A 273,963-nucleotide genomic window follows, 5' to 3' on the forward strand; every position below is an offset into this window, starting at 1 on the left:
GCCCCGCTCCAGAGCCTTCCGTGACTCCCCATTTCCCGGGGACTAGGTCTGGCCAGCCTCAGCCTGTTCCGCCTGCCTCTGTGACCCCGGTTCAATGCCCTAAAGCCTGAATGTGCGGACCACGACTGGCCCCTGTGAGTCCTCCGGGCTCAGCCTACCGAGGTCACGTCTGCAGGCAGCCTTCTGGGGACTCCTTAGTGGGGGGCCGCCAGCCCGAGCTGCCCCTTCCCTGCAGGACCGCGCCTGGCCGTCCTTCTCAGCAGCCGCGTCCGTCCAGCCAGGCGGGTGGCCTCTCGAGGGCAGGGGCTGCGCGGACTCCCTGGTGGCCGAGCCGCGGGTCAGGTGGACGGGAGGGGTGGGGGCGGGCCGTCCAGGAGCGCGTGTGTGGCGGGGGCTCTGCGTGGGTGTCGGGGAGGGAGGCAGCCGTCCGAGGCCGCGCTGGGCCGGGAGGGGCGCGGGCCTTGGCCGTGGCTGTGGAAAGAAGAGGGCGGAGGCCCCGCCCCGACGCGCCCCTCCCGCTACCCGCCCACTCCGGCAGCCGCGAGGGGCGGCCGGCAGAGCGACGCGGAACCCCGCCGGCGCGGACCCCGGACCCCGACGCCGCCCGCCCAGCCGCGGACGCCCCTGTGCGGAGCCCGCGCCGCCCGGGCCGCCCTCGAGGGCCGGGAGCGGCCCCCGGCGGCCGCGCCCGCAGGTAAAGGCGGGGAGGCGGGCACTGGGGCTCGGGTTGGGGGAATCCGAGGGCAGGACCTGGGCTGGGCTTCCCCCAGCACCATGCGGGACGGCAGGGCCGGCGCCTCGGACTCTGGGATGGGGACGCGGTGGGGGACTTGGGCCAGGGGGTTGCCTTAGGATGGGGGAGCCCATCCCGTTCCCTGCGCTCCGTTCCCTCCCAGGCAGGATCCCAGGAAAGCCCCCTCCTCCCTTCCTCTCCCAGCAGTGAGGGCTCCAGCATCAGACAGTGCCTTGAGGAACACCCCCTCCCCGACGAGGTGGCTCTGGGCGCGTCACCACCTCCTGGTCTCCCGTCCTACCTGTAAAGTGGGGATAACAAGTCTGCCTTCGCAGGGTGATGGAGGAGAGAGGAGGGAGTGAGGGGCCTTAGCATCCTCCCCGCTCTCACTCCTGCCCCCATCTCTCTGCCATTGCTGATTTGCTGGAGACCTCCCAGTTATAAGGTTTTCCGCCTTAGCCCTCAAGTTCCTCCTATTCTAGGTGCCCTGTCAGTCCCCTCGCCCCAAACTGGAGACAGGTTCCCAGGAATGTCCCTGTCAGGGGCTCAGCATCCCCCTAGCTCCAGACCGAGACTTGCAGGGGGTGAGAGCCACTGCCTGGCCAAGAGGAACTGGGGTCCCAGGGCCCCAGAACAACCTCCCGGTGTCTCTGCCCTGGGTCTGGAGCCACCCTAGCCCCAGAAATCCTCCAGGTAGAGAAATGCTATTCAGCCAGAGGGGCCCAGGAACGCCATTGCCATGGGGAAAACTTTGCTGGTTGTATGTGTGCGCACACGTGTGTGTGCCTGTGTGAGGCCATGCTGGGTTCCTGACACAGACATGCGGCTGACCTCCTTAGGGGTGCCCGAGCAACCAGAAGTCATCCCTCCTGTCTGCTGTCAGCACCTTTTGCTCAGGCTGGCAGCAGGGACCCATCCACTCCTCTTGGCAGAGTCCCTTTAGCAAGGACAACCTCCCAGCAGCTGTACTGGGCATTTGAAAGGTCTGGGGGCCGTGCAGCTGGATGGCTGGAGGGTCAGGCAGCCTGAGGTCCCTCTCTGGGGACTGAGCTAAGATCGACTGATCCTTTTACTGCCCCAAGCTGATGGGGCCTCAGGGCAGGAATTGTTGATCTCTGGAGAGACACCGTGGTTGGTGGTCTCGGTCAGGGCATAGGCGCCCTCACTGGCTTCCCACTGGACTGGTGAACACCTACAAACGCTTGGACACACAATGACCCCAGAGGATAGTGAGGAGAAACCACAGACACATTCACCTAGCCACACACAGCCTTGCACCCTTCTGAGAGCCACGCATGTCACACACCGACCCAAACATTCATTAGATTCATGCGGACACACTCCTCCACTGAAACATACACCACCACAAGACACAGGCAGACGCGTGCACACACACCCAAACTCCTACAGACACATGGCAGGCCCCACGTGCCCCAGCCAGACATACTCAGACAGGACGGCACACACACACATACGCTCACACCCAGACACGCTCACCAGGGTCTCTTTCTCTGGTTTCACTTGTCTACCGCAGTGAAAATGAGAATTTCCGCTCTTTGGCTCAGAGGAAGGGGAAAGAAAATATGGAAGTGAATGTGTCTGTTAGCAAGAAGGAGGAGAAAGATACTAAGCAGGGCTGTCAGCCTGAGCCCCTGTACTCCACTACCTTCTCTGCTCCTGCCTGAGCTGGAACAAAGGATGCACAGTCCCAGCTTCCTTGCCCTGCTGGCCCCCCAGCCCGCTCCAGAGCTCTCAGTGGCAGGGATGGGACGCCTCTTATAGGGAAGTGGGGCCTCAGATGAGCTGGTCCCATCCGTGGCAGGAGGAACTTACCGTGTTGGGACGAAGGAACGAGAGAGACACAGGGGCCTCTCCTATGGGGTGTGGCTGTGGTTCCACGGTGCGCTACTAGGTACCGAGGAGGGGCACCATGCAAGCTGAAGTGCAGATCAGGGAAGGTGGCACCTAAGAGATGATCTGGCCAGGGCTTTCAAGGATGATAATTTTGACAGGTGCAGGGGATGGAAAGGGTGAATGGGAGGGCATTCCCGGCTGAGGGCACAGTTCGTGCAGAGGTGTGAAGGGGGAGGCTTCAAGGTTCTCTCAGGGACAGTGAGTAATGGGCACTGTTGGATCACACTGGGGAGCAGGAGGGACTCATGACTTTGAGGTCAGATTTCTTTTTTTTTTTTTTTTTTGAGACGGAGTCTCACGCTGTTGCCCAGGCTGGAGTGCAGTGGCGCGATCTCGGCTCACTGCAAGCTCCGCCTCCTCGGTTCACGCCATTCTCCTGCCTCAGCCTCCTGAGTAGCTGGGACTACAGGCGCCCGCCACCGCGCCCAGCTAATTTTTTGTATTTTTAGTAGAGACGGGGTTTCACCGTGGTCTCGATCTCCTGACCTTGTGATCCGCCCGCCTCGGCCTCCCAAAGTGCTGGGATTACAGGCTTGAGCCACCGCGCCCGGCCTGAGGTCAGATTTCTAAGGGCCCTGTCCAGAGAAAGGGTGTGAGCTGCAAATGATACAGTCTGGAGATCACTCTGGCTGCTCTGGGGAACAAGGATGAAGGGGGGATCTTCAAGGCAAGGGAGATCATGGAGGAGGCTGGTCAGAGTTTAAGGAGAAAGGTGACAGGGGATGAAGTGGGCGGTTGCCATGGGGATGAGAGGAAGAAGTAGATGGAAAGGAGTAAGCCGGTTGGCAGTGGGGCCAGGAGCCTTGCACTAGATGGCTGTGGCCTGTCCCCAGAGAAGGCAGGTGCACGGGAGATGTGGGTTTGGCCCTGAGGTCTGTTAAGTTGAGATGACTGGGAGCTGGGGACTGAGTGTAGCCCTGAAGCCTGGGTGGGTTTGTGAGGCCATATGTGGACACACATGTGCCCAAGTACCAGTCATGGAAGTCTGGCTCCCAGAAAGAGAATTCCAGGCCCACTTTGTTCTGAGGGCATTTCCAGAGTGGGTGGAGTGTGGACAGCAGATCTTGAGTGAGGCAGCATGTGTTGTGTGGAGAGGAGCTCGCACTGGGAGTCAGACAGACCTAGGACTTCCCATCTCTGAGCCTCAGTTTGACATCTCTAAAATGGGAATGCTGAACTTGTCTCCAGAGTTGTTTTGCCTGCAGAGAGGTGAGGAGTAGTCCCAGGTCACACGTGTGATGGGGGCGTAGCACCTAGATTGTCTGATCAGTGTCCATTCCGCCTTTCTGGTTGGATCCTAGAAGTGGACTGGGGAGGACTGGCCCTGCTTCCATTCAGATTCTTGGAAAGTTCTGAATTGGAGGCTGACTGTCCCCATGCAGCCTGGATGGGCTGGGATTCCTGGCTCTTTTTTTTTTTTTTTTGAGATGGAGTCTCGCTCTGTCACCCAGGCTGGAGTGCAGTGGTGCGATCTCAGCTTACTGCAAGCTCTGCCTCCCAGGTTCACGCCATTCTCCTGCCTCAGCCTCCTGAGTAGCTGGGACTACAGGTGCCCGCCACCGCGCCCAGCTAATTTTTTGTATTTTTAGTAGAGATGGGGTTTCACCATGGTCTGGATCTCCTGACCTCATGATCCACCTGCCTTGGCCTCCCAAAGTGCTAGGATTACAGGCATGAGCCACTGCACCCAGCCCTCCTGGCTCTTGAAGGGGAAGAGGTCACATGTGGGGGTGGCAGAGGGTTAGTGCCTCATAGGGAGAGCCAGGCGGCAAATGCTGGCCCAGCTCATGGATGGGGTTATGGAGACTCAGAGGGGAACTCACCTGAGGTCACATGGCAGCCAGCGGCAGAATCAAAACAGAGGCCAGGATCCCAGGCCCAGGTCCCCTTCCTCACAAAGGCTGCCCTCCCTCAAAGGACATGGAGCAGAGGGAACCTTGTCACTTGAGGTTCTGTGATTTCTTTCTTTTCTTTCTTTCCCTTCCTTCCCTTCCTTCCCTTCCCTCCCTTCCCTTTCTTTCCTTTCCCTTTCTTTCCCTTCCTCCCTCCCTCCCTCCCTCCCTCCCTCCCTTCCTTCCTTCCTTTCTTGCTCCTTCCTTCCTTTCTTTCTCCTTCCTTCCGTCCTTTCTCCTTCCTTCCTTCCTCCCTCTTTCTTTCTTTCTTTTCTTTCTTTCTTTCTTTCTTTCTTTCTTTCTTTCTTTCTTTCTTTCTTTCTTTCTTTCTTTTTCTTTCTCTTTCTTTTTTCTCTCTCTCTTTCTTTCTCTCTTTTCTTTTCTTTTCTCTTTTCTTTTCTTTTCTTTTTTTTCTTTCTTTTCTTTTCTTTTCTTTTCTTTTCTTTTCTTTTCTTTCTTTTCTTTCTTGTCTGGCTCTTGTTGCCCAGGCTGGAGTGCAGTGGCGCAATCTTGGCTCACTGCAACCTCCACCTCCCAGGTTGAAACGATTCTCCTGCCTCAGCCTCCCAAGTAGCTGGGATTACAGGCGTCCACCACCACGCCCGGCTAATTTTTTGTATTTTTAGTAGAGACAGGGTTTTACCATGTTGGCCAGGCTGGTCTTGCACACTTGACCTCAGGTGATCCGCCCACCTTGGCTTCCCAAAGTGCTGTGATTACAGGGGTGAGTCGCTGTGCCTAGCCAATAAGAAGGTAGAACAGCAACTTTTTTTTTTTTTTTTGACAGAGTCTCGCTCTGTCACACAGGCTGGAGTGTAATGACATGATCTCGGCTCACTGCAACCTCCACCTCCCAGGTTCTAGCCATTCTTCTGCCTCAGACTCCCTAGTAGCTGGGACTACAGGTGAGCACCACCATGCCTGGCTAATTTTTGTATTTTTAGTAGAGACGGGGTTTCACCACATTGGCCAGGCTGGTCTCAAACTCCTGACCTCATGATCCACCCGCCTTGGCCTCCCAAAGTGCTGGGATTACAGGAGTGAGCCACTGTGCCATGCCTGGTCTTTTTTTTTTTGACGGAGTCTCGCTCTGTTGCCCGGGCTGGAGTGCAGTGGCGCGATCTTGGCTCACTGCAATCTCCACCTCCTGGATTCAAGCGATTCTCCTGCCTCACCCTCCCAAATAACTGGGATTACAAGTATGTGCCACCAGGCCCGGCTAAATTTTGTATTTTTGGTAGAGACAAGGTTTCACCATGTTGACCAGGCTGGTCTTGAACTCCTGACTTCAAGTGATCCACCCACCTTGGCCTTCCAAAGTGCTGGGATTATAGGTGTTAGCCACCATGCCTGGCCTTTCTTTCTTCCTTCCTTCCTTCCTCTCTCTCTTTCTTTTTTCCTTCTTTTTTTCTTTTTTTTTTTTTGAGATGGAGTCTCGCTCTGTCACCCAGGCTGGAGTGCAATGGCACCATCTCGGCTCACTGCACTCTGCCTGCCAGGTTCAAGTGATTCTCTTGCCATCTCGGCTCATTGTACTCTCTGCCTCCCGGGTTCAAGCGATTCTCTTGCCTCAGCCTCCTGAGTAGCTGCGATTACAGGCATGTGCCACCAAGCCTGGCTAGTTTTTGCATTTTTAGTAGAGACGGGGTTTCACCATGTTGGTCAGGCTGGTCTTGAACTCCTGATCTTGTGGTCTGCCCGCCTCGGCCTCCCGAAGTGCTGGGGTTACAGGCATGAGCCATTGCACCCAGCCTCTCTTTATTTATTTATTTTTTTGAGATGGAGTCTCTCTCTGTCGCCCAGGTTGGAGTGCAGTGGTGCAATTGCGGTTCACTGCAACCTCTGTCTTCCGGGTTCAAGTAATTCTCCTGCCTCAGCCTCCCAAGTAGCTGGGATTACAAGTGCGCACCATCATGCCCGCTAATTTTTGTATCTTTAGTAGAGACGGGGTTTTGCCATGTTGGTCAGGCTGGTCTTGAACTCCTGACCTCAAGTGATCCGCCCGCCTGAGCCTCCCAAAAGGAATGGAATCTTAATTGTCGTACGTCTACAGTGTGTGGGGCATTTTCGTAGCACAGGGGTTTTTTTGTGGAGGGGGAAAGGAGGAATAGCAGGCATGAGAAGGTCAGGCCCAGAGAGAGCCCAGAACCGTGAGGGCTGGGATGGTATTTTCTATTATCTAGGAACCCTTGGTGGTCCCTGGTGGGTCCTGTGAGGAAGGGAAGCCTCTGGGAGGAAGCGGGGTCTGAGCCGGGGGTCCTGGCCTCTGGTCTCAATTCTGCCACTGGCTGCTGTGTGACCTCAGGAGAGTTTTCCTCTGAGTCTCTGTAACCCCATCCATGAGCTGGGTCAGCAGTGCCAGCCTGCCTCTGCTTACAGCTTATGGTGAGGAGAAACCTAGATTGCAGGGTAGAGGGGTCACTTCTCTCCTGAAAGATCCCAGGTGGCCAACACTTTGGTCTCCACACCTGTCCAGTGTCCACAGCCCCCACCACCCGGAAGTTCTCCTTTCTGGCTAGCCTCCTTCTTTCCCACTGTGCTGGCTGCCACCAAGCTCTGCGTGGGCACTCCAGGCCACGCTCCCTGACAGGCAACCACGGCTCTGCTCATGGCAAGCATTCTTTTCATAGTTCCTGGAGCACAGCAAATCCGGCTGCTTAGCCAGGAATGCAGAGCCCCCTCCTGCAGCGGCAGCAGGGGCTGGATTGTGGGTGGAACCCCTGGGGGTCAGGCAGGAGGGACTGAGGGGGTGCGGAGGACCGACCTCCACCCCAGTACACACCATGCCTCAGCTCGGGGGAGCCAGGAGGCTGTCCTCATCTTTGGACTTGCTCAGCTTGGGGCCAAGCTCTGGGACTGTCCTTCCCTGGCTAGGGGAACTTGGGCAAATGACGTCTCTCTGAGCCTCGGTTTCTGATCTGTAAAATCAAGTTTATAATACTAACCTCACAGGGCTGTTGAGAGGTGTCGTGGTGATTTTATTTATTTATTTATTTATTTATTTATTTATTTATTTATTTATATTTTTTATTTTTTTGAGACGGAGTTTTGCTCTTGTTGCCTAGGCTGGAGTGCAATGGTATGATCTCAGCTCGTTGTAACCTCTACCTCCCAGGTTCAAGCGATTCTCCTGCCTCAGCCTCTTAAGTAGCTGGGATTACAGGCACCTGCTACCATGCCCGGCTAATTTTTGTATTTTTAGCAGACACGGAGTTTCTCCATGTTGGTCAGACTGGTCTCGAACTCCTGACCTCAGGTGATCTGCCCGCCTTGGCCTCCCAAAGTGCTGGGATTACAGGCATGAGCCACTGCGCCTGGCCAGTGATTATATTTATAATAGGGCATATTTATTTAGCGTTCATATATGCCAAGCACTGCTCTGAGTCCATTATACAAAATTAACTTGTTTAATCCTCACAAATGCTCTGTGAAGCTGGGCTTGGCAGCTTTATATGGGCTGGGCAGAGCTGGGTTCAGATTCCACCCCCTTCACTTCCTAGCCTGGTTACCTTGGAGAATGGATGTGACCTCTCTGGGACCTAGCGCTCTTCCTCAGTAAAATGGGACAGCAGTTCCAGCCTTCCAGGGTTACGGGAGTAAATAATGCCTGGAGTTCCCATTTCACTGATGAAGAAGCTGAGGCCCAGAGGGAGGTCTCATGCTAGTAAGAGCTAGCGCTGAGATAAGGATGTATGCAGAGAGGTCCTCTTAATCCGACATGATTTTTAAAGAAAGATTTTTAGCCCAGAGCCTGCCCGTAGTAGGCGCTCAGAAATAGGAACCTCTCCCATGAGCCCCATTGCTGGCAGGAGCCAATTGTTCACCTCATGGCCATCAGCACCTCAGTCTGGAAAGTTGGAATGGGGAAGCGGGCCTGAGGCCCTGGCCAGCCTCCCTGGAACCCTGCAGCTCTCAGAAGCTGGTGGGGCGTGGGGGGTGGGGGGTGCAGACTGTCCCACCCACATCTGGTCTGGGATTTAGCCAACAGCAGCAGGCTCTGTGCAAAGGGGAGACGTCTCCAGGGGAGGGGCTCCAGGAGGGGATTAGGGAAGGCAGCTGGGGGTGGAGGTTAAGAACAGAGTCCCATTGAAGTTGGCTCAGGCACCGCCCTGGCTTACCCACTCACCCCCACTTCCTATTTGTAAGACCAAGGGGGCCTTGGCCCGCTGGAGCGGACTCCTGAGGCACCTGAGAGTAGCTGCCCACTCTGCTCCCAGCCTTGCCTGTCCCTGGTGCCATCTAGGTTGAGGCAGCACAGGTGGGGTAGAGCAGGAGTAGGGGGCAGGGCCCATGGCTGAGGTCTTCAGGGAGCCCAGGTGTACAGGGCTTTTAACCACCTGGGGGCCAGGCAGAGCTGGGTTCGGATCCCACCTCCTTCACTTCCTAGCCTGGTTTCCTTAGAGAATGGATGTGACCTCTCTGGCACCTAGTTCTCCTCCTCAGTAAAATGGGACAGCAGTTCCAGCCTTCCAGGGTTCCAGGAGTCAGTAGTGCTGATGAGTGTGCCTAGTGCTATGTCCAGTGCATACAATGAACTTGGGATGCAGACACCATTGTTATTGACCATTAACATGGGGGAAGGGAATGGGGAAGCAGCTTTAGGTAGGACCTGCATCTCTGATCCTGATATTCAAGGCATTTCTCAGTCTGACCCCAGCCAGGTCTCCTCTCCTCAAATCATCTGTATGGTGAAGAGCCTAGGCTTTGGAGCCCATAGCCAGGGTTCTAATTCAGGTTCTACTTTTTTTTTTTTTTTAAGAGACAGGGGTATCACTATGTTGCCCAGGCTGGACTCAAACTCCTGAGCTCAAGTGATTCTCCTGCCTTGGCCTCCCAAAGTACTGGGATTACAGGCGTGAGCCACCGTGCCCAGCTCCAGGCTCTACTTTTCATGAGCTGTGTGACGTTGGGCCAGTTACTTAACCTCTCTGGCCCTTAGTTTTCTCATCTGTAAAAAGGCAAGATGAAATACTTTTGTCACTGGGTTGTTGTGAGGATTAAATGAGATAATTCATGAGAACACCCAGAATGGTACCTGGCACACAGTAGGTACACAATGAATATTAGCTCTGATTAGTTAGTTCATGTGTTTGTTTATTTTATTTGGATTCTCTCCATCCCCTGAATATATTCAGGGCTTTTACACTCTCACACATGCTGTTCCCTTGGCCCAGGACTGATCACCTCTCCCCACCACCAACCAGTTAAATCCATGTTCATCCTTCAAAGCCCAGAGCCAACATAAGTCATTTCTTCTCCCAGAGTCTCATGGTGTGGGGAGGGGGCTGGGGCCAGAGAAGCTGGGGCTAAGCTGAGCTGGAGGGTCCTCCTACCTGGGCTCCATCATCCAGGCTGTGGCCCCATGACCCAGCTCCAGGGTCATAGTGTTCAGAGTGGCAGGATGGAGGCAGGGCTCAGCTGAGTTGGAGAGGAGGCCTAGGAGCTGCTGGCTCTGGCATCTGGCTGCTTGTGCAGCTACAGACAGGACTGGATGTCAGAGTTTCCATGGGAGCAGGCAGAGGCAAGCAAGCAGCTGTGGGAGAGAGTGACGCGGCCCACAGGCCTCCCTGCCAGGTGGGCTGGCTGGGCGTCCCCTCCCCATCTACCCCGGAGTCATGTCTGGGTCTGGACTTTAGCCCCGGATCCTTTGCGTATAGCTATGTGACCTGGAGTAGGGCTTTTATTAGATCCTGGCACCACGCCTGATTAAGGCAGAAATGGGGACCCAGCCATCCAGGGCTCTGACCACATCACTTCCCCAACTAAATAACCTTCGATGGCTCCCCATTGCTCTCCAGAGAAATGCAAGCATGGCATTCAGATTTCCTCACCATGTTGCCCCAGCCTCCCCGTCCCACAGCACTTCTGGACCTTCCCTGTATATTACTACCTGAAATTCCTTCTGCCACCTCGTCTGCCTTTCAGACTCTGATTCATCCTTCAGGACCCAGCTCCAGTGTCCCTTTCTCCATGAAGCCTTCAGGGGAAGCTTAAGGCGGCAGTGTTCCCTGCTTCATGCTCCCACAGCCCAGAGATCTTTGCCAATTGTGTGATGACCGCTTGTCTGATGCCCCCAGCCCTTCAGGACAAGGCAGGGCAGGGTATGGGGTTGAACCACTTCTGTGGTCCATGGCCCAGGCTTGGGTCCTCCATATAGTAGAAGCTTCCCCAGCAGGGATCCTAACCCAAAGTAGGGGCCACCCCAAACCAGAACTGACATATGAGAGGGACTTCTCCAGCATGGGAACCTGGGACACAGGAGGGGCATCCTCGGCCTGGGCCCTAGGACAGGAGGAACTCCGTGAATCCAGGGCCAGGCACCCCGTGGGTATTGCTAAGTGTGCATTGAATGAATGGAGTCGTGGAGTATGAGGGCACAAACCCTGCTTCCCTCAGGGGAGGAGGGAACTGAGAAGAGACTGAGGTTGGGGCCGGGTTTCCAGCAGGGGGTTCTGGTAAGAAGCCCGGGGCAGGCACTGGTGTGGCTGTGGGTTAGGGCAGGAGGCTTCCCAGGCTCCTGATGTCATTGTCTCACACTGTTCCTCCCTTTTTGTTTTTTTTTTCCTAAACAGAGTCTTGCCCTGTCTCAAGAGTGCAGTGGTGCAATCATAGCTTACTGCAGTCTTGAACTCCTGGGCTCAAGCAATACCACCCCCAAGTGTCTGGGACTAGAGGTGTGCACCATCATGCCCAGCTAATTTTTAAACAATTTTTAGTAGAGACAATGTGTCCCTATATTGCCCAGGCTGGTCTCAAACTCCTGACTCAAGCAGTCTTCCCACCTTGGCCTCCCAAAGTACTGGGATTATAAGCGTGAGCCACTGCCCTGTAGCCTCACTGTTTCTCTTGTTCATCCTCAGGCCCTGCCTCTGCTGGGACCTTCCCAGGCCCCTCCGACCTGAAAGGTAAGCTAGGTTTGGGGATGGGGTTTTCTGATATCCCAGGCCGGATGAGGCCTGTGTTCATTGCTGTCTAACCTCACTCCCTCCTGATGCACCAGAAGCCCTCCCAGGCCCAGGGTGTCCGGTGAGCCACCCTTTTTGCAGGTGACCTCAGCTCCCTGCAGCCTGGGCTTTAAAACCCTGGCCCAACTCGGAAGCAGCTTTTTCTCATTTGTGAACTATTTCGCCTGGCTCCTTGGCGGGGCCGTGTTTGCTTGGCCCAGCCTGGGTGCAGTGGCCTGGCTGTGCTCCCGCCGGGCCCCCTCCCTGCCCAGCCCAGCCCCTCCTGCTGCTGCTGCCGCCGCCACCACGCAGGGTAGCCGCAGAGGCCCAGGAATCTTGGCAGGCGTGGGGAGGCAGCGGGCGGCGGGTGGCGCTCCGGAAAAGGCTGCAAATGTGAACCAGAAGGTGAGGGATTGGAGGCTGAGGAGGCCCCGCCTGCCCCTGCCTGAGGCCTGGGGGTGGCTGGGTCTGTGGGGGCCCTCGGATGTCCAGTTCCCATCAGAAGCTCAAGGCCTCTGCCGGGAGGCAAGCGACGGCCCCGGCTGAGGCCCGAGTCCCTGGGTGGGGAAGGACCAGCTGCCTGGCTACCTGCCTGAGGGTACATGGTTGCCCTCGGGCCTGCCCACTGCCAGGCCTCTTCTATTACCTCTGCCCCTGCCCTACTGTTCTTACCTTCCTGGGCACTTTGTTGTCCCGAGATGCTCCTCCCTAGGGGAGCAGCAGAGAACCTAGACTCAGAGATGGGCAGAGGCCAGGGGCTTGGTCACCTGCAGGAGGGAGGTTTGGTTCAAGACCCCTCCAGCCCAGAACCAAGAAGGACTCAGGAAGAGCAACAAAGAGAAACTGGCCCTTCGATAAGCTACCCGAGGGCTTGGCAGGATGAGGGAGGTGGGTTTGTCAGAGGCCTGGACCTGGAGCCCCTGGGCTACAGGCTTCATTGAACACATGCCCTGTGCCCGCCTCAGGCAGGAGGGAGGTGGGGGTGGGGAAGAGGTGCTTTCATGCAGGTGGGTGCCCAGGAGAAGGAGCTGTTCTGCCTGAGGGAGGCAGGGAAGGCTGCTTGGAGGAGGAGGCATTTGAACTGGATCTTAAATGAGGACTAATATGTTTCCATGGAGGCAAAAGGTAGAAAGAGCAACCCAGCAGAGAGGATCACGCAGGAAAAGGCAGGGACAGGGAGGCAGTGAGACATCTGGGGTGTCTGGATCCTAGGGTGTTGGGGGAGGAGCCCAGGGCTGTGGTGGGCTCCTTTCACTCCCTACATGTAGGCATGTTCCCCAAGGGGGAGTCCGTGGGCCTCCTCCAGGCTGCAGCAACCCCACCAATGAACCTGTAGTTTTGTTTGTTTGTTTGTTTGTTTTTGAGACACAGTCTCGCCTGGCTCAGCCTCAGTTTTGATATCTGTAAAACAGGGATAATAAGCCAAGCTAGTAGGGAATGTCAGCAAAGTGCCTGGCACTATCCACATGCCAGCAAACAGCACTCCCTGTTGGTCTGATGAAGCCTCCTGGTCTCCCAAACAGAAGTTTCTGTATATTGAGTCCTGGTGCCATCTGCTGCTACCATCCAGGCACTGAGGAGATCAATGGGAACACAGCTACCAACTTGGGCTTAGGAAGCAGGGCCAGCATCTGTGGGAAGCTTCATCTAAGGAAACGTTTTTCATTCTTTTCTTTTTTTTTTTCGAGATGGAGTCTCACTCTGTCGCCCAGGCTAGAGTGCAGTGGTGCAATCTTGGCTCACTGCAAGCTCTGCCTCCCAGGTTCATGCCATTCTCCTGCCTCAGCCTCCCGGGTTGCTGGGACTACAGGCGCCCGCCACCATACCCGGCTAACTTTTTGTATTTTTAGTAGAGACAGGGTTTCACTGTGTTAGCCAGGATGGTCTCGATCTCCTAACCTCGTGATCCGCCCGCCTCAGCCTTCCAAAGTGCTGGGATTACAGGCGTGAGCCACCGCGCCCGGCCACGAACCTGTATTTTTACCTCTAGCCCATGTCTCTCTCCCGAGTTCCAGAGCCCCAGGTTCACTGCTCCTTGGATGCCCTCCTACCCTGGAAGTCTTCCTCATCCAGTCATTTGCTCTGATTTCGGCTTGGACTGTCCCACCGCCACCTGCCCGCATGGGCCTGTTGAACTCTGATTTCTCCTTCAAGCCTCTTTATGCTACTTCTGAAACTGAGGCCACTTGTGGTCTGGGAGCCTCACTTGCAGGGATGATGGATGTTGGGACTGTTAGGTGGAACTGAAGTCTGGTAGGGCAGACCAGGTGGGCAGAAGGCAGCACTCCTCTCCTGCCTTCAACCTGGGTGAGAAGGTGGCCCGCAGGGAGCCCTGCCCTGATCTGGCCACCTCCCTCCATCCTCCAGCTCCCAGATTCCAGGCTCCTCTTTGGCTTTGGGGCAGTCCTCATCTGCACAGCAGACAGAGAGCTCAGCTCATGGGCTGGACGTCCCCAAGTCCCTTCCCAGATCTCGTGGAGCTGCTCAGGCATTGTCCAGGGAGGTCAGACCCAGACCTGACATTAACACGAGCAGGTGTGGACTGTCAGTGCTGGCCTTCCCAAGGGTCCCGCCCAGTGACCAACAGCTAGAGATTTACAGAGCCTGGAACCCAGAAAGGGACCTAGGCACAGGACATGGGAGAGGACAGGAAAGGACAAACAATGACAGAGATGGGTGGACAGGTGGGATAGTGATACAGAGACAGGAGAGAGACACACAGAGAGAGATGCCGGAGACACACAGGAGGCAAAGGCCTGGGTTCAGTGACACAGAGCCATGGAAGGAGGGACACAGAGAGCGCAGCACACACTCTGGTGGCTCCTGCATTGAGCTGGTCCCTGGCCCTCTCCTTACCCACATGACTCTTAGACCCAGAGTGTGTGCCTCCAAACGTGACCTCAGGGCTTTGCTGGGCTCAACATCCATCTCTCTACCCGCTCCTTCCTAACTGGTCCACATTCTACTGAGTCTAAAGCGTGCCTCCTCCTCCAGGAAGCCATGTGAATTGCAGAATAACATGGACTTTATCCTGCTGGTACCAGGAAGCCACTGGAAAATCCAGAGCAGGGGAGAGCCATGGGCAGAACCGTGCCAACGTGTGGCTCACAGGCAGCGTCAGCATCCCCTGGGAGCTCGTTAGAGAGGCAGATGTTAGGCCTTATCCCACGCCTACCGAATCTGGATAGGGCCTGCATGGTGATAGGCTGTCCCAGTCATCCAGATGCAGCCCAAGGTGTTAGAAGCCTTGTGGGAGTCTCCATAGGCTATGTTGAGAAAACAGAGAGAAGCTGGGGCTGGGGGACTGGGCAAGAGACTTTTATGATCATCCAGGAGAGAATGTGGCCACTTAATTTAACACACTTTTACTTAGTGACAGGGATGTGCCAGGCACTGGGCTGAGTTTTGGGAGAATACAAGGTCTGCATTAGGGTGAGACTGTGGGAAAGGAGGGGAAGGAACAGAAGTGAGAGAAATAGAGGAGGCAGAGTCCACAGGATAAGGTTGGAAGTTTGGGGGAAAGGAAGAGAGATGTCACGTACAGTTGTGCAGGTTGGCTACTGTACAAGGGCACTCAAGAAAGGTGATGAGTAGGTGTTGAGTTGGCTGAAGAGTACACCAAGGCATAGAGGGTTTCCTGTAAGGAAGGAGGGTCAGAAGTGATGTTTACTCTTAAAACAAAAATAAACAACAACAGAAGTGATGCTCAGATTTTTGGTCTTGGCACCTGGGGGTACAGGGCACTTGGGTTGGGGAGAAGCAGGTAATGAGGGAGAAGATAATGACAGCAGTTTGGGTGGGATCTCTGAGGGACAGCCAGGGGACATGCTCGGCTGATAGTTGAACACAAGAGTCTGAGACTCAGGAAGCCGAGGTGGGAGTATCACTTGAGCCCAGGAGTTCTCGAGCAGCCTGGGCAACATGGCAAGACCCTTTCTCTTAAAAATCTTAAAAATTAGTCCAGTGTGGTAGCTTACACCTGTAGTCCCAGCTACTTGGGAGGCTGAGACAAGAGGATGGCTTGAACCCAAGAGTTTGAGGCTGCAGTGAGCTGTGGTTGCACCACTGCACTCCAGCCTGGGCGACAGAGCAGACTGTTTCAAAAAAAAAAAAAAAAAAAAAAAGGCTTAGGGGAGACATCATAGTAGCTGGAGACAGATGTGGGAGTCCTCGGTGATGGAGTTGGCGCTGTGGGAGCTGATGGGAGCTGGACACTATAGGAGAAACATCCAGAGAGAAGAGATGAAGCCTGAGCCAGCTCCTTGGGCAAGCCTGGGTCTGCAGAGTGGGCAGATAAGACTCTGAGGAGGAGCTTTTCAAAGAAGGAGAAGAGCAGGGTGACAAGGTGGAGCACCCGGAGGTGAGAGGTGGAGGGGAGTGAGTGGGGCCTGAGGTGGAGAACGTTCTTGCAGGAGGCGTGGCTGAGAAGGGCTGGGGAGTGATGAAGGTGGCTGGGGAGGGGTCAGGCCTGTGTGAACATGTGGATGGAGAGGCTGGAGACTAGGGGGTGAGGGCAGGCAATGGCACACAGTGAGAGGCCCCTGAGGAAGAGGTGTGGAAGGACCTGGGCCTTGCTCTTTCTTCCGAGATTCAGGAAAGGAGGATGGGAAAGGGCTCCCCAGTTTCTACCAGCTGGGAGAGTAGTGGGGCTCAGGAACCCTGGAGAAGTCTGGAGCTGCCCAGCTGGGCAGTTGGGGTGGGTGTCATGCCCAGTGGGTGAGGAGGGTTCCTCTGCTCCTCCCCGAGATCCATAACTTAGTCCTAGTCCTGAGCAGGCTTTGTGGCCCCTGGTCAGTTTCATCTCAGGAATGGTCCGGGAAAAGGTCAAGAAAGCCAGAAAATTGACTTTAGAAGTTTATTTTACAGGCCAGGCATGGCGGCTCACGCCTATAATCCCAGCACTTTGGAAGGCTGAGGCAGGCGAATCACTTGAGGTCAGGAGTTCAAGACCAGCCTGACCAACATAGTGAAACCCCATCTCTACTAAACATACAAAAATTAGCTGGGTATGGTGGTGCACCCAGCTGTAATCCCAGCTACTCGGGAGGCTGATGCAGGAGAAATGCTTAAACTCAGGAGATGGAGGCTCCAGTGAGCCAAGATCTCATCGCTGTACTCCAGCCTGGGTGACAGAGTGAGACTCCATCTCAAAAAAAAAAAAAAAAGTTCATTTTACAAGATCCTGACCTTTGGCAGCAAGTAACCTGAGCTTTTGAAGAGATGAAGGAAAGAAGTTGCTTTGCAGCAGGATGAATTGAAGTTAGAGTAAAGAGAGGACTTCCAGGCCATCAGGGTAGCAAGATAGGGCAGCACACATGGAGGGGCTGGTGGCTTAGATCATCTCAGTTAATCCTTTTTTTCTTCTTTTTTTTTTTTTTTTTTTTTTTTGAGACGGAGTCTCGCTCTGTCGCCGGGGCTGGAGCGCAGTGGCCGGATCTCAGCTCACTGCAAGCTCCGCCTCCCGGGTTTACGCCATTCTCCTGCCTCAGCCTCCTGTGTAGCTGGGACTACAGGCGCCCGCCACCTCGCCCGGCTAGTTTTTTGTATTTTTTTAGTAGAGACGGGGTTTCACTGTGTTCGCCAGGATGGTCTCGATCTCCTGACCTCGTGATCCGCCCGTCTCGGCCTCCCAAAGTGCTGGGATTACAGGCTTGAGCCACCGCGCCCGGCCTTTTTTCTTCTTTTAAATGAGAACAAGCTTATTAAGAAAGTAAAGGAATAGGCCTGGTGTGACGGCTTATGCCTGTAATCCCAGCACTTTGGAAGACCGAGGCGGGCAGATCTTGAGGTCAGGAGATCGAGACTATCCTGGCTAACCCGGTGAAACCCCATCTCTACTAAAAATACAAAAAGAAATTAGCTGGGCGTGGTGGCAGGCGCCTATAGTCCCAGCTACTCGAGGGGCTGAGGCAGGAGAATGGCATGAACCCGGGAGGTGGAGCTTGCAGGGAGTCGAGATCACAGCACTGCACTCCAGTCTGGGCAACAGAGCGAGACTCCATCTCACACACACACACACAAAAAAAAGTAAAGGAATAAAAAGAGTGGTTACTCCAAGGCCTGGCGCGGTGGCTCACACCTGTAATCCCAGCACTTTGGGAGGCCGAGGTGGGCAGATCACAAGGTCAAGAGATCGAGACCATCCTGGACAACATGGTGAAACCCCATCTCTACTAAAAATTCAAAAATTAGCTGGGTGTGGTGGCAGGCGCCTGTAGTCCCAGCTATTCGGGAGGCTGAGGCAGGAGAATCACTTGAACCTGGAAGGCGGAGGTTGCAGTGAGCTGAGATCGTGCCACTGCACTCCAGCCTGGCTCCATCTCAAAAGAAAAAAAAAAAAAAAGAGTGGTTACTCCATAGGCAGAGCAGCCCCTCAGTTAATCCTTTTTGCAGATGAGGACACTGAGGTTCAGAGGGTTTAAGTCACCCATCCAAGATCACCCAGCTGGTAAGTAGCTGTGCTGAAATGGGAGTCCAGGGGCTGCCTGGACCTAGGAGGGCCTTAGAGGTCTCAGGGCTGGGTCCCTGATAGGGAGGGCCTGAGCCAGAAGTGCCACTCACCTGTTGTGATGACAGAGACAGAGCCAGAAGGAGGAGGGGAGAGAGGAGTCAGGGGTAGAGACCCAGCAAGAGTGCAGAAAGCAAGGCTGGGGAGCAAGGAGACAGCAGCGCGGGGCGGGTGAGCAAGCAGGGCAGCCGGATCCCGTAGCAATGTCTCCACAACAGGAAGCGTCTCATAACATACCTGTGGTTTGGCCAGGCCCTGGGGCTGCCTGAGTGCCCCCACTGCTCCCTCAGCTGCAGCCGCTCCGTCTGGGGTGGGTGGGGGGCTTGGAGCAGCAGGGGCCTGCTCAGGGCTGCGTTTCGTCCACCCACACTGTGGTGGTCTGCCGGTCCGCTGGGAATCTAGCGGGTGCCTGGGGTCCCGAGGCAGCAACTCTCAGGCCCCCCTTTTTATTGAGACCTCTGATCACTCACCTGTGAACTGGAATGGGAGAGTGGGCAGGTCTTTCAATTCCATGCTACCACCTAGCCCTCCTCTGCTGGTCGCCCCTAGGACAGGACTGTTTCGGAGACCGGGACTGCTGGGAGGGTCCCTGCTAGCTGATGTCCTTTCGCCTCTTCAGGCATTGCTGGGGGCCTGAAGTGAAGGGGTCTGCTTCTTGCCAATTATTTCTGTTGGGGCCCATTTGCTGCACACCACCGCCACCCTGCCACCATTGGTCTGAAAGACCCCGGAGCACTCCCCACTCCCAGCCGGTCTCCTTGGCCTCCCTGGGAGGAGGCCCAGGCTGCCACAAAATGCTGACTTGGACGAAATGCTGTTTTATGGGGATTTGCTGAAAAGGGGGGAAATCCCCGTTAAGGACTTGCAGCTGTCCAAACACCGCGTCTACCCGAGGCCGCCACCGCGCCGTCCTCTGAATCAGCGTCTCCTGTGTGCGTCCCACCTCGGGCTCCGTGCCCCTGCCAGCCCTGCCTTCTTCCTGCCTTCATTTCCCAAGAGGTCACCAGAGAGGGTGATGGCTTACCCAGGGTCACAGGGTCACACAGTCAGTCACAGGCAGAGGCAGGCTTGAGCCTCAGAGCCCTGCCTCTGACCGCTGACAGCCCTGCTTGGCCACTGTTCCCCATGGGGAGAGCAAGGAACACACAGATGAAGTGTCCTCCCCTGCACACCTCTAATCCCAGAGCAGATGGTTCTTAGTTGAGGTCCTATGATTGAGGCCATGTGAGTGTTCCTCGATCTTCCCGTTCTAGCCCAGATGAGCCCCTTGGACCTGAGGAGTGGACTCCCTGGGCGAATGTGACATGTATCTGTGCAAAGCCGAGGAAAGGACTGAGTGTGTTTTTGGTGTGCCCTTTAAATCTGATGGTGAATTAAGTTCATCAAACACTGTGGAGCATCTCTGTGTGCCAGCCAAGCCCTGTACACGGCAGAGTGGGGGAGTGTGGCGGGAAGAGAGTTGGAGAGCTAGGGGAGGAAACAAGAGCGATGACGGGGACCTTTGGGTATCGGCAGGCCTCAAGGGAGGCGTCCAGCCAGTTTCCCAAGTGTCGAGAGGGCAGAACGTACCGAGGCCAGAGAGCCCCAGGAAGGCCAGCCTGTGTGCAGGAAGCCGGGGAGGTCAGGGGGCAGTGAAAAGGAGGCAGGTGGGCCGGGGGGTCAGAGGTGTCCAGGCCCCTGTGGCTCTGGTGGTGCTGAGGTGGAGGCAAACCGTCGTCCCTGGGCTGCCGGTTGCACCATTCCAGCGGGGATCGTTTCTTTTGCAGTCCCTTGAATAGGCTACACACACCCTTCTCACCGCTGTGGGCCAGTGCGCACTCCCCAGCCCCACCCAGATGGGTGCATGCCAGGTTCCAGCTCTAAGAGCTAGGGTGAGCCTCCCCTCAAGCCCACAGGCGCTTGGAGTTGGAAGAGAGACTCTTGTGTTTGCGTCTCTCTCTGCCTTGCTCTCCCTCCATGGCACTACATCAGAGTGGCTAGGAGCTCGGGTTTTTTATTTTTATTTTTATTTTTATTTTGAGACAGGGTCTCACTCTGTCACCCAGGCTGGAGTGCAGTGGTGCAATCAAGGCTCACTGCAGCCTCCAACTCCCAGGCTCAAGCGATCCTCCCACCTCAGCCTTCCAAGTCGCTGGGACTACAGGTGCACCACCATGCCTGGGTAATTTTTTAAATTTTTAATGGAGATAAGGTCTCACTACATTGCCCAGGCTGGTCTTGAACTCCTGAGCTCAAGTGATCCTCCCATCTCAGCCTCCCAAAAGTGCTGGCATTACAGGTGTGAGCCACTGCGCCTAGCTGAGCTCAGGTTCTTAATGGGCCTCTTCGGAAATCCCTGAGTCTCCTCATTTGTGGACTAGCACCTCTTGCCCAGGGACACTGTTGCGTGTAAAGCCTCATGGCGGTTCCTGACACTTGGTCTTCCAGCTGCAGTCCTCACTCAGACCCTCCTCACTCATGACGACACCTCTTTGGAGTCCTGGCATCAGATCTGACCTCAGAGAGAGGAACACAGTGCAGAATGGAAGGGTCTGGGATGCGGCAAATTCAGGGAGCCAAGAGGGTGGGTCAAGGACACTTGCTGGAGGACCCACATTACCAAGGAGGGAGGAAAGGTGGGCAGCTTGTGGGAGGGCCACCTGGGCTCCTGGCTGCACTTGGGGTTGTTCTTTTGGCGACCCGCTGCCTGAGCTCCTCGAAGCCCTCTTTGCCCTGAGCACCCTCCCAGCTGTGCCCTCCATCACTCCTGACCCCCAGAGGTCAGGGTTGTTCTGGATCCTCTTGTGGTGGTGTCATGACCTTGACCATGGGCTAACCAGGCCAGAGCAGCCCCTCCCCTCCCTCAACTTCCTGCCACACACTCTGCCCCTTCCATCTGCTCCCCCATCCCCCTGCCCACGCGCCAAGAAGAACATTCTGGTTCTGTGCACATGTGGGAAGCCCCTGAGCTCGGGTGGCCAGTGCAGGAGGGTCTTCCCCTGCACAGGAGAGTGGGGACGGTGTGGTGGTTAGGGGCTGGAACTCAGGACTCGGACTGCCTGGCCTTAGGCTCTCACTGTGATGCTTTTGGCGAGTGGCCCCCTCAGGCGGTTTCCTCATCTCTTGTTTTTTTTTTATTTTGTAATTTATTTTTTATTTTTTGAGACAGAGTCTCTGTCTGTCACCCAAGCTGGAGTGCAGTGGTGCCATCTCAGCTCACTGCAACCTCTGCCTCCTGGGTTCAAGTGATTCTCCAGCCTCAGCCTCCCGAGTAGCTGGAATTACAGCCACCATGCTTGACTTATATTGTTTTTGTTTTTTGTTTTTTGTTTTTGAGATGGAGTCTCGCTTTGTCGCCCAGGCTGGAGCGCAGTGGCGTGATCTCGGCTCACTGCAAGATCTGCCTCCCAGGTTCACGCCATTCTCCTGCCTCAGCCTCCCGAGTAGCTGAGACTACAGGCGTCCGTCCACCATGCCTGGCTAATTTTTCGTATTTTTAGTAGAGACGGAGTTTCACAATGTTGGCCAGGCTGGTCTTCAACTCCTGACCTCAGGTGATCCGCCTGCCTCGGCTTCCCAACGTGCTGGGATTACAGGTGAGCCACTGCGCCCTGCCTCCTCATCTCTCTCTGTCTCTATTTTTTTTTTTTTTTTTTTTTTTTTTGTGAGACAGGGTCTTGCTGCTGCTCAGGCTGGAGTGCAGTGGCACAAACATGGCTCACTGCAGCCTCTACCTCCTGGGCTCAAGTGATCTTCCTGCCTCAGCCTCCTGAGTAGCCAGGACTACAGACCCGCGCCACCATGTCTGGCTAACTTTTTAATTTTTTTGGTAGAGACAGGGTTTCACTATGTGCCCAGAGTGATCTCAAAGTCTTGGGCTCAAGTGATCTTCCTGCCTAGACCTCCCAAAGTGTTAGGATTACAAGTGTGAGCCACCATGCCCGACCAGTTTCCTCATCTCTAAAACAGGGATAACATACCTCACAGGCTTGTATGAGGATTCCATGTAAAGCATGAGGCCAGTGCCTGGCAAGGTGCCCCAGCAGCATTCCCCAGTGGGTCAGGCCTGTGTAACGTGGCCTCGATGGGTTCTGCCATCAATCAGAGCAAGGTGAGGTGGGCGGCCTATGCTGAGGGGAGGCTCTGGGCGAGGCCTCAGCTGACACTTAGACTCTTATAGTTGGAGCTTCCATTCCTTCCTCTGTAAAATGGGGGTAATAACTGCAGGATCTTCATGGGTTCGTTGAGGGGATTAAAGTGAGCTGTGGCCTTTGAGGCCTGGATCGCTCCTTGGCACACAGGGACAGATGTGTCAGGTATTACTATGATGCCGAAGCTCAGGAAGGTTAAATGACTCACCTGAGGTTACAGAGTGGGTTGGTGGTAGAACTGAGATTCGAACATGAGAGCTGACAGGTCCGTGGATCTTCTCTGGAGCCCTGCATTCATTCCCGCAAAGCTCCATGTGATCCTGGGCTTGGAGGAACAGGGACCTCAAGCCCAGACCCAGCCTGGCCCGAGCGAGGCCTTCTCCCCGCACACATCCCCAGACGCGCACAACCCCCCCTCGAACTCCGCTTGTGGCCAGGCACAGGTGCAGAGAGGTCCCTGCGGAGGGTGAGGGGAGCCCAGACCAGGAATTGGAGGGGAAGTGGGACTTTCCTCGGGTGTAAAAAACACCAAATGGAACCTCCTTCGAATAATGGGAGCCCACTCTGAGCCAGGCGCGAAATCTCTACCTGTCACAGCAGTTCCAAGAAGCAGGTTTTAACCCACTTATTTTTAATTAATTAATTAATGTATTTATTTATTTATTTTGAGGCAGAGTCTCATTCTGTTACCAGGCTGGAGTGCAGTGGCACGATCTCGGCTCATTGCAAACTCCACCTCCCTGGTTCAAGCGATTCTCCTGCCTCAGCCTCCTGAGTAGCTGGGACTACAGGTGCATGCCACCATGTCCAGCTAATTTTTGTATTTTTAGTAGAGATGAGGGTTCACCATGTTGGCCAGGATGGTCTCGATCTCCTGACCTCAGGTGATCCACTCACCTCAGCCTCCCAAAGTGCTGAGATTTACAGGCATGAGCCACTGTACCCAGCCTATTTTTTATTTTTTGAGGCGGAGTTTTGCTCTTGTCACCCAGGTTGGAGTACAATGGCACAATCTCGGTTCACCTCAAGCTCTGCCTCCCGGGTTCAAGCAATTCTCCTGCTGCAGCCTCCCAAGAAACTGGGATTACAGGTGCCTGCTGCCCCGCTGGGCCATTTTTTGTGTTTTTAGTGGAGATGGAGTTTCATCATGTTGGCCAGGCTGGTACTGAACTCCTGACCTCAGGTGATCTGCCTGCCTCAGCCTCCCAAAGTGCTGGGATTACAGGCATGAGCCACAGTGCCTGGTTAACCCACTTTGAAAAAATAACAGGTGGGAGCTGGGTGTGGTGGCTCACGCCTGTAATCCCAGCATTTTGGGAGGCTGAGGTGGGTGGATCACCTGAGGTCAGGAGTTTGAGACCAGCCTGGCCAACACAGTGAAACCCCCTCTCTACTAAAAGTACAAAAATTAGCCCAGCGTGGTGGTGTGCGCCTGTAATCCCAGCTACTCTGGAGGCAGAGGCAGGAGAATAGCTTGAACCCAGGAGGCAGAGGTTGCAGTGAGCCGAGATTGTGCCATTGCATTCCAGCCTGGGTGACAGCAGCGAAATTCTGTCTCAAAAAAAAAAGAAAAGAAAAGAAAAAAAAAAAAACAGATGTGGGTCTGGTGCGGTGGTCCATACCTGTAATCTCAGCACTTTGGGAGGCTGAGGCGGGCGGATCACAAGGTCAGGAGATCAGGACCATCCGGGGTAACACGTTGAAACCCCATCTCTACTAAAAATACAAAAAGTTAGTTGGGTGTGGTGGCGGGCACCTGTAGTCTCAGCTACTTGGGAGGCTGAGGCAGGAGAATGGCGTGAACCCGGGAGGCAGAGCTTGCAGTGAGCCAAGATCACATCACTGCATTCCAGCCTGGGCAACAGAGCGAGACTCCATCTCAAAAACAAACAAACAAACAAAAAACAGGTGTGGTGCTGTGGCTCACGCCTGTAATCCCAACACTTTGGGAGGTTGAGGTGAGAGGATCGCTTGAGCCCAGGAGTTCGAGACCAGCTTGGACAACATGGTGAAACTCTGTCTCTACGAAAAATAGAAAAAATTAGCCAGGTATGGTGGCGCATGCCTGTGGCCCCAGCTACTCTGGAGGCTGAGGCGGGAGGAGCACTTGAGCCTGGGAGGTTGAGACCAGCCTGGGCAACAAAGTGAGACCTCGTCTGTACAAAAAAATTTCTTTTTATAGCTGAACCTGGTGGCATATGCCTGTAGTTCCAGCTCCTCTGGAGACTGAGATGAGAGGATCGCTTGAGCCCAGGAAGTCGAGGATTCAGTGAACTGTGATTCTGCCTCTATACTCCAGCCTGGGCAACAGAGCAAGACCCTGTCTCAGAAAACAAAATCAAAAAAACTTTCTGGCTGGGCATGGTGGCTCATGCTTATAATCCCAGAAATTTTGGAGGCCAAAGTGGGAGAACTGCTTGAGCCCAGGGGATTGAGACCAGCCTGGGCAACACAGTGGGACCCTGTCTTTACGTAAAATAGAAAAAATTAGCCAAGCATGGTGGCACGTGCCTGTGGTCCCAGCTACTTGGGAGGCTGAGGTGGGAGGATTGCTTGAGCCTGGGAGGCCGTGGCTGCAGTGAGCCATGATTGTGCCAACTGTATTCCAGTCTGGGCAACAGAGTGACACTGCGTATCCAAAAACGAAATAAAATAACAGCTTTAGGCCAGGTGCAGTGGCTCACGCCTGTAATTCCTGCTCTTTGGGAGGCTGAGGCAAGCTGATCACTAGAAGTCAGGAGTTCAAGACCAGCCTGGCCAACATGGTAAGACCCTGTCTCTACTAAAAAATACAAAAATTAACCAGGCGTGGTGGCACATGCCTATAATTCCAGCTACTCCAGAGGCTGAGGCAGGAGAATCATTTGAACCCGGGAGGTGGAGGTTGCTGTGAACTGAGATCACGCCACTGTGCTCCAGACTGCACGAAAGACTGAGACTCCATCTCAAAAAAGAAAAAGAGAGCAGAATTCAACCCCTGAGCCACCTGTTTGCCACCTTGGCTTTAGATGCCTTTTTTTTTTTTCTGAGACAGATCTCACTCTGTCCCCCAGGCTGGAGTGCAGTGGGACAATCTTGGCTCACTGCAGCTTCTGCCTCCTGGGTTCAAGCAATTTTCCTGCCTCAGCCTCCCAAGTAGCTGGGATTATAGGTTCACGCCACGACGCCCAGCTAATTTTTGTATTTTTAGTAGAGACTGGGTTTCCACCATGTTGACCAGGCTGGTCACAAACTCCTGACCTCAAGTGATTCACCCACCTCAGCCACCCAAAGTGTTGGGATTACAGGTGTGAGCCACCGCACCGGGCTAGATGCTGGTATTCCTGAGGATGATCATTTGCCCTTCTGACTCACAATTCTGAAATAAATCACATCAATTCTGAGGACTTAAATTACTGCCTCGGTGAGAGGCTGTGTGGTGTATTTAAGAGCATAGATCCAGAGCTGGATTACTGGAGTTGGAACCTTGGCTCTGGCACGTAGTAATTGTGTAGCTTTGATTACCTCACACAACTGTTTTTTGGTTTTATGTTGTCCAAGACACTGCCTGGGATTACAGGCATTAGCCACCGCACCCCACCTGCATACAACCTTTTGTTCCCTCATCTGTAAAATGGCAAGAGTGAAGGCACATACCTCATAGGGTTATTGTGAGGAATCAATAAGTAAATGTATATAAAGATCCAACAGGCCGGGCATGGTGGCTCACGCCTGTAATCCCAGCACTTTGGGAGGCCGGGGCGGGCAGATCACAGGGTCAGGAGATCGAGACCACGGTGAAACCCTATCTCTACTATAAATACAAAAAATTAGCTGGGCATGGTGGCAGGCCCCTGTACCCCTGTAATCCCAGCTACTCAGGAAGCTGAGGCAGGAGAATCTCTTGAACCCAGGAGGCAGAGCTTACAGTGAGCAGAGATGGCACCACTGCACTCCAGCCTAGGTGACAGAACAAGACTCCATCTCAAAAACAACAACAACAACAACAAAAAAACAAAACAAAAAAACCCCAGCTTTATAGAGATACAATTCACACATCATACAATTGGCCCATTCAGTGTACACTGCAGTGTTTTTTTTACTGTGTTCATAGAGCTGTGCAACTATCACCACAATGATTTTTTGAACATTTTCATCTCCCCTAAAAGAAACCCTGGGCCCATTAGTCGTCACTTCCCATCTCCTCCTCCCCCAGCCTTAGGCAGCCACTGATCCACTTTCTGTCTCTATGGATTTGCCTATTCTGGCCATTTCATAGAGATGGAATCACACAACATGTGCATTCCATATCTCGCTTTTCACTGTTTTCAAGACTCATCTGTGTTGTAGCAGGTGTCAAGACTTCCTTCCTCTTATATATATATTTTTTGAGATGAGGTCTCACTCTGTCGCCCAGGCTGGAGGGCAGCTCACCGCAATCTCCACCTCCTGGGCTCAAGTGATCCTCCCTCTTCAGCCCCTGAGTAGCTGGGACCACAGCACGCCCACACCTGGCTAATTTTTTGTTTGTTTGTTTTGTAGAGATGGGGTTTCACCAGGTTGCCCAGACTAGTCTCAAACTCCTGGGCTTAAGCAATTCACCCGCCTCTGCCTCCTAACATACTGGGATTACAGGCATGAGCTACTGTGCTTAGCCTATTTATAGATATATTTTAAAATCTGGGGTCTTGCTATGTTGCCTAGGCTGGTTTTAAATTCAGGGCTCAAGCAATCCTCCCACCTCAGCCTCCCGAGTAGCTGGGACTACTGCAGGTGCACACCACCATGCCCAGCCTGTACTTCATTCATTTTCATTGCTGAGTAATATTCCATTGTATGGCGGTACCACATTTTCTTTGTCCATGGACATTTGCATTGTCTCTACTTTTGGCTGCTGTGAATATGGCTCTTATGCACATTCACATACAGGTTATTGTGTGGACATCCTTTCTCATTTCACGGATGAGGAGACCTCCTGCCCAGGCTCCCGCAGCTGGGAAGGGGAAGGGGAAGACTGCCTGGCCGGTTCCGGAGTCTGTGCTTCTTCCCCACCCAAGCTTTGTTCTCTGAGTTGAGCCAAATGCTGTGACAAGCATAGGTCAGGGCACAAAGAAGCGAGGCTTTATAGAGGAAGGGATGACAGCTTCCCAGGGCCATAAAAGATGAGTAGGGGAGGAAGATAATATCGCAGGCAGAGAAATAGCAGGCGCAAAGGCCAGAAGTATTAAGGTGCCTGGTGCCTGGGAACTTCAAGTTCTGGTTTACTGGGTGGAGGTGTGGGGAGGTGAGGGGTAAAGAAAGGGATAGCAGGCAATAGAGTTGGAGACACAGGCACAGAGTAGGTTAGAAAGGCCTTGAATGCAGGCTGGGCGCGGTGGCTCATGCCTGTAACCCTAACACTTTGGGAGGCTGAGGCAACCAGATCACCTGAGGTCAGGAGTTCGGGACCAGCCTGGACAACATGGCGAAACCCCATCTCTATTAAGAATACAAAAATTGGCCGGGCGCGGTGGCTCACGCCTGTAATCCCAGCAGTTTGGGAGGCCGAGGCGGGTGGATCACAAGGTCAGAAGATGGAGACCATCCTGGCTAACACGGTGAAACCCCGTCTCTACTAAAAACACAAAAGAAAGGAGACGGGCGTGGTGGCGGGCGCCTGTAGTCCCAGCTACTCGGGAGGCTGAGGCAGGAGAATGGCGTGATCCCGGGAGGCGGAACTTGCAGTGAGCCGAGATGGCGCCACTGCACTCCAGCCTGGGTGACAGAGTGAGACTCCATCTCAAAAAAAAAAAAAAAAAAAAAAAAAAGGCCAGGCGTGGTGGCACACGCCTATAATTCCAGCTACTTGGGAGGCTAAGGCATGAGAATCACTTGAACCTGGGAGGCGGATGTTGCAGTGAGCCAGGATGGTGCCATTGCACATTGCACTGGGAGAGCAAAATTATGTCTCAGAAAAAAAAATAAAGCCTTGAATGCTATAGTAAGCACCATAGACTTGATCCCAAATGTGTGTGGCAGGGAGTCCAGAAGAGCATCAGCAGAAGGTAGAGTCAGACAGACCTAAGACAAATCCTAGCTCTGCTTCCTCAAGGCCTTTGCTTTAGTTTTATCATCTGGAAAATGGAGATGACAATAATAATACTTTGTTAAAGTGTTTTGAGCATTAAGTGAGTTCATGTCCCTAAGAGCTCAGCCTAGTGCCTGGCAGACAGCTGGCCCAGCAATGGAAATGGGTGTTGACATCCAAGAGCTTTTAGCAGGGGAGGTCAGACTGCTCTAGAAGGCACGCCTGGCTGCAGAGAGTGACTGGCTGGTTTTGAGGAGGCGCTGTCCTGGGGAGGCTGGGCCCTCGGAGATGGTGGGGGAGATGCACAGCCACAGGCATGGTCTGAAGAAGTTTAGGAGGTGGCTTAGGCAGACCCCCACGACTTTGGAAATTGCTTGTGAATAATATCTAAATTCGGAATTGCTTCTCAGTCTTTTGACTAAAATGGAGTGTAATCTCTAAATTCTGATCTTTTGGTGACCCCGGGTCTGGTGCCCGAGGGCTGGCTTGATGACTTTCTCTGTTCTTCTCTGCAGCACGTCCGCGGACGCCATGCGGGGGACTCTGACACCCCTGTCTTCGCTGCTGCTGCTGCTACTGGTGCTGGGGTGTGGGCCGCGGGCGTCCTCTGGTGGCGGGGCCGGCGGGGCAGCAGGCTATGCCCCGGTGAAGTACATCCAGCCCATGCAGAAAGGACCTGTGGGACCGCCCTTCCGTGAGGGCAAAGGCCAGTACCTGGGTGAGAGCCTCCTCACCCCACAGTGCCTCAAATCGCTCCCAACCCCCGAATCCCCTGCCTCCCTGACAGCCATCAGATCTCAGGTGCCCCCCACAGCCCCTCATTCCTCACCAATCTTCCCACCTCCACTGTTTCTCCTAATACCCCAGAGGGCCTGGAAACGGGTGCAGTTGGCTGGCACAGGTGGTCTTCCCAGGGGCAGATGAACTGGGAAGTTGGGAGGTGGGGCTCTGCTCCCACCGGCTCTAAGGTGGGCTGCTGGTGCCACCTGGTGGCCACTCCACCTTCAGGTCATGCAGGGATGAGAGGTGAGAATCAGCCAGGCTCATGGAGGAGGCCCAGCCTGGGTAGGTTGGGTGTTAGGAGCCCTTGGTGAGGACACCCTGTCGCCCCCAACCACCCCCAAAGCCCGTCTTCCATGAGAGCAAGGAGGGGCAGCCCCATTCTTCCTCTCCCGCGTACCTCATACTGGAATGGGGAAGGGGTAGATGGGGTCCCCTGTCCCCACAGTTCAGGCCCCTGACTGCCCCCTTCTCTTTCTTTCTCAGAAATGCCTCTACCGCTGCTGCCAATGGACCTGAAGGGAGAGCCTGGCCCCCCCGGGAAGCCTGGGCCTCGGGGTCCCCCTGGTCCCCCCGGCTTCCCAGGAAAACCAGGCACGGGAAAGCCAGGACTCCATGGGCAGCCTGGCCCTGCTGGCCCCCCTGGCTTCTCCCGGATGGGCAAGGCTGGTCCCCCAGGGCTCCCTGGCAAAGTCGGACCACCAGGGCAGCCGGGGCTTCGGGGGGAGCCAGGAATACGAGGGGACCAGGGCCTCCGGGGGCCCCCAGGACCCCCTGGCCTCCCGGGCCCCTCAGGCATTACTATCCCTGGAAAACCAGGTGCCCAGGGGGTGCCAGGACCCCCAGGATTCCAGGGGGAGCCAGGGCCCCAGGGGGAGCCTGGGCCCCCAGGTGATCGAGGCCTCAAGGGGGATCATGGAGTGGGCCAGCCCGGGCTGCCTGGGGCCCCAGGGCAGGGGGGTGCCCCTGGTCCCCCGGGCCTCCCTGGTGCAGCTGGCTTAGGCAAACCCGGTTTGGATGGGCTTCCTGGGGCCCCAGGAGACAAGGGTGAGTCTGGGCCTCCTGGAGTTCCAGGCCCCAGGGGGGAGCCAGGCGCTGTGGGCCCAAAAGGACCCCCTGGAGTAGATGGTGTGGGGGTCCCAGGGGCAGCAGGGTTGCCAGGGCCACAGGGCCCATCAGGGGCCAAAGGGGAACCAGGGACCCGGGGCCCCCCTGGGCTGATAGGCCCCACTGGCTATGGGATGCCAGGACTGCCAGGCCCCAAGGGGGATAGGGGCCCAGCTGGGGTCCCAGGGCTCTTGGGGGACAGGGGTGAGCCAGGGGAGGATGGGGAGCCAGGGGAGCAGGGCCCACAGGGTCTTGGGGGTCCCCCTGGACTTCCTGGGTCTGCAGGGCTTCCTGGCAGACGTGGCCCCCCTGGGCCTAAGGGTGAGGCAGGGCCTGGAGGACCCCCAGGAGTGCCTGGCATTCGAGGTGACCAGGGGCCTAGTGGCCTGGCTGGGAAACCAGGGCTCCCAGGTGAGAGGGGACTTCCTGGGGCCCATGGACCCCCTGGACCAACTGGGCCCAAGGGTGAGCCGGGTTTCACAGGCCGCCCTGGAGGACCAGGGGTGGCAGGAGCCCTGGGGCAGAAAGGTGACTTGGGGCTCCCTGGGCAGCCTGGCCTGAGGGGTCCCTCAGGAATCCCAGGACTCCAGGGTCCAGCTGGCCCTATTGGGCCTCAAGGTCTGCCAGGCCTGAAGGGTGAACCAGGCCTGCCAGGGCCCCCTGGAGAGGGGAAAGCAGGGGAACCTGGCACGGCTGGGCCCACGGGGCCCCCAGGGGTCCCTGGCTCCCCTGGAATCACAGGCCCTCCTGGGCCTCCCGGGCCTCCGGGACCCCCTGGTGCCCCTGGGGCCTTCGATGAGACTGGCATTGCAGGCTTGCACCTGCCCAACGGCGGTGTGGAGGGCGCCGTGCTGGGCAAGGGGGGCAAGCCACAATTTGGGCTGGGCGAGCTGTCTGCCCATGCCACACCGGCCTTCACTGCAGTGCTCACCTCGCCCTTCCCCGCCTCGGGCATGCCTGTGAAATTTGACCGGACTCTCTACAATGGCCACAGCGGCTACAACCCAGCCACTGGCATCTTCACCTGCCCTGTGGGCGGCGTCTACTACTTTGCTTACCATGTGCACGTCAAGGGCACCAACGTGTGGGTGGCCCTGTACAAGAACAACGTGCCGGCCACCTATACCTACGATGAATACAAGAAGGGCTACCTGGACCAGGCATCTGGTGGGGCCGTGCTCCAGCTGCGGCCCAACGACCAGGTCTGGGTGCAGATGCCGTCGGACCAGGCCAACGGCCTCTACTCCACGGAGTACATCCACTCCTCCTTTTCAGGATTCTTGCTCTGCCCCACATAACCCGCGGGGGGCCCTGCTGCCCTGGCCTCCTCCTCTTTAGTGGTAGAGCGACCTTTTCAGTTACAAAGAACCTCCATTTAAAGAAAAAAAAAACCAAAAGCTGAACAGAGGCAGCCGTGGCCTTGGCCCGAGGAGAGTGACTTGCTTTCTCCCTGCATGCAGGTTGAGATTGTTTCTGGAAGGGGCTGGCCTGAGTTTCTTTCCCCCAAATGTCTGTGCAGTGTCAGGGTTGCACCCCATGGGCCCTGGGGTACATAGCCCAGCCCCTTGTGAGTCCTGGCCTCTGCTGGGCCCTGAACGAGCTGAGAGGGAGCTCAGCTCCCCACCCTGCCACCTGGGGAGATGGCCCTTCCCACTGGCTCCCTGATGGCACCTGCTGGAGGAATGGGGCACGGCCTCCCTCACAGCCCTTGGCTGGGACTCCTCCAGCTCCCCGTGGGACCTCCAGCATATAACAGTGGACTAAGGACTGTGGGGTTTCCCTCCAAGGGAAAGGGAGAAGAGGGGACCATTGAGGTGACGAGTGTGGACGCCCTGCCAGGACTGCAGCCCCCATGGTGATGCTGTGGCATCAGACATGTCCGTGGCGGGCACAGTGCCTGTTGCCCTGGGAAAGGGCAACCCCCTTTCACTGCTCCAGTGGCAGCCATGGGGAAGGCGGTTTGTGAGGGCTCAGGGCACAGACCTGGGGCAGGAGGTAGCTCTTCACATCCATCCCCGTTTCTCCTGGGCTGCCCCCACCAGCTTTGGCTGTTTAGCTTGAGGGCAGCACAGAGGCCCCTGGGACACCTACGGGCCAGAAAGATCAACCTCTGTGAAGTGTCTAGAAGTGTCTAGCACAGATGGTGGCAGAGGCGGAATCGACCATGACCAAACATGAGCACTCCTCCCTTTCTCCCCTTCTACCTGCTGCGGGCCGGGCTCGTTTTCTCATACAACATCGTTAAGAGGATCTTTGCCACCCCAGCCAGGTGTCCCCAAGGCAGAGCCCTCGTTTGGCCCTCTCAACAGGGTGCATGCGAGCTGGGGGATGGACAGCTCCCACTTGCTTTTCCTTGATAAGAACCATATGGTGGGTTCATCTTTGGGGGCTTCCTCTCCTTCCACCCTCCCGTTCCAATTTCCTGTTCTAAGCAGGACTAGGGCCCAGGAGGCTAAGGCTTGGAGAGAAAGGGTGCCAGCAGGTCCCTTTGGAATGAGTTGGCTCTGGACGTTTCTGCCATTTTCCCCAATCGGAGCTCCTCTGCAGGAAACGGGCAGGATGCCCCTCCCAACCCCTCAGTCCCTTGTTCAAGCTGAGTGGATAAAGCTGAGATTAGCGCTGGGCGTGGTAGACATTCCTGCCCGTGCAAAGATGGCCACTTTCCCCGCAACTTCAGGGCCTCGCGCTCGGCCCTCGCCAGGCCAGCCCCACTCCCTGTACCAAGTGTGAACTGGGGTCTTTCGGTCTGTGATCTTGTTGCACTGCTCCAAGTCTGGCCATGTCCAGGCGGTCCATGTTGAAATGAAGGATGGCTGCTGACTTCTGACTGGCTGAGCAGTGGGTTCCCTCAGGCTCCTTGCCGCCCCTCCTCCCCTGCCCACAATTTCTCCCAACAAAGCAGGCTGTTTGACTGCTCACTTCTTCAAAAGGAGAAATGAAAACCCAAATCTGCCCAAGTGACACTTGAAAAGGTTTTGGCTGGGGTTCCTGGTGGATTTCTTACTACCTAACGCCCAAGAGAACCAACTAAGGACTCTCAAACCATACCTGTTGGAGGTTCTTTGCTCAACCTCTTCTTCCCTAGGTCAAAGCCACTATCATCTGATGTGTTAGGGATGGGTTCTGATTGGCAGAAATTAATCAGCTCCCAATGGGAGCCCAGGGAACTAAGTAGGGTCCCAAGAAAAAAAATGGGAGCTATTTCACAGAGCTGAGCTTCTGCCGAATTTCATTCCTCAAGCCTTTCAGGAGGGGTGGTTGGCGTTTCTAAAATGTTTATGGGATTTGAGTTGCAGGTGTCCACTTAACTGACTAGCTTTGATAAACAATGTCAGATTTTAACTATGAAAACGACATTACCTTGTGCATTTTTATATTCTGATTCCTATTTTTTTTTAAGATTAAAGTTTAAATGTTTTCCACTAGTCATTTCACTTCTAACTTGGTATAGGAAGCTTAGCTCTCTATATACCTATCATGTGCCCTGTATCACAGAAGATCAGGAAAAATGCACTTGGGAATCAAAGAAAATGGAACTTCTTTTTGAAAAGACAAGCAACCGTGTTAACTATATTGACACAACCTCAATAAAACCTGTTGTATAAAACAGCACTGTGCTGAAACTGGTACTGACACAGAGGTATCTCAAGCCTCTGGGTTCTGTAAGGCGTCCAGGAAGCTCTCTGGGGCTCATGTGCCTGCTCTTAAGGATCGTGCACTCCTCACCAGCTCCCTAACCTGGATTTCTGTCACCACCACATCAGAAGTGCCTGATGCACATAAGCTGCCAAGGCCGTGCACCAGGCAAATGCCAAGAGGCATTTTAAGAAACCAAAGGCAGGTAGTGGCTGGAGCTGGGGGCGATGGTTCAATCTTTACTGGAATATTCTTGCAAGCGCTCAGGGGTAGTGGAGCATGACAGCTGGCTCAGTAGTCTAAGGGCCAAGTTTCAACATCTGATACAAATTATGAATGAAATCATGAATCTTTGCTCCTAAGGGCCGGGCTAGTGCCAGGAACAGTGCCGAAGACAGGTTGGGGGAGCTGTCCTGGGCGGAAAGCACCTGCTCACAGCCTGCCACGCTCAGCCATGAAAGATCTGTCCCTGGCGCTGGGGCTTCGGGTGGTGGACCTGAAGCAATCCATGTTTTGAAGAGTCCTCAGCCTGGCCAGAACCCCATCTTCACTGAAACAGATGTGCCCGACAGTGCTGAAACCGCAGGCCAGCTGCAGACTCCGCATGCTTGGCTAGCCACTAAGGCTGGATGCTCGGAGAATGTCCCTGGAATTTGAGGGGAGGCATCTTCTCCCTTTCAATTTTCTTTTCTTCAGAATGGATGCCAGTCCCAGATACTTGGGAGGCTAAGGTGGGAGGATCACCTGAGCCCAGGAGTTTGAGACCAGCCTGTGCAATAGAGTGAGATCCCATCTCTAAAAACATGCTGTGTGAAACTTCCTTGCAGGGAAAGGCTTTTGACTGGTCCCAAGACACAGGAGGAGGCACTCGGCACTCACCCACCTGGGGCCTGTGATGGTGCCCTCCTCACCCAAAGGTTGGTAGTCTGACGACAGAAGGGCCCTCCGGATCCTTCTACAGGGTTCCTGTTCCTGGCCCAGCTGGGCCTAGCTCCTGTTTGGGGGAAGTCAGGCTCTGAGAACAGAAAAATCTGGCTTGTTCTTACCCGCTGACTCTGGCAAAGCACTCGGCCCAGCAGCCTGGGCCCCTCTGAGTGATCTCCAACAGGAAAAGCCACCAAACCATGCCTGCTGTGCCCTTCCTGGCTGAACACGAAGCCAGCTGGAGTGTCTGGCAACACAGCAGCTCATGGCCGTGGGGCCCCAGCTCCTACGACGGTGCAGCGCACCAGAGTCACTAGTCTTCAGAGATCAGGCTGCCAGGGGAGAGTCCATTCAGGGCAGGAGAAACAGGAAACAATGGTGAGATTTACCAGAAACTGTTTATTGCGACTTCCACTGGAAGCTGTTAATAAGCCACATGGCAGCCAAGAGCCAGGTGTGACCTAGATCAGCTGGATGCAAGTGCCTGTCCCTTCATCCACACAACCTGCTGCTCGGGGGCCCTGCTAGGATGTGCTTGCTGGCAAACTGGCTAAAACCCAACAGGGAGGAATGATGCTACTGCTCATCATTTCCACCTCCCCACATCCCATGTCCAAGACAATACAGGAAAATGCCACAAGTACCCCAAAATAAACCTGCCTGGGTCCCTCCGTCCTGCTGAGGAGCTGGGAGTGCCCTACGGCTCTGCAGCAAACCAGAGACCCAGCACCAGCGAGGCAGCAGTCCCTTGCTCACTGTTCCAGTGAAATCCCCTGAAGAGACCCCAGCCCCACTGGTGTAGTCAGTCAGCTCCACAATGCAGGGAGAGTGGGGAGCCCCACTCAAGGAAGCTCAGGGTTTCCGACTGGAGCTGTAGTTGGTCCCAGGGGACCTGGCAGAGCCCCAACAGCTGTGGCCCTCATAAACTCTTCTGGAATACACGGTGCAGGCTCTGGGCCAGGATGTCTGTCTCCTCATAGCCTTCACAGCTTTGCTGCCAGCTCTCTGGCACCTGATCCATCCCATAGTAGGCACCAGCAATGGCCCCAGCCATGGTGGCAATGGTGTCTGTGTCCCCACCAAGTGAGATGGAATAGATGAGAGTCCTTTGGAGGCTATTGAAGGCAGAGGGGATCTCAGGGTCCGGCTCCATGCAGCGCAGGAAGCAGTAGATGGCGGTGGGCACCGACTCAAAAGCAGCAATGCCATTCCCTGTGGGGAAGCCACGTTAGAGGGGCTCCATGCATCCCCAGGCCTCCTGCCATTTGACACAAGTCAGCACTCTTGGCTTCAAGCAGGCTGTGACTAAGATCTCAGGCTCTACAGTTAGACCACCTGGGTTCAAATCCTGGCTCCACCACATACTGGCTGCGTGACTGGGAGAGTTACCTAGGGGACCGCTAAGCTTCCTGCTCTCAGATTCAACTCCTTAAGCAGACAGGGAGTAACGTTAGTAACTCTCTGACAGGGCTGTTGTGAGGATGAAACAAGACCGTGTCTGGGAAGCATTCTGCACAGCGCCCAGTACAGATGCTAGATAAATAAAATCCACTATCAACATTTTTACGACGAGTGGCCAGCTGCCATTTCTGGGGACGCTGATCCACAAGGCTGAGGGTGCTGTAGCTTCGGAGCAAGAAGCGCTGAGCTCAACCCTGCCATGACTCTGTGTGTCACAGCAGCTCAGGGTACAGTGTGACGGCAGGCAAGACTCCATGCTCCCCTGAGCCCAAGACCGACCCTGAAGGATGACAGAGGCAGAGACAATCCCAGGCAGGCCCACTCACCTAGCTCAGACACCACTTCCTCCCTGGTCACCGATGCCTGGTCTAGAAGCTCCCCAATCTTCTTCAGGCGGCTAGAGTACGGATGCTCCTCCATGCCCAACCTGTGGGTTGGGGGAGAGATTTCAGGGAGGTCAGAGCAAGCAGGGTGGCGGTACGGACAGGGGAGAGGGCTGCATGTGAGAACGAGCAGGGATGTGGTCAGGCTGCCAGCCAGGCATAGGTGCCCTGACAAGAGGTGGGAGAGGGCTGGGGGTGAGCAGGTCGTTTTGTTCTCTGGGACCCTGAGAGCCTTGAAACATAGACAGGATGAAGGGGCTTCTGCCCATGCCTCCCTAGGGTCTGCAATTAAGGAAGGAAGGTTTCAGTTTATGGCAATGCCAGAGGCCCCCTGGATCACCCACATCCCCACACCACACACCTCCAGCCCCATACTCACTCCCTGGCATCCAAGACAGACTGGGCATCACCCTCCAGCTCTTCCATGTGGCCCAGGAGTTGCTTGAGAAAGTGCTTGCTGGAAGACTCGCCCTGCAAGGCCAGGTGCACAGCCAGGGCCTGCAGGATGGCGCCATTGTAACCCAGGGAGGAGGCGTGTGTCAGCTGGGCCGAGAGCCGGGCAAACTAGAGAGGAGGAGACCTGCTGTCACAGAAGCCCTGCTGCAGAAGAGGAAGGGACAGCCCAGAAGCCAGCCCGCCCTGAATACCTTCTGCACATCCTGGACACTGCTATAGGCCAGGGAGATACCAGCTACCCGCATGGCACCTCCATTGCCATAGGAGCCTTTCCCGTTAAACTGGGCCCGGGCAGGCTCAAAGACATCACGACATTTGGGGTTCAGGAGCTTCTTGAAGACAGTGACTACTCCAGCACCATAGCCCCTGTCAGGGTCTTTCTTGTACTCCTGAGCAAATCTAGGGAACAGAAAGGGAGACAGAATTGGGATTTACAAGATGCCTCTAAGGGTTGGGAGAGAAGAAATCGAGGCTGGTTTGGAAAAAGAGAAAGCCTTGGGGGCCTAAGGAGCCTGCACCAGCAGTGCTGCTGTTTTAGCTTGGAAAGCTGTGCCAACCAGACACAGGCTCCTGTGGAGGGTGGGGGGCGCGGGCATGCACAGATGTCATTCCTCTGGTCAAGGGGTGCAGTAACTTTGCCCACCTGGTTTGCCTCAGCCCAGGACCATCCCCCTCACCTGTGAGCCATGTCCACCTCGTCAAAGGCCTCCTTGGCTAGCAGGGACTGCACCAGGGCCCTGGCCATGGCTGTGTCATCTGTGTAGTACAAGGCTTCTGTGGGGAGAGGAGGGAGGATGAGAGCCTCCTGCTCACCTTTTTAAAATTTATTTGGAAACAGAGTCTCACTCTGTTGCCCAGACTGGAGTGCACTGGTGCAATCATGGTTCACTGCAGTCTTGAACTCCTGGCCTCAAGCTATCCTCCTGCCTCAGCCTCTCAAGTAGCTGGAACTATAGGCACGCATCATCACAGCCAGCTACTTTTATTTTTTTTAGAGACAGGGTCTCACTCTGTTGTCCAGACTGGTCTTGAATTCCTGGGCTCAAGCAATCCTCCTGCCTTGGCCTCCCAAACAGCTGGGATTATAGGCATGAGCCATTGTGCCTGGCTCTGCTCACCTTTTATTTTAGTTTATATTATTTTATTATTTTTTTGGTACAGGGTCTCACTCTGTTGCCTAGGCTGCAGTGCAGTGGTACAATCATGGCTCACTCCAGTCTCGACCTCCCAGGCTCAAGGAGCCTCTTGCCCCAGCCTCCCGAGTAACTGGGACTACAGGTGCACAACACCACGCTTGGCTTTTTTTTTTTTTTTTTTTGCCAGGCTGGTCTCAAACTCTTGGGCTCAAGTGGCCTCTCCCAAAGCGCTGGGATTACAGTTGTGGCTACGGCACCCAGCCCCTACTCATGTTTTAGCGTTACCACATCTAAAATGACCTTAAGTCAGTTTCTCACTCCCATTCACTTTCCTGGGCCTGGGAAACCTTAGGATCTCAGCATTGGGATTTTCAGCAATTCTTTATTCCAAGTCAGTCACCATGTCCTGCTGCTTTCTATTTTATGTATTTATTTATTATCAGCCTACGTCATGCTTTGATCTGCTGATTTCTGAAGGAAAACTTCCATCCCCTTGTGGCTGCCATCCTTGCAGCTCCAGTCTATTTGTTTTTCTTTTTTATAGTCAGGATCTTGCCATGTTGCCCAGGCTAGTCTCGAACTCCTGGGCTTAAGCGAAGATCCTTCCACCTTAGTCTCTGGAGTAGCTGCATTACAGGTTGTGTGCCACCATGCCCAGATTGAAAATGATAGTTTCTGGATCCAGATACCCCCCTACTTCACTTATCTGTAGCACACCACCAGTGACCAGTGTCTTCATCTTGAAATTCTTTCCCTAGGTTTCACTGATAGGCACTCCTGCTCCTCATCCTATCAAACTGTTTCCTTCCCTAGCCCCCTTCCCTCCCTCTCTCCCTCTTAATTACCGGTGTTCTCCAGGGTTCTGACTATGGCCCTTTCTTCTCACTATGCTACCTGCTCTCCAGGAAGATTCACCTTCTCTGCTTGACCTCACACCTGCTACCTGAGCCGGGATCTGAGCGCACAAAGTTAGTCAGTTTTACAGGCGAGACAGCACATGCAAACTCCTGGCCTAGGGGAAAGCATGGTGTGAGGAACCGAAGAGCAGAAAGCAAGGCCAAGGTTGGTGGAAGACCAAACTGCAGACGTGCGGGAGGGCTGGACCACGTCGGACACGTTAAGGAATGTAGCTCTGAACTAAGGGTAACGGGAAATCACAGCAGGGTTTTAGGCGGGGGAGGAAGCGATTACAGTAAGGCTTCCAAAGCACGCCCAGCGGGGTGGAGAACGGGCTGGTGGTGTACTGACTCTAGAGAATCGGGAAAAACAGGTCAAGTCGGCAAGGGTGGACAGGCAGTCCCCGGCTTAGGATGGTACAACTTAAGTTTTTTTCGGCTTTCCGATAACGCTGATACGCATTCAATAGGCTCCTAGACGTCCGATAGGGCTGCGTACAGATAAAACAGTCGTCTAAGCTGAAAGCGCACTTTCCACTTCAGGTATTTTCAACTTACGATGGGTTTATCCACACCCTGCACGGTTGAGGCCCCGGTGCTGCCACGCCCCGAGCACGGGATGTTCGGGGCGAGACGTCTAAGGCCGGAGATCGCGCTAGCACTCGCTGAGCCCAAGCTGTCTGCGGGTCATCCGGCTCCGGCCCCGGTGCCCTCGACAGTCTCATCCCCACGCACCCCCGACCCGTCGCCCCCGGAGGCTCCGCGCCCCTTCGGTCTCCCACTAGCACGGCCTCTGACGTGCGCCCGGCCCCGCCCACCTGTCCGCTCACTCCCGGGCGTGCCGGGGTCCGGCTCCAGGCTCTGGACATGACGCAGGACTGACGTCAGCTCGACGGTGTCGTGGGCCTCGTAGAAGGAGCCCACGCAGTCCCCGAGCAGCGCGCCAGCCAGGCAGCCTCGGAAGCGTGAGAGAGAGCGGGCCGCGCCAGCCCCTCCGCCGCCAGCTACAGCCATAGCCGCCGCCGCCATCCGCGCGCAGGCCGCTCGCCACTTCCGGTGTCACCCTCGCAGCTTCCCTACTCCCGTTCCGCAGCACTCCCCGGGGCCTAGAGTCACCGCTCCGCCGCCCGGCCCACAGCGCCGCCCAGCGGCCCGGAGTCTCGGCGCCGCGCAGCTCCCGACAGTCTGTGCTTTGAGTCCCCGTTCTTCCCGCTCCTCACCACTGGGCTAACTGGATGGGAAGGCCGCTATGGGGTCCCTGGGGGATGGGCACTGAGCCGGACCACTGGATCACTTCAGGCCACTGCCTTCTGCAGGCGAGCACCCCTAACTCCGCACCCCCAGCCGGCCCTCTCCACCGAGGCCAGGACCACCCCCAAGCCCTCCCACCAGGCCCTTGCCCGCTGTGGGCCTTCCTTAAGCATCAAGAGGGCGGACCAGGGGCCAGCTGGGGCACAGCCAGGTAGAGGCCGCGCTGCTGGAGCCCAGGAGTGCTGGCCCAGCCCAGAGAGGGGTTCCTTGAGGGGAGGGGAAAGATTGGATTTGGTACATGGAGTGCGGGGGAATGGTGTTCCCCGTCTTTACTCCTCCATAGAACCCTCTCCCTGCTGGCTACATACAGTGGGGCAGAGAACAGCCGGCCTGAGATCCTCTGCATTTATTCCATTCATTCTCTCCTCTCCCCTTCCATTGCCCACCCAACCCTGCCCTCCTCCCGTAGTCCTCCAAGGCTAGGCCAGCTCCAGCTGGCAGCTTTTGAGTGGACTCAGGGTGCTATTTGTGGTACGTGTGAAGGTGTCCACCTCAGGCACGAACTTCTCAGCGGGCACGGTCAGCTTGCGCCGCGTGTCCATGCACTTGGTGTCCAGCAGCATGGAGTTGGCCTTGCAGGCAATGTCAGCCTGCAGCCGGGCCAGGTGCTTGTACAGGGCGTCCAGTGCGTCCCTAGGGAAGGGCATTGACAACCCCCAGCCCCCATGAGGCTAGGAGGCCTGGGCTGAGTGCACAGCCTTTAGTCAGGAAGACAGCCCCAGGGAGCCAGCAGGCAGCAAGAGGCCCCACTGCTGGGCATCGTCTCACTGCTCCTCCCACCCACTCCCCAGACCTACTGTGCTTGTGCCAGCTTCTGCTTCAGGGCAGCGATGGTTGCCTCTAGCTGGTGAACCTCGTCAGTGAGGCCATACTGTGCCTGGAGGCAGAGGGGTTGGGAGTTCCAAGTCAGCCACACTGTCCTTTACCTGAGTGCTGCCCCGTGACAGCAGTGCCCTTGCGCCATCAGGAATATGAGAAAACCTTGGCCAGGGGGCCCGTGCCCCCACTGGGACACCCTCTCACCTGGTCCCGGCAGAGTTCCACATTGGGCCGGTAGGTTCTGGCCTCTAGCCGGGTATGGGACAGCTTCAGGCTCAGGAACTTTGTGCGCAGATCCTCCTCCAGGTGCCGGATGTCCTCCTGCAGCTCAGCGATCTCCTCCAAGGTCTGCAGAGGACAGAGTGACTGGTTTCCACCTGCTGGACTCACCGTACACGCCTGATCCAGTGCCTCCTGGCGGGGGCATGTGGCTCCTCATCCCACAGCAGGAAATCCATGCCCTGGGAGACGCTCACATTCTTCTCTTGCCACTTGAGCTCACTGTACACTTTCTCCATCTCCCGCAGCCGCTTCCTGAAGGCAAATTCCGTTGCAACTCTCTGGGCTTCAAGCTCGTTGTTGGTCTGAAGGAGGAAACACCGGGCAAGGGAAGGGTCTATACTCACGGCTGCCTGAGGATATTACTCAAGCGAGGGGCAGGGGGCCACGTGCACAGCAGGGAACAGAAGATAAGGGCTGAGCACACACTGGGGCCATCCATTAGCTGTGGGTGGCCCGTCACCTCAGCAATAGTTAGAGCAATGGCCTCTCTCAGCTCTGTGGCTGCCTTCATCTCAGCCTCCCCTCGGTCCTTGTTGAACTGACTGAAGTCATCCCACTGCTGGAGTGTGGTGGAGCTGCAGGTGGCAGGGAAAATGGAGGTCATGAGGGTGTGGCCTGGGAGGGGAGGAGAAGAGACTGGCTGAAACACTCTTCTTACCCATCAGGGACACGTGTGGGGTCGACCTTCAGCGAGATGTTTGGGGATCTGAGGTTGAGAGAGAGACAGCCTCTGTCGATCTCCAGTGTCTCCATTTTGCCCCGATGGTCGGAGTTGAGCTGCTGTCGGACTTCCTGCAGGAGGCTGGGGAAAGCGCAGACTCCATCAGGACCATCCCCCAAGGCCCAGAGGCAGGCCTCACAGAATGAAGGGAACACTGCAGGAAGTGGAGGCTGGGATGACCCTTCCCAGCAGAAGACAATGGAGCTGCAACTGCGGAGACCAAGAGCAGCACAGCTGGATGAAAATGCTGCCACCATGCGCCTACACACCCGTGGGGCACACGGATGTAGCTGTGCTCACAAAGGCTCATACGCACACACTCACAGGAGCTACTCAGGGGTGGTGGCAAATGAGTGTCACCTCTCATGCTTCCAATCGGTGGTACTGGCTGTCCAGGGCAGGGTGGTGAGAAGTATTCCCAGCCCATGTCCAGGCAGTGGGAAAAGTGCTACAATTGATGAGTGGTTTCTGTCACAGGCACCAGAGGGCCAAAATGTAGCACGAGAGCCAGTTGCTCCTCATCCACAATATCTGTGTTCCACATTGAAGGCACACAGCCTCCAGGGGCTCGTGAACATCCGGACGACCTGCCTCTCCCTTACCACAGGTGCTCGAAGGCCTGGCTGACCTTCTGTTGCAAGGCCTTCTTGGTGGCCTCGATGACCTCCACCTCTTTCTGCAGCTCATCCTCCACAGGGTCCTGCACCACATCAATGTCTCGCCGGCTTTCCCGCAGGGTCAGGCACTCAATGGCCACATCCAGAGGTAGGTTCTTGGCCTGCAGGTTTTGCTCTGCTGAATCCTTCATCTAGAAAAGAGGGCGCGGCCGGGCATGGTGGTTCACGTCTGTAATCCCAGCACTTTGGGAGGCCGAGTCGGGTGGATCACTTGAGGTCAGGAGTTTGAGAACAGCCTGGCCAAAATGGTGAAACCCCGTTTCTACTAAAAATACAAAAATTAGTTGAGAATGATGGCGCACGCCTGTAGTCACAGCTACTTTACTCAGGAGGCTGAGGCCGGAGAATCGCTTGAGCCCAGGAGGCGGAGGTTGCAGTGAGCTGCGATCGCACCACTGCACTCCAGCCTGGGCAACAGATCCAGACGCCGTCTCAAAGAAAAAAAGAAAAAAGAAAAGAAAAAGAAAAGAAGGGGCAGGGGGGCTGGTGGAGCCATCCATGGGGAAGTAGCACTTGTCCCCACTTTAGCAGAGGGCCAGTGACTCGGATGGACATGCCACTCATGACCCCCCATCAAGGGTTTCTCAACCCAGCCATAGGGAAGGAGGGGAGGTTTTGGCAGCAGCCCCCAGGCACCCAGTCCTGGCTTCCTGCCTGTGTCAGGGCGTCGATCTCGGCATCTAAATCTGTCAGACACTTGTCCAGCATCTCCTTCCACCGGTTGACAGTATCAATCCTCTCCACCAGTCGAGTCCTGTTGTCATGTTCATCCCAAATGGTCTGAGAGAGACAGGCCAGATAAATAGGGTGTCACAGGGTTGGGGGCTATCCCTTTGTCCACCCAGCTGAGTTCCCGACCCCAACCTGGTTGTTGGTCTCATTGCGGAGCACCCGGGCCTCCTGGCGGATCTGATGGGAAGCATCTCGCTGCAGCTGGGCATTGGTGGATAGCAGGTAGCTGTTAGTGTGCCAGTCGGGCAGCTGGAAGCGCTGACTTGGCTTGACGCTCAGCGTGGCCATGGCACAGAAACCAGAAGGGTCAGAAACCCCTAGGCCTGTTCACAGACACCACCTGCAGAGGCAAAACACGGCTGCGGGAGACCTTTCAGGAGAGGTCTCCTGGATCACACGCCCCCTAGGCAGAACTTGTTCCTGTCCATTTTGCTCTGAGCCCCCTCCTGCTGGAAGCCTGCCTGGAGACAGCCCTTGCTTTGCTCAACTTTGTGTGAGGCATTAAGTTTCCCTCCCTCCTGTCCCGGGGCGGACACAAACCCCTGGACCTTGCAGGTCCTGGAGCAGGTAAAAAGGAATAATAATGGAGTCCCGGAAGCCTCGAAGTGTGTGTGAAATGCCAAATGCCTTGGCGGGGGGGGTAGGAGGATGTCAGAAAAAAATAGCCCTAATGCAGTTTCCACACCTGCCACCAGCCAACCATGCCTTGTTGAGCTTCCTTTCCTTTCTTCCCCAGGCTGTGGGCCAGACCCCGTGGGGGATCTAAGGGCAGGAGCCCTGTTCTCTCTCCAGGGACGCGTGCCTGTTGGCACTGGGGAGCTGGGGGCCGCCCCCTCCCCGTCTGGTAGCCGCCACGCCCTCCCGCCCCTTCGCCCTCGCCTACTGTTGGAGGGGGAGGCGGGACGGGGAGGGCCCCGTGGGAGGGGCTGGGGTCAAGCCGGTTCCCCGCCGAACTGCTTTCTTCCCCTCCGCAGGATTATCGCCTTTGGTTTAGATCAGTATCCCGGTCCGGCGCGGAGGAAGGGGGCGCCCCCACTCTCCTAGCTCCCTTACCTACTTTCCTGCTTCGCTCTCCGCGCCCCCCGCTCTAAGCGCCAGTGTTTGGCACCCCCGGTTGCTAGGCAACCACCCTCCCCCGCGGCCTACCTGGCCTGGGTGCTTCGCTTGGCAACCGCGGCGGCGTAGGGCGGCGTCCCCGGAGGCCTTTAGGGTAGGCGAGGGGCGGCCGGCGGAGCCTGAGAGAGAGGGGGGGCATCAGCGCAGCGCTTTCACTTGATTTACAAATTAAATGAACATTTGTTGTTTTCTCAGACAGGGTCTCGCTGGGTCGCCCAGGCTGGAGTGCTGTGGCTCAGTCTCGGCTCACTGCAACCTGGACCTCCCAGGCTGAAGCGATTCTCCCACCTCGGCCTCCCGAGTTAGCTGGGGCCACAGGCGCATGCCACCACTCCCGGCTAAATTTTTAAAAAAATTTTAGTAGAAACGAGGTTTCACCATGTTGCCCAGGCTGATCTCAAACTCCTGGCCTCAGGCGATCCACCCATCACGGCTCCCAAAGGGCTGGGATTACAAATGTGAGCCACTGCCCGGGCCTAAACATTTTTATTTTGATAAAGGTATGCATAGACGTGATAGAAAATATGAAACCGGGCGCAGTGGCTCACGCTTGTAATCCCAGCTACTCCAGAGGCCCAGGCGGTAGGATTGCTTGAGGCTAGGAGTTCGAGGTTAGCCTCAGAAACAGTGGTTGCCACCAAACGAACAGCACATAGAAAAAGTAGGCCGGGAGCAGCAACTCAGGCCTGCAATCCCAGCATTTTGGGAGGCTGAGACCAGGTGGATTGCTTGAGTCCAGGAGTTGGAGACTAGCCTGGGCCACATGGCGAAATCCCCTCTCTACAAAAGATACAAAATTTGGCACTTTGGGAGACAGGCAAGTGGATCACCTGAGGTCAGGAGTTCGAGACCAGCCTGGCCAATGTAGTAAAAACCTGTTTCTACTAAAAATACAAAAATTAGCTGGGCGTGGTGGCAGGTGACTGTAATCCCACCTACTTGGGAGGCTGAGGCAGGAGAATCGCTTGAACCCAGGAGGCAGAGGTTACAGTGAGCCGAGATTGTGCCATTGCACTCCAGCCTGTGTGACAAGAGTGAAAAAAAAAATTACAAAAATTAGCCAAGTATGGTGGTGTGCACCTGTAATCTCAGCTACTAGGGAAGCTGAGGCAGGAGAATCGCTTGAGCCTGGAGGCAGAGGTTGCAGTGAGCCGAGATCGTGCCACTGCGTTCCAGCCTGGGTGACAGAATGAGACTATGTCTCAAAAATAAATAAATTAATTAAAATTAAAATCAGGTGCACTCCCCAGCAGGTCCCCTCCAGCAATGGACATATAGTTAATGTTGTTTGCAACAGTTCTTCTATTCTGTCTTGCCCAACAACTTTGCCCATCTTGAAGGTCATACAAGGAATGATCAAGGGATGATAATCATGTTTGGAGAGGGCACAACCCTGAGAGAGGTAACTGGGGTATGAGAAGCAATGCTCTAGTGGCACGCACCTATAATCTCAGCTACTCGGGAGGCTGAGGCAGGAGAATTACTTGATCCTGGGAGACAGAGGTTGAAGTGAGCTGAGATCGCGCCCCTGCACTCCAGCCTGGGAACAGAATGAGACTCTGTCTCAAAAAACAAAACAAAACACAAAAAACCAGAGAAGCAATGCTCAATATTCAACCATTTCTTTAAAAAAAGAGAGAAGGGGGAAAAAAATGTATGTCTTATGTCTAGTACTGTTCTAGGGGTTGGAAAAATATTAACATTTAATCTTCACAACTAATAGGTGAGGTGGGCACTGTCCCCACTTTCTTAGGTAACAAAAGAGACACACTGCTAAAAAGCAGGGAGAGAAATCCAGGTGTTCTGGCCCCACCCAGAGGACCCTCTGCTGTGCTCCACACTGCCTCTCGTGGGGTGCTGGAATAGAGAGGAAGACAGGTGTGCAGGCCTGGTCCTGTTCTGAGGGCTTTGCTGAACCAGATCCTATGAGGTGGGTACTGTTACCATCTTCACTTTACAGGCAGGGAGACTGAGGCACAGGCCAGTGAGGACGTGCCCAGGTCACATCACTAACAAGTGGTACAGCCTGGATTGAAACCCAGGCAGATGGGCCCAGGGGCCAAGCTCAGGTTTAATGGATGAGAGAAAGAAGTCCCACAAGGGTCCATCAGTTGTTAAACATCATTGGAGGGATGGGAAGAACGGTAGAGAACCAAGGGCTTGGTAGGCAATTGAGGGATGAGGTTGGCTTTTGAGCAGTTTGAATGTGTTCGCAGTGGATCCAGCTGCTGCCCGGCAGGCATTTAGGTTGTTTGTTTTGTTTTGTTTTGTTTTGACAGAGTCTTGCTCTGTTGCCCAGGCTGGAGTGCAGTGGCACGATCTTGGCTCACTGCAACCTCCCTTCCTGGGTTCAAGTGATTCTCCTGCTTCAGCCTCCTGAGTAGCTGGGACTATAGGCATGCGCCAACACACTTGGCTAATTTTTATATTTTTAGTAGAGACGGGGTTTCACCATGTTGGCCAGGCTGTTCTCAAACTCCTGAACTCAGGTGATCTGCCTGGCTTGGTCTCCCAAAGTACTGGGATTACAGGCGTGAAGCCACCGTGCCCGGCCTGATTTGTTAATTGCAAGTCATTCAGCAGGACTGAAGCCAGAACACTATTTCCCAAACTCCTTTCATTACAGAGTATTTTTTTCCACAGGTTATTTTGTAAACTCTAATATATGACTTGTAAACTGGACATGAACAAGAATTTGTGATATAGCCTCTTTACCAGGATTGAAGAAGACAGAAAGAAAAAAATCTTTGACAAATTAATTGCAGGAAGAAATGATCACATTTTGGCTTACATATTTTGCAACAGCGGTATAACACAAAGAAGTAAGCAAATATGGCAGAAGTGTGGCGCTTTTGGTGTCTACTTTTGACCATAGTGGTGGCCCTGGTATTCGTGGCTCCTGGGACTCCTACACATCCTGCCCGATGGAAGAAGGTGTTGGCCAAAAAGGTCAGCCAGCTGATGGATTGGACCAAGAAAGACAGAGTGATAAGAATGAGTGACACCATGTTCTATCATTTTGTATTAGATGCACCAAAAAACTATTCTGTTATTGTGATGCTTACGGCTCTCCACGAGTTCAATTCATGTGTCATGTGCAAAGGTGCTGCCGAAGAATTTCAGATCTTGGCAAACTCCTATCAAGGCCCTGGTGCATTCACCACAAAGGTATTTTTTGCAATGGTGGATTATGATGAAAGCCCTGAGGTCTTTGAAGCGCTCCAGGTGACGTCAGTTCCGAGTTTCTTCCACTTTTCTGCCCAGTGGAAATTTACAACAGATGACATTTATAATTTGAGAGGAAGCGATATCGTTGCTGACCAAATGGCTGAATGGGTAGCAGAGAGAACACATGTCAGCGTCAGAATCAGACAGCCTACAAATTATCATGGTCTCCTCAAGCTGGGGATACTTTTGGCTCTCACTGGCGGACTTGGGTATTTCTTGAAATGGAATAGGAAATCTATTTCTTGCAGAATCTTGTGCGAAGTTTTAACTTTGTGCTTTGTGATTGTGATGACGTCTGGTCAAATGTGGACTTATATAAGAGGAGAACCATATGTCCAAAGGGACCCTCGCACAGGACATAAGCATTATATCAGCAAATTTAGTCAGGCTCAGTTTGCAGCAGAAACATTCATTATTTCCCTGTTTAATATGTGTGTTACCCTGGGAGTGGTGCTGTTAGATAAGGCTGCCACCTCGACGATGAACATCATAAAGAGAAAGATGATGTGTCTGGCTGGTATGTGTCTTGTTGCCATATTCTTCAGTTGGCTGCTTTCCCTCTTTAGATTTAAAGTAACTGACTATCCATACAGGTTTCTCTGGGATTAAAAAGGATCCTACAGACATAGACAATGAAGCAAGAAATTTGAAAAAAAAAAAAAAGTGAAGCAGAAAAATGCAAACTCGTAACTTTTTAAAGTAATTGAGATTTCACCAAAAGAGACCATAAGTGCCTTAAGTGCTTTCAAAATCTGTGAAGTATTATAGTTTGTGTCTTCCCTGTTCTTAATTTTTCTCCCCCAGTGTTATAGATTACTTCAAGTTGAATTATTAAAATCTTTAGAGAGTACAACTTTCATCGAATCAGAACAATGTTTTACAATGTTTAAAAGTACTTCAGTTAATATTAATACTTGGTTAGCTGATTTTATTCTAATACGAAAAATAATCTTTTTTCTTTTTTCTTTTTTCTTTTTTGAGATGGAGTCTCGCTCTGTTGCCCAGGCTAGAGTGCAGTGGCGCGATCTTGGCTCAGTGCAAGCTCCGCCTCCCAGGTTCCCACCGTTCTCCTGCCTCAGCCTCCCAAGCAGCTGGGACTACAGGCGCCTGCCAATGCGCCTGGATAATTTTTTGTATTTTTAGTAGAGATGGGGTTTCACCATGTTAGCCAGGATGGTCTCGATCTTCTGACCTCGTGATCCGCCCGCCTCGGCCTCCCAAAGTGCTGGGATTACAGGCGTGAGCCACCGCGCCCGGCCAAAAAATAATCTTTTTTCTTTTTCTTTTGAGGCAAGGTCTCCCTCTGTTGCTCAGACTGGAGATCAGTGACACAATCTCTGTTCACTGCAACCTCCGCCTCCTGGGTTCAAGTGATTCTTCTGCCTCAGCCTCTTGAGTAGCTGGGATTACAGGCGTGTGCCACCACGCCCGGCTACTTTTACGTATTTTTAGTAAGGACGGGGTTTTGCCATGTTGGCCAGGCTGGTCTTGAACTCCTGACCTCAAGTGATCCGCCCCTCTTGGCCTCCCAAAGTGCTGGGATTACAGGCATGAACCACTGTACGCAGCTGAAAAATAATATCTTGACAAGGTATTCTCACACCTGGCCACTGAAGATAATTATTATCCCTCCATGGCAGTGTACATTTGCAGTCTGTTTTGTGGGTGGAGAGAGCAGTTGTATTATGTTGTCCCCTGAAGTTTAAATACCTATGTTTAGAGTACACTTCCAAAGCTCAGAGGCAGATACATACTTCTTAGTACTACTACATATCCGTCTCTCCTACTGGAATACACCAGTATGTTTCTTTTTTTTTGGCTGTTTTTTTCTTTTACCATGCTTTTTTTTTTTTTTTTTCCTTTTTCTTTTTTCTCAAGACGGAGTTTCACTCTGTCCCCCAGGCTGGAGTGCAGTGAATGGCATGATCTCGGCTCACCGCAACCTCCGCCTCCCAGGTTCAAGTGATTCTCCCACCTCAGCTTCCCAAGTAGCTGGGATTACAGGCGCACGGCACCAAGCCCAGCTGATTCTTGTATTTTTAGTAGAGATGGGGTTTCACCATGTTGGCCTGGCTGGTGTTGAACTCCTGACCTCAGGTGATCCGCCTGCCTCAGCCTCCCAAAGTGCTGGGATTATAGGCGTGAGCCACCGCACCCGGCCCTTTAACTATGCTTCCTGATAGTTGTAGAAATTACAAACCAGTTAAACACCAGATTACAATTTATCTTTGATTATTAATTACCTTTTATCTGGAAAGATTTCAGATATCTTTGTTTTTCTTTCATGGGGCCAATCTCTAACAAAATAGTATTTCCTATTTCTGTGTTGACTTTGTTGACTTGAGGTTGTTTTCCATTTACTTTAAATCTAAGAGAAAAATAGGTATAAAGACATTTGAGAAGATAAATAATAATTTCATTCACCCATTCTATTTAGGAGCCTGCTAAAATATCAAGTCATTTCCAAGATGCAGAAATACAAAACTGAACAGCCTAATAGCATTTTTGTAATTTTAGTAAAATCTGTTCCATTTCAGCCTTTCTTCCCTCTTAGTGGAAAAACGAGGTACCAATTTAAAGACGTTTTCCCCTTTTATCCTCCTTCTGTAATATGTTGATAAAGTCCTAAACATCTTACTAACATGCTTGGCAAATAACAGCAAAGATTTAAGTGGAAGATTTTTTTTTCCTTATTTATTTATTGAGATAGTCTTGCTCTGTGGCCCAGGCTGGAGTGCAGTGGTGTGATCTCGGCTCACTGCAACCCCTGCCTTTGCCTTCAAGTGATTGTTGCCTCAGTCTCCCGAGTAGCTGGGATTACAGGCGCCTGCCACCGTGCGCAGCTAATTTTTGTATTTTTAGTAGAAACAAGGTTTTACCACGTTGACTAGGCTGGTCTCGAACTCCTGATCTCAGGTGATCCACCCATCTTGGCCTCCCAAAGTGCTGCGATTACAGGCGTGAGCCATCGTGCTGGCCTGTTATTTATTTATTTATTTTGAGACGAAGTTTCGCTGTTGTCGCCCAGGCTGGAGTGCAGTGGTGCGACCTCAGCTCATTGCAACCTCTGCCTCCCGGGTTCAAGTGATTCTCCTGCCTCAGTCTCCAGAGTAGCTGGGATTACAGGTGACCGCCACCATGCCCAGCTAATTTTTGTATGTTTAGTAGAGATGGGGTTTCACCATGTTGACCAGGCTGGTCTTGAACTTCTGACCTCAGATGATCCACCTGCCTCGGCCTCCCAAAGTGTTGGGATTACAGGTGTGAGCTACCGTGCCCGGCCCCGGCCTGTTGTTATTTTTAAGACAGAGTCTCACTGTGTCGTTGCCCAGGCTGCAGAGCAGTGGTGTGATCTTGGCTCACTGCAACCTCTGCCTCCAGGGCTCAAACAATTCTCCTGCCTCAGCCTCCCTAGTAGCTGAGGTTACAGGTGTGCACCACCATGCCCAGCTAATTTTTTTGTATTTTTAGTAGAGATAGGTTTCACCATGTTGGCCAAGCTGGTCTTGAACTCCTGGCCTCAAGTGATCTGCCCACCTTGGCCTCCTAAAGTGCTGGGATTATGAACCGGGCATGAGGCACAAGGTTTGTTATTAAATCAAACTCCACCCTTCTCTCTGGAAATTGCCATTTTAGAAATGTGAGAACTGTGATTGTGAAAATGTTTTTCAAGCAACAACAATATAATGTCACATTAGAAGGATTCTGTCTTAAATTGGGACTGGCTTGGCTATTTACAGTCAAGTAACCCTCTTTCAAGGTCTGGTAGAATATTTGAAGGTTTTATGTGAGTGTTTGCCAAGGGAGTTGAGTTTAATGGCCCGGAGTAAATTATGATTAATATTTTTAGCAGGAGGTGACTGGGAACAGTTGACCTCTCACAGCCATTTTTTATTGTTCATTATTCCAGAGGAAACTGCTTGCCTTTGACCTTTTTTCCAGCTTGCTTTTCTGCTGGTCCTGTACTTGTCTCAGGCCAAAGAAATTTGTGTTGAGATTGTCAAGGCTGAGATTTGGGTGAGGCTAACTCGTTTCGCACAGCATACTCGTCAGAGAAATAACAGCCTACTTCAACTACACAGCTGCAGTTGATTTGCCCTGGAGGTTAAAAAAACGATTCCTACCACCCCATCTGCCCTTCTTATCTTCAAAACCCACTCTTTTTCCATAAGAAAGAAAAGTCTCCAGGGTAAAATAAATGGCAAGTAACTTTGCTGCATTCAGTAAAGTGATATATTTTTGTGCAGATTTTCAAATTAATATCTAAAGAATCTTAGACAACAGTAATAATTTTATGGTCTAGATAGCACCTATGAATATGTAGTTTTTAATACTATTCAAAGGGATACCATAGCTGGCAAACTTTCTTAGTCTAAAATCTTTATACAAGCACCAATATAAATAGGAAAAAATTAAGATTAAGCTTACAAAACAAAATACAAAAAATAAAAAATATAAAAAGATGGTTAATTTTTTTTTTTGAGATGGAGTCTTGCTCTGTCGCCAAGGCTGGAGTGCAGTGGCCGGATCTCGGCTCACTGCAAGCTTCGCCTCCTGGGTTTATGCCATTCTCCTGCCTCAGCCTCCCGAGTAGCTGGGACTACAGGCGTCCGCCACCTCTCATGGCTAGTTTTTTGTATTTTTTAGTAGAGACGGGGTTTCACCATGTTAGCCAGGATGGTCTCGATCTCCTGACCTCGTGATCCGCCCGTCTCGGCCTCCCAAAGTGCTGGGATTACAGGCTTGAGCCACCGCACCCGGCTCATTTTTTTTTTTTTTAACAGTCTCGCTCTGTCTCCCGCCTCGGCCTCCCAAGTGCTGGGATTACAGATGTGAGCCACAATGCCTGGCCAGTTAATCTTAATTTTACATCTGTATAAAATACATGTGAAAGCCATCTGAGTGATGGTGCTGACTGAAATCCTGTCTGGTGCAGCATCAGACCATTCCTACGTTCTGTTTTATTGTTTTTGTTTTGGAAGACAATATGCAAATTCTGTTTGGCAACATAGTTACAGTAAAGGAAGAGTAATATTATACATTTAATAGTTTCAAGTGCTTTTGTTTTGTTTTTGTTTTTGACACTGGGTCTCACTCTATCACCCAGGTTTAAGTGTAGTGGCATGATCATGGCTCACAGCAGCCTCCATGTCCTGAGCTCAAGTGATCCTCCCACCTCAGTCTCCCATGTAGCTGGGACTACAGGAGCATGTCACCATGCCTGGCTAATTTTTGTAGTTTTTGTAGAGACGGGGTTTCACCTTGTTGCCTGGGGTGGTCTTCAACTCCTGGGCTCAAACAATCCACCGGCCTTCGACTCCCAAAGTGCTGGGATTACAGGCATGAGCCACCACGCCCAGCCTCAGGTACTTTTGAATTGGCCTATTTTTAAAATCATTTAGCAAAGCCTATTAAAATGTTGTTTCAGTTGAGAACCGAACATATTGGACTTTATGATACTAAGCCACTAAGGTATCTGTTTTGTTTATAATTATATATTTTGAACCCCAGCGTTATTCATAAGGAAAAAACATTTTTTTTGAGATTGGGTATCGCTCTGTCACCAGGCTGGAGTGTAGTGGCACAATCTCGACTCACCACAACCAACCTCTGCCTCCCAAGCTCAAGTGATCCTTCCACCTCAGCCTCCCGAGTAGCTGGGATTAGAGGTTCACTACCATGCCTAGCTAATTTTTTGTATTTTTTGTAGAGTTGGGATTTCACCATGTTGCCCAGGCCAGTCTCAAACTCCTGAGTTCAAGCAATCCACCTGCCTCGACCTCCCAAAGTGCTGGGATTACAGGTGTGAGCCACTGCACCCAGCCCAAGAAAGGTATTTTAATAGGGAAAAGTACAAAAAAAAGTACTACTCTATACAGGCATTGTGGCCGGGCACGGTGGCTGATGCCTGTAATCCCAGCACTTTGGGAGGCCGAGGCAAACAAAGCACTTGAGGTCAGGAGTTCAAGATCAGTCTGGCCAACATGGCAAAACCCCATCTCTACTAAAAATACAAAAATTAGCTGGGCGTGGTGGCACACGCCTGTAGTCCCAGCTACTCGGGAGGTTGGGGCATGAGAATTGCTTGAATCCAGGTGGTGGAGGTTGCAGTGAGCCAAGATCATGCCATTGCACTCCAGCCTGGACGACAGAGCAAATCCCTGTCTCAAAGAAAAAAAAAAGGCATCATAAAGATCTTCATAGACTGTAGAAACTGTGGAAGCAACAGAAATGACAGGAAAACAGTCATCTTTCCTCCATATATAAAAGTAAAGATTTCAGTTCCCTTCATAACATTTAGTCAAATATTGTGAAAACGTACACATCCTTTCCTGGCATTGACTAATCAACCTAATTAATTTCCTGAAAACATCACCAAGGTATGCAAGTATCAGCAGCTGAGATAAATCTGTCAAATAATCAGACAACTGAAACATGAAAACTACATTCAGATGTATGCCCCTCACTGGCCAGGCATGGTAGCTCACGCCTGTAATCCCAGCACTTTGGAAGCCAAGGTAGGTGGATCACCTGAGGTCAGGAGTTCGAGACCAGCCTGGCCAAGAGGGTGAAACCTCATCTCTACTAAAAAGACAAAAAATTAGCTGGCGTGGTGGCGGGAGCCTGTAATCCAGCTACTCTATAGGCTGAGGCAGGAGAGTCGCTTGAACCTAGGAGATGGAGGTTGTGGTGAGCAGAAATGGTGCCACTGCACTTCAGCCTGGGCGACAGAGCGAGACTCCGTCTCAAAACAACAACAACACTTAGCATTTTACCTTAGACTGCCACCTCATTTCTGATGCTTAAGTGTGGTGTTCTGAGCAACCTTGCTCTGAAGAAAGTCTCAAGCAGTTGAGCTCTAATGTAACTGGCGATTTGTTCGGTTCTAGCATATCTTACTATTTTTTGTTTTGGAGACAGGGTCTCGCTCTTTTGTCCAGGCTGGACTACGGTGGTATGATCGCAACTCACTGTAGCTTCGAACTCTTGGCCTCAAGCAAGCCTCCTGACTCAGCTTCCCAAATAGCTGGGATTACAGGGGCATGCCGCCACACTTGGTTCTTATTTTTAAAGAGAAGATAAAATCTGGGCCAGGTGCAGTGTCTCATGCTTGTAATCCAAGCACTTTGGGAGGTTGAGGTGGGATGATTGCTTGAGGCCAGGAATTTGAGACCAGCCTGGTCAACATAGTGAGACTCCTATCTCTACAAAAATTTTAAAAACTATCCGAATGTGGTGGTGTACACCTGTTGTCTTAGCTACTTGGGAGGCTGAGGCAGGAAGATCCTTGAGCCCAGGAGGTGAGCTGTGATCTTGCCACTGCATTCCCACCTAGGCGATAGAGTGAGACCCTGTCTCTCTTAAAAAATCTTAAACAATTGGCCGGGCACGGTGGCTCACGCCTGTAATCCCAGCACTTTGGGAGTCCGAGGCGGGCAGATAACGAGGTCAGGAGTTCAAGACCAGCCTGACCAACATGGTGAAACCCCATCTCTACAAGAAATACAAACAATTAGCTGGGAGTGGTGGCACGTGCCTGTAATCCCAGCTACTCAGGAGGCTGAGGCAGGAGAATCACTTGAACCCGGGAGGTGGAGGTAGCAGTGAGCTGAGATCACACCACTGCACTCCAGCCTGGGTGACAGAACAAGACTCCATCTCAAAAAAAAAAAAAAAAAAAAAAAGAAAAAAAGAAAAAAAAATTTAAACAGTTAAAAATTATTTGCAGACTGAAATTTGCCTGCCAACTTGCGACTTCTGGCATTAGTCTAACAACTTTAATGAAAAAATGCAGAGCTATACCTGAAATTATGCAGTTAAAGAGGGTTGAGAGCTGATTTCCAAAATCTTAGTCCAGTGTTTTCTTGCATCGCATATCGGGGCTGTGTATCCACTTTTGGGCCTGCAAAGATTCCCCCAGTTCATTTTGGTTCCTTTTTTCCCTACACATTCTTAATTCTTTCACCTCCTGGCAAAGTTTGGAAGCCTAGTGTCATCTCCCCATTTTCACTCCACTCACTGTCTTTTATTTAAGAAGGTGAAAAATGGGTGGGGTAGCGGGGAGGTAGGCAGTCTTTGAAAAACGTGAACTCCAGCCACATGCCCAGCACTGGAAACATTCTATATATTGTCTCATTTAATGCTCCAACAGTTCTATTTTCTCCTTTCACACTGAAGGAAACAGATATTTAGAAGCATCAAGGAACTTGCTCAGAGTGTCACATAATCAAGGTTTGAACCCAGGACTTCACGACTAAAGCTTACGTTCTTTCCACTGTATCACGTGGGTCCCGTTCCCTAGTCTGAAAAGCTGTAATGATGACCACACAAGAGAAAGTTTAAGAGCAAAGCTTTTCTTTTTATTGCAGTTATTAGTGAAAGTTATACTTCAAACTGAAGCTAAGCAACACTAAAACCATTAATATTTCTAAATTCAAGGATTAAAAATAAATACAACATAGAACTCTCCAGTAGGCAGAATGGCAGAAAAAAGAGTAGTGGTTCTGTCACAGAACATTTCGTGACAGTTTGGCTCAGAAAGAATCATGACAATTTCTTTTTGTTATTGTTGTTGTTGTTTTTTGCCTCCCAACAGGAAACAATGACAATTTCTTTAACGCAAAATATTGTATGAGCTGCTTAAAAACCAGCTTCTTCAAGCTTCTCCATCTCACTCATAACTTGTTTGTAGTATAATAATTTTTGTGGGGAAGATAGTGTAACTGAAAAAGAAAATATATTACCAAATTTTAAATACTGAAAACAAGTACTTTTGTTCAAAAACTTTATTTGCCTTCTGCTCATTATAATTACATATAATCTTCAAAGAGTTTAAATGACAACCAAATCCAAGGCCTGGCCCCCGAGAACACAGTGATAGGATTCAGCATTTGGTGTTTCTAATTATACAATGACTACATATATATCATAGACCTGCTCTCATCCATTCCCCACCATGAAGTTCCAATTTCCTCTTAATAAAATATGGCAGTCAAGTTTAGTCTCATTCAAAATCTTATCTGGTCCTATAGCATATTGCAGACTTAGACTCACTCTTCTGTTTTAATTGATGTTACTGTGTAGCCGAAGATTTTTAAAAAAGGTTTATAGATATACACTTGAAATTCTGCAGTCTTGAAATACTACAATAAATTGTTCTTACTTATGAAAAGCCAACGACAACAACAAAAAAGGCCAGGCCAGGCATAAGACAGAGGGGAAGGGAAGATGAGGAGGGAGGTTTGAGAGTCCCATCATTTTGCCTTGCTGAAACTGGGTTTCAGCAGAAATATTTGGCAAGAATAGTGTGGAAAAGGAGGATTGAGAAAGAGGTTACTCTGATTTTATGTAATAATTCAGTTTCAAAACATACTGATATCAACCTCCAAAAATAGTAGTTCACATCTGCAATACAAATAGGCACACACGGTAAAGATGGTTAAAAAGTAGAATTTAAAAGGCTATTTGTCCATCTTCAGGACATTTTGCAGGCGGCCCCACCCTCCCCACATGTCCTGTATTTACATTTTACTCTTCAGAAAAGCCCCTTTTAAAAGAATGCTATTTCTTCCTCCATTACTTAGGGGTTTTTAAAATTTTTATTTTTTATTTTTTTAGCAGCAGTTATCTAGTGGGAGCAGTTAGCTACGCTTTAGGGGTGTATGTTTGTATGTGCATTGTGTATAACAGAAATATTCTCTAGAGTGAGCAGTCAGATTACACTGGAATGGTCATAATACAATTTAGTCCCCCAAACACTAAAGAAACACATTATTTTTTCTATATAAACTTAATATGCAGAGTCATAAACATAAAATATTGATATATACACACATACGCACACCACTGCTTCCCACAGCCTATGAATGCATCCACGTACTAGTCCATAAGAATGATCTTTATTCACAAGATATAGTAATACTTTCATGGGTCCATAACTGAAAAGAGACATTAAAGCTACACATTGCAGCAAAAATAGGTTAAAAGTATTCCTGATATATCATTGTCAGCTATCTCATTGCATAAGGTGGATTTTTTGTTCATTTTTCATTTTTCAAACATGAATCTCCCCAACTTTTCATCTTCAGTACTTGAAATTCTGATTGAGATTAATGCAGATGCCACCTTTGTTAGTAATGAGTTGGAAAAGCCCAACTGCCTGCAACAAGGGGAGGTCGGCATCTGTAGAGATAAAAGTAAGTGTTGAATGCATCCATACCCTGTGTACCTAAAATGCATCCTTTTTCCTTTTTTTAAAAAATCTTGTCTGTAGCAACAAAGAATTGTTTACACTCCCTGCAGTGGTATGCCCTTTGTAATTTCCTAGAAACAGAATCTCTTCCCCCCATGGAAATGCATAAGCCTGCTGAAATGTAAGGACCTGCCACGATCCATAAAGGTAACTGCATCAGATGCCTGACATGACCCGCAGGTGCTCAGAACTGATTCACATGAAGCAAAAACTTTCACTATATTTAACCTTTACAGGTACATGATGATTGGAATTTTTAAAGTAAAGCAAAGTTAAATTCTGCAAAGCCATGAGTGAAATAAGCACACTTTATTTCTTAAAATCTAACCCTCTTCTTCAAAGAAAGGTACCAAAAATCGGCCAAGAAACAGGGGAATAACTATCTAGTTGTACAAGAGCCTCTGATACTAACATGTAGCAAAAGTGCCTGAAGGCAAAGGCGAAGTTAATTTCTAAGTATTTGTATATTATTATTATTATTATTATTATTATTATTATTATTATTGTTGTTGAGACAGAGTTTCGCTTTGTTGCCCAGGCTGGAGTGCAGTGGCACAATCTTGGCTCACTGCAACCTCTGTCTCCTGGGTCCAAGCAATTCTCCCACCTCAGCCTCCTGAGTTAGCTGGGATTACAGGCACCCTCTATCACGCCCAGCTAATTTCTGTATTTTTAGTAGAGACAGGGTTTCACCATGTTGGCCAGGCTGGTCTCGAACTCCTGACCTCAAGTGATCTACCTGCCTCAGCCTCCTAAAGTGCTGGGATTACAGGCGTGAGCCACTGCGCCCAGCCAATTTCTAAGTATTTGATGGTTTTCACCACATTAATCTAACTCAAAATAAAGCTGCAGCTGCCATAGCACCACTAAAATAATTTGGTTTTTGAAGTTATGCTTTTGCCAAGGATTATTATAAAGAAAAATTCAGCCTGTGTGCTGGATATCTTGCAGGGAAACAACAACAGGATATGCTTGTAAGTGAACACTATACCATGATAAGGCCTATGTTTCTCTTATTCCTGTTTCATAAAATGACCTATGGTAATTAAAGACACTTTCACAGAGGCAAACTGGAAAGGAATCCTTCACACACACTCTTCTATTATCTTGAAAGTCTGAAGAGCTTTTCCTTTGGAGAACTCAAATACTTCCGCAAACATTATCTTATTCTTACAACAATTTAGTGAGCATGCCTATGATCCCAGCACTGGGTGCTGAGGCAGGAGGACTGCTTGAGCTCGTGCCTATGATCCCAGCACTCTGGGTGGCTGAGGCAGGAGGACTGCTTGAGAGCTCAGGAGTTAGAGATCAGCCTGGACAACATGTGAGACCCCATCTCTGCAATCAAAGAAAAGAATCAGCCAGGTGTGGTGGCATGCACCTCTAGTCCCAGCTACTTGGGAGGCTGAAGCAGGAGGATAGTTTGGGCCCAGGAGTTGGAGGCTGTAGTGAACTATGATCATGCCACTGTAGTTCAGCCTGGGCAACAGAGTGAGACCCTGACTCAAAACAAAAAACCCCAACAATTTAGTGAGGTAGGTGAGGACAGGTATTACCACTCTTATTTACAATGGGAAACTACGCACACAGAGATTAAGAGAATTGCCTAAGGACACAGAACAAATCAGTGGGAGACCTATTACTAAATTCCAAGTCCCTGGCTCATATTCTAGAGCCCTTTCTACTCTCAAAGGCAACAAATTCTCAATAGGCTTTTTCCAGTTGTGAGCTTTCAAAAGTTCCTCCGTTAAAGAAGACCTTAAGCCTTCTCTCTTACAGCCCACGCTTGACCAGGAACTGGGATGAGTTTTCAACTATTTTTACATAATATTTTGCACATATCAAGAAGGCAGATGTGAGACATAAGCTGTATAAAAAAGTCAGAATAAATACATAAAAGAAATGAACAGGTTAAGTATTCATTCAATATAATTTTTTACATATTTTAGAAATCATGTATCAGAATAAAAGTCATAACATTTTAAAGTTTAAATCAGAGTCCAATTTATCAAATCCATAAGCTGTATTAATTTTCTTTAAGAGTATGAGGATCTCTGTTGGTTGGCAGGTTAAAATATTACTTTCAAGAATAATTCTTATTTATTATTTATTTATTTTAAAGATTGGGGTCTTGCTGTGTTGCCCAGGCTTGCTTTAAACTCCTGGGCTCTACTATCCTCCTGCCTCACCCTCCTGAGAAGTTCGGACTACAGGTGCAAACCATCACACCTGACTAATACCAATAATAATTTTATCACTTTGCTATAATACATCATGTTCCTGATTTATATTCTGTTCACATTAGCACTCTATAGCTAGCAAAAAATTCCATGACTAGAGATAATACTTGCAACATTAATACTTTCAATCTGAATTCTCACTTAACTGAGTTAGAATTTCTCTTCATATATGTTAAAGTTACACTGTAATAATCATCATTCTATTTTTGTTTTATCCTTCCCCTCTTTTATTTTTAACAGTGTGCGTGTGTGTGTGTGGTGGGGAGAAAAGAACAATTGTGTGATTCACAAATGGCATAAAACACTGATTGTATTACAAATAAGAATGGTGGCACTCTAGTAAATAGGATAATGGAATGTCAAAGGAAACAAACTTTAGAATACAAACATGGAAAACGTGCTGAAATATCAATCAAGCTATAACTTGTGGCATGTGATTCTTCTTTCCCAAGTATTTTGAGAGTGTTATTTACCCCCAGTAGAATTCTATATAAACTGCCTCTAAGTCCTTTTCCTATTCTTTTTTTTTTTTTTTTGAGACAGAGTCTCGCCCTGTCGCCCAGGCTGGGGTGCAGTGGGGCAATCTCGGCTCACTGCAAGCTCCGCCTCCCGGGTTCCAGACTACTTTGTCTGGAAAGGCCCTGCTTGGTGTTTTCTATTTAAAGGGGAACACCAAAGACGTTATGTTGATACCAATGCCTGGCTCTATTAAGGATAAATACTTCATTTAATTTCTTTACTGTAATTCAGACTAGTAGTATTCTCCTGCCTCAGCCTCCGGAGTAGCTGGGACTACAGGTGCCTGCCACCATGCCTGGCTAATTTTTGTATTTTTAGTTGAGACAGGGTTTCACCATATTGGCCAGGCTGGTCTTGAACTCCTGAGCTTGTGATCCGCCTGCCTCGGCCTCCCAAAGTGTCGGGATTACAGGTGTGAGCCACCGCGCCCAGCCTATTCTTTCTTTTTTAAAGAGGGAACGGGGTTGGACCCTGCGCTAAGAAATGAGAAAGCTCCTGGAAAACCTTAATTGCAATTAATTACTATAGAAGATCAAGTCTGTTGCTAGCAAAACCAAAGCTTGTTTTTGTTAAACTCCCTGGGATCAAACTGTATCCACTAACTGGGTTGGACTATCTGTGCCAAAATTCTTTCTTCATTACAAACTAACCAGTGTTTTTACCAAATCCCACACCAAAACCATTTTCTTTTTTTTTTTTTTTTGAGACGGAGTCCCGCTCTGTCGCCCAGGCTGAGTGCAGTGGCGCGATCTCGGCTCACTGCAAGCTCCGCCTCCTGGGTTCACGCCATTCTCCTGCCTCAGCCTCCCGAGTAGCTGGGACTACAGGCGCCCGCCACCTCGCCCGGCTAGTTTTTTGTACTTTTTAGTAGAGACGGGGTTTCACCGTGTTAGCCAGGATGGTCTCGATCTCCTGACCTCGTGATCCGCCCGTCTCGGCCTCCCAAAGTGCTGGGATTACAGGCTTGAGCCACCGCGCCCGGCCTGGTGTTCCTCTTTAAATAGAAGACACCAAGCAGGGGCTTTCCAGGCAAGGTAGTCTGTCCTCTAAAGAAAATGGTTTGTTTTCCCAACCAAAAATGAAATAAAGATGAAATAAAGCCATGAAATAAAGATGAAAGTTTTGCCGGGCGTGGTGACTCAAGCCTGTAATCCCGGCACTTTGGGAGGCTGAGGCGGGCGGATCACAAGGTCAGGAGTTCGAGACCAGCCTGGCCAATACGGTGAAACCCCGTCTCTACTAAAAATACAAAAATTAGCCAGGAGTGGTGGCGGACGCCTGTAGTCCCAGCTACTCGGGAGGCTGAGGCAGGAGAATCACTTGAACCCGGGAGGTGGAGGCTGTAGCGAGCTGAGATTGGACCACTGCACTCCAGCCTGGGCAACACAGCGAGACTCGGTCTCAAAAAAAAAAAAAGATGAAAGTTGTCTTTTATTTTTAAAATTATTATTATTTTTTGAGACGGAGTTTCATTCTTGTCACCCAGGCTGGAGTGCAATGGTGCAATCTCAGTTCAGTGCAATCTCTGCCTCCTGGGTTCAAATGATACTCTTGCCTCAGCCTCCTGAGTAGCTGGGATAACAGGTGCCCACCACCATGCCTGGCTAATTTTTGTATTTTTAGTAGAAACGGGTTTTGCCATGTTGGCAAGGCTGGTCTCGAACTCCTGACCCCAGGTAATCAGCCTGCCTCAGCCTCCCAAAGTGCTGGGATTACAGGTGTGAGCCACCGTGCCCAGCCAAGATGAAAGTTTTAGGCACTAAATATCAGAGTAATCTCCCTCTCTAGTCTCTGGTGTTGCCTCTTCAACATCAAACATAAAATTATAGATAGCATACAGCCAATTTTTGGAAAGAGTAAAATTTAAAAAGCAAGGCTCTAATGACCAACACTCCCATCTGTTTTCTACACATAACGCTGTTCATGGCAATTCTTTTTTGGGATGATCTATTACTGCACAAAGATTTTTTTTTCTTTTTTTTGAGATGTCTCACTCTGTTACCCAGGCTGGAGTGCAGCGGCGGGATCTTGGCTTACTGCATCCTCTGCCTCCTGTGTTCAAGCGATTCTCCTGCCTTAGCCTCCTGCCTACACCTCGCTAATTTTTGTATTTTTAGAAGAGATGGGGTTTTGCCATGTTGGCCAGGCTGGTCTTGAACTCCTGACCTCAGGTGATCCGCTCACCTCGGCCGCCCAAAGTGTTGGGATTACAGGCGTGAGCCACCGCTCCTGGCCACAAAGCTTTCTTTCTAAAGAGGTGAACTAAACATGAATAAGCCATCAAGTACTTCACTGCGGTCAAGCTGTACTGATGCCAGGTAGCAGGATTTGTGAAGCCTACCAGTTAAAACAGCAAAATAGGCTCTATATGCCAGGTTTCTATGAACTTTCAGAAGGAAAAAGAAAACACAGGACCAGATGCACCTTCTTTTTTTTTTTTTTTGAGATGGAGTCTCATCTCTGCCTCCCAGGTTCAAGTGATTCGCCTGCCTCAGCCTCCCAAGTAGCTGGGACTACAGGTGTGTGCCACCACACCCAGCTAATTTTTGTATTTTTAGTAGAGATGGGGTTTCAGCATGTTGGCCAGGATGGTCTCGATCTCTTGACCAGGTGATTCGCCCACCTTGGCCTCCCAAAGCGCTGGGATTACAGCCGTGAGCCACCACGCCTGGCCCAGAGGCAACTTTCAAAATGTTGGTCTTCAGGAACTACACGTCTGCTAACCTTGTTATTACATGTTGACATGTAATGAATACAACTATAAAGGTTATAAGCGCAATAAATATCCTTAAAAGGGGACATACACTCACAGCAAAAATATTTAGCTTTTTTTTTTCTTTTGAGATGGAGTCTTGCTCTGTCACCCAGGCTGGAGTGCAGTGGTGCTATCTCGGCTCACTGCAACCTCCGCCTCCTGGGTTCAAGCCATTCTCCTGCCTCAGCCTCCCCAGTAGCTGGGATTACAGGCGCATACCACCATGCCCAACTAATTTTTGTATTTTTAGTAGAGACAGGGTTTCACCATATTGGGCAGGCTGGTCTCCAACTCCTGACCTCGTGATCCGCCCACCTCGGCCGCCCACCCAAAGTGCTGGGATTACAGGTGTGAGCCACCATGCCCAGCCACATTAATTTGCTTTTAATTAGTAGTAACAAACTCTTATAATCAAAGTACAAATCTGTACTCTCTGTATACAATTAGTACTTGATGTGTGGGGGGTGGAGGAAGTATCTCAGAATAGTATATCATAGAGCAAACTAATGTAACTGGCAAAAATGCAAAAAGAAATGAAATGGCTAATCTCTACAAGAAAACACATGTTGATCTATGTTAAACTTTAAAACTTACCATACAAAAATAAAAATTTCCCATTTATAATTACCTGACACTTTTCCATTTCCCTGCCTCTCAGTGGAATAATACACTACAGTAAAATGTCATACATTGAGTTCCAATAATTTAGAATTGAAAACCCAGAGGATGGAATACAGTTTATCTTTTAACCTCTTATAGAAATTTCCTGACAAGCAAATTCATGGTGTAAAAATACAATGCAAGTATTTTACCTGCTTAAGGGAATATACTTTTTTCATGTACTTTTATTTATTTTTATTTTTATTTTCTGAGACGGAGTTTCACTCTTGTTGCCCAGGCAACAAGAGTGCAATGGCGAGATCTCGGCTCATTGCAACCTCCGCCTCCTGAGTTCAAGTGATTCTCCTGCCTCAGCCTCCCGAGTAGCTGGGGCTACAGGCATGTGCCACCACGCCCAGCTAATTTTTGCATTTTTAGTAGAGACAGGTTTTCGCCATGTTGGCCAGGCTGGTCTCAAACCCCTGACCTCAGGTCGTCTGCCTGCCTCAGCCTCCCAAAGTGCTGGGATTACAGGCGTGAGCCACTGTGCCCAGCCCATGTACTTTTATTTTTATTTTTATTTTTTTTGAGACGGAGTCTCGCTCTGTCGCCCAGGCTGGAGTGCAGTGGCCGGATCTCAGCTCACTGCAAGCTCCGCCTCCCGGGCTTATGCCATTCTCCTGCCTCAGCCTCCCGAGTAGCTGGGACTTCAGGCGCCCGCCACCTCGCCCGGCTAGTTTTTTACATTTTTTAGTAGAGACGGGGTTTCATCGTGTTAGCCAGGATGGTCTCGATCTTCTGACCTCATGATCCGCCCGTCTCGGCCTCCCAAAGTGCTGGGATTACAGGCTTGAGCCACCGCGCCCGGCCGTACTTTTATTTTAAAAGTTAACATGCCAATATACATAATCTTGATCTTGGCCTGCTGTAGTGGCTCATGGCTATAATCCCAGCACTTTGGGAGGCTGACGTGGGAGGATCACTTGAGCTTAGGAGTTCAAGACCAGCCTGGGCAATATAGTGACCCCACCTCTAAAGAAAAAAACCATCAGCTGGGCATGGTGGCGCACGCGAGTAGTCCCAGCTACTTCAGAGCTTGAGGTGGGAGGATAACCTGAGCCCAGGAGTTTGAAGTTATAGTGAACTATGATTGTGCCACAAAACAAACAAATAATCTTGACCTACTCACTAGGAAACTGGAGTATCTATATATAACTGAATTTAATATTCTATAATCATTCTTTTTACTGCCTTCCAATTTATTCACATTCATAACTTATTACTATTGAAATTTTTAATTAGCTGAAGTACTCTCTTAATCAGTCTTTATACCTGGCTCTCTCTAGCCACTTAAACTCTGATTTCTTCACTGATACTCAGGGATTGAATCAACTTTAGAAGTATGCTAGGGAAAAAATCAGGGTAGCAAATCTTCCATATAACAAATTATGGGGGAAAAGTTTCATTTCAAAATCAATTATCAATGAGTTTTGAATCATTTGCTATTTGTTTTCCAGGCCTACAAAAAGGTATCTTAATCTTAATGCTGAAAAATGTGACCATTTGAGCAGTTTCAATGTACTTAAAAGTTAAAAAAAAAAAAAAAAGAAAAGGCATGTAACAATCATTTATTTGACAGGTTTCCCCAAAACTGCAATCAGGTAAAATAAATCCAATCTGTTATGTTAGTTTGCTACTAAAGGGAAAAAAAAGATCAAACTTACAGGAAAGCCCCACCTCCCCTCCACATGTAGAAATCTGTCTAAAGACTGTCTTTAATGCCCACTATATAAACAACATTAAATATTCTAAGTTACAAAATAGTGTTAATGGTTTATTGGTAAAAATTCAAACTCTAGAGTTTATGGAATTCGTAGTTTGGTTGGTATATTAACACTCCATCTTAATCTTTGCTGCTATTACAAAGAATGAGGAAAGCTAGAAATATCTATAAAAATAAAATACCTTAAAACCAACAAGCAAAATATAAAAGTTGCACACAAATTGCCAATAAATATAAACATCACAATAGAAAAATTAATCTTAACAAAAATAAACTCATAATTGCTATTAAGACATTATAAAAACAAAAAAGTTTAATGTGCATGGATATTTGCAAACAGACACAGTACACTCCAAACAATATAATTTTACTATCATTATTATATAATGCAGCATACAAGGTTACTGAGGTGTGGTATTTTTTGTTGTTGTTGTTGTTTGCTTTTAGTTTTCTTTTCTGGAAGAATGCTCACCAAATTCACAGGAAAGAAGTGCCTAGGTGATCATTTACTGCTATTTACTGCTTCCTGGTATGGAGCAAAATTGCCCTCTGGTAGATAACCACATTTCTTTTTTCTTTTTTTTTTTTTGAGATGGAGTCTCGCTGTGTCGCCCAGGCTAGAGTGCAGTGGTGCGATCTCAGCTCACTGCAAGCTCCGCCTCTCGGATTGACGCCATTCTATAGGCACCTGCCACCACACCCGGCTAATTTTTTCTATTTTTAGTAGAGACGGGGTTTCACCGTATTAGCCAGGATGGTCTCGATCTCCTGACCTCGTGATCTGCCCGCCTCGGCCTCCCAAAGTGCTGGGATCACAGGCGTGAGCCACCGCGCCCGGCCCACTATCTACATTTCTAATGACTATGAAAGGTCCTGCTATTTTCCTTTCTTTTGCTTATTTCCCCTTAAGCACAATTTTGCACATCCTACTTCTAATTAACTGATCAAACCCTTTTAAATGCCTTGTCATCATTTTTCATAGTTCCTGCATCCTAGAAAAAATAAAAAATCATTTAAAATATTCCTTGGTGTCTAGAAAATAAAATTTCTTTAACAATAGAGATCATCATTTTGCTTTCTCGCTTAAGCTGATCTGAATGATGACTTGGTATTGCCTTTATGAGCAGTCCTCCTTAGTAATGACTAATTAGGCCGGGTGTGGTGGTGCATGCCTGTAATCCCAGCTACTCGGGAGGCTGAGGCAAGAGAATCACTTGAACCCGGGAGGCAGAGTTTGCAGTAAGCTGAGATCACACCACTGCACTCCAGCCTAGGTGATAGAGCAAGAGCTTATCTCAAAAAAAAAAAAAAAAAAAAAAAAAAAGATTAGAAGATGTTGCCTACAATTCCAGGCAAGTTACCTTTCCCTTTGGACACTGGTACTATACCCATAATATTGTTAAAAAGTTAAGTAGTTTTGCTGTTTTATGTGCATTATGGATTTCCTCCAATACAGCTGAGAATTAAAAGGGTTAATTCTACTAAATACTTTGTTTTCAAATTTACAAAATAAATTTGGTGAGCATTTACCTTTACTTTACTGCATAAAAGCTTTCCTTGGTTCCCTTGGACGAGACTCAGGACAACAACTAACATTATTTTTATGAAACTGTCACACTCTTGGAGTTCTAAAATAATTTATCTTTAAAATTCTTAGCTTCGTGCTACTTGAAAAATAAAAATCTACAGCACCATCTTCTGAAAAGGCACTTTCTAAGAACCGCCTTGCTTAAAAAAATGATTAAAAAATTTAACTCAAGAGTCTATGCCCTGACAAACATCTTTGCTTTACTGAGACCCTAACATAGATACATTAGATTTTGTTTACCTTAGAAATTAGTCTAAAAAAGGAAGGGACCCCAATGGCTGGATAGGTGATTTGATAGGATTCTAATTTTGTCACACCGTTTACCTGATACTACAACAGGGTTTCTCACTGGTAAATCTCAACCCTCTATATTGAATCTACCATCCTTCTATCTTTAATGCAAATTAAAATCTTTAACTTCCATATTTTAAGAACAAAAGATTCTTGAGATTTAATCAATGACGTAAACATCTGGAGTACTAGTTTTGATGGGTAAAGTAATACAAATTTCAATGAGTAGTAGGGAATATTAGTACAAGCCTTGACCATTGTATCTTAGTTTAAAAAATTACGTTGACTGACACGGAAAATTATAAACTTAAATGTACCATTTTAAAAGCAGGAAAAAAGTCAAAATAGTTTTTCCCTTTGTGTGTGTGAGATTATATATATATACACACTCATACATATACACACACACTCCCCGCCCTGCTTCCTGGGACTCAGCTTGGCTTTCACTAATCACAGTGACATTTCTAACATTGTAACTGATCAAGAATGTTCTTAGTATAAACAGGACTTTTTAAAAAATATTTTTTGGAGAAAATTCTCATTTTCTGATTTCCGCACTGTCTTACTTATCTATTCTTGGCTTATTTTTTGACTCCTATAGAATCACAAAAGTGCTTTTGTATGATCAAATATGAGAACTGAAATAGGAAAACAAGGGTTCTAAATTAGGGTTATACTGCTACTCAGGAAGGCGTTACTGGATGTCAAACCTCCCAAAAATTCTTACTGAAGCTTTAAGACATTTATGAATTCTCAAAAAGTATGAAAATAATGAATACTTCATATGGATAAAGCCAAAATAAAGGTGCCAGACTAATGATCTTTATGCAGCTTGACTAACTAATAAAAGGTAATCTAAGTAGCAAGTTACTGTTAAGGGCAACTTGCCTGTTCAACAGGAGAACATCTAAGAGGATAAGCTAAGCAAACATTTAACTCAGGTTTAATGACACTGAATGAAAATTTTGCAGAGTTGTCAGTTAAACTTCTTGGTAAAAATATTAAAATCAAGTTTGAAATAGGAAGACTACAACATATTCTAGCTGTATCCAAGTCGTTTGCTTCTTGAATTTCATAAAAATCAACGCCCTTGGCAAATTCATGTAGGTCTCTAAACAGATCCATCAAGTTCCTTGAGTAACAAACGGTCTCTAATTCCTGGTCTGCAATCCATCTAAACACTTCAGATCCATCACTGGCATGCTTAGCGCTCACTCTTTCCTTGAACACTGAGACCCTCTGCCAGTCATTCCTGCTGAAGGGCAAGTCAGCTTTTATTTCCCTAGACATGCCTTAAGTCTTTCATGACTCTGTCAGGAGGCCTGTCCTCCTAAAATCCATTAGAGAATACACAAGTGAACACTAGGCAGTGGTGAGTTGTGGAGAAGCTAGCCTGGAAACTGGTCTACATCTTTAGAAGGCTGAGAATCCCTGTGCTGGAAGGCAGAGATGCCTCTATATAAAGTGCCTTCCGAAACACTCAGTCATTCCTACTAGAATCCCTCCTAGACTGTCTTCTAGGAAGAGAAATATATTAATAGGTTATAAACAGGGATTTCCCTTAGAATAATAGTTTTTCCAAGAAACTTGTTAGAAGATAACTATTAAGAAAAAGAAAGGGAATCTAATATTTCTTTGAAAATGTGCCAAAAAACCAGTACTGAGGAGGCTGAGGTACCCTTTTTCAAACTGTAAAAGTTAAAATCTACATTTCTAAAACAAAGAATATCCTGATATTAAATTGAAACTAAAATGGCAGCACCCTTTGTTACTTTGATATTTCGTGTCCTTACTCTTACTTAGGAAAAAAAAAGGGTCTAACACTAGCCTTGAATCCTGCTTATCTCCTTATTGTTTAGTGCAGTAACTGTCAGACTCTACTTAAATAAATATAGCAGCTACAATATTGTAAGTGTATGGTCCTTCATGCCAGTAACCTGATACTGTAATATAATACATGTATCAGCACTTTACTAGACACTTCAGCCATCAAGAATATACATTAAACTCCCAACTCTTCTTCATATGAAAATCAATTATCTAGTTGCCAGACTGATATTTTACAGTCAGTCTTGTAAGATACATCATAGAAAAAAGAAGATTAAAATTTAGCATTCATGATATAGTTAGTGAGCAAGGGCAGGAGCAGAAGGGTCACTGTGAATTTCATGTTTAACTTAAAAAAAAAACTTTTTTAAAATAAAAAAGATTAGAAATTCTGCACCAGAAGTGCAACAATAAATAGGACAAAAATCAAGAAGCATTTGTCACTTAGCCTTTTACCTTAAAATTCTAAGCACAAGTTTTCTTGTAATTAAGAACCAATGGTAATTAATATACCAATTTGTTAGCAAAATAGAAATATAGTATACATATTCTTTCAAGTTAATCAACTTTAAACTAGCAATGCTGAATAGTGTAAGAGCACTCTAAAAAAGAAATCACTCAAAAGGTAAAACTTCATAATTTAGAAAAAATATTTTTCCTCTTAAAAAAGTCCTTCCAAATATATTTAAATTAAGGGCTCCACTCTAGCATATACGAGTGACTGAAAATTAGGTGAGAGAGTACATAGAGAAAGGGTATCTACAGTCATTCCCTAAAGTTTCCCATATGAATCTGTGCAGCTCCCATGATAAAGGAAGATGTTTACTCACACTAATCAAGCACATACCAATTAAATTTTTATCATCTTGGGTATACTGTTTTCCTCTCTTGCCCATGATCCTGACTATATTCAGTAAAATTTCAGTGTAAAAAAATCCATCTTTTATAGGAAATTTTTCTGGAGGAGATGGGAGAAGGCTGGGAGAAAAAATGTATATACTATACAAATATTACCTTTTGTAAAGTTCTTTGCAACAGTGTTGTAAATTGCATTTCAGACACTTCAAAATAATAAACATACAAAATACAGTACTTTCTTAGTTTTCTGGCAGAGGGACAAAAGATTACATGCCTGTCGGAGGACATGGGCTCAGATTTTAGGCTCAAAATACAGTGAATTGGCAATAATAGTGGATTACAGGTAAGAGAGAAACTAAAGATCTAAATCCATTAGGTTTCACGTGCAGATGGAATTCTGAAAGGCTAACAACAATGCCCACTGGAAACAATCTGTAGTATCTATACTCTGAACCAGTGCAAGAAAAAAAAAAAAAATCAAAATGCAATTTTCATGAGTTACAAAGTGCAAAGCTCCCCTGAATCCAATGTTACTGATAAACTCGGTTTTGATAGCTTTATAGTACTTTTTAATACCTTAAAGTATAATCAATAAAACAAAAGTTTTGTAAAACAATTTCCCACATTTCAGTGATTTAACTGATTTAAAATGATCAAAGTCCTAACTTCCTTTGTTACTATCACCTTAATTTTAAAAGGAAAGTTACACTGGTGATACATTAGCAAAAGTTTTAAAATATCATCTTGCATTTTCCTGATTCTTTTTAGTAAATGAAAATGGGCAACTAGCCAATATGATTCTTCAATAAACACAATCTATTTGCAAATAATTTAAATATGTTAACCTATTCACGATTATTTCTTATATAAAAGTTCAACTTTATTTCTAATATTCAAGTTGGACTCATTTAGGCAATTTCACTTCATTTTCATTATGATTTTTTTTTTCTTTTGAGACAGAGTTTTGCTTTTGTTGCCCAGGCTGGAGGGCAATGGTGCAATCTTGGCTCACTGCAACTTCCGCCTCCTGGGTTCAAGCAATCCTGCCTCAGCCTCCCGAGTAGCTGGGATTACAGACGTCCACCACCATGCCCAGCTAATTTTTGTATTTTTAGTAGAGACGGGGTTTCACTATGTTGGCCAGGCTGGTCTCGAACTCCTGAGCTCAGGTGATACACCTGTCTCAGCCTCCCAAACTGCTAGGATTACAGGCATAAGCCACAGTGTCCAGCCTTTTTTCATGATGAATTTTAAAAGATATGCTTTAAAACTGAAAATTACAAAACTTTCCTTCTGAAATTAAGGCTGTATTCTTTGCCCTTTTAAATTATGGAGGTGCCTGTTCCTCCTCCTATCCATGGTAAAGATGCAAACAGACACAACTTTCCTTTAAAACTGCTTATTGCACTAAAAGATAGCAAAAACAAGTTGTCAGTTCTTAAAATAAACATGATTATATTTTTATAAAAGATGCTGCCAATACAATTCTATAATTATTAAAGCACTATTCTAATAAATATAAAAGAAAAGGAAGCTATACTTCCAAACACATACATATGTGTTTATATACACACACATACATATATATATATATAAAATATATGAAAATCACATTAAGGTATGAGAGGCAGCAAGTAAACTATCAAAAAACAGAACAAAAAAGTCCCTCAACAACCCCTTCTCTCTCTCTATTCAATTTCAGAGGTCTCAACCCCTACAGAATTCTAATCTTTTAAAATATTTACCCTTTATAAAAGCTTTAAAGAATTTCTGCGTATAACCCATAGAAACAGAAGGTTTCAGAAAACACATCACTTAACAGAGAGAAAGAGTTACAACTTCTGACAGGTTTTATATTTATAGCAGCTTTAACAAACTCACTAAAGAAAAAGAATAGCAGGCCAGGTGCGGTGGCTCACGCCTATAATCCCAGCACTTTGGGAGGTCGAGGCGGGTGGATCACAAGGTCAAGAGATCGAGACCATCCTGGCCAACATGGTGAAACCCCGTCTCTACTAAAAATATAAAAATTAGCTGGGTGTGGTGGCGCATGCCTGTAGTCCCAGCTACTCGGGAGGCTGAGGCCGGAGAATCGCTTGAACCCGAGAGGTGGAAGTTGCAGCGAGCTGAGATGTTGCCACTGCACTCCAGCCTGGTGACAGAGCAAGACTCTGTCTCAAAAAAAAAAAAAAAAAAAAAAAAGGAAAAAGAAAAGAAAAAGAATAGTTCAGGTTGCTACTGCTTATATACAAATTGCGCAAATGTATGTTCAGAGTGGGAGGGGAGAGACACACTCTCACAAAAAGTTATTTTACGTATATATATGTGTGTATGTGTCTGTGTATGTATGTATACTATATATATATAAAAGTTTGATTCTTAAGACAGCAATATCAAGAGTTGAGAACTCAGAATCATGTAGGAGATAGGAGTCAGGAATAGGGTATGCAAAATAAAAGTAGAAATCTAGTTTGCCATATTTTACATTCAAAGGAACCAGGTAGGTGAATGTTTGAATGTCACTGGTAGGATTAGGGAAAAAATGTAGGTGATGAAGGCAAGGGAAAAAGAGAAATAAAAGCGGTAGTGCTAGTAGAATAAAAGGGAAAGGAAGTTCCCCAAATGGAATGAATTCTAAAATATATACACAGACACATATATATCTATTATCAATCCAGATCCAGATATATATGCATATGAAGTATGGGTGTATATATTTTAAAAACACACAGACACCTTTTACAAGAATATATGAATGCACATTAATTTTTTGCACATAATTTTGAAAAATCACTTTGATTATTCATGAAGGTGTATATTTTTTAAACCATCATTTACTTTTTCGATACTTTTTTTGCAAAGATAGTTGTGCTGCCAAGCAACTTGAGGTAAAGGCATTAAAAGGGTTAGACTACAAGAAATGAAAACAAAACAATTGCGATACTTCCTACAGGAGACCGCACAAAAAGCAGTTGGCTGGTTTCATATTGCATAATGATGCTGTGTTCCTTGATGAAGTAAACAATCTTCCTTGTATTAACATAAGGATCAGACCTTGGCCCCCACACAGTGTTGGTTTCTGTATGGCTGGAGGTGTCCTTACTCAATTGACTCCACTGGAAACATACGTTGTATGTCAATTCATCTTTCAGTGCTTCCTCTCAGAGAATATACTTGGACTATTTAAGCAAAGTACATTGTGCGTAAGGTATCTTGGTGAATCTGTACAGCCTTGGCAAGAGCTTGTGGATCTCGCCCATTGCTCTGTCCTGAAACGTGACTTCCTTCAGCACTGTAAGAGAAGTGGCAATGAACACAAAAACAAACTTTCTATTCTGATGTAATGATTCTGATAAATACTATTTGTTGTAGAAAATTTCAAAATTATTAACAAATAAGAGACTGGTGTAACAATTTATGTGTCCATCACTCAGCTTCAATCACTATTAATTCAAGGTCAATTTTGTTTTACTTCTCTCATCTCCCCAGAATTAATTAGAAGCAAACCCAGACATCATATCATTTTGTCTATCTATCGGTATCTATCACTTTATAACCAATAATCTCTCCTTTGCTTTAATGTGGTAAAGCAACTAAGTTACTATATCATTCTATTACTAATGAACTTAGACAACATATTTCAATAGGAAACCTTGGGCAGTCAGTTCTGACTGTCGTCACTTTTCACATGGATCACTGACTCCTCTAATAGCTTGGGGAACTTGAAAATCCTAACATGCAGACAATATTTGGATTTGGGTGAGAACCTGTTATGTTTTTATATTACCTGTCATGTTCTTTGTCCACAAGATGATATCTGGCTCTAAATGCTACCAGGTGAGCGTAATACGCTGGTGCAGGTATAGAAACAGATCGTGTACAGCGTACATAAGTATGGCAGAGCTGGTAAGTTAGCAGCTGAAGTTCATCTGCAGTGAAGCAGTTATCATCCCATAAAACATGATAGTGTGAAGGACGACTGGTACCCTATAGAGAAGGCAATGACATACACTGTTGAATTTTGAACTCTTTTTGTTTTGTTTTGTTTTTTAAGACAGAGTCTTGCTCTGTCGCCCAGGCTGGAGTGCAATGGCATGGTCTTGGCTCACTGCAACCTCCACCTACCAGGCTCAAGTGATTCTCGTGCGTCAGCCTCCCCAGTAGCTGGGATTACAGGCATGTGCCATCATGTTCAGCTAATTTTTTGTATTTTTAGTAGAGACGTGATTGTGCCACGTTGGCGAGGCTGGTATTACCTGACCTCAAATGATCTGCCTGTCTCAACCTCCCAAAGTGCTGGAATTACAGGTGTGAGCTATTGTGCTGAGCCCAATTTTGAACTTCTTAATAAATATTTAACACCAAGTCACATAAAAAACAGGTTTGGCACTTTGGGAGGTCAAGATGGAAGGGTAGCTTGAGGCTAGGAGTTCAAGACCAGTCTGCACAACACAGTGAGACTCCATCTCCACAAAAGTTAAAAATAAAAATTAGCCAGGTGTGGTGGCATGCACCTGTAGTACAGCTACTTGGGAGGCTGAGGCAGGAAGATCACTTGAGCCCACGAGGTCAAGGCTGTGGTGAGCTATGATTCCACCATTACACTCCAGCCTGGGTGACACAGTGAGACTTTGTCTCAATAAATGAAATGAAATGAAATGAAATGAAATGAAATGAAATGAAATGAAATAAAATAAAATAAAATAGAAATGTAAAGCTGGGAAGATGTATAAAGAACAGTTTTTAGGCCGGGCGCGGTGGCTCAAGCCTGTAATCCCAGCACTTTGGGAGGCCGAGACGGGTGGATCACGAGGTCAGGAGATCGAGACCATCCTGGCTAACACGGTGAAACCCCGTCTCTACTAAAAAATACAAAAAAAAACTAGCCGGGCGAGGTGGCGGGCGCCTGTAGTCCCAGCTACTCGGGAGGCTGAGGCAGGAGAATGGCGTAAACCTGGGAGGCGGAGCTTGCAGTGAGCTGAGATCCGGCCACTGCACTCCAACCTGGGCGACAGAGCGAGACTCCGTCTCAAAAAAAAAAAAAAAAAAAAAAAAGAACAGTTTTTAGTCTCTGTGAAATATTCTTGGTTATTTGCTGACTACAGCAGAAGTTTCAAACTGATATCCTAAAGGAAAACTGTTCAGGCTGGGCATGGTGGCTCATGCCTATAATCTCAGCACTTTGGGGAGGCTGAGGTGGGAGGACAGCTCAAGCCCAGGAGGTTGTGACTAGCCTAGGCAACATAGGAAGACCTCATCTCTACAAAAAGATTTTAAAAATTAGCCAGCTGTGGGCTGGGCGCGGTGGAGATTGAGACCATCCTGGCCAATATGGTGAAACCCCGTCTCTACTAAAAATAGAAAAATTAGCTGGGCGTGGTGGTGCCTGCCTGTAAGCCCAGCTACTCAGGAGGCTGAGGCAGGAGAATCGCTTGAACCAGGGAGTTGGAGGTTGCAGCGAGCTGAGATTGCACCACTGCACTTCAGCCTGGTGACAGAGCGAGACTCTGTCTAATAAATAAACAAACAAACAAATAAATAAATAAGCAAGCAAGCAAGCCAGGTGTGGTGGTGTGGACCTGTAGTCCCAGCTAGTTGGGAGGCTGAGGCAGGAAGATTGCTTGAGCTGAGGAAGTCAAGGCTGCAGTGAGTGGTGATTGTGCCACGGCACTCCAGCCTGGGTAACAGAGCAAGACCCTGTCTCAAATAAATAATAAAACAAAAACAGGCTGGGTATGGTGGCTCACGCCTATAATCCCAGCACTTTGGGAGGACAAGGTAGGTGGATCACTTGAGGTTAAGAGTTCGAGACCAGCCTGCCCAACATGGCAAAACCCCCTCTCCACTACAAATACAAAACAATGAGCTGGGTGTGGTGGCATGTGCCTGTAGTCCCAGCTACTTGGGAGGGAGAGGCAGGATAATCGCTTGAACCTGGGAGGTGGAGGCTGCAGTGAGCCGTGACTGTACCACTGCACCCCAGCCTGGGTGACAGAGCGAGACTCTGTCTCAAAAAAAAAAAAAAAAAAAAATTAAAAATTAAAAAAAAAAAAAAAAAGGAAAACTGTTCCCTAAGGTTTCTGGCTAAATATATTGAAGAAAATATTCCTATCCTGAAGATTCATAATGGTCATTTGCATATCAATGGTCTTCAAAAGTTCCATAATAAAAAAAATCTGTTTAACGGCATTTCTAAAACTTAACTTGAACAGAGACTCTTTCACCTCTGTGATTTTTAAAATACAGTCATCTGGATGCAATGTGATATTTATTAAATATGGGAAGAGGCCGGGCGCGGTGGCTCATGCCTGTAATCCCAGCACTTTGGGAGGCCGAGACGGGCGGATCACGAGGTCAGGAGATCGAGACCATCCTGGCGAACACGGTGAAACCCCGTCTCTACTAAAAAATACAAAAAAAAACTAGCCGGGCAAGGTGGCGGGCGCCTGTAGTCCCAGCTACTCGGGAGGCTGAGGCAGGAGAATGGCATAAACCCGGGAGGCGGAGGTTGCAGTGAGCTGAGATCCGGCCACTGCACTCCAGCCTGGGCCACAGAGCCAGTCAAAAAAAAAACAAAAAACAAAAAACAAAAATAAATATGGGAAGAAACACTAGGTTAAAATATATAATCCAGTTATATAGGATTTATTTATTTATTTATTTAGAGACAGGGTCTGCAGTCTGGACCTCCCAGGCTCAGGGGATCCTCCCCTCAGCCTTCGGAGTAGCTGGGATTACAGGCACACATCACCACACCCCGCTAATTTTTGTATTTTTTATAGAGATGAGGTTGCCCAGACTGGTCTCCAACTCCTGGGCTGAAGCAATTCACCTGCCTCGGCCTCCCAAAGTGCTGAGATTACAGGCCTGAGCCTGATATATATACGTTTTAATCCCTAGAAGATACGATTAACTTTTTTTGCTTTTATTATTTTTCATAGACACATAATAATTACACATATTTATGAGGTACAGTGTAATATTTTAATACATATATATAATGTTTAATGATCAAATCAGGATAATGAGGATATCTACACCTCAAACATTGTGTCAAGAAAATTCCAAACCCGCTCTCCTGGTTATTTGAAAATATATAGTAAGTTGCTAATTATAGCCATCCTATAGTGCTATAGAATATTAGAACTTATTCCTCCTATCTAGTTGTAATTTTGTATCTGTTAACCAGTCTTTGGTAATCCCCCTCCCTTTCCTGCCTCTAGTAACTACTATTTTACTCTATACTTGTGTGACATCAGCTTTTACAGCTTCCACCAGCGAGATCATGCAGTATTTCTCTCTTTGTGGTTGGCTTATTTCATATAACATAATGTCCTCCAGGCTCATCCACGTTGTCACAAATGACAGAATTTCATTCTTTTGCGTGGCTGAAGAGCATTCCATTGTGTATAAATACCATATTTTCTTTATCCATTCATCATCTGCTGATGGACACTTAGGCTGATTCCATATCTTGGCTATTATAACAGTACTGCAATAAACATGGGGATGCAGATATCTTCTTGACACACTGTTTCCTTTCCTTTGCATATATACCCAGTAGTGGGATGGCTGGATCATATGGTAGTTTTAATTTTAGTTTTATGAGGAACTTCCACACTGATATCCATAACGGCTGTACTAATTTACATTGCCAACAATAGTGTATATGAGTTCCCCTTTCTCTGCATTCTTTGTCTTCTTGATAATGACTATACTAATCTGGGTGAGATGATATCTCATTGTGATTTTAATTGGCATTTCCCTGGTGATTACTGATGTTGAACATTTTTACATATACCTGTTGGTCCTCTCGATTACTCTCTTGAGACATTTGCCCATTTTAAAATCAAATTATTTGTTTTTTTGTTGTTCAGTTGTTTGAGTTCTTTGTCTATCCTGGATATTAATACCTTGTTTTTTTGAGACAGAACCTTGCAGCCTCGACCTTCTGGACTCCAGTGATCCTCCCACCTCTGCCTCCTGAGTAGCTGGGACAACAAGTGTGTGCCAGCATGCCCAGCTAATTTTTAAATTTTTTGTACAGATGAGGTCTCACTATGTTGCCCAGGCTTGTCTTGAACTTGTGGGCTCAAGCAGTCCTCCTGCCTCAGCTTCCTAAAGTGCTGGGATTACAGGCGTGTACCATGTGCCCAGCTGTTTCTATGTTTTTGATGTAAATGTTTATTGCTATAAACTTCCCTCTGAATTCTGTTTTTGTTCTATCCCACAAGGTTTGGAATGTTGTATTTCTATTTTCATTTGTTCCAAGAAATCTTAAAAATTTCTTCTTAATTTCTTCACTGACCCACTGGTTGTTCAGGAGCATATTGTTTAATTTCCATGTAAAAGATATTTGAGGCCGGGCATGGTGACTCATGACTGTAATCCTAGTACTTTGGGAGGCCAAGGCGGGCAGATAATTTGACGTCAGGAGTTCGAGACCAGCCTGGCCAACATTAAATAAAATTTAAAAAAAACTGAGGCTGGGTGCAGTGGCTCACATCTGTAATCCCAGCGCTTTGGGAGGCCAAGGTAGGTGGATTGCTTAAACCCAGCCTGGGTAACATAGTGAAAAACCTTGTCTCTACAAAAAATGCCAAAATTAGCCAGGCATCGTAGCATGTGTCTGTGGCCCTAACTACTCGGGAGGCTGATGTGGGAGGATCGCTTGAGCCCAGGAGGTGAAGGTTCCAGTGAGTCATGATCTCACCAGAGTGTAACCCTGTCTCAAAAAAAAAAAAAAAAAAAAAAAATCAAGTATCTTTTTCTTTCTTTTGAGATAAGAGTCTCACTCAGTCAAACAGGCTGGAGTGTGCAATGGTGTGATCTTGGCTCTGTAACCTCCACCTCCTGGGTTCAAGCAATTCTCCTGCCGCAGCCTCCTGAGTAGCTGGGATTACAGGCGCCCACTACCACACCCGGCTAATTTTTGTATTTTTAGTAGAGACAGGGTTTTGCCATGTTGGCCAGCTGGTCACGAACTCAAGTGATCCACCCGCTTCAGCCTCCCAAAGTGCTGGGATTACAGGCGTGAGTCACCATGCCTGGCAATTATTTAATTTATTTATTTTGAGACAGAGTCTCACTCTGTTGCCCAGGTTGGAGTGCAGTGGCATGATCTTGGTTTACTGCAACCTCCACCTTCTAGGTTCAAGCGATTCTCTTGCCTCAGGCTCCTGAGTAGCTGGGATTACAGGCATGTGCCACCACTCCTGGCTAATTTTTGTATTTTTAGTAGAGACGGGGTTTCATCATGTTGGCCAGGGTGGTCTCGAACTCCTGACCTCAAGTGATCCACCCACCTTGGCCTCCCAAAATGCTGGGATTATAGGCTTGAGCACCTGACCGCCTCAATTATTTTAAATTTGTTGAAATTTGTTTTGTGGCCTAACATGTGGTCTATCCTGGTGAATGTTCCATGTGCTGAGAAAATAATGTATATTCTGCAGCTGCTGGATGAAATGCTTTGTATATATCTGTTAGGTCCATTTGGTCTAAAGTGTATTTTAAGTCTAATGTTTCTTTGCTGATTTTTCGTCTAGATGATCTGTCCAGTGCTGACAGTGGGGTGTTGAAGTTCCTAACTACTATTGTATTGGAGTCTCTCTCTCTCTTTAGAGCTAATAATACTTGCTTTATATTATATACTGGATGCTCCAGTGTTGGCTGCATATATATTTACAACTGTTATATCCTCTTGGTAAATTGATCCCTTTAGCATTATATAATGACCTTCTTTGTCTCATTTTATAGTTTTTGACTTAAAGTCTGTTTTGTCAGACATAAATATAGCTATTCCTGCTTGCATTTCTTTTCCGCTTGCATGGAATGAATAACCTTCTCCATCCATTCACTTTCAGTTTATATGTATCTTTACAGGTGAAGTGAATTTCTCGTAGGCAGCATATATTTAGATTGTTAAAAAAATTCAATATTTTAAATACAGGAGGTACATGTGAGATTTGTTACATGGGTATATTACACCCAGATGGTGAGTTTAGCACCCAACAGATAGTTTTTTTCTTTTTTCTTTTTTTTTTTGAGATGGAGTCTCGCTCTGTCGCCCAGGTTGGAGTGCAGTGGCCGGATCTCAGCTCACTGCAAACTCTGCCTCCCAGGGTTATGCCATTCTCCTACCTCAGCCTCCTGAGTAGCTGGGACTACAGGTGCCCACCACCTCGCACGGCTAGTTTTTTGTATTTTTCAGTAGAGACGGGGTTTCACCGTGTTAGCCAGGATGGTCTCGATCTCCTGACCTCGTGATCCGCCCGTCTCAGCCTCCCAAAGTGCTGGGATTACAGGCTTAAGCCACCGCGCCTGGCCTTTTTTTTTTTTTTTTGAGATGGAGTCTTGCTTTGTCGCCAGGCTGGAGTGCAGTGACTCAATCTTGGGTCACTACAACTTCTGCCTCCTGGGTTAAAGTGATTCTTCTGCCTCAGCCTTCCGAGTAGCTGGGACTACAGGCGTATGCCACCATGCCTCGCTAATTTTTGTATTTTTAGTAGAGATGGGGTTTCCACCATGTTGGCCAGGATGGTCTCGATCTCTTGACCTCGTGATCTGCCCGCCTTGGCCTCCCAAAGTGCTGGGGTTACAGGTGTGAACCACTGTGCCCAGTCCCCAATAGATAGTTTTTCAACCCACCCCCCCTGCCCTCCTCTCTAGTAGTCCATGGTGTTTATTATTCCCATGTTATGTCCATGTGTGTTCAATGTTTAGGTCAGTATTTGGTTTTCTGTTCCTGTGTTAGTTTGCTTAGGATTATGACCTTCAGCTCCATCTATGTTGCTGTAAAGGATATGATTTCATTCTTTTAAAAAATTCATTCAGTGGCTGGGCATGGCGGCTCACACCTATAATCCCAGCACTTTGGAAGGATGAGGCAGGAGGATTGCTTGAGCTCTGGATTCAAGACCAGTCTGGGCAACATAGTAATAGCCCGTCTCTACAAAAATACAAAAATAAGTCAGGTGTGGTGATACATGCCTTGCACGGTGATGAATGCCTGTAGTTCCAGCCATTCAGGAGGCTGGGGCAAGAGGATCACCTGACCCCGGGAGGCAGAGGTTGCAGTGAGTTGAGATTGCACCACTGTACTCCAGCCTGGGCACCAGAGTGAGAAAGAAGTTCATTTAGCCAGTCTACATCTTTTCAGTGGGCAATTTAATTTGTTTACATTCAAGGTTACTACTGATAGGTGAAGGCCTACTCCTGTCATTTTGTTAACTGTTTTCTGCTTGTTTTCTATATCCTTTCTTCCTTTCTTCTTCTTATCATTGTGGGTTGGTGGTTTTCTGTAGAGCAACAAGGTTTGAATCTTTTCTCTTTCTTTCTTGTGTATCTGTTCTACCAGTGAGTTTTATACTGTTGTTTCCATATAATGATTATTGACTTTTTGCCTCCAGATGTAGGACTCCCTCGAACATTTCCTATAGGTCGAATCTAGTGGGGATAAATTTCCTCAGTTTTTGCATGTCTGGGAAATACTATTTCTCCCTCATTTCCAAAAGTTAGCTTTGCTGGATATAGGATTCTTATTGATTGACTGATTGACTGATTGAGACAGGGTCTCACTCCATTGCCCAGGCTGGAGTACAGTGGTGCAATCAGAGCTCACTGCAACCTCTGCCTCCTGAGCTCAAATGATCCTCAACTGGGTAAAGCATTCTTGGTTGACAATTGTTTTCTTTCAGTCCTTTGAATGTATCATCTCAATCTCTCCAGGCCTATAAAGTTTCTGTGGAGAAATCTGCTGTTCGTTTAATGAGGATTCTAAGTGACTTGATGATTTTCTGTTGTTTTTAGAATTCTGTCTGTCTTTGACTTGACAATTTGACTACAATGTGCTTTGGGAGGAACCTTTTAGGGATTGTTCTGTTTGGAGACTTTTGAGCCTCCTAGATCTAGATGTCCATATTTCTCCTCATATTTGGGAAGTTTTCAGCTATTATTTCTTTTTTTTTGAGACAGGGTCTTACTCTGTCATCCCAGGCTAGAGTGTAGTGGTGTGATCTCAGCTTGTCACAGCCTCAACCTCCCAGGTTCAAGTGATCCTCCTGCCTCAGCCCCCTGAGTAGGTGGGACTACAGGTACATGCCACCATGCCTGGCTAATTTTTGTATTTTTTGTAGAGATGGAGTATCACCATGTTGCCCAGGCTGGACTCAAACTTCTGAGCTAAATCGATCTGCCCACCTTGGCCTCCCAAAGTGCTGGGATTACAGGTGTAAGCCACCATGCCCAACCTATTATTTCATTAAGTAGATTTTTCTACACCTTTCCCTTTCTCTTCTCCTTCTGGAACTCCCATAATACAAATATTTATTTGCTTACTGGTGTTCCATAAGTCTCAGAGGCGCTCTTCACTCTTTTTCATTCTTTCTTCTTTTTCTGACTCTGATTTTTTTTTTAAATGACTTGTCTTCAAGTTCAGATATTCTTCTGCTTGATCAAATCGTCTGTTGAAGCTCTCTATTGTATTTTGTATTTTTCATTGAATTCTTCAGCTGTAGATTTCTGTTTGGTTCTTTTTAAATTTCTATCTTTTTGCTGAATTTCTTGTTCATATTGCGAACTGCTTTCCCAATTTTTTTTTTTTTTTAGGCAGAGTTTTGCTCTTGTTGCCTAGGCTAGAGAGCAATGGCGCAATCTCAGCTCACCGCAACCTCTGTCTCCCAGGTTCAAACGATTCTCCTGCCTCAGCCTCCCAAGTAGCTGGGATTACAGGCATGCGCACCACGCCTGGCTAATTTTGTATTTTTAATAGAGACGGAGTTTCTCCATGTTGGTCAGGCTGCTCTCGAACTCCTGACCTCAGGTATTCTGCCTGCCTCGGCCTCTCAAAGTAATGAGATCACAGGCGTGAGCCACTGCGGCTGGCCTGCTTTCCCAATTTTGTTGAGTTGTCTATTGGTATTTTCTTGTATCTCAATATATTTGGGCTATCCCAATATCTATGGGATACAGAGTTGCTCAGCTCTTCCAGGGCACCAATTCCCCAGCACCAGTTCAGCTCAGGCATAGGGCTATGCCTGTTCTGGGTGGCCCACACATAGTCTCCCTGATATGCAGGGCACTACTTCAGCTTAGGTACTGGCGTGTGTGACTGCTCTGGATGACTAAGGCACTCCTTCCTGAGACACAACATACTACTTTAATTTAGGCACTGGAGAGGTATGATTTCTTTTTTTTTTTTTTTTTTTTTAAATAGAGACGGAGTCTCGCTCTGTTGCCCAGGTTGGAGTAGCTAGGACTACAGGTGCACACCATGACGTCCGACTAATTTTTTTTGTATTTTTAGTAGAGACGGGGTTCCGCCATGTTGGCCAGTCTGTTCTCAAACTCCTGACCTCAGGTGATATGCCTGCTTTGGCCTCCCAAAGTGCTGGGATTACAGGTGTGAGCCACTGCGCCTGGCCGAGGTATGACCTCTTTAAGTGGCCAAGGCACAAGGTGTAACAGGTGCTTGCAGCTCGACAGGGCTGTCAGGCCACTGGGCTGGGGTAATTTGGTGATAGCGTAGCCTTAACGATAAAGAGGAGTCATGGCTACTTGCCCCTGCAGCAAGACATACTCCAGCTATAGTTCTACTGCTCCACTGCCAAGATGGAGTAGTGCAGTGGCTGCTTGGACCATAGTGCATGGAGCACAGTATCAGCTCCTTCTCTCGGGTAGGGGGTGGGTACACTTAAGTGGACTCCAGGCAGCTCCCCCAGATGGGCTTAGTGCCTAAGAACAGTGCTGGGGACCCCAGTGTAGGTGTCCAAGGTGTTGATGGGGATTGCTGGGATCCTCTTGCTTATCCGTTCACTGTAGGAGAGAAGTTCCTGCTGGTTCCCAGCTGATCCTGATTTGGAGATGTAGTGGAGGCTCAGTGTTTCTTTCTGTTCTCTGTGTGGTCATCCCAAGTTTCTGTGCATACCAGGGTTTCTGTTACTCCTCTGATGCACTCCAGGGCTCTCCCTCAGTTATTTTCATTAAAATATAGTTGTTTGGCCTGGTGCAGTGGTTAATGCCTGTAATCCCAGCACTTTGGGAGGTTGAGGCGAGTGGATCACGTGAGGTCAGGAGTTCGAGACCAGACTGGCCAACGTGGTGAAACATCGTCTTTACTAAAAATACAAACATTAGCCAGGCGTGGTGGCAGGAACCTTTAATTCCAGCTACTCTGGAGGCTGAGGCAGAAGAATTGCTTGCATCTGGGAGGTGGAGATTGCAGTGAGCTGAGATCATGCCATTACACTCTAGCCTGGGCGACAAAAGCAAGACTCCATCTCAAAAAAAAAAAAAAAAAAAAAAAAAAGGCCGGACATGGTGGCTCATGCCTGTAATCCCAACACTTTGGTAGGTTGAAGTAGGTGAATTACCTGAGGTCAGGAGTTTGAGACCAGCCTGACCATCATGGTGACACCCCGTCTCTACTAAAAATGCAAAAATTAGCTGGGCATGGTGGTGGGTGCCTGTAATCCCCGCTACTTGGGAGGCTGAGGCAGGAGAATTGCCTGACCCTGGGAGACGGAGGTTGCAGTGAGCCGAGATCACACTACTGCACTCCAGCCTGGGTGACAGAGCGAGACTCCGTTAAAAAAAAAATGTAGTTGTTTATCTGTTTTTCTGGCTTTCTTTGTGAGGGTAGCAAGCACTAGGGGCTTCTAGTCAGCCATCTTGCTGACATCACTTCCTCTGGACCGCCCATTAACTACCAATCCTGAAAATGTACAACATTAATTGTAAAGAGGAGCTGATATAAGAACATGGATAAATAAGTGGGACAATAATTTAAAGCCACGAATCCAAAACAGGTTGGTACATGTTGGATATATACAGCTGTAAGATACAGAGCTGAATAGTAAGACATCTGGAAATTCCTATCTTAATCAATGGCAAGTAACCTAAAATAGTTTTGGGTTACAGACTCTCAGACATCCTGGGAACTTTCTGTTGTTGGGAAGTTTGAGATGCACTGATTTAAAGCTTATGTTCTACCAAGTAAAGCTAACACATTAATGAAATGGTTTTCTGGAAAGGATAAGAAAAACTTTTAAAATTATTTAACTGAAACTTAAGGCCAGGCACAGTGGCTCAAGCCTGTAATCCCCGCACTTTGGGAGGCCAAAGTGGGCAGATTACTTGAGGTCAGAAGTTTGAGACCAGCCTGGCTAACATGTTGAAACCCTGTCTCTATTAGAAAAAAACAAAATAAAACAAAAATTACTTGGTGTGGTGGCACCCAGTAATCCTAGTCTGTAATCCCAGCTACTAGGGAGGCTGAGGCATGAGAGTCACTTGAACCCAGGAGGCGGAGGCTGCAGTGAGCCGAGATCATGCTACTGTACTCCAGCCTGGGCAACAGAGCAAGACTCTGTCTCAAAAAAAAAAAAAAAAAAAGTAAAGCTGTAATTGTACAATTAAATTATTTTATTTTTTGAGACAAGGTCTGGCTCTGTCACCTAGCCTGGAGTGCAGTGGCATGATTTTGGCTCACGGCAACCTCCCTCTGCCTGGCTCAAGTGATCCTCCCACCACAGCCTCCTGAGTAGCTGAGACTACAGGCACATGCTACCATGTCTGGCTGATTTTTGTATTTTTTGTAGAGACAGGGTTTCTCTATGTTGCCCAGGCCGGTCTCAAACTCCTGAACTCAAGCATCTGCCCATCTCAGCCTCCCAAAGTGTGGGGATTATAGGTGTGAGCCACCATGCCCAGCTCAATTACACTCTTTCACATGCTTAATACCTACTAGTACATGTCAAAGTTTTCTATAAAATGTTATCATTAGCTGAGTGTGAAGGTCTATTGTCCCAACTACTTGGGAGGCTGAGGTGGGAGGACTGCTTGAGCCCAAGAATTCTAGTCTAGCCTGAGCAAAATAGTACTTTCTCTCCTTTCTCTCTCTTTTTTTTTAAAAGACGCATATGCTAAAGGAACAATCAGGTACTTTCACTTTTAAAAAACATTTTAGGTAAATTAAGGGCCTGTTTCAGGGAGATTCATTCTATTAAACTACTTATATTCTGATATTTTCATAAAAATAAGTTCCTAAGTCCCTTTCAAGGTAAGGAAAGGGAAGACATTTGTTTACTGAAAGTTTCATCTAATTTCATGTGGAAACAATTTGGAATGTAATGAGTATTTCTTTATCCTTTTTCTGAGATTTAAAAAATACATGTAAGAATGACAGTTCTTGTATTAAAATATTTTACCCAAAGTGTAGGCTTACCTGTATTCCAGCATGGCTACAGAGGTAAAAATCAAACTCATATGGGTGTGTAATGTCTGTATCAACTGTTGTTCCAGCTGGGATATTGCCACTTCTTCCAACCTAGATTTGTTTGGTTAAAGTTTAAACAAACAAGAAAAAGGTAAAAATGTATCTGAAAGCACTTTAAAAAATGTATGAATACATAGGCTGATCCTACATTTCACTACTTTCACCTTGAAATATGACTTAAGCAGTCATTCGGAGCAGACTTTACGCAGGTCCTAGTTTCTATTCTTAAATGTTGCTGAAAGTGAGCGCTGGTACACAACAAGGCCTAATATAGTCTCTACTACTGCTTAGCTGATAGTTGACCCCACTATGGGTGGAAGACACTAAAAAAAATTTTTTTTAAATTAACTTAAAGTGCTCTAATTTGTGGTACCTGTGCATAGCAGGCATTCTTGAACATGTGATTTATGAAGATCAGCATTTACCTTGGAGAAAACTAGATGTTTAGAGAGACAGAATGCTGACAGCATCAACAAGAGTCACACCATTTGTTAACCATTTATGGGTCAGGCACTTCAAACACATTATTTCTAAATCCTGATAACAATCTTGCAAGTTAGGGATTATTTCTATTTGTTTAGGGAAATAAAGGCTCAGGAATACAAAATAATTTGCTCAACAGCACACAATAAAGGGCAGAACTGGGATTCAAACAATGAAATAATTGCAAAGGCCTTATTCCTTTTATTTCATACTATCAGTTTCAACATCTTGTAAGAGAACAGACACCACGATTTTCTCTGAGTGGATAAAATATAACTGAAATGACTCAAAATTCTGATGATGCAAGCTTATAAAGCACTTAAAAATGTTTATTATACCCACCTCCATCGCCTTATCCCAACGTACTGAAAATCATTAACTGTAACTCTAGGTTTACAAGGCTAGCAAATCAGAAACTATTTTACTGGCCGGGCGCGGTGGCTCAAGCCTGTAATCCCAGCACTTTGGGAGGCCGAGACGGGTGGATCACGAGGTCAGGAGATCGAGACCATCATGGATAACACGGTGAAACCCCGTCTCTACTAAAAATACAAAAAACTAGCCGGGCGAGGTGGCGGGCACCTGTAGTCCCAGCTACTCGGGAGGCTGAGGCAGGAGAATGGCGTAAACCCAGGAGGCGGAGCTTGCAGTGAGCTGAGATCCGGCCACTGCACTCCAGCCCGGGCGACACAGCAAGACTCCATCTCAAAAAAAAAAAAAAAAAAAGAAACTATTTTACTGACTCAGATATTATTTTGCCACGTGAATGACTGTTATAAGTGAGTGACTGTTATAAAGGTGGTACCTTGAATTATAGTGGTGTGGACCAAGCAGCTTCACTTCACCAAGCACAAAATAAAACAGTTCATCATCTATTACATTATGCCTGGTCTTAAAAAACACTTAACTCTAATCAATTAGCAACACACAAATCTTCTAATTAATACATACAAAAAGTTGTAGGCTGGGTGTGATGGCTCACACCTATAATCCTAGCATTTTGGGAGGCTGAGGTGGGCGGATCACTTGAAGCCAGGAGTTTGTGACCAGCCTGGCCAACATGGTGAAATCCTGTCTCTAATAAAAATACAAAAATTAGCCGGGCATGGTGGCACATGCCTGTAATCCCAGCTACTCAGGAGGCAGAGGCCTGACAATCGCTTGAACCCAGGAGGCGGAGGCTGCAGTGAGCCAAGGTCGTGCCACTGCACTCCAGCCTGGGCAACAGAGCAAAACTGTCACAAAAACAAAAACAAAAACAAAAACAAAACTACCTCATAATCTTGTTGGTGAGGGTTAAATTGATTACATTTATAAGTAATACTTAGAAAAATATCTATTATTATTTCTTCTTCTCTGTTCTATCACTATCACCACCACCCTACAGCTAGCCAAACTTTATTTATTAAAATTTTTTTTTGTCCTCATCATGATACTAATGAGAGCTAGCCAATCTTTAATGAGTACTTAAGTGTGGGCCAAGCCCTGTTCTAAGTGCATTAGGTACTTTATTTAATTCTCCCAACAACCTAAATAAGGTAGACATTAATATTATCCAATCTTGCTAAGAAATAAGCAGGTATAGAGATGTTAAGTTGCCTGCCCAAAGGAATACAGTGAGTATGTATGGCAAAGACAAACACCCCTCTCGTAGTCCTTTCTATCAAATCCATTTCTCAAGGGGACACAACACTTGGTCCCATTAGATTTCTCTGCTCCAGGATTTGCAGGATGGGGACAGATGGGGTCAGAGCACTGAAAATGACAGTAAGACAGTAAGACTGCTATCTTGCTGCACACAGATAAGAAAACGTGTTTCCTTAGGTATTTATACCTCTCTTTCCTTCCTAATTATAAAAAATATACATTCACATTATAAAATGCATAAAATGATTCTGTGAACTTTAAAGGAAACATGGCTTAAAAGTTGGTATGTATAAATTTCCACTTTTTTTTTTTTTTTTTGAGATGGAGTCTTGCTCTCTTGCCCAGGCTGGAGTACTGTGGCACCATCTCGGCTCACTGCAACCTCCACCTGCTGGGTTTAAGCAATTCTTCTGCCTCAGCCTCCCGAGTAGCTGGGATTACATATGTGTGTCACCACGCCCGGCTAAGTTTTGTATTTTTAGTAGAGACAGGGTTTCACTGTGCTGGCCAGGCTGGTCTCGAACTCCCAACCTCAAGTGATCCGCCTGCCTTGGCCTCCCAAGGTGCTGGAATTACAGGCATGAGCCACTGGGCCTGGCCTGAATTTCCACTTTTTAAAAAAACTAATTTGTATCAGATATTTTAAAAGGACAATGTACCTTTTTTTCTGAAGATTTTAGGAAAATATGAATAGAAAAATAATTTTAAAACTATGAGTTTCTTCACAACAAAAAAGTAGAATGAGATTTTGAACATTTGGAGTGTGACTAGAAATTCTAGAAAGTTAAAAATAATCTATTTTGATGCTTCTATACTCATAATGTAATTGTTGAAATTTGCTACTGTATATTGGAAACCCTGCTGTTGGCAGAGGGCCCTTGTTGAATGTTCTATGAACTATGTTGGATAAGCTTGGTTTACAATAGTATTACAACAGAGGTGAGATTACCCTTTCTGTCCTATCAGCACAAAATAATCGAGTGTGGTGTCTCTTCTGAACTACAATGTAGGTTATTCCAGGTTGATAGTCTTTCTCCAAACTGATGCAGGCTTCTCGAATTGCTAGTAGTTCATAATATAATACCTAGAGAATATGAAATGGAAAGATTCAATATAGTCAGCTATTTGTTTTTATATACTTCAAAGAAGGATAATGATTTAATCTCAGGATTCCTTAATTTCATCGCTCTAAAGCTAATATGCTTCTTGATTCCATTTTAATAATTATCAGAACATGGTCTTAACAAGTAAGGTATACACATTCGTAGCAAACATTTTCAAAAAGACGATCTAAGAAAACACCAAGTTTTGACTTGGGGAACTCTAAAAAGGTTTTTAACTCTAGAACTAGACGCCATATTATAAACACAATATCTGATTTCACCACAGTCTGATGAGATTCTAGGTAACCAACCTGCCTAAACTGCCCTTCTGAAACACCATCCCGATAAAAGATGATACGAGTAGGCTTGAACCGAGTTGACTTATAAAATTGAATAAGAAGTTCCCGGACCATGGAGGCCAAGTCCTGGATGATCTCCTGTCGGGGTCTCTGAACTCTTACTGTGGCACAGTATCTGCTTGGGTGGGCATCCATACTACCTACAACCTAGGTTAGAAAAAGTAAAAATAAATAAATAAATAAAAATAAATGATAATCAAAATTACATGAATTCATTTACATTTTTATTTTACTGTAACCTTACCGTTTATCACTGTTTACTTTGAAAGTAATCAAAAATAGTAATTCTGAGTTGGGTATGATGGCATGTGCCTGTAGTTCCAGCTACTCAGGAAGCTGAGGCAGGAGGATCACTTGTACCCAGAAATTTGAGGCCAGCCTGGGCAAAAGAGCAAGACCCCATCTCTCTCTCTCTCTCTCTTTTTTTTTTTTTGAGACGCAGTCTTGCTCTGTCACCAGCCTGGAGTGCAGTGGTGCGATCTCGGCTCACTGCAACCTCCACCTCCTGGGTTCAAGCAATTCTCCTGCCTCAGCCTCCAGAGTAGCTAGGACTACAGGCATGCGCCACCACACCCAGCTAAATTTTGTACTTTTAGTAGAGACAAGGTTTCACCATGTTGGCCAGGATGTCTCGATATCTTGACCTCGTGATCCGCCTGCCTTGGCCTCCCAAAGTGCTGGGATTACAGGTGTGAGCCACTGCGCCCAGCCTACCCCATCTTCTAAAAAAATTAAAAAGAATAGTACTTCCCATTGAAAAACAGAATAAAACACCTAGTATAGGGTAAAAAACTATTTTTCTTATAACTAGGCTGAACTATACATTTAACAACTAGATTCTTTGTGTTGTTGGTAGACTTAAAGATTAGTGAGGAAAGAAAAAGACAAAAAGATGTGTATAAGAGAGTAAGAGAAAGGAAATAAGCAAAAATAAGGACCAATTCAAACCACTGATTTTTCTTCCTATCTCTTCCACTTTAGCAACCTATCTCAGAAGCCATACTTAAGACTTTAGCTTCATCTTAGAACTGTTATGCTTCATACATTTTAAAATCAGAATTTTCCCTCTCGGCCTGAATCTATACAGTCTTATTGAGCTGTATTTGTGTTCTGTATCTGGTCCTCAGAGAAGTTAATCTTGGTTTTGAAACCAGCTATATTAATTTTCTCTCTGTGTCTAATATTGTTATGTCTTTGGAGAAGAGACCTCAAAGCATGAACTTATAACATTATTCTGATCAGAGCCTAGAGCTGGTCACTGCCTCCAGACTGTCTTTCTTCCAGTTAACCTATACCAAAGTCATGCTTCAAAAATGGAACTTTGACCATTTCTTTCCCTTGAAAGGTATCTCGCTACTAAGAATAAATCCAGACCCCTCGGATGGAACAAAATGCCTCATAAAAGCTTCCTAGCCTCATAGCCTGCAGTATACTATGTTCCAATTCCTTATATTTCTCAACATTCCCAAAACACACCAGGTTCTTGCAACTTAAATGTTGTTACTTCGTTATCGTGATAACACCTATTGTACTATGTGGCCTTCATTACTTACATTAGTTTCTCACACTACTCTCTAAGTTCTTGGGGATAGAAGCCATATACCGAAAAAGAATCAACCAATAAATTCTATTTACAAGATTTCTGATAACCATAAAAGAAAGTGGGTATTTGGTAGAAATGGATTTAGTAGAAAAAGACAATGACTACCAGAAGTCCAATGGAATTAAAATATCCTTAAACCTTTTGGAAAATGACTCAAAGTAGCAAATCCAAGGAAGTCTTTTGAGTTCCTTTCTTTATCATTTTATCATCTATAAGAACACTTTAATGAATGTTAGAGATGACTCAATACAACCACTGAACATTTAAAGAAAATAATTCATGAATATCATTAAAAATACACGGCCGGGCGTGGTGGCTCATGCCTGTAATCCCAGCACTTTGGGAGGCCGAGGTGGGCGGATCACGAGGTCAGGAAATCGAGACTATCCTGGTTAACACGGTGAAACCCTGTCTCTACTAAAATAATACGAAAAATTAGCTGGGCGTGGTGGCGGGCGCCTGAAGTCTCAGCTACTCAGGAGGCTGAGGCAGGAGAATGGTGTGAACCCGGGAGGCAGAGCTTGCAGTGAGCAGAGATTGCGCCACTGCACTCCAGCCTAGGCAACAGAGCAAGACTCTGTCTCAAAAAAAAAAAAAAAAAACAAAAAACAAAAAAAAACAAAGCAAGAGAATAGATAAAAATTAATTTCCTTTATACTAATAAAAATAGCTTTGAAACCTTGAAGTGAAAATTTAAATATTACTATCATTTTCAGGGATGAATTGTATTTATCAGATTCCTAAAACGTACGATTTATGTGAAGATTACAATGGATCATAGAAAAAATATTAAATCTTTTTTTTTGAGACGGGGTCTCCCTCTGTCACCCAGGTAGGTACCTTTAAGGCACCTGCCACCACGTCAGGCTAATTTCGTATTTTTCACAGAGATGTGGTTTCACCATGTTGGTCAGGCTGGTCTCAAACTCCTGACCTCAAGTGATCCACCCGCCTCAGCCTCCCAAAGTGTCGGGATTATAGGCATGAGCCACCGCGCCTGGCCAATTAAATCTTACAGTTTAATTTCTGAAGTTTATTAAATAAGCCTAAAATATGTTCATATTTTCAAAATGTTGGTTATTTGTTAAAATCAAGTGATTTTCAAAATGGGTAAAATATTATCAGGCTTTCTCAAGTTTATAAGAAACACACTTAAACTGACACAAAAAGGTTACAACTAGAGAGCAAATTAAAAATAGGCAGATGCTAAAAGCAGGAGCAGCAATAGTAAAATAAAGAATTTGGCCAGGCGTGGTAGCTCACCGCCTGTAATCTAAGCAATTTGGGAGGCAGAGGCGGGTGGACTGACTGAGATCAGGAATTCAAGACAAGCCTGGCCAACATGGTGAAGCTCCGTCTCTACTAAAAAATAAGAAAAATTAGCTGGGCATGGTGGCAGGTGCCTCTACTCCCAGCTACTCGGGAGGCTGAGGCAGGAGAATCGATTGAACCTGGGACACGGAGGTTGCAGTGAGCCGAGATTGTGTCACTGCACTCCAGCCTGGGCAACAGGATAACTCTGTCTGAAAAAAAGAAATAAAATAAAGTAAAATAAAATAAAAGAATTCAGGTGCAAAGTATTGAACTGGATGAAGGTAGAAGACATTTTATATGTTAAAAAATGTAATCCACCAGGCTTATATGTAATGCATCTTTCTATGACAAAGACATTACTGAAATATACAAACTATTCAAAACAACAAAAAGTAACTAAAAATGCATAATCATGGAGAGGTCAAGTAGACAAATTAAAGTATAATACAGAAGATTTGAATGATATAACTAGCAAACTTGATTTAATAGTTACATATGGAACTTGTAAACCCCAAACCAGAGAATAATCACTCTTTTCAAAAACCCAAAGAACACTTATGAAAGTTGGCTACAAAGAAAATATTAAAAGTCAAAAATTGGAAACTGCAAAATTGATACTGGTCTGTCAACGTCAGGTAAGATAAACCTGGCGAACACTCACAGCAGCAATAGAAGGCTTCTTTCCATCACCAGCAGGTGGATGAGTGACGTCGGCTCCCAAAAAGATCACTGGTTGCTGGAACACAGAAGGTCTTCAACACATTTTGAAAAAGGGTTAGATATTTCATTTTTTCATTATTCATTTATCTGTTTCACACAATTGCAACATAACTTCAAGTTATTGACAGCACAGAGGAAGTCCTATGTAATCCAAAGTCTTACTCACAGCAGAATTTTGTCTAAAATAGTGATGCTGGTGGTTGAAAAGGGCTATATTCATATTAACAGATGCTAGTATTCTCCAACATGGGCACAAAATTATAAACTTCCTTATGATCCACAAATTTTTATCACTGTTTAAAAATCAACTTATATTTTAAACCTGTGTAATCTCTCAAGGGAAAAAGGAATCATTACACTTTAGACTGGAAGGGGTTTTGGGAATCTACTACTCCCACGCCCTGGCCGAAAGTATAAATTTGAGTAACATATATTCAATGGTCATAAAGTAGCTAGCATTTCCTTTTATTTTACTTTATGTTATTGTTGTTTTTTTGAGACAGGGTCTCACTGTGTTGCCCAGGCTGGAGTGCAGTGGTGTAATCACGGTTCACTGCAGCCTTGACTTCCCCGGGCTCAGGCAATCCTCCCACCACAGCCTCTGGAGTAGCTGGAACGACAGGCACGTGCCACCACACATGGCTAATCTTTCTATTTTTTGTAGAGATGAAGTTTCACCATGTTGGACTTGTTGATAAAATTCTTTATTTATCTCATTTATGGATCTCATCTCATATTGAACAGGGGTAGAAAGTAGAGGTGGCATGGAAAAAGAGGAAAAAACATGGTCCAATCCTTATTCTAATGTTTATTTGTGGTGGGTAGTTAACTTTTTGGAGGCCTAATTGCTTCAACTATTAAAAGGGAACTTGTTCAATTCTCTGAAAAGTGGCCTCTTCCTCAGAGACTTGCACAATAAGCTACCTTCTGTTTCTAGGTCGTGGTGTCTCACACTTCCTAAGAGTTCTAGCTCGAAGAAGGGTGATCGAACAGTAATATGCTTTCTCACTGACTACAGCAGGAGGGCTGATATGGCTTACTTAATTGACTAATCTGGGCCCCCAGGTCCTTCTGTCCTTCACATTCCAGGTAAGTGAGCAGCCTCATGAAACCAGATTGAAGATGATTACCAAATAAAGTGAAAATTCTTCAAGCTGGGCTCTCCAGTGAGAAATCAATCTCTGGATACTTTCTGGCTAGGTAAGAGGTACTTTGCATACTAAATGAAAATTGCTGGGGCTCGAGCCTGCTCCCACCCTGTGGAGTGTACTTTCATTTTCAATAAATCTCTGCTTTTGTTGCTTCATTCTTTGCTTAAAACATAAAACAAAGGGCCGGGCGCGGTGGCTCACGCCTGTAATCCCAGCACTTTGGGAGGCCGAGGTGGGTGGATCATGAGGTCAGGAGATCGAGACCATCCTGGCTAACATGGTGAAACCCCGTCTCTACTAAAAATGCAAAAAATTAGCCAGGCGTGGTGGCAGGTGCCTGTAGTCCCAGCTACTTGGGAGGCTGAGGCAGGAGAATGGTGGGAACCCGGGAGGTGGAGCTTGCAGTGAGCTGAGATCGCGCCACTGCACTCCAGCCTGGGTGACTGAGCAAGACTCTGTCTCAAAAAAATAAATAAATAAAAAATAAAACAAAATTGTGGGGGACATTTTCACAAGAGAATCTCTGACCCTTGCCAATCCAGATTATTTTAATTTTTTACCAAAATGCCTATGAATCTCCCACGGTAGGAATTATTAAGGGGGTCTCTTACACAGCTCTTATAGTAGTTAGATATGGTCATATGTAGACAAATGAAGATATAAAAAATAATATTTTCATAAGTGATTAGCATATCTTACCTTTGATGAGGTACAAGAATATTATTGATTCCTCCGAGTTTAACATTTATCTTTAGGCACAAGTTTGAGAGAGTTTGAGGAGATGTTTTTATTACATTCTTGACTTGAACACATTGTGTGGCCATACCCAAAAGTGTGTCTCCTACACGTTTCACTTCCGCTACGGAACAGATGCAAAACCTCTAGTCAGAAAAAAAGACCTGAAAACAATTTTACATACTGAAAATAAAGCTACTATGTTTCCCCCTTAAAATACATCATTGTATTACAGGATACCAAAAATTATGCCAATACAGTACTAAGGTGATGCTGTTAAAATTGAAATTATACTGCTTTGAAGATTAGCTTAAGTATTTAGTGACAATTTTTCTAGTTGTTTTCTTCTTTGTATAAAAGGTATATTTTTATCATAGTATAACCGCAATAACTGAAAAGCATAAAATGAAACATGTACATATTCCCTTGTTACCATTTTATAGTACTCTCTTCCAATAATTTTCTCATTTATATCATTTTAATGTACTTGTAATCACAGAACACTTACAGCTTTCAATCCTATTCTCTCATCTTCAATTTAAAAATTCAGAGGTATTATAGCACAAAGAATAAAAGTCCCCTGTTCCTTTCCCCTCTCTGCCATTATAACCATCATAAATATTTCGGTGTGTGTAACTTTTTTTTTTCTTTTTTTTGGAGAGGATCTCATCACTCTGTCACCCAGGCTGGAGTGCAGTGGCACGATCACGGATCACTGCAGCCTCAATCACTTGAGCTAAAGCGATCCTCTTGCCTCAGCCTCTCGAGTGGCTGGAACTACAGGCATGCACCACACCAAGCCTTTTTTTTTTTTTAAGTAGAGATGAGGTCTCACCATGTTGCCCAGGCTGGTCTCAAACTTCTGAGCTCAAGTGATCCTCCTGCCCCAGCCTCCCAAAGTGTTGGGATTACAGGCAAGAGCCACTGCACCCAGCCATAACTTTTTTCTTTTGAGATGGAGTCTCATTCTGTCACCCAGGCTAGAGTGCAGTGGCGTGATCTCAGCTCACTGCAACCTCTGCCTCCCAGGTTCAAGCAATTCTCCTGCCTCAGCCTCCCGAGTAGCTGGGATTACCGGTGTGTGCCACCTCGCCCAGCTAATTTCTGTATTTTTATTTATTTTTTATTTTTTTTGAGACTGAGTTTCGCTCTTGTTGCCCAGGCCTGGAGTGCAATGGCGCAATCTCGGCTCACTGCAACCTTCACCTTCTGGGTTCAAGCGATTCTCCTGCCTCAGCCTCCTGAAGTAGCTGGGATCACAGGCATTTGCCACCATGCCCTAATTTTTTTTTTTGTATTTTTAGTAGAGATGGGGTTTTACCACATTGGCCAGGCTGGTCTTGAACTCCTGACCTCAGGTGATCCATCCACCTCAGCCTCCCAAAGTGCTTAGACTACAGGCATGAGCCACTATGCCCAGACAATTTCTGTATTTTTAGTAGAGATGGGGTCTTGCCATGTTGGCCAGGCTGGTCTTGAACTCCTGACTTCAAGTGATCCACTCGCCTTGGCCTCCCAAAGTGCTGGGATTACAGGTGTGAGCCACCGCACCCAGCATAACTTTTTATATATAAAAAACAGAAAAATGGGTGCAATGTCTCACACCTGTAATCCCAGCACTTTGGTAGGCTGAGGCGGGAGGATTGCTTGAGCCCAGGAGTTAGAGACCAGCTTAGGCAACAAATCAAGACCCCATCCCTACCAAATTTTTTAAAAAAATTAGCCAGGCATGATGGTATATGTTTTTAGTCCCAGCTACTCAGGAGGCTGAGGCAGGAGGATTGCATGGGCCCAGGAGATGGAGGCTGCAGCGAACTATGATCATATCATTGCACTCCGGACTGGGTGACAGAGTGAGACCTTGCCTTAAAAAAAAGGGCAAATGACAATACACATTTCTCTAAACAGAAAAATGACCCATAAGCGCATGAAAAGATGTCCAACATCTCTACAATCATTTAGGAAAATGCAAAATCAAAAACATGAGATACCACTTCACACTCATTAGGATGGCTACTATGAAAAAGCCAGAAAATAACAAACATTGGGGTGAGGATGTGGAGAAACTGGAACTCTTGTGCACTGTTGGTGGGCATGTAAAATGGTGCAGCCACTGTGGAAAACACTGCAGAGGTTCCTCAGAAATTAAAAATAGAATTACCATATGATGCAGCAATGCCCCTTATTAGGTGTATACTCAAAATAGCTGAAAACAGGGTTGTGAAGAGGTATTTGTACACCTATGTTCACAGCAGCATTACACAATCGCTAAAGTGTAGAAGCAACCCAAGTGTCCATCAATACAAACAAAATGTGGTATATATATATATACACACACACACACACACACACAATGGAATATTATTCAACCTGAAAAAGGAAGAACATTCTGACATATAGTACAACATGGATGAACCTTGAGGATATTATGCCAAAGGCCAAATATTATAGGATTCATGTACACAAGGAAACTAGAATAGTCAAATTCATAGAAGCGGAAAGTAGAACAGTGCTTTCTAGGGGTTACATGAGGTTTAATAGATATTAAAGTTATTGTTTAATGGATAAAGAGTTTCAGTTTGGGATGATGAAAAAAAAGTTCTGGAAATGGATGCTGATGATGGCTGTACAACATGTGAATATTCTCAATGTCAGAATGTAAGAATTCCAGAATGACTTAGCACTTGAAATTATGTGAGTGAATGATTTGCAAGTAAATATTAAATCATTATGTGACTCAAAAAAAAAAAATGAAGGAGAAATAGAGAGTTTCTCAAACAAATAAAAACAAGGAATTTCTTGCTGGTAGAAATGCTTAGCAAGAAATATTAAAAGAATTTTCCAGAGAGAAGGAAAATGATACAGATCAGAAATCATAAATGAAGGAAAAGCAGGGTACAGTGTGGGTCATGCCTGGAGTCCCAGCTACTGAGGAGGTTGAGGTGGAAGAGTACTTGAGCCCAGGAGTTTGGGGCTGCAGTGCGCTGTGGTCATGCCTGACAATAGCCACTGAACTCCAGCATGGGCAACATAGCAAGACCTGTCTCTAAAAAACAAAACAAAACAAAAGTAAGAAGGAAGTTTAAAGGTCAGCAAATAAATACAGGTAAAATAAAATCTTGTATTTTCATATTCTTAATTGAGCTAATAGATGATTATTTGTTCAAAATAGTAATAGCAACAGTGTATTGGGTAGTTATAGCTAATAGATAAGTGAAATAAATGACAGAAATATAAGGTACAGAAGGGAAAAATTGTGAGCATTCTGTTACAAGGTATCTCTACACTATCTAGGAAGTGGTATAATGTTACTCAAAAGTAGACTTAGATTAATTGTAAATATATATTAAAAAGTCTAGGGAAAACAACACAAAACATTTTAAAGGAAGTCTAATTGATAAGCTAAAAGAGAACGAAAAGTAGAATTATACAAAATGCTCAATTAAAACCAGGAGGGGCCAGGAGCAGTGGCGCATGCCTGTAATCCCAGCATTGGGAGGCTGAGGCGTGAGGATCACTTGAGGGCAGGAGTTTGAGACCAGCCCAGGCATGTTTACAGTTTTGATGAAAAGGGTAATATCAATTTATACTACCATCAGCAATGTATTAATATACTGCATACTCACAAGCGCTAGGTATTATAATATTTAAATATATTCGCTAATTTAGTAGCACATTTTTCCCTTTATTGATTGGTACTTTTTTTTTTTTTTTTTGAGAAAGCATCTTGCTCTTGCCCAGGCTGGAGTGCAGTGGCATGATTTTGGTTCACTGCAACCTCCACCTACTGGGCTCAAGCAATCTTCCTATCTCAGCCTCCCAAATGGCTAGGACCACAGATGTGTACTACCATGCCTGGCTAATTTTTCTATTTTTTTGCAGATATGAGGTTTTGCCATGTTGCCCAGGCTAGTCTCGAATTCCTGAACTCAAGCAATCTGCCTACCTCGGCTTCTCAAAATGCTGGGATTACAGGCACAAGCCACCGCATCTAGTCTGAATTTTTCTTTAACTACTAATAAAAACAAATATTTTCTCATATATTTACTTGCTTTGTTTTTACTAAAAAATTTCAGTTTACATTCTTTTCTCATTAATCTAAAAAAAGGTTTTTATTTAACTAATAATAAACTACTTGTTTATTTGCTACAAATATTTTTCTATTTGCTACAAATATTTTCCACACTCTGTTGGTTTTCTTTCCATTTTAGTACATCTGTGACACGTAGGAAATTTAGGCTCACGCCTGTAATCCTAGCACTGTGGGAGGCCAAGGTGGGCAGATCACCTGAGGTCAGGAGTTTGAGACCACCCTGGCCAACATGGTGAAACCCTGTTTCTACTAAAAATATAAAAATCAACCAGGCATGGTGGCACAGGATGCCTATAGACCCAGCTACTAGGGAGGCTGAGGCAGAACAGCTTGAACCCAGGAGGTGGAGGTTGCAGTGAGCCGCGATCATGCCACTGCACTCCAGCCTGGGCAACAGAGTGAGACCCTGTCTCAAAAAATAAAAATAAAAATAAAATAAATAAATAAATAAAAAAGGCCAGGTGTGGTGGCTCATGCCTGTAATCCCAGCACTTTGGGAGGCTGAGGTGGGAGGATCATGAGGTCAGGAGATTGAGACTATCCTGGCTAACATGGTGAAACCCTGTCTTTACTAAAAAATACAAAAAAATTAGCCAGGCATGGTGGCAGGTTCCTGTAGTCCCAGCTACTCGGGAGGCTGAGGCAGGAAAATGGCATGAACCCAGGAGGCGGAGCTTGCTGTGAGTTGAAATTGCACCACTGCACTCCAACCTGGGTGACAGAGCGAGACTCTGTCTCAAAAAAAAAAAAAAGAAAGAAAAAAATTTTAGTGTTTACTCAATCAAATCTGACAATTTTCTTTTTCGATTTCTTCTATTATTTCTAAACTTACATGATTTTACCCCATTCAGTGGTTTGAAAATTATATTTTCTTTGTATTTTTCTATGATTCAATGATTTATATTTAGCTTATTAATCTCACAAAATTTCGTTTTTAATAATAAAAGTTAACATTTACTGTTTACATGACAGGTGCTATTCTAGGCCCTTTGTATACCTAGACTCAGTTAATCCTTACAACTACCCTATATATGGATTAGGTATTATTAGTATCCCACAGTATGTGTGCTATATATAAAGGAAGTATAACTGATACACTAAAAGAGGAAAGAAAACAGAATCATATAAAATGCCCAATTAAAACAAGAAAGAGGCTGGGCACAGTGGCTCACATCTGTAATCCCTGCATTTCGCGAGGCCAAGGTTTAAGGATTGCTTGAGCCCAGGAGTTTGAGAACAATCCGAGAAACATAGTGAGATCCTGTCTCTACAAAAAAATTAAAAATTAGCCCAGTGTGGTGGCACATGCCTGTAGTTCCAGCTACTTGGGAGGACGAGGCAGGAGGATTGCTTGAGCCCAAGAGGTCAAGGCTGCAGTAAGCCATGATTGCACCACTGCACTCTAGCCTGAAAGACTGAGTGAGATCCTATCCCATACATACATACCACATACACACATAAATAGTATCCCAGTTCCAGAGATGAGGAAACTAAGGGCTAGTGTGATTAAGTAATTCAGCCAAATTACACAGGTAATAGAACCAGCAGTACCTGAATATTGAGAAACACAGTTTAATTTGATAGCCTGTGCTTTTAACCACTATATTATACTGATACTCAAATGATCTCAATGCCATTTTTACTCAATAATTCTTCCTTTAGCCATTGTTATGTGATGCCTCTTTTTACTATTGAAACTCTTTTTACAGTGTCTCATCTTGGACTATTTAGTTTTCTATATTAATTTGTCTTCAAGTAATAATACATGGTTTAAAATACTGTACCATAAAATATATTTTAATATTTGAAGGTTTTAGGATATGTTTTAGCATAATCCTAAAAGGATATCAAGTACTTGAGGAAAAATGCAGTCTTAAGATATCCTTACCATACACTGGTGTCTTCCCTGGCAGGATGACGATAATAAGCTGTAGGCCAGAATATGTGTTCTTGAGATGCCGGAACATGGGCTCTACGCTGTCTGCCCCCTGTGCATATTTGCAGAAGCATGGCTGGCCCTGGATGGGCATCCCTGCATCCTTAGAAATCTTACGCAGCTGGTCTGTGAAACCCCTAGAAGGAGAAACCACTAAATATAAAACCTTTGTCTAGTCATGAATTCCTACAAAGTAGTAATGGGAAGTTTGGGAAGGGAATGGAAGGATGAAGCAAAGATTTGTGTGCTCCATATATGAGAGGTCACCAGACTACTGACGTCAAAGGCAATGGTCGGTCAGTAATCCATTTTGCAAACTAAGAACATTCTATACAGTTACATGGCATCCTGTAGTTTACAAGGAGCATTACTAATAGTATACGCTGGTTAAGAGCTCAGCTCTAGAGTTAGTATGGAGAGTTCCATTCCCAGTTCTGCTATGTACTAGCTATAAAATTTTAGGCACTTACTTCAGTTTTCCTCATCTGTAAAAGGATTACTTCAATTACAGGGTTGGTGTGAAGATTAAATGAGATCATACATGTAAAGCACTTAGCACACCACCCAAGACCATGGTAAAAGCTTGATACATTTTTGGTATTGTATATTTTCTAATTTCATCTCACAAGATTCATAAGAAAGAGGCAGGGCAAGTATTATTCCTGTTTTACAGGTCAGAAAACAGTTTCATAGATATGACATATTTGGCCAAAGCTCAAATGATTATGGTAGAGCCAGAATTTCTATAGTATTACCTATCTCACACTAGGATAGCAGAAAAGATTATGCCCTCAGAGGACATTTTTAAAAATATAAAAACAAAATTTAAAAACAGATGAGGCCGGGTGCGGTGCCTCACACCTATAGTCCCAGCAATTTGGGAGGCCGAGGCAGGAGGATGACTTGAGGTCAGGAGTTTGAGACCAGCTTGGCCAACATGGTAAAAACCCATGTCTACTAAAAATACAAAACTAGTCTGGTGGTGTAGCAGGCACCTGTAGTCCCAGCTACTTGGGAGGCTGAGGCAGGACAATCACTTGAATCTGGGAAGTGGAGGTTGCAGTTAGCCAAGATTGTGCCACTGCATTCCAGCCTAGGTGACAGAGCAAGACTCTGTCTCGAAACAAACAGATGAGGCAGGCAGCATTTTAATGTACTTTCATTTACACTGAAAACCCCCCAAAACCAATTCTTTTTTTTTTTTGAGATGGGGTCTCACTGTGTTGCCCAGGCTGGAGTGCAGTGATACAATCACAACTCACTGCAGCCTCAACTTCCCAGGCTCAAAAGATCCTCCCACCTGAGCTTCCCAAGTAGCTGGGATTATAGGCATGTGCCACCACGCCTGGCTAATTTTTGTATTTTTAATAGAGATGGGGTTTCACCATGTTGGTCAGGCTGGTCTTGAACTCCTGACCTCAGGCAATCCACCCATCTCGGCCCCCCAAAGTGCTGGGGATTACAGGGATGAGCCCCTGCTCCTGGCCACCAATTTGATATTTATAGAAAATTTTGAATTCAGTATAAATAAGCAATAATGAGCAACAATTGCTTCACTTGTTTTTAAAACAACTGAGGTCCTAAGTCAAGAATCTGAGTGATCTTTGCTCAAAACACTGATTCCTTCAGGACAGAGATGGAGTTTGTAGAAATTCCCTTCTCTTATTCCTTATTGGTGCTTAATTAAAGAAGTACGAAATTGAGTATTTTCACTCAGCCTGAACAAGAGCCACAAACCCATGATTCTGAGACATCTATTCAAGCTGTGAATAACAAATATAAAGTAAAAAAAAAAAGTTCAAGTTTGAAAAACATTGGAAATTTTTTTTTTTTTTTTGCCTTTCAAGGTCAAATAATCATAGCATTGTAATAAGCCATCTTGTGACATTTCACTTGAAAGCAGGGGGATAAAAACTCTGGAGGAAAAAAATATATTACGTGATCATTAAAGCATCCATTTAGAGATTTGGGATTAATAAAAAGGGATGAACAGAATTAAATAGAAAAAAATTTTATTTCTCACATTCTAATTTCTTCTTGCCATGAAGAAGGCAAGGCAAATTCTGAAATGGCCTGAGGTAAACTGGTCTCTGTATCACTCAAGAATGTTTCGTTATTGGCATACTTTATATAAGTAGAGGTTTAAATTAGACAAGGATCATTTCTTCAAGAAAATTAGATTCCAGAGGTGATACATTTATAAAATCATTATAATACAATTGTATTTTGCACAAAAACTGACAAACGGAGAGGATACTGACGGGTAGAGAGAGAAAGGAGGCATTCTCAGTAAAGGGCTGCATGAGTGGAAACAGGAAAAAAAGGCCAGGGAGATAGAAGGAATATAGTGCTTCAGTTTCTTTGTCCAGAATATGTGAAAATGGAGTAACGATAAAGGACTTAGGAGACTGGTGAAAGATATTAAATGTCATACTGATTTTACGCTTGAACCCAGGAGGTGGAGGTTGCAGTGAGCTGAGATCATGCCACTGCACTCCAGCCTGGGTGAGAGAGTGAGACTCTTGTCTCAATAAAATAAATAAATAAATGTCATACTGATTTTGAATGTTACTCTTAGTCAAAGAGAAGCCTAAATGTTTCAGAGTAGGTTTAGTCACAAGTGGAGTTGGTGTTCTTTCATGACAGCCAAATTTCTCAAACAAGGGTGACAGCAGAAGCCCTGAGACTGTGTGAGAATCCCAAAGGAGAGGAGATAGCTAATGAAAAGGAAAAGAAGTCAGAAAATGTAAACTAAAGAACCAGAAGGTAAGAGAGGAGGATGTCAAGAAGGTTGGCAGGGTGTGGTGGCTCACGCCTGTAATCCCAGCACTTTGGGAGGCCAAGGCAGGAGGACTGCTTGAGTCCAGGAGTTCGAGACCAGTCTAGGCAACATAGTGAGATCCTATGTATACAAAAAAACAAAATCAGCTGGGCATGGTGGCGTATGCCTGTCGTCCCAGATGCTTAGGAAGCTCAGGTGGGAGGATCGTTTGAGCCTGGGAAGTTAAGGCTGCAGTGAGTTGTGACTGTATCACTGCACTCCAGCCTGGGCAACAGAGTGAGACCCCATCTCAAAAAAAAAAAAAAAAAAAGGGGGGGGTGGGGTCAAATTTTGAGAAAAATAATGGCTAAGAAGAGACCATTGGAACTGATAAGCATAAAGATACAGGAAATCTTCCAGGAACCAGTTTTAGCAGAGCACTGATTCAAGGGAGGAGCGAGAATGGAGGTCTGGAAGCCTAAGAGATTAAGTTAGGTAATATGAAAATTGCTGATTAAAAAAAATTGAACAGAAGATTTTTGAGCACTTTGAAGCTGAAGGACAGAATCTGAAGAAGACAGAAAAAGTGGTGGAGATGAAAGCCACATCTTGGAAAGTAAGGAAACAGAAACAAGGAGTTTAACCACTCCTTCAAGATCCTCAACAGAAAAATAAGGATCTTAGTTAATCCTCACCTGGTAGGTAGTGTCACATTAAATTTCACCTAAAGCTGTCTCGTTACATTTTTAAAGTTTGGCCTAAAGATTTCTCTGTACATAGTGAATGGTCATCTGCATGTGTAAACAAGCTGTAACCTATTCTTGCACCAATTGCTGAGTTTTAGCCAATCAAAGGCAACCAACTGTTCAAATCATGTTCAAATAAGGCAAATATCAAGATGTAAGCAATCCAGCTGTTTCTGTACCTCACTTTCATTTTCTGTACATCACTTTCCTTTTTCTGTCCATAAGTCTTCAACCATATGGTGGTGCCAGAGTCTCTTTGAACCTATTCTGGTTCTAAGGGCTGCCTGATTTGTGAATCATTGTTTCCTCAATTAAACTCTGTTAAATTTAATTTGTCTAGTTTTTCTTTTAACAGATGGTATCAGAAGTGGGATCCGAAGTAGAGTTTCTAGCAATCCCCAGAAACACTGAGTGACAATGCATGGTACCAGTCAGACTCACCGTGTCTACTCCTCTCTTGCAGCAACTGGGGATTGTGGGTAAGCACTCAGATTCTGAAACTCCATCGATTTATGTTTTGAGCTATCTGAATTTGTTTGAGCAAATTTTAAAATCTGAAATGGGTTCAGAAGTCATCACAGAAACTGGACCAGGTCCAGAATCAGACTGGATCTGATAATTAACTGACTTGGATTCAGTGAGAGGCCTTGGATGTTTAACTGAGTCAGGCAGAAACTGGCAGTTAATGGCAAATAAGAAGGTGTGAACTTTGGCTTTTGTAAATTCACAGAGATTTTTGTGCCCTATGTCTATGACTTTTGTTTCTTTCTTTCTCTCTCTCTTTTTTTTTTTTTTTTGAGATGGAGCCTTGCTGTTGTCGCCTGGGATGGAGTGCAATGGAGCGATCTCGGCTCACTGCAACCTCCACCTCCTGGGATCCAGCAATTCTCCTGCCTCTGACTCCCAAGTAGCTGAGATTACAGGCACCCGCCACCATGCCCAGCTAATTTTTGTATTTTTGGTAGAGATGGGGTTTCACCATGTTGGCCAGGCTGGTCTCGAACTCCTGACCTCAGGTGATCCACCCACCAAGATTCAAGGCAAAAAATGGGATCCTTAATTTTGGAAGAACTGAGTATTCTACCTTACAGCTATGCCTAGGCAACAGTCAAGAGAGATAATAAACAGGCTATTTTACACATAAAATTACATGAGAAACAGTGTCAAATAAGAAGTGATGTTTAAACTTTGAGTTATATTTTTATAAATATTAATATATATTCCAAAATTGTATACGATTATGAAAATTCTCATATATCTCAGTATATGTTATCAGACATAATTATGGTTATGTTAAATTATTATAGGCTACATAAACAACCAAATTTCCTTGTCAATTGTGTCTTTATGACCATTTAAAGTCATTTCCACAGTTAATTGCTTAATTCTAACGCAGTTTCCTTTTTTTTTTTTTTTGAGACGGAGTCTCACTCTGTCGCCCAGGCTGGAGTGCAGTGGCCGGATCTCAGCTCACTGCAAGCTCCGCCTCCCGGGTTCACACCATTCTCCTGCCTCAGCCTCCCGAGTAGCTGGGACTACAGGTGCCCGCCACCTCGCCCGGCTAGTTTTTTGTATCTTTAGTAGAGACGGGGTTTCACTGTGTTAGCCAGGATGGTCTCGATCTCCTGACCTCACGATCCACCCGTCTCGGCCTCCCAAAGTGCTAGGACTACAGGCTTGAGCCACCGCGCCCGGCCTCTAACGCAGTTTCTAATATTAGGCTGTTGCAAAAGTAATTGCGGTTTCTGCTATTCAAAGTAACGGCGGCTGGGCGCAGTGGCTCACACTTGTAATCCTAGCATTTTGGGAGGCCGAGGTGGGCAGACCATAAGGTCAGGAGTTTGAGACCAGCCTGGCCAACATGATGAAACCCTGGCTCGACCAAAACTACAAAAAGTTAGCCAGGCATGGTGGCTTACACCTGTAATACCAGCTACTCGAGAGGCTGAGGCAGGAGAATTGCTTGACCCTGGGAGGCAGAGGTTGTAGTGAGCCGAGTTTGCGCCACTGCATTCCAGCCTGGGCGACAGAATGAGACTCCATCTCAAAATAAATAAATAAATAAATAAATAAATAAATAAAATAATGGCAGGCTGGGTGCAGTGGTCCACCCCTGTAATCCCAGCACTTTGGGAGGCCAACATTGGTAGATCATTTGAGGTCAGGAGTTCGAGACTAGCCTGGCCAAGAAGATGAAACTCCATCTCTACTAAAAATACAAAAAAATTAGCCAGGCATGGTGGTGTGCGCCTGTAGTCTCAGCTACTCAGGAGTGTGAGGCAGGAGAATCGTTTGAACCAGGGAGGAGGAGGTTGCAGTGAGCTGAGATCGTGCCACTGCACTCTAGCCTGAGTGACAGAGTGAGACTCCGTCTCAATAAATAAATAAATAAATAAATAAATAAATAAATAAATAAATGTATGGCAGTTATTAAAAATAACTTCACAAGCAAGTAAAATCCTATTTTGTCTTCAAGGAGGTTCATGGAAAAGATGAAATGGACCTTGATAAGCACTCTTGAAGATAGGCTTCTGGTAACTTTAGGATCATATCATTTGAACTAAGAATTACCAGAACCATATTGAAGAGACTGAGTGATATATAAAGCTGCTAACCCAAGCAGCACAAGAATTAAATGAATACCAAGAAAATACTTGGCTAGATTTTCATGCTAACTCAGTCAGTACTGAAACTGTTAAGATACATAATTTGAATGAACTCCATGGTTCAGGTCAAATTACCTATGATAACCCATCTAATAAACAGTGCTGTGCACCTCCATTGGAGAAAGAAAATTGCTATGTAAGAGGATACAATTCCAGTGTTAAGCAATACAATTCCAGTGTTAAGCATGGACTCATGAAGAGACTGGATGGCTGCCTGCTCCTTCGTGAGTCCTTAAAACTTCCATTACTAGAAGCTGTATTCCATGATTCATCAAGGAAGAGATAAAATGTATATATTGGCTGGGCATGGTGGCTCACACTTGTTAATTCCAGCACTTTGGGAGGCCAAGGTGGGCTGATCACCTGAGGTCAGGAGTTTTAGACCACCTGGGCCCACACGGTGAAAGCCTGTCTCTACTTAAAAAATACAAAAAATTAGCTGGGCGTGGTGGCAGGTGCCTGTAATCCCAGCTACTTGGGAGGCTGAGGCACAAGAATTGCTTGAACCCGGGAGGCGGAGGTTGCAGTGAGCCGAGATCGCGCCACTGCACTCTAGCCTGGGAGAGTGAGACTATGTCTCAAAACAAACAAACAAACAAACAAACAAACAAAACCATACACACACACACACACACACACACATTGGTGTTGTGACTGTTCTAAATTGCTAAAATGGTTTATGACCAATGTATAGTTTGTTGAACCCATAATCTTGAGAAGACAACCTAAACTTCAGGTACCTTTCTGATACATCTGAACATTTTACAGAGGGATTTCATTCAATTGTGATTTTCAGTGCATATTTTCTGGTTGTACAGAAGCTTTCTCATACAAGTGGGCTGATGCTATAACAGTAGCTAAAAGGTTATTAGGAAATGTGTTTCTCTCACAGGACATTGCTGAAGAAATCTCCAGTGATAGAGGTACTTGCCTCACTGGACTAGCTATAAAACAGTTAAATAAGGTATTACTTAATACAAGAGAATTAGGCAAAACTAACTGAATAATCTGGATTGCCTTGGTCAAAGATGTTTCAGATTGATGACGATCAGATCCACTTCCAGTGAAAAACAAAAGTTGACCCCTTATGAAATGTCACTGGAAGGCTTATGCTCCTAATAATAGAACCTCCTGTATCTTCTGCTTCTAAACTTTAACATGACTAAATGCTGCAAGGCTTTAATGCATTATGCCAAAATGTACTTTCAGCAGGTAAAGAAAGCTTTTCACGGACCACTGACTGAGGACAAGCAAACCCTTCATGATCTAGAATTGAGAGGCTGGATCTTTTGGAAACACATCAGAGAAAGACTCCCCTTGTCACCCACACTGCAGCAAAACTTCAGGACCTTGAAGCTTGGGTTTGTAATCTCACAGCTTAGAAAGGCCCACCCAGACTCTTGGAACCATACACCCATGAGGGAGAACTTAAGGTAAAGCTAACGAGGGAAGTTTCTCCCGAGAAGCAGACGGCCTCCTAGATGTGGACAGATTTCCCAAGATCGTGCATCAAGACTTCTCTGCTATCATGAGGCTTTTCGTTCTCAATTTTTTCCAAGTTCATGCCTGTTATGAACAACTGAACTGAAAAAGGGGTCTCTTGTATATACTCATAGGGTATACTTTTATTTGTGAAGGATAAAGAAACCTCATACTGACTGGGTGCGGTGGCTCACGCCTGTAATCCCAGCACTTTGGGAAGCCAAGGCGGGTGGATCATGAGGTCAGGAGATCGAGCCCATCCTGGCCAAGGTGAAACCCCGTCTCTACTAAAATACAAAAAATTAGCCAGGCATGGTGGCACATGCCTGTAGTCCCAGCTACTCGAGAGGCTGAGGCAGGGGAATCACTTGAACCCGGGAGGTGGAGGATGCAGTGAGCCGAGATCATAGCCTGGCAACAGAGCAAGACTCAGTCTCAAAAAAAACCCTCACCCACAGAGAACTTTACGCCTTGATAGAGGGAAGATGAAGGGCCAATGTGGGTGAGAAATTTTAATGGTACCTTTGTTGCTTCATAATCAGTCAGAAACAGAGCACTGGCCAACTCCTCTTAAGCTAAATCATAGTTTAAAGAGAAAATTGTCAGTCATGTGTGGTGGCTCATGCCTGTAATCTCAGCAGTTTGGGACGCCAAGGCAGGCAGATCACGAGGTCAGGAGATGGAGACCATCCTGGCTAACGTTAGTGGTGAAACCCCACTCTACTAAAAATACGAAAATTTAGCCGGGTGTGGTGGTACATGCCTATGCTACTTGGGAGGCTGAGGCAGGAGAATTGAGTGATCCCGGGAAGCAGAGATTGCAGTGAGCCGAGATCAAGCCACTGCACTCCAGCCTGGGTGACCGAGCGAGACTCCATCTCCAAAAAAAAAAAAAAAGAAAAGAAAAAAGAAAAAAAAAAAACAGAGAACATTGTCAATACAGGTTAAAGAGAATATTGCCAGGAGGCCTTCTCTCTTCTGGATGGGCATATTTGTTCATTTATTTTTCTATGGTGTGTCTTTTTCTTTTTGGAGACAGGGTCTGGCTCTGCTGCCCAGGCTGGGATGCAGTGGCATGATCTCGGCTCACTGCAACCTCTGCCTCCTGGGCTCAAGCAATCCTCCCATTTCAGCCTCCTGAATAGCTGGGACCACAGGCGTGCACCACTGCGCTCAGATGAGTTTTGAATTTTCAGTAGAGACAGGGTTTTGTCATGTTACCTAGGCTGGTCTTGAACTCCTGAGCTCAAGCAATCTGCCTACCTCAGTCTCCCAAAGTGATTACAGATTACAGGTGTCAGCTGCCGTGCCTGGCCTATGGTTTGGAGTTAACGAGGCAATGATTAGAAATTTATCCCTCTAAATTTTCCAGACTATTAGAAATTTATAGGCTCTTTAGCAGATTCTACTACAAAGACTATGGTTACACAAAAGACTTTAAATTCTCTTGCTAAAGTTGTGCTAGATAATAGAACTGCTCTAGATTAGTTACTGGCTAAACAGAAATATCTGTGCAGTTGCTGATACTTCTTATTGAACATGGAGGAATACATTGGCTATTACAGAGATTCAGTTGTAGAGGATTAACAAATAGGCTGCTTGGTTGAAACAAGCAGACTCTTATTCTAGCTTATTCTTTGATCTATTTGATTTTAGGTGGCATGGTTCATGGGGACCTTGGCTAAGGAGCATAGTCCAAACTCTTGGGGTTATTCTCCTGATAGTCATAAGAGTAGTCTCCCTGGGATACTATACTCTCTCAAAAGTTTTAAGTGTTTGCATATGGCCATCTGCAGAATGTCAAATGGTCTCTCTTGAATTGGAACAAAAACTCAAAGAAATGCGTGAGCATGAGGACGCCATACTTATGAATGACGTACTGAGACCAGAAACCCAAAATCTCAGTAACTGAGAGTGGTGCTAAGGTCCTAAGTTTTGGTCACACTCTTACCTAAGTGAGGACCTAACCAAAAGGGAGGAATTTTTAAGGTCATTGTTTTGGACTAAGCTTATGCACAAGGCTCCAACAGACCACACCAAACCAAAATGGAGTCACTCATGCTAAATGTGAGACAATTACACTGAAACACTGAAGAAAGAAATAGATCCTAAAATAGACCAGGTTTTGTTTTTCTCCTGAAAACAGGAAATTTCAGCACAAGGAGGTCCCCTCTACTCTTACCCTTAGGAAAAAGTAACTTGAAGTCCTTGTTCCCATTTTACAAAACCCATTGTTCTGCTATTTCCCAGTGGGATTTGAGACCAAATAAGTAAATTTATGATGGTGACAGAGTGACATGAATGCCAATCCATTAAAAACACACACACACACACACACACACACACACACACAAATTTGGGGGGTAGATCAAAGGGGATAACTGTTAAGTTTTGCTTAAAGCTACCTCCTTACATCTTTTAAGTTCAGCCTAGAGGTTTCTCTGAACATAGTAAACTGTAACCTAGGCCAGGCGCAGTGGCTCACGCCTGTAATCCCAGCCCTTTGGGAGGCCGAGGCAGGCAGATCACCTCAGGTCAGGAGTTTGAGACCAGCCTGGCCAACACAGTGAAACTCCATCTCTACTAAAAATACAAAAATTAGCTGGGCGTAGTAGTGCGGGCCTGTAGTCCCAGCTACTCCAGAGGCTGAGGCAGGAAAATCGCTTGAACCTGAGAGGTGGGGGTTGCAGTGAGCTGAGATCATGCCACTGCACTCCAGCCTAGGTGACAGAGCAAGACTCTGTCTCAAAACAAAAACAAAAAACTGTAACCTAACTGGATGGGTAAATAGGATATAAGCTACTTGTGTAGCAAACAATGAGTTTCAGCCAATCAATTACAGCTAACTGTTCAAACCATCTTCAAATAAGGCAAATGCCAAGCTGTAACCAATCCATCTGTTTCTGTACTTCATTTCCATATTCTGTATGCCACTTTCCTTTTTCTGTCCATAAATCTTCTTCAGCCATGCGGCTGCTGGAAGTCTCTCTGAACCTATTCTTGTTCCAGGAGCTGCCTGATTAGAAAAACATTCTTTGTTCAATTATAAACTCTGTTAAATTTAATTCGTCTGAAATTTTTATTTTAACAGAAGATATGATTAGCTCTATTTTACAAAGGTGAACATTGAACAATAATGAGATTAATAAATTATCCACAGTAATAAATCCAGGTAGTGGCAAATCTGGGAAGTATACCTAAACTGTCATTGAAAGACAATGATGTTGCTACTAGCCTACAAAAAGCAGTTGTGATATTGTGAAATATACATTTGTTGGCCATTCCCATTTCCTAGCAGACAACTCCTAAAATCCTTAGAAACTCCTCAGTGTTATCTTTTTGTATGATACTGATTGACTAATGGCTGGTAGCCTTATAGGTAGCTTTAGGATGGGGTCTGGTCACCAGAAAGGCAAGGCAGGATTAGAGGGTTGGGACTTTCAGCCCCACACCCCCAACCTCCAAGGAGGTAAAAGGGGACAAGAGTTAAGTTGATAACTAATGGCTAACAGTTTAATCATTGAGGCCTATGTAATGAAGCATTCATAAAAACCCAAAAGGACGGGGTTTGGAGAGCTTCTGGCCAGCTGAATGCACAAAGGTTCCTGGAGGGTGGTGTGCCCAGGGATGGCATGGAAGCTCCACTCTCCCTCCCCATACCTCGCCCTATGCATATCTTTACAGCATCCTTTGTAATATCTTTTATAATAAAACAGTAACATAAGTGTTTCCTTAGTTCTGTGAGCTGCTCTATCAGATGAATCTACCTTGAAGAGGGGGTCATGGGAACTCATGACCAGAAGCCTGGACTTGCTACTGGCATCTGAAGCAGAGTGCAGCCTTGTGGGACTGAACCTTGAATCTGTGGAATCTGATGCTATCTCCAGGAAGACAGTGTAATGACTGAATTGGAGGACACCCAGCTGGTATCCACTGCAGAACTGATTGTTTGCTTGGTGTGTGGGGAAACCCTCCCCACATTTAGTCACAAGAGTCTTCTGTGTTGATTGTTGTGGTGTGACAGCGGAGATAAAACATGGTTTGAGCTTGCGTTTTGTCCATTCACAGTAGTCTATAAGGATGTCTAGTAGAATGAATCAAGGAATTTACTATGACTAACGAATTTTTCACCAAACTATTGAGAAGAAACTTTTTTTTTTTTTTTTTTTTTAAAAGACGGAGTCTTGCTCTGTTGCCCAGGCTGGAGTGCAGTGGCACAATCTCGGCTCACGGCAAGCTCCACCTCCGGGGTTCACGCCATTCTCCTACCTCAGCCTCCCGAGTAGCTGGGACTACAGGTGCCCGCCACCACGCCCAGCTAATTTTTTGTATTTTTAGTAGAGATGGGCTTTCACCGTGTTAGCCAGAATGGTCTCAATCTCCTGACCTTGTGATCCACCTGCCTTGGCCTCCCAAAGTGCTAGGATTATAGGCGTGAGCCACCACGCCTGGCCAAGAAGAAACATTTTTAAAGGTTCAGTGACTAGGCTGGGCGCAGTAGCTCACGCCTGTAATCCCAGCACCTTGGGAAGCCAAGGCAGGCAGATCACCTGAGGTCAGGAGTTTGAGACCAGCCTGGCTAACAAGGTGAACCCCCATCTCTACTAAAAATACAAAATTAGCTGGGCATGGTGGCACACACCTGTAATCCCAGCTACTCGGGAGGCTGAGGCAGGAGAATCGCTTGAGCCTGGGAGGTAGAGGTTGCAGTGAGCTGGGATCGTGCCACTGCACTTCAGCCTGGGCAACAGAGTGAGACTTCGTCTCAAAAAAAAAAAAAGTTTCAGTGATTACATATACTTCATATTAAGGCAAAATTTGTTAGAACATTAGATGAGTAATTTAAAGTCTAAACACAAAAAAGTCCCAAAGCCAAGGTAATGACATGCCTTACTTCAATATTTCTTCTCTGCACTGCCTCTGTGTGGCAAAACAAGCGATAGCCCACATTTTGATTTCAACTCCTGTGTGGAATTGCTTCCCTCGCATATCCCATACTCCGTGGCTTGGTGTTGCTACTGTCCGATTCTATGTGAGGAGAAAAAAATAACACGGTGAAAAAGAACAAAAATTTTCAATAAACAGAAAGTAAAAATTTCAAATCGCTGAACCGAAATATTTCTGATATGCCTTTCTCTCCATACTTACAGACTGTATGTGTATGATTAAAACATTAACAAGAGGCTTTACCCGTCCTCCATACTGGAGCATAGGTGCTGGAAGTACGCGTCCAGTTACATGAGCCATTTCATCCCGAACTTTAAATTGAAACTCCTGAACAAATGGATCCGTTTCATAATTTGCACTTCTTACCTAACAATAGAAAAAGTTTGTAGTTACTCTCAAAATTCCTCCAAATCCCCTACTTTACTGCATTAGAACCCTCTTTTTTTTCTTCACTGTGTAAATAATATGTTTTCCAACAGGTCTAACCAATGGTGCTCTAACTACAGAATAGCAAATCTTAACCTGGGGACCATGGGTCATGAATAGACTGTAGAAATTCTGTGACCTCCTGGTAATTTATATAAAATTTAAATGTATGCATTAGGTTGAATAATATATTTTGGCCTGGCATGGTAGTTCATGCCTGTGATCTCAGCATTTTTGGAGGCCAAGTTGGAGGACTGCTCGAGCCCAGAAGCTTGAAATCAGCCTGGGCAACATAGTGAGACCCTGTCTCTACAAAAAATTAAAAAATTAGGCTGGGCCTGGTGGCTCACATCTGTAATCCCAGCACTTTGGGAGGCTGAGGTGGGAGAATTGCTTGAGCTCAGGAGCTCAAGACCAACCTGGGCAACAAAGTAAGACCTCATCTCTACAAAAAATTAAAAAGAATTAGCCAGATGGGGTGCCACGTGCCTGTGGTCCCAGCTATTTGGGAGGCTGAGGTGAGAGAATTGCTTGAGCCTGGGAGCTCAAGGTTGCAGTGGGCTGTGATTGTACCACAGTACTCCAGCCTGGGGGTCAGAGCAAGAATCCGTCTCAAAAGAAAAACAAAAAATCCATGAAAATGATAATAAAACTTTTTTTTTTTTTTTAAAGAGATGGAGTCTTGCTATATTATTCAGGCTGGCCTCGAACTCCTGGGCTCAAGCCATCTTCCTCTCTCAGCCTCCTAGATAGCTGGGAACTAGGCATGCACCACTATGTACTACCCAGCTGAAAACAGTAAGTTTGTATGATTGAACCTAATATGCTTTTGGATGGAGAAAGAAATATCTCACCTAAAAAGAGGTTAAGAACCTTTGACTATAGGAGATCTGGATACATTCTATTAAAATTTATTTTGTGTAGAGTTTGATAGGAAGTATTAAAAATCTTAAGGCTTTTAAAAATTATTTGATTTATAATTTATATATAATTACTTGACTATTTTCAGTGCCATAATACACAATTTATTTAATGGAATACACTTAAGACAGATAAGAAAGCCAGTAGGAGTCACAGGTTATAATTGTTATATATTCCCATACATATAACCAAAGAGAAGGAACTTAATGTAATTCAGTGTTGGATCTCACTGAAATTCATGCTTAAAGCATGCTACACAGAATCTCTCCACAATAAACAGGAAAAATCATTTTCTTTTCTTTTCTTTTTTTTTTGAGACGGAGTCTCGCTCTGTCACCCAGGCTGGAGTGCAGTGGCTGGATCTCAGCTCACTGCAAGCTCCGCCTCCCGGGTTTACGCCATTCTCCTGCCTCAGCCTCCCTAGTAGCTGGGACTACAGACGCTCGCCACCTTTTTTTGTAGAGACGGGGTTTCACTGTGTTAGCCAGGATGGGCTCAATCTCCTGACCTCGTGATCCGCCTGTCTCGGCCTCCCAAAGTGCTGGGATTACAGGCTTGAGCCACCGCGCCTGGCTCATTTTTTCTTTTCTTTTTTTTTTTGAGACAGGGTCTGGCTCTGTCACCTAGTGGCACAATCACAGCTCACTGCAACTTCAGCCTCCTGGGGTCCAAGCGATCCTCCCACCTCAATCTCCTGAGTAGCTGGGAAGCTGGGACTATAGGTGCATGTCACACACCTGGATAATTAAATTTTTTTTTAGAGATAGGGTCTCACTATGTTGCCCAGGCTGGTCTTGAACTCCTGGGCTCAACTGATAGTCCTGCCTCGGCCTCCCAAAGTGATGGGTTATAGATGTAAGCCCCATTTTCTAAATTAGGTACCAATGGGGCATCTCTTTCAAGCTTATTTGCCATTCATTTCTGTACTTCAGTGTATCCTGTAATGAGGTTACAGTGAATAACAAGGACTATACAATAACAATTAATATACTGTGACTTGTTGCATGATGTACTTGGTGCTAAATGCTTAATGATACATTTTCACAAGTATTTTATAGCTATGAAAGCAGTCTTTTATAACCTGTATCTTTCCAGATACTATAAATATAATAATAAACATAATAATATGATAACAGTAACAGTAAGTAAATGGAGAAGCTAGACTTCGAACCCAGGGTTGTTAGACTCCAAAGTCGGTTTTATTTTTTTAAACTACCATATGATACTTTCTGAACAGCTGAGCTGTAATAAATGAGTTAGAACAGTGAGTTATTGAGACTTTTATAGAGAAAGTAAGAGGTCTTAGTTTCCAGAAGATTTTGGGAAAGCTTTTAAAATCTTATAGAAACAGAGAAAAATCCAGGATGAAAACCAGCCTATATTTTCCTAATTAAATATCATGTAATAACTTTCTTTGACTCTTTACAGAAGAGTCAATAAGGAAAAAAAGGTATTTTTTTCTGTAGTTGGCTTACCAAATAGAAGAACCAGTTTTTAGCCAAAGATGAAATTACTAAGGTTAAAAAATAAATTTAAAAAGCCAGTTTTGCATCCCTATTTTCAATAATCTTTAAAATTGCTTTTGGAAGTATTATTAAGTTGTTTTGGGAAATATTCATTATTTCCAGATTTTTTTCTCTTTGGGCAGTTAAAATGGTGTTCGAGAAAACAGCCAGATAAGATTCAGATGCCCTTTTATCTTGAGTTTTGTCTTATTCTATGAGTTTTAAAAAGTGATATTGGTAATGCCTTCCTTCCCTTCATTTAGAACAATGAGACAGCACAGAGACCTTACGTGGTTAAAACTATCTTTTATTTTTTTTCTTTTTTCTTTCTTTCTCTTTCTTTCTTTTTTGAGATGGAGTTTCACTCTTGTTGCCCAGGCTGGAGTGCAGTGGTGCAATCCTGGCTCACCGCAACCTCTGCCTCCCGGGTTCAAGCGATTCTCCTGCCTCAGCCTCCTGAGTAGCTGGGATTACAGGCATGCGCCACCACGTCTGGCTAATTTTGTATTTTTGTAGACACAGGGTTTCTCCATGTTGGTCAGGCTGGTCTTGAACTCCTAACCTCAGGTGATCCGCTCCCCCCTCGGCCTCCCAAAGTGCTGGGATTACAGGCCCTGAGCCACTGCGCCTGACCTTTTTCTTTTCTTTTCTTTTCTTTTCTTTTGAGACAGAGTCTTACTTCATTGTCCAGGCTGAAGTGCAGTGGTGTGATCGGCTCACTGCAGCTTCTGCCTCTCAGGTTCAAGTGATTCTCGTGCCTCAGCCACCTGACTAGCTGGGATTACAGATGCATGCCACCATGCCTCACTAATTTTTGTGTTTTTAGTAGAGATGGCATTTCACCATGTTTCCCAGGCTGGTCCCAAATTCCTGGCCTCAAGTGATCCACCTGCCTTGGCCTCCCAAACTGCTGGGATTACAGATGTGAGCCACTGAGCCCAGCCATTTCTTTATTCAGACTGTATAGCTGCCACTCTGATACTGGAGACTAAGCAATCTTAGACTGAGTGTTAAGAATTTTAGTATTGGCTGGGCACGGTGGCTCACGCCTGTAATTCCAGCACCTTGGGAGGCCGAGGCGGGCAGATCATGAGGTCGGGAGATCAACACCATCCTGGCTAACACGGTAAAACCCCATCTCTACTAAAAATACAAAAAAATTAGCCTGGCGTGGGGGAGTGCACCTGTTGTCCCAGCTGCTGGCGAGGCTGAGGCAGGAGAATGGTGTGAACCCGGGCGGCAGAGCTTGCAGTGAGCCGAGATCACACCACTGCACTACAGCCTGGGTGACAGAGCAAGACTTTGTCCCTGAAGAGAAAAAAAACAAAAAACCAAAAACAGAATTTTAGTATTGCTAGTCATAATTGACTTTTCCTCCTATTTCCCACCTCTTTCAGGTGGAGGTTCCAGTTTACTAAATTGAAACATTTCTTCTGAGAGGATCTGTTCCCTGGATCTACTTAAAAAGCTCAGTGTTCAATGAGAAGGACCTAACCCTTCTCATATAGCCCACCAAGGCTTGTATCGAGAACATTAGATTACTTCCATGATCCCTTTTAATTCTGACAGTCCGTGAAATGGTAATAAGGTATGGGTTGATAAGGACATGGTTCTCTAGTATTATAGTTTGCCCTAATATGTTTTAAATTCTCATTTCTAAGGTTAAGTACTAACCAATCTGCTAATTTCCTCTTGTCTATCTGGTGCAGATCTTGCTGTTGCCTTGATCATAGTGGAAGTCTGATTGTCTGTTAGCTTCTTGATACATCGTTGCCCTGCCACAATATTACAGACCTACAAATGGAAAAAAGTTTTGTACTAGATGTATATATCTTTTTTTTTTTAGCTTTTACTTAGTGTCAATTAAATGTAAAATAAAAATTTAAAATCAACTTCATTAAACCACTTATTTTCAATATGTTAAGTAAAAAAGTAGTAAACAAGACGGCTCTACAGTATGATTATAATTAAGTAAAATGTACACCAGATGAAGACTGAAAGAAGTATAGTATATCAAAATGTTAACAGTGGTTACACTAGACTTGTAGGACTATGGATGAACTTGTTTCGTGTTATTTCATTACAGAAAATTTAGAATAAATTAAAACTTAAAAACAGTTCATATTCCAAAACAAATGTTCTGTATGAGGTAAGTTATCGGCCATAAAAGACCCCAAAAGAATGATGAACAGGGTATGAATTAGCAGTGGGAAGGCATTACTTCTAGCGGCAGATAGGTGTGTTTCTGCTCCTGCCCGACTTGCAGGCAGGGAAGGTGCGGGTACTTCAGCTGAAGAGTATACTTTTCTCTGAAATACTGCGCTACTGTTCTCTCCACAGTTTGGCCATTTTCTAACTGTAAAGGAAAGCTGAGAAAAAAAAAAAAGTACACATGAACAATTATTTCCCAGTAAGAGTCAGAAAAACTCCCAACCCCACTAACTAGGGCAAGCTGCCTCACACCATCGCTGCTCTGACAAAATTTCTTACGTTTGATGACTGGCAGGCCTCCTTGTTACATTACAAACACGGTATTTCCGTCTCATTGTTCCACAATGAGTCACTTCAACCTTCAAACCTGTTCCCAACAAGAAAAATGGAGGTTACAGAACTGTCACATGTAAAATATTTATACTTATAAAGCCTGTTCATACTATAAAAACTCAATTCTGAACAGACAAAAAATTCTGTGATACAGGCAATACGATATAAACACCAGATTTTACATATAACATTGCTAATAATGGTCACAATCATGACAGACCTAATGGCAAAATTTTTCCTTACCCCATCAAGCCTATACATTAAAAAATAAAATTGTAAAATTTGCAAAGCCCATAGATCAAGGGCCAAAATCTTCCATTAATAAAAAACACTGTTTACACTAAATTCAGGTATTTATGCTGGGAGAGGGAAGGTGGAATGAAAGAGGAATTCCAATAATTCTCAAGGTATTCCATAATTTCAAATTATGTGATATTTACCTAGCCCAGTCATCACATACTGATTGAAGATCAGAATTTCATAAAGCTCAAGAAAGAAGCCCTTTAAAGATTTATAAAGCAGGAGAAAAAAATACCAGGCATTTTTAACAGAAGCGACAATTTTATAGAAGTATAATATAGTGACACAGCTCTTTTCCAATACTATTAAAAATCAAATGCAACCAAAATAATTCCTAAAGTAGGCGATCCCTATCCTCTTACGGAGTCAAGACCCCTTTGAGAATGTGACGTAAGCAATAAACTCTCAGCAAAATGCATATATACATTATTTAGCACGTGATTTTAGGAGTTATTGGATCCCTGCAGTCCATCTGTGGACTCTAGGAGTTCAAGGATCCCAGGCCTGCTCTAGCATGTGAAGAAATGGGCTTTAAGCCATTGACTGAAGTTCTTCGAGATGAATTTTCTGAAGCAGTGCTGTCAAAGAGAATTTTCTTGAGATGATGGAATGTTCTACATCTATGCTAATATGGTAATCACTAATAACATGTTACTAAGCATAGGAAATGTAGCTGGTATACCTAAGAAACTGAAAATCTAATTTTATTTTTTTATATATAGATTTTTTTGTTTTTTTTTGAGTTTTTTGCTCTTGTTGCCCAGGTCAGAGTGCAATGACGCGATCTTGGCTCACTGCAACCTCTGTCTCCAGGGTTCAAGCGATTCTCCTGCCTCAGCCGCCCGATTAGCTGGGATTACAGGCACCCGCCATTACGCCCAGTTAATTTTTGTATTTTTAGCAGAGATGGGGTTTCACCATGTTGGTCAGGCTGGTCTCAAACTCCTGACCTCAGCTGATCCACCCACCTCGGCCTCCCAAAGTGTTGAGATTACAGACGTGAGCCACCACACCTGGCCTTAATTTTAATTAATTTAAATTTAAGTGTCTACATGTAGTCAGGGCAGTCTTGGCCTAGAGAAGAGTTAACAGGTACACAGAGGTCACAGAAAAGCATCTCCTTTCTAAAGTTTGGCCTAGACTCCAAAGGATAAAGTACAAAATGGCGTAGATGGAGAACAACTTTTAGTTCCCTGATAATATTTATGGTTATTACTCTTTGTCATATTTCTCTTTTATATTTGTGATTCCTATACTGCAGTGGTTCTTAGCCAGAGGCCAGTCTGTCCCCCGGGGGACATTTGGCAATGTCTGGAGATATTTTTGATTGGCATGACTGGGGATGTTACTACTTTCTATTGAGTAGAGGCCAGGGATAGTATGAAATATCCTGTAATGCACAGAACAGCCCTACCCCCAATCCCAACAAAGAATTATCCAGCCCAAAATGTCAATGCTGCTGAGGTTGAGAATGCCTGCTGTGGTAAAATGTATTTTCTTACCTAACTGCTACCTGCAATTAGGTAAGAAAATTAGTACCAAACACAAAGATCAATCATATAAATGGTATTTTCTTCTGATAGATCAGAACAAATTAAGACGTTAAATGGACATGGTATCCATTCCTGTACCAGATTGGTATGGGTTTGTTTTTCTTCAGAAGTGCTCCTCCTTGAATCAGTGAGTAGTAGTTTTTCATTAAAACTACCTTTATAAGACAAAAATGTCAGATCAACTAGAGAATTACTATGTCTTTATATTATAAAGGAGACTAGAAAATAAAATACTGTCAAAGGAGGATCTTAAAAGAAGGAAATACTGGCCGGGCGCGGTGGCTCAAGCCTGTAATCCCAGCACTTTGGGAGGCCGAGACAGGCGGATCACGAGGTCAGGAGATCGAGACCATCCTGGCTAACACGGTGAAACCCCGTCTTTACTAAAAAATACAAAAAACTAGCCGGGCGAGGTGGCGGGTGCCTGTAGTCCCAGCTACTTGGGGAGGCTGAGGCAGGAGAATGGCGTAAACTCGGGAGGAGGAGCTTGCAGTGAGCTGAGATCTGGCCACTGCACTCCAGCCTGGGCCACAGAGTGAGACTCCGTCTCAAAAAAAAAAAAGAAGGAAATACTAATAATATGAAGTAAACAAGATGTAAAAATACTATGTTCAGGGAAGAACACAATAGAAAAGTCTAAAACAAATTTCTGTTATTTGCACCACTTAGCAATTTATTTTCAACTCTTCAAATTAAAAAAAAATATTAATAAGGTTCTCCGAGCCTATAAAGTAAACTTTTACTAAAAATAAGTTGGCACTAATATATATATATGGTACTTTTACCATACATTTTCCCCAATATTTCTGCTGTTTAACTATCATGAGTTACTGGATAAAGAAACCACTTCAAAGTTATTATTAAATATTTTGGTACAAGTTCAACTGGAATAAGATGAATATACTAAGAAAATCAATTCTTTATTGTATACTTTGCGTCAATATTTAACAGCTAGCATCAAATTCTTCATACCAGCTAAAAAACCCATAGATACAGGACAGAACATAAAACTCTTATTCTCTTGGGTTACTGTAGTAGGAATAGATGATATACTTTAAAGAGCCTTTTTAAAATTTTTTTTAAAAAAGCACTATTTTACTTGGAACGAAGAAAAAATAATCAGTTTGTCAACTGGATCCAACCCAGGTTTTTCCATCCCCAAACTAGGATCATAGGTACCTAAGAATTAGACCAAAAATCTAGGGGCTAGCAAAAAGCTGAAATTTTTAAAAAGTGGACTAGATAATTCTCTGCCCAGGTCCCTCCCCAAACCCTCCATCCAACCAAAAAAACACTTTTGGCTTTAATAAATATTTAACCTATAAACTTGGCTTTACCTTCACTATAACATCAACTTTATTATGCTTTCTAGTCATTTTTTCAGTCATTTCTTTGGGCCCCTGAGCAGTTGAAGTTAAGATCGAGTCCATGCTCTTCGGGCAGCAGTTGAATCCTTGTTCTGTACATCTTGTATTTTCTGTGATAGAGTGGTGATATGAGTTGATTGCATAGTTACCGCAAAATAATGTAAGTGACTTCATGATATCAGAGGTGGTAACTAAGCAGCAACTCCACTGGAAACCATGGCATTTAGATGATCACATATTAATGGTAGGTAATGTACTAACCTCCTGACAATGCCAGCTGTGCAGTTAATACAAATTATGAAAGGACAATGGTATGGTTGCAAAACAGTTACATAAACAGTTTCTTATTTTGGCATTTAAATAACTTGAGATAAATGGATGTTTATTTTTGAAGCAGGGTGGATCTTCCTTTTAATGTTTTATTACAATGACTATCTCTCTCTTGGTTACTGAATGGCAAAGAATGAATGATTACTGGCGCAAGCAGAATGTATTAAACTACTCTAATTGATCTGGGGGAACTGAAAGATGTTCAATGAACAAACTTAAATGCTTCATTCAAACCACAAGCTGAAAATTATCTGCAATAAATAGGTAAAATCTTAAAATAAAAACAACATTATTATTTCTGGCTATTTAAGATCTAACAATATAAATACAATTTATCCTACTCATTCTGATTAGAGAGTATCAGACTAAATACATATAAAATATAGATTTCAGTACACTATTAAAATTATTTTTTGTTTTTATTTTTGGGCAGCCATGTAGAGATGAATTTATCTGAATTAAATGTACATATGATGCGACAGCACTGTACAAATTTTAGCTACTAAGCATAACAGATAAGATCAAGAGTCAACTCTATAACTTATATTAAATAACTATAATTCTAGAATAACACATGAAACAGGCTAGCCCCACATTAATACATTTTCAAAGGACTGAAATAAATATCATTTCAGAAAAATAAGGAAGTAATTATATTAGAATATGTTCAAAGAATGATTCTAGTTCTAAAATAACAAATATTTTTGGAGTCAGCTTCCTACTTTTAACAGTATTACTAAAGCATTTTCCCACGAGACATTCTTATCCCTTCAGCTAGTCAGGGAAAGTATTAACAAAAAATTAGCTGGCAGTGATACTAACTCCATTACTTGGCATTTCTTTCAAATACCACCTAAGATGTTATAGTAATGAATTTAATGTAATATTTTATTTTATAATTGATGTATAGTTTTACTGGTTATGTTACATAAATAGATTTTAATTATACAAAAAAACATTTTAATAAAAGGTTGTTATATCCATGCATTTTATAGTTAAGTTGTGCTAAATGCTAATTAATTCACCTTTTATCTCTTTGGTGAATTTTACCCGATGAGAATCAGTCAGAGGTCTTGGTTGCTCATCAATATTATGAATATCAAGAACTTCACACATGAACTGAATTACAGGTTGTGCTTTGTAGAAGGCAGTGGCAGAAACTAAGAAGAAAAACACAAATAATACAAATTAATGTTTCCCTAAAAAATTCAGAAATTTCATCTTAGGCTCCATGATAACTATCTATTTAAAATGATCCCTTATGCACATTTATGTACACACAAATTTCCAAAATTAAGCAGTTTTAATTTGACCTCTGAGGCACAAATACAGAATGGCCAGATACTACAGTTTTTATTACCTATCTCTTTCATCATAAGTAACTGATTCATTCCATTCTCTATAGAGAAGTGTTCTGGGTGAGACAAGGCTTGTAAGAGACAAAGAAGGCTGGTGAGATGGTTAGGTATTATTTCTTTTTAAATAGAAGCAAGGTCTCACTATATTGCTCAGGCTGGTTTCCATCTCCTGAGCTCAAGTGATCCTCCCACCTCAGCCTCCCAAAGTGGTAGGATTACAGGTGTTAGCCACTACACTTGGCCAGTATTTATTATTTCTTAAACAAGGCTTTCTATGCCACCCTAGACTGTCTATTCTAATGAGAGTTTTCCCTGTCTTGTAATGATTTGAAAAAACAGTGGTATTAGTCGTTGGTGCTAATCTAAGCTACAGATAATGATATACATATACATATATATACACACACACATATATATATACATAAAATATTTTATATATATATAATTTTTTTTTTTTTGAGACAGACTTTCGCTCTTGTTGTCCAGGCTAGAGTGCAATGGCACAAATCTCAGCTCACTGCAACCTCCGCCTCCTGGGTTCAAGCGATTCTCCTGCCTCAGCCTCTCAAGTGGCTGGGACTACAGGCATGCGCCACCACGCCCAGCCAATTTAGCACTTCTGGTAGAGATGGGGTTTCTCCATGTTGGTCAGGCTGGTCTCGAACTCCTGACCTCAGGTGATCCGTCCCCCTCGGCCTCCCAAAGTGCTGGAATTACAGGCATGAGCCACTGTGCTCAGCTTACAGATAGTAATATTAAGGGTTATCTGTCCAATATTATTGAGCAATGGGTGGTTTTTTAACAGTCAACCAGTATGATTTCTTAACCATAGGTTTTGGAACTAGAAGAGTTTCACCAGTGGTTAGCAGATCACCATCACTCATTTTTCTTTTTCTTTTCTTTTTTTTTTTTTTTTTTGAGACAGAGTCTCGCTATCACCCAGGTTGGAGTGCAGTGGCACGATCTCAGCTCATTGCAAGCTCTGCCTCCCGGGTTCACGCCATTCTCCTGCCTCAGTCTCCCAAGTAGCTGGGACTACAGGCGCCCGCCACCACGCCTGGCTAATTTTTTTGTATTTTTTAGTACAGACGGGTTTCACCATGTTAGCCAGGATGGTCTCGATCTCCTGACCTCGTGATCCACCCACCTCAGCCTCCCAAAGGGCTGGGATTACAGGCGTGAGCCACTGCACCTGGCCATCATCACTCATTTCTTAGACACATACTTATTAATGGCTATTATGTGTTATATAGGCACTGGGGATACAACAAAAAGTAAAACCGTAAGACAGTGAGTTACATGTCATTTTTCTACTCAAAAAAACAAAAAACAAACAAACAAAATGCCCACTGTTCAGCTACATGTAAACTTTCTTTTTTTTTTTTTTTGAGACAGAGTTTCACTCTGTGGCCCAGGCTGGAGTGCAATGGCGCGATCTTGGCTCACTGCAATCTCCCCCTCCCAGGTTCAAGCAATTCTCCTGCCTCAGCCTCCCGAGTAGAGTAGCTGGGATTACAGGCACCCACCACCATGTCCAGCTAATTTTTGCATTTTTAGTAGAGACGAGGTTTTACCATGTTGGCCAGGTTGGTGGCTCACGCCTGTAATCCCAGAATTTTGGGAGGCCGAGGCGGGCGGATCATGAGGTCAGGAGTGTAAACTTGTTATGTGGGGATCCTTCTCTTGCTTTCCTTGGTTTAGCATTAAATGTCCTCCATAAAATGTCCCTTACCTCTGGGAAGATATTTTCAAAGCTTTAACAGTAGTTATCTCTGGATAAATGTGGGTGGTGAGGCTACTGTGGGTATTTTATTTTCTTTAAAATATTTTTGGCCGGGCGTGGTGGCTCACACCTATAATCCCAGCACTTTGGGAGGCCGAAAGAGACGGACTGCCTGAGCTCAGGAGTTCAAAACCAGCCTAAGCAACATGGTGAAACCCCATCTCTACTGAAATTACAAAAAAATTAGCCGGGTGTGGTGGCGTGCGCCTGTAATCCCAGCTACTCAGGAGACCGAGGCTTGAGAATGGCTTGAACCCGGGAGGCCAAGGTTGCAGTGAGCGGAGATCATGCCACTGTACTCTAGTCTGGGTGACAGAGTGAGGCTCTGTCTCAAAAAAAAAAAAAAGTTATCTTGTCTGGGTACAGTGGCTCACGCCTGTAATCCCAGCAATTTGGGAGTCCAAGGTGCACGGATCACTTGAAATTAGGAGTTCAAGATCGGCCTGGCCAACATGGTGAAACCCCATCTCTACTAAAAAATACAAAAATTAGCTGGGTGTGGTGGCAGACGCCTGTAATCCCAGCTACTCAGGAGGCTAAGGCCAGAAAATCACTTGAACCCATGAGGCAACGGTTGCAGTGAGCCGAGATTGTGCCACTGCACTCCAGCCTGGGTGACAGAGCAAGACGTTTCATCTCAAAAAAAATTTTTTTTTTAAATACATTTTTTACTATGAAAAAACACTTTTATCTTTATAACTTCACTTTTTGGTACTGAGTGCATACTGTTTTTTACTTCTTTATTACACAATACACGAATAAAGTTTCCTCATAAAAACTCAAACAATACAGAGATACACAAAGTAAAGACCCTCTCCAGTCTGAACCTCCCACCTCCAAATAGCTCTAATAAGTAACCATTGTTAGTACTTAGGTATGTACACAACCTCTCCTTTTAATATGCACTTAGATTTGTCAGAAAGGTGATTAAAAAATAAAAATTAATACTAATTTACAAAGATAAAAATGTAGGAATAACTTTTTAGATGAAATCAGATGATAAACATTCTGACTCATTTTATCATTATTTTAAAAATTAACAATACATCTTAGAGATCTTTTCATGTTAGTACACTCTTTTAATTGCTGCACACTATATTACAGTATGGGTGCATGATAATTAAGTAAATAGGTACTCCCTTCCCCTCTTAAGAAAAAATAACACAAATGGTAAAACATTAGAAACACTATACTGTGCCTTGTATGTACTAATATGAAACTATATCATTCTCTCTCATAGCTGCAAGATATCCCATTGTATGGATGTACTTCATGTCCCCTAAGGGAGAGTTATGGGTTATTTTTTACTATTACAAACAATATTCCAATGAATGTTCCTGTGTATGTGTGTGTGTTTGTGTACGTATGTGTGTGTATTTATTTTTTTGGTATACATCCATGAGTACTTATTTTTCATTATTTATTTATTCATCTATTTTTGAGACAGAGTCTCCCTCTGTCATCCAGGCTGGAGTGTGGTGGCGTGATCTTGGCTTACTGCAACCTCTGCCTCCCAGGTTCAGGCAATTCTTGTGCCTCAGCCTCCCAAGAGCTGGAATTACAGGTGCATGCCACCACACCCAGTTAATTTTTGTATTTTTAGTGGAGACGGGGTTTCACCATGTTGGCCAGGCTTGTCTCAAACTCCTGGCCTCAAATGATCCACCCGCCTCGGCCTCCCAAAGTGCTGGGATTACAGGCGTGAGCCACCGCACCCGGCCCATGAGTACTTCTGTGAAAAAGATAAGAGAAATCAATACTCACTGCTAAACTTCCATCCAAATAAACTTTAGAAACATTTCCCGTTTCTAACTAATTAAAAAAAAAAAAGAGAGAGACTGTTAAGATTGTAACAGTATTCTGGGTATCTTATTCAAATCCATAAGTTTTAAATATATATACATTATATTCTTCTACTGAAAAATGTTAGAATATTATAGTGCACAAAAAGGAAGGCTGACAGGACACATACCAAATATAAGTTATATGTTTATAATGTTTAAGTTCTTGGCACATATTGATCTGGGTTAATTTTTAAAAAGTAAATAAAGAAAAATAAATATATAGTGAATAATATGCTTAATTTGCCTTTCTTTTAATCCTACAGGTAAAATTCATTCATTGGATTGCTATAACACCAGCATTCACAACTAATATTTCAGATACCATAAAGCTGTAATTACTTGTAACTACTAAACAAACATGCTAGAATTATTTCTCCTGTTTAACCCTCTTCTACTATCTTCCCTGTTTATTCCACTATACTCTGAATCATTTTACTACTGACCATCTTCTCTACAGGAAGGTGGGCATTTGAGGTAAAAATTAAATTTAGTAATAAAAAACTCATAAAGAATGGGTTGAAATCAGCAAATATAGTTTTGAATTAGGAATAAATTTTAATGATCAAATATTTGCTTTTCTGTCCCTCGGATGAATTATTAATATTTAATAAACCTACATATATATGTATTTTATTCTTTCCCTTTCACAAATTAGCTAATTATTACTGAAAAATGTTTACATTTAACATTTAAAACATCTATCAATAAAATATACTACATTAACATGTTACAGGAAATAAGCATATAATCATTTCCATAGATGGCAGTCCCCAAAAAGCAAGCATTTGATAAAATTCAGCACTGAAGTAAATACTCTTATTGTACCAGGACGAGAAGGGAACTTCCCTAATCTGGTAAAAGTTATTTACCAAAACTCTATGGTATTACAACCTGGCAGATACATAAAAAAGAAAAAAAAAAAACTCTATGGTAAATTCAACTTCATTTTATAGGAAGTTCCAGCTAGCATAGCAAAGCAAATTAGGAGAATAAAAAGTGAAAAGGATGGAAAGAGATAAACAAAACTATTACCCTTCACAACATTAATTGTGTGCATAGAAAACCCAATAAAATCTATGGACAAATTACAGAATTAATAATTCAGCAATGTTGCTAGATTTAAGGTCTACATATAAAAATAAATTATATTATTATACACTAGCACCCTACTTAAAACGTAATTTAAAAATATATCACTTATGATCACAACAAAAAACATAAGGCATTTGAGATGAAATCTAAACAAAAGGTATGTAAGACCTATGGAAGCAATAAGTATCTCTTACTGAAAGATACTATAGAAGATCAAATAAATGGAGTAATACACCCTATTCATGTAAATTATCCCCGAATTAATCTTCAAATTCAAAGCACTTTCAGTCAAAATATCAACAGAATGTAATCCTCTCTCCCTCTGGAACTTAAGATACTATAATTAACGAGAAAGCACAATGAAACAAGAATAGCCATAACAATTCTTTTATTTATTTTTGGACGGAGTCTTGCTCTGTTGCCCAGGCTGCTGGAGTGTAGTGGCGTAATCTCGGCTAACTGCAACCTCTGTCTCCCTGGTTTCAAGCTATTCTCCTGCCTCAGCCTCCCAAGTAGTTGGGATTATAGGCATGCGCCACCACGCCAGCTAATTTTTTTGTATTTTTAGTAGAGACGGAGTGCACCATGTTGGCCAGGCTGGTCTTGAACTCCTGACCTAAACTGATCTGCCTGTCTAGGCCTCCCAAAGTGCTGAGACTACAGGCGTGAGCCACTGCGTCTGGCCGCCCAACTATTTTTCAAAGTAGTTGTACCATTTTACACTCCTCCCATTTCTAGTTGCTCCAAATCTTTGTCAACATTTATTTTCAGTCTTTTAAATTTAGTCAATCTAGTACTTATGGGTGGTATCTCCCTGTGGTTCTTTCTGAATTTCCTGAATGGCCAACGATGTTCTGCATCTTCTCAAGGGCTTAATGACCATTCACATATACTCTTTAAAAAAATTTTTTTTTTTTTGAGACGGAGTTTTGCTCGTCGCCCAGGCTGGAGTGCAATGGTGCAATCTTGGCTCACTGCAACCTCTGCTGCCTGGGTTCAAGCAATTCTCCTACCTCGGCCTCCTGAGTAGCTGGGACTACAGGTGACTGCCACCATGCCCGGCTAATTTTTGTACTTTTAGTAGAGATAGGGTTTCACCATGTTGGTTGGGCTGGGCTGGTCTCCTGACGTCAGGTGATCTGCCCGCCTCAGCCTCCGAAAGTGCTGGGATCACAGGCGTGAGCTACCGCACCCAACCACACATATTCTTTTGTTAAGTATGTGATTTTTATTGCTACTTTTTTTCTATTTCTTACTGAGTTATGTACATTTTTCATATATTCTGGATATAAGTATTGTTCTGTTATGTTTTGCAAATGTGTTCTCTCAGTTGTAGCTTTTTTTTTTTTTTCAAAGAGTCAAAGTCTTGCTCTGTTGCCCTGGAGGGAGTGCACTGGTGATAATTATTACCACAACCTCTAACTCCTGGGCTCAAGTAATCTTCTCATCCTCTTAAGAAGCTGGGACTAGAGGCATGCACCAACACGCTCAGCTAATCAAAAATAAATTTTTTTTTGCTATGTTGGCCAGGCTGGTCTCAAACTCCTGGCCTCAAGCAATTCTCTTGCCTAGGCCTCCCAAAGTGTTGGGATTATAGGTGTGAGCCAGTGCCCCTGGCTGCCTTGTCATTTTCTTAATGGTGTTCTCAAAAGGAGAAGCTTTTAATTGCAATGGTTTTCGATTTATTAAGAAAGCCTGGCCGGGTGCAGTGGCTTATGCCTGTAATCCCAGCACTTTGAGAGGCCTAGGTGGGTGCATCACTTGAGATCAGGGAGTTCGAGACCAGCCTGGCCAACATGGTAAAACCTCATCTCTACTAAAATATCAAAAATTACCCAGGCGTGGTGGCATGCACCTGTGGTCCCAGCTACTCAGGAGGCTGAGGTGGGAGAGCCGCTTGAACTAGGGAGGCAGAGGTTGCAATGAGCCAAGATCACCCACTGCACTTCAGTCCAGGTGATAAGGAGATCCTGTCTTGAAAGAAGAAAAAAATCTTTGCCTCGTCCAAGATCATGAATATTTTCCCCATTTTCTCTTGGAAATTTCCCAGTTTTAATGTCTTATCCTGGGATAAACTCTGAATTAAATTTTCTGTGTGGTGTTAACGTTAATTTTTTTATACAAATATCCAGTTGTTACATCATTTATTGAGAAGACTAACCTTTTTGGCATTCTATTATGTTGGGCCCTTTGTCAAAAATCAACCAGCCACATTAATGGGTCTATTCTGGTAGCTGTTCTGTAACCTGACAGTCTTTACCCCAGTATCACTGTTTTTGATTTCAGTAGTTTTACAGCACGTCTTGAAACCAGGTAGTATAAATCCACCAACTTTGTTCTTCTTTAAAAGAGTTTTTGGCTCTTCAAAATAGAAATGCTAGGTTCTTCGTACCAGCATATAAATCTTAGAATCAGCTTGACAATTTTATATGTGTGTGTGTATATATATATATATATAAATTACATATATATATATATGTAATTATTTTTTTGAGACAGAGTCTTGCTCTGTCGCCCAGGCTGGAGTGCAGTGGTATCTTGGCTCACTGCAACCTCTGCCTCCCAGGTTCAAGCAATTCTCCTGCTTCAGCCTCCTGAGTAGCTGGGACTACAGGCGCACACCATCATGCCTGGCTAATTTTTTTTGTATTTTAGTAGAGATGGGGTTTCACCATGTTGCCTAGGCTGGTTGCAAACTCCTGAGCTCAGGCAATCCACCCACCTCAGCCTCCCAAAGTAAGCCTGATGGGATTTCTATTGTATTGAGTTTATAGATCAATTTGGGGAGAATAAAATTCTTAACAATTTGAGACTTCTGGTCCAAGAACACCTCTTTACCTTCCTTGTCTTTCTCAGTAATGCTTAGCTTTCAGCGTAAGGGCCATGCACATCTTTACATTTATTCCTAAAAATTATGTTTTATGTTATGAATGGCACTTAAATTGTTTTTCAATTGTTGAATGCTGGTATTATTTGTTATAGTGCTAGTATTCATTTTTGTATATGCAGTTAGCATCCTGTGGCCTCACTAAATTGATGTATTAATTCTAATAATTTTAATGGGGCTTGTTTTGGTAGATTCTTTAGAATTTTATTATTAAGAGTATTATGTCTTCTACGTAATAACAGAGATAGTTTTATTTCTTCCTTTACAAATTATGCCTTTTATTTCCTTTTCTTGCTTTGCCACTGCCTGGGACCTCCAGTATGATTACTAAATAGAAATAATGAGAGCAAGCATCCTTGCCTTCTTCTTTAATTTAGGGCAAAAGCGTTCAATCTCTTCACCACAGAAGTATGATGATGCCTGTATGTTTTTCTACGTGTTTTTAATTAGCTGAAGAAATTTCCTTTTATTACTAGTTTGTTATAAATTTTTATCACGAGAATGTTTAAAATGAGTCAAATAACTTTCCTGTTGAGAGGATCTTTGTCAGGTGTTAGTACCAGGTATACCAGCCTCAGAAAATGAACTGGGGCCGGGCATGTTGGCTTATGCCTATAATTCCAGCGTTTTGGGAGGCCCAGATGGGAGAATTGCTTGAGCACAGGAGTTCGAGACCAGCCTGAGCAGCACAGCCCAGGAGGTTGAGGCTGCAGTGAGCTGTGATCACACTATTGCATTCCAGCCTAGGTGACACAGCCTGTCTCAAAAAAAAAAAAAAATTTAGAAAACAATCTGGGCCGGGCACGGTGGGCTCTAGGCCGGGCGCGGTGGCTCAAGCCTGTAGTCCTAGCACTTTGGGAGGCCGAGATGGGCGGATCACGAGGTCAAGAGATCGAGACCATCCTGGCTAACATGGTGAAACCCCGTCTCTACTAAAAAATACAAAAAACTAGCCGGGCGAGGTGGCGGGCACCTGTAGTCCCAGCTACTCGGGAGGCTGAGGCAGGAGAATGGTGTGAACCTGGGAGGCGGAGCTTGCAGTGAGCTGAGATCCGGCCACTGCACTCCAGCCTGGGCGACAGAACGAGACTCCGTCTCAAAAAAAAAAAAAAAAAAAAAAAAAATTCTGAGTGTGGTGACTTACACATGTAATCCCAGCACTTTGGGAGATTGAGGAAGGTGGGTCATGAAGTCAGGAGTTTGAGACATGATGGCCAATATGGTGAAACCCTGTCTTTACTAAAAACACAAAAATTAGCTGGGCGTGGTGGTGCATGCCTGTAGTCCCAGCTACTTGTGAGGCTGAGGCAGGACAATGCTTGAACCTGGGAGGTTGCAGTGAGCAGAGATCTCGCCATTGCACTCCAGCCTGGGCAACAGAGTGAGACTCCATCGCAAAAAAAAAAAAAAAAAAAAAAAAAAAAAAAAAAAAATGCAGGGGGCAGGAGTGGGGGAAACCTTTTCTATTTTCTGAAAGAATTTGTGAAAGATTGATGTTATATTCCCTTATATGTTAGAAAAAACTCACTAGTGAAATCATTTGGGACTGCAGTTTTGTGAGGAGGAATTGTGAATTCAATGTCTTTGATACAGGGCTATTCAGACTTCTTTTTTGAGTCAATTTTGGTAAAGCTGTGGCTTGTCAAGGAATTTGTTTCATCTAAGTTATCAAATTAATTGGCATAAAGTTATTCATACCATTCCCTTATTAATCTTTCAATTCTGAAGAATCTTTAGTGATACCCCCGCTTCATTCCTGATACTGGTAATCTGCTTTTTCCTAATTTCCTGATTAATCTTGCTAGGAGTTTATTAATTCTACTAATTTTTTTTAAACAACCAACAGTTGGCTTCATTGATACTCTGTAGTTTTTAAATTAAATTTTGCTCTAATCTTTATTATTTCTTACTTTCTGCTTACTTTGGATTTAATATGCTCTTTTATTTCTAGCTTAAGTCAGAAACTGTGGTAGCCAGCCATTGAGATGGTCCCCAATGAGTCTTGACATATGGGATTCACAGCTTGGTACAGTCCCTTCCCATACTGAATATCAAGTAATCTGAGTAACCAATAGGATATTATAAAAATAAAAGAATGTAACTTTCAATGCTAGGTCTTAATGTTATTACATCTTCTGCCCTGCTCTCTCATTAATCCCTGCTCTGGAGGAAGCCAGCCACAATGTTGTGAGGATACTTACCCAGCCTTATAGAGAGGTCCACATGGCAAGGAACTGAGGCCTCCAGAACTAAGTTGTTATCAATTAAGTGAGTCATACTGGAAGTGAATCCCCCAGGCCCTGTAAGGACTTGAGATGAATGCAGCCTCATGAACTAGAACCACTGAAGTCACTCCTAACTCATGGAAACTGTGTGAGAGAGTTTATTGTTTTGAGTCACTATGTTTTGGAATAATTTGATATGCAGTGGTAGATAACTAATACAGGTACAAAATAAGACTTAACCATCCAAACATTTATTAAGTATATACTATGTCACAGATTCCTTTATGGGCTGCAATTTAGAGATAAACCAGACAAAGCCCCTGCCCTTTAAGAATAGATTCTGGGTTAAGATGGCAGATTAACAATGAGCATCTCTTATCATTCTTCATTTCATTCCTTTCTCAAACTCCACTGTAACCAGGAATTTAAAAATAAATCAAAGGTACAAACCTAGAAGGGAGAACAGAACAGGGGATATATCAACATTCTGAAAGATGAAAAGCAAGTGAGGAAGTTGGTGATAAAAGGATGGGAGTGATGCAGAAAAATAAAGAGAAAAGCAGTCTGAGAAGCAGGTAGAGTCCTATATCCTGTGTCTAGCTCACATTGATGAACAGCTGCCTCTTGTTCATCCTTGCATAATTCTGGAGGCATACTAACTGGAAAAGATAAAACAGAGGCTCCCTGGAAGGAAGATGCCAGACACAGTTGAGAGCACAAGACTGTACCAAAAACAAGGGATTAAATGACTGTAACATATTAAATGCTGAATACAGAAGTTCCCCCAGCTGGAACTCCCAAAGAGGCTTCCAGAATGCAGGCAACCACACTGCTATCCTTTAGGCAGGAGTTTGGAAGACTCACCTTTGGGCAACCTGACCAGCCAAGAGAAGAGACCTAAGGATCCTAACATTGTAGATTCCCCAACCTAAGCCCACTGAAATCACCCTATGGTGAGGAACAGAGTCAACAAACCCTATCCATGCCTTCAGAGCATCCAGTGTTTTTAGATTCCCACTGAATAGACAGTAATCAAGAATACTAGATATTGGATGAAAGCCTCCAAAGTGGAAGACAGAGATCAAAACAAACAAAAAGGAGTTTGGGGGAAGCATAAGCATGTACAGGAAGAACTCCAAAATAAATTATGCTCAGAAAGCTAGGAGAGGATACTGCATCTGTGAAACAAGAACAGCATGCTATGAAAGATAATACTTAGGAAATAAAACGTGTGAATTTTATGGTATGTAAATTAAACGTCAATACAGCTATTTTAAAAATGGAGTGATGCTTTTGAATTTCTGAAGAAAAATTATTTCCACCATAGAAAGAGCTGAACTATCATTTTGTTTGTTGATACATTTTCTAATATAAACATATATATATATATTTTATATTTTTATATATAACATTTGCTTCCCAGGTATCCTATTCTCATGAAGCTTCTGAAAATTTTTTAAAAAGAGAAAAAAAGAAACAAGATTATACGAGAAAGACAAAAGGAATTCCCAGGGCAACAGTGAAGTGTGATCTCAAGAAGACAGCTGTGCACCAAACAGAAAGGGCGTAACTCAACCACACTGAAAACAGTGAGAATCAAGAGACAGATCTCATGAAGACTGTCACTGAGATTCCTGCAGCCATTACTGTTTTTGTTTTTGGAGACGGAGTCTCGCTCTGTCGCCCAGGCTGGAGTGCAGTGGTGCGACCTTGGCTCACTGCAACCTCTGCCTCCTGGGTTCAAGCAATTCTCCTGCCTCAGCCTCCCGAGTAGCTGAGACTACAGGTGCACACTGCCAAGCCCGGATAATTTTTTGTATTTTAGTAGAGACGGGGTTTCACTGTGTTGGCCAGGCTGGTCTTGAATTCCTGAGCTCAGGCAATCTGCCCACCTCGGCTTCCCAAAGTGCTAGAATTATAGGCGTGAGCCACTATGCCCGGCCTTATACTGCTTTTCTAATGTGAAGATAGCCCGCCTGGGTAAGCCTGATCCAGATATCTTTAGTTGGCCTTGTTTGACCTCATGTTGCTAAAATTCTTACCCAGATGCCTGAATCAGCTGATAACTCTCATTCCACCCCAAAGAAAAGTTCTGCTTTGATCTACTTCTGAAAGGATTAATTTGAATATTGTAAAATCAAATTATTTCTCAATCTTAGCAATCTTATACCTGAACTCAAGACAAATACATGAAGTAAGCAACACTAATACTGTGATTAATAAATTATTTACTAGAAATGTTTTCCTTGCAAAAGCAGCATATTACAGTGTGAACTTCTAACTACTCTGCAGAAATAAAATTATTAAATTCTACAACCATTTACATATTCCAACTACTTTTTACTAAAAGCAAAATGGAATAGTGAATGTTTTCAAAAAGCTACATTTTACTGAAAAGTAACAGTAAACAAAAATAATTTTTTTTTTTTTTTGAGATGGAGTCTCCCTCTGTTGCCCAGGCTGGAGTGCAGTGGTACAGTCTCGGCTCACTGCAAGCTCCGCCTCCTGGGTTCATGCCATTCTCCAGCCTCAGCCTCCCGAGTAGCTGGGACTACAGGTGCCTGCCACCACGCCCAGCTAATTTTTGTATTTTTAGTAGAGATGGGGTTTCAACGTGTCAGCCAGGATGGTCTTGATCTCCTGACCCTGTGATCCGCCCCGCAAGGCCTCCCAAAGCGCTGGGATTACAGGAGTGAGCCACCGCGCCTGGCCACAAAAATAAATTTTTTAACTGATGTGTCTAAGATCTCAGATTCGTCTGCCAGGAATCTTGCTTCTTAAGGGATGCAGTACACAGCTATGTTAAAGGTATAAGCACTGGAGTCAGAAGAGTTGAACTTCTCTCCTTTAAATATAAACTATGTGACTTTCTGTCTCTAAACTTCAGTTGATGATACTACCTTACACAATTGTGGTGGAATTTACATGCAATACTGTAATAATAATTAATACAAAATGCTTAGTATTCTATCTGGTACATCAGAGGTAAATAACATCTTAAGGGAGATATAACTAACAGACATCAGATTCACTAGGTCTTTTTATTTTTTTGAGACAGGGTCTTGTTCTGTCACCCAGGCTGGAGTACAGTGGTAAGATCATGGCTCACTGGAACCTCCAGAACCTCCATCTCCCGGCTCAAGTGATTCTCCTACCTCAACCTCCCGAGTAGCCGGGATTACAAGCTCACTCTATCATGCCTGGCTAATTTTTGTATTTTTTGTAGAGACAGGGTTTCACCATGTTGCCCAGGCTGGTCTCAAACCTCTGGACTCAAGCAATCCACCCACCTCAACCTGCCAAAAATGCTGGAATTGCCACTATAATGGTCTTAAAATCTGTGAATTACAATAATACAATGCAAGTTGCAAATGGGCTGGCCTCAAAACAAGCTAAAGAAATATTCTGCATTTCATCAAATCTAAGATAACATTGATGGTAAGGTGCACCAACATTTTATGTATTCTTTAAAAAGAAACCTGCCAATTGAACTGTGACAAACCATCAATTGTAAGATATCTCCCAATTTCAGAGATGTTGAAATGTAAACAAACAATTTTGAGTCTTAGATTGGTAAAATACAGTAAGTTTAATTCCACAGTTGAAAGTTAGGCTATTAAAAGCCAATAGAACAATAATTCTCAAGACCAATCACACAATAAGAGAGAATTGCGCTTATTTCCATCACCAATGTCACCTAGCTCCCATCTGTCATTTCCTGAGGGAAACATCCCTCCCTTTTATGCTTCCATTGCACTTGGTATTTTCCTTTACAGTACTTACTATAGTGCTCAATACCAGTCTTCTCCAGCTGATTTCAAGTTCAATAAAGGCTGTTTAGTTCAGTGCAGTATACCACGTACAAGGCTTCCAAAATCAAAATCACGCAAAAGCAAAAAAGGAAATGTAACCAAGTAACATCGTCAGTGCAATATTTCTCATTATTTTTCACAGCAGCATTTTATTGGCAATTAATAAACCCTTGTTGCAGCCTTTACAGAAAACAGTATGGAGGATCCTCAAAACATTAAAAATAGAACTACTATATGATCTAGCAATCCCACTTCAGGGACTACATGCAAAGTAAATAAAATCACTATCTCAAGGAGATATCTGTACTCCCACGTTCACTGCAGCATTATTCGCAATAGCCAAGATATGGAAACAACCTAAGTGACCACTGACAGACGACAAATGGATAAAAAGAACGTGGTACATACATAAAATGGAATATTATTTAGCCTTTAAAAGAAGGAAGTCTTGTCATCTGTGACAACATGGATGAACCTGGAGGATATTATGTTACATGAAATAAGCAAGACACAGAAAGACAAATACTGTATGATCTCACATGTGGAATCTAAGAAAGCTCAACTCACAGAAACAGAGGCTAGAATGGTAGTTACCCAGGGCTGAGGGCTGAGGCAAATGGTGAGATACTGGTCAAAGGGTATAAACTTTCAGTTACAAGATGAGTAAGTTCTGGAGACCTAATGTACTGCTTGGTGACTATAATTATTACGTATACTTGAAATACGCTGAGAGTAAATTTCATGTTCTTATGTCTCTCACATACCTATGAGGTGATTGTTATATTAATTAGCTTGATTGCTGTAATCATTTCACAATGCATATGTATTATCAAAAATCACATTGTATACCTCAAATACATGTAACTTTTACTTGTTAATCATACCTGAATAAAGCTGGGGAAAAAAATAAACCAACTTCAAATGTTAGGCTTTATTTCCATTTCATTAAGCTACCATAGGTTGTTTTTTTTTTTTTTTCTGAAACAAGAGACTTGCCCTGTCCCCCAGGCTGGAGTGCAGTGGCAAGATCTCGGCTCACCGCAACCTCCACCTCCCAGGTTCAAGCGATTCTCCTGCCTCAGCCTCCTGAGTAGCTGGGATTACAGGTGTGCACCACCACGCACAGCTGATTTTTGTATTTTTAGTAGAGATGGGGTTTCCCCATGTTGGGCAGGCTGGTCTCAAACTCCTGACCTCGTGATCCACCCGCCTCGGCCTTCCAAAGTGTTGGGATTACACGCATGAGCTACAATACCTGGATCATAGGTCTTTTTTTTTTTTTTTTAAATCAATCTTATTTTTTTGCTTCCCAATGACACAAGTTATACTTTGCTCACATAAACATACTCTCATATTTTTCTTAAATCTTTTTGGTCTATCTCTTCTCCCTAACCCAGCCACCATATTCCATTTCTTTTCTTTTTCTTCCTAAAAGGAACCAAACTCTTGAAACTGGTGTGTATTTGCCCCATCTCTGTTTTATAATTTCACTTTATTTGTATGTATCCAGTACATACTTTTGTTCTTAAGTTTATATAAGTAACAACATATCCTTTCGCTTTTTTTTTTTTTTGAAACAAGAGTCTCACTCTGTTACCCAGGCTGGAGTGCAGTGGCGCAATCTCAGGTCACTGCAACCTCGGTCTCCTGGGTTGAAGAAATTCTCCTGCCTCAGCCTCCTGAGTAGTTGGGATTGACAGGCATGTGCCACCATGCTAATTTTTTTTTTTTTTTTTTTGAGACAGAATCTTGCTCTGTCAGCCAGGCTGGAGTGCAGTGGCATGATCTCGGCTCACTGCAACCTCTGCCTCCTGGGTTCAACTGATTCTCCTGCCTCAGCCTCCTGAGTAGCTGGGACTACAGGTGCATGCCACCACATCTGGCTGATTTTTGTATTTTTAGTAGAGATGACTAGATGTTGGCCAGGCTAGTCTTGAACTCCTGACCTCAAGTGATCCACCTGCCTTGGCCTCCACTATGCCCGGCCCCTTTTGCTATTTACTCACCCCCAACATTTTCTTTTTTTCTTTTTCTTCTTTTTTTTTTTTTGAGATGGAGTCTTACTCTGTCGCCCAGGCTGGAGTACAGTGGTGCAATCTCGGCTCACTGCAACTTCTGTCTTCTGGGTTCAAGGGATTCTCCTGCCTTAGCCTCCCAAGTAGCTGGGATTACAGACATGCACCACCGAGCCCAGTTAATTTTTGTATGTTTAGTAGAGACAGGGTTAAGCCATGTTGACCAGGCTGGTCTCAAATGCCTGACCTCAAGTGATCCACCCGCCTTGACCTCCCAAAGTGCTGGGATTACAGATCTGAGCCACCAGGCCCAGCCCTTTTTTTTTTCTTTTTTCTTTTTTGAGGCAGAGTCTCACTCTGTTGCCTAGGCTGGAGTACAGAGGTGTGATCTTAGCTCACTGCAACCTCCACCTCCTGGGTTCAGGCGATTCTCATGCCTCAATTCCAGTAGCTGGGATTACAGACGTGCACTACCATAACTGACCAATTTTTGTGTTTTTCATAGAGATGGGGTTTTGCCATGCAGGCCAGGCTGGTTTCAAATTCCTGGTCTCATATGATCTAAAGGCCTCTGCCTCCCAAAATGCTGGGATTACAGACATGAGCCACGATGTCTGGGTATAACATTGTTTTAATAATTCACATTGATACATATAGATCTGGTTCATTCATTTAACTGTTATGTAGTACACCACAGTATTATATAACTATTTATGTGCTGTTTATTCATTCTACTACTGACAGGAATTTAGACTATTTCCAATTTTCTGCTATTACATATAATGTTTCAAGCACACATGCAAGATACCTCTTTATGGGTTTTAAGTTATGCAATTTCATCTTTACTTCATCTCTTCTAGTTGAGAACTGCTCTCCCGGGTAGTTGTGCTAAATGGTACTTCTACAAACAATGTGTGAGAGTTCCTTTTACTTCATCCTCACCAACATTTGGGATTTCATAAGATTTTTCTTTTCACCTTGCACTTTTGGCAAATAATAAGGCTTTTTTTACAAATCTGATGGGTACAAAATGGTAACACTGATTTCACTTGTAAGTTCTTGATTATAAATGAATGAGAATCTTTTCACATGTTTACTGGCTATATGGGTTTCCTGTTTTGAGAACTACCTATTTTTCAATTCATCTGTCCTTATATTTTGTAAAGTTTTCAGTTATACGAGCTACAAATTTTCTAATATTTTAAACTTTGTTTCTTTTGCATTACACAAGTTTTAAATTTTGGTCAAGTTTATCAGTTTTTCCTTTGCAGTTTATACTTTTTACTTTGTTTGGTGTTAGGAATATTCTCTCATTTTTATCCTAAAAGAATTTGGAAGATTTGCTTTTCATATTTGGGATTATAATTCACCTAGAAATAAATTTTGTGTCTAATGTTAGATGGATCTAATTTTTTAAACAGTTAACTGTGTAAACACAATTTATTAAATATTCTACTCTTTCCCTACTGATCTGAAACACTACGTCAGATATTTACAGTTTCCATAAACACATATATGGCTTGTTTCTAGACTCTGCTTCATTAATCTGCCTGTCCCTGCACTTGAAGCCATGTGGTATAACTGTTACAGTTTTATAGGAAGTAGGACAATTCCTGCTTTATTTTTCTTTAAAATTCTATTGGTTTTTCTTAGTCACTTATTCTTCCATATAAATCTTAATAATACTATACCCTACTGGAATTTTATTTTATGTTTTTTGAGACAGGGTCTCATTCTGTTGCCCAGGCTGGAGTACAGTGGTGAGAGCACAGTTCACTGTAGCCTCGACTTCTGGGCTCAAGCGATTCTCCCATCTGAGCCTCTTGAGTAGCTGGGACTATAGTCACACACCTCCACACCTGGCTAATTTTTTTTGTCTTTTTTTTTTTTTTTTTTGAGACGGAGTCTCGCTCTGTCGCCCAGGCTGGAGTACAGTGGCCGGATCTCTGCTCACTGCAAGCTCCGCCTCGCGGGTTTACGTCATTCTCCTGCCTCAGCTTCCCGAGTAGCTGGGACTACAGGCACCCGCCACCTCGCCCGGCTAGTTTTTTGTATTTTTTAGTAGAGATGGGGTTTCACCGGGTTAGCCAGGATGGTCTCGATCTCTTGACCTCGTGATCTGCCCATCTCGGCCTCCCAAAGTGCTGGGATTACAGGCTTGAGCCACCGCGCCTGGCCTTTTTTGTCTTTTTTAGCAATGAGGTTTCACCATGTTGGTCAGAACTCCCAGGCTCAAGCAATCCTCCCACCTTGGCCTCCCAATGTCCTGGAAATACCGGCATACCCACTGTACCTGGCCCCCAATTGGAATTTTAATTAAAACTACATTTATAGATTGATTTGGGGAGAACTGACATTTTATAAAATTGAGTCTTCTCCATAAGGATAATGCGTTTCATTAAATTTTCTCTTAGATATTTCAATAAGGTTTTATAATATCTTAGAGACCTCAGAAATCATTTATTCCTGAGTACCTCATTTTCAATCCAAACTCTTGATCTCATTATACTTGTTAAAGCTCAGCTAAGATATCACATACTACTACAAATATTTCTCTGATTTTTGAGGCTCATTTGGATGCTCCTCCTCCTATGATCTTGGATTTATTTATTCATTCTTTGTTTAATATGACCAAAAGTTGTGCTGGGCATGGAGGGTACACTGGTGAATAAAATGACAATCCCTTTATGGAGCTTTCATTCTAATAGGAGAGACAGAACAATAAACACTCATAATTCAAGGTGATACATGCTATTATAGGGGAATTACACTGTGCTATGGGAATACAGAAGAGAAATACCTAACTCAGACTTGGGGGATGGCTGGATGGGGGGAGAAGGGTGTCAAACACTGCTTCTCAAGGAAGTAACATGTAGACTGAAACCTGTAAGAAGAACAGAAGTTAGCAAACACAATAGTGACTAAAAACCATAGTACTGATATCCTCGTCTCTTGATTTTATTGAAAAAGCTCTCATTGTTTAACTGTGAAATCATCTACTTTTTGTTTCCTTTTTTAGAGATAGGGGTCTCACTCTGTTGCCCAGGCTGGAGTACAGTGGCTCAATTACTGCTCACTGCAGCCTCCAACTCCTGGGGCTCAGACTATCCTCCTGCCTTAGCCTCCCAAGTAGTTGGCATTACAGGCGTGAGCCCCTCTGCCCAGTTCATTTATTTTTTGGATATGTTTCCCCTCTTGGCTTCTTTGACATCATGTTTGGTGTCTCATATTGCCTTGTAATTATCATTACTTGCTCACTAGTTCTTTCTTTCTTAAATGCTAGTATTCCTCAATGGCTTTATCCTTCTCTTTCCTGTTTCAATCTAAATAATATTCCTAAAGAGTTTTTCCACTTCTATAGTTTCAAATATGGATTTACGTACTGAAGAGTCCCAACATTCTTACTTTGAGCTCCCACATTATAGATTTTCATACCTAAATTTCTAACTATATACTAGATATGTCTGCCTATATGTTCCATAGAATCCTCAAGCTTCGGACATGTTAACATTGATACATGGTGTATACTGCCAACTAATCAGCAATAGTAGATCTACTTCCATATTCAGTTGACAGTACCACCATTCATACCTGCTAGAAAACTCAGAGTCACTACTCTGAATGTACACTGGAGAGCACGCCCTTCTTGGGAGACAGTTTATAATATGGCAGTCACTGTACCTTAAAGTTGCTTCAAGGGCTGAATAATCACAGAAAATTTCACACCAGGTGTGGAGAGTAGTTGTTCTTTTTATTTATTTGAGATGGGGCCTTGCTTTGTCACTGCTGGAGTGCAGTGGTACAATCATGGCTCAATACAGCCTTGATCTCCTGGGCTCAAGCCTTCCTCCCATCTCAGCCTCCTTAGCAGCTGGGACTACAAGCACACACCACACCTGGCTAATTTTTTTCTTTTCTTTTTTTTTTTTTTGGTAGAGATCAGGTCTCACTATGTTGTTCAGCCTAATCTCAAACTCCTGATCTCAAGTGACCCTCCAGCTTTGGTCTCCCAAAATGCTGGGATTACAGGTGTAAGTCACCATGGCAGGTGTTGTTTTTAATGTGTTAACTTGCTAGGCTACCAGCTGCCATTTGTTTAATCAAACACTAATCTAGGTGTTGCTATGAAGGTATTTTGTAGATGTAATTAAAATCCATAATCCATTGACTTTAAGTAAAAGAGATTATCCTGAATAATGTTGATGGGCCTAATTCAGTTAGGTGAAAGGTCTTAAAAGTAGGGCTGAAGCTTCCCTGAGAGCAAGAAATTCCACCTATAGATAACTGCTTCAGCCCGTGCCTGAATTTCACCTGCCCTTCCTGCCAGCCTGCCCCAAAAATTTCAGACTTGCCTATCTAGCTCCTACAATTGCATAAACCCCTCTCTCTCTCTATACTTCCTACTGGTTCTGTTTCCCTAGCTGAACCTTGACTGATATGCCAGGCTTATAGTTTATTTGCAAAAATAATTCCTTCAAAAATCTAGTAAAGCTCTGGTCTATTTTTTTCCAATCAGTTCCATGTACCAGTAACTACACCCAAAGTTTTTTTTTTTTCCTGGACATGGTTCTTAAACCTATTTTTCCAGCTTAATCCTTCCTCTCCATCCCACATTAGACCATCACCATCTCTTACCTGAACTAGTGATTGAAAAGCCTCCTAACTGGCTTCTCAGATTAGTTTTTTCTCCTCTATCTATTCTCCACACTGCTGCCAGAGGTCTCTTTCTGGAAAACAAATATGATCATGTCACTATCCTTCTTAAAAACCTTTGAAGTCTCCCTATCTAAAGGACAGAGAGAAGTTTTTTCTATTTCACTGATTGGTTTTTATCTTTTATTTCTTTCTATTCTCTTTCGCATTTAATTTTCTGTGATTTTTCTAACTTGTTGAGAATGAATGTTCATGTCACTGATGCTTTTTTTCTTTTATAATAGGCATTTAAAGTTTTAAATTCTCTCTAAGCATTGCTTTAGCTGATCATACCAGTTCTATATGTATTGTATTCATTATCCTTCAGTTCAAAATTTTCTTCATGATTTCTTTAAACAAGGGGTTATTTAGAAATTATTTCTTTATTTTTTAATAGAGATGGGGGGTCTCACTATGTTGCCCAGGCTGGTCTCAAACTCCTAGGCTCAAGTGATCCTCCCACCTTGGCCTCCCAAAGTGCTAGGATTACAGGCGTGAGCTACTACACCTGGCCTAGAAATTATTTCTTAATAATTTTCAAAGCTGGACTTCAAGTTCTAGTAGGAACATAACAGCCATTTAGTTCCAAATTTTCCCATCTTTCTCCGAGAACCGGTACAGAGCAACAAAGACAATGTTAAAAACAAAAAATACCATACGTCTTTAGTGAAACTAGCGGATAATAAAAACCTAAAAATGCCAAATTATAAGTAAATATGACCCAAAGTACTTCAGAGTAAAAGAAGCCACATCTGAGCATGGGAGAAAGACAAGAAGTATAAAGGAATCTGGTAGGGGAATAGCACATCTTTACTCCCAGAAAGAAAAGAACCTATCTCAAGTGGGAACTACAATGTTTAGAACTGAGATTAAATGGGGGATTCTCAGAAGGAGGTAAGGAAAGGAGGTGTAGAAAGTGGCAGAACAATAAGTGGTTTGGAAGTGACAGATCTCAGAAAGGACCACTCTTTTATAAGTGAGGCATGCTCTTTTGTAATTTCTTCTTTTGAAGTAGTTTCAAACTCACAAAGTTATAAGAATAGTACAAAGAACTTCTGTATATCGATCACAAATTCTTTAATTGTTAACATTTGAGGCAGGCAATTTAAAGGGTAGGAGGTGTATCCCTTGGTAGCAGAAATAGGACCCGGAAGACTCATGGCTGGTAGTTCACATTACTTAAACCCCTTAAGTTACTGAGAGGCAGAGGAGATGTGGCTGTATTTTGAAGAAAGAATCCACCAGAACAATGGAGCAGAGAGCCCTTGAATACAGAAACCTGGAAAACTATCTTGCTCCAAAGGTGTTCCTAACGTTCCTAAGACCCTTAAGTCCCTTCTAACAGATGGTTTGGGAAACTCATCTCATGCCAATATAAGCAACAAAAAAGTGGTTAAGTATCTATACAAAAATACCATAGAAAAAAATGTAAAAAGGCACTGCGACATCTCTGACAAAGAAACCTCAACAAACAATATCATCACAAAGCAGAGAAAATTTAAAACCCTACTTGTTACGCGCATTGAAAAATTCCTAATGCAATTATGAAGAAAAAGTTCAGAGCAGAAATTTAGGAACTCAAGGAGGAGCTATCCAGTCAACGGGAGTTGCAGTGAAACAAGCATGGCAGAACTCAAAAGAGAAATGGAAGAAAAAGAAAAAATTTAAGAACTAAAATGCAATGAGCACATGGTAAAAATATACAACACGAAAGGCACAGTAAGAAGCATGTAGGATAAAAATTTTTTAAAAGTAAATAAAATGATAGACATAAAACTGACCCAAAATGGTCAATTAAGAAAACATCTAATAATTTTATCAGATGTCACTTAATAAAATAATTTCTAAATTATTTGGTATTTGGAAGAAATACTTTCAGCAATCACACACAAAAAAGCACATCCCTTCTAAGAAAAATAAAATCAAGCTGGCATCATACTTCTCTATTGAACATTCAATGCCAGAAGACAGTGGAAAAATACCTACAAGGTACTCAAGGAAAAAGTGTGAGCCAAAAATTCCACATCTAGCCAAACAATCCTTCAGGAATAAGGCTACAGATAACTCAGCCCTTATTCATATGAGCATTTATTGAAGCAGCAACTTGAGGACAAACTGAAACCAACAAATGACCAGAAAAATTTCAGCAAAAGGACTGGCAGTGAGCAACAATACATTTAATTGCAGATTTAAGATTGAAAACAAATGGAATGAAACTGTTACATGGTCTAAGAATGTAGGAATTCAAATGAATGAATATATACAAATGAATGTCAAGAGCAGAAAATATAAAAAGTAGAATAAGCTCAATGACTGCACCTCATGTGCAATAGATAGGAGTCAAAGTTGAAAGTCAATCAGTAAAACTTTAAGCAACAAGAAAGAATAAAATTATAAAGGGCAATAAAATAATACTATATTGGCTAAAAGTAGTAGAAAGAAGGGAAGAGAATAAAGCTAATGTAACTTACTCAAGGGAAAGAAAAGACTGCTTTAAAACAGAGGAAGACAAGTATCATATGAAAGTGTAAGTATAAAGATAACCACTGGGGGGAAAATCTTCCTAATATGAGGACTACCATTTAAAAAGCACAGAAAACACACCACTCAAAGTTTCAAAATATATACAAACATAAAAAATGGCATAAAATAATTTTACAAAACCACAACCAATGGTTGTGTCTTGATAGGAGGATATGTCCTTTCTATCTATATCTGGCTTAATTCATCCACTAAACAGAAAAAAAGCTTTAAACTGACCCACAAAGCAAACCATTCTATGTTGTCATAAGATATACCTGAAAAAAAAAAATTAAAGGATAGGATAAAGTTCACAAAAGCATGAAGTGCAATCCTTTTATTAGATAATCTAGAATTTTGGTCAAAAAGTACAAAAAGTCACTCATCATATAAAGGTTATAATTCATAACAAAGAAAATAGATATGAATATATATGCTTCTAAATATACAGTAGCAACATTCAGAAAATGAAATTATAGGAGATAAAAGAAATAGAAAGATATTAATAATAGGAAATTTATTTCTCCTAGTCTGAGAGAACAAAAAACAAAACTAAGTAAGGAAATAAATGACATAAGCAACATAAACTGGTAGCTCTGATGGATATTTCACCCTAATCTAATATATGAATATACCTTATTTTCAAATAGCCATAGAACTATCACAAAAATTGACCATATATTGGGCTACAAAAAATACCTCTACAAACTCTAAAAGGAAAAATACAAACCCCATTTTTTAACAATACAATGAAACTAGAAAATTCACAACAAATCCAGAAAACAAAACGATTTTCATTCTGAAAATCTGAAAAGTCTCTCAAACAATATTTCAAGCACAGGGGAAATACAAAAGAAATTTGAGGAGTTTCTAGAATATAATATAATACCTATTTCTAGTTTCTAGAATAAAAATACTACATATCAGCAGTTTTGTAATACAGCTAAAACAGTGATCACCAGAAAAATAATTGTTTTAAATATTTCCACCAATAAAACGAAAGTACATGTTACTAATCTAGCTTAAAAAGACAGAAAAAATAACTTTAAGAATAATTCCCATTGTTGGCTGGGCGCGGTGGCTCACGCCTGTAATCCCAGCACTTTGGGAGGCTGAGGTGGGTGGATTGTGAGGTCAGGAGATCGAGACCATCCTGGCTAACGTGGTGAAACCCCATCTCTACTAAAAATACAAAAAATTAGCTGGGTGTGGTGGCGGGCGCCTGTAGTCCCAGCTACTCAGGAGGCTGTAGCAGGAGAATGGTGTGAACCTGGGAGGTGGGGCTTGCAGTGAGCCGAGATCGCGCCACTGCACTCCAGTCTGGGCGACAGAGCCAGACTCCGTCTTAAAAGAAAAAAAGAAAAAAAAAAGAATAATTCCCATTGTCGGAAAGGCCTTACTTTCCTCAACATCAGTATTGTGTCCTGATCACTGACCAGAGAACTGAACCTCCAGAATCCCCAGGAAGCTGCTCTATCCTTAAAGAACAGTAAGACTGTTGTAACTTGCTCTGCCTGTAAACACACTTCAGGAAGGAAGGGGAAGTTGGCAGATATATTTTCAAATGATCTGCAACACAATTCTTGAGAGTTTTCTAGTGAGTTTAATGTTAATAAAAATTGTTTTCAGGCCGGGTGCGTTGGCTCACGCCTGTAATTCCAGCACTTCGGGAGGCTGGGGCAGGCAGATCACCTGAGGTCAGGAGTTTGAGACCAGCCTGACCAACATGGTGAGACCCCATCTCTACTAAAAATACAAAAAAATTAGCCGGGCATCATGGCGCGCACCTGTAGTCCCAGTTACTTGGGAGGCTGAGGCCGGACAATCGCTTGAACTGGGGAGGCGGAGGTTGCAGTGAGCTGAGATCGAGCCACTACACTCCGACCTGGACACCAGAGCAAAACTCAAAAAAAAAAAAAAAAATTGTTTCAATAAATTTGGGTACCTTACTTCTCTAGAAAGAGTTCATCAAGATTTTATTTCATTGATCCAAGAATTTAAGTTGAAGTACTAAATATACACCTGAGCTAGAATAATAGAAAAGATTCTCTATTATAGGTTTCAATAATTCATTAACTGGGAAGAATATGTTACCAAAAAAGAAATCAAGAACATACATATTTATTTTTGTATTCTAAAATAAATATTTATGATTCCATAACTTTTTAAAATTTTTTGATAAAAAGTAATAGATGCTTATTGTTGAAAGCTTGAAAAAGATGGAGAAAAACAAATACCACCCAATTTCACTACCTGAAAAAAAAAAGTGAAAAGAACAAAGCATAGATATGCAAAATAATAAACTGGGAAAACCACAGATATACACAGAATTTCAAAAACTAATAGAAACTGGCCTGGCACGGTGGCACATGCTTGTAATCCCAGCACTTTGGGAAGTCAAGGCAGGCAGATCTCTTGAGCCTAGGAGTTCGAGACCAGCCTGGGCAACATGGTAAAATCCTGTCTCTACAAAAAAATACAAAAATTAGCCAGGTGTGGTGACATGTGTCTGTAGTCCCAGCTGCTCAGGAGGCTGTAGTGGGAAGGTCACTTGACCCTGGGGGGCAGAGGTTGCAGTGAGTCAAGATTATACTACTGCACTCCAGCCTGGGTGACACAGCAAGACCCTGTCTCAAAAAAAAAATAATAATAACAATAACAACAATAGAAACTACTTTGTAAAACTCTGTATAATTAAATTACATATGAATAAAATAAATAATTTTCCAGTAAAATGTGAGCTACCAAAAGTGAACCTAAACACCCTGAAGAGACTTTTTTTTTTAATTAAAAATTTTATGGGTACATAGTAGGTGTATATATCTATGGGTTACATGAGCTTTTGATACAGGTATATAATGCATAATAGTCAGATCAGCGTAAATGGGGTATCCATTACCTTAAGCATTTATCCTTTCTTTGTGTTACAATCCAATTATACTTTTAGTCATTTTTAAATGTGTGATAAATTATTAGACTGATTTTCACAAAATAAATGAGGGAAGTTTTAAAACAGCTACCTAGCAAACCAAACCAAACGAAACAAAAAACACCAGGTCACAAGGTTTTATAGGGGAATTCTACGAAATCATAAAAGAGCTGATAATATCAATACTATTTTAAAACTGTTATACATTTTAGAAAATGGAAAACTTCTGAATTTTTTAGGAAATAACACCAAAACTTGACAAAGACTGTACAAAATGGGAAGGCTGCAGATTAATCAGACTTTTGCATTTTAATTTATAAAAGTAAAGTGTTAGCAAACAAAATCCAGCATCAATTAAAAGACTCTAGGACTGCTGGTTTGGTTCAATGTTTGTTAAAAAGAAGAGAAATATCACATCTTCAGCTCCATAGATGCTGAAAAGGCATCGGACAAAATTTACACATACTCTTGATAAACATACTTAATAAAACAAGAAACAGATATTCCTTAATATGACAATATATACAAACATACAATACTTAATGCTTCTAGAGCAAGAAAGAAAAAGGATGCACATTAATCACTACTATTTAATCCTACCTTGTCTGATTAGTCTATATAATGTGGTAAAAAAATTAGAGGTATAAAAATCCAAAGGAAGAGGTAAACTTATCACTAGTTGCAGGTGATGATTATAACCTAGAAACCCCAATAAAATCACCTGAAAAAATACCACAAACAATAATGGACTTCAATAACACAGAAAGAGAGAAAGTATACAGAAAGCAAAAGCCTGAATACATATAAGCAATAACAAGTTAGTATCTATAAACCCATTTATAAACAAAAAGGAGAAAATATCCTGGAATAACAAGAAATGGCCTGGGTACGGTGGCTCATGCCTGTAATCCCAGCACTCTGGGAGGCTGAGGTGGGTGGATCACCTGAGGTCAGGAGTTTTGAGACCAGCCTGACCAACATGGTGAAACTCCGTCTCTACTAAAAATACAAAATTAGCTGAGTGTGGTGGTGCATGCTGTAATCACAGCTGCTTGGGAGGCTGAGGCATGAGAATTACTTGAACCCGGGAGGCAGAGGTTGCTGTGAGCCGAGATCACTCCATTGTACTCCAGAGCGAAACTCGGTCTCAAAAAAAAAGAAAGAAAGAAAAGAAAAAAAGAAATGTGAAAAATTTATGTGAAGAAAGCTGTAAGATCTCTTGAAGAAAACAAAAGTAACCTTGAACAAATAGAAAGACATAGTATATTCTTGACAGAAAAGATAACATCTTAAAGATGCCAATTTGTCCTAACTTAATTTATAAATCTAATAGGATCTCAATAAAAATAACAATCTGTCCTCTCCCACTCACTGGATCTAAACAAGGAATTTCTAAAGCTTATACATAAGAATGGCCTGGAAAACCCTGAAAAGAGAAAATGGGACTAGTCCTATCAGATATTAAAAGTCATAAAAGAAATGACTGACCAATACATATGTATGTGTGTACACACCAACATACAAACAAACTTCTGCACGGCCAAAAAAAAAAAAAAAAAACACCATACCAAAAGTCAAAAGACAAACAGCAACCTAGGTAAAATATCTGCAACTCATGACAGATGAAGGGCTAACTTCCTTAATTTATAAAGCTTTATCAGTAAATGAGAAGACCAAAAATCCAATAGAAAAAAAAGGGCAAAGATATAAACTAACAGTTCATTAAAAAAGAAACACAAAGGCCGGGCGCGGTGGCTCAAGCCTGTAATCCCAGCACTTTGGGAGGCCGAGGCGGGCGGATCACAAGGTCAGGAGATCGAGACCACAGTGAAACCCCGTCTCTACTAAAAATACAAAAAATTAGCTGGGCGCGGTGGCGGGTGCCTGTAGTCCTAGCTACTCAGGAGGCTGAGGCAGGAGAATGGCGTGAACCCAGGAGGCGGAGCTTGCAGTGAGCCGAGATCGCGCCACTGCACTCCAGCCTGGGCAACAGCGTGAGACTCCGTCTCAAAAAAAAAAAAAAAAAAAAAAAAAAAAGAAACACAAGTGGCCCTTATATTTGTGAAAAGGTAGTCAAATACAAATTAAGAGGACACAAGAAAACTATTTCTTGCAAATTGATTGATGAAAATCTAAGAGTTTGACAATTCTAGTGGCAAAGATATAAGGTAACTGGTACTCTCATTCATTGATGAAAAATATTTACAATCTCTGTGGAGTGCAATCTGGTAATAATGATATAAATTACAAATATTAATACATTTGCCCTTAACTCATCAGTCTAACCTCCAGGAATTTATCTTACAGACATATCTTAATATACATAAAATAATGTGAAATAGAAAATAGTTAAAAATAACTCTAGTATACATCTAAAGAAAACTAGTTAAATATATCCCCTCCTCAATCACATATTACACAATGGTAGGTGCAGCTGAAAAAGTGAGGAAACTATGCCCTGATCTGGAAGGATCCAGGGATCCTTGGAGGAATGTCTAATGTCAGGTACTGGGCAAGAAATATAAGATGAGAAAGGAATATCCTGCTGTGTCTGAAAGCAAGAAAGCTTTCAAACATTTACGAATTATCAACAGGACATGAAGCTTTTCCACAGAAAAATTCCATGCAAATTTTAATGCAAATCCTAATGCAAAAAGAGTAACAGAAAATTTACCAGTTCGTAATCCCTAGTGAAATAAATAATTTGGGTCACAATGATCAGTGAACAGAACATTTGCAATTCAAAAGTTAATTAAGAAATTTACAATGGAAGATCTCTGCATCTACTGATTAATCTCTGAACCTAGAGACTGATTTTTGCATCACTAAAATTGGGACCACTAGATACTGTGTTTCCTAATATGACACAACACAAAGCACTTCTAAGCATTTTGAACCAGAATGGAATGAAACTTCTAAGCTTTTATTTTCAGAAAATATAGGGGATAGAGGAACAAGGTAATAACACAAGAAAACAAAAAGACAAAATCAGATTTGAACATATTCTACAGAACAAGTGACCAAGTTTTTGTAAAACGTCAATGGCATAAAGAAACAAGAAAACAAGGAAGGAAGTGGGACTACTAGATCGAAAAAGGCATAATAATCAAATGTGATGTGTGGATCTTGTTTTGCTTCTGATTAGAACCAGCTAACTAGAAAAAGGCATATTTCAGACAATCAGGGAAATCTGATTATGGACAGATATTAGAGGGTACAAATAAATGCTTGTTTATAATTTTCCTACATATAATAATGACATTGCTACTATAAGAAAATATCCATAGTTTTAGAGGTACACATTGAAGTAGTAGGGACAAAATGACATGCAGTCTGGGATTTGATTTAAAAACACTACCGTAGAGGAAGAAATGTACTTGGATTACGCAAAGGTAGAAAAATTCTGACAATCTGAGTAATGGCTACCTATGTGGTAGTTCATCATACTGTTCTCTCTGCTTTTATATAAGTTTGAAAATATTTTGTAAGAAAACACCTAAAAACAAGAATGCAATTAGCATCACATTAAGACCAGCAGTAGGTATAACATCTGGGGGTCACCATGCTCAACAGAATTATCTTTCTTAATATATATATTTCATAATAAAATGTTGGCTTAGAGTTAAAAGGGCAAAAGTGAGTTATAATAGAAGATTGCTCAGATAATTGTCAGGGCTTTTAAATCTGTCTTCATGTGCTTGCTTCATGTTTGGCAGCATTCCAAGGTAAGTTCTACAGGCTTTCTAAACGAAATGTAATAAAAATATAAAGGTTTTTCTAGTAGATCATAATACATGTCCAAATATTACTTCGAGATACCGGTATGTATAATTATATACAAAATTTATGTACACACATCATATAGAAATCTACCACCCAATACAGAATATGGCTTTAGTTCCCTTACCATCAATATTAAGCATCATTTTCCACATGGCAGGCCGAACAGACTGATGGAATCCAAACCACACTTCCCTGCCTCCTCCCAGAGGGTGGTCATATCCTTCTGGAGCAGAGAAAAATGAACGCCCCACAGGCGTGTATCTACAAAAATTAAAATGGCATGTTCAATCCTTTCCTTCTCATACGAGTATTTAAATCTGCAGAAAAGGGGAGACTAGAGCACAATTAACTTATCATAATGATGCTCATCATTATGAATGTATGAAACTAAACATGTTCCAAATTTGAGAAAGCAAAAAGTACCCACTCTAAACGGAAAGAAATCTACTTAAATTTTCCTTTCTCAAACCTGTTGGTTGAAATAAGAATGAATTTTATCTAAAATAATTTCTTAAAAATAGGCTTTAAAAAGTTAACAGTTCCAACCTTAAAAATGTTAACAAGTAAACAATTATTGAACAAAAAGCTATTTCTATAAATGTGTTTGCAAGACATACTATTTTTCTTTAAAAAAAACATACTGAGTCAGGTGTGGGGGCTCACACCTGTAATCCAAGCACTTTGGGAGGCTAAGGTGAGAGGATCACTTGAGTCCAGGAGTTTGAAACCAACCTGGGCAACATAGGGAGATTCCATCTCTACAAGAAAAAAAAAAATTTAAATTAGCCAGGCGTGATGGTGCATGCCTGTGTTCCCAGCTACTCAGAAGGCTGAGGTAGGAGGATTGCTTAGGCCTGGGAAGTTGAGGCTGCAGTGAGCCATGATTGTGCCACTGCACTACAGCCTGGGCGCCAGTGTGAGACCATGTCTCAAAAAAAACCCAACCAAACAATAAAAAATACATGGGTACACATGCGGTCACACACAGGAGCATACCCTACACATGTGAGGTCCTAGGATTATTAAGAAAAGCAATTCAAGCCGGGCGCGGTGGCTCAAGCCTGTAATCCCAGCACTTTGGGAGGCCGAGGTGGGTGGATCACGAGGTCAGGAGATCGAGACCATCCTGGCTAACACGGTGAAACCCCATTTCTACTAAAAATACAAAAAACTAGCCGGGCGAGGTGGCGGGCGCCTGTAGTCCCAGCTACTCAGGAGGCTGAGGCAGAAGAATGGCGTGAACCCGGGAGGCGGAGCTTGCAGTGAGCTGAGATCCGGCCACTGCACTCCAGCCTGGGCGACAGAGCGAGACTCTGTCTCAAAAAAAAAAAAAAGAAAAAGAAAAGCAATTCAACACAATTTGATGTTTTTGTATAAACAGTGAAATTACTTTTAAAGCAAGATAATATAACGAAAGAAATACATCTGAAAATAGATCTGTTAAGACTTTTAGATCCTAAGAGAAAGGGTGAGATATTTTTCTATAAAATTATTCATAAGATTAGCTAAGCTAATGATGTATAGTTACTTGCAAAAGCCAGATAATTTTCTGTAACGTACTCCTGTCAATGAATTTGTATTGATGCTATTCTTGTTCAACATTTCAGTTGAACTATCAAAATATACGGCAAATAAAGGTTTAACCAAGAGAAGCCTGCACAAGTCATTCTTGGGAGTTTAAAATCTAAAGAGAAAAAAAGCAGAAGCACCCACTTCATGGAGGGCAGATGTCGTAGCACCACATCAACGGCATGGACAGGGTTAGTGCTGATTGGCTTGTCTAATTCCAGTGGCTCAGGCAAGGTCCGTCCTGTCAGTACTTCATGCAGTAGATGCCAACTCACCCGAGAGACAAATTTGATTGACACCTTAAAAGGTCGATCTTTTCCACCTTCCCCAGGTAGAGTAACGTCTAAATCTACCTGTTGATGGGAAAAGAGTCAACTGGTAAATGTTGAAAATGATAAATACAATTATTTTAGATTTAACTTATAAAAATATCTAAGAGAAAACATGGCAAAAATAAAAAAGTCAATAGACTAAAATATACCATTTATTTTTTTGTCGATAAAATTTAAATAACACAGTTACTCACACCAGCATTATGTGTCATTGCAAAATACTGGAAACTACCCCAAATACTCTAACATTTATGCAGCTATGAAAAAAGAATGAGGAAAACCTCTTGAAACTGCCATGGAATAAACTTCCAAGCTATACTATTAAGTGAAAAAAGCAAAGTACAAAAGATTACAAATACTATGACAACTTTTGTGTGAGAAAGGAGGAAATATTCACATGTCTGCTTACTTCTGCAAAAAGAAACATAGGAAGTATGAACCAGAAACAAAGAAACTAGTTACTTTCAAAGGATGGGAGGGAATGGACTGGAAAAATAAGGACAGAACAATTCTGAGTACACATTTTGGTATAATTTTGACATTTGGAAGCATATTAAAATTCTACATATTAAAAAAAAAAAAAAAAAAAAAAAAAAGGCCAGGCATAGTGGCTCACGCATGTAATCCCAGCACTTTGGGAGGCCGAGGCAGGCGGATAACTTGAGGTCAGGAGTTCGAGACCAGCTTGGCCAACATGGTGAAACCCCGCCTCCACTAAAAATACAGAATTAGCAGGGCGTGGTGGCACATCTGTAATCCCAGCTACTTGGGAGGCTGAGGCACAAGAATCATTTGAACTCAGGAGGCAGAGAGTGCGGTGAGCCAAGATTGCATCACCGCACTCCAGCCTGGGCAACAGAGTGAGACTCCGTATCAAAAAAAAAAAAAAATTTACGCCTGTAATCCCAGCACCTTGGGATGCTAAGGCAGGAGGACTCTTGAGCCAGGGAATTTTAAACCAACCTAGGCAACAGAGCAAGACCTAGTCTCTACAAAAAATTAAATTAGCCAGGTGTGGTGGTGCACACCAGCTGCTTGGGAGGCTGAGGCAGTAGGACTGTTTGAGCCTAAGAGGTTGAGGCTGCAGTGAGCCGTGAGTGTGCCAATGAACTCCAGCCTGGGTTACAGAGCGAGACCCTGTCTAAATAAATAAATAATAAAAACGGAGGGAAAAAATTAAAACAGAATATCATAAATAGAATAAAATGAACCCAAATAAATTTCATATAAATAACATAACCACACTGAAAGAAAAGAAAAAGGAAGCACCAATTCAAGTAACTCTTGAACACAGTATGTATACTGACGATAGTCTTCATTCCAGGGGTAGAGAAAGGGTGGATTTAGAAGAATTGCATGCAAAATAAAGCCTTGAATTCATTAGCAGGTTTCTGTTCTGTAGTGGTCTGAGTATAGTAATTCACAAACTATTTTATATGTACTGTAGGACTGAGCAAATGAGAAGGAGGGGTGATGCTTTGAGGAGCCAGGAATCTAACTAAAGAAGAAAGATACAAATATGGAATGGAGTGAGGAAAGGAAGAATCCCATGGAGTATAGACTGGAATTGGAAGAATCAGGTGTGAACTCATGATTTCCTATATATATATATGTGTGTGTTAGATTTACCACATAAAGTGTAATATGTTTTTGTTGTCCGTTTTATTTATGTATCTACTTTTTATATATTTCCTACCTCTATCCATTGAAAGGGCTTAGAAGCACATATACCCCAGCAGCAGTGAACATACCAATACCCAGATTTTCATTTCAAAATTGCATTTGCCAACTCAAAGAAACCAGAGATCCTCAGAGAAATGGTTAGTTGCAGGACTGCAGCAGAGAAAACATAAAATAAACCAGGAACATCTTGTGCCAGAAAGTAATGAAGTAGGGTCATGCAGCACATAATGATTTTTGGTCAACAATGGACCACACATACATGGTGGTCCCATTAGATTATAATGAAGCTGCCTTATACAGGTGTACCATTTAAACAATCTTTTACAATGTATTTTTACTGCACCTTTTTATATTTAAATACGTTTAGATACACAAATATTTACCACTGTCTTACAAGTGCCTACAGTATTCAGAATAGTAACATCCTATATAGGTTTATAGCGACAATGAGCCATATTATATGGTGTAGGTATGTAGTAAGCTATACCACTTATGTTTGTGTAAGTATATGCTGTGATGATAGCACAATGACAAAATTGCCCAAGGACACATTTCTCAGAGCATATCCTCATTGTTTTAGGTGATGCAGGACTGTATTCCCCAAAAAATGTCATTTCAAAAGGACACAGGAGTCAGCTTAAAACGGCCAAATCTGGGACAATCTGGGCAGTGAAATCAATAAACAGAGTGAAAAAAAATAATTCTCCCTTACAGCAGATTAATGAATATATGCAGAAGGAATGACAGAATTAGAAAATCATCACTTCTACATAGTAATAATCCTTTTAAGCAAGAATAATCAGTTGCCAAGCAAGAATAATCAGAATCTAATGAACAACGGGATCCTTAAAAGTATTTCCCATTCAAAATTAAAAACTTCTGTGTATCAACAGATACAATCAACAGAGTGAAAAGGCAACCTGTGAAATGTAAGAAAAGGTTTGCAAATTATATATCTGATAAGAAGTTAATGTCCAGAATATAAATAGTTAATATCCAGAATACAGAAGTTAATATCCAGAATATATATAAAGAACTCCTACAATGGTATTCATCAGTTTAGCTAAAAAAATTAAAAATCTAAAAGTAAAGAACTCCTACAACTCACTACCCAAAACTCCAAACAAACAACTCAGTTCAAAAAATGGGCAAAGGACTTGACTACACATTTCTCCAAAGAAGATACACAAATGGCCAATAAGCCTACAAAGTTATACTCAACATCACTAATTGTTGGGGGACATGCAAATCAAAACCACAATGAAATATCATCTCACACCCATTAGGATGGCTACTATTAGAAAACAAAACAAAACAAAAAACAGAAAACAAGTGTTGGCATGGAAGTGAGAGTTTGGAACTCTTTGTGTTGGTGGGAATGTAAAATGATGCAGCCATTCTGGAAAACAATATAGCAGATTCTCAAAAAAAATTAATAATTATCACATGACCTGGCAATTTACTTCTGGGTATATATCTAAAGAACTGAAAGCAGAGTTCAACATTTTTACATCTATGTTCACAGCAGGATTATTTGCAATAGCCAAAAGGGGTCCATTGATGCATGAAAGGATAAACCAAATGTGTTATATATATACAATGGAATATTATTCAGCCTTGAAAAGGAGATTCTAATACATGCAAAAATGTGGATAAACTGTGAAACAAGCTAGTCATAAAAAGACAAACAATCTATGATTTCACTTACATAAGGAACCTAGAATAGTCAAATTCAGAGACAGAAAGTACTATGGTGGTTGCCAAGGCTGAGGGGAGGGAGCAATGGATACTGTTTAATGGATATTGAGTTTCAGTTTTGTAAGATAAAGACAATTCTGGGGATGGATGGTGATAATAATTATACAACAATGTAAATGTGCTTAATACCACTGAAATGTACCTTAAAATGGTTAAGATGGTAAATTTTATGTTACATATGTTTTATCACAATTACAAAAAGAATCTCCCTACAAGATGCTTATTAACTACAAGGAGAAAAAGAATACCCCAATAGGAGAAAACTGGCAGACACCAATTTAATCAACTGACCAAGTTAACATCACCAATAATTACCAATAATGGAACAAATACATACTGTGTACTTCCTGATATGATAAGGAAAGAATGGTTATATAACATTCCTGCCAATAACGCATAACCAGAATGTAATCAAGGGGAAGTATCAGACAAACCCAGATTGGGGGACATTCTACAAAATAACTTGCCTATATCTTCAACAATGTTACTGTCATGAAAGAAAAAAAAAAGGCTGGGGAAAGAAAGACATGGTATTTGTATCATGATCTTGGACTGGATTCTGTAACAGAGGGGGAAAAATACTAAAGGGCATCATTGGAAAAATTGGTAAAACCGGAATTTGTATTGTTGATTAAATAAAAGTATCATATCAATGTTAAATTTAATGAACCTGATAACTGTACAAGGGTTTTTATCATTGTTCTTAGGAATATACATTCAAGTATTAAATACTGGCCAAACATGGTGGCGCTCCCAAAATCCCAGAACTTTGGGAGGCTGAGCTGGGTGGATTACTTGAGGTCAAGTTTGAGACCAGTCTGGCCAACATGGCAAACCCCGTCTCTACTAGAAATACAAAAAATTAGCCAGGAGAGGTATCACGTGCCTGTAATCCCAGCTACTCAGGAGGCTGAGGCACAAGAATCGCTTGAATCTGGGAGGCGGAGGTTGCAGTGAGCCGAAATCACACCACTGCACTCCAACCTAGGTGACAAAGCGAGACCCTGTCTCAAAATAAATAAATAAAATAAAATAAATATTAATGGGGCACGGTATATGCAACCTACTTGTGAATGGTTCAGGAAAAAATAAGTATATATGTACAAGAGAGAAAGAAAAATAAATAAAACAAACGTGGAAATGTTCAGAACCTCAGTGAATCTAGGTAAAGGGTGTATAAGAGTTCTCTGCATGATTACTGCAACTTTTCTGTAAGTCTGAAATTATTTCAAAACAAAAAGTTAAAAACAATCAGTGATAAATACTCACATACATATGGATTGTAATAAAAATGGTAATAAATGCGTGCAAAAGGAGACACTTTAAAAATATACCTTTCCAATACAGGAATGCATATCTTACCCCTGTAGTTGCCACAGGAAGTGGATTGGCGGTGTAAAGACTTCTTTTTCCATCATAAACTGGTCTACGGTCTCCAAATATAGTTACTTTAAAATGCTGAACCATTGAGTCAACCACCTCCCTAAAGAAGAGAAACAATACATTCACATAATCCTCTGCAAGATGAAATACAAAAATATTAACAGAAGTAATTTCTGCCACTGTTTAAGGCTGTCAAAATTCTAAAAGACACTCAAATATGATAAAGATTTTGCTTTTAGAACCCTGGCTTAAGACACCAAAAAGATTGATTATTGCCAAAAGATGGCATACATTTCACTAGACAGAGAAGAACGAAGCGAGCATATTACTTAATTCCAGGACACATTTGACCTGCAAAATATTCTTACAAACGGATTCAAAATCTCTTTCACCATCTCTAAGCACTCCCTAACATATTCACTTCTTTCTCCAAGAGTAGATACTCTTTCCTTTGTACTAAAAAAGCACCTAGTACATATCTCTATTAAAACACTTTTTCTATTATAATGATAATATATTTCAATTCTTCTGTGAGCCTCTTGAGAGCAGCAAACATACCTGTATTCCTTTCTCCTCCCATCCTTATAGTATCTAGCTAGTAAGGATATTATAAAACCTCCATTTTTATCCAGCAAACATTTGATCCAATGTAACTAACATAGAAAGCTATTCAAGACTTTTATATATACATACATATATATATATATATATATATATATTTTTTTTTTTTTTTTTTTTTTTTTGGAGACAGGAGTCTTGCTCTGTCGCCCAGGCTGGGGTGCAGTGGCCAGATCTCAGCTCACTGCAAGCTCCGCCTCCTGGGTTTACGCCATTCTCCTGCCTCAGCCTCCCGAGTAGCTGGGACTACAGGCACCTGCCACCGAGCCCGGCTAGTTTTTTGCATTTTTTAGTAGAAACGGGGTTTCACTGGGTTAGCCAGGATGGTCTCGATCTTCTGACCTCGTTATCCGCCCGTCTCAGCCTCCCAAAGTGCTGGGATTCCAGGCTTGAGCCATCGCGCCCGGCCAAGACTTATATATTTAAAGCTTACAGACTATATAGGGAATACCAAATTTTCACAAATCAACATTTATTTTTTGTACACACATTTGTAAAAGCAGAGTAAAGATCTCCGAAAGGATATATTCCAAATGGTGGTTACCTCTAGAGAGGGAAAGGACAGGATCACAGGGTCGCTTTTATTTTGTTTATAAAATCTAAATATATTACAATGAGAATGTACTCACATAGTATTGATATAATGTAAAACTAATTTAAAAGATTCAAGGCCAGGCACAGTGGTTCATGCCTGCAATCCCAGCACTTTGGGAGGCCAAGGTGGGTGGATCATCTGAGGTCGGGAATTCCAGACCAGCCTGACCAACATGGAGAAACCCTGTCTCTACCAAAAATTCAAAATTAGCCGGGCACGGTGGTGCACGCCTGTAGTCCCAGCTACTTGGGAGGCTGAGGCAGGAGAATCGCTTGAACCCAGGAGGCAGAGGTTGTTGTGAGCCAAGATCATGCCATTGAACTCCTGCCTGGGCAACAAGAGCGAAACTCTGTCTCAAAAAAAAAAAAAAAAAAAAAATTCAAATCTAACTCAGTTAAGTGGGGCAGGAACCCAGCATTTTCTGGAACAACAAAAACATCAAGCTGACTTGATACCCAGAGTGATTTTCTACATGGCACAAAGTTTCTGTTTTTTTCCACCCTTTTCAATTTTGTTTTACTAGAACTACTGAAAACAGTATCAAGTCTCTTCTAGAGTAAATTTTACAACAAATACTTGATTCACCTATTTATTTTTTAGTTCAAAGCAAATTTCAATGATTTTCTGCCATTTTAAGTTTTCCTTTGTGGCCATTATTACTAAATCTGGTTTCTTTCTTTTCTTTTCTTTCCTTTTTTTTTTTTTTGAGACAGTGTCTTGCTCTGTCACCCAGGATGGAGTGCAGTGGTGCGATCTCGGCTCACTGGAACCTCCGCCTCCTGGGTTCAAGCAATTCTCCTGCCTCAGCCGCCCAAGTAGCTGGGATTACAGGCGTGCGCCATCACGTCCAGCTAATTTTTGTACTTTTAGTAGAGACAGGGTTTCACCATATTGGCCAGGCTGGTCTTGAACTCCTGACCTGGTGATCCACCCGCCTTAGCCCGTCTTAGCCTCTTAAAGTGCTGGTTTCTTAGGTGAAATTTTACAGATCTAATTTTTTGGGATGTTTTAACCATTTTGTCTTTTTTTTTTTTTTTTTTTTACTCAACAGTAAACTGGTATAATTTCAACCTTACCAATTCTAGGAAACCCAACCAAATCACTCTAAGGATCAAAATGGAGGAGACTGAAATACTAGGGCCAAAACATGTTAGGAATAAAAAATATCCTGCTTTAACTTAAACAGATTTACAAGAAAAAAAAAACCATCAAAAAGACAGCAAAGGACATGAACAGACACTTCAAAAGAAGACATACATGCAGCCAACAAGCATATGAAAAAATGTTCAACATTACTGATCATTAGAGAAATATGAATCAAAACCACAATAAGATACAATCTCATGCCAGTGAGAATGGCTACTATTAAAAAGTCAAAAATAAGAGACGTTGGCAAGGTTGTGGAGAAAATGGAACGTTTATACACTGTTGGTGAGAGTGTAAATTAGTTCAACCATTGTGGAAAGCAATGTCGCAATTCCTCAAAGACGTAAAAACAGAACTACCATTTAACCCAGCAATCTCGTTACTAGGTATATACCCAAAGAAATATAAATTTTTCTATCATAAAGATACATGCATATGTATGTTCATTGCAGCACTATTCAGAATAGCAAAGACATGGAATCAACCTAAATGCCCATCAATGGTACACTGGATTAAGTAAATGTGGTACATACACACCATGGAATACTATGCAGTCACAAAAAAGAATAAGATCATGTACTCTGCAGAACATGTATAGAGCTAGAGGCCGTTATCCTTAGCAAACTATCGCAGGAATAGAAACCCAAATACCGCATGCTCTCACTTATTAAGTGGGAGCTAAATGATGAGAACATATGGACCCACAGAGGAGAACTATAGACACTGGGGTCTACCAGAGGGTGGAGGGTGGGAGGAGGGAGAGTATCAGGAAAAATAACTAACGGGTACTAGGCTTAATACCTGGGTGACAATAAACCCCTGTGACACAAATTTACCTATATAACAAACCTGTACATATACCTCTGAACTTAAAATAAGTTAAAATACATACATATGTTCATACATAAATGTATACTTATATATCAAAGCAGGATATATACATACACATATACAATTTTTTTGCTACAATTTTGGCAAAAAAACCCATATATATATATATCCTGCTTTGATGCCTAACACATAGTATATCCTCAATAAATGCTCTATCAGTGAATAACCTACCTCAATGAAATGCTGGAACCTCCAATGGAATATATCTTAAGCTGAATTCAACACATCTCGTCAGAGTTAAATGTGGTTATCTTCTGTTTGCTACTCCTCTTTAACTAATAGTATCTCCATCTTCCCAGTTACCCAGATTCAAAACTTGGCTCATCTCTGCACCCAACTGGTTGTGGACACCACGTCTTTGCAGTATTTCTTATACCAGTCCTTTACTTTCCATTCCCAATTTCCACAATCCTAAAGAAAAGCCTCATGTCCTCGTACCTAGATTATTTTAAGTTTCTTTTTTATGTTCTTAGTCTTTTTTTTTTAAACTCCAACCCCATTTACATTCACTGTTAAATAAGTTCCCAAGTCCCACTTTTATTCCTCAGGTACAAAATATTTAATCATACTCCTCAGTTCACAGTGTGTTATCATCATCTGTATAATACCTCTCTTCTAACTGATTCATTTCTTTCCATCTCCATATCCTATCCCCCTTCCCCTTACCAAGAAGTTATTCTTCTAATTTGTTTGACAAACATTCTTCTATTTCTATGTTTTCCTCCTTTTACCCTCTGCATTAGATGTTTTAAAACCTATTGATGTTGCTGTGGTATATTTATTATAGTATATCTATTTTTATTATTTTTAAAGATTTAATCTGTAAAAAACTGGTTGTATACAATTTCAGTGACTTGGTTCATTGTTTCTGATTGATGCAAAGTACTCCACATGTTGTCTATCCACTCCCGCAGCATTGCAGATTCACAGTATCTTTAATCGCCAGTCATCAAAACCAATGTTGAAATGAATTATCTCCTTACATGTCCCCTTACGAACCCATGTGAGAATTAATCTCTGCTTATAGACCCAGAAACAGACTGTTAGGTCAAAGTGAATCTTATCAAGAAAATGATGAACTGTCAAATTGTTCTCAAGACTGACTACACTAATCGGCACTCCTTGAGGCTCCTATTTCCCTGTGTCCAGCCAGTATGTAGCATTATCTAGCTTTGCTTTCTAATTTTTGTTAGCCTAATCGGTATAAACTAAAAGAATGTTATAATTTAGATTTCTCTTATTACTAATGAATTTGAGAACTTCATCAAATTAAATTTCACTTATGACTTCAAGCTTTTGAGGTATTAAGAAATACTTTCCTAATACTAAGTCAGAAAGATAAATCATGTTTTATTAACTTTATAGTTTTGTCTACATTATTTTGGTCCTTCTTTATAAACAGCAAGGACCCAATTTTATTTATCTCCATCTAGTGAGCAGGTTTCTTCATGCCACCTACTAAATCAAGCTTGTACTTAACTAATCAATTTGTAATGGCATTTTTATCTCATCACTTCTCATATATAAATCAATCTGAGTTCTCTATACTGTCCCAGTGTTCTGTTTGTCTGTTCTTGTGCCAGTACCATATGTTTTCTTTTTTTTTTTTTGAGACGGAGTCTCGCTCTGTTACCCAGGCTGGAGTGCAGTGGCGCGATCTCGTGTCACTGCAGCTCCGCCTCCTGGGTTCACACCATTCTCCTGCCTCAGCCTCTCGAGTAGCTGGGACTACAGGCACCTGCCACCACGCCCAGCTAATTTTTTGTATTTTTAGTAGAAATGGGGTTTCACCGTGTTAGCCAGGATGGTCTCAATCTCCTGACCTTGTGATCCACCCGCCTCGGCCTCCCAAAGTGCTGGGATTACAGGCGTGAGCCAACACGCCTGGCCAGTACCATATGTTTTCACTATTACTAGAGTGTTTATTATGGGGCAGGGTAAGTTTCCTACTTTTTCTAAGCATACTTGAACACTGGAATAATTTTCTACCTTAGGAAACTATCAATACCATACAGAAAGGAAGCATATCTAGTGCCCTACATACAGTAATTAATAAATACCTGTTGGCTAAGAAACCTCCAACAACACATACTTGGAGGACATGACTAGCATGTTAAAAACATAAATTAGTATGTTAAAAGCTACTAACTACAACAAGGAACAAAATGAAGAAGAAACATAATAAGGGTAACTGTAATACCTAAACACTTATGTCTGAACACTTCAGTTGTAGTAAGAACAAATCAGAAAATCTCAACTTACCCACTGCTGCTGTGGAGAAGGGCTCTAAATGACTACAAGCCCCAAATGAGCTAACAGTATGATGTGGCTTCCTCAAAAGTAAAAAAACTGAGGTTGCATATATTTAAGTACTCAGATAACCCACTTAATAAGGCAGGTAACTATCCCACCATATATTAAAACAGATCATTTTACATCTTGGAGTACTCTGTTGAATTTGTGAAAAATGTAAGACCCTAAAAAATTCAAATATAACGAGAAGGAGGCAATCCTGATAGAAAATCATGTAATATGAGTAAAAATAAATCAAACCAAGGATTTTTAGTCTGGAATAGGAAAGACTCAAAAGAAAATTACAGAATAAGTCTTTGGCTATTTTGATAGATTGTCATGTGAAAAATTGAGTAGAAAGAACTAGGAAAAATAGTTGGAACATTAGACAGATTTTGGAGCAAAATTTTCACGATTTTCTAACCACCAGTTATTCAAAAATAAATTACACTACCTTATAAAGTACCTGAGTTCATCTTTGCTAGAACTGTTCAAAGAGCTGCTATATGACCAACTGTCAGGGAAGATACAAATTTAAGATTAAAATGAAATATCCGCGATACCCTCTTATAGTAAAATTTAATTTTAAAAATACCAAATAATGAAATGTTGTAAATTTTATCACCGTAAATCGTATCATGGCATTAGATATTACTCTTATGAATAATTACACTTACATTTGACAATTTAATTCAGAGTCCTAAGGAAAAAGTATTGGAATTCTATAGTATACTGGTCAATTTTTTCACTCGACGTTTTTTAAGTTCATAACTGACAAAACCTATGCTACAAAGAGAGTCATCTTTCATGAGGGCCACGAGTTATTATTTTTTTAACCTCTCACTAATATGATGCAATTAATTCATATATTTAGAATTTTTTTTTAAAGAGATGGGGTCTCACTATGTTGTCCATGCTAGTCTCGCACTCCTGGGTTCAAGCAATCCTCCTGTCTCAGCCTCCCAGAGTGTTGAGATTACAGGTGTGAGCCACCGTGCCTGGCCAGATTCATATATTTAGACTTTTAGCGAAAAAAAAATTTTTTTTTTGAGACCACATCTTGCTCTGTTGCCCAGTCTCGAGTGCAGTGATGTGATCATAGCTCACTGTAACCTAGAACTCTTGGGCTCAAGTGATCCTCCTGCCTTGGCCTTCTGAGTAACTGGGAATATAGGCATCCAGCATATTTTAGTGTGCAAGGTAACAAAATGACAAACCTAGGGAGAGCAAATTCTCATTTCTTATCTTAAAGTACATTATGGAAAAGCGTAGTTTATTAGAATCTTTAACAGGTAAGCATGTGGAACTAGAGAAAACAACTCTTTAAAATAGTAATTTATCTAGTGTCCTAAGCCATCTAGTCAGCTACAGTAGCAAAGGTACCATTGAATTACAATGAAACTTGGAATTGGGAAACTACCAAACTGAGAAACTTTTAAAATATATGGTAATATAAGTACTGAAAAAAGTAGGCATGAGTTTTTAGTCCCATTCTGTCACTAAGTTGTTAAGAAAGTTATTTAACCTCTCTGATTTGAGTTTCTTTATCAATAAAAATGAGATAACAGTCTCGGGAACCAAATAGGATATTAATGAAAATAATTTGGAGATTAAAAAAGCAAACATGTATAATATTTTTCTATTAAAATTTAAGCATAATTATCTCACAAATATATTTTAAGAATTATACTGAAGTCTTCCAAATAACAAATGAATACACTACAATGTTTTAGCATCAAATATAGTAAATTAACACAAAAAATGAATAATTCTGATAATCAACATAAACTGATAACTGGGTTTCCTCTATATTTTATGACATTAGTCTTTTATTATAACAACAGGGTTAGGAGTGGAATCTTTTGTTCAAATATAGTACTTTTAGCAAAATATTTAAGTGTATATTGTTAAACCAGTTCTTAGTTTACCATAAGTAGTAAAACTAGACTAATAAAAATACATAAAATATTTTAACTTCTAAAACAGTGATTGGGAAAGTAATTTGGGAAACAAAATCTGAGTAAACACGGATAACAACGTCTAACCAATCTTCAGTGGCTTCCTTTCAATAATAACCTTAGTCTGAGAAGAAAAGAATACTTGCAGAATTACACTGTGGTGCGTTTTTTAGAACGTCAAGCTAGAATTTAAGAATCCTTAAGAATAACTGGTAATTACTCCAAAAATGAAATCTACCTGCATATATTAGATCTTCTAAAGGGGTACAGCCTATCCTACTACCCTTTCCTCAATCACTACTTCCTACATTCTGATACCAACTCTTTTGACTCCATCATGCTCTGGTGCACAGACTATAAAGTAAAATTTAATACTAATTTCATTAAGTCCCATTTTATCACCTGACTTATACAGCAGAAAAATGCTAGGAGAGAGAAACTTTAATGTAAAAAAGAGGACAGCAAATTATTTTCCTATGAGTTGTAATTACTATAAGCTTACAGAGATCCACCTCCATCTCGCTTTATTAGGTACCTCTTAATTCTCTGCTCTCAAAAGACAGAACGAAAAATATTATTCTAGTCTACAGAAGATAACATGAAAGAATATTTTCCCCAAAAGTTGACTGACATTATCCATGGCTACAATAAACGAATGTGTCACTACTGTATAGACAGAAAGAAGATTGCTAAAGTATAACAAAATGTCAAAATCATCCAGAGGTTTACAAAACACAACAAAAACAGCTAGCAGTCTCTCTTTGAATCCTTCCAATCTCTAACTTATCTTTGTAACTCTGTGGTTATTAGCAGAGAAGGTAGCCAATAAATACTTGGCAACAAGATAAACTTTAAGGTATGCAAAATAGAGAAGAGAGGGATTATATTTTAGATCTTTTTTCTTTTTTCTTTTTCTTGAGACAAGGTCTGGCTCTGACGCCCAGGCTGGAGTGCAGTGGTGCAATCTCAGCTCACAGCAACCTCTGCCTCCTGGGCTCAAGCCATCCTCCTGTCTCAACCTCCTGAGTAATTGGGACTACAGGAGTGTGCCACCATGCCCAGCTAATTTTTGTATTTCTCGTAGAGATGGGGTTTCATCATGTTGCCCAGGCTGGTCTTGAACTCCTGAGTTCAAGTGATCTGTCTGCTCACCTCGGCCTCCCAAAGTGCTGGGTAGAACAGATTTTTTTTTTGACGTGGAGTCTTACTCTGTCACCTAGACTGGAGTGCACTGGCGTGATCTCGGCTCACTGCAACCTCTACCTCTCAGGTTCAAGCAATTCTTCTGACTCAGCCTCCTGGGTAGCTGGGATTACAAACATGCACCACCATGCCTGGTTAATCTTTTTTTTTAGTAGAAACAGGATTTCACCATGTTGGCCAGGCTGGTCTCGAATTCCAGACCTCCTGATCTGCCCGCCTTGGCCTCCCAAAGGGCTGGGATTACAGGTGTGAGCCACCGCACCCAGTCAGGATAAATTTTTAATACTCTTCTCTTTTTTTAAAGATACAGATCTTGTTCTATCACCCAGAGGATGGAGTGCAGTGGTTCAATCATGGCTCACTGCAGCCTCTACCTCCTGAAGTGAGCAATCCTCTCACCTCAGCCTCCTGAGTAGCTAGGACTATAGGTGTACACCATTATATCTGGCTAATTTTTACATTTTTCATACAGAAGGGGTCTCCCTATGTTGCCCAGGCTGGCCTCGAAATCCTGGCCTCAAGCACTCCTCCTACCTTGGCCTCCCAAAGTGCTGGAATTATTATAGGCCTCACATGTGCCACTACACTTGGCCAAAATTTTAACACTTTATAATATAAAATCTATACTGAGCATTTTTGCTTTTTTGAGATGGAGTTGCACTCTGTTGCCCAGGCTGGAGTGCAGTGGTGTAATCTCTGCTCACTGCAACCTTCACCTCCCAGGTTCAAGCAATTCTCGTGCCTCAGCATCCCCAGTAGCTGGGATTACAAGAGCGTGCCACCACACCCAGCTAATTTTTGCACTTTTAGTAGAGACAGGGTGTCACCATGTTAGCCAGGTTGGTCTCGAACTCCTGACCTCAAGTGATCTGCCTGCCTCAGCCTCACAAAGTACTGGGATTACAGGCATGAGTCACTGCGCCCAGCTCATATAGAGCATTTTACTACACACCATCTTGGTAGTCATTTCATATGTGAATTCTTTTTATCAGGCCACTGACTTCTTTTTTTTGTTTTTGAGACAGTCTCGCTCTGTCGCCCAGGCTGGTGTGCAGCGGTATGATCTCAGCTTACTGCAACCTTCACCTTCTGGGTTCAAACAATCCTCAGCCTCCCAAGTAATCCAAGCTGGGATTACAGGCGTGTACCACTATGCATGGCTAATTTTTGTATTTTTAGTAGAGATAGGGTTTCACCATGTTGGCCATGCTGGTCTCAAACTCCTGGGTTCAAGTTATCTGCTGACCTTGGCCTCCCAAAGGGCTGGGATTACAAGCGTGAGCCACTGCGCCAGGCTGGGCCACCAACTTCTTAGCCATGTGTAATGGTGAATTTTCAGTGTTTACACGCCTGGCTTTGTTTAGCATTGGCCACTGTACTCAAATTTTGTTCCTTGAAAATCATGATCCTTAAGGCCAGGTGCAGGAGCTCACGCCCGTAATCCTAGCACTTTGGGAGGCTGAGGTGGGCAGACTGCCTGAGCTCAGGAGTTTGAGACCAGCCTGGGCTTCACAGTGAAATCCCATCTCGGCTAAAAATACAAAAAAATTAGCCAGGCATGGTGGCGTGCACCTGTAGTCCCAGCTACTCAGGAGGCTGAGACAGGAGAATTGCTTGACCCCAGAAGATGGAGGTTACAGAGAGTCAAGATCACGTGATCATGCCACTGAACTCCAGCCTGGGCGACAGAGCGAGACTCCATCTCCAAAAGAGAAAAAAACAAAAAGAAAGAAAATCATGATCTTTACTTTGCCTTTTCTGAAATAGCTTCTACTTTGTCCTGGTTCTCCTATCTTTCTAATCTCTGTGTGTCTTCACTGGCAAACCTGAAATAATAGTATCTCAGAGATCTAGTCTCAGTTGTTTTATGTTTATATACTTCTCCAGTTTTTAACTATCACCTACATGCTGATTAATCACAATCTCCATTTTGACTTATCACCTGACACTTAGACACTTATTTCCAATAACCTACTGAACTTCTGCCATTTTGATGTTTCTTATGCAATTCATCCTCTAAATATTCAAACTAGTATATAAAAACGTGGTCCCTTCAGAATCTGTATTTCTGTTAAAACCATTACTAATGCACAAGCTAGGAACTATGAAGCCATTCTTATTACTATCCTTTCCTTACATACCTAAATTGTTCATTATTTTTCTAAATCTTCCATCTCTGCCCTCCATCATCATTATTGCCACTGTGTCTTTGAACATATTATCTATAATCCAGAAAAATATGTACCAGAAGTGCCAAGGGGTATGCTGAAGTATGAAGAAAAATTAGATGTATTTATATTTAATTTTCATCGAACAATTAGGAATTAAGATTTACTAGTATTCATGAATATGGATTGATACTGGTGCCTTCACTTACTCCATATTAGATGGTCAGGTGCAACACACAGTACACCAGGAATCCTAGAAGAATAACGGGAGTTCTGCAACACATAAGAGTTAAGGTCAGACACAGTGGCTCACGCCTGTAATTCCAACACTTTGGGAAGCTGAGGTGTGCAGATCACTTGAGACCAGGAGTTCAAGGTCAGCCTGGGCAACATGGCGAAATCCTGTTTCTACAAAAAATACAAAAATTAGCCAGGCATGGTGGTATGTGCCTGTAGCCCCAGCTACTATGGAGGCTGAGGTGGGAGGATTGCTTGGGCCCAGGAAGTCGAGGCTGCAGTAAGCCCTGTTCACGCCACTGCACTCCAGCCTCGGTGACAGAGTGAGACTCTGTCTCAATTTAAAAAAACAAACAAACAAAAAAAGAGTTAACAGTGGACTTCTCGTTTTTTCATTTTCGGCATGCTGCAACTTTTTGTAGTTCAAGTGTGTGACACATATTCAGTCAGGGTTTTTTGTACCATTAATCTGAAAAGTTCAAGTTATTTAAATATATTTTTAAATAGTTCATTTCAAAATTTTCTTTCTCACGTTTAATTTTTCCATAGTTAAATATTAAAACAGTAGTACCCATCAATAAATTATAGTTTTTGAAATGTGTGTGCATTTATATGTATTTTTTTAGTACATGGTCAAACAAATTTTAATTAATGGGGATGTGTGATCAATGGTTTGAAGACCACTGACCTAGACTACTACAACAGCCTTCCAAATGTTCTCCAGGACTCGAGTCTTTCTCATCTCTCATTCACCACACTGTCATCAAGTATGGTCCTAAATACAGATGTTCTTCATTTGCTTAAAAGGTTCCACTGGCTCTCTACTATTTCTGAATTCACAAGCCTTAGAATGGATTTAAGATTCTTGATAACCTACTCCCGAGCTAACTTTTCAGACTCATCTCTAGTTACTCTATTTATACTGGCCTGTTTCTGTTACACTAATATGTCATACCTTTGCTCATGCTCTCTATATGGATTATTCTTTCTCCCTGTACACTGGACAACTTCATGTTGTAGCATATATCAGTACAGGCAGGTGCTGCATAACTTTTCAGTCAATTACAGACCATATACATGATGGTGGTCCCATAAGATTATATATTTTTACCGTACCTTTTGTGATACAACATTTTGCTCAAATGTCATGTAATATACCACATCCTCCTCCTTGCCCAAAGGCAGGGATCATTACTCTTTCATCACAGTACATAATGTGCATATCACAGAATCTGTCACTCCACGTGGAATTTAAAATCTTTAAAGAGATCATGTTTTATCTATCTTGTTATTGCTATAACCTAGCACAGTGCCTGACACAAAACAGGAGTAAACAGTTAATGAAAACATAGAGAAGATCCAAAAATGATCTTTAAATTTCCATATATCCTGTAAATCTAGTACCAGTAGCATAGTACCTTGGAATAAACATGTGGTAAGTTCAGATAAATGGTTTAAGTAGATTTAAGCTAACCTAACAAAAAAACTGGAGCAGGTTAAAGTAAACAAATCAAGGTACATTCATACAATAGAACACTATACAGCTATTATAATTTATATCTACACAGACAGATGTTGGTAAAAATACCTATGTAGTAGTCCCTTGTGTATAAATATTTGTTAATTTATGAAAGTATCTTCAAATTTCAAATATATTATCGGAATGTTAGTCAAAAGGCTAATTTCTACTTAGTATTGTATTTAGACGCCACTCTCAAAGAATTTCGAGATGTGAAATAATTACCATCTGTTAGCTTTCCTATCTTCCAAGTGATTAAAAGGAAAATAAAACTTGTTTATTAGCTGACATATTTTGTATAATAGTTTCCCCAAGACCACTAAACACTCAAAACTACACCATTTGGTTTTTACTGGTAGTGTTTTCTGAAGCATGTCGTCTAAATCATTTTAATCAGAAGTATGACCTTCTATAGATATGAAAACAAAATCACAAGCGACAAAAGAAAAAATAAGTTAGACATCATCAAAATTTAAAAAGTTTGTGCTTCAAAGGACACCACCAAGACAGTGAACACACAACATGTATAAACAGAAAAATTTTGCAAATCATATATCTAATAAGGGACTTTTATCTAGAACACATAATGAACTTCTATAACTCAATAACAAAAAGACAAATAACCCAATTTAAAAATGGGCAGCCAGGCACAGTGGCTTATGCCTGTAATCCCAGCACTTTGGGAGGGTGAGGTGGTTGAATCACCTGAGGTCAGAGGTTCGAGACCAGCCTGGCCAATACAGTGAAACCCCATCTCTACTAAAAACTACAAAACTTAGCCAGGCATGGTGGTGTTCACCTGTAGTCTCTGCTACTTGGGAGGCTGAGGCAGGAGAATTGCTTGAACCTGGGAGGTGGAGGTTGCAGTGAGCTGAGATTCTGCCACTGCACTCCAGCCTGGGCAATAGAGTAAGACTCTGTCTCAAAAAAAAAAATTAGCAAAGGACCTAAACAGACATTTCTCCAAAGAAAATATACAAATGGCCAATAAGTGTAGGAAAAAATGCTCAATATCAGTCATTAGGAAAATGCAAGTCAAAACGACAATGAGATACAACTTCACATCCACTAGGATGGCTATAATTTTTAAAAAGACAAATAATAACAAATATTGGTGAGAATGTGGGAAGACATCTTCACACACTGCTAGTCGGAACGTAAAATGGTGCAGACACTTTCTTCTTCTTTTTTTTTTTTTTTCTTTTTAATAGAAATGGTGTCTCACTACATTGCTCAGGCTGGTCTCAAATTCCTGGGCTCAAGTGATCCTTTTGCCTCAGCCTCCCAAAGTGTTGGGATTACAGGCGTGAGTCACCATGTCTGGCTAGTGCAACCACTTTGGAAAAGAGTCTGGCAGTTTCTCAAAAGGTTAAACATAGAGTTATCATATGATATCACTTTTAGGTATACATCCAAAATAAATGAAAATGTATGTCCACACAAAATCCTGCATATGAATGTTTATCGCAGCATTATTTGTAGTAGCCAAAAACGGCAACAACCCAAATGTTCATCAAATGATGGATAAACAAAAAGTATTATATCCATACAATGGAATATTACTCAGCAACAAAAAGGAACAAAGTACAATTATGCATCACTTAACAATGGGGATATGTTCTGGGAAATGCATTATCATTTTGTTGTGTGAACACCATAGAGTGTGCTTACACATACCTAGACAGTAGAGCCTACTACACAACTAAGCTATATGGTATGGCTTATTACTCCTGGGCTACAAACCTGTACAGCACATTACTATACTGAATACTGTAGGCAACTGCAACACAGCGGTATTTGTGTATCTAAACATAAAAAGGTACAATAAAAATACGATATTATAATCTTATGGGACCACCTCAAATATGTGGTCTGTAATTGAAACGTTATGCAGTGCCCGAATATACTGATACATGCTACAACATGAATGAACCTTGAAATCATTATGCAAAAAGAAGCCAGTCACAAAAGGCCACATGGTATATGATTCCATTTATAAGAACTATCCGGAAGGACGCAGTGGCTCACACCTGTAATCCTAGCACTTTGGGAGGCCAAGGTAGGTGGATCATTTGAAGTCACAAGTTTGAGCCCAGGCGGGCCAACATGGTGAAATCCTGCCTCTACTAAAAATACAAAAATTAACCAGGCTTGGTGGCAGGTGTCTGCAGTCCCAGCTACTCAGGAGGCCGAGGCAGGAGAACTGCTTGAACTCAGGAGGTGGAGGTTGTAGTGAGCCGTGATTGAGCCACTGCATTGTAGCCTAGGGGACAGAGCGAGACTCTGTCTTAAAAGAAGAAAGAAAAGAAAAGAAAAGAAAAGAAAAGAAAAGAAAAGGAAAGAGGGAGGGAGGGAGGGAAAGAAAGAAGGAAGGAAGGAAGGAAGGAAGGAAGGAAAAGAGAAAGAAAGAGAAAGAAAGAGAAAGAAAGAAAGAAAGAAGGAAAGAAAAAAGGAAAGAAAGAAAGAAAGAAAAGAAAAGAAAGGAAGGAAGGAAGGAAAGAGAAAGAAAGAAAGGAAGGAAGGAAAGGAAAGAAAGGAAAGAAAAGAAAGAAAAAGAAAAGAAAGGAAAGAAGGAAACAAAGAAAGAAAGACCCAGAACAGGCAAATCTACAGAGAAAGAAAGTAGATTAGTGGTTGGCAAGGACTGTGGGGAGGGAGTAATGGGCAGTGACTGCTAATGAGTATGGGGTTTCTTTTTGAGAGGATGAAATGTTCTAAAATTAGATTGAAGTAATGCCTGTACATCCTCTCTGGAAATATACTAAAAACCACTGAGGTGTACATTTTAAATGGGTGAATTATGGCATGTAAATTATACATCCATCAAGTTATTTAAAAGGAAATATGCCCCCTCTTGGCATAGTATCCAACTATAACACTATAAAAATGACATTCCTAACAGCAGAAAAGGAGTTTCTTTAAACACATTGCTGCTCTGAGATTTCCATTTGAAAAGCCAAAATTGGATCAATATAGATTTACTTTTTTCTTTCTAAAATTCAATCATCTGCCTGGGTGCAGTGGCTCACGCCTATAATCCCAGCACTTTGAAAGGCCAAGGTGGGTGGATGTCTTGAGCCCATCAGTTTGAGATCAGCCTGGGCAACATGGCAAAACTCTGTGTCTACAAAAAGTAGAAAAATTAGCCAGGCATGCTCCTGGTCTCAGCTACCCAGGAGGCTGAGGTGGGAGGATTGCTTGAGCCCGGGGAGGTCAAGGCTGCAGTGAACCGTGATCGTGCCACTACACTCCAGCCTGGGTGACAGAGCGGGACCCTGTTCCAAAATAAATAAATAAAATAAAACTCAATCATCAATATTAAACATTATATCAATAAGAAATATGCAGAAATATTTAGCATGTTATTAATCATCATAGAATATTAACAGTAACAGTACTAAAAATTATGTTTAATTTGTAAAAGAAAGCTGAGCCAAAAAAATGCAACCATGGCCGGGTACAGTGGCTCATGCCTGTGATCCCAGCATTTTGGGAGGCCGACGCGGGTGGATCACCTGAGGTCAGGAGTTTGAGACCAGCCTAATCAACATGGCGAAACCCCGTCTCTATTAAAAATACAAACACTAGGCTGGGCATAGTGGCTCATGCCTGTAACCCCAGTGCTTTGGGAGGCCGAGGCGGGCGGATCACGAGGTCAGGAGATCAAGACCATCCTGGCTAACACGATGAAACCCCGTCTCTACCAAAAATACAAAAAAATTAGCTGGGCATGGTGGCGGGCGCCTGTAGTCCCAGCTACTTGGGAGGCCAAGGCAGAAGACTGGTGTGAACCCAGGAGGTGGAGCTTGCAGTGAACCGAGATGGTGCCGCTGAACTCCAGCCTGGGTGACAGAGAGAGACTTTGTCTCAAAACAAACAAACAAACAAACAAAAAAACCACTAGCTGGGCACAGGCGCCTGTAATCCCAACTACTCAGGAGGCTGAGGCAGGAGAATCACTTGAACCTGGGAGGCGGAGGTTGCAGTGAGCTGAGAACACGCCATTGCACTCCAGCCTGGGCGACAGAGTGAGACTCTGTCTAAAAATAAATAAATAAAATAAAAATGCAATCACAATCTACTACTATTTTAAGATTCTTTCAAATTTTTATTCATGTTTTAAAATAATGTGTTATAATCATGCTGTATATATAATTTTTAACATGTATCTATTCCATTATTTAATGGTTTTGAATAAATACATATACTATCTATTCAAGGTATATTTAGAGGTTGGACAAACTAGCATAAAGTCTCAAGTTACAGAATTTATACTCTGGGTCATAATGTTTCTAAAAATACGAAACCATTCACCTATTAGAAACTAGTAACATCTGAAATATACTTAACATACATACTCTTTTACCAAAAGCTTACTTTCAATCAAAATCATTTAATAGGGGGAAAAGAAGGAAGGAAAGAATCTCCTTCCCCTACTTGTCCCCCAACACAAAACGGAGTGAGGAAAGGACAAAAAAAGCAATGGACAGAAAATCTAAAGAATAAATTTGTAGAAAGGTTGACCCACAAAATGATTCACCAGCATTTCCTGGATATTGTGCCTAAGAGGACTCCAACTAAAGGGGCAATTGTTTGGCTATGTCTTTCTACTATGATGATTAATGCCTTAGTGCCAAATATTTGTTCATGTGGCATGTGGACAAGAAAAACTTCATGCATGTTAATTTAAGTATTAAAAAATTTAAGTCACTAAGAAGAGAATAACTATGACTTTATAGAAGGCAACAATATTTTTTTTTTTTTTTGAGACGGAATCTTACTCTGTCGCCAGGCTAGAGTGCAGTGGCATGATGTCGGCTCACTGCAACCTCTGCCTCCCGGGTTCAAGAGATTCTCCTGCTTCAGTCTCCCGAGTAGCTGCCTGTAATCCCAGCACTTTGGGAGCATCACTCGAGCTCAGGAGTTCAAAACCAGCCTGGGCAACATAGGGAGACTTCGTCTCCTGTAAATAAAAATTTTTTGGCCGGGCGCGGTGGCTCAAGCCTGTAATCCCAGCACTTTGGGAGGCCGAGACGGGCAGATCACGAGGTCAGGAGATCGAGACCATCCTGGCTGACATGGTGAAACCCCGTCTCTACTTAAAAAAAAAAAAAAAAAAAAAATTTTTTTAAATGATCTTGGTGTGGTGGTGCCTGTAGTCCCAGCTAGGAGGCTTAAGTGGAAGGATCACTTGAGTCCAGGAGGTTGAGAACGCAGTGCGCTATGACTGTGCCACTGCGCTTCAGAGCCTGGGAGACAGATTGAGACCCTGACTTTTTAAAAAAAGAAATAAAACAATTTAATATTTTGGATAAGTTAAATTAGACATAACTGAACCACTGCATTCTGTCCCTTAACTGTTTTGCTAATATTGAAAAGGAATTGTTAAGTTCTATCTAGTCCCTTCTAATGTCTAGAATTCCAGTTGTTGAAGCATAGGAACTGAGCCACCACACCAGTTTCAGAAGACCACCAAGTTTTAACTGACTAGTCATGCAGTAATACTGTAAAAACTGAAGACAAAAGCAAGTCAGCTGAAGAAAATGGAATAAGTTTTGAAGATGTTGACATTAAAGCAAAGCAATATTATTAACAAAGTATAAGGCTGATTTATGCCATTTTTAGAATCCCAAACAAGTCCTACAGTTCCTATGAAAACTTGGGCCGGGTGCGGTGGCTCACGCCTGTAATCCCAGCACGTTGGGAGGCCGAGGCGGGTGGATCACCTGAGGTCGGGAGTTTGAGACCAGCCTGACCAACATGGAGAAACCCTGTCTCTACTAATAACACAAAATTAGCTGGGCATGGTGGCACATGCCTATAATTCCAGTTACTCAGGAGGCTGAGGCAGGAGAATCACTTAAACCCAGGAGGCAGAGGTTGCAGTGAGCAGAGATTGTGCCATTGCACTCCAGCCTAGGCAACGACAGCAAAACTCCATCTGAAAAAAAAATAAATGAAAATACTACTACTACTAAAAAAAAAAACTCGGCCGGGCGTGGTGGCTCAAGCCTGTAATCCCAGCACTTTGGGAGGCCGAGGCGGGTGGATCATGAGGTCAGAAGATCGAGACCATCCTGGCTAACATGGTGAAACCCCGTCTCTACTAAAAAATACAAAAAAAAAAAACTAGCAGGGCTTGGTGGCGGGTGCCTGTAGTCCCAGCTACTCGGGAGGCTGCGGCAGGAGAATGGCGTGAACCCCAGAGGCAGAGCTTGCAGTGAGCTGAGATCGCGCCACTGCACTCCAGCCTGGACGACAGAGCGAGACTCCGTCTCAAAAACAAAACAAAACAAAACAAAAAAACAAACAACAACAAAACTCAAAAACATGATAAAATGATTAAAATTTTAATGAGAAAAATTAAAAAACTTCCCACTTGGAGACATTTAAATTACAAATCTAAATTACTGGTACCGGCAAAAAAATGTAAGATAAAGCAACCTAAAGACGGAATGTAATTAAGGGATGTCAAAAGAATCGTTAAAACCAGAATGTACCACACCAATTTATGATATCTATTTTTCTCACAAACTTAATACAATGAGCACATACATATGAAATTCTATGCTATACAACTTTATATACACATATATAATACACAAATTCTCCTTTACCCACCCCTCCACCAAAAAAAAAAAACCCAAAAATGTTAGGCAGGAGAAAGAATAAATGTAATAAACAATTCTGCTCCGGCAGGGCACAGTGGCTCACACCTGTAATCCCAGCACTTTGGGAGGCTGAGGAGGGCGGATCACAAGGTCAGGAGTTCAGGACCAGCCTGGCCAACATAGTGAAACCCATCTCCACTAAAAGTACAAAAAATCAGCTGGTCGTGGTGGCAGGCACCTGTAATCCCAGCTACTCGGGAGGCTGAGGCAGGAGAACTGCTTGAACCTGGGAGGCGGAAGCTGCAGTGAGCGGAGATCGCGCCACTGCACTCCAGGCTGGGCAACGGCGCGAGACTCAAAAAAATTCTATTCCTTTTACTTAATATTTTTACCACAACATCATTTCCTTGTAACTCATCTGGCATACTAAAAAAACTTGAATTGACCTTCCTCAAGCTCCAGATCTTTACTTAGATTAACTAATGCCTTTTTATTTTTATTTATTTTTTAGATACATGGTCTCACTATGTTGCCCCGGCTGGAGTGCAGTGGCTATTCACAGGCACAAATACAACACACTGCAATCTTAACTGCTGGGCTTAAGTAATCCTCCTGCCTCAGCCTTCAGAGTAGCTGGGACTACAGGCCCATGGCCCAGCTTAATAAATGCCTTTTTAAAATGTAAATATCTACCAGAAGGGTCAGCATTACCCTTCACTCAAATCTACACATTAATGACCCAGTTTTGAGAAAAAAGAAAAAGGGAATCTCCATGAGAGTACAGCATGAGTCAGTTAAGTCCCCATAAGTGGATGATGGCTCACAGAAAGATATAAAAGACAGTGAAGGGAGACCAAGACCAAGACTAGCCTAAGATCCTAGGAGATAAGAGTAGGGCACTGAAAAACCCATGTTCCAGTATAACAGCCCTCTAGAACATCCAGTTTTCTTTCCTGTCCCCTATCATCACACTCATGCCATTTTATAAGCATTTCATTCACTTTACTGAGTATTATGTGCCAATCACTGAGCTGACATGGGGTGACAAAGATGACATAAAACACTACTTTTCATGAAGGGGTTATACTGGGGAAAGGGAGAAAAATAACCACAATGCACTAAAAACGCCATAATGGAAGCATACACCAAGTACTACTAGGTCACAGAAGAGTAGGGCACTACTCTTTTGACTTGCGTTGTTCACTTTAGGAACATTCGCGTGTCAATCTGAAGTTTAGGAAAGAGGTAGAGGCAAGGGCAAGATTAGGAGTCATCTATCTATTCACAGATAGTATCTTAAAGTAGTATCTGATAACATGTTAAAATAAAAACCAACAACACCTATAGGAATGTTGTAATTAACATGTAATGCAGAGAATCTTCCCCTTAAGCCTGGTTCACACTCAATACACCTGGTTCTTCTCAACCATTATGCTTTTGTTACTGCTATCCTTCCTTCAAAAATAAATAAATAAACAAATAAAAAAATAAAATTATATGTATGTTATTTTTACTACAGCTAACCAAAATTTTACCAATTGTTTTAGATTAACTTCTCCTTTTACAAAATACTTCCTAATGACTACCAAGTCAGGATTCTGGAGTTCTGATTTCACCTTTCCTACTTGAAACGTGTGTTCTTGACTAAATCCCTTAACCTTTCTGGATTTCAGCTATAAATAAAAAGGGTATTGGATTAGTTAACTTCTTAAGAGGTTCCTCCCAACTGTAATACTCTAGGAGTCTTCCTGACCTCACAAAGAACTCTGCATTACATGTTAATTACAACATTCCTATAGGTATTGTTGTTTTTTAACATGTTACCACAAAGTCTTTTAGTGCTCATTCATTTTCAGGTATAGCAGAAATATTAACAATTAGGATGACAAGCCCAAGAAAAAGACCTTCGTATTTCTTAGGTATCTTATCTCCTCTACCAAATTACAAATTTCTTGAGAGAAACAACATTCTTTTTCTTAAATGTCTTAAATGAAGACTCTTAATAACATTTATTGAATAAGAAAAGTTTGGGATCATAGAAACCAAAATGCTAAACTGAATATCACATTTTTTTTTAAATGTGCTGTCTTTCCTTTTAAAAACAAAATCCAAACAGATAGTATATACCCAATCATAAATTCCTCTTATATTTCCTGTATTACCTAAACCACATCCAGGAATATAAATGGCATTTTGGGGAGGCGAGAGGAAGCTTACTGAAAGCAGGCTGATAAATCTTTATATACCATCTGTACTTATTCCTATATAATAGTAAGAAACAGTCGGGAATTGGGAAAGGAGAAAAGAAAACATGAAACCACTATTTCTATTCCCCACTGCTATCATCACCACCATCATCTTAAAGGGAACATTATGAAAGTGGTGCATAAGGTAGGTGAGGAGAAAAAAGCAAGCATGGACATATTACCTAACAGCAAGGAAAATGATGTGCTCATGATGTGCAGCCTGATTTCAGGAGCATGTAAAAATAACTTGGATCTTTTCTATTATCACAGGGAAAATGTGAGCTCATGTTATAATAAAATAATTTCAAAGATTTTTTCCCCACTATCACACCTCTCAAGTACAATCAATTTTAAAACAAATTACCAGATGTTCTTGGTCAAACTGTTACACACTGTAATTGTTATTCAGATACACAAGATAAACATGGATAATTACTAAGGAAAAAAACAGCAAAAGATCTTTGCAGTTTCATGATTCTTACCTGTTCACTCTCCTAGGACACTTGTCTGGTTTAATATCTACCTCATAGAGGTAGACATCAATCTTTGGGATTTCAACTTGAAAACAGTTAGCCAGAAGTTTAATGGGTTTGCCCATGGTGCCATAGCCAGGTCTTCTGGGCACCATGAGTAGGGGCTGGGCCCCAGCGGGTCCTGCCAGGGGAAGGGGAAAAACAAGAGTCACAGTTATAAGCTGTATTCCAAAGCCTTGTCGACCAGAGTATATTAGAATTTTAAGTACAGCTGATAATGGCTAAAACTTAGTTCTGCAAGATGACATCATTCCTAACACTTCAACTTCTATCACCCCAGATTTCCTCTCTTCATTAAAAATAAACACACAGAAAACTGTATGCCTCTGAAAAACTGTTCTGCAAAGGGCACAAACCAAGGTGACCATGAGCAAGCACAAGTCAGACCTAAAGAGTGTGAGACCAACAGCAAAGTAAAGTTAAAGAAAGTAGAAGAAAGGGCAGGGCATGTGGCTCATGCCTGGAATCCTAGCGCTTTGGGAGGCCAAGGTAGAAGGATCACTTGAGCCCAGGTGTTTGAGGCTACAGTGAGCTCATTTGGTGGAGATGAAACATCATTTCCACCAAAAAAATACAAAAAAAAATTACCTAGGTGTGGTTGTGCGAACCTGTAGCCACCAGCTACTTGGGAGGCTGAGGCAGGAGAATCACTTGAACTCGGGAGGTGGAGGCTGCAGTGAGCTGAGATCACACCACTGCCCTCCAGCCTGGGCAACAGGGCGAGACTCCGTCTCAAAAAAAAAAAAAAAAAAAAAAAAAAAAAACTCCGTCACAGAATGACAAACACTATATGATTTATATGATTCCACTTACATGAGGTACTTAGAGTAGTCAATTTCATAAAAAACAGGAAGTAGATGTGTGGTTGCCGGGAGCTGAGACATGAGCAAACAGGGCATTGTTAAATGGATATAGTTTCAGTTTTACAAAATGAAAAGAGTTGTGGAGATTGGTTGCACAACACTGTGAATGTACAGAACACTAGTGACTGTACACAAAAATAGTTAAGATGGTAAATTTAATGGTATGTATATTTTACATTTTTTATCAAACAATTTTAAAGAAAACCTAAGTGATATCCAGCATTAAATTTTTGAAGCTCAAAATACAGCTTTGTTAATCAAAATTCAAACAATAAATTAATAAATGACTATTATCTGAATAAACTAAAAATTACATTTAAAAAAATCTTAAAAGTACTCCAAATAAATTAAATCCACAATTTAAAATACTTCCACACACATACAAAAAGATTCCAGATCCAGATGGCTTCACTAGAGAATTATACCAAACATTTAAGGAAAAAAATAACACCAATATTATACAAACATTTCCAGAGAACAGAAAAAAAGTAAACATACCTCAATACAATTTATGATGCCAGAAAAATTCTGGTACTAAAACCTGACAAACACACTATAAAAAACGAAAATCATAAGCTAATCTAATTTATGAATATACATGCAAAAATCCTAACAAAATGTTAAATTAAATCCAACAATATATCAAAAGAATGAGTTTGTATCAGGAATAAAAAATTGCTCTAACTTTTTATTCAGTGTAGACAAAAATAGACTAAAATGCTGCCTGAATCATTTGTTTTTAAATTTTGCTTTGTGTTTTTTAAAAAAATCTCTTCAGAGGGCATAATCTTTCCTATCCTAGCCTGAGGTAATACTGTACAAATTCTGTACTAGCCCTTAGTACTGGCTCTGCCAATTATCTAATCATTTGACCATCACCAAATACTCTCCCTGAATTTTTTTCCTGATCTAAAAAATGAAAATACTTGACCTGCCTCCTTCTTATGAAACTTGTCAAGATCAAATTAGAAAAAGCACAAATTCTAAAATTTATCAAGTTCTGACTATGTCTCGGGCAACGTGCTAAATGCTTTTATTTTCCACCATGTCCGGCTAAGTTTTTGTATTTCTGACAGAGATAGGGTTTCACCACGTTGCCCAGGATGGTTTTGAACTCCTGAGAACAAGTGATCTGCCCACCTCGGCCTCCCAAAATGCTGGAATTACAGGCATGAGCCACCACGCCTGGCCTGCTAAATGCGTTTACATGCATTATCTCATTTAATCTTCATACCAACCCTATAAAGGAAGGAATCATTTTACAGACGAGGAAAACTGAAATAATTTGCCTAAAATTTTTATAGCTAATAAGAATTGGGATTGTAACCTGCCATGCTGGACTCTCTGTTCTGTTCCATTAGTCATTTCTTTCACCAATACCACACTATCTTGATTACAGCAGCTTTAGAGTAAGCCTTGAAGTTAGATAGTGTCAGCTCTCTGAGTTCTGAGTGAAAAAGTGTTATGATCTGATTTAAAAATGTTTTTTAAGTATCATTCCAGCTGCTGTATGAAAAATTATACGTAAGGGTACAAGCAGGGAGACTAGTCAGCAGGCTATGTGGCTGTCTAGGTGAAAGATAATGTTGGCTAGGATTACAGTAGTACAGTTAGGGGAGTGATATGGATGTGGAAAACATTCAGAAGGTAGGCCTGACAGGAATTGTTAAATGGACTAGATATGGGGTATGAGGAAAAACATTCTCAGGGATTTCTGGTCTGTACAACTGAAAGAACAGAAGAGTCATTTACTGAGATAGGAAAGACTCAGTGATAGTAGCAAGTTTAGAGAGGAAACCAAGAGGATTTTAAGGACATGCTAAATTTGAGGTGTCTACAAGTAGATGAATAGTAAGCAGTTAGATGAGTGTGGAGTTCAGGGGAGAGGTCCAGGCTGGAGGTGTAAATGTGGGTGTCCTCAGCATATAAATGTTATTTAAAACCACTGGATTAGAGATCAGACTCTAACATGGATACAGAATACTAACCCCTAGGATACTTCCAATATTTAGAAATTAGGGAAATGAAAACAGCAAAGGAACTGGAAAAGTAACAGCCAACAAGGTTAGAGAAGGACCTGGAGAGAGTGGTATCCTGAAAACCAAACGGGGAAAATTGTGTTTCAAGAAGAAAATGTCATTAGATGTGGATGAAATAAAATGAAGATTTGGGAACTACTGGGTTTAGCTAAGTCTTTGTTGACCTTGATAAAAACAATTCCAGTGAAGTGCTTGGGACAAAAAACCAACTGTAGTAAGTTCAAAAAGAACAGCCTGAATTTGATCAAGCCCTTGGATCCACTAGCAGTTTATAGGAAATTCAAAGGATTATGTTAAATTACATTGTAAAGATGGAACTAGCAAAATCCAGATGGTGAAAAATTCTAAAAGGACAAACAACCCATACGTTGCAGAGGAGAAAAACAAGGAGAGAAAACTTGCCGATTAAGATACTTAAAAGACATATCGATCAATCACAATGTGTAGAACTTACTTGGATTTTGAATCAAAAAATTTTTTTAGGCCGGGCGTGGTGGCTCATGCCTGTAATCCTGCACTTTGGGAGGCTGACGCGGGTGGATCACCTGAGGTCAGGAGTTCAAGACCAGCCTTGCCCACACGGTGAAACCCCGTCTCTACTAAAAATACAAAACTTAGCTGCGCGTCATGGCGCGTGCCTGTAATCCCAGCTACTCAGGAGGCTGAGGCAGAAGAATCGCTTGAACCTGGGAGGAGAAGGTTGTAGTGAGTCAAGATCATGCCACTGAACTCTAGCCTGGGCAACAGAGGGAGACTCCATCTCAAAAAAAAAAAAAAAATTTTTTTTAAGGCAAACAGTTTAAAAAATAATACGTGAGACAAGTAAAAATTTGAACAATGATTAGAACATTTTATGAGTGATTATTCTCATTTTGCTGTGATAACGGTACTGTATATTTTAAGAGTCCATAACTTTTATAGTTACTACTAAATACGAATAAAATCATATTATGTCTAGAATATACTTCAAAAATATAAAGGAGGGAAAAATAGAAGAGATGTGATTGGACATGGGTTGATGACTGGGTTTGGGTGGTGGGTACAATAGAGTTTATTATACAGTTCTGCCTATTTGTATACATCCTAAAATCTCTATAGTAAAATATCATTAAAAAAAAGAGAGAAATGGCCATTTCCTTTGCATGTGTCATCTCTTTTCACTATCCTATTGTACAGATAAGAAAATTAAGGTTAAGGAAGATTAAATGCACTGCCCAAAGTAGCAGTTAACTTTTTCTGATAGACTTTATTTTTTAGAGAGGTTTTAGGTTCACAGCAAAATTGAACAGAAGGTAGAAATTACCCATATGTCCCAGGCCTCCTGCCCCCACACAGGCACAGACTTCCCACTATCAATATCCTCTACAAGAGGAGTACATTTGTACTCAAACCTACACCGACACATCATTAATAAATTTCAGTTAATTTAAGAGCCAGGATCTGTCTCTAAAACCCATGCTTTTTACACTATATCACACTGTCAATTTTTCCTCCACTGTCATTATTTTACCTTGTGTTTTTTAAATAATTTGGCACAAAGGGAAATTCTGTTGCATAATAAGCAATGAACAGAACTCTATAGATACTAATCAAGTTTAGTATCCAGAAGATATTTTAATGTAAATTAGCAGATGAAACAATTCTGTCAATATAATGAATTATACTTCCAATGAAGCATATTTTAGTTATTTAACAAATACACGTACTGCCCACTAGATTTGAAAATATAGCTACACAGAAATATAAAGCACTATGTGGACTTCCTCTCTATATCAAACTTTTCTTTCAGCAGCTATTGTATGTACTGGATAGTAACTAACCAAACTAAATTTCAAACACAAAACCATACATTTTCAAAGCATGTGTCCATGTTGTTCACTCTTCTAGTAATCCAATATGTATCAGTTGGAAAGTCTAAAGCTAAACAATAGCCTACAGCAAATGTGACTGATGAAAAACAAGCAGTGAATAAATCAAAATCAACTATAACATATACTATAGCCAATTACCAAATTATAGCTATTCACTGGGAATGTTTTCTTTAATATTCATGGAATACCTATTTCAACAATTCTACTTCTAAGAATTTATCCAAAAGCAAGCACTGGACCAGTATACAAAGACATATGTACTAGAATACTTACAAAGTTTTAGTCATAATAATAACAAACTGGAAAAAATCTAAACCACTATCAATGAGACTGATCAATATACAGATAAAATTAAATGCTATGTACTCAGTATAAATAATTATACTGTTATACAGATGTAAGTAATGATATGGGAAAGATGACGTATTACTAAGTGGAAAAAGTAGGTTAAAAACAATTCGTATGATAAATAGACAGACAGATGGATCTCTGGGAAGATATATAAGAAAGAGTTAACTATGGTTTTATCTGGAGGATAGGATCATATTTTCATCTTCTATTTGAGACATTCTTATTTTGTTTGTTTTTTAAAGTAATAAACATGTGGTTATTATTTTATAATCAGAAAAAGAATGCATTTTTGGGCCAGGCGCGGTGGCTCACGCTTGTAATCCCAGCACTCTGGGAGGCCAAGGAGGGTGGATCACCTGAGGTCAGATCTGGTTCAAGACCAGCCTGACTAACATGGTGAAACGCCATCTCCACTAAAAATACAAAAATTAGCTGGACATGGTGGCGGGCACCTGTAATCCCAGCTACTAGGGAGGCTGAGGCAGGAGAATCGCTTGAGCCCCGGAGGCGGAGGTTGCAGTGAGCCGAGATCATGCCACTGCACTCCAGCCTGGGTGACAGAGCAAGACTCCGTCTCAGAAAAAAAAAAAAAAAAGGAATACATTTTTGTTTTGTAAAAAGAAATATACTCTGTTGATCTCAAAATATAACTTAATGAATTCTCTCTGATTTTATACGTGTTAAGTCTGCAAAGCTAAGTAGTAAACAGCATGGAACTTCAGGAACCTCCTACCTGCTAATTCCACTTTTTCATTCAATGAATCTGTCCAAACATACTGCACTTATTACTAGGCTCACTACAATTAAATAATCACTTATAGAACATTCAGCCAGTTGAAGGTTAAGCTTATCAGATGGCAGCAGGGAAACAATTTATTTCTTTTTTTGAGACGGAATCTCACAATCTCGCACTGTCGCCCAGGCTGGAGTGCAGTGGCGCGATCTCGGCTCACCGCAACCTCCGCCTCCCAGGTTCAAGCACTTCTCCTGTCTCAGTCTCCCAAGTAGCTGGGATTACAGGTGCATGCCACCATGCCCAGCTAATTTTTGTATTTTTAGCAGAGACAAGGTTTCACAATGTTGGTTAGGCTCCTGGTCTCGAACTCCTGACCTCGTGATCTGCCTGCTTCGGCCTCCCAAAGTGCTGGGATTACTGGTGTCAGCCACTGCACTCGGCTGGGAAACAATTTTTTTTTGAGATGGAGTTTCACTCTTGTTGCCCAGGCTGGAGTGCAATGCTGCAACCTCAGCTCACTGCAATGTCCGCCTCCTGAGTTCAAAGGATTCTCCTACCTCAGCCTCCTGAGTAGCTGGGATTACAGATGCCTGCCACCATGCCCAGCTAATTTTTTGTATTTTTAGTAGAGACGAGGTTTCAACATTTTGGTCAGGCTGGTCTCGAACTCCTGACCTCAGGTGATCCACCCGCCTCAGCCTCCCAAAGTGCTGAGATTATAGGAGTGAGAAACAATTTTTAAAAGGCTTGTTTCTCACTCCTATAATCTCAGCACTTTGGGAGGCTGAGGCGGGTGGATCACCTGAGGTCAGGAGTTCGAGACCAGCCTGACCAAAATGTTGAAACCTCGTCTCTACTAAAAATACAAAAAAGGCATTTCCGGGCCGGGCGCGGTGGCTCAAGCCTGTAATCCCAGCACTTTGGGAGGCCGAGACGGGCGGATCACGAGGTCAGGAGATCGAGACCATCCTGGCTAACACGGTGAAACCCCGTCTCTACTAAAAAAATACAAAAAACTAGCCGGGCGCGGTGGCGGGCGCCTGTAGTCCCAACTACTCGGGAGGCTGAGGCAGGAGAATGGCGTGAACCCGGGAGGCGGAGCTTGCAGTGAGCTGAGATCCGGCCACTGCACTCCAGCCTGGGCGGCAGAGCGAGACTCCGTCTCAAAAAAAAAAAAAAAAAAAAAAAGGCATTTCCTCCCTTGAAAATAAAAGGGGACATTTCCCTTGTTATTAGCAAGAACCCATTTTGCAATCTATTCTTTCACCATTTTTAAAGTTCACAGAAATACTATGTCTCTCTCATATTGTTAGAAGATTCAGAAATCAGTTAAAATTACCAAGTATTAGTAATGACTCAAAAGTAGTATTATGTAAGCCTACAACTGAGAACATATTCTCATAAAATTTCTTCCACAAATGAAAAACCTAAAAATATGGGTGGGCATAGTGGCTCACTCCTATAATCCCAGCATTCTGGGAGGCTGAGGCAGGAGGATCACTTGAGCCTAGGAATTCACGACCAGCCTGTGCAACATAGTAAGACCCCGTCTCTACAAAAAACATTTTTTTAATCTAAAAATATCTCACATCAAAAGATTGTAGATACCATGTTCTGATTTCCCAAGAACTTGACAATTTGGAAATGATGTATAAAATAACTGGCTGACGTAAAACAAGGAATTCTAGGCCAGGTGCAGTGGCTCATGCCTGTAATCCCAGCACTTTGGGAGGCCGAGGCGAGTGGATTACCTGAGGTCAGGAGTTCGAGACCAGCCTGGCCAACACGGTGAAATCCCGTCTCTATTAAAAATACTAAGCCGAGATCCTGCCATTGCACTCTAGCCTGGGCGACAAGAGCAAAACTCTGTCTCAAAAAAAAAAACAAAAAACAAAGAATTCTTCATTTCCTTAAACTGACATTTCAGACTAATGCACACAATTTTTTATTGTAACCAAACCACAAAATGCCCACATTTTAATGTATAAGAGAATGCATCAGTTGTGTGACAAGGTTTTGCTGAATCTCAATAGTTTTTTTTTTTTTTTAAGCAGTGGCTAGCCAAAGAAAGTCATTAATATTAACACAGATAATGGCAGAACACCACAGAAACTCCAAATACAGAAAGGCTGTTCATGTATCCTAACAGCATAACCATTATGGCTGAAAAACCACACAATATTCTTTCTCACATCTGTTTTGTTAATGAGCCAAGAATGAGGGGTCTATTCAGTATCCAAGACAACTGAATTAGAAGGTAGGAATGTCTGGTAAATGCTGTTCATCTCAACAGTCTGAGAATAAACAGGTCTGAAAAGGATACTGATCTTAAATAATCTTTTTAGTTTTACCTTCCTGAAAACAGAATTATCACTTTGGTATTTTTTTCCCTACCCATTAGCAACAACAAAAACTTATAAATTACTTTCTAAGATTCTACCTCTAATTACTGTAAGATAATATGTTTTGATAGATTAATATTTTAATTCATCTTTCAGGTAGACCCTCAAGTATTTTAAGAATATAGAAACCAGTGTGAAACTAGATGGCTATATTATAAAGCAAAATGGTATTCAACTAGAATCCATCAGCTTAGACAATTTGGCAAGAATTCTACTCTGAGCCAGGGTTTTTCCATATACAACAGAGAATTCTTCCAGGAAATGTCCCCTTTACAGGGCCCCAGGCCTCTTTGCATACTGTCAGGCCAGGCAGTAACTAAAAAACGCAATGTTCCCATTGGAAGATATAAACTAACATAAATTAATTCTAAATTACCAACTTATTATATACATTTCTCCAAAAAAGCAAAATAAGGTAGCATCTAGATATCTTTTCATTCATTCTAATGGCTTTCCTAAATAACTTAATTCCTTAATTTTTAAAAAACTAAACAGATTAGTTTAGAATTTGGTTTAAAAATGTAAAGAATGGTTATATGAGGCTGACAGAATCATGGGTAATTTTTAAAATGTCTTCATGTTAACTCAATTACATTTGAAGGTTATCTATGTTTTTTCCCTTAAGTATTTGTTTAGAAGAAAAAAAAGTTATTTTATGTCTCATTTTCTATTTTTCCTCGGAGTCTCTTTCAATGACAGAGAAGAAAAATTCTAAACCAAATATCAAAACAATCTTGCACATTTTTATAAGTCCCACTGCCAGTCAAGTTCAATAAATATATATTTTTTAAGTCATAATGGTCACTCCAGGGCAGCACAAGCCAAAATTTAAGTGACAACCCAGTAGAAAAACCTTTATCATTTTCAAAATTCATGCCCACAGACAGAGCAGTAATTTGATTTTTTTTCTCCAAGGCAAAGAACTACAAGTGAGAAAATTTATATAATGACAAAAACATTTCCCAAAGTTATTAAAGAAGATTGTTTTCTGGGAGGCCGAGGCAGGCAGATCACCTGAGGTTAGGAGTTCAAGACCAGCCTGGTCAACATGGCGAAACCCCGTCTCTACTAAAAATACAAAAAATTAGCCGGGCACGGTGGTGTGCACCTGTAATCCCAGCTACTCGGGAGGCTGCGACAGGAGAATCACTTGAACCCAGGAGGCAGAGGTTGCAGTGAGCTGGTATTACGTCACTGCACTCCAGCCTGGGCGACACAGCGAGCGAGACTCCATCTCAAAAAAAATAAATAAATAAAAAGAAGATTGTTTTAAATAGTAAATTTGGACCCTGATGGCATTATATATTTTAGTAGGTATTTTTAACCCATAATTTTTATCTACATCATTCATATCCCAATCTTGAATTAATTCTAGCTTCCCATATATGCAACTTTTACTCCTTTGGAACTTGGTTCCAAATAACTTTTTAAAAACTTTTATTATTAAATAAGCACAGAACTCTAAAACAACTATTTTCAGACATGAATTTAAAAGTACAAATAAGAAAGAAACAGTCTATTCACTTTTGCAAGACTGTATAAAACTTCCACCAAACATCAATTTGCATGTCATTAATTTAAGGTAAAAGTAAATGTTTTTCTTCCATTATAAAGTGTAGTTCCTCTGTCCTAAACGCTAGTCTAACATTATCTGAAAACACAGACTAGAATAGTATGGACCTAAAAAATGAGTACTCAGGAGAAGTAATATCATCAAGCATCTCTGCCGCTCCCTATTTCCATCTTATTTAGAACTGAAACACAACCTATACTCTTAGTTCAGCAGTAATTAGACCACAGAAAATGGTGTTTCATCAGATGTTCTCCTAACTAGTCACAGACACAGACGTTAAACTGTTGATTAATTTTTAACTAATTGAGCCTTTTCTTGTTAAATCAAAGTTCTGATGGTACTAAATCAGTAGACTGCACAAGATATCCTTAAAAAGCATTCAAAATATTTCATATGAAAGAACGAATACTAACTTATATGGTATTTGTATTTGAGGTTCCCTAATGTAAATAAATTTAACAGTTTTCTATGTATCCACCGAACAACTAGAATTTAAAATATCCTATCACAAGATGATTCCTGAGAATCTCCACACAAAAGAAAAACTTATGATAGAACTGGAGAGCCAAGATTCAATATTGACTCAATAGACTTTTTGAGAACATTTATACTAAAATTTTAAAATCAAAATATATGTCAAATTATGAATTTTTTTTTTTTTTTTTTGAGATAGGGTCTTGCTCTGTCACCTAGGCTGGAGTGCAGTGGCGCGATCATAACTCACTGCAATCTCTGCCTCCTGGGCTCAATCCATTCTGCCTCAGCCTCTCAAGTAGCTGGGACTACAGACATGTGCCACAATTCTCGGCTAATTTTTCTGCTTTTTGGAGAGGCAGGTCTCACTATGTTACCTAGGCTGGTCTCCAACTGCTGGGCTCAAGGGATCATCCTTCCTCAGCCTCCCAAAGTACAGGCATGAACCACCACACCCAGCCTAAATTATGGATTTAAAATTTAGTTGCACAGCTATGCTTTCAACTTTACACTAAGCATACCAATTATATATAAGTCTCAGGAATAATGAAAATTTTGTTTTTGATAACGTCAATCTTGAGCCAAAGTATAGCTTATCTTCATTAGGCTACCTTCAATCACGTATAAACTGTACTGAAGAAAAAACTTTACTTTTCAAGAGACCCAAGCATACAGTTGATAATCTAACTACACACTTGCCCAAATGTGAAGACAGCTAAATGGGTATCTATTTCAGCAACGGGACACCCAAAAAAGAAGAGGTAAAATGTATTTTCTGAGCCTTACTTGGCTAGTTGTACCAGTTGACTAGGTGGTTTGATGTTAACAAATGTTTTCTAAGACAACGTCCATATATATGGGCACAATATCATATGAAAAACCCTAAGGAGATAAAGCAAAAACTTTAAAACTTTTTTGAAATATCTTTAAAAGTTTTAGGATGATTAATAAAGGGTCTGACTTTCATGATTTGTTTTCCAGACTTGACAACAGGACAGTTATGTACAAAGATCACCTGTGGTCCCAAATAATGACATTTCCTGTGCAGTAAAACAGCAGTATGGTAATTTTTTAAAAAGGGCAGGACAGTTTCAGAAATACACAAATCAAAACTGAATAAGAATCTAAATCTTTTCACAATCCAGACAGACTTTCTGTTTTTAAGACGATATGGGGCAAGGCGAAACAATGGAGCACGAAAAAAAGGTATAGTAGAAATTGATTAGAGAAACTTCCATGTAACAAAATTTGTTTAAAAAAATTTTTTTAACTCTGCCCATCTCACCTCCCCAGTTTGAGTGCTTTTTTGCATCCACTTGACACTTAATACTCAATCTATTCAACAAAGTTCTTAGCTATCATTATGTCACTGGTTTCTTTTACATAAGTTTTTCTTATATCAAATTGGCAAAAAGAGATATGGAATTCAGGAACTTGTAACACCATTAGTAACAAGACAGTCCCGCAAATATTTTGAAAATTAATTTACGAACTTGTGATCGTCTGAAGCATACTTTCAAATTTAAAATGCCAAGCATGATCACTTGTTAGGCAAACCGTTATGCAACACCTTTCTGTCCCTGAATTAATTACTTTAGAACCATAAAGAGTACTTTTCCTTTTTTAAGGACAAGTACTAACCATGTTGCAATTTTCTCTTACGACTGCAAGACTGCTTTCTTCCCCGCGAAGATAAAGCAGTTTTCTTAAATTCCAAATTTCCAGGAATATGACAACTACTTCTCTAGGGAATAGAGAATGAAACAAAAAATGCTGTCAGCAATTTTAAGATCCACCTCCTCGTATAAGCAGTGATCCAGGCTGCTATGACATTTCCAAGCTCCTCAGAAACTATCTACCATGCTGCCACAAACAACAGAAAAGAACTCGAGGGTGGGAGCAATGCCGTGTTGAATTTAACATTGCACCAACACCTCCTTCGAACTTAATTTGAAGTTATCCGTTATCTCAGTGTATCTTCACAACTACCCTAAGAGGTAGGTAAGGGAGCTGGCTGGCTGCCCAGCCTCTACGGAGCACACAAACTGGCTAAAGGACAAGAACTCCAACTAGACAATGGCAAACCATTCTAAAGTCTAGAAAAAGGGTACTCCAGCAAAGAGTAATACCGCTTAGATAACCCCAAACTTAAATCCTCCAAGCGTTTCCCCGGCTCGCAGTTTCGCCGACTCAGGGGCCCCCGGGGAACTGCGGCTGGGCTGCGCGGAGATCGCAGGGGAGCAGGGCGAGGGGCGGGAGACCAGGGGATGCCCGCCCGACGCTCACCTCGCGCACCTGGGCCGGCCGGGAGAAGCAGGGAGACTCAGAGGACAGTAGCTTGGTGACATCCCCTACCTGGCCCAGAGACTCTGACTCACCTGCGGAGCCGATTTCCATTCATGGAGCTGGGGGGAGTGCTTCGAGGGAGAACGGAGCCCGCCACTGGGGGCAAGGAGGCGGCCCGGGGGGCGACGCCGCGCGACGGACACTCTCACTCGGCCCCGAGGCGGGGGCGGCGACGGCTTCCCCTGAGCAACCGCACTCCGAAAGCTCTGGGCCGGAAGAGTCGCGGACGGAAAACGGCACGGGACTAGGCGAGAGGAAGGGGAGACGTGAGGCGCGGACACAGGGGAGTCCCGTCCGGAAGTTGCATCGCCCGCGGCCGCCGACGCTCCCACCGCTCCTCCACGACTGCGGGCCACCGCCGCCGACCTGCCCGGGGCCGCCCCGGAAGCCCGCCGGCGTCAGTTCCGCTGCCTGGCTTGCCCGGCGTCCTCGCCTCGCCTCTGGGCCCCGAGCCGTGCCGGAGCGACGTCGGGGCGGGAGCGGCCGGCGCGGAGGACGCCGGGGAAGCGTCCGGGAGCCGGGCCACATGCGGCGGGCTCGGCCGTCCCCCGCGGGGCAGTGCTGGCTGGAGACAACCCGAAGGGGCAGGACTCCTCATGCCGCACGAGTGGGGGAGGTGCCTGTCTGCGGCGACGTCGCGGCTGGCGGCGGGGCTTACCTGAGGAGTAGCCTACCTGGAGCTGGCGGGTGAAGGACCCAAGCCTGCCGCGGAGGCCCCGAGCCGAGACCGCTGGGGTAGGGCAACCCTCCTTCCTGAGCCCCCGCCACGCCCAGTCCGAGCCGCCCCACGCGCCGCCTCCTCACAGGCGGTCAAGTGACCACCGCAATTGACCTAACTCCTAGACTGCTTTAACGACCATTTTTAGGATTAAAAAAAATGTATTATAGTTTGGAAAAGATGACTAACGAACAGGACACTACACAAACAGATCGAGTAATTTCCATGTTTAAAACTCTTTAATAGCGCCTCGTCACACTTCGAAAACCTAAACTCCTTTCCAGGGTGAAAACGCACGGCGTAAACGGTCCCCGCCTGTGCTACAGCTGTACTGCTCGGCTTCCAATTCCCCCCAACGGGCCAAGCGCTGCTTTTTTCTGACTTGGGGCTTCTCTGCTTTTGGTTCCCTTGGCCAGGAACCCTCTCCTCTCCACCCTCCCTTTACTCCCCACCCTGCAGTTTCTTTTTACGTCTCAACGGAAGACATCTGAGACGCCTTTTCCGGACCACCCATGGTGGGGCACCTGTTAGTCTACTACAGTATTGCCTTGGTAGCCCTTTGCCCAGTCTGTTATTTACTACTTGTGTGCCCCCCACCCCACTTGAATGTCAGGCAAATAGTAGGTCCCTAATAAATATTTGTTGCCCTAATGAAACATGATACTATTTTATTCAGGCTGAGGAATGATTCATAATTTCTCCCCATGTCCTTATGCTTCAGTAATACGGTTTAGTTTTTTTTTTTTTTTTTTTAATCAAAATAATTTTTTAAAGAGGAAAAGGAGAAAGAATATCCTATCTTCAGTTCCCCTCACTGTGGGACTTTGGATCAGTCACTTGATCTCTTTGGGCTTCAATTTTCTTATCTGAAAAATTGAGAGAACAGTATGTACCTTACACAGTTGTAAGGTTAGGGAATGTACATAAAGCACAGAGGAAACCCTCCCCAAATTTTAGTGAATAACAGAAGTATTTACCATTTTAAAGCACTTACCATATAATATTAAACACTTAATAAATGTATGGGACTCAAAACCACATCTGACTCCAATTCTGTCTTACTTTCGGCTTCCTTCACATCCCTACCCCCGTGGCTGAAAATACCCTCCCCAATTTTAAAATATCAAATTAAATGTCACCAGATGAAACACTGCATCTTAAAAGTCATTTTTAATCCTCGACTGTACACAATCCAAATCTTGGTAGCAGCATCTGACAGGGTAAATACCAACTCTTGTGCAAGGGTCTTTTATATCCTCAACCCCTCTGATTCTGGAACTGGTTTCCTAAACAAAGGCAGACTTCTTCAGCTTCTTCCAGAATAGACAATAGACATGGTGACAGTGATGAACCCTTGAGATCGGCTAGTCTTTTTCGACATTGACGGAGCAGAATTTACACCTTCTGATTCACTCCATCTCAATAAATGTCAATGATGCCTTTCTATCTACTTCTGCTATCCAGGAACCCACCTCTTTAGAGTGAACGCATGTGAAAGGCTCATGATTTGTAATATCAAGAAGTAGGAAGACAAAGAGGTTTGAAGGATTCTGCCAAAGGCAAAGCTGTATGAGGCTCTCTCCTGACTACATGTACACCCTATTTTTGGATAACTCATCCCCAACTGAGTCTGCTCTTAAGGGTACAGAGCAGGGTCATTGGGTATTACCTTAACTCCCATTGCCCCAGTACCTAGAACAGTGCCAGTGCCTGGCACATAGCAGCATTCAGTATATTTGTTGGATTGATGGATGGATAGATAGATGAATAAATAAATAAGCTTCAAGAATGGGGCTCAGCAAACAAGCTAAAACTCTGCCCTCATACCTGGTGACACTGGTTGTTGTGAGAAGAAAGAAATACAGAAATAGTACAAAATTTCAGGTGCAGAGAAATCAGTGCCCTCTGAAAGTTGAACCTCCTCAGGAGCCATCAAATACCCAGTGCAAAATTTCCTAAAATATGACACAAAAGTATAAACTAGAAAAGAAAAAAGCAACAAATGGAGCTTTAATAAATTCACAAAATTTTAAACTTTTGCTCTTCAAAATGAAAAGGCAAGCCACAGACTGGGAAAAATAGATGTAAAAGATATAACCAACAATGGACTTGTGTTTAAAATGAATAAAGAACTCTTAAAACTCAATAAAACTCAATTTTGAAACAGGTAAAAGAGGCTGGGCCCAGTGGCTTATGCCTGTAATTCCAGCACTTTGGAAGGCCGAGGCAGGAAGATAGCTTGAAGCTGAGAGAGGCCAGCCTGGGCAATAATAATGAGACCGAACTGCTACCAAAAAAAATTTTTTTTTTTTTAAATTAGCTGGGCATGGTAGTGTATGCCTGTAAGCCCAGCTACTCAGAAGGCTGAGGTGGGAGGACTGCTTGAGACCAGGAGGCAGAAACTGCAGTGAGCCGTGATCGTGCCACTGCACTCCAGCCTGGGTGACAGAGTGAAACACTGTCTCAAAAACAACAAATACAATGGGTAAAAGATGTGAACAACAAAGATATGGGGATAGTAAGTAAGCACATGAAAAGATGATCAATATCACTGGTCACTAAGGAAAGGCATAATCAGCTACCAAATACTCAGCGCATGCAGGAAAGACAGGGTGGCCAGCTGCCATTTTAAGCGCCAAGTTCCTGCCCAGTAAGTCAGGCTCAGGGACACACAGTGCACACTTCCCTCCCTGCTGCCACTATTATTCTACTCCACTTAGGACTTTCTACTCCTAGGCTTCTTGTGTGAGACAAGAAACATCACTGGATGAGGACAGCAACTCAGTAGAATCTTCTCACATGGGCCAAGATTAGAGTCACCTGGGCACCTGAGTTCAAATCTCTTGTCCTAGACCATCAGTTTCCACAAGGTAGAAAGTAAGTTACTTTACACTGTAGCAAGATACAATATAAAACTTGGGCTTTAGGGACAGACACAGCTAACACTGAAGGCCCTCTCTTGCTGTGAGCCTAGGAAAGTCATTCAGATTCATGTTTCTCATCTGTAAAAGTTGAAGTACCTTTGAGACCAGACGCTGCTTATCCAATAGCCCTTATCTCCTTTCTTGCTGGTAGACATGACTGGACTTTCTAGTCTACGTGACTCAAAGGATAATTCATTCATCTAAGCCACTCATGATGGATGATCTTACTTGCTTTGCCAATGACAGGAGTGAGATGACCCATTTGTAGCAAAGCCATGAGGCCGGATCTGCTGGAGCTTCCAGGAAAAGACTTCCTTGCTTTAGAAGGACACGGAAAAATTTGTCTCTTTTGCCAGGCATGGTTCTGTCAGCATTTCCTTCCCGGAATTACAGTAGCCATATTGGGACCATGAGGCGAACTGGCGTGAGGATAAACAACATGGAGGATGGCAGACCAAAAAGATTTCAAGAAACTAATTCTTTGGTGTTATCACTGAGCCACTGAATTAACCAACCTTGGAGTAACATTAAATTAGGCTTTCTTATCATATGAAATGATAGTTTTCTTATTTAAGAAAAATTTAATCAGAATTTTGTAATATGCAATTGAAGATAACTGATAAACTATTTTGCATGTAAAGATGCTGTAAGATGCAATTGTATAAGATACTGTAGAAAACACCTAGCCAAGTACTTCAAAGCACCCAAACAAACCCTTCCTCCTTTTGCAGCTCACTCTCATTAATAGCTCACAGGCCTTTTCCAAAAACCTGGCTAAAAGTTCCCACTGTCTCTTTTAAGAGGAAAGTTCCCTGCCTTTGGAAAATGGGGACAAAGGATCAAAGGCTCCCTAAAAAGGTCCCTCAATATTATACTTTGTCCAAAAAAAAAAAAAAAAAACCCAAAACAAAAAACCATTGCCAAGAGGATGGTGGTGAAGGTGCTACAGTCCAGAACAACAGGATAGTATGTTCCTGCAGGGTAAGCCACAAAGGCCTAAAAAACCCTGCTATGATATACTGGAGAAGGCAGTTATGCGTAAGTGGAAAACTAAATGTGCCTAATTCCCCAGCAAATGCACTTTTCCAGCTCTTCCTTCTTGACACAGCTGCTTTGACGGAGTACTTCTGTCATGCTCTGTGTGCCTTCTAAGTCTGCCTAGGATTTCTCAGCCTATCATCAGAGGAATAAATGTCTGCAAAGCTAGGAACAAAAAAGGTGAGCTAATTTGCCAATTCAACATCACTTCCCATTCAAGCAGTAGACAGCAGCTTAAGGATGGCCCAGACTCAGAACTTCCAACTAGTCTTTTCCTTGCACTATTTCTTTTAGCCACCAAATCCAAATTGCCATGAGATTCTGGGATCTGCTACACCAAGAGATACCAAACAAATACCCAGCCTGACTACCCCAAGGCAACTGCTAGTCCAGAATGTGCTCCAGAGTATTCTGCCAACTGACAGAGCAGAAGGAAGGGTGCTCAACTAGTAATGAAAAGGAATGCCCAGAGGTGCCAGGACAAGCCTTCACTGAAAACCTTGAGCTCCAGGACCAGACAATGCAGGCTCCCAGTCTTTTTTAACTTGAGTAGCAACCACAGGCAAATCCTGAAGGCTTTTCAGTATCAATCTTTTCTAAAACTAAAGGTTCTAGCAAAATTTGCCATAATCATCATCCTCCCATTCCCCCTGCTAAGTACTTTATTTCTGCCTCACTCGGGGTCATAAATTTATGTCTTATTTCAACTGGGCAAAATCTGCTCCATGTCTAATCTGCTCTTCAAGTTCAACCAACCTCCCTAACGCTTGCTGCTGAAAAGAAGCATGGGGCTGGCTAGCTCTTTCCCAAGGGAGTCTGCCAGGTGATAGCCACAGGCCAATTCACAACACTTGGCCTCCAGAGGAATGCTAGGTCCACGTATGTACACACTGGCTACCACTGATGATTTCTCACTGGGCCCTCTGCCAGAATCCTTCTCTGAGCCTTCTTACCCCCATGCATTGAAATAACAATGCTCTAGCAGTACCAGGAAGAATGCCAGAATTTACATGCTTGACAATTATACCACCAGCTTAAAGTACAAAACCATAATACCTCCAATTTGGGGTGAGTGGGAAAAGACAACGATAATCTGGTTAAGTATCTGCTTACCTAAAGATTTCAGGAATTCTGAGTTCCTCCTGTGTACTCCTATCACTTCTTGATCTGCTGCCCACCCAGCCCATACTCATAAACTACAGACTACTAGCCTATTTCAATTCTATTTGCACATACTGATCCGTTGGTATATGCCATGACCCTGAGATGACAAAAATGAAGAGAATATAGCTTCTGCTCCTAGGAGTTCACAGGCTCTAAAGAAGACAAGTTATGGAAATAAATATAGTATTCTACTATTATCTAGTACACTGGAACAAAATTAGGTTTTGTTTATTCTTTTACAATTATCTCCTAATTGGTGGTAGTTGTGGGGAACTTGAAAGTCCTAGTCTTAGCCATTTTAGAATTGGTTTTTCCAATACTCATTTTCAAGAAATACTGGAGAATAACCTAAGTAGGTCATAGAGTTATAAGATCCCCAACAGATGGGGAGCAGAAAGGTAAAACACACAGAAAAAAAAGAACTCCTTCTCTGCAGCAGTTCATGTTGTTAATCACACCCTTCATGAAACTTCTACTCTGATTTCTTCTCCTATCTCACTAAACTGGTTAAACAAAGAAACAAAAAACCCACAAGCTTTCTTTTTTTTTTTTTTTTTTTTTTTTTTGAGACGGAGTCTCGCTCTGTCCCCGGGCTGGAGTGCAGTGGCCGGATCTCAGCTCACTGCAAGCTCCGCCTCCCGGGTTTACGCCATTCTCCTGCCTCAGCCTCCCGAGTAGCTGGGACTACAGGCGCCCGCCACGTCGCCCGGCTAGCTTTTTGTATTTTTTAGTAGAGACGGGGTTTCACCCTGTTAGCCAGGATGGTCTCGATCTCCTGACCTAGTGATCCGCCCGTCTTGGCCTCCCAAAGTGCTGGGATTACAGGCTTGAGCCACCGCGTCCGGCCTAAACCCACAAGCTTTCTACCAGTGATCTGTCACCTTAAGATCTACTTCCTCGCCCCATCCTGAGTTTCTTAGGGGGTTGTATACTATGTTTCTCTTCTCTTTTTCTAAGCTAACTTGTTCATGCCTATGGCTTTAACTACCATCTATATGACTCCCGTATCCATAAATGCAGTTTTACAGTCTTACCTGAGCACCAACCTGTGTTTACTGGACACCTTACCCTTATTGCCCCCAAAACTCAGTCTACACAACATTGTCTTTCTTCAAAAAACTCCCCACCTTCCTTCTACAGTCTCCCCCTGCCACCCCCATCTTGACTGGCAGAATGTCCCAACACACTCCTATGCTCAAGGAGAAACCTGGGAGCTAACCTCTACTCCTGTCTTCCACCAGCCATCGAGTCCTACTAATTCTATCTCTTGTCTTTCAAACCTGTCCCTTCCTCCCTATATTCGTTGCTATAGTCTTATTCCACTCCCTCATTATCTTTCTCCTATGCCAGGGGACCAGTTGGCTAGTCATATCCCCCACCAAACTTAATTCCCTTAATGAGACAGACACTATTTTCCTCATTTTGAATTGTGCCTGCCCTCCCCACAATACTGCTGGCACAGTACTTTGCATGTTTGTTGAATGAAGAATAAATGGAGGCCCTGTGAAGTATTCCTGCATAACAATCTACAGTATTATTCTCACCTAAAATCTATTAGAGATGTAATCAGTCCCAGAAGTTTGTTTTGCTGGTAGGAAAAAAAGAGAAAGACCGCACTTCAGAAATAGAAGCCACTGTTGTCTTTATAAAACACAGAATTGTGCTGCTGCTGCTGCTGTTGCTTGCTTCAGAAGGAACTGTACATTACAGCTGCTGGGATAGTTTCACGATGGACTGGACAAGGTACAGCTCAAAGCAGGACACAAACACAAGTCTCAAAGGGAAACAAATGCAAACAAGTACACAGCTGTGGGGATCCAGAGACATTTCCCCATCCATGCTGGACTTGAGAGGGATAAAAAGTTTAGAAACTAAAGTGAAACCCAGAGTAGTCACACATGCCCACCACATGGCTGCTAAGTGCAACATCACACACCAATTAGGCTGGACTGTGTGCACAGGAAAGTAATTTCATTTTTCCTTATTGCTACTACACCAAGGGACTCAGTGCATTTGACGAATGTCTTTACTTGCACAATTCTTGGAGGGTTTCCTATTTTCCTCTGTAGAGAAGGAAATCTCCCTTTCCCACCTCATTCTGTTTTGTTTTTAGCTCATTCCTTCCCCTCCCTTTCTTGGATGCCCAAACAGCAGCCAGAGGTTCTAAGTCAGTGTGAGTAGAGTAAGGGGAGAGCACCAACCCAGCCTCTCTCCCTGCCCAGGGAGAAGGCAAGTCCTATTAAGTTGGAGGAAAGAGAAAACCAGAAAATACCTCCTTCCCAATCTGCTTAGAAGGCCAAATAGTAAAAAGTGCCCTGCATATCCCTGCCATGATCAGATTTTAAGAAGGAAGGTATTCCAGCTACCATCCTGGATTGGCCTAGGCCCCATATATAAATAAAAATAACTTCCCCCAATGTAGTTTCCAAAACTGCCTTTTGGCTAGTTTGAGATGATTTTTCTACCCTGAAGGGGAAGAAACTTCCAACCTTGTTAGTTCACAGGATTCCAGGTCCAAAATTGTCCCACCAGCCTTACAGATATCCTATGGGCCAGCTAATAGCATGCCCTTGTCTGCCCATCTTGAGTGCTGGCCTTATTCACAAACAGAAGAAGAGAAGTATCCAAAAACACTGCTGCTTAGCTAAATAGGAGGCCACAGAGAAGCTATCTAGCAGGTGGGCATTAGGAGCTTTTTAGGGAAGTTTCAAAATTCCAGGTACCTTCTTCTTCGGCTTTATGTTAAGCATAAGTTCCCAGCAACAATAGCCCCAGGCTTATCCCTGGAGGCCAGTGTAGCACCTCAATCCCTAATGGATCAGGTTGGACTGGATAAACAATCAAAGAACAGGGCTCTCTCCTTTCCCACTTTTTATTCAAATTCTCTCCATTCTCTTCTCATCACTCTTTCCCTTATGTCCATCCCCTAACACTCAAGCCCAGGATACCCAAGTAGCTCAACCCTAAGACAATCTCAGAAAAGGCAGGCCCCAGGTAAAGAGAAAAAGAACCAGATTTAGTAAAAGCAATGAGAGAAACCAGCTCCAAGGAGTGGACAGGTGTGGAAAATGCCAGAAACCCTCCTGACTTCACACAAGTTGGGCAGGTCAGTTGCTCTTCTCTCGTATAAGCTTGAGGGCAGTCCAGCCCAGGTGAACATCTCTGGGCTTGGGGAACAGGTTCTTGGTCGTCTGCAGTCAAGGAGCTAAGCCTGACCTTGCCAGCTAACAGTGGGATCATTGCAGCCATGCAGAGATTTCATCATCACATAGGCAGGCAGGCAGGCAGGCAGGCAGGCAGGCAGGCAGGCCGGCCAGCAAGCAAGCAGAGTGAATAGTAGAAAAGGGAAAGGAAGCCAGGGAAAAAGAGAAGAGGAAAAGGAAGGCAAAACAGTGGTACAAAGAGAGCAAGAGACCCATCTAAGAGGATGAGGCTGGGGGTCCCCCAAGCACTTCCTTGAAGCTTGGGTAAGAAGCACCACTTAAACCAAATCCACATGAGCCAAAGCTTGCTGCCAACACCACTTCTCCATCTGCATCCACCACCTTTCAAACAAGAATAATCCTCAAGGTCAGGGTTATTTTTCAAGTCTCAAAAATTGTTTTTTTACAAAAAAATCAGAGTAAGAAGTCATTTCTTGTCATTGCCCAAAGCTGATTCTCTTGCTTTTTTATTTCTTGAATGGCATATGCCATGCCAAAGGGCTAAAAATGCATTTCAAGCCCCAGCTGATAACCAACTGGAGAGAGTGAGGCAAAGAGAGAAAAGGAGAGAACACAAACTTGTTGCTGGGAGTAGAGGCTGCCACCTGCTCCCTATGGACATTTGCAAATGCTGGTGAATGACTGGACCCTCCAGGAATAGTGCCCTGATCCTAGCCCCAAAATGTACCCAAGTAGAGAACATGCAGAGCCCACTGTCCCAGAAGAGCTCCCCTCCCCAAAGGGTGACAGAACACGAAGTAGACTGTATATGAAGGCAATGGACAGGGCAGATGGAGTGTTAGCATCACTCTCTTTAGGCACTTGTGTAAGGAATGTAGGCTCTCCAGTGAGCTGCCTCCTCCCAGAGCCCTCCATTCTGTTCTTCAGCTGGGCTTGTGCCTATAGGGCACCCCATGCTGTAGCCAGCAGGAAAAAAGTAAAGGAGGAGTTACTCAACAGTCCTGATGCTTTCTCCATAATGAATGTTTGTGCTACGTTTTGTGAGTTGCTGAACAATGTAGCCAACCAGAACAGAACCTGGGACAGATTGTTTTGCATAGCAAATTCGGGTCATACAAGGGCAGCTGAGGAGAGGAAACGGTAGTTCTAACTCTATAGGCCAGGATTTAGACCCTCCTGCCTCCAGCTGGCCTCCAAGCCTGGGCTAGGTCTAAAGTAATCATGGCTTCATCACCAGATCAGATAGATCCAAACCCAGGCTCCTCAAAAAGAGGAAATTCCACACTGAAGTTGCAACTCCCCATCCCAAGCGGTGGGGCAGGAAAAAAATGAACAGTCAAGGAAAAAGGGCAGGGGGGGATGCTTGCTTCAAGGCCAGCAGAGACCAAGCTAGAACCACCACCTTCTCCAGTCCTGCAAGACAGCCAAACCCCATGTCTCAAGACAAAAAGAAAAAAAAAAGCTCATGCCACCCACTCACATGCCCTAGTGGGAAACCAGGAAAAATTCATTTGTGTAAACAGAAGCAATAGGGAGCAGCAAAATTCCCCAGCCTGTCCACAGGACACACTGGAATCTAGGATGAGCCAAAGGGTCAGAGGACAGTCCAGAGGAAGGAAAAAGATGCACTTGCAAGAAAGAGTGCAGGACAGTGCAGAGGAGGGAGGCTACAGCAAGAGAAAGGTATTATCTGCACAGAGGAAGGATGGAGCCCGGACCCCATCTTGGGGTGATAACCACCCCCTCCCTACCTAGCCAGGTCAGAGAACAAATCAGGTACACAGTTCATTCTGATGGCTCAATGTTTCCGGGATATAAACTCATCAGGCATGGGAAGGATTTCCAAATTTTGGCAATACACTCAAGTTATGGTATAAAAATAACATTTTGTTTTCTCTCTTTTTTCTCATTTTAGACCTAAGAGTTTTTTGTTATAAGACACCCCAGTTAAGAAATATTGAAACACAAGAGACTTGACCATCAAGGGAGAAAAGAAGCCAAGAGTGAAAAATGCTATGAAAGTAACTCCAGACCTGGGTGGGGTGGGAGGTAGGAGGAACAAGGAGAAAAGGAGGCATAAGTGGAAAGGCCAGGGGCCAGTCATCTCAGCAGCTCCGAGACTTGTCATGTTTGAAAGTGCAAATGTCAATGGATTTTAACCATCTTGAGGTTGTGATCTTTTAAAAAGCTCAATGAATGAGGAAGTCAATTCCTTCAAATGCAAAATAGCTGGCTTTCTGGCTGGAGGTTTGTTGGGTCTGGGGTATTTCTTCCCCATCTACCTCCTCTCCCACCCCCACCCCATTCCCCAAAGAAAGGTACAAAAGGTTGCAGTTCTGCAGCATTACCGTTACAGGGAAGGCACTGGTTACCCACCAGCGGGCGGAAGGAAGACAGGGTCGTGTCACTTCAAAGCTAAGTGCCATAGTGCCTTAAGTATTACTAGGGGCTGGATGTCTGTCAGGGAGGAGAAGTAAGGTGGGGCAGAAAATGTGGACAGAGAGGAATAAGGGGAAGGGGGGGTGGCAGCTGGGGGAGGAGCAACCAAAACCATTAAAAAATCTTCCTACAAACTGGATTCTGAACCCATTAAAACATCTAGTATCCTAAAATATTGATCTGGGTCTGGTTTCATTTTTCTTCTTAAACAAATCTAGTCCTTTTCTGATTAAGGCTCCTAAAAAATCCTTCCCTCCTCCCACCCACTTTCTCAAGCCCCTCACTTTCCCATCTAAAGTATCAAACCCAAACCTAACCAGCTTTTGTCTGCAGGGCTACAGAGTTGACCTTACCAAGCTGTCAAGCATGAGTCTTTAGCACTGTGAGTCACATGAGACACCTGTGTGTATGGTGGGCACCAGTGCTGCCCCTTTTGGTCCATTGGGGTCAGGGCCAGATGTGACAAGATGGGGTGAGGGGTGGGGGACATGAGGTTGATATCAGAGATTTCTGGCTGGTGGTCTGTCTTGCTGGCCCTGTTCCCCACTCTTACACCACCTCTACAGAAGGAAACAAGGCGTCCTACACTCCTCCCTACCCCACCTCCCTCCTCCTTGCTTCCTCTGGATTTGGGTGGCACAGCTCCTGGGGCTTGGAAAGCTTTCTTCTATCCAGTGAGGTAACAGCGTTCTGCCTTCAAGCGAAGTACATGGTGCGCAGAGTATCCTGATGAACCTGCACGGCTTTGGCCAGGGCCTGGGGGTCCCGCCCATTGCTTTGCCCCGATATGTGGCTCCCCTCTCCACTGAAAAGGAAAAGATGAAAGAAGTCCTTCCTGGTGAACTGAGCTGCTGCTAATTCCCTCACCCAGCCCTGGGATGCCAATTCCCATACCAACTTAAGAGAAAACCCCAACCCAGGATTGGGCAGAGGAGCCCAATGACACCAAATTGGACAGCACTCCTTTCCTTCTACCCAAGGAAAGTTGAGAAGATCTGGCACAACAGGCTGAAGCAAAAAGGAGGCCAACCTGATCCCAGGTCTCACCTGTCATGCTCCTTGTCCACCAGGTGGTATCGTGCCCGGAAAGCCACCAGGCGGGCATAGTAGGCAGGTGCTGGGATAGAGACAGAGCGTGTGCATCGTACGTAAGTGTGGCACAGCTGGTATGTCAGGATCTGGAGCTCATCCGCTGTGAAACGGTTGTCATCCCAAAGAACATAGTAATGGGATGGTCGGCTGGTGCCCTGGGAAGATAGGAAGATGAGGGTCCCAGGCTGAGCAGAGGAGATGGCTGATAATAGGGGAACAGGATCACTATTAAGAATACGGCTGGGTAGATAATTCACCCATGAACAGGCGGATGCAAAACTACCAATGTCATAAAGCACTCTTCTTAAAGGTAACCTGCAAGTGTACTCAGGGCTTATTAAGAGAGCAGTCCTGGCCGGGAACAATGGCTCATGCCTGTAATCCCAGCACTTTGGGAGGCCAAGGCGGGTGGATCACTTGAGGTCAGGAGTTCAAGACCAGCGGGGCCAAAATGGTGAAACCCTGTCTCTACTAAAAATACAAAAATTAGGCCGGGCGCAGTGGCTCACGCCTGTAATCCCAGCCCTTTGGGAGGCCGAGGCGGGCGGATCACGAGATCAGGAGATCGAGACCATCCTGGCTAACACGGTGAAACCCTATCTCTACTAAAACTACAAAAAAAATTAGCCGGGCATGGTGGCGGGCGCCTGTAGTCCCAGCTACTCAGGAGGCTGAGGCAGGAGAATGGCGTGAACCTGGGAGGCAGAGCTTGCAGTGAGCCAAGATCGCGCCACTGCACTCCAGCCTGGGCGACAGAGCGAGACTCTTGTCTCAAAAAAAAAAAAAAAAAATTAGCTGGGCATGGTAGCGCATGCTTGTAATCCCAGTTACTCGGGAGGCTGAGGCAGGAAGGCAGGAGGACCGCTTAAACCCAGGAGGCAGAGTTTGCAGTTAGCTGAGAGTGTGCCACTGCACTCCAGCCTGGGGGACAGAACAAGACTCCACCTCAAAACAAAATAAAACAAAACAAAACAAAACAAACGAACATAATTTGGATGTCATTCAGTGATGACTGATATATTGTAGAGGCAATGTGAATAAACAATTCATCTTTGACCCATTGGAACCCCAAGATATAGCCCAGCTACCTGGATGCCTGCATGGCTGCACAGATAGAAGTCAAACTCAAATGGATGGGTGATGTTGGTGTCCACTGTGGTCCCAGCTGGGATGTTACCACTCTTCCCAATCTGTATAGAGACAAACACAACCAAGATCCCAAGACCTGCCTGGCCCTAACTAGGACCCTGGCTCAATTCTACTCTGACTTCACCAAAATCCCAAGAACAAAGCCAAAGTTGCTATTCCCAGAGGGTACTGAATCTTTAAATAATATGCTTCTAAAGTCACACAGACCTATGTTCAAGTCCTATTAGCTGTATGATCTTAGCAAGTCATTTAACCTTTCTGAGATTAAACTGGAGATAATAATAATACCTACCTCACAGGGTTGCTGTGAGGAAGACGCCTTGTACAGTATCTGGCACATAGGAGGAGTTCAATAAATGGTAGTTCCCTTTCCCTTCTCTGGGAGCTGGTCTATATATGGGGTCTAGGCCAGGGAGCTAGGAGGAGGGAAAGGAAGTATAAGGGAAGGAGGGGAGGAGGTGGACACTAGTGAAGGCAGTGGTAGAGGAAGGACCACAAGAGCTAGGAGGAGGGAAGGGGCCAGGGAGGATGAACAGGACAAGGACTAAATCCCCAGCCTTTATCTGAAGGGCTTCTTCTCTATTAAGATAAGGGAGACAGAAGGAGGGGACGGGAGGTCTCAGTCCCTCACTCACTCGCTCGTTCTTGTCAGCACAGAAAAGGCGGGTGTGATGGCGTTTCTGCACCACAATATAAGTGATCCCAGGCTGGTAGTCCTTTTCCAGTTTGATGCAGGCATCACGAATGGCCAGTAGCTCATAGTGGAGTATCTAGGCACAAAATGGAGAGGGAAACAAAGAAACACACAGTTCCTCTTGAGTTCACATACCCTTCTGAACTAAGGAATTGCCACTTGTAATATAGCTTTTTGCTCAGTCTCCCTTTATATGCTGATGCTCAACAATTAGAGATGATAGGCCCTTCTTGTCAAAAGCAGCCTTATACTCAGTTCACTTAATATGTTCCTATAAAACCTTGGCCAGGAGCCTTGGCATCAGAAGACAACAAACATCTGGTTCTTGTGTATAAAGAGACCTAATATCAAGACACAGAACCAAGGTTCACAGAGAAATCACTAAAATTACAATGCCCAAAGTTAGTTTCACTCAGGATCAGGCAGCTAATGAGAGTTCTCTTTTGGGCTCCAAGAGCAGACAGGTTGTGGACCACCAGAGAAGAGCAGACATATAGCTCCATAATGGGTGCAGAGAGAGTAGGTGAATTCAGTCCTACAAAGCAAGCAGGATTATTAGAAAATGGGCTAGCTAAAGGAAAAGCTAGAAGTAAATAATCATAGGCAATAGTTTCCTATGGCCATGGATGTCAGATATAGAGGGTCAAAACTGTATGGTACAGAACGATAGACTTTGGAATCAATTAGACGTAAATTTAAGCTTTAACTAGTTGTATTACATTGGGCAAGTTATTAAACTCCACTAAGTCTCATTTTCTCCACATCTGTTAATGTTACTAAGACCTGCTTCACAAAGCTGTTATGAAGACTAAGATAGACAATTAAGTAAAAGCACAGAAAACCTAGTAGGGCTTAATAACTGCTGATTGCTTTACTAAGCAGTTTGAATTTTAACCCAAAGCTATGTGAAGCCACTAGACATTTCTGAACAGATATGTGATATGATAAATGTGTCTGATATTTTAGAAAATACTGGATGACTTAGAAATTGGGCATAATGGCCAGGCACCGTGGCTCACGCCTGTATTTCCAGCACTTTGGGAGGCCAAGGCGGGTGGATCATTTGAGGTCAGGAGTTTGAGACCAGCCTGGCCAACATGGTGAAACTCCAGCTCTACTAAAAATACAAAAATAAGCTGGATGTGATGACTCATAGCTGTAGCCCCAGCTACTTGGGAGGCTGAGAAAAGAGAATCACTTCAGCCTAGGAGGCAGAGGCTGCAGTGAGCTGAGATCATACCACTGCACTCCACCCTGGGCAAGAGTGAGACTCTGTCCCCGCCAAAAAAGAAAAAAAGAAAAAAGAAAAATAGAAACTGGGCCTAACAGTTAAGAGCATAAACTATGGAATCAGACCAATGTGTATGAATCCCAGTTCCACTCCTAATTAGCTTTGATGACATTAAAGAATCATGTAACATTTCCAAGCCTGTTTTCTCATCTGTTAAATGTAAATACACTATTATTCCATAGGACTATTGTAAAGCATTAAATAAAACATGTTTCCTCTCAGATTTAGGAAAAAACACACACACACACACACAAAAAAAAAACGTGAAGTGCTTAGCACAGTTCATGGCACACAAGAAGTTCACTGGAACAGTAATTATAATACTATTAAACGGTAGTCAAGGATACCAGTTCAGGATAGAAGTTAAAAAAAAAAAATGAAGACTGGCAGTAAGAATGAATAGGAGGAGTATTATGAAGGAAGGTCAAAACAGCATTAGTCCTCAAATGCAATCTCCAGACTATCAGCATCGCCTAAGAACTTGTCAGTATTGTAAATTCTTGGCCCTCATCCAAGACTCATTGAATCAGAAACTCTAAGGGTAGAGCCCTTAAAACTGTTTTAACAAGCCCTCCAGGTGATCTTAATGTAAGTTAGCATTTGAGAATCACTGGTCTAAACAATCAGTCTCCAACAGGAACCAACTACTTAAATAGGCACTGAGAGTCTTCTATTATGATAAGAAAAATCTACAGATGCTTGTATACTCCATCCCTCAGTTGCCATCCTTGCCCCCAAGTCTACCCCATTTAGCAAAGTTCCCGAAGAAGTGACACACCTCCCAGTGCCAATAGCTTAGAAAAGGTAGTAGCACCTAGCTTTCCAGCCATGATGTGAAGGTTTTCTCCACCTACTGTGGGCCCTACCTGGGGTAGCTGGCCTTCAGGGACCCCATCTCGGTAGAAGATGATGCGGGTAGGCTTGAAGCGGGTGGACTTGTAGAACTGGATGAGGAGCTCACGCACCATGTAGGACAAGTCTTCAATGATCTCTTGGCGTGGTCGCTGTACCCGCACAGTAGCACAGTATCGGCTGGGGTGGGCATCCATACTGCCTACCACCTGACAGTCAGAGAAAAAGGATTAGCTCCTAGAACCTTCACCCTCACTGTCAGGCTATGGGTTTGTGGAAAGGCTTCTTAGCAAGAAAACTGCAACTGAATGAGTAGGGCTTGGGATTCAAAGAGCCCTGGTTTCAATCTCTATTCTATCACACAAGCAGAAGTTACTCAATCTCTCTGATCCTTTTTCCCCTTCTCAGATGTTGATAAGAACACCTGCTTGCAGTGCTACTGCAGTCCATATTAAGCACCTTACACAGGGCCTAGCCCACAGTAGGTACTTGATAAATTGATTTCTCTACCCTTTGCAGAGGAGCGTGTGAAGGTTTAGTACTACTAGATCAAACAATGGCCTCTTCCAGTCCCAAGTTTATCCTTTTTCCCATTCAAATGCTAATCTACCCAGGAATCATGACCATAGTAACAGTGTTCTTGTGGTTGATGGAAGAAACGCCATTTAGAAAGGAGACAGTGGCCAAAGCCTAGGAGGGATGGCCACAAGAAAAACAGGGATAAGCGTATTATAGGGTTTCCCTGCACTTACTGAGGTTAAGACCAGTGTGCCTACAGAAATGTGAGGGTTTAGGAAACACAAGTGGGAAAGGAAGTCTGATCCCTAGCAATTTGGAAGCCCCTAGGAGACAAAGAGCAGAAAAGTCAGGAGAGAGATAGGAAAAATATCTAATCTATTACACAGTGAGGATGGGCAGAGGAAAGGATAGTCCCATCAACTAAGTAACTCCCTTTAAAGGGATTTCAGAGAAGATACAGTCCCTCTCCTACATGCCAAAAGCAGGCATGGGGAGACAGACATTCAAATGCAGAGCAAGAGTGATGCAGAATGAGTCAAGTCTCTGGCTACACTCTCACTACTCTCCCTGAAAAAAGACACCATACAGAGCTACCTTTATGACATATCAAGGGAATGGGAATTGGGAATAGCGAGCTAAATGGAGATCTTATGAAGGGTCAAGAGCCAGAGCTGAGGGAAGGAAATCATGGGCAGTTTTGAGGACTCAGAGTGAAGAGGAGAACTTTATGAGGCAGCTGGAGAATATCACTCACTGCTGTGATAGAAGGTTTTTTCCCATCCCCTGCTGGGGGGTGTGTAACATCTGCTCCCAGGAATATCACTGGCTGTTGAAAAACGGCAGAGCTGAGCAAGGAAGAGAAAACAAAATGGTGAGGCGTTGGGTCTTCTCTAGCTGGCACCATCCAATACCCACTCTGCTCTTCTCCCCCTTGTGTCTGATTCACTCTGCCTGGCCAGGGTCCTATCTCTTCATCAATTCCCAGCATGGTACCTTGAAAAGGGCAAGTGGACAACAGAGTTCATACCGCTGGTGTGGGACTAGGATGTTGTTAATGCCACCAAGTTTGACATTGATCTTGAGGCAGAGGTTGGACAGAGTCTGAGGTGAGGTCTTGACCACATTCTTCACCTGCACACACTGTGTAGCCATTCCCAAGAGTGTATCTCCAACACGTTTCACCTCAGCTATGGGCGGGGAGAGAAATGATTAGTGCATTCAACAAACATTTACTGAATGCCTACTAGATGCCAGGCAGTGTATGAGGTGCTAGCGAACACAATGATGACAGGAAACACGTAAGGTCCCTGCTCTCATAGTGCTTACTAAATAGGGACTAATTTTAAAAACTGTGAAAATTACAACACTGATAAATGACACGACAGAAAACTTCATGGAACAATGACAGCATAAAATAAGAAATAAAAACCTAGTCAGGAAAGGATTCTTGAGTAGGTAATGATTGAAATGAAATCTGAGGACAGCAAAGGACTTAGAGGAGAGGGAGTTTGAGAGAGAGCATTCTAGGCAGAGGGAACAACATGCAAAAATGCACCCTGCTAGAAGATAGCAAGACGTGTCTGAGAAACAGAAAGACCATAGCAGCTAAAAAGAACAAGGGGAGCATGTTGTAAGAGAAAGAATGTGGTCACTAGACTGACCTATTAGAGGATATAAGGGTAGCTTAGATTAACAAGACGGGTGAGGGCCGGGTGCGGTGGCTCATGCCTGTAATCCTAGCACTTTGGGAGGACGAGGCAGGTGGATCACGAGGTCAGGAGATCGAGACCATCCTGGCTAACACAGTGAAACCCCGTCTCTACTAAAAATACAAAAAAATAGCTGGGTGTGGTGGCACGCGCCTGTAGTCCCAGCTACTTGGGAGACTGAGGCAGGAGATTCGCTTGAACTTGGGAGGCAGAGGTTGTAGTGAGATGAGATCACACCACTGCACTCCAGCCTAGGTGACAGAGTAAGATTCCGTCTTGGAAAAATAAATGAAATAAAACAAAATAAAATAAAATAAAATAAAAATAGGCCATAAATTATTTGTGACACATTTTGAGTCTGAAGTAGTTTTTTGGTCATCTCAGTAAGGATATCAACTAAGCAAATGGGTCTCGTGGTTCAATGCTCAAAAGAGTAGTCTGAAATGGAGATGCAAATTTGTGTGATAATTAGGTACAGAGAGTAGTTGAAGGCATGATCTTGAGATCACTAAGGAAGATAACATAGTAAAAAGAGAAGACAACCTAGATCTGAATCTTGAGGAACTCCCAGTATTGGCAGAACAAGATGATGAGTCAGCAAAGGACAAAAAATCCAGAAAGCTAGAAGGGAGACTAAGATAATGTTGTATCACGACTGCCAAGGGAAGAGAGTGTTTCAAGAAGGAGCAAGTGGTCAACAAAGTGAAATGCGTCTAAGAGATGAGGTAAAATCAGGACCAGAAATATCCTCTGGAATTAGTGATATTAAGGTTAAAAAAAAAATTAGTGTACAGAGGCAAAAATTGTTGTGGTGATCTAAGGTATCAGGAAGAAAATGTAGGACTGACCAACAATTTGGTATGCTTTCAATGGAAGAGATTTGAGCATGTTTAAAAAGATCATATCTACTTCCAAGAGAGATGGAATAGTGGCAAGCCAGTTCTACAGATAGCACTCAGAAAAGCCAGATAAAATATAAAAATCATCTTTTTAAAGGCAGCAGAGAATGCTGAGAAAACAAGAACTAGAGGGGGTAAAATTCCAGAGAGGGAGAAAAAAAAAATCTCAGAGGTGAGCTATCTTCAGCAGTTGCTTTTACCCTGGGTACATTTGCTGAATCCAAGTGTGGGTAGGAAGCTAAGAGTCTAAGCTCTGCACCACTGCCATGGAAAAGAAAAGCAACAGTTTTTGCTCCATTTAGAGATAGATTAATTCTAAACATGAATGATTTTTTTTTAATCATTAAAAAAAAAACACTTAAAAATAGTATCTTCATGACCCCGGGATTCCTGTTCTTTTTTTTTTTTTTGAGATGGATTCCAAGTTTGGTAAGGATATAAACTATCTAGAACTCTTTTTTTTTGAGATGGAGTCTCGCTCAGTCGCCCAGGCTGGAGTGCAGTGGCGCGATCTCGGCTCACTGCAAGCTCCGCCTCCCGGGTTCACACCATTCTCCTGCCTCAGCCTCCCAAGTATCTGGGACTACAGGTGCCCGCTGCCACGCCCGGCTAATTTTTTTGCATTTTTAGTAGAGATGGGGTTTCACCGTGTTAGCCAGGCTGGTCTCGATCTCCCGACTTCGTGATCTGCCCGCCTTGGCCTCCCAAAGTGCTGGGATTACAGGCGTGAGCCACCGCGCCCAGCATTATCTAGAACTCTTATACACTGCTGGTGAAAGGATAAATTGATATACTTAAAATCCACTCCTGGATATACTCCCAAGAAAAAATGGTTATATATGTTCAAAGGACACATAGAAGAGTGTTCACTGAAGCATTACTATTATTATCATTATTATTTTTTTGAGACAGAGTCTTCCTCTGTTGCCCAGGCTGGAGTGCAGTGGCATGATCTCAGCTCACTGCAACCTCCACCTCCCGAGTTCAAGCAATTCTCCTGCCTCAGCCTCCCGAGTAGCTGGGATTACAGGCACCCGCCACCACACCCAGTTCATGTTTTGTATTTTTAGTAGAGACGGGGCTTCACCATGTTGGCCAGACTTGTATCAAACTCCTCACCTCAGGTGATTCACTTGCCTCGGCCTCCCAAAGTGCTAGGATTACAGGCATGAGTCACTGCACCCAGCCTGAAGCATTATTTTCAATAGTCAAAAACTGGAAACAATCCAAATATGTACATTAACAGAACGGATAAATAGATGGAAATTGCGTTATATTCATATGATGGAAAAACTATAACAAACCACAACTTTATGTTGCATGAAAGAAGTCAGACACAAAAAAAGTATATACTATATGATTCTATTTATATAAAGTTTAAATATAGGCAAAACTAACCTATGGTATTAGAAGCCAGAATAGTGGTTACCACTGGTAGGAGGTTGTAGTGACTCGGGCTGTGGTAAGGTTCTGCTGCTGAACTGGGTGCTGGTTACGCTGTTGTGACACTTTATGAAATATCACTAAGCTGAACATGTAAGATTTCTATATATACAATTTAATAAAAAGTTTACATTAAAAAAAAATATCAGTTTAGTGGAGAGGAAGCAATTAAATATACTAAAGACAGGATAGGTATACTACCTGATCAGAACAGGGCAAATGTGACACTGTCCTTCTACACTCTCAGGGCAACCAAATGCCAATGGGACCTTGCTTTGACCATCACAAGGAGGATGCCATTTTACCCAGCTTCCCAGGAGGGATGGTGAAGGGTCTTTAGAAGAGTCTGACGGCTGCTCTTTTCTGCTGGCTTAGTTCCTAGGCAAATGACTCCATTGCCTAGGAACTAAGCCAGCAGAAAAAGAGTACCAGTCAGATTGTCCAGGTGATATAATCAAGGAACTGCATGTAAATGAAAGAAACTCGAGGTCCCAATAAAATATCTGAGGCTAGAGAGAAGTGTAACATAATTGAGCCCAGGAAAGGGAAAATTCTGAGTAAGTACTGCCTTTCCCAAGCATGCTGTACCATTCCCAAGCCAAAACACTGGATTCTCCCTTTAATGGAGGGAAATCAGAAACATGAATACTTTCTCAAGGAAGTTCTCCTAAAAAGCATCCTTATCATCCATACAAGGGCCCAAGAAAGACAAGGACTGAAGATCAAACAACTTCTCTCCATAAGTTAATTACTAAGTATCATATCAGTGAAAGGCACTCCCTTAGGTGTGTATATAGAGAGGAAAGATTTCAGAGCAGAATGGGATCCACTCCACAACAAAGTATCAAGTAAGGTAGTAACTGATCAGTGGTCTGATACACTAGAGGAATCCAGAAAGAGATAAGTTCACTCTCCAGGTGAAATGTCAAGAATAAAAAATAAGTAGTATTTAAACTGGGTATTAAAGGATGGAGAGAATTTTAAGGGCAAGGTGGGGGACAAGAAGAAGAGGATACAGATATTCCAAGTAAAGGCAAATGACGTGAACAAAACCAGAGATTGAAAACCACAGACAAGAAATGAGCACTCAGAGTGTCAGCTACATGCCAGGCACTGTGCTAGATTCTGCTTTTTATATAATTAATTCATGATGCTCAGAACGGTTAGGTAATGTGTCCAAGCCAGTTGACTGGTATAGCCAGGATTAAATTCAAATTCAGCTCTCTTCAACAATTCCAGAACCAGCAATCATTCCAGTATGAGTGGCAAGCATGCAAGATAAAGCTGAAAACATTAAACTAAGATCAGGTCCATTAAAACCCTTTATGCAGTAATTAATAGTAACCAATGAAGATATTTTTGATAGTAGAGTCACAAAAAGTCTTACTTGGAACCCATTCAAGAAAGTCTTGAGGCAGGGCATGGTGGCTCATGCCTATTATCCCAGCACTTTGGGAGGCCGAGGCGGGCAGATCACTTGAGGTCAGGAGTTCGAGACCAGCCTGGCCAACATGGTGAAACCCCATCTGTACTAAAAATACAAAAATTAGCCAGGAGTGGTAGTGCGCACCTGTAACCCCAGCTACTTTCGAGGCTGAGGCACGAGAATCACTTGAACCCGGGAGGCGGAGGTTGCGGTGAGCTGAGATGGCACCACTGCACTCCAGCCTGGGCAACAGAGCAAGACTCTGTCTCAAAAAAAAGAAAAAAAGGAAGGTTAGAACTCAGTTGAGAAGTGTGGATCAAGAGCAGGGCATATTATCTTGAGAAAAATGTGAAGAAGAACAATGAAGGTGAAGCAAAAGGACAGACTGTCTCCAAAGTTTGAATGAAGGTACTTAGAAGCAACTGTGATGTCAAATACAGAAGTAGGAAAGACAAGGTTTATAGAGAGGACAAACTACTGAAGAGATGGTCCAATAAAACACTTTCTAAGAGCAGACACTATATCTGTTTTATTCATCAATATATCCAGATCTTGCACAGTGTTCCATACATAATAGGTGATCAATAACCTCTTGAAGAAGAAAGGCAGAGAGGCCAAAGGGACAGACAGAAGTTGCAGAGGGTTCAAGGGTTGAATCAAGATTTTAATCACATATAATAATAGGTGATGATTGAAGCAACTGAAATGAATGGGAATTTTAATAAAATGTAAAGGCAGAATGAGAAGGCAGACAACAGGAACCTGTAGAACACCAAGGATTCCTAGTAATGACAAAAATAAATAAGGAGAGATAGAAGAAAATATCCAGAAGTCAAGAGGACAACTGAGAAAAGTCATTGGCAAGCCTGTGCAGAGATTTAGGAGAAAGGTAGACAGAAGGCAAGATGGCTGAAAGAGACATAGAGAATACAGAGAACTCATTCAAAAAGGTTTTTTTTGTTTTGTTTTGAGACAAGGTCTCATCACTACGTTACCTAAGCTGAAGTACAGTGGCACAATTGCGGCTCACTGCAGCCTCAACCTCTTGGGTTCAAGAAATCCTCTAGCCTCAGACTCCCAAGTAGCTGGGGCCACAGGTGCACAACATGACTGGCTAACTTTATTTTTTCGTAGAGATGAGGTCTTGCTTTGTTGCCCAGAGTGGCCTCGAATTCCTGGGCACAAGCGATCCTCCCACCTTGGCATTCCAAAGTGCTACAATTACAGGTGTGAACCACTGTACCAGGCCTCAAAAAGTTCAATGAAGGAAACAGGAAGACAAAAGCTAAAAGAGATGGCAAATTTGTGGTAATGTGCATTAGGATGGCGGATCTGAATATATTTGAGGGTTGAAAGGTATGAAGTCCCAAAGGTAGCAGGATGGGTTGGGAAAGAGAACACAGAGGAGTTGAACAAGGTAAGAGGAACTCTTACTCCTTTGAAGCAGGAGAGATGGAGACGGAAAATGGCATAAAAGAAAAGTGCTGTGACAGAAATTTATATAGTCATTCCTATTCTAAAAAATGAGAGGAAAAGAGGAGAGATAGCAAGTCTCTCAAAAAGTCCAAGTAATTACCAGGCAACACGATACTAACAGGACCACCTATTCTGCTTGGTTGTGCTGCACAATGTCCAGATAAACAACGCACTCCTAAGGATAGGAATCTAGACCAACCCATCTCTGTACCTGGCCCAGCTTAGCCTGGCATAAGGACCAGCACACAAAGGACCCCAGTAAATGTTGTTGGGAAGGAGTGTGTGCAGATAATTAGGATCTGGAATCACTCAATGGCTCAGGCATGCTATTTCTCCTATAAGAGGAGCACTGACATTAAGTAACAGCTCTGGTCAAAGCCAAGACTCTAGACTGAGTCCTTCCCAGGAGACCCCAGGGAGCTACGCTGAGAAGAGTCCTATCATCATTATCACTGTCCCAAGAGAACTGTACCATACACTGGCGTCTTCCCTGGCAGGATGACAATAATGAGCTGCAGCCCTGAGTAGGTGTTCTTGAGATGCCGGAACATAGGCTCCACGCTGTCTGCCCCCTGGGCATATTTGCAGAAACAAGGCTGACCCTGGATAGGCATCCCCGCATCCTTGGAAATCTTCCGCAGCTGGTCTGTGAAGTTCCTGTACACATGCATGGTCACAAAGGAGGCAGTGAGTCTCACTTGAATTCTTCTGACAAAAATCCATCCATCTTAGGTGTTTAGCACTGTAAGAGGCACTGAGAGATTGGGTTTTTGGTTTTTTTTCTTGAGACAGGGTGCTCTGTCATCCAGGATGGAGTACAATGGCACAATCTGGGCTCACTCAAGCCTCGAGCTGCCAGGCTAAAACAATCATCCCATCTCAGCCTTCTGAGTAGATAGGACTAGAGGCATGCCACCATGCCTGGCTAACTTTTTTTCTTTTTAGTAGAGATGGGATCTCACTATGTTGCCCAGGCTGATCTCAAGTTCCTGGACTCAAGTGATCCTCCCACCTCAGCCTCCCAAAGTGCTGGAATTACAGGCATGAGCCACTGCACCCAGCTAACACTGAGATTCTAACATGAATGATACACAATAATAGCTAATGTAAAAAATACATTTATAGTTGAGTAAGGTAAGAGAGTACTTGCTAAGTGTTCGATGGTACAAGCAAGGAGATGAGGAAGCCCAGAAAAGGGACCTATGGGAATTCTCAGGGTTCCCACCTTGCCCCACTCAAGCAGCTGATTCCTGTGCTCCATTACATGTCCAAAGAAATAGGCAGATGCCCATGTGTAAGGCCTTTCTGCTCAAAGCAGAGGTTCCAACAGTGACGGGAGCACAGGAGATGCTCAGTAAAAATGAGTTCCCTCCTTCCCAACTGGTTCTTTGAAACCTAAGAGCCAATTATTAAGCTTCCTTCCTTTGGCTTTAGGGCTTTACCCTGGAAAGGAAGACAAAGTTGGAAGAGAGGACACACATGCAGTAGAGTAAAAAAATCAAGCTACATAAAGATACTCAAAAACTGAAATAAGCAGCAGGAAATTTAATTTGTGATAATCTTCCATTTAAATTTAAAAACAATGTACAAGACGACCATGGAAGCAGTTGTTTAGGAGATATTATTATATAGCATATAAATAGCAATGTGATAGTTTTGTGAGAAAGTATTTTTTCACATATTTAGTAAAAACACACAAGAAAAATAAATACGGTAAATGCTATTATGCAAAATTTAAAATCATTTATATATAGGTATATAAATTGAATAGGATAGTTACAATAATTCATAACAGTGGCTTCATCAGAAGGGAGGAATGGGGCCAGCACAGTGGCTCACACCTGTAATCTCAGCACTTTGGGAGGCCAGGGTAGGCAGATTACTTGAGGTCAGGACTTCGAGACCAGCCTGGCCAATCTGATGAAACCCTGTCTCTACCAAAAACACAAAAAAACCTAGCTGGGCATGGTGGTGAGTGCCTGTAATCCCAGCTACTCAGGAGGTTGAAGCAGGAGAATTGCATGAAACAGGAGGCAGAGGCTATAGTGAGCCAAGATTGTGCCACTGCACTCCAGCCTGGGCAAGAGCGAGACTCTGTCAAAAAAAAGAAGGGAGGAATGGGACTAGGGTGGAGGACATGAAGGAACATCAAATTTACCTGTAATATTTACATTTAAAAAAGGATAAATATGACAAAACTGGATGGATACATGTTATTCTCTATATTTATCTTAAAAATTTTTTTTCAAAATCAATGTTAGAATAAAAAAACATTACCTAACCACTGTTTCACGTAAATAACAGCTAGGGCTTTGACCATTAATAGTATGTTTTCCATTTCTCTGCCCTGTATACAACTGCAATGTAGCTATTAAAAAGCCAGTATGTTATCAGATTTCATGAATAGTGGGTCTCAACTTCAAGGAAAGACGTATTTCCAATCTTCTCTCTACTACCAGACTACACTTGGAATACTGTGTCCAGTGCTGGGGGCCACAAACTATTGTGAGATGTTTAACATGAGGAAGGCCCTAAAATCCCATCTTAAAGGTGATATAGCTAAAGTAATAGGGCCTCTTTAGCCAGAAAAAAATTGAGGGTTGCATCTAGAACTCTATCATCCATCATCCCCCAACTACTAGTTTGTCGAACCCCATAGCACCCTCATGTCTTCTCCCACTTTCTCAGTGGAAAGGATGCCCTTTCTCAGTGCTCTGGATCCCATCACCCCATACACACTTAGGAACTCTGCTCTGTTTATTTTCCAGTTCCTCTAAGTTATATCTTCAATCTCCACTTACTATGTACATTCTCACTGGACAATCTCAGCCACTGCCATAGATGACTTGGAAATCTTTACCGTTAGCCCAGTCAGAACCACAGATTTAACTGGCTACTAATGACCCACATGAAAAAGCCACATTCTTACCCCTTACAACTAGGTGTCACTGGGGGAAGGGAATGTCTGATAAACTCTTCCAAGTTTGAGGTTCTGGGTTTACTGGTGCCCATACCCCAAAATGGCCAAAGCAATAGATTATCCCAAAAGAAATGGACAAGGGAAGGACATGGGAGAAACACAAGAGCACACAGAGAATAGAACTACTATGAAGAGACTATGGCACAAAGGCAAAAAGCTGGGAGCCTTTCCAATACTGCCAAGCAGGCTGGCTTAAATAGGGGCTAAAGAACTCAGAAAAAGGCCAGGCGCAGTGGCTCACACCTGTAATCCCAGAACGCTGGGAGGCCGAGGTGGGCAGATCACGAGGTCAGGAGATCAAGACCATCTTGGCTAACACGGTGAAACCCCGTCTCTACTAAAAATACAAAAAATTGGCTGGGTATGGCGGCGGGTGCCTGTGGTCCCAGCTGCTCAGGAGGCTGAGGCAGGAGTCTGGCATGAACCCAGGAGACGGAGCTTGCAGTGAGCCGAGATCGTGCCACTGTACCTGGGCTACAGGGCAAGACTCCGTTTCAAAAAAAAAAAAAAAAAAGAACTCAGGAAAGGAGACAAGAACCCATTTGCAAGGAACCACAATTATGATGGTTGTTTGTGCAGCTGTGAGGGGTAAGGGAAAAAGAGCAAGGGCAGGTCCCATAGTCCCCAGATCCATCAGGAGCTGTTAGAACTTTTTTTTTTTTTTTGAGACTGAGTCTCGCTCTGTCACCAGGTTGGAGTGCAGTGGCACAACCTTAGCTCACTGCAACCTCCACCTCCTGGGTTCAAGCAATTCTCCTGCCTCAGCCTCCTGAGTAGCTGGGACTACAGGCACGTGCCACTACGCCTGGTTAATTTTTGTATTTTTAGTAGAGACGGAGTTTCACCATATTGGCCAGGCTGGTCTCAAACTACTGACTTCGTGATCTGCCCACCTCAGCCTCCCAAACTGCTGGGTTTACAGAAAGGAGCCACCGTGCCTGACCTAGAACTTATAGAATCTATATTGCCCAGCAAACTCCTGGGCTGAAGTGATCCTCCTGCCTCAGCCTTCTGAGTAGCCAGGATTACAGGCACGCACCACCGCACCCCAGCTAAGAACGAATTCTCATGACTCCAAGGTCAGCTGAACTCATCACGGCATACTTCCCCACTACCCTTGTCTAGCCAAAACGGTCGGCTCCATCAACTCTTCCTCATCCCTACAGTGTGCTGATCCCACTCCAGATCCAGAGACTATGAGAAGCAACCACTTCAAAACATGGCAATAACCAACTAACTGTATGCTATACGTAGGAAACAACTAACTGTGAGTTTTGTGGCATTTTAAACCTATCTCAATAAAACAAACAAACAAACAAACAAAAAAAGGGCTGGGCGTGGTGGCTCATGCCTGTAATCCCAGCACTTTGGGAGGCCGAAGCAGGTGGATCACAAGGCCAGGAGATCAAGACAATCCTGGCTAACACACTGAAAATTCATCTCTACTAAAAATACAAAAAATTAGCCAGGCGTGGTGGTGGGCGCCTGTGGTCCCAGCTACTCGGGAGGCTGAGGCAGGAAAATGGCGTAAACCTGGGAGATGGAGCTTGCAGTGAGCCGAGATCACGCCACTACAATCTAGCCTGGGCTACAGAGCGAGACTCTAGCTCAAAAAAAAAAAAAAAAAAAAAAGACTCCAGGGGAGGGGTTGTTGACTTCTCAAGCCATTACTGCCTGGTTTCTTTAGATCATTTGGCTAAAACACTTTCCTCATTGGTGCCATCTACTCCCAGCTACGGTGGCACAGAGGCCCTGACAACCAGCTAAACAAGCTGCTCTATTTTGTTTCCAATTAGGAACACAAGTTTTGAAGCTCAGATCTGATTTGCTTCCAACTCTGACACTTTCCTGATGATGTGCAAACTTTGGACAAGTTACTTAACCTCTTTTGAGCCTCAGTCTCCTGAAAATGGACATATCACCACCTACTCACTGTAAAGATGAAATGAGAGAATAAAAATTAGGTACTTAAGTACAATTTTGGTGTAAACATTACAGTCATCACTACTACTATTTATTACCAATGATAATTATAACAATAAAATAATTCAGGCCTCTCTTAGGAGATTCATGCCCTAAAATCATCATCTTTGACATAGATATGGCTCCTTATTAACTTCCCCTGACCACAGATCGATAGAAAAGGAACTGGTAGAAGTTTGAGCCAGAAAGCACAATGCAGGCAGAGTCAAGACAGAACACATTACTGATCAGTATCGGCCCCTGGGGACTACAGGAAGGTAGGCAGCTCCAGGGTCTTTCCCACCCTTCCACCCCTACACCGAACCCTCCTTACTTGAGCACCTCTTCTCGACACTGTTTTTGGGGTGCGAAGCAGGCGATGGCCCAGACTTTGATCTCAATCCCATTGTAGAACTGTTTCCCCCGCATGTCCCAGACACCCTGATTGGGTGTGGCAATGGCCCGGTTCTGGGGATAGGCAGAGGGGGCGCCCAGGTGAGCCTCAGTAGAGTCAGGTGGGTAGGGGAGCAAAAGCCCCTGGCTATACAAACCAACCACCCCCATATACCCTGAGATGTTGTCTGGCCCTGACCCTGCTCACCCGGCCGCCGTACTGCAAGATGGGCGCCGGCAGCACTCGCCCTGTCACCTCCGTCATGTCATCCTTCACTTTGATCCCAAATTCCTGGATGTAGGGATCTAAGTTGTAGCTGGCATTCTTCATCTGCAGGACAAAAGAGAGCAATCTCAGGAGAGCAAGAGCTTGGCAATACTGCTCACCCTCTGGGTATCAAGGAGAGAACCCTAAGGAGAAGCTGGGGTTGGCACAGAATAGTCCTAAAAAGAGAGGGAAAGTGGAAGATGAGGGAAGTGACAGGATAACACAGCAAAGTAATACAGGAGAGAAAAAGAGATAGAAAGCAAAGCAGCTATACGATAAGAAAGAAGAGCAGCCGTATAGAGTCCTAGGCAACAAATCTAGACTTGGGTTCTCCTGAAGGAAGGTCCTGCTGGGGCATTAAAACATTTATGCTACCAATGGCCCCAGTGACTGAGCAAATGAGTAGGCCCACTGACCAGGCGACTGATCTCCTCCTGTCTGTCTGGAGCGGATCTAGCTGTGGCCTTTATCATGGTCGAAGTCTGGTTGTCGGTCAGCTTTTTAATACAGCGTTGCCCAGCCACAATGTTACAGACCTGAGGAAACGAGAAGGACAGGTAGCTCTGGCTTGAGTACAGTCCATCCTGTATCCAGAGCCCCATAATAAGGAAAGATACCTTGGCTGTCAGCCATGGGGAAGGGAACTGCAAAATCCTTTGTGCATACATGTATTCTCCTCTTGAGTTTCACTTGATAGGTAAGTTAGAAAATATTCATGTGCAAAGTAAAAGGCAATTCAGGCCGGGCATGGTGGCTCATGCCTGTAATCCCAGCACCTTAGAAGCCAAGGCAGGCAGATCACTTGAGGTCAGGAGTTCAAGACCAGCCTGGCCAACCCATCTCTACTAAAATTACAAAAATTAGCCAGGCATGGTGGTGTGTGCCTGTAATCCCAGCTACTGAGGAGGCTGAGGAATGAGAATCGCTTGAACCAGGAGGCGGAGGTTGCAGTGAGCCCAGATCACGCCACTGCACCCCAGTCTGGGTGACAGAGTGAGACTCTGTCTCAAAAAAAGGAAAAAAAAAAAAAAAAGGCAATTCAACCACTTTGTGATTAAAAGCTTGTGATCCAGCGCCAGATCTGGGCTCAGGTCTCATATTTTATTTATCTATTTTTTTTTTTTGGATGGAAAAAAAAAAAGAGATGGAGTCTTGCTCTGTCGCCCAGGCTGGAATGCAGCGGCACAATCTCGGCTCAGAGACATCTGCCTCCCAGGTTCAAGCAATTCTCCTTCCTTAGCCTCCCGAGTAGCTGGGATCACAGGTACCCGCCACCACATCTGGCTAATTCTTGTATGTATGTATATATGTATTTATTTATTTATTTTTGAGACAGAGTTTTGCTCTTCTTGCCCAGGCTGCTGTGCAATGGCACGATCTCAGCTCACTGCAACCTTCACCTCCCAGGTTCAAGCGATTCTTCTGCCTCAGCATTCCAAGTAGCTGGGATTACAGGCATATGCCACCATGCCTGGCTAATTTTGTATTTTTAGTAGAGATGGGGTTTTGCCATGTTGGCCAGGCTGGTCTTGAACTCCTGACCTCAGGTGATCCACCCACCTTGGCCTCCCAAAGTGCTGGGATTACAGGAGTGAGCCACCGCGCCTGACCTTCATATTTTAAATGAGGATAATAGTAACAATCTCAGAGTTGTCTCAAGATTAAATAAAGCACTTAAAGGACTGAGTATAGTTCTGGAACACAGAAAACAATAAGTTGCAGCACAGAATATTATTTACCAAAGGACCATATATAGAGAGCTCTTCTGAATACTGAAAAACTCAATATACACAAATTAGATTTCTAAGGCAGCTCTCCATGGTGGCAGGTACGTAGTTGCTCCATCCAGCAACCCACCAGGACTAGGGTTGGCTCTAAACTCCTGAGCCCCCAGACCACCGCTATCACCGTCTCTGTTGGCTGACAGTGTCCTCTGCTGGTGTGAGAAACATCTTGCCATTTACTTCATCTGTTCTGGGCCCAACAGAAAACAATAGAGATCATAAAAAGCTGTCTAGTGACATACAAGACTTCTAATCCCCAATATACTATATCCAGGATGCTGTGAACAGGAAGGCTGCTAGAATTGAGAGAGCCAGTAGGTCTGGAAATACTTCTGTTTGAAAGTACAGCTTTGCCATTTCTAGGGGATGCTACCTTAAACAGGACTCTTAACCACTCTGAGAATCTTCTTTAATCTCAAACATGAGAAAAAAAATACACTAGCTGTCTCATGAGGTTGTTGTATGGATTTAGATGAGATGAAATGTGGAACTCGCTCCCAGTGGGCCAACATTCTTTACATACTAATTCTCGTCCTAATTCCCAGAGTTCATGGTAAACAATGGGAAGGAAAACCAGCCCAAGGTCACCTGCCTTCAAACTCTATATTCCAGAAAATAAACAAAATAGTCAATTCACTTAATGAAAATCCAAAATTATTGAAATTTGTGAGATTGTTCTCTTAAAGGTGCCTTAAAGTTGTAGCATTCTTTACAGGTGGTTACAGATACAGAATTAAAATCAGGGATGTGGTGAAATTAGAACACTTGTACAATGTTAGTGGGACTATAAAACGGTATGGCAATTTCTCAAAAAATTAACCATAGAATTACCATATAAACCAGAAATTCTGCTTCTGAGTATGTACTCAAAAAACAGGAACTTCAACAGATATTTGTACATCTCTGTTCACAGCAGCATTATTCACAATAACCAAAAGGAAGAAGCAACCCAAGTATCCATGGACAGATCAATGAATAAACAAAACGTGATACATACATACAACGGACTATTATTCAGCCTTAAAATAGAAGGGAATCTTAACATGCTACAACATGGATGAACCTTCAAGTCATCGTGTTAAGTGAAATATGCCAGTCAAAAAAGGACAAATACTGTATGATTCCACTCATTTGAGGTACCTACAGTGGTCAAATTCATAGAGACAGAAAGTAGAATGGTGGTTGCTAAGGGTTAAAAGGAGGGAGTTGTCATTTAATGGGTATAGAGTTTCAGTTTGGAATGATGAAAAAGTTCTAGAGATTGTTCATGGTGATCGTTGTACAACTGCGTGAATGTATTTAATGCCACAGAACTGTATACTTCAAAATGGTTAAAATGGTGAATTTTATATTATGCATATTTTACCACAATTTGAAAAAGAGAAGACGGAAGAAGGAATGAACTGTGATTTGAACATGAACAAATGATTTTGTGGACACTCACTGACCTACATAACTATTCAAGGAAGATACAGAGGTGGACTGGAGGTACTACTTCTAGTTTCTAGTTGGATCTTCACAACTAGAAACTAGGACAGCAATAATCCATACTGTTCTTCTACTTAAAATTTTCTAACAGATTCATATTATAATTAGAATAAAATCCTACCTGCCCAGAAATTAGAACTATCATTCATTGCTGATGGGATTGTAAAATATCACAGCCATTTTGGGAAACAATCAGGTAGCTCATCAAGATGTTAAACATTGGCTGGGCGCGGTGAATCACGCCTGTAATCCCAGCACTTTGGGAGGCTGAGACAGGTGGATCACGAGGTCAGGAGATCGAGACCATCCTGGCTAACACAGTGAAACCCTGTCTATACTAAAAATACAAAAAAATAGCTGGGCGTGGTGATGGGCACCTGTAGTCCCAGTTACTCGGGAGACTGAGGCAGAAGAATGGTGTGAACCTGAGATGCAGAGCTTGCAGTGAGTCGAGATCACGCCACTGCACTCCAGCCTAGGTGACAGAGCGAGATTCCATCTCAAAAAAAAAAAAAAAGATGTTAAACATTGTTATATATTATATCACTCTTAGGTGTATACTCCAGAGAAATAAAAACTTATGTTCACACGAAAATATGTACAACAATATTCACAGCAGCATTATTCATGATACCCAAAAAATAGAAACAATTCAAACGTCCATTAACTGATAAATGAACAAAATATGACATATCCATCTGATGGAAAGAGGATAAACCTTGAAAATATTACGCTAAGTGATAGAAGTCAGTCATAAAAGGACACATATTGTATTATTTCACATATATGATATGTCCAAAATAGGTATATCCAGAGACTGAAAGTAGATTAGTGGTTACTACAGGCTGTTGGGGAGAGAAGGAATGGTGAGTAACTGCTAAGGAATATAGGCTTTCTTTTAGGAGTGACATGTTCTGGAATCAAATAGTGGTGATAGTTGTTGTACAATTCTGTGAATATACTAAAACTACCTAATCATTTTAAAATGGTGAATTTTATGGTATATGAATTGTATCTTGATACAGCTGTTTTTTTTATATATATGTATTTTTTGAGACAGGGTCTCTCTCTGTTGCCCAGGCTAGAATCCAGTGGCACAATCACAGCTCACTGGGTTCAAGCAATGCTTCCACCTCAGCCTCCCAAGTAGCTGGAACCACAGGTGCACACTACACCTGCAGTCAAGCGATCCTCTTGCCTTGACCTCCCAAAGTGCTGGGATTACAGGTATGAGCCATCACAGCCAATCTGGATAAAGCTATTCCAAAAAACAATAATAAAATGCCACGTGGTTTCAACAGGCTATAGGATTTGGCCCTCTACAGAATCATCTCCTACTACTTTTCCCCTCACACAATACATTCTAGCCACCATAACCTTCTGTCTATCCCTCAAAAAGATCCAAATTCTCTTCTGCTTTAGAACCTTTGTACTTCCTCCTGCCTGGAAGGCTCTTCTCTCAGGTTGTTATAAGGTTGATTCTGTGTCATAATTTGGGACTTAGCTCAAATGTCTCCTAAGAGAGGACTTCCCTAACAACTAAAATAGCTCTCTACCCTCTTCCTCCCTTACTTCTATCCCCTTAACCTATTTTATTACTCTTATAGCACCTTATCACCATCTGAAACTATCTTATGTGTTTATCAATTTGTTGTCTATCTCCCCCTTCTAGAATGTAAGCTCCACAACAGCTGGGACCTTGTCTGTCTTGTTAATCTCCATGTTCCTAGCACCTAAGAGTATATGACACATAGTAGGAGCTCAATAAATATATGTTAAATAAGCGACAATAGAATTCAAGGTCTAAGTCATAACATAAATTATACACCTTGAAAACCATTGTTTAAATAGAAATAATGTTAGTTTGGCCGGGCGCGGTGGCTCAAGCCTGTAATCCCAGCACTTTGGGAGGCCAAGACGGGCGGATCACAAGGTCAGGAGATCGAGACCATCCTGGCTAATCTGGTGAAACCCCGTCTCTACTAGCCGAGCGAGGTGGCGGGCGCCTGTAGTCCCCAGCTACTCCGGAGGCTGAGGCAGGAGAATGGCATAAACCCGGGAGGCGGAGCTTGCAGTGAGCTGAGATCCGGCCACTGCACTCCAGCCTGGGCGACAGAGTGAGACTCCGTCTCAAAAAAAAAAAAAAAAAAAAAAAAGAAATAATGTTAGTTTGCTAACAAATCTCTGCTTACAGTAAATATCAGCTACTGTCTACTTAGCTAAGATTGTTCCTAAAGACCTCTGTTTATACCTCAGAGAACATGTTGCCTTCATGTGCATCAGTAGCTATTAACCAAGTCAGAGTTCTTGGTTTTGGGGATCTCTTCTCCTTTCAGCCTAATTCCCTCAGGTTAGTTCTGAAATTCTAGAAGCTCACCAGAAGACTTGAGCTTTGGTCTGGGCTATCTGACTTCTGCTGTTGGATAAAAGTAAGAGGGTAGGCCAGGCATGGCAGCTCATGCCCGTAATCCAGCACTTTGGGAGGCCGAGGCGGGCAGATCACTTGAGGTCCGGAGTTTGAGACCAGTGTGGCCAACATGGTGAAACCCCATCTGTACTAAAAATACAAAAAAACGTATCTGGGCACGGTGGCGCCACCTATAATCCTAGCTACTGGAGGCTGAGGCATGAGAATTGCTTAAACCTGGGACGCAGAGGAGGTTACAGTGAGCTGAGATGGTGCCACCGCACTCCAGTGAGATTCTGTCTCAAAAAAACAAGAAAAAGAGGGTAGTCTAGTATAGTGCTTCTCCAATGTTAATGTACATCCCCTTTGGACCTTGTTAAAGGACAGATTCTGGCTGGGTGTGGTGGCTCACATCTGTAACCCCAGCACTTTGGGAGGCCATGGCGGGCAGATCACCTGAGGTCAGGAGTTCGAGACCATCCTGACCAACATGGAAAAACCCGTCTCTACTAAAAATATAAAATTAGCCGCGTGTGGTGGCGCATGCCTGTAATCTCAGCTACTCAGGAGGCTGAGGCAGGAGAATCGCTGAAACCCGGGAGGCGGAGGTTGCGGTGAGCCAACATCATGCCATCACACTTCAGCCTGGGCAACAAGAACAAAATTCTGTCTCAAAAAAAAAAAAAAAAGATTCTGATTCAGTCGGTATGGGTGGAACCTGAAATCTGCATTTTAAGTAAGCTCTCAGGTAATGCCTATCCTGTTGGTACACATGACCGCACTTTTTGAGTAGCACTGGATGAGACAATGAAGCAGTAGGCAGTAGTTTCTCATTCAATATTTTGGCTAGTATATACCAAACAAAATATAGCCCAGTGATTCTGTATTTGTATTCTATAACTTAGCGTTACTATTCCTTCTCCAGTTGCAGAATTCCAAAGGTCTACTGTTATATAAAAGTATGACAAATCTTGGGGCTAAAACTTTTTCAAAATGAACACATTAATCATTGGAGAAACATGATTTACATTATAGGTAATATTTATCACCAGTTTGTGTAGAATAAACTACACTTATATCTTCAGGTCACTTAGGATCCCAGCTCTAAACAACAGGGAAAGAGAAATTAAGAGAACATGAGTGAGTGCGGGTATCTAAAATCTCTGTCCTGTACGAACTAATTACTTATTAAACAGTAAATTCAGCTTGTCTCTGCCTGGCAGCCCTGAAAGAACATGAGAGTAGGATGGGGGATAAGGAAACAACTTAGCAGGTAAGAATGGGGCCTCTATTTCACAGGAGAACTACCTCATACCTTCTCAGAATGTCAATTTTCCAAACTTCAAAGAAGAGACACCTGATGAGCAGCATGCAGGTATATACAATGCCTATTCCCCAGCCATTACTTGGCTATCTCACCTCTAGGGGAAGGTAGGTATGCTTTTGTTCCTGGCCAACTTGTAGGCAGGGCAGATGGGGATACTTGAGCTGAAGGTTATATTTCTGCTTGAAATACTGTGCCACTGTGCACTCCACAGTCTGTCCACTCTCCAGCTGTAAGGGGAATCTGTTCAGAAGAAGGGAAGGAAGGAGGTGTCATAACCCAGCATTCAGTCCCACTTCTCTAGACCCACAACCATGAGAAGTCCCAGACTTTTTCCTTTTTTATTTGGCCCCAATATGATGTGCAGGAAGGAAGTCCCAGACTTTGCTTCATCCTATCCAACTTCTTTGAGTATCGCCACTCATGGGAAAACAGGACATACAGGGCTCCAAGAAAGAAGCTAAAGGTTTGAAGGGCAAGTTCCACAAAAGTCAGGATACTATCTGACTCATTTATTTCCAATTTTTTTTTTTTTTTGAGACGGAGTCTCGCTCTGTCGCCAGGGCTGGAGCGCAGTGGCCGGATCTCAGCTCACTGCAAGCTCCGCCTCCCGGGTTTACGCCATTCTCCTGCCTCAGCCTCCCAAGTAGCTGGGACTACAGGCGCCCGCCACCTCGCCCGGCTAGTTTTTTGTATTTTTTTAGTAGAGACGGGGTTTCACCGTGTTCGCCAGGATGGTCTCAATCTCCTGACCTCGTGATCCGCCCGTCTCGGCCTCCCAAAGTGCTGGGATTACAGGCTTGAGCCACCGCGCCCGGCCCTATTTCCAATATTGAGCATAAAGCCTAACACAGAGTAGACACTCATAATGTAGTGTAGCCTAAGGTCAAGAATGGGAATGGAATCAATGACAGCTTCCCCAAGGAGCCCAGGAGCCTAGCTTTCTTTTTTCAAGAAAAATAATAATTAGAGAGAGATTCTAACATTTACCTAACCCTAACAGGAATCAGAGAACACACTTGCTCTAAAGTAAAGGACCAAAGAGGCAAGGAGATCAAGAAGGTAAAAATGGTAGGCAGAGTATCAACAGATCAGAGAAGATTGAGAAAGGATGCCAAATTCCCACAGCTTATCTTCAAAAACAGGGCCAGTCCCCAAGGCTCATTCTCAAGGCCAGTGGGGGAAGGAGGGAGGGAAAGATAGTGAGTTTTAAATCTCAGCCCTTCTCCACCAACAAAGTATGACTCAGCACCCCTGCCAACTTACGTCTGATGGCTAGCAGGGCGACGGGTAACATTACACACGCGGTATTTCCTCTTCATCTGTCCACAGTGGGTGACTTCCACCTTCAGGCCTGAGATACACACACTGCTTGTCAGGGCTGAAATAGGTTGCTCAGGTGCCCAGCCTTGGCTTCTCCCCTGAGCATACCCCAAGGGGATTTCCTCTTAGGGCTCAAGTGGAGCTGTTTCCCTTCCCCTCCTGTTGGGTCCTCACCCTTGATCTCCTTGGTGAAGCGAACACGCTGAGAGTCCGTGAGGGGCTTGGGCTGCTCATCTATGTTCCTGATGTCCAGCACCTCACACATGAACTCAATCACTGGCTGCGCCTTATAGAAGGCAGTGGCTGAGACTGTGGGGACAGGGTAAAGATAGCTCAGCTCAGGTTCTGTCTTCCACAATACATGGAGGTACAGCATTTTATACCCTCTTCCTTATAGGGCATTGGGATGGGGGAAGGGGGAGCCAGGGCTGTAGGAATTAGACTAGGAGTGTGGTTGCAGAGCTGGGAGGGATGAGGCTGGGAGTGTGGTCACTGGACTTGGGGTGCCCCTAGCTCCATAGCTCTCCCCACTCACCATCAATGTTGAGCATCATCTTCCACATGGCAGGGCGCACAGACTGGTGAAAGCCGAACCAGACCTCGCGCCCACCCCCCAGCGGGTGGTAGTAGCCCTCAGGCGGTGAGAAGAAGGAGCGGCCCACAGGGGTGTACCTGGCAGGGACAGGCAGAGAACTGGTCCCTCGGGCACAGGCCCCCACCCTGTGAGGCATCCTGGGCACGGAGGAGCCCTGGCCTGAAAGGCAGGACACCGGGGCTTTAATGCCAGCTCTGATGCTTTACTAGTTGTATGACTGACCTTGTGCAAGTTTCTACCTTCTCTCTGCCCTGCAGGGACAGATGGGATGAGGCCCAAAGATATCTAAGAAGTTCAGGGCCAGGGCTTTAAACCATCTAAATATAAATACACACTTGCCTGGCAAGTGGTAGGGCTTCAAATAATTTTTTTTTTTTGAATGGCACACTGTGGGACCTTAATATGTGCTCCCCCTCCTCCCCTGACAGCAGTTCTGCCAACACTAGTAGCCCAGATACTAACTACACCCAATACCTCATGGATGCCAGGTGCCTCATGGCCACATCCAGGGCTTGCACAGACTCCAAGGGAACAGGGATCTGGCCGCTGACCAGGGCCTCATGCAGCATTCGCCAGCTCACAATGGCTAGCCACTTGATGGAGACCTTAAAGATTCGATCCTTCCCTTCCCCAGGGATTGTCACCTCAAAGTCGACCTTCAGGAGGGTGAGAGAAAGGAGTGAAGGATTGCCATTGCTCTACGAGAATGACCCCCAACTCCATGGATTTGCTGAGAATAAGTTTCTCAAGTTGACAGGGGCTCATAATGAAGACCCCAAAGTAAGTCCAGCCCCTTAGGTTCTAGCCACCTTGGCTCAGTGCTTCTCTTCCTCTCAACTACCTCTCAGCCTAGCAGGAAGTCCTTTAGGTCTATTTTAAGTCTAATCTCAATCTGTTTAGGACACGGACAGGCATATGAGACTAAATAAACATCAGCACCTACCCACCCCTCACCCTAAAACATACTTTCTCAGCACAAAAGATGAAAAGGATCTCTGGATCACCAGACTCCAAAGAGGCTTACACGAGCTTGGTTCTACCCCAGACCCCTGACACAGGCCTAGCCTGACTCCCAACCTTACCCGTTCGTTGCCAATGGGCAGTGCTGTGACAGTGTAAATGTTCTTCTTTCCATCATACACAGGCTTGCGATCACCAAAGATCTGAGGCTTGAAATGCTGGACCATGTATTCCACCACTTCCCTGTGGGGGATAGGAGTGGCCTGTGGAAGCTGAGAGACTACCACCACTTCAAGCTTTTGGAAGTAATTCAAAGTCCAGGCAATGTCCCATCTATTATATTCACTCCTAACATCTACTCTATGACAGTGCTTCTCAAACTTTAACTTTCCTATGAATCACATGGAGATTTTATTAAAAGGTAGCTTCGGATTCAGCAGGTCTAGAGTGAAGCCTGAAATTCTGCATTTCTAACATGCTCCCAAGCGACACTGCTGGTCCTCAGACCACCAAGGCTCTAACGGACCTGAAAGAGTGGTGTGAGTGCCTTCTGAGAAGACGGGGAGGCTAAAGGGAGAAAAGCTTGACTCCAGGGTCTATCAAGAATCAGGAATAGGGCTAGGTATGGTGGCTGACACCTGTAATCCCAGTACTTTGGGCAGCCGAGGCAGGAGGATCACTTGAGCCTAGGAGCTCAAGGCTAGCTTAGGCAACAGAGTGAGACCCCATTTTCTACAAAAAAAAAAAAAAAATTTTTTTTTTAGTTAGCTGGGTATGGTAGCATGTGCCTATAATCCCAGTTGCTTGGGAGGTTGAGACAGGAGGATCACCTGAGGCTGGGAGTTTGGGGTTACAGTGAGCTATAATTACACCACTGCACTCCAGACTGGGGAACACAGTAAGAGCCTGTCTCAAAAAGAAGAAAAAAAAAAGAACAGCCAGGTGCAGTGGATCATGCCTTTAATCCCAGCACTTTCGCTTGAGCTCCCGAGGTTGAGACCAGCCTGGGCAACACAGAGAAATTCCGTCTCTACAAAAAATGCAAAAATTAGTCAGGCATGGTGGTGTGTGCCTATAGCCCCAGCTACTCAGGAGGCTGAAGTGGGAGGATCACTTGAGCCTGAGAGGCAGAGGTTGCAGTGAGCTGAGATCATGTCACTGCACTCCAGTCTGGGCGACAGAGCCAGATCTTGTCTCAAAAAAAATTAAAACAAAACAAAAAACAAATCAGGAACAGAATCCAGGCTGCTCCAATCTCGAATCCCAGATCTGATAAGCAAAAAAGGTAGAAGAGATGTGAACTGGAATAAGAATAAACCGTGGAAGAAAAATCTCATCTCTTCCATCTCTCTGAAGCACTTAGTCTCACCACCCTGTTTTTTCTCCATTACCATCTCTTACTTCCTGTCCTCTGAAACTTAGACCCCATGGTGTCCATTATTCCTTCAAAATTCCAGTTTATCTAACCAACTGACCTTCACACTTTCTAAATCAAAGTTCTTGAATACTACTGGATAACACAAATGGTACATTAGAAGCAACTGTGATTATATGGTTTCAATCCCAATTAGGCTTCAGTGCTGCCTAGCAATCTTTTTCATGTCCCTGATTACTTCCATCCCTCCTACTCTATGTAGACTATGTAGAACTTTCTCTACTAGCCTGTAACTCCAGAACCCATTCCTGTCTCCTATCAGGAAGCAGCTCTAATATCTTTAAAAAAGGCGGAGAATAGTACACAAGGCCACCCTCGAGTTACCAGACATATACACAAACATATTAATATGTGCGTGCATCAATTTTTCTCCTTTCCTCTTACACTCAAAATGACCCTTCCATGTATTATTTTTAAACATATGAAAATATATTCAACTTCACTTATTAGAAAAATACAATTTAAAATTAGACCAAGATCAGGATGCCAAAGATCAAAAAAATCTCAAATATCAAATTGGTGCAGGTATAGGAAGAGACTCTCTGATGCCTTATTGATGGGAGTATAGTTGGTACAACTTACCTTTAAAAACAAGTTGCAATATCTGAAAACTCTGAAATGTATTAGGCCAACAGTCCCACTCCTAGCAATTTATCCTACAAATACACTCATATTTGAGTGCAAAAATGAATCTATATATAATAATATTCAAGTTTCATTTTTGTAGCAGAATTTAGACTCAAATGTTCCTCAATAGATTTATTATATAAGTTATATCACAGCCACTCAACCTATGCAAAAGAATGAGGCAGATCCATATGTGCTGGTATGTAATACCTTCAAAAATATATTGTTCAGTGGAAAAATGCAAAGTACAGAACAATGTATAAAGAACCCTGTTTTGGGTGTTTAAAAATTTTATATGTGCATATATGCCTGCACATGTGTAGAATAGTATACGGAAGCATATTCAAGAATGGTAACAATTGGCTGGGCACGGTGGCTCATGCCTGTAATCCCAGTACTTTGGAAGGCTGAGGTGGGCGGACTGCTTGAGGTCAGGAGTTTGAGACCAGCCCAGCCAACATAGTGAAACCCTGTCTCTACTAAAAATTTAAAAATTAGCCAGGCGTGGTGGCAGGTGCCTGTAATCCCAGCTACTCGGGAGGCTGAGGCAGGAGAATCGCTTGAACCCGGGAGGCAGAGGTTGCAGTGAGTTGAGATCACGCCACTGCACTCTGGCCTGGATGACAGAGTGAAACTCCGTCTCAAAAAAAACAGAATGGTAACAATTGGTCAGGTATGGTGGCTCACGCCTGTAGTCCCAATACTTTGGGAGGCATAGGTAGGCAGATCACTTGAGGTCAGGAGTTTGAAACCAGCCTGGCCAACATGGTGAAACTCTGTCTCTACTAAAAACACCAATAAATTATGTGATGGGGGGCACCTATAGTCCCAGCTACTCAGGAGGCTGAGGCAGGAGAATCATTTGCCTGTCATCCCAGCTACTTGGGAGGCAGAGGCACAAGAACTGCCTGAACCTAGGAGGCAGAGAGTGCAGTGATCTGAGATGGTGCCACTGCACACCAGCCTGACAGAGCCTGAGGGAGGCTCTGTCTCCAAAAAAAAAAAAAAAAAAAAAAGGTAACAATTAATGGTACTGGGGGACTAGAGACCAGGATAGTAAGGAGACATTTTTCACTACTATCTTTCTGTGATATTTGAATTTTTTTATATTATACATATAGTTTTCAAATAATAATAAAATTAATTAAAGAAATATCGCAGAGGCCAGGCACGGTGGCTCACGCCTGTAATCCCAGCACTTTGGGAAGCCGAAGCGGTCAGATCACCTGGGGTCAGGAGTTCAAGACCAGCCTGGCCAACATGGTGAAACCCATCTCTACTAAAAATACAAAAAAAATAGCCGGGTATGTTGACAGATGCCTGTAATCCCAACTACTCAGGAGGCTGAGCCAGGAGAATCGCTTAAACCGGGAGACGGAGTTTGCATTGAGCTAAAATAGCGCCATTGCACTCCAGCCTGCGCAACAAGAGCAAAACTCCACATCAAAAAAAAAAGGAAATATCACTTCCTCTAAATAGAGCTAATCCCTCCAACTGTGCATCCTACAATGTCCTTCGGCCTCATCAAGGACATCCCATTAATTTCTCCCCTCTATCCCAAACTTTTAACTTCATCTTTACTACCTCCTTCTCCTTAATCTGTAAACATACCCATATCTCATTCTTTAAAACTCTTTATTCATTCAACTAATATTGAAATGTAGTAGGCACTGTACTTATTTCTTAGCTCAATATAGATTAACTCAATATAGATTAACTAGCTCAACTACTTTCTGCTGAAATTGCTCTGCCAAAAGTCACTAATAATCTTCTAATAGCGAAGTCCAATTGGACTATTTTTCAGCATTTATCCTACTTGGCATCTCCTTCTCAAAAACTTCCTTAGATTTGGTGATACTACCCTCTACTGGTTTTTCTTTTACCTTTCTGGCCCCTCTTTCAAGGTTGGTGTCTTTCAGATTTGGTAGCTTAGGTGTGCATCACTTACCGGTTGACTCTACGGGGACACTTATCCGGCTTGATGTCCACCTCGTAGTGGTACACGTCGATCTTAGGGATGTCCACCTCAAAGTAATTGGCCAGGAGCTTGATTGGTTTCCCCACAGTGCCAATGCCAGGCCGGCGAGGTGCCTGGAACACCTGCTGCAGGGGGGGCAGGTAAGCGCCCGCAGCTACGAGACAAAGAGGCTGGTGAGGGTAAAGTCTGGTAATCTCCTAACTACTCTTATCAGAGAAGGAACAAGGCCTCCCAGAACAGGAACATGAGAGTATAGAGAATGCCTCTTTCCTGCTACCCAACCCAGCCGAGGGCTTCCAGGGGACATCTCAAGCTCATCTGTGTTTTTTGTTTTGTTTTTTGTTTTTTTTAAATCTCTCTCCAGTTAGGAAAATTATCCTTATTGTCTACTTTAAATTCATTAAGTTCATATATAATAAGTTCCTATTGCATGTTAAGCAGAGAGACTAAATCTGACTCCTAGTAACAGAACCCTTTCTTTCTTCTACTAGAGTAAGACACTTGCCTTCACCAGGTATCTAGCAGACCAAGAATTTCTATTCTCTGCCAGCCAGATGCTCACTCCATTCATCACCATGCTGAATACAAAATGGCATAACCTTTATGTTCCTTTATAGGTGGGCAGGAAGAACATCCAGAGAAGGCCAGGTTAGGGAGGGCAGGGTCAGTGTTTGAGGCAGGATTAGGGCAACTGAATGGCGAGAGTTGGAGAGAGGGAAAAGGAGAAAAGGCTCAAAGGATAGTTTGGAGACTAAGGAAAAGAGAAAGGGGGCTGGAGAACAGGACAGAGCTGGAGGTCACAATAGAAAAAGGCAAGGAGAAGGAGAGAAGGCTGGAGTTAAGGGGTGGGGCAGACAGGAAGAAACAAAGCGGCAATTGGGGAGGCAATGATAAAAAAAAAAAAAAAAAAAGCTTGAATAAAGAAAGAACTGGCCGGGCGCGGTGGCTCAAGCCTGTAATCCCAGCACTTTGGGAGGCCGAGACAGGCGGATCACGAGGTCAGAAGATCGAGACCATCCTGGCGAACACGGTGAAACCCCATCTCTACTAAAAAATACAAAAAACTAGCCGGGCGAGGTGGCGGGCGCCTGTAGTCCCAGCTACTTGGGAGGCTGAGGCAGGAGAATGGCGTAAACCCGGGAGGCGGAGCTTGCAGTGAGCTGAGATCCGGCCACTGCACTCCAGCCTGGACGACAAAGCGAGACTCCGTCTCAAAAAAAAAAAAAAAAAAAAAAAGAAAGAACTAACAAGTTTGGGAGGAAGAGGTGGCAATTAGAATGCTGGAGAAGAGATACTGGCTCCGGGAAGAACACAAGATTCTCTCCATGCCCCACAGATCCTTCCACACAGAAGGTCCAGACAGCAGAAGCAGAGATAAATTTCAAGACAGAGGGGGCCCTTGGGAAAGGGATAGGGTAGGGCCAGATCCAGCTACTTTACCCTCTTTTGCCAGTCTGGCTGCTGCCTCCAGTCTTATTTTCTAGCTTTGGGGGAAGAGAGAAAAAAAGGGAATAATATGCTACTATTGTTCTTGGCAGTAGAGAACCAGCCCAGGTGAGAGAAGAGAGGGATAAACCAGCCCAGAACCTCCCATTACCAGACCTCTGCTTTCACAGTCAGACAAGCTTGGGGGATGGGGCATATCCTCAGCTGGGGGTCAGGAAGAGGTCAGAACCATTCATGGGAGGGGTAGCTTCCCAGAGCTAAGTTGCTCTGTTTCCCTCTAACCACCTGTCAAGCCCAGTCCCACTCTATAGACAAGGAAATGAAGGCCCAGCCTGGATGGAAAAGGTCTTCAGAACTCAGCTACATGGGGAAGTGAAAACCTATCTACTAGCACCTGGCTGCCTACCTCAGAAAGTGGTGGACAGAAATTGCACACAAGCTCACGGACAGACAGACACACATTCCCATCACACACATCCAAACACACACTTAGACCTTGGCAATTTACACTCACATACATATCCTTCACTACCCTAGACTGAGTTCTTCAAAGGCAGGGACTATATCTGCCTTGGTCACTGCTTAATCTCCAGTGTCTGGCAAACACACAGGAAGTATTCAACATACTGATATGAAATGAATGAACAAACATATTCATAGACACACCACAAAAACACACAAGCACACACAGCACACAAACACCTGTAATTGCCCAGAAACAATTATAAACACTACACAAGACAAACATGCACAGTTGTGGGTGTAGCCAGTAAGAGACATCCTTTCCCTCCCCAAGTTCTTATATTGCATTCACCTTCTTCCCCTCCCAGACTGAATAATCATTTGGGGCCTTGGGAGAAAGATAACCCCTAGAGCTGGGGGGCTAGTTAGAAATGATGGGGGATGGGACAGACACTCTAGCCTCAAAGCCTTCTCTTCCCCAGAAACCCGACTACATACCAGACATAGCCTTAGAGCACCATCCTCTCCAAAGAAGCTTTGGGAAAACAGGGGAGCCCGCACCCCCACTTCATCTTCAAACTAGGAAAGACAGCAGCAAGCAGGAACCTCTCTCCCATTCCATCCCCCTGAAAGCCTAACAACAGCACAGTCTTCTCCCCGCCCCCCCTTACCCCAGCTTTTAGTCTGAGAACGGGAGACACTCCCCTACAGACCCAGACAGGGACAGACGGCCACTTTGTGATGCAGATGAGGGCCCCAGCACAGAGGACAAAGCTTGGGCCTAGGGGGAAAGGGGCGGGGCCCTTCTCTTCAGACAAAAGCAAGGAGGGAGGGGCCCTGAAAAGGACACTCCCCCTCCCCCATCCCCAAGGAGCCCACAGAAGGAAAAGTAACAGAGCTGAAAGCCCTGGCTCAGGACTCCTTTCCTGCAGTTCTGAGGCCCACACACCTCCCAAAGAGCCAGACTGCATATTCAAAAGACACAAATTCAAGGTTAGGTTAGGTTAGGTTAGGTTAGGTTAGCTGGTGGGCAAGCAAAGACTAACAGGCCAATCTCTCCAAAAAGGATCTGTTCCATGTGAATATACACTTTATTAAATATCCATATACGTGCTTAACCATTTATGTTCACATTGGAATGTGATTTAATTAATAAACATGTATTCTGTGCCAGGGCCTATACACTAGGCACTTGCTAGTTCTACAAATAAACCAGACACTGCTTCTACCTTCAGGGAGCACCTAGTCTAGTGTATGTGCTTGGAACACACCTGAGCACAGAAGGCAGACCTGGGCATAAGCCCAGTGAGGCTAGCAACAATGCTTTAGTTTTTTGGGCTTTTTGTTTATTTGTTTGTTCGTTTTTTACACAACACTTTAGTGTCGTGTATTATGTCCTCAGGCCACCTTGGGACACCACTCTAACTTCCTACAAGAGAACAGTCCGGGCCTAGGAAGGAGGCAGTTATGGGGTCCCTCAATCTGCAGCTTCCAGACTGAATCTCAATTATACCCTTTTCTGAGGCAAAGCCTGTCCCACTAGGCTTTTCCTAAGGCTATGGGTAACTCCAAACAGCAGGTTCTAGCTCTTTCCTAGAAGCTTATTTTTTGTAACAAATTTTTAAAAAGTCAATTTTTCATCACTCCAGAGCCTATTAGGAATTCATCGGGATAAAAATCATTAGTCTAGAATGGGTACCAGCAACCAGCAATCCATGTGGACTTCAATGACCTACCCCACTACTCTAGTTCATGGGTTGTTGGAAATAGTCCCCAGCCTTGAAAAACAGGAGTGCCTGAGATGGAGAGAGGGGCCTGACAGAGAGGAAGTACAAAAGTCAGTTGCTCCCTGCGCTTATCCTTGGGACTACACAACCTATACAAGGTTGGTTATTAGGGGGAAAACAGTCACTAAGTACTTATAGATCACTAAATGGATAACTTGAGTGAGGTGGTAGGAGCTATTTCCTTGAGAGAGTGGGAGGGAGTTAGGTCTGCTACAAAAAAAAAACAAAATAATTTCCATTAGGAAAGTAATAAAGTTCATGTCCCAAATGGAAATTTGATTCCCATTCCCAGACCAAATGTAAGGAAGTGGTGAGAGATGACCTGAAGGATTCCCAGGTCCAGGCTCCTCGTCCCATCACAGGGTAAGACACTTAAGACACAAGAGGTATCACCACCCCACAGCCCATCCTGAGGACTCCAGTTTTCTTGAGGCAATCCTGCCTCAGTTTATCCTCTGTTCCTATGTCTTTTTCTCCTCGTTACCTGCAAATAAGAAGTTAAGGCTATCACCTGCGCCTCACCAGGGTGAAGGCTATAAACTCCCCCATCCTCCAACTTGTTTGTAGGGTTTAGATCTCCGCTCTAAAGACAGCCCTGACAGTTTCTGGGAAGCAGGGAGAGGAAAACGGAAAGATATCCAGTGGAAGATAGGAGCCATGAAAATATTAAGAAATATAAGAATAAATGTTATAACTGTAGAGTGTAACCTTAACAGACAATTCAATGGAAAAGGTCATTATCTTGTGTGGATTAAAAGCCCCCATCTCTACTCAGTATTGGAGCAGAAACTTGCAAACCAAGCAGACAACTCCTTCCAGGTAGCCCCTGTCTGCCCTGTCCTTTATTCATCCGTAACCAATACCTTTCCTAAGGCCTATCTTTAGGAGGACCCACCCCCAGAACCCATTGCTTCGGTCCCAGTCTTTCCTGTGGCAGAAAAATGCACTTTGGCAGCTTCCCTCAACCCATTCTTGGCAAACTGTTACTGAGGGCCAAGTGTAAGAGCCCCTAAAATGGGGGCGGGGACCATAACCATTTGCACTCTGCCAGCATAACCTAAGAGCGAATGCACCCCATCAGCACGCTCCTTTTTCCAAGCCAAACGAGGGTGGGGGGCGGCGAAGAGAGGTGGGGGTATTTGGACGGCCACGCCCCCACCACGTCGGGCAGCCCCTGCCAGCTGCCACCTCCGCGCATGCTCCGGAGCCTCCACTCCGACTCCCCAGACCCACGGGGGGGAATCCCGGGACTGGGTCCCCACCCACCGCCCCCTGACCCTCGCCCTCGCGTCAGGCCCGGTGGGGCGGAGCTCACAGTCCAGTTCTGGCGCCTTCTCCCAAGAGACATTAGCTTATTCCAGCCCAGCGGAGCCCCCGCCCCCGGCATGCGGTAGCTCCAGGCCCATCTGTGTGGCCCCCTCCTCTCCTGGACACCTGGAGCCCGTCCCCTGCCACCTGCCGGGCCTCTCCGTAGGCCTCCACGGACGTCTGGGAGTCCTTCCGTGCGTGCAGGCCCTTCTCCCAGATTACTTCCAACCCGCAGGACTGCATACAGCCTCCTTGGACAAACAGCCCCCATCTCAGGGCTCTCTTCACATGGTTCTCCCCCGGAACTGCACACAGCCTCCTTCAAACTGGGCCCCCATCGTGGGAGAGCCCTTCTCCTCACTCAGGAGCGCTTCCCTCACTTGGAAACCACGCTTTTCATGCGGGAGTCCCCAGTCCTTGGAGCATGCACCGTTCCCCCTCCCGGGGGCCCTTACCTGCTCCCGAGGGTCCCGCTTCCATCCCATATACCCGTGCGGAGGTCAGGCGGCCCGGAGACTGTGAAGTCCAGCGTGAGGGGCCTAGGTACCCCGCACTCTCGCTGCTCGGGTTCCCGGGCCGGGCTCGGCTCCCCTACCAAGCCCGGCCGCTCGCGCCGCCGCCCCCGCAGCCTCCGTTGCCGCCGCCGCCGCCGCCGCCGCCGCCGCGGAGCCTGCAGCAGCTCCCCCTGCGAGCGCCCGGCCAGCTGCCAGTGCGCAGGCGCGACCGCCAGGCCCAGGGGGCGGACCGGAACGAGTCAAGCGGGGCGCTCAGACGGCAACAAAGGCCAATGGAGAGGGGCGGGGGCACCGGGGACCCGAGACAGCGGCCCCTGGCGGTCACCCGTTGCCATGCAGCCCGGCGGGAGGGCTCCGATAAAGGTGCCTTGGAACCGCGCAGTGGCATAAGTGGGGCAGGGCGAAGGGACACCCCGCCACAGCTGCCTTCCGCCCTGTCTTTTCCCCAAATAGGTCCCTCCAAACCTACACACAGCCCCCGCCTGTCGCACCGAGCCGCGCGCACATTATGGGAACCCCACCTCATTCCCAGACCCCCGGCACTCCAGCGCCCAGGGGCCCTGCCTCCCACCTCGCCTCCCACCTCTCCTCCCAATCACCCTCATCCTTCAAGCCTTGGCTGCAAAGCGACTGCCTCCGCGAAGTCTTTCTCCGTCCCTAGTCACTGAACTCATTGACGCCACCCCCTCTTCCAGGCCGTGGGCTGGACGCTGAGACCACAGATAAGTAGAGACCCTGCCTACCCTGGAAGATGTCACAGTTTTAACTTAAGTACAGCTACAGAGCTCTGTCCACCGGACCTGGGAAGTACCTGCCTCCACTTTCTCATCTACAGCTCATGCCTGAACTCTTGTCAATCCGCTTCTGCCCTCACCACGTCACTTAAATGACTTTCGGGGTTGAAATCCAAACGATACTTTTCAATTATTTCTCTGCAGCGTCTGTCACTGTGCCTCTACTTCCCTTCTGAGCTTTCCACTTGGCTGTGGCATCTTCTGCAGTCTCCTATTGCCTAAGTCCTTTTCAGTCTTTTAAAGGGCCCCTTTTGTTTTTGCCTCGTTAATTGTTCACTGTGGTTCCAAACCCAGCTCTCTTCTCATTCCACTCTCCCCTTGAAGGTCTCATCCACTCTTACGGCCCAACTATCCCTCCAAATCTCTATTTCCAACCATGTCTCAGACTCACATTTCCACGTGTCTGCTGGACAGCTCCACCTAGATATCCTACCAGAACTTCAAATTTAAGAAGTCCAACCAAATACTTTATCTTTTACTCACAAACATACTCGCCCTGTGCTTCCTATCTCAACGAATAGCACCTTCATGTCAGAAATGACAGTTCCTCTATCCCTTGTTCTTTCCCTCTATTCAGCTGTTCACCACGTCTGGACATGTTTACCTTCTGAACTGCTCTCACATGAGTCGATGCCATTCTGATGGTTTCTTATGCTGGTGCAGACCCTTATCATATCTTGCCAGAAGTATCACAACCACTTCCTTGCTAGTATCAAAGTTTCTGGGAACTCCCATTCTCCCTCCTATTCAGTCTGGTGCAGTGATAGGTGGGGTAAGAGACCCAGCTCAAACACCACTTTCCCATAAACTCACACAAATTTTTGATGCCTGCTTTACACTAGATGCCATGCAGAGGCTGGGAACTTAAGGGGCGGACCATAACCAGTCCTTATTCATGAGGAGATTAATTTCTGACACTTATACCATGCCTTGCTTCTAGAGGTTCTCAAACAGCAACCATGAGAATCTCCTGGAAAGCTTGTTAAAACTTGGATTGGTGGCTGGGTGCAGTGGCTCACGCCTGTAACCCCAGCACTTTGGCAGACTGAGGCGAGTGGATCACCTGAGGTCAGAAGTTCAAGACCAGCCTAGCCAACATGGTGAAATCTCATCTCTACTAAAAATATAAAAAATTAGCTGGGTGTTGTGGCAGACACCTGTAATCCCAGCTACTCCAGAGGCTAAGGCAGGAGAATCGCTTGAACCAGGGAGGGGGAGGTTGCAGTGAGCTGAGATCATGCCATTGTACTCCAATCTGGGCAACAAGAGTTAAACTCTGTCTCAAAAAAAAAAAAAAAAAAAAAAGCAAAACTTGGATTGGTAAGCCCTGCCTCCAGAGTTTTCGATTCAGTAGGTGTTGGGTGGGACCCAAAAATGTGCATTTCTAACAAGTTTCCAGATAAGGCTGATGATGCTGACGAATTACTCCCCTACATACAAAGTAGAGGTGAAGAACAAAGACTCTGGAGCCAGACTGTCTTGGTTTCAATACTGTCCCTGCATTTACTAGACATGTAACATTAGGCCCACTATTTAACTTCTCCGTGTCTCAATTTCCTCCTCTGTAAAATGGCAGTGGTAATAGTACCTACCTCATTCAGCTGTTGTGAAGATGAAATGAGTTAATACATAAAACCACTTTAGTGGCTGGGCGCAGTGGTTCACGCCTGTAATCTCAGCACTTTGGGAGACTGAGGCGGGCAGATCACCTGAGGTCAGGAGTTCGAGACCAGCCTGGCCAACATAGTGAAAACCCATCTCTCCTAAAAATACAAAAATTAGCTGAGCGTAATGGCACACGCCTGTAGTCCCAGCTCCTCGGGAGGCTGAGGCACAAGAATCGCTTGAACCCAGGAGGCAGAGGTTGCAGTGAGCTGAGATCACGCTACTGCACTCCAGCCTAGGTGACAAAGCAAGACTCCATCTCCAAAAACAAAACAAAAACACTTTAGAACACTGCCTAAAAAGAATGCAAGGAAGGTATCAGCTGCTATCATAATCATTACTTGCCTCTCACACTATATTCTTTTTTTGGGACAGGGTCTTACTCTGTTGCCCAGGCTGTAGTGCAGTTGCACAATCTGGACTCTGCAGTCTCCACCTCTCAGGCGCAAGTAATTCTCCCACCTCAGTCTCCTGAGTTGCTGAGACTACAGGCGCATGCCACCATGCCTGACTTTTTATTTATTTATTTACTTACTTATTGTAGAGATGAGGGTCTCGCTATATTGCCCAGGCTGGTGTTGAACTCCCGGGCTCAAGCAATCCCCCTGCCTCAACTTCCCAAAGACTCTTCTTATGGAATGCTGAGGTCCCAGCTCAGTTACACTAGGGCAAAGGTCCCAGCTCACTTACACCAGGGCAAAGGTGAGCTACCACACCTGGCTCCACACTATAATCTATGTTCCTTAAAAACAGGGACAATATCAGATGCATTGCTGTCCTCCTTTAGTGCCTGGCACAAGCTGTGCCTAGAGTGATCAGTAAATTTGGGTTTACCTGAATCAACAAGATAGCATCAAAAAGCACTCAGAAAAACTCTCTCAAAAAACTCTCAAAGGTCTCAGAAAGACCTCTGCCCTGATGTAACTGAGCTGGAACCTCAACATTCCATAAGAAGAGTCTGACTCCCCTATTCTAAATACTCAACCTCATACTTCACTTTGTGCAAAGGCAGTAGTCACTATTCTGACCCATCTCCAAAGTGGCTACTGAAGTCAAGCCTGGCCCCAGCCTCTCAAAGTCTTTCTGCAGAGTGCACCTGTAATCAGGGACTTCACTCTCAGCTAGGCAAAGTGGCAGAGTAAAATGGAAATCCAGATAGTATTTTGCTTTTTTTGTTGTTGTTTTTTTTGGGTTTTTTTGAGACAGAGTCTCACTCTGTCGCCCAGGCTGGAGTGCAATGGTGCAGTGTTGGGTCACTGAAGCCTCTGCCTCCCAGATTCAAGCAATTCTCATGCCTCTGCCTCCCGAGTAGCTGGGATGATAGGCACATGCCACCACACCCAGCTAATGTTTGCGCCATGTTGCCCAGACTGGTCTCAAACTCCTGACCTCAGGTGACCCACCCACCTCAGCCTCCCAAAATGTTGGGATTATAGGCATGAGCCACTGCCCCCAGCTGCATTTTACTTTTTTTTTTTTGAGACAGAGTTTTGCTCTCGTTGCCCAGGCTGGAGTCCAATGGCACGATCTTGGCTCATCGTAACTTCAAGCGACTCTCCTGCCTCCCGGGTTCAAGCGACTCTCCTGCCTCAGCCTCCCAAGTAGCTGGGATTACAGGCATGCACCACCACACCCGGCTAATTTTGTATTTTTAGTAGAGATGGGGTTTCTCCATGTTGGTCAGGCTGGTCTCAAACTCCCGACCTTAGGTGATCCACCTGCCTCGACCTCCCAAAGTGCTGGGATTACAGGCATAAGCCACTGTGCCCAGCCCCCGCATTTTACTTTTTTATGCTGATAAATTTCTTTCAGTAATCCCCGATATATGTTCCCCCAAACCTATTGGCTCCTTCTGTTTCCGTTTCATCCTTGCATCTCAGTCCATAGCTAACTCACACCTAAGGGCCTCTGCTGTGTGGGCCTGAGTCTTCTATCTAGATATCTTCTCTATATGAAGAATTTCCTAGAGCCAATATAGTAAGAATGGCCTGAGAAAACTTTGCATCCCCATCTACGTTTTCCTCTTTTTAGTATTAAAAAAAAAACCTGAGGAAAAAGAGAAATCAATGTAGTATAATTAACAGATTAAACAAGTAAAAGGATAAAAAAAAAATAAGCAAAAATCGGTAGCATTCACTGGTGGTACCAGCAATAACTAATTAGAAACTATATGATAAAATATCCAATTCAAAATTCTTGGAAATAAACTTCCTGAGATGTCTGTGATTTGTATGAGAAAATCTATAAGAACCAATAAGAAGACATATAAAATAACCTGAGTTAAGAAGAGAGAGAGGCCGAGTTCCTGGATGGAAAATAATGTAATAAAGTCTATTGGACATTTGCCACTCCAGCCTCCAAGTTCTGAGGATGAGCATCAGGTATCCCTACCCATCCCCATGTAGTGTGCCCCAGAAATTCAAAGATACAAGGATGTAATTGAGACAGTCCGTACCCCTAAGAAGAAACAATTACATATATCAGTGCTGTCCAACAGGAGTATCATACGAGCTAAATATGTAATTTTAGAATTTATTTTAGCTATGTTGTAAAAATTAAAAAGGAATTGGGCGTGGTGGCTCATACCTGTAATCCCAGCACTTTGAAAGGCCAAGCCAGGAGGATCACAAGGGGAGATGGAGACCATCCTGGCTAACAAGGTGAAACCCCCTCTCTATTAAAAATACAAAAAAGAATTAGCCGGGCATGGTGGCAGGCGCCTATAGTCCCAGCTGCTCGGGAGGCTGAGGCAGGAGAATGGTGTGAACCCAGGAGGCAGAGATTGCAGTGAGCCGAGACAGTGCCACTGCACTCCAGCCTGGGCAACAGAGCAAGACTCTGTCTCAAAAATAAACAAATAAAAATAAAAAGGAAACATGTAAAATTAATTTTAGTAACATATTTAACCCTCAAAATCAACATATCAATATAAAAATTACTGATATTGGGCCAGGTGCAGTGGCTCACCCCTGTAATCCCAGCACTTTGGGAAGCCAAGGTGGGTGGATCACAAAGTCAGGAGTTCAGGACCAGCCTGGCCAATATGGTCAAACCCCATCTCTACTAAAAATACAAAAATTAGCTGGGCATGGTGGCGCTCGCCTGTAGTCCCAGCTACTCAGGAGGCTGAGGCAGAAGAATCACTTGAACTCAGGAGGCAGAGGTTGCGGTAAGCCGAGATCATGCCACTGCACTCCAACCTGGGCGACAGAGTGAGACTCCGTCTCAAAAAAAAAAAAAAAAAAAATTACTAATATTTTATATTTTTATGTAAATCTGAAATTCAGTGTATATTTTACACAAAACACATTTCAATTCAGACTAGCCACATTTCAAATGCTTAATACATGTGGTTAGTGGCTACTGCACTAGACAGTATGGATGATAATTTCAATGAAACTTTAAGTGTAATGACAGAGGCACATGGATGACATGGGAACTAAGAGGAGGTATGTCTAATCTAGTCTGGGATAATCAGGGTAGGTTACATAGAAGAGATATCTACTTAAACAGGCCTGTGAGGATGAGCAGGAATTAGCCAGGCAAAGTAAAGATGGGAGAAAGGTGTACTAAGCAGCACTAACAGAAAGTATGAGGTGAAAAATAGCACATTACACCAGGAACTATCAGTAGTAATATTCTTGCATAAAAATGGAAGCAAGAAGCAGTGAGAAAAGAAGCTAGAGAGTATATCATCACGAAATCTGCCCATTCTCTCCCTAGCCCAAGCCAGGGGAAAGGCAGCAAAGGTGACAGGAGGAGCTGTCCCTGGTTCTGACACTCTATGCAGATTCACAGTTCAGTTCCACCCAGCCTGCAACCAAACTGAACCAGATCAAGCCTATTTTCCTGCATATTCTCTAGCATACATGAAGGCCCCAAAACCCTAAGCTTGGCCTGGCAGAACAGGAGAGCCTAGCAGCTTTGGACAGGCTACCCTGGATGAGCACAGGCAACAGAGTGAGATTTCCTTGCTACAAAAAATACAAAAATTAGCCAGGTGTGGAGGAGCATGCCTGCAGTCCCAGCTACTTAGGAGGCTGAGGCAGGAGGATCATTTGAGCCTAGCCCAGGTGGTCGAGGCTGCAGTGAGCCATGACCGCACCACTGCATTCCAGCCTGGGGGACACAGCAAAAGCCTGTCTCCTAAAAAACAAAATTCTCTATAGCATACAATACTGTTTGATAGCATTTTACCCACAGTAGAACTTCCCTCAAAATTGGAGTCAATCCTCTCAAACACTGTCACTGCCATATCAACTAGGTTTACACAATATTCTAAATATTTTGTTGACATTTCAACAATGTTCACAGCACTTTCACCAGAGTCAATTTCACTTCAAGAAATCACTTTCTGGCCAGGCGCGGTGGCTCAAGCCTGTAATCCCAGCACTTTGGGAGGCCGAGATGGGTGGATCACGAGGTCAGGAGATCGAGACCATCTGGCCAACACGGTGAAACCTCGTCTCCACTAAAAAATACAAAAAACTAGCCGGGCGAGGTGGCGGGTGCCTGTAGTCCCAGCTACTCGGGAGGCTGAGGCAGGAGAATGGCGTAAACCCGGGAGGTGGAGCTTGCAGTGATGCACTCCAGTCTGGGCGACAGAGCGAGACTCCGTCTCAAAAAAAAAAAAAGAAATCACTTTCTTTGTTCATCCATAAGAAGGATTTCTGTACGGGCACAGTGGCTCACACCTGTAATCCCAACACTTTGGGAGGCCGAGACAGGCGGATCACGAGATCAGGAGATCGAAACCATCCTGGCTAATATGGTGAAACCCCATCTCTACTAAAAATACAAAAAATTAGCCGGGTGTGGTGGCAGGCACCTGTAGTCCCAGCTATTCAGGAGGCTGAGGCAGGAGAATGCGTGAGCCCAGGAGGCAGAGCTTGCAGTGAGCTGAGATCGCACCACTGTACTCCAGCCTGGGCAACAGAGTGAGACTCCATCTCAAAAAACAAAAACAAACAAACAAAAAAAAGGATTTCCTCATCTGTTCAAGTTTTATGAGATTTCAGCAATTCAGTCACATACTCAGGCTCCACTTCTGATTCTAGTTCTCTTGCTGTTTCCACCACATCTGCAATTACCTCCTCCACTGATGTCTTGAACCCCTCAAAGTCATCCATGACAGTTGGAATCAATGTCTTCCAAACTCTGATTTTTGTTGATATTTGGACCTTCTCCCATGAATTATGAATGTTCTTAATGGCATATAAAATGGTGAATCCTTTCCAGAAGGTTTTCAATTTACTTTGCCCAGATCCATTATGGGAATCATTGTATATGGAATGTATTTCTTAAATAATGACTTGAAAGTTGAAATTACTCCGTGATCCATAGGCTACAGAATGCGTGTTGTGTAAGTAGGTATGAAAGCAACATTATTCTCCTTGTACAACTCCATCAGAGCTCTTGAGTGACCAGGTGCACTGTCAAGGAGCAGTAATATTTTGAAAGAACTCTTTTTTTCTGAGCAGTAGATCTAAACAGTGGACTTAAAATATTTAGTAAACCAGCTGGGCACGGTGGCTCATGCCTGTAATCCCAGCACTTTGGGAGGCCGAGGCAGGCAGATCACCAGGTTGTTCAAGACCAGCCTGACCAACACAGTGAAACTCCATCTCTACTAAAAATACACAAATTAGCTGTGCATGGTGGTGTGCATCACCTGTAATCCCAGCTACTCAGGAGGCTGAGGCAGGAGAACCACTTGACCCCAGGAGGCGTAGGCTGCAGTGAGCCAAGATCGCACCACTGCACTCCAGCCTGGGAGTCAGAGCAAGACTCTTGTCTCAAAAAATAAATAAATAAATACATACATAAATAAATCAGTAAACCATGCTGTGAAAAAAAAAAAACCTGCTGTCATCCAGGCTTTGTTGTTCCATTTATAGAGCACAGGCAGAGTAGACACAGCATAATTCTTTTTCTTTTTCTTTTCTTTTTTTTTTTTTTTGAGACGGAGTCTCGCTGTGTCGCCAAGGCTGGAGTGCAGTGGCCAGATCTCAGCTCACTGCAAGCTCCGCCTCCCGGGTTTACGCCATTCTCCTGCCTCAGCCTCCCGAGTAGCTGGGACTACAGGCGCCCGCCACCTCGCCCGGCTAGTTTTTTTGTACTTTTTAGTAGAGACGGGGTTTCACCGTGTTAGCCAGGGTGGTCTCAATCTCCTGACCTTGTGATCCGCCCGTCTTGGCCTCCCAAAGTGCTGGGATTACAGGCTTGAGCCACTGCACCCGGCCCACGGCATAATTCTTAAAGGTTCTAGGCTTTTCATAATGGTAACAGCGCACTGGCTTCAATTTAAAGTCACCAGCTACATTAGACCCTAATAGGAGAGTTAGCCTGTGTTTTGAAGCTTTGAAGCCTTGAAGCCAGGCATTGATTTCTCTCTAGCTATGAAAGTTCTAGATGGCATCTTCTTCCAACAGAAGGCTGTTTGATCTACACTGAAAATCTGTTGTTCAGTGTAGCTGCTCTCATCAATTATTTTAGTTAGATCTTCTGGCTAATTTGCTGCAGCTTCTACATAAGCACCTTCTACTTTATGTTATGGAGATGGCTTCTTTCCTTAAACCTCATGAACCAATCTCTGCTAGCTTCAAACTTTTCTTCTGTAGCTACCTTACCTCTGTTGGCATTCACAGAATTGAAGAGAGTTAGGGCCTTGCTCTGGATTAGGTTTTGGCTTAAGGGAATGTTATGACTGGTTTGATCTTCTTTCCAGATCACTAAAACTTTCTCCATATCAGATAAGGTTATTTTGCTTCTTACTATTCATGTGTTCACTGGATTAGCACTCTTAATTTCCTTAAGAACTTTTCCTTTGCATTGACAATTTGGTTAGTTGCGTGGTGCAACAGGTCTAGCTCTATATGTCTTCCTCACTAAGCTTAATCATCTCTAGCTTTTGACTTAAAGCAAGAAATGTGCAACTCCTCCTTTCACTTGAACACTTACAGGTCACTGTAGGGTTATTAATTGGCCTACTTTCAGTATTGTTGTGTCTCAAGGAATAGGGAGACCCAAGGAGAGGGAGAGAGATCGGGGAATGGCCTGTCATTGAGCAGTTAGAATACACATAAGGTTGGGCACAGTGGCTCATGCCTATAATCCCAGCACTTTGGGAGGCCAAGGCAGGAGGATCACTTGAGTCCAGGAGTTTGAGACCAGCCTGGGCACTATAGTGAGACTCCATCTCTACAACAACAACAAAAAAAAGACATTTAAATGAGCCAGGCAGGGTGGTGCATGCCTGTAGTCCCAGCTACTCAGGAAGCTGAGGTGGGAGGATCGATTGGGCCCAGGAGGTCAAGGCTGCAGTGAGCCATGATCATGCCACTGCACTTCAGCAGCCCCAGTAACAGAATGAGACCCTGTCTCTAAAACAACAACAAAACCCACGACATTGACAGATTAAATTTGCCATCTTATTTGGCCATGGTTCATGGTGCCCCAAAACAATTGCAATAGTAACATCACAGGTCACTGCTTACAGATTGTCATACAGATACAGTAATAATGAAAACGTTTGATATAGCATGAGATTTATAAAAATGTGAGAAAAAGACACAATTTGAGCACATGCTGTTGGAAAATTGGCACCAATAGACTTGCTTGATGTACAGTTGGTTAAAAACCTTCAACTTGTAAAAACAAAACAAAAGACACAGTATCTGCAAAGTGCAGTAAAGCAAAGCATGATAAAACAAGGTATGCCTGTATTTGATATAAGTGGTCAAGAAGTATGGAGGGATATTTGGAGAGCATTGAAGAAGCTGACAAGACTAGATTTGAAGCTTTCCTGCAATTAGATAAAAAAAGGATTACAAAAACATCACTTTGATCTAGGAAAAGTACTCTTTCACAAGAGAAGAGGTGAAACTGATCGGGAAAACAGAGGCTTTTGAAAGAACTGTCAAGACAGACTGAAAAACCAGGAAGATTGGTCATACCCCTAAGTTATATCACAGTGCTCTCAACAGACCAGAGGGGGCAACAAGGAACTGAAAGAGGAAATTTGCCTTTATTGAAAAAAGCTTATAGCTATGAAACCAAGAGTTGGTATGAAACAAAACAACTGAGGGACTATTACCACGATACAGGTTATCTCAACTCATCACCATCATCGAGATGAGTGAGATATACTCTTGACCAATACAGCCCATTAAGAAGAGCTTCCAGGACATCTAGTGCCTCCAGTGGTCTGAGGTGTTAGAGTAAGCAATCAGTTTTGACATATCAGTGGCCTGCTGCTAAGACCTAAGCCCCCTAATGTCCATACAGCTTGGTTATAAAACTTTTTTATGCCAAAAAAAAAAAAGAGAGAAAGAGAGAGATTCTTTTTTTTTTTTTTTCTGAGACGGAGTCTTGCTCTGCCGCCCAGGCTGGAGTGCAGTGGCCGGATCTCAGCTCACTGCAAGCTCCGCCTCCCGGGTTCACCCCATTCTCCTGCCTCAGCCTCCCGAGTAGCTGAGACTACAGGCGCCGCCACCTCGCCCGGCTAGTTTTTTGTATTTTTTAAAGTAGAGACGGGGTTTCACCGTGTCAGCCAGGATGGTCTCGATCTCCTGACCTCGTGATCCGCCCGTCTCGGCCTCCCAAAGTGCTGGGATTACAGGCTTGAGCCACCGCGCCCGGCGAGAGATTCTTTTTTTAATGGGGCAGAACTAAAATACTGGTCAACAGCATGTAAGTTGGGAGATGGGGTGATCGGAGCGAAAGTGTTCTAACGGTACTTGTACTGTTTAGGACAAGGATAAAGGTATTGATTAACTTTAGACTTTGGTAAGCATAGACAGTAACACTTCAATAAAAAAAAAAAAAAAACAAGTAGCCAGGGATGGTGGCACAGTCTTGTAATCTTAGCTACTTGGGAAGCTGAGGTGGGAGGATCACCAGAGCCTCGAGTTCAAGACGAGCCTGGGCAAAATAACAAGGCCCCAATCACAAAAAAAGAAAAAAAGAAAAAAAAAACTGAAAAGAACAGAAATAGACCAAGCATGGTGGCTCACACCTATAATCCTAGTGCTTTGGTGCTTTGGGAGACTGAGGTGGGAAGATTGCCTGAGACCCGGAGTTCAAGACTAGCCTGGGCAACATACCAAGACTCTTGTTTCTACAAAAAAATTAAAAAATTAGCTGGGTACAGTGGCACATCACTGTAGTCCTAGCTTCTCGGGTGACTGAGGAAGGAGGATAACTTCAGCTCAGGAGTTTGAGGTTACAGTGAGCTATGATCACGTTACCGTCCTCCAGCCTGGGCGACACAGCCACACCCTGTCTCTAAAAAAAAAAAAAGAAATAAAATTAAAAAGAATAGAAATAAAACTTTCAAACCATTAGCTAAAATGATTTAGCTAAGATGATTAAAGAAATTGAGTCGGTCTAGGAGCAGTGGCTCACATCTGTAATCCCAGCACTCTGGGAGGCTGAGATGGGCAGATCACCTGAGATCAGTTTGACACCAGCATGGCCAATGTGATAAAACCTCGTCTCTATTAAAAATACAAAAATTAGCTGGGTGTGATGGTGCATGCCTGTAATCCCAGCTACTCAGGAGGCTGAGGCATGAGAATTGCTGGAACTCAGGAGGCAGAGGTTGCAGTGAGCCAAGATCGTGCCACTGCACTCCAGCCTGGGTGACAGAGCAAGACTCCGTCTCAAAAAAAAAAAAAAAAGAAAGAAAGAAAGAAAGAAAGAAAGAAAGAAATTGAGTCAGTAAAAATCTTCCCACAAAAAATAAAATTCGAATGGTACAGGTGAGTTCTGCCAAATGTTTAAGGAATGACAAAACACTTCAGTCTTTCTTTTTTTTTTTTTTGAGATGGAGTCTTGCTCTGTCACCCAGGCTGGAGTGCAGTGGTGCAATCTCGGCTCACTGCAAGCTCCACCTCCAGGGTTCACGCCATTCTCCTGCCTCAGCCTCCCAAGTAGCTGGGACTACAGGCGCCTGCCACCATGCCCGGCTAATTTTTTTGTATTTTTAGTAGAGACAGGGTTTCACTGTGATAGCAAGGATGGTCTCGATCTCCTGACCTTGTGATCCGCCCGCCTCGGCCTCCCAAAGTGCTGGGATTACAGGCGTGAGCCACCGTGCCCTGCCAGAACACTTCAGTCTTATACAAACTTTTCCAGCGAACAGAAGATGGAACATTCCCCACCTCAGTATAATCTTGATATCAAAACCAATGAGAACTGTACAAGAAAGTAATATGACAGGCCAGTCTCACCATGTAAAAATCCTAAATAGCAGGAAACCAATTCTAGTGATTTATTAAAAATAAATCTAGGCCAGGTGTGATGGCTTGCACTTATAATCCCCATACTTTAGGAGGCTGAGGTGAGAGGACTGTTTGAGACCAGGAGTACAAAACCAGCCAGGGCAACATGGTGAGACCTTATCTCTACAAAAAATAAATAAAATAGCCAGGTATGGTGGTACACGCCTGTAGTCCCAGCTACTCAGGAGGCTGAGGCCAGAGGATGGCTTCAGCCTGGGAGGCAGAGGTTGCAGTGAGCCAAGATCATGACCCACTGCGTTCCCACAGGGATGACACAGCCAGACCCTGTCTCAAACAAACAAACAAACAAAAACTTAAATTCAGCCAGGTGTGGTGGCTCATGCCTGTAATCCCAACATTTTGGAAGGCCGAGGCGAGAGGGTTGCTTCAGTCCAGGAGTTCAAGACTAGCCTGGGCAACACAGTGAGGCCTTGTCACTACAAAAAAAATGTTTAAAATTAGCCAGGTGTGGTGGCTCATGCCTATAGTCCCAGCTACTCAGGAGGCTGAGGTGGGAGGATCACTTGAGCCTGGGAGGTGGAAGTTGCAGTGAGCCATGATAACACCACTACACTCCAGCCTGAGTGACAGAGTGAGACCCTGTCTCAAAAAGAAAGAAAAAAAAAGGTCATCAAAAGAGATTATAAATAAAGCAAAGACAAGGCAAAAACTAGGAACAAGTATTTGCAATACATATAACCATCAAATGTTATATATAAAAACTACAAATCAAAAGAAAAACAATCATATTGCTAAGATGTGCTTAAGAAAAATAAAAAGAAAAACAATTTTTTTTTTGAGACAGAGTCTCGCTCTGTCACCCAGACTGGAGTACAGTGGTGTGATCTCGGCTCACTGCAACCTCCACCTCCCGTGTTCAAGCCATTCTCCTGCCTCAGCCTCCCAAGTAGCTGGGACTACAGGCACTTGCCACCGTGCCCAGCGAATTTTTTGTATTTTTAATAGAGGCGGGGTTTAACCATGCTGGCCAGGCTCATCTCCAACTCCTGACCTTGTGATCCACACACCTTGGCCTCCCAAAGTGCTGGGATTACAGGCATGAGCCACCGCACCCGGCCAACAATTGTTTTGTTTAAGGCAAAAGTCATTTACAGCTATTTCAAAGAAGAGGAAAAGGGCAAAAATCATTTATTTATTTATTTAGATGGAGTCTTACTATGTTGCCCAGGCTGGTCTTGAACTCCTGGACTCAAGCAATCCTCCCACTTTGGCCTCCCAAAGTGCTGGGATTGCAAGCATGGGCCACCATGCCCAGACTGAAAATCGTATTTTTAAAGTTTAATTTTTTTTTTTTTTTTGAGATGGAGTCTTGCTCTGTCACCCAGGCTGGAGTGCATGGCACAACCTCAGCTCACTGCAACTTCCGCCTCCCAGGTTCAAGCGATTCTCCCGCCTCAGCCTCCCAAGTAGCTGGGACTACAGGTGTGCACCACCATACCCAGCTAATTTTTACATTTTTAGTAGAGATGGGGTTTCCTGTTGACCAGACTGGTCTTGAATGCCTGATCTAGGGTGACCTACCCACCATGGGCTCCCAAAGTGCTGGGATTACAGGCATGAGCCACCTCACCCAGCCTAATCTCATTATTTATAAGGAAAATACAAAGACCACAATAAGACATCTATTTCACCGACTAAATAGTGCAAAAGCTAAGGAGGGCCGGGCACGGTGGCTCAAGCCTGTAATCCCAGCACTTTGGGAGGCCGAGATGGGCGGATCACGAGGTCAGGATATCGAGACCATCCTGGCTAACACGGTGAAACCCCGTCTCTACTAAAAAATACAAAAAACTAGCTGGGCGAGGTGGCGGGTGCCTCGGGAGGCTGAGGCAGGAGAATGGCGTGAATCCGGGAGGCGAAGCTTGCAGTGAGCTGAGATCCAGCCACTGCACTCCAGCCTGGGGGACAGAGCGAGACTCTGTCTCAAAAAAAAAAAAAAAAAAGAAAAGTTAAGGAGGTAGAATAATGAGAACTATTAGATACTGTTGGTGAGAATGTAAACTGGTACAACCAACACACTCTTTTGTAAAGTTGAAGATGTGCACACCCTATAAACAGCAATTCCACTACAGAAGAACTTCTGCATTGCCAAGAGGAGATATGCACAAGAATGTTCTTAGTAGCACTGCTTGTACTAGTAAAATATTGAAAACTACACTAAATCCATCCATAATAGAACAGATAAATGAATTGTGATATACATAAATCTCACAACCATGATACTGAGTGACAAAAAAAACAAGCTGCAGAAGAATGCTTATGGTATGACTCTAATTTGTAAAATTGAAAAATATGCAAAAGTAAACCATGTGGTTTAAGGATACAAATATACATATTAAACAATACAGAAAAAGCAAGGGTAAACTCAAATGTCAAGATGGTAGTTACATCCAAAAGGGGAAAGAATGGGAACGGATTATGAAGTAGCACACAGAATATCTCAAAAGATAAAGGTAAAAAACAAAAATAAGGGTAAAAATAATATTCATATTCTCTCTCAGTAGGGAGGAGATAAAATGAATGGTGGATAATAGGTGTCTGTTCAAACATTTTTCTTTATAACATACATATGGCCGGGCGCGGTGGCTCAGCCTGTAATCTCAGCACTTTGGGAGGCCCAGGCGGGCGGATCACGAGGTCAACAGATCACGAGGTCAACAGATCGAGACCATCCTGGCCAACACGGTGAAAGCCAGACTCCGTCTCAAAACACACACACACACACACACACACACACACACACACACGTTATATTCTTTTTCTTAATTTTTTTTTTTTTTTTTTAGACAGAGTCTCACTCGTGCACCCAGGCTGGAGTGCAGTGGCATGATCTCGGCTCACTGCAACCTCCGCCTCCCGGGTTCAAAAGCTTGTCCTTCCTCAGCCTCCCAAGTAGCTGGGATTACAGGGGCCCGTCACCACGCCTAGCTAATGTTTGTATTTTTAGTAGAGACGGGGTTTCACCATGTTGGCCAGGCTGGTCTCGAACTCCTGACCTCAAGTGATCTGCCTGCCTCGGCCTCCGAAAGTGCTGGGATCAGAGGCGAGAGCCACCGTGCCCGGCCTATCTTCTGTAATTTCCGAAAACACACACATCCCTACATACCCCCCCACAAGTCTCGCATTTCTTAAGGTGGGCATTTTTGGGTTGGCAATGCCATTGAAGGGATTCGACTGATGAATCCTACAACGAATACCAAATACTTCTAGATTTTCATTGTGCTTTAAAGGAAAGACCTCAGGGTTTGACAACAAAAAGACCTAGATTTGAATCCAGGTTCTAACAAGCGGTGTGACCGAAGGTTAGTTAACCCCTTCAACAAAAACATATGGACCCCCAGCCACCGGCAGAGGGGTACACGTAGGGCAGGAATCCTTGGGTGATAAATATGAGGTCCTTTCCCTCTAGAGTCCACGGTTTAAGAGAAGGCTGACAGGAAAAAAAAAATTAAATAAATACAAATTAAAAATTAAAGAAAAAAATATAGATCTCTCCACAACCTGCCAACAACAGGTCGTTCCCCATCCTCTTGAGCCCATTTTCCACACAGTTACAAACTGCTGCTTTAAAATGCACACCGGATTAAATTACTTGCCTGAATATAGTCCTCCAATTGTTCCCCCACGTCCTCAGGATAAAAGGCTCCCCGAGTTCTGCGTGGGCCTCTCGCACTCCTGAGGCGCTTGCCTCACGGGCTTTCCTCTCACGTGGCTTCCTCACAAGTCCACATTTGGCTCCACCCACGCCGAGTCACGCAACGGGATCTGATTGGTGAGCGTGGAGGAAGGACTGAGCATGCGCGACCTAGCTCCTCCCTCCGTCCCTATATTTAGATCCTTGAGTCTGCAGAAAGCTTGAGTTCCTCCCCTTCCCAAGCCCGCAACGTCTATTAAGGCATAATTGACATTTGATAAACTGCACATGGCCGGGCGCAGTGGCTCACGCCTGTAATCCGAACACTTTGGGAGACGGAGGTGGGTGGACCACCTGAGGTCAGGAGTTCGAGACCAGCCTGACCAACATGGCGAAACCCTATCTCTAGTAAAAATACAAAATTAGCCGGGTGTGGAGGCGCGCACCTGTAATCCCAGCTACTCGGGAGGCTGAGGCAGGAGAATTGCTTGAACCCAGGAGGCGGAGGTTGCAGTGAGCCAAGATGGCACCACTGCACTCCAGCCTGAGCAACAGGAGTGAAACTAAACAAACAAACAAAAAAACCACACGTTTAAAGGGTGCGGTCTGATGAGTTTTGACACAAATGAAACCTTCACAACAATCAATATAACGACCCTATTAATTCCCCGCCAGACTTTAATCCTGCCTCTTTGTTTCCTGCCTCTCGTCCCTCTCTGCCCTTCCCCCTGCAACGGCTAATCTCTTTTCTGTCGCCATACATAAGTTTTCATTTTATAGTATTTTATATAACTGGAATAATTTGGAGGAGAGGGGCTCTGGCTTGTTCCACTCACTACAAGTATTTTGAGATTCACCCATGTTTTTGTGTAAATCAGTAGTTCGTTTCCCTGGACCTGACCATCACTTTTCACAACAAGAAAGGAAGAAAAAAAAGTGTGTTCTATTTTATTGCTGAGTGTGCTCCATTGTATGGATATATGACAATTTGTATATTCATTCACGTGTGGATGGACATTTGGGTTGTCTTCAGTTTGGTACCATTACAAATGAAATTGCTATGACCATTTGTCTGAAAGTCTTTTAAACACTTCCTTTTTTTTTTTTCCTGAGAAGTGGTCTCACTCTGTCACCCAGGCTAGAGTGGAGTGCAGTGGTACCATCATAGCTCACTACAGCTTGCAGCCTCGACCTTCCAGTCTCAAGCCATCCTCCCACCTCAGCCTCTGGAGTAGCTGGGACCACGCCACCACTCCTGGCTAATTTTTTTTTTTTTTTTTTTGGTACAGATGGAGTCTTGCTATGTTACCCAGGCTGGTCTTGAACCCCTGGCCTCAAGCATTGGCCTACCAAAGCGCTGGGATTACAGATGTGAGCCACCATGCCCAGCAAGTCCCTAATCCATTTCCAGCTAATTTTTATGTATAGTGAAAGGTAACGATCAATGTTCATTTTTTTGCTCATGGCTGTCCAATTGTTCCAGCATCATTTGTGGAAAGCATTGCCTCTGTTAAATTTCCTTAGCACTTGTGTTGAAAATCAACTGATTATGTATGTCTGGGCCTATTTCTGGACTCTATTCTGTTCCACATATCTCTTTATGCCAAATACCATACTATCTTGATTACTGTGGCTATATAATAAATCTTGAGATCAGATAGTGTAATTAGTTATCTATTGATACATAACAAATTACTACAAATTTAGAGGCTTGGCCGGGCACGGTCACTCACACCTGTAATCCCAGCACTTTGGGAGGCTGAGGCAAGTGGATCGCTTAAGGTGAGGAGTTCGAGACCAGCCTGGCCAACATGGAGAAACCCCGTTGCTACTAAAAATACAAAACTTAGCCAGGCATGGTGGCTCACGCCTGCAATCCCAGCACTTTGGGAGGCGGAGGCGGGCGGATCATGAGGTCAGGAGTTCGAGACCAGCCTTGCCAATATGGTGAAATGCTGTCTCTACTAAAAAAAAGAAAAATTAGCTGGGCATGGTGGCACATGCCCAGCTACTTGGGAGGCTGAGGCAGAAGAATTGCTTGAACCTGGGAGGCGGAGCTTGCAATGAGCCCAAGATCGCGCCACTGTACTCCAGCCTAGGCAACAGAGTGAGATTCTGTCTCAAAAATAAATAAATAAATAAATAAATAAAATTAGCCGGGCATGGTGTCGCAAGCCTGTAATCCCAGCTACTCAGGAGGCTGAGGCAGGAGAATCACTTGAACCCGGAAGGTGGAGGTTACAGTGAGCCAAGATCGTGCCACTGCACTTCAGCCTGGGTGACAGAGTGAGACTTTGTGTCAAAAAAAAAAAAAAAAAAAAAAATTTAGAGGCTTAACACACACATATTATGTGGGTCAAGAGTCCAGGCATGGTTTAGTTAAATCCTCTGTGAAGCCTCTCACTGAGACTGCAATCAAGGTGTATATAAGCCAGGGCTGGATTCTTATCTGGAGACTGGACTGAAAAATAATTCACTTTCCAGCTGACATGGTAGTTAGCAAACTGAAACTGAATGAGAGCTTCAGTTTTTGTTGTTTGGCTGTTGGTGGGCACCCTTAGCTTCAAGGGGCCTCCCCAATTCCTTGCTACATGAGCTTCCTCAACATGGCCAGAAAGGAGAAGAGGAAGAGACTCTAGAGTGGATCTGCTAGCAAGAGAGTCTTTTATAACTTAGTGCAATCACAAATGGCATCCCATCACCTTCACCATATTCTATTGGTTAGAAGCAATAGGTGGTCATGGGGCCATCTTAGAATCTGCCCTCCACAGGTAGTGTAAGTTAACCAACTATGTTTTTATGTTTTTCTTTCTAAAGCATGTGTGTATGTGTGTCTATTCTAGGTCCTTTTCATTCCCATATACATTTTAGAATCTACCATAAATTTCTATTAAAAAAAAAAAAGCCAGCTGACTTTTGATTACGATTGTGTTAGATCTACAAATCAATTTGGGGACAAATAACACCTTAACAATATTAAGTCTTTTCATCCATGGACATAGTGTATTTTTCCATTTGGGTAGGTTGTCTTTCAGTTCTCTCAGTAATATTTTCTGGTTTTCAATGTATAGATCTTGCACTTTTTTTTTTTTTCAAACTTATCCCTAAGTATTTTACATTTTGGTGCTATTTTCTTTCTTCTTTCTTTCTTTCTTTTTTTTTTTTTTTGAGACAATCTCTCTCTGTTGCCCAGGCTCAAGTGCAGTGGCACAATTGTGACTTCAGCCTCCACCTCCCGGGCTCGGGTGATCCTTCCACCTCAGCCTCCTGAGTAGCTGGGACTACAAGAGCACGCCATGCCTATTTTTTTTCTTTTTCTTTTTCTTTTTTTTTTTGTAGAGATGGGGTTTCATCGTGTTGCTCAGGCTGGTCTTAAACTCCTGAGCTCAAGTGATCCAACTACCTTGGCCTCTCAAAGTACCAAGATTACAAGCGTGAGCCACCACAGCTGGCTGGTGCTATTTTCAATGTTTGTTTTTTGTTTTGTTTTGTTTTCAGTTTTATCCTACCGTGCTTAGTCAGTAGGCTTAGAGAAGCAGGCACCTTCACTGTGTGGAAAGCCAAGGTTGTCCTGCACTTACTGTGACTAGGTAGGTAGGCAAAGCACGTGAAATAAAGAAGAATACTAGCATTACCATTTGCCTGCACTTTTTTTTTTTCAGGATGGAGTCGTGCTTTGTCACTCAGGCTGGAGTGCAGTGGCGCAATCTTGGCTCTCTGCAACCTCTGCCTCCTGGGTTCAAGCAATTCTCCTGCCTCAGCCTCCCGAGTAGCTGGGATTACAGGCGCCCGCTACCACACCCAGCTAATTTTTGTAGTTTTAGTACAGACGGGGTTTCACTGTGTTGGCCAGGCTGGTCTCGAACTCCTGACCTCGTGATCCGCCCGCCTCAGCCTCTCAAAGTGTTGGGCTTACAGGCATGAGCCACCACACCTGGCCTATCCTCACTTCTAACCATGCCCTCTTATCTAAGTCTTATTAGCAAGTAAGCTAACACCTTGCTCTTCGGCCAACAATTTTTTTTTTTTTTGAGACAAAGTTTCACTCTTGTCACCCAGGCTGGAGTGCAGTGGCACAATCTCAACTCATTGCAACCTCCAATTCCCAGATTCAAGAGGTTCTGCCTCAGCCTCCCAAGTAGCTGGGACTACAGGTGTGCACTGTGCACCACTACACCCGGCTTTTTTGTACTTTTAGTAGAGACAGAGTTTCACTGTGTTGGCCAGGCTAGTCTCAAACTCCTGATCTCAGGTGTTCCGCCCGCCTCGGCCTCCCAAAGTGCTGGAATTACAAGTTGAGCCACCGCTCCCAGGTTTTCTTTTTTCTTTTTTTTTTTCTGAAGTGGAGTCTCTTGTTGCCCAGGCTGGAGTGCAGTGATATGATCTCAACTCACTACAACCTCTGCCTCCCAGGTTCAAGTGATTCTCTTTCTTCATTCTCCTGAGTAGCTGGGACTATAGGTGTGCACCACCACACCCGGCTAATTTTTGCATTTTTAGTAGAGATGGAGTTTCACCATATTGGCCAGGCTGGTCTTGAACTCCTGACCTCAAATGATCCTCCCGCCTCGGCCTCCCAAAGTGCTGGGATTACAGGTGTGAGCCACCATGCCCGGCCCTTCCTCCAACTTTTTTTTTTTTTTTTTTTTCTTTGAGACAGAGTCTCGCTCTGTCACCCAGGCTGGAGTGCAGTGGCCAGATCTCAGCTCACTGCAAGCTCCGCCTCCCAGGTTTACGCCACTCTCCTGCCTCAGCCTCCCGAGTAGCTGGGACTACAGGCGCCGCCACCTCGCCCGGCTAGTTTTTTGTATTTTTTAGTAGAGACGGGGTTTCACTGTGTTAGCCAAGATGGTCTCGATCTCCTGACCTCGTGATCCGCCCGTCTCGGCCTCCCAAAGTGCTGGGATTACAGGCTTGAGCCACCACGCCCGGCCTCCTCCAACTTTTTGGTATTTACTTTTCAATTTGTTCTGAACTGGAACAGATAAGAGGATATGATTTATTAATGCCCTATAACGTCAACATCTCCATCTGACTAGTGAAATCCACTTGTAGTTCAAAACTCAGGTCATGTCTTCCTGCCTTCATGACAACTTCCTGACATTCCCTCCCATGTGTCCCTTCCTGCACTTCCTGTGGTGCAATATAAAACACTTTGCTGGTGTCCTTTGTTGACATAGCCTTCCTCTTCCTCATCCTCTTTCTCCCACTAAACATGTAAGTCTCAAAAGCATAAAGAAAACCATGTATTATTTATCTTTGTAGCCCCAGTGCCTACCACAGGGTCAGGCAGGACATAGATGTTCAGTAAATGCTTGCCAAATAAATTATGACCACATGATTTATCTTGAAAAACAATGACTGCTCATTACGTGGCAGTTAATGCAAATATCAGAATATAAAATCCTAAATATATTAACGTTACAACTATATAAAATGTTATGTATTGAAAGGTAATACGTAAAATAAATTGTCATTGCGTTTGGGATCTTTTTTTTTTTTTTTTTTTTTTTTGAGACGGAGTCCCGCTCTGTCGCCCAGGCTGGAGTGCAGTGGCGCGATCTCGGCTCACTGCAAGCTCCGCCTCCTGGGTTTACGCCATTCTCCTGCCTCAGCCTCCCGAGTAGCTGGGACTACAGGCGCCCGCCACCTCGCCCGGCTAGTTTTTTGTACTTTTTAGTAGAGACGGGGTTTCACCGTGTTAGCCAGGATGGTCTCGATCTCCTGACCTCGTGATCCGCCCGTCTCGGCCTCCCAAAGTGCTGGGATTACAGGCTTGAGCCACCGCGCCCGGCCGCGTTTGGGATCTTTTTTAACATGAATTTTAATACTCTTCATTACTCTTAATGTATGAATTCTCTCCCCCACACACTGACACACACTTGGGGTTGGAGGGTTAATATCATATGGGACACCGAGACTCTGAAGGCAGTTGGAAGAAGAAAACTAAACACAAGACAAACCAAGCCCAAATGCCAATGCAGGGACCAGGAGGCAGGGCAAGGAAAGAGATCACAAGGCCTGGAGCTCGGGGATAAATGAGACAGTATTACCAGGACAGCAAGGTTTAGGGCAGAGAGAAGTCTGAGTATTGCTTCTTTAAATATCTGTGGGAGCCTCTGGATTTCATTTGTTTACCATACATTAAAGAGCACCTACTGTATGCCAGACACTGTGTGTTGGTTTCACAAAGGTGAATGAGACAAAGTCCTCAGAAGGATAATACAAAAATCCTCAGGCCTATTATAGTAAAAGTGTTGCAAATCATAGACAAAAAGAAGATACTAAAAATTACCATAGGAAAAAGGGAAAGGACCTTCCAAGGAGCTGATAGTTCAATTTCCAATAGGACAGTAGAAGTGGAAAGACAACAGAATAACATCTTCAAAGTGCTGAAAGAAAAAGTCATCAAACAATATTACTTATCGAAATTGTCCTTCAGAGATTAAGGAACTAGAGCCGGGCATAGTGGCTCATGCCTGTAATCCTGACACTTTAGGAGACCTAGGTGAGACAATCACTTGAGCCCAGGAGTTCGAGACAAGCTTGGGCAACATAGTGAGACCCCCATCTGTACAAAAAAATAAAAAAAAATTATTAGCTGGATGTGGTGACGTGCACCTGTAGTCCCAAATACTTGGGATGCTGTGGCAGGAGAATCTCTTGATCTCAAGAGGTTGAGGCTCCAGTGAGCTATAATCAGAGCATCGCACTCCAACCTGGGAGACAGAGAGAGATCCCATCTCAAAAACAAAACAAAACAAAACAAAAAGCAAACAAAAACAGGCAAAAGACTTGAATAGACATTTCTCCAAAGAAAACACACAAATGGCCAGTAATCACACTAAATTATGCTCAATATCACTAACAATTAGAAAAATGAGAGTCAAAACCACAATGAGATACCATTTCACATTCATTAGGATGGTTATTATTGAAAAATAAAAACAACAGAAAATAACAAGCATTGGTGAGAATGTGGAGAAATTGGAACCCAAGCTACCCCACATGCTGGTAAGAACGTAAACTGGTGTAGCTGCTATAGAGAACAGTATAGCAGTTCCTCAAAAATTAAACCTAGAATTACCATATGAGCCAGCAATTTTGAGTATATGCCTTAAAGAAATTGAAAAGCGGCTTTGAAGAAATGTTTGTACACCCATGTTCATAGGAGCGTTATTCACAATAGCCAAAACATGGAAACTAGCGTTATTCACAATAGCCAAAACATGGAAACAACCACAGTGCCAAAGTCTGGTTAATGGATTGTGGTCTATTCATATAATGGAATACCATATAGCAACAAAAAGGAATACATCTCTGTTATATACCACATGGTTGAATCTCATAAACATAAAATTGAGCAAAAGAAGCCAGAAACAAAAGATTCTATTTATATAAATTCAAAACAAGCAACACTACTTGTGGTGTGACAAATCAAGATAGTGTTTTATGGTTTTTGTTCTTGTTTGTTTGATGCACAGCCTTGACCTCCCAGCTCAATTGATCCTTCCACCTCAGCCTCCAGAGTAGCTAGGACTACAGGTATGCACCATCATAATTGGCTAATTTTTAAATTTTTTTGTGGAGACGGGGTCTTGCCACATTCCCCTTGCTGGTCTCAAATTCCTGAGCTCAAGGAATCCACCCACCTAGGCTTTCCAAAGTGCTGGAATTATAGGCGTGAGCCACTGCATCCGGTCTTTTTTGTTTGTTTGTTGTTGTTGTTGTTGTTGTTTAATAGACAAGGTCTCACTCTGTTGCCCAGGTTGGAGTGCAGTGGTTGTTCACAGGTGTCATCACAGTTCACTGCAGCGTTGACCTCCTGACCTCAAGAGATCCTCCTACTTCAGCCTCCCAAGTAGCTGGGACTACAGATTTGTGCCATCACACCCAGGTCAAGACAGTGGATATGTTTGATTATGGTGATGCATATGCTCAAACCCATTAAATTGTAACATTAGATATGTGCAGCTTTTCTATATCAATGACACCTCAAAAAACTGTTTTAAAAAAAGATAGTGGTTATCTTTGACCAGAACAGGTTCAGGTAGTGACTCAGAAGGGGTCCTGGAGGGCTTCTGTTTTTAAATCTGGGTGGAAGTTGCATGGATGTCTCTGCTTTGCAAAAAGTTGGGCTCCACACTTAAGATCTAAATATTTTACTATACACATACGTCAAAAAAATTAGAAAAGGCAATACAGTAGAGTCTTCTCGCACTCTTTCCTCTTCTAGTTTTTTTCCACTTGTACATCAGATCTCATTCCCTCCAACTTCCTTCAAGTTTGTCCTCTATTGTGCGTCTTTTCTCTTTCCAGTATTTCCAATTTGTCCCTCTTTACTGACTCCTTCCCTAGTGCGTAAATGTGCTCAATCTCTCCCATTCTGAAAAACGAATCATTTCCTACCCCAGCTAATATCAGAATTCATTATTTCCCTTTATATCCAACCTACCAACTATAGTACTACAGGGTCTTCAGATCTCTATAGTCAAGCTTCTGCCTTCTCCAGCCACAGATATTGCTTTCACCAGGGTCACCTATAACTTCCTTGCTGCAAATTCCAATGGAAACTTCAGATTTTGTCTTTTTAGATCACAATTGGATAGTTAGCCACTTCCTTCTTCTTTGTAGCTTATGTATATGTGTTTCCAAGCCTTTATGTATATGATTGCATTTAATCTTTCCAACTCTGGGATGTAAGTACTAGTACTATCTCCATTTTATGAATAAGAAAACTTGAGTCTAAGAGAGGTTAACTTGCCCAGTGTCACACAGCTAACTCCTACATAGTCCATCCTGTACATACTTGATGAAATGCTCTTTTCCCTTGATTTCTAAGACAACTTGTTCTCTTGTATCCATTTGTCCATGGGTTTTGTTTCTTTGCTTTGTGAGACAGAGTCTCCCTCTGTTGCCCAGGCTGGAGTGCAGTGGCGCAATCTCAGCTCACTGCAACCTCCACCTCCTGGGTTCAAATGATTCTCCCGCCTCAGCCTCCTGAGTAGCTGGGATTATAGATGCCTGCCACCACGCCCAGCTGATTTTTGTATTTGTAGTAGAGATGGGTTCTCACCGGGCTGGTCAGGTTGGTCTTGAACTCCTGACCTCGTGATCCACCCACCTCGGCCTCCCAAAGTGCTGGGATTACAGGCGTGAGCCACTGTGCAGGGCCATTCATGTTTTATTTCCCTTGGACATCTCTCTTCCTCTGTCTACCCTTTAAATATTTGTGTCCCCCAGGACTCTAAGTTTTTCATCTCTTCTTGGCCTGCGTGATCTTTCTGGGCACAGATTTGAATGGTTTTAATTACCACCTGTGTATTTACGGCTCCCAGTCTCTTTCTCCAGTCCATAGGCACCAGCTCTCATCTCCAGCTTGTACAACACTGAACTTACCACCTTCCTCCTTCCTAAAAATCTTCTTCTCTGTTCATTCTCTCAGTGGCACTATTTTTTACCCAGCTGCCCAAGCCAGAAATCTGAGAGCCCTTCTAATGAGTCTGCCTCCTTCCCTCACTCTCTGTATCCATTTTGTCGCCAAGTTCTGCGTTTTCTATTTTCTGACTACCTCATGTGTTCATTCCTTCTTTCAACGGCAGTATCACTGCTCAGATTCAAGCCTTATCATCTTTTGCTTGGCTATTGCAATAAAAATTGAACTTCTCTTTAGCAGAACTTCAGCTTCAACCTAGTCACAATACTGCTGGCAAAATTAACAGATTAGAGTCTGTTATTCCCCTGTACCTATGTGATAAACTCTAAACTCCATGAAATGCCCTTTAACTTCTGTCCTGTCCTGTCAGGACTTGGTGCCTGCCTTGCGTCCAATTCCTCCTTCATCCCTTATAATCAAAAATTACTAAGATTACTTGTAATTCAAACATATCATGATCTTTTGTTTGTTTGTTTGTTTGTTTGTTTGTTTTTTGAGACGGAGTCTCGCTCTGTCGCCCAGGCTGGAGTGCAGTGGCGCGATCTCGGCTCACTGCAAGCTCCGCCTCCTGGGTTCACGCCATTCTCCTGCCTCAGCCTCCCGAGTAGCTGGGACTACAGGCGCCCGCCACCTCGCCTGGCTAGTTTTTTGTGTTTTTAGTAGAGACGGGGTTTCACCGTGTTAGCCAGGATGGTCTCGATCTCCTGACCTTGTGATCCGCCCGCCTCGGCCTCCCAAAGTGCTGGGATTACAGGCTTGAGCCACCGCGCCCGGCCCCATGATCTTTTTTTTTTTAACTTCTGTCTTTCATCTTTGTATTTCCTAGCATGTCATAGAAACTCCAGAAATGTTTGTTAAACTAAATTTATTTTCTTCCTTCTTCAATTTGTAATATAGTTGCTAGTTTTCTTCCAACCCATCTACCCCTGATTTTGTCCCTCTTCTCTTTAAAGACTTGCCACTGGCTGGGCGTGGTGGCTCGCACCTATAATCCCAGCTACTTAGAAGGCTGAGGATGGGGAATCATTTGAGGCCAAGAGTTCGAGGCCAACCTGGACAACATAGCATGATCTCATCTCTTTAAAAAATGTCAGCCTGAGCAACATAGTAAGACTACATCTCTACAAATTATTATTTTTTAAACTAGCTGGGGATGGTGGCACACTCCTGTAGTCCCTGCTACTCAGGAGACTGAAGCATGAGGATCGCTTGAGCCCAGGAGTTTGAGGTTCAGTGAGCTATGATATGATACCACTGAACTTCAGCCTGGACAAAAGAGCAAGACTCTGTCAAAGAAAAAAAAAACAAGACTTGCCACTAGCTTTGGAGAATAGTCAACACAGAAGAAATCAGAGGCAAGAGACAGAGAAAAAGAAACAGAGAAACAAAAGGGACACATGCCTTGTGATGGTGCTGATCAGTCTGTCATTCCCCTACTTACTGGCCACCATCCCCCTAACAGGAGTGGGCCCGCAAGCCATTCCTGACTGATGTAACACATCCCCCAGAAATTCAGGGATGGACATGAGCATGACACAAGTGGTGGGGGGTGAGGTGGGAATAAGGCCATTTGGACATACCTGAATCATACAAAATAATGAGGTTTCTGACCGGGTGCGGTGGCTCATGCCTGTAATCCCAGCACGTGGGGAGGCTGAGGTGGGCGGATCACCTGAGGTCTGGAGTTTGAGACCAGCCTGGCCAACATGCTGAAAGCCCGTCTCTACTAAAAATACAAAAATTAGCTGGGCGTGGTGGCACACACCTGTAATCCCAGCCACTTGGGAGGCTGAGACAGGAGAATCGCTTGAACCCTGGGAGGTAGAGGTTGCAGTGAGCCAAGATTTCGCCATTGCACTCCAGCCTGGGTGACAGAGTGAGATTCCATCTCAATAATAATAGTAATAACAACAACAACAAATTTTCTTTTTTTTTTTTTTTTTTTTTTTGAGACGGAGTCTCGCTCTGTCGCCCAGGCTGGAGTGCAGTGGCCGGATCTCAGCTCACTGCAAGCTCCGCCTCCCAAGCTTACACCATTCTCCTACCTCAGCCTCCGGAGTAGCTAGGACTACAGGCGCCCGCCACGTCGCCCGGCTAGTTTTTTGTATTTTTTTTTTAGTAGAGACGGGGTTTCAATGTGTTAGCCAAGATGATCTCGATCTCCTGACCTCGTGATCCACCCATCTCGGCCTCCCAAAGTGCTGGGATTACAGGCTTGAGCCACCGCACCCGGCCGGAAAAATTCTTGAAGCAGTATTGATACAGTGCCCAGGAACGCTCTGTTGCTGGGATGAAGATATCAATAGAAAGTGACTGACAGACCCGGTGCAGTGGCTCACACCTGTAATCCCAGCATTTTGAGAGGCCAAGGTGGGAGGATGGCTTGAGTCCAGGAGTTTGAGACCAGCCTGGACAACATGGCAAAACACCATCTCTACAGAAATACAGAAATTAGCAGGGCATGGTGATGCGCACTTCCTGTAGTTCCTGCTATTCAGCAGGCTGAGGTGGCAGGATTGCTTGAGCCTGGGAGGTCAAGGCTGCAGGGAGCTATGATCCTGTTACTGCACTCCAGCCTGGGTGACAGAGTGAGACCCTGTCTTAAAAAACTAAATAAAAAATAATTTAAAAAATAAGCCAGGCATGGTGGCTCACGCCTATAATTCCAGCACTTTGGGAGGCCAAGGCGGGCGGATCACGAGGTTAGGAGATTGAGACCATCCTGGCTAACATGGTGAAACCCCGTCTCTACTAAAAATACAAAAAAATTAGCCGGGCAAGGTGGCGGGTGCCTGTAGTCTCAGCTACTCGGGAGGCTGAGGCAGGAGAATGGTGTGAACCCGGGAAGCGGAGCTTGCAGTGAGCTGAGATCGCACCACTGCGCTCCAGCCTGGGCAGCAGAGCAAGACTCTATACTCAACAAATAAATAAATAAAGTGACTGACAGATAGTAGGCACCCAGTGTTAATCTCGCTGCCTCTTCCTCCATCTCATGCCAAATTAGAATGAATTCTTTGAATAATTAAGTTTTCACTCTTCTGTGTTCCTAGCACCTAGGCAGAGCATAGCATGTACCCAGTTCATGATAAATGTTTGATAACTGATAAATATGGAGATAGTATACAGATGGAAAAAGCAACTGCCTTCTAGTAGAGTTATATGTAGAACTTTCTCCTCTGGCAAACTATAAATTCCCTAAGGAATTGTCCCTGCCATGACTTAGCAAAAGGGCTTTGCTGGTGAG

General features: G+C 43.8%; 5 protein-coding genes, 1 long non-coding RNA gene and 1 pseudogene across 23 annotated transcripts; 3 read left to right on the forward strand and 4 right to left on the reverse strand.

Annotated features, from left to right (window-relative positions):
* The first annotated feature begins 660 nt into the window (after window positions 1-660).
* Window positions 661-33,661, forward strand: COL8A2 (collagen type VIII alpha 2 chain). Of its 2 annotated transcripts, none has more exons than XM_001102808.5 (4): window positions 661-694; window positions 11,400-11,444; window positions 28,683-28,885; window positions 29,434-33,661. In XM_001102808.5, exons 3-4 carry the CDS (start codon window positions 28,699-28,701, stop codon window positions 31,350-31,352), a joined length of 2,106 nt encoding a protein of 701 aa, XP_001102808.2. In that variant the 5' UTR covers window positions 661-694; window positions 11,400-11,444; window positions 28,683-28,698; the 3' UTR covers window positions 31,353-33,661. The 2 variants fall into 2 exon arrangements, with proteins under 2 accessions (XP_001102808.2, XP_077819903.1); XM_077963777.1 differs by lacking the exon at window positions 661-694 and adding an exon at window positions 5,325-5,444.
* A 1,332-nt stretch (window positions 33,662-34,993) lies between these two features.
* On the reverse strand, window positions 34,994-39,992 carry ADPRS (ADP-ribosylserine hydrolase). Its single transcript, XM_001110060.5, has 6 exons — window positions 39,765-39,992; window positions 37,592-37,688; window positions 37,106-37,313; window positions 36,838-37,022; window positions 36,402-36,502; window positions 34,994-35,826 (listed from the first exon to the last, which is right to left on the reverse strand). Exons 1-6 carry the CDS (start codon window positions 39,973-39,975, stop codon window positions 35,534-35,536), a joined length of 1,095 nt encoding a protein of 364 aa, XP_001110060.3. The 5' UTR covers window positions 39,976-39,992; the 3' UTR covers window positions 34,994-35,533.
* Window positions 39,993-40,588: 596 nt separating this feature from the next.
* TEKT2 (tektin 2) lies at window positions 40,589-44,867 on the reverse strand. 4 transcript variants are annotated; one of them, XM_077964011.1, is made up of 10 exons: window positions 44,635-44,867; window positions 43,621-43,828; window positions 43,411-43,536; window positions 42,682-42,887; window positions 42,017-42,160; window positions 41,819-41,933; window positions 41,553-41,660; window positions 41,281-41,424; window positions 41,055-41,134; window positions 40,589-40,890 (listed from the first exon to the last, which is right to left on the reverse strand). In XM_077964011.1, exons 2-10 carry the CDS (start codon window positions 43,774-43,776, stop codon window positions 40,677-40,679), a joined length of 1,293 nt encoding a protein of 430 aa, XP_077820137.1. In that variant the 5' UTR covers window positions 43,777-43,828; window positions 44,635-44,867; the 3' UTR covers window positions 40,589-40,676. The 4 variants fall into 4 exon arrangements, with proteins under 4 accessions (XP_077820137.1, XP_001109877.2, XP_014990839.2 ...); XM_001109877.4 differs by lacking the exon at window positions 44,635-44,867 and adding an exon at window positions 44,542-44,615; XM_015135353.3 differs by lacking the exon at window positions 44,635-44,867 and adding an exon at window positions 44,372-44,543.
* Window positions 44,868-47,305: 2,438 nt separating this feature from the next.
* On the forward strand, window positions 47,306-48,509 carry LOC713247 (dolichyl-diphosphooligosaccharide--protein glycosyltransferase subunit MAGT1 pseudogene; annotated as a pseudogene). The gene has a single exon (XR_001443955.3). The product of XR_001443955.3 is annotated as a dolichyl-diphosphooligosaccharide--protein glycosyltransferase subunit MAGT1 pseudogene (transcript).
* A 7,661-nt stretch (window positions 48,510-56,170) lies between these two features.
* On the reverse strand, window positions 56,171-197,004 carry AGO3 (argonaute RISC catalytic component 3). 9 transcript variants are annotated; one of them, XM_077963786.1, is made up of 20 exons: window positions 196,522-197,004; window positions 195,880-196,091; window positions 183,142-183,313; window positions 161,155-161,275; window positions 156,164-156,372; window positions 154,575-154,711; window positions 124,536-124,670; window positions 119,907-119,994; window positions 119,638-119,785; window positions 119,091-119,210; window positions 114,808-114,930; window positions 114,512-114,645; window positions 101,915-102,099; window positions 95,898-96,057; window positions 93,989-94,079; window positions 90,363-90,557; window positions 89,898-90,032; window positions 86,768-86,869; window positions 74,333-74,532; window positions 56,171-56,555 (listed from the first exon to the last, which is right to left on the reverse strand). In XM_077963786.1, the coding sequence occupies exons 2-20, from the start codon at window positions 195,896-195,898 to the stop codon at window positions 56,504-56,506; spliced, it is 2,526 nt and encodes an 841-aa protein (XP_077819912.1). In that variant the 5' UTR covers window positions 195,899-196,091; window positions 196,522-197,004; the 3' UTR covers window positions 56,171-56,503. The 9 variants fall into 9 exon arrangements, with proteins under 9 accessions (XP_077819912.1, XP_028691864.1, XP_077819922.1 ...); XM_015135284.3 differs by lacking the exon at window positions 56,171-56,555 and adding an exon at window positions 72,631-73,837; XM_028836031.2 differs by lacking the exon at window positions 196,522-197,004 and having other exon boundaries at window positions 195,880-196,215.
* Window positions 105,719-113,341, forward strand: LOC144334433 (uncharacterized). Its single transcript, XR_013404237.1, has 2 exons — window positions 105,719-105,948; window positions 109,345-113,341. It is a non-coding gene; the product is annotated as an uncharacterized LOC144334433 (long non-coding RNA).
* A 5,634-nt stretch (window positions 197,005-202,638) lies between the features above and the next one.
* AGO1 (argonaute RISC component 1) lies at window positions 202,639-245,096 on the reverse strand. 5 transcript variants are annotated; one of them, NM_001320501.1, is given in 19 exon segments: window positions 203,301-208,099; window positions 208,342-208,541; window positions 209,475-209,576; window positions 210,171-210,305; window positions 212,387-212,581; window positions 213,646-213,736; window positions 213,919-214,078; window positions 220,317-220,501; window positions 225,121-225,254; window positions 225,388-225,510; window positions 225,864-225,983; window positions 232,546-232,693; window positions 233,717-233,804; window positions 233,948-234,082; window positions 234,309-234,445; window positions 234,843-235,024; window positions 235,451-235,571; window positions 239,339-239,522; window positions 244,827-245,011. In NM_001320501.1, coding segments are annotated over 19 exon segments (2,574 nt in total). In that variant the 5' UTR covers window positions 244,852-245,011; the 3' UTR covers window positions 203,301-207,990.
* Window positions 245,097-273,963: the final 28,867 nt, after the last annotated feature.

Source organism: Macaca mulatta, chromosome 1, assembly GCF_049350105.2.
Source record: "Macaca mulatta isolate MMU2019108-1 chromosome 1, T2T-MMU8v2.0, whole genome shotgun sequence".
Lineage (NCBI taxonomy): Eukaryota > Metazoa > Chordata > Mammalia > Primates > Cercopithecidae > Macaca > Macaca mulatta.

Excerpts from the sequence above, each read along its gene's own strand:
- AGO1 (XM_077992674.1), bottom strand. The coding sequence starts at position 244,851 with ATGGAAGCGGGACCCTCGGGAGCAG. Across the intron at positions 234,083-234,308 it reads GATGATGCTCAACATTGATG|TCTCAGCCACTGCCTTCTAT; the intron begins GTGAGTGGGGAG and ends CTGTCCCCACAG. Across the intron at positions 209,577-210,170 it reads GTGCTGACAAGAACGAGCGA|ATTGGGAAGAGTGGTAACAT; the intron begins GTGAGTGAGGGA and ends GTCTCTATACAG.
- ADPRS (XM_001110060.5), bottom strand. The coding sequence starts at position 39,975 with ATGGCGGCGGCGGCTATGGCTGTAGCTGGCGGCGGAGGGGCTGGCGCG. Across the intron at positions 37,314-37,591 it reads GAGGTGGACATGGCTCACAG|ATTTGCTCAGGAGTACAAGA; the intron begins GTGAGGGGGATG and ends TCTGTTCCCTAG. Across the intron at positions 35,827-36,401 it reads GGAAGTGGTGTCTGAGCTAG|GGAATGGCATTGCTGCTTTT; the intron begins GTGAGTGGGCCT and ends GCTTCCCCACAG.
- AGO3 (XM_015135284.3), bottom strand. Across the intron at positions 96,058-101,914 it reads AGGGAAGACACCAGTGTATG|CGGAAGTGAAACGTGTAGGA; the intron begins GTAAGGATATCT and ends TCTGTTCCGTAG. Across the intron at positions 73,838-74,332 it reads GTGGACAAAGAACATGACAG|TGCTGAAGGAAGTCACGTTT; the intron begins GTAATATAAAAA and ends CTTCTCTTACAG.
- COL8A2 (XM_001102808.5), top strand. The coding sequence starts at position 28,699 with ATGCGGGGGACTCTGACACCCCTGTCTTCGCTGCTGCTGCTGCTACTG. Across the intron at positions 28,886-29,433 it reads GGGCAAAGGCCAGTACCTGG|AAATGCCTCTACCGCTGCTG; the intron begins GTGAGAGCCTCC and ends TTTCTTTCTCAG.
- TEKT2 (XM_077964011.1), bottom strand. The coding sequence starts at position 43,776 with ATGGCCACGCTGAGCGTCAAGCCAAGTCAGCGCTTCCAGCTGCCCGAC. Across the intron at positions 43,537-43,620 it reads GCAATGAGACCAACAACCAG|ACCATTTGGGATGAACATGA; the intron begins GTTGGGGTCGGG and ends TGTCTCTCTCAG. Across the intron at positions 40,891-41,054 it reads CAGAAGCTGGCACAAGCACA|GGACGCACTGGACGCCCTGT; the intron begins GTAGGTCTGGGG and ends GCCCTTCCCTAG.